The following is a 285,147-nucleotide window of genomic DNA, read 5'->3' on the forward strand; positions in this document are numbered from 1 at the left end:
GCAAATTAAGGCACTGGGGAGCCAGTGAAGGGTTTCCAACAAAAGGCTGCCTTAATCCAATTTGAATTATAGAAAGTGACCCTGAGAGCAGTTCGGGGAATGGGTCTGAGGCTGGGGGGGCGGGGAGCGGGGGGGGGGGGGGGCAGAACAAGGAGACACAGGAGCCTAACTTGATGGCCTGAACTGAGGCTGTGGGCATAAAAAGAGATGTGTCCCAGACACGTGTAGAAGGCAAAATTGGAAAGACTGAATCATAATTAAGTGGGCTGGGACTAGGGTTCTATGCGATGGGGTGTGGTCCTGAATGCTGGATTGATTCCCAAGGTTCTGGCTCAAATGACTGAGGGATAATGGCGTTGGTCACTAAGGTAAAGGATAAAGGGAAAGCAGATTTGGATGGCACGAAGATGATGATTTGGCTTTTGGAAACTCTGAGTTCGTAGTATATGGTAGATTGTGTTTTCCAGAGATGATCCCAACCTTATCTTTCTTTCACATGCTCTTGCTAAAATGTTACAATGTGACTTTGGTATGCCCACCACCAAGAGATAGAGGCCTATGTTCCTTCTCCCTGCCCTGCTGCCCTCCATACCTTGGTGGGACTTGGTGACTGCCATGACAAATATAGAATATGATAGAGTTGATGCCAGGTGACTTATAAGGCTGTATCATAAAAATTGCACATATGTCTACTTGGCCCTCTCGGGAGGCTTACTCTCAGAACGCAGCTGCCATACTGTGAGGAAGTCCAAACTAGCACAAGGTAGAGACACCCCACAGAGAGGCCATGTGCAGGCTTTCCTGCAAACAGCCCCACTGAAGTTCTAAGCAACAGGTATATCAACGATCACACACGTGAGTGAAGGTATATCCAGATGATTCTAGGTCCAAATGATCAAGTTGTCTGAGCCCTGAATGACCCCAGTTGACTGAGTTGGCACATCACAGATCAGTCATCCCTCTTGCATCCCCTTTGAATTCCTGGCCCAAAGAATCTGTGAGCACAGTATCATGGTTGTTCAATACTACTCCATTTGGGGGTGGTTTGCTACATGGCAATAGTTATGGGGAATTGGAGACACGGGAGATATTGAGAAGAAAATGTCCGGTGCGGATCTGGCTGTATGTCCTGGAGCTCCCAGTGTAGGTCGAGGCTGGAAAGGCTGAACTGGCCATCACAGGCACAAAGACTATAACTGAAAACACAGATGCAGATGCCCTCTCAGAAAGTGCCATAAGTAAGAAGACAAGAAGGGAAGATCTGGAACCTGAGAATGGACTTACAGTTGAGGAGGAGTTAGAAGAGAAGAAGCATGCAGAACGAGCTAAGAATGATGCTGGTCAGGGTTGAGACAAGGAGCTAGAAATAACTACAAGTATTTCAAATGAGGATGCAGGTATTTACTAACACATTGGAGGGGCTGGGCGTCTGACAATAGCTTCCTGGTTCATTGCCATAGGTGTAGTCCAGAGTCAGAGTGCTACTGCCACCCTCCAGGGGACAGGGACCCCTGACAACCTCGTAGAGCCACCTCAGCACAGAGGTGATGACAGGTAGGGGACTGTGGAGGCCACTCTCCTCCACAGCCCACACCTGTTGCCACTGCTGGGGGAAAAGAATAATGCTCACTTTCCAAATCCAACACAATGCCTCTCACTGTGTCCAAGAGCACAGGTTTTATCCAAAACCCCAATGCAAAGGAACAGAAAAAAAATGTATCCCAGGCTACTCCTGGTTGAGAGCCTACAAGGGAGGTGAGCTCATGACCTGAGATGAAGGCAGATGCTTAATGGAATGAACCACCCAGGCGCCCCGAGACCCCACTTCTGAAGCCAAGCCAGGCAGTGAAATGGAGCAGCAAGATGGCAGTGGATTTGGGAGTCCAATGATCTTGAGTTCGAATCCCCATTTGGTCACATACCACATTTCCCCAGGCTTCTGTGTCCTCTACTGTCCAACACAGAGGAAAAGGCAAACACTGCAGTGTAGTTGGGAGAACAGAGAGCAGTACGTGTTGGGGGCTGAGCACAGAATGGAATCCCATCCCGAGGCAGATGCCAACAATGTTACTTGTAAGGAAGCAAGTGAGGTGTGAGGCAATCCAGCAGTGGGCAGGTCCCTGTGCATACTGCGGGGGAGGGTTCCATCCACTTAAGGGATGAAAGGCAATGCACCTGTGAAGCAGAAACTTCCTGAATGGCGTTTTGTCAGATTTTATTCAAGAGCCCTTGGTTTAACACTGCTTCTTCAGAGATATTTAGATAAAAGATGGCCTATATCCCCTTAGAGAATTAGTTTCAACACATACTTTGAAAGGTGGAAGAAAGTGGCCCAAACAACAACATAAATTGCTGAGAGATCATTTAAAGCAGGGGTTGCGGGATGGGTACCAAACTGGCAAGGTTCAGAGCTAACCCCAACCCCCCCGCACACCGTAAGGCTGTTCTGATCCTAGGTAGGGCTCCTTAGCCTCCTACAGCTTGTGAATGCTCAGTCTGTCTTTGATTCCACCTGCTGTATTTATTTCCAGTTGCTAAGTGAGAGTCCAAAAGATGTTACAGTCAAAATACGGCATGTACAATCTAAGAATGCTTAGCATTGTGTAGTGGCAAGATCACAGCTGGCTTTTGATCCAGGTGACGTTCCTTCTGAGCTGGGTCGCCATAGCTCCATTCCAAACCTCTCTGAGCCTCAGTGGTCCTTATGTAGTAGCAAAAATGGACTCACGCCCTTGCAGGATGGCTGTGAGGATGAAATCAGTTTGATGACAGCTGCCATTTATTGACATGTACGTGCCAGGCCTTGTGCCTAAGTGTGTTTTTTTTTTTTTTTTTTAAAGATTTTATTTATTTATTTGACAGATCACAAGTAGGCAGAGAGCAGGGAGAGAGAGAGAGAGAGAATCAGTCTCCCCAAAGAGCAGAGCGCCCAATGCAGGGCTCAATCCTAGGACCCTGAGATCATGACCTGAGCTGAAGGCAGAAGCCTAACCCTTGAGCCATCCAGGTGCCTGTGCTTTATATATATCTACTTCATTTACTCCCCAGGGTGAGCCCAGGAGGCTTGGTTATCACTAGCCTGGAGATAAGGAACCTGAAGTTTAAAGAGATTAAGTAACTGGCCCCAAATCACACAGACGCAAAAATGCTGCGGAGGCAGGATTTGACCCCTGCTGATGGAAGGGCCCAGCATGGGGTCTGGCATACAGGAAGTCCTCAGGAAAAGGAAAATGGTATTTTTTACTGGTCCAGTGCACTCCCTCATTTGACAGACCCCAAACTGATTCAGAGAGACTTACCAAGAGTGTAGGTAGGGTTAGGGTTATCTTCTGATTAAAATCCAGTGCTTTTTAGGTTTACCTAAAGCCGTCCTTCCCCATATCAAATCCCATTTTAGGAAGACTGTAAAGTGAAACTTGGAAGGGCAGAGATCAAAGGAAACATGTGCATGCCAACAGCGCTCTCTGCTGGCCTTTCAGGGAACGGCATGGGGACCCACTGGCTGTTGACTAGTAAGAAAAGATTGATTTATGTACCATAACCTTACATCTCAGGGGACTACGTTGTCCTCCCTGCCTTTTTAAATTTAAATTTAAGTTTTTTTATTTTTACATGAACCCGTATGTCTTTAAGTCTTTTATTTTTCCTAGAAATTCATCCTTGGCCTTTGAAAACTTGTGATTCTGCCCAGAAGGGGCATGACCCAGGCTTAGGGAGTTCTGTGATTTTCCTCTATGATTCTAGCATGTTCTCACCAACTTCCAGCTGCCCCTTACTGATCACTACTTTTGTGATTACTCTAACCAATGCCGTTAGTTTCAGGTGTGCTGGTGAATGACAGAGTAACAAAAGCATGAACTATGGAAAGATAGGTTTATGGTGGAAGGTTTCTCTCCTCTCAACGCTGCAAAAATCACGTGGGAGAACCAACCTGCTCCCACAACCCTGTATTTGACTCCAGCTTTGGGTCTGTGCTTCTCTGTCCACCAAACTAAAAAATGTTTAGGTATATATTCCGTAATGAAAAAAAAACAAAAAACAAAACCAGAATCTTTTAGCATCTAATTCGGGAGATGAAACAGATGGCTTTCAATGACCACTATTTATTCAGTTACTAGTATTTGGAGCAAATGCTGGTGTTTCTAAATGATGAACACATTGACAGCCAAATCCCTGCTCTCACTGAGAGTTTAAGGGAACATAGTAAGTTATTTGCACTGCATGGTGCCTGCCACTCAGAAAGCAATTAATACAGAATGGCTAGGACAAACAAAACGAAACAAAACCAAACCATTATGTTCCCAAAGCCAGCACAAACTCTCTAATCTCCTCAATTCCTTCTAGAGATTGGGCACTGGCAGGCTCTTGGAATGGGAATCTGATTGCTGGGTACTCCATTCCCCGGACCAGTCTCCTGCCTCATCAGCCGGCTGCTCCTGGCATTGGAAACAGTTATTTTCTTCCTTCCTTCCTTCCTCCATTCCTTCATTTAAGTAGGCTCCATGACCAGTGTGGAGATGAATACAGGGTTGAATTCATGGCCCTGAGATGGAGACCTGAACGGAGATCAAGAGTCAGATGCTTAACAACGGACCAAACCACTGAGGTGCCCCACAAACCTATTTTCTTCCCCTTCAATCCTCCTGTAATTACCCAGAGTTTGCTTTTTGGTCCTTTATTTTCAAGTTAAACATAATTCACCCAAACTTCTTGATAGTTCTCTTCCAGAAAAGAGAGAAGATGGGGTTGCAGGGAGGAAAGGAACTCCATTATAGCGCTGACAGAACCTGCTGATACTGGCCTGGATGTCGGTCCTTGTCTTATGCAGGAGGCATTTTCACCAGTGGGGGCCTGGCCAAGTCCCACTGACGTATACAACGTGACAAGAGTTTCTGTTACTACCTCAAGGCTGACTGTGTAAGCATTTCACTGAAAGGGGTCATTTGGCAAAGAGCACAGACTAAGACAGTCCTGGGCTCACAGCCACACCCGTCACTCGGTCACTAGGCAGTCTTGGGTGATTTAACTTGAGTTCTTCAACTCTCAATTATTGGTAATGGCAACAGGATCTCTGTCAGCAGCTCTTGCGAGGGTTATAGGAGAAAATGGACGGAGCTGCAGGGCACTGTGTGTGGCAAAAAGTAAGCTTTCAATACTTGGTGATTCAGTAAAAGTTGGCTGAGTTCCTATTGTGCCATCTAGCTGGGGAAGACAGATGTTCAATTTAAGATAATCTGGAATGCTGTTCTGTGAAGAAAAATAAAGCAGCAGAAGGGCTAGACAGTGACTAGGGTGCTTTTTGACGGAGGGAAAGCTTTTTGTTATTTTTTGTTTGTTTGTTTGTTTGTTTTTTGAAAGGGAAGGCTTCCCTGGGAAAATGGCATTGGGGAAGAGACATTAAGTGAACTACGAGACCCGAGCCGTGGGGATGATGACCCCAGGAGTAGTGTTCCAAGAAGACCAGTAAGCACCAGGCTCTGAAGCAGGGGTGCACTTGGACTTGGAACAGCAGCAGGCGAGCCTGCTGTCCCCTGTGGGGGGACAAGCTGGAGGAGTACGAGAGGTGGCGGGTAGTCAGCGTCTAGGTGGCAGGTGGGACCTGCAAAGTTACAGGAAGGACCAGTCAATGAGCAGGGATGGTGTTTGGGCCAAAGATCCAGAAGAGGCCACCACAGTTTTCTTTCTTCTTGGCTGCTTCACACTTGGCCATTTTTGCCCTGGGCTTAGTCGAGGGTGGATATCTGTGTATCCAGTCCCAACCTGGAAAATCATTCTCCTTCATGACCATTTTTTGACCTCTCCTTGATTGTGGAGAGTGTGAAGACTCATGAGACCTGGAGCTCGTGGTGTCTGGGTCAGAGAATTTTCTCCATCCTGGGATCCATTCTGTCTTCTTGATTCAGTTCTGGCATTAAGATCATTGTTAATATCAAATGCTTCCTAACAGTAGCTTATTTTATTGGTGGCTCAGGAAGGTTTTAGAATTACATGTTTGAAAAATCCACTGATAAGCGTTGAGCAAATTAACCCCGGGTGGTTTGCTCATCCCACAGACATGAAGGTCGCATTTGCTTTTCCCAGGAACAAAAACCCAAAGCTATCGATTGCTTCTTTCCTTCAGGGCACAGAAGTAAATATTTTATTTCCCAACTTGAGAAATATTGCAAGGCAGAGAGTCATTCTGAAAACATAAATCTGTCTATCAAGAATGTGTTTAGTGATACAAAACAGACTCTTGAACTTACAAGAATCAATTTTTATCAGAAATGCATCTTGTTTTGAAGGATATTTAAGTTGAGCCCCTAGGTATGTGGGGCGTGTGTATAAGCATATACATATGCCTACACACACACACACACACACGTGCATAACAAATTATGCTGAACCTTATTGACTTGAAACAACAAATCTATCTCGTATATTTGGAGGTCCAGGCATCCAGGCACAGAACATCTGGGTGGCCCCAGCTCATGGTCTCTTACTAAGCAGTAACCAAGCTGTTGGCTGAGGCTTTAGCTATCTTGAGGTTTGACTGGGGAGGGATCAGCTTCCAAACTCATGTACACTCGTGTATATAGCTTCAGTCTGTGGTACACAGCCTCCAAGATGGGTTCCCTGTTACCCGCCCCCCCCCACCCTGGAATTCTTGCCCTTGTGTGAATTACTCCCTCTTTAGTGTGGGCTGGCCCTTGTGACCTGATGCCAACAAATGGAAAAGTGAGGAGACGTCACTTCTGAGATTAGTATGCTGAAGGACTCTAGCTTTGGTCTCGTGCGCCCTCTACTCTTGAACTTGTTCCCTCTGAGGGAAGCTGGCTGCCATGTTGGTACACACACGTGCATAACAAATTATGCTGAAGTTTATTGACTTGAAACAACAAATCTATCTTGTGTATTTGGAGGTCATGCCATGTTGTGAGCTGCCCTGTGGAGAAGTCCATTTGGTAAGGGACCAGTGTCTTTAACTAGTAGCTAGTGAGGCGCTAAAGCCCTCCCAGGGAGTGTGGAAGCAGTTCCATCCCCCATTAAGCCTCAACATGGCTAAAGCCTCAGCCAACAGCTTGATCTCAGTCTACTAACAAACCATGAACCAGAGACCCCCAGAGGAGCTATGCCTAGATTGAAGACCCACAGAATCTGTAAGATAATGTTTATTGTTTTAAGTCATGAAGCTTTGGGAGAAGTTGTTATTGAGTGACAGAGAACGAACAGGTAGCTCACACAGAAATTTTTTTTTTCTTCTGGCTTTTTCATGACATCCTGGTTCAAACAAATACTTGAGAAGTATGCTGCTTACTAAGAGCACTAGGTCTGTGTTCTGAGTCCAGAAATCTCAGTCAAAAGACTAAGAGTCAAGGAGCTTTTACTACAGAGACCGAAAAGCACGTAAACAGTCAAAGCATTTTATGCCAAACTAGTAGAACAAACACTTTAAAATTCTTTCCATTATTATTAACTCTTCTGAAATACATTAAGACATAATTGAGGAGTGCATTTATTTCAACATGGATTGATCTATCACTTGATCTATCCACTTGGGGGCAGGTGCACAGGGTACAAGATGACACAGCCCCGCCTCCAGTAGCTTGCAGCCAATTTCATAGTTGGCATACCAGATAATCTCCAGTGTTACCACTACCACGTAACAGGCTCCAAGATAGTTCCTGATGTCCTCTAAGAAGTCTATCATTTGGACTAAAACTTGATCCGTTCTGGCACTGGTATTTGCTCTTATAAAAAGCCAGACCAGCAGAGTAAGAAACCACGACTTGGGTCTAGATTATGGATCAGGGGCAAAATAAGGACTGATGTACCATCTCTTTCATTTACCTGGAAAATTCCACCAGAAGTGAAGTAGTTATAAATATTGTTTAAGATTCCAGAGCTAAGTAGTTACGTGGGGCTAAAGAGAATGGTTTACTGATGAACAGCTGGAGGTAAGACAAAAAAAATCCCCAGAAACATTGAGATGGCAGCAAACCAAATAGCTCTGTTTATAGGGGAAAAGGGCCTCAAATAAACACATAAATAAACCTAAAAGAAGAAGCACTGACATAATCATGAGCACTTCTCACATTAAGAGACCTGGAATGCCGCAAATTATATTTACTTCGCTAAATGTGAATGAAATATCGATAAGCCTTATTTAAAGAGTCAGGAAGGAATGAGACTAGAGTAAAACTGGATGCGTTGGCCAGAGTGTCTTTAAAACTTGCTTTCTGAGTCATTAAAATCATTTGGAAATCCAGTGACCTAATAACTACAGAAGACCAAAGCTCATAAGTATTTGTTTATCTCTAGTTTCAGCTCCTACTCTGTGATGTATGTACACATACAGGGACTAGTCTCACCATCGAGGATTTGCTCCCAAAGAGAACTCCATCCCTTTCCTGGAGTGTTTACAGCTCTCCATGTGTCCTTCTTCCTCTCCAAACCATGAACGCTCTAAAAGGGCTCTAATTCATTTCTTTAATCCCCAGGTAGCCCCATCGCTGGCCCATAGTAGATGATCAAATCATGCCAGTTGAATCAACGACAAAGTGAAGAAGTTGAAGGAGAACTTAATGGTAGCCTTCATATCCTAATTCTTCACAAGATGACAATCTCACCAGATCTTTACTTCCCCCACAAAGGACCACCATCCACAATGTGAACTGAAGGGGGCTCCCCTGTGCACGAACTCTCAATTTGTGGCCATCACCCTGAATCTCGGATTGCTTTTTCTACACTGTCTCCTTTACCCACTTCTTGTATTTCTTCTGTGCTGGGGTGGAGTTTCCAACAGAGCATTGCCATGACATGGTGAGCAGAGACAGAGACAGAGACAGAGGCTTTCCATCCATCCACCACTTGTGGGGGGAGGGGGTCAGTGGCTACCCGGAATCATTGTTATCTTTTTGCATGACTTGAGAAAAATCAACCAGAGCCCAATAAACTCAAGAAATAAATACTGATTTAACTTCTCTTATTCAACTTAGTGTGTTCAGAAGATTTTAATTGGTAAAGAACTTTTGTAATACTGTCTTGAGCAGGACATCTTGCCTGAGACAAAAAATGATTCACCGTGGGATAATTTACAAGGGAGGGCCTACAAATATCAATGGAGTTGTGGACACACGAGCACTTTCTCCACTTTGGCTCAAAGCACAACCCCATGGCCTTGCCTACAGAAATTTTACTACCCTTCCATCCAAAGTCTTAAGGCATACCTTCTGTTTCTTACGTGACCTCTGAAGGAGGAAGCCACCAGCTTACAAACTGGAAAACTAAACCACCATAGCTGTTTTCTTAATCTGGGGCAGAGATGGCAAATAAATGTCTCACTCATGGCACACCGTTGTTAATCAGTCATGAAGCTCACTTCTGTTAGGTTTGGGCAGAACTCAGACTCATTTTCAATACAGCTAAGTACAGCTACACCATTTGGTGGCATGTCGGAAAATAAGTACTTGCCATCCACAAGGACACAGGGCCAATGCTAGTTGTGACCATGGAGAGACTGTTCTATAGCTATCTTAGCAATGGAGACCTGCAGATTTGTAGGCAATACTCAGGGAGCTTTGTTTTGTTTTGCTACTCCTGTAGCAAGTGGAACGAAGGCCGAGTGTAGCTTGAATATGAGACGTATAACCTGAAGTTCTTCAATAGTATTGGGTGGCTTCTCTTTTCACCTCGATATTGCATTCCGTGCGCTTATAAAGGAGAACATCTGGGAAAGACAGAGCTAAAATCTCAATATTTTTCTTGATTATACATTACCCTTCTCTAACCTCTTGGTCCAGTTATGGTTAAACAACCATTACTCTTCCTTGAAACTCCTTGCTGTCTCATGTACTCCTGACTTATATACACCCCACTCTTGACCGGTGCTACTTTCTCAGCTATGGATCTGTGGAAGTGTTTTCATCATGAAACTTTTTTTTTTTTTTAAAGGTTTATTATTTGTTTATTTGTGAGAGAGGGAGTGGGAGGGGGAGGGAGAGAGGAAGAGGGAGAGAATCTCAGGTAGGACTCTGAGATCATGACCTGAGCCAAAATCAAGAGTCAGAAGCTTAACCCACCGAGCCACCCAGGCGCCCCCATCATGAAGCCTCTCATAATAAGCTTTAGACTCCTACTGAATATATCCCCCAAATATGAAGGCTTAAAATCAAGAAGTAACATGTGAATCAAGAAATACGTTTGGAAATAGTTGAAAATGTACTCAGAGACCTAGTAATTTTATAGGAGAGATCATATCAAATATGTATTTGAAAAGCCATTCCAGAGCAAAAGAAAAATGGAGAGCTTCTCACCTCATTCTATGAGGTAAGACAAAGTTCCTGCTACCAAAATGAAGACAGCAAAACATGCAAGCAAGCAAACAAGCAAAAATAGGAAAACCAAAACCAACCGTAGATGAGACTGCTTCCTGGTCTACTTGGAGGACTGTGGGGAGGGAAAGGAAACCAGAGCCTGGATGTCATCTCTGACCAACAAGGACAATGAGTTTCTGTTTTATTTATTTATTTTTAAAATTTTATTTATTTGAGAGTGAGGGAGAGCGCAAGAGTGAGCACACGCATGGGGGGAGGGGCAGAGGGAGGGGGCGAAAGAGACTCCCCACTGAGCAGGGAGCCCGATGTGGGGTTCGATCCCAGGACCCTGAAGATCATGACCTGAGCAAAAGGCAGATGCTTGACTGACTGAGCCGCCCAGGCACCCCAATGAGTTACAGTTTAAATGGGGGGCATTGTCTCTGTCAGAAAAGTGATTCAGTTGCTAATACAGAAGACCCCTTCTCCCCAAGAGGAATGAACTCAAGACACCAAATAAATACTTTATATAGCAAGACCTGCATTTATTTCCACTAAGACCAAGTTTTACTTCAGGCTAAGGAGGACTTGTCAAGTTGACCACCAGAAGGTCACATTAGATTTGTGGGTGAGCAGCAAGAACATTAAGCAGGAGGAATCAGGGGCCCTGGTTGGAGTCCTAACTATATCCCTTAGTAGCTCTCAGAGCTTTGGGGGGTCATCTGATGGTTGGGATCTCATCTGTTTATCTGTTAGCAGGAGCTGACTCTCATGGAATACTGAGGATCAAAGAAGATAATAGGAAAGGACCTGAGAATTTATAATATACTATTAAAGAGGACTGTCTGGGGAGGGGAAACTTCAAAAGACAGAGATAAAATATACTCTGATTCCATTATTTATTAAGCCACTCATTAGCTTATGGCCTTGGCATGTTATTTAACCCATCCGGGATTCAGTTTCCTCATCAGCAAATAAGGCTATTGTAAGGATTAAGTTCGTGCTTTTTATTTATTTTTTTAAAAGTATTCCTTTTAAAAAATATATTTTATTTATTTATTTGAGAGAGAGAGAGCTAGGGGGGAGAAGAGCACAGGGAGAGGGAGAAGCAGACTCCCTGCTAAGTGCAGAGCCTGAAGTGGGATTTGATCTCATGACCCTGAGATCTTGACCTGAGCTGAAATCAAGAGTCAGACGCTTAACTGACTGAGCCACCGAGGTGCCCCAAGTTGGTGCTTTTTACAGTGCTTAGAAATATAAGTATTTATTAAATATTCGTTAAGTAAAATAAAAATCAGATTCAATGAGGTATTCCAAAAGTTGTTTCCCATAAAACAGTAGCTTATATGATAAACAATGAAACAAGATTTTATACACATTATAGCTCATCATTTTTGACGATTTTGACCCAGTTTGTGGCAGTCATTTTAATTTTGGTGTAGTCCCTTACCCTTGCATTTGGTGATAAATGGCTCACAAAAGCCTGTCTTGCAAAGCCATCCACCCAGCAATGTGGTCGCAGGTCACAAACCACTGGCATAAGGCTTGGATTATAAGATGGACTGCAGAAATTTGGCCTTTATTCTGTTCCTGAATATTCATTTGTGCCAAATTTCCAGTGATCTAGGAGTATGCTGTGGGCTTTGTGTGTTCTTACGTTGATCAGATAAGATGACAAAGCTTTAGGATTCCTATGTGCTCGAGCTCTTTTGAAATTCACTGTAGCTTCTGCGGTACACCAGGAAGAAGAGGCCTGAAATCCTTCAGTGTCAACCAAACATCTCCCTTCACTTTGAACCTGAAGCCATCTCGCTGAACCACTGCCAAAGTGGTTGTCCTCAACCACCCCTTGGCCTTCAACTTCTCCCATCTTACAACTGTTGCTTTCTCATTCAAGACTTTTCCCATCTCCCAGAATAAAGGCACACATTCTGAAATTGTAATTTTTTGATCACACATTCTGGTTACTGCAGACATGAAGAATGCACACAGATACATGGTCATGGGCAACTTGAAACGTGCCTCAAGATGGTACCAGATGTATCGGTAAGCAGTTGGGAGTTTCACATAGCGAAATTACCATCAGCCAAATCATGCTTATAGGAAATTATTTTGAGCCATATTTAATAATTGTAAATACAGGGGTCTTCACTGGAGACAGTCACTGAAACTTTTCCTTCAGTGTTTTAATCCTGTTCCATCAAGGTGGACCAAACCAGAGTGAAGAATGTGGTCGCTCTGATGTCCTTCAAACAGCAGCCATCTACCAAGAAGAGGCGTAGTGCACTGTAGGCTGTCTTTAAGAACGTGGAGGTGCTGGCTGCTAAATGGGTAGTAGGGGAAGTGATCTCATTCCTTTGGCAGGAGCTTTCTAGATCCAAGGTTAACACCTGACCCAACCTGGGCTAGACTCTGTTGGGGGAAAATGGAACTGGGACTCACGGAACTGGGACTCAGTGGCAGTCAGGACACTGAGTTCAGAGGTCATACTGGGTTGTCTGGGCAGCCCTTTTTCTACCTATACAGAGGAAGAGACAAAACCAATCCACGGAAAAGACGCAAACAGATGGGCAGGGAGAAGGAGACAGGTCTTCTGGCAAGACAGTGAAGAGCATGGGGAGACTGAGGTTGCTTTGGTCCCTCACTGCTCTTCTGCCCTTATTCCTAGGTCTCGCAGAAGGCTGAGGTGCTTTTTGCCCTTATGATCTATGAAATATTCTTAAGTCCTTCCAGGAACACGTCTTTTCTCCCCTTTGGCCTATGTTAAGTGGGTTTGTTATTTTCGCCAAATAATCCCTGACTAGGTCAAGCGGGTAGGCAGAACCCAGTGAGGGGAGGAACCAGGGGACCCACTACTGGGTTTCCTGGGTCCTGTTCTCCAAACCTGTCCTCTCAGATGGGCTACCTGGTGGTGTGGCAGAATCGGCCTTCTTTGTAGGTGTGGGTTCTGTACTGAGGAAAGGTAATCGTAGATTTGTCATTAATCAGTAACTACCTAGAGAACATCTTTCTCATGCCCACACACTCAAGAGGCACCAGAGAAGTCTAGATTAATAATGTCAAGTTTCCCCTCTTATTAGCTCGGTGTTAGGGGACTAAATGTCTTCTTCAATCAGGTCTGCTGTGAATCAAGATAAAATTGTATTTTAACTCCTTCAGTTTTAAAAAATACTATCCCTTCCCACGGTGTGGCACATATTCTAAGGAGAAGCCTGAAGAAAGTTTAAAATCCAGAAATTAGACGTCGGTTCTCTAAAAAGTGAGACCAGATGGTATCAGTGTAGCTTCTGGATCTGTTCCTTACACGGAATATTCTGGTATTTATGAATCTAACTTCCAGTTTTCAGGCAAACAGTCCTACAGATGAATCCCAATCGAACTCTCCTTTGCCTTGGCGTGTCCATTTTCTTCCTTCCAAAAAAAAAAATCTGTATCTAGTGTTGCTCTTGCATCTCTGTCAAGAACCCCCAGGATCTGACTGTGGAAACTCCAGGGCACCAGGGTCTTGATGGCTCGGGCTGCAGGTGCTGATGCTCGGGGCACAGGGTGGAGGTGGTTCCCCCCACCCCACCCCGGAGCCTCCTTGGGTGCCAAGCTCCTACAGCTGCTCCCTACTGGTTAGAAGCACACCAGGCAAGGGGAGGGTAGACCAGGAAGACGAAGGGGTGGAGGAAAGGAAAACAGCCGCAGTAGAGGGAGAAATGGAACCAAAACACAGAATTCCAGCCCTGACAGGTCTCCTCCAGCTTCTCTGCACTTGGCCAAATGTGGCTAAAGCAGGCAGGCCTGCTGATGTCACGAGCTCTGTCTCCCTCTTGTGACCACTCTTAACCATCTCCTGCCTGCGACAGCTTCTCTAACCATCCCTGCTTTTTTTAGAAGCTGGAGCTTGCATGGATTAAAAAATGCTCACTCTTTCCCTCCCCGAGACTCGAATGGGAGCTTGGGTTGGGGTGCTGGGTAATGGCGGTGGGGGCGGCGCAGGGGGCGGCTCTGCCACCTGCTAGGAAGCATGGGGCCCATCCCGGAAGCTCTCTACATCTCTTTCCTCATCTGTCGAGTCAGGGTGTGAGCTGCAGGACCCAGAGGCTACAGGGATAACTGAGCAAGACACCCCCATCAGCACTTGCACAGCACCCAGCAGAGGGAGCACACATTGCTCTGACTCTGGGAACCCTGAAACTGGGATGGACGAAGACACACTTGTCTTTGGGAAGCATGGCTTTTGCAGCAAGCCAGAAGCATTTGCAAAGGAGGCATTAGCTATGGTGGTGGGGGCAGGAGTTTTATGTATTAGGAGCCTGTTTCCTTATGGAAATTCCCAGCATTTTCAAATTACATTATAGGTGGTAAAAAAAAAAAAAACACGTGAAAAACGTCTAAAAAAACCCCAGATCCTGGTCACCAGAAGAATTTAGAAATTTCTGTCTCAGAGCCTGACTCGTGGGGGGTCAAATCCTGATCCCACCACTTTTTAGCCTGTTTGACTTTGGGCAAGCGATTTGGCTTTTCTGAGCCTTAACTTCTTCCTCCCTAAAATGGGAGTAAGATTGCGCCCCACCCCCCACAGTGTTCTTGGGAGGGTTCACTGAGACTATCCGCAGGAAGCATCTAGGATATGTTTGTGCAGAGGAAGCCCCCAACATATGGTACATATTATCAACTTCAGTGCAAGCTGAGCTTTTCACTCTCCAAGGAAGACTGAACCCAGCCTCGAGGGGGAAAGCTTGCTAACTATACAGTAATTTGGGAAGCAATGGATTTAGCAGGAAGGAAGCCTGCATTTCTTCCCCCTCCCCCCCCCAAAAAAGGTGGTGTTCAGAATTAATTGCTTGGAGAGCTTGAAAAAATGTCTGAACTTGGGTTCCACCCTCTGAGGTTCTGATGAAACTGGTCTAGGGTGTGGCCTGCCAGTGAGATTTATAAACACTCCCCAGATGATGAAAATATGCACTCAAGGTTGGGAACTCACTACCTTAAGAGTACCTTTTCATATACCTGCATGATGTTAGGTTGTTTTTAAAAATGTTTTATTAATAGAACACTTTTTTTTTTTTTTCACCTTTATGCAAAATCAGCTACGGTGTACAAGCTAAAAAGCAATTTTACTTTAAAGAATTTGTTTGTTTATTTATTTATTTATTGGGGGGCAAGTTGGGGAGGGAGAAGGACAAGCAGACTTTGCACCGAGGGTAGAGCCCAGGTGCTGGGCTCCATCTCAGGACTCTGAGATCATGACCTGAGCTGAAATCAAGGGTTGGGCGCTCAACCGACAGAGCCACCCAGGTGCCCCTGAAAAACAATTTTTAAGAACAGAGTATTTTTGAAATGAGGTCGGCTTGACTGGCTGTTAAGGATCAGGTGAAACAATGGGAACAGACACAAAAGTCGCACCAAGTGTTTTTGGATATTGTGAGGCTCTTTAGGAACGTAAACCTGTCCCTGTTCTCTCTGAAGTCCCCCTCACTGACACAGAGGGCTGAAGTCCACTGCCGTCCCTCAGGGAGCTTAAACCTGGGGTCAGTTGTACGCACATGCGCACATGTGAACTTCGGTCAACACCCAACACCGAGGGACACTGTAAACGGAAGGCGTGGGTTGGGGATCAATGGGAAGAATGTGCCTTTACGTCTGCAGCACAGGACTGAGAGTTCTACATGCTCCAGGCCCAGAGCCACTCTGAGAAGAGCTTAGGGTCAGGCAGCAGCCACCAGCCAGCCCTCAGGGATGAGCGTCTCAGGGGAGTGGCATTTTAGGGTGGCAGGGAAAGTACAGCTTTCCACCTGAGCGCGTGCAGCCGTGTGGAAAGAAACCCACCCTGGGGGGCAGAGGGACACATAACTAGTGAGTCTGGGGATTGCAATGAGCGGTCGGATGAATTCCAGTTTTGCCAATTACTCTGTGACCCCAGTGTGCTGCTTCACCTCACAAGGCCTCAGTTTCCCCCTCCGTAAAATGGCAACAATTAGAGCACTCACCTCACAGAGGTGTTGGGTGGGGGGAGTCATCCACATGATGTGCTTTGAGTGGTATTTAGGACATGCTGAGGGACATATTAAGTGTTAGTATTTTTATGATTTCTATTTCAGCTCTGAAGAAACATTTCTTAAGTCTTCCAAAAGGAAATCTAATGAAAACACAGGTGACTGCCATGGGAGGAGGGTGTACCAAAAAAAAAAAAAAAAAAAAAAAAGTGTTTTTAGTTAGTTTGTGGAGAATTTTTATACCCCTGCAACAAGGACCCTTCCTTAGCGTTGGCAAGAAGACATGTCAGGAGGGTAGCACAGCTGGAACCCAGCTAGGAAGAGAAGGCCGGTCAGGCCAGAGGCAGCTGCTGTCCTCTGAAGTGACAGCCAGGGATGGGAAAACACAGGCAGAGCTGCAAACTTTTCACCTCAGGCAGAACTTCATGTGCTGAAGGAGAATAGCCCAGCTACTCTGGGAAGCAGGGATAAGAATTTGTTTCCACGCTTTGTCGTAGGGGTGACTGAAAATGACTGTCTCTGTTGGAAGTCTTGTAGCCCCTTTCCCACAAAGGTGGGCGTCAGTTACTGACCAGATGGTTGCCAGCTGTTCCCTGAAGCATGAGGCCTATTAAATCTGGAGGCAGAGAGACTCCTCACACTATACTGTCCTTGGGGGCCATTGTGCCCCACCAAAGTTCCAGAGCAACTGCAGAGGTCTTGGGAACTGTGTGAATGTGAGATGGGTTGCAACCCACAAGGAGAATCCCGGGCCCTCATCCTTGGTGGTGACAAACCCACAGACTCTAAGACTTTTCTCAGGTTCCTCTGAAGCGAGTGAGCAGGTCCCCAGTGATCACCAGAGTTCAACAGGCCAGTCAGGTTTTAATCAAAGATGTTGGAGTGACCAATTCCGTACCTACTTAAGCAGTGATTTAAGGGTTAACGAATTCTCCCAAACAGCTACAGTCCAGAGAAGAGTCTAGAAAAGGTGTAAGTCAGATTCAAAAGGTAGCATGATAGAAGAAAAACCTCTGTGAGGGTCTCTGTGAATGAGGCCCTCATGTAAAGTTTTCTCAGAGAAGGTTTTTCAAGAGGACTCAGAGTTTTTCAAATTAATTAACATTTTACATTCAGCATCCCATGAGTTTCACATCTGCCACTGATTTTCTGACTAATTAGTAAAGCTGTTGGTAGAGGGACTGTTAGATGTTTGCACAGTACAAATTAGGGCATAATTACAAGGCAGGGTGTATGTTAATGAGAAGCAAGGCTGATAAACCAGTGTTTACACCAACGGAAGAGTCTTCCTTCTTATGGTTCTTTGAGCTCATTTCTGATAGAATCCTGTCTGAGTATAGGTACAAATCCCTTTTGATAGTTAGGTGGGAGTTGTTTGGAACCATATGACTTTCAGAGGAGGACCTGCCCTCAAAATCCCATGGACGATATTGCATTTGTACACTACGTGTTCCCAGATGGTATCTGGTGAGACCTAAGACTTCTTATATTCCTGCCTAGTAGTTACTTTGGAATGTTTCTAGATCTGCATCTTAAAGAGTCTCTTCTCTTTGCGGAGCTCCAGCTTAGCAGGGGCCAAAGAGGTCCCGGTTCTCATGGAGAGCCAAGGAAGGCCAAGCTAACTGTTCCATGGCCCCAGCCTTCTTTCTGCCATTACTGCTCTGCCACTTTGTCTTCACGGTCTTACTCCTGCACTAAAGACAGACTGCTGATTCAAGTCAGAAAAAATAAGGAGCATAAGCCATTCTGCTAATACACAGTAGTTTGACATAGGTGGTAACAGGTGAAATGTAAAGCATTTCACCTGCGCACAAGTAGCTGTCTTACTGAAGAAATGAAACATGCGCTGAAAGTCAACCCCAGATAGGATATGAGTGGTTGTCCAAATGAGGCCTCTATGAAGGTTTCTGAGGCCAGAACCTCAGCCTCAGAGGACAGCAGTGGCCCTGGTAAGAACCTTCACCCCATGAATCATGGAGAACTCTTATGGGATCCCTGCTATTCTGTGGTTCCATAGAAGGAAATGTTTTAGAAGGAAACTGCCAAGGCAGAGCCTGTCAAAGGTCATGACTTGGCCCCAGATGATAACACCATGTTGCTGATACAAGCTATTTTCTCCTCTTGGGGAATCCCTGTCCACTGTCAGCTAGACCCTCTTACAGCCATCTGTAACCCCTATAGACATGTCCTGATTCGCTCAGCCTGAGCGCCTTCCCTGTAGCTTCACGTCTTTGGCCATACTCACAGCCAGGATCTTTGATCCAACACCAGTGAGCACGGTCTCAGCAACCACCCTAGGCTACTTACTCACGTCCAGCGGGTCTGCACCAAGGTCGCCTACACCTGGCCAAGCCCTGGGGCTGAGCTGCACATTCAAAGTCCACAGAGGCCCGAGAAGTCCCCCACAGGACTGGAGAGACACTGGCCAGCCAGAAGGCATCTACTCTTTCTACGAAAATAGCTGTCCCTTGGCTTCAGCTGCACAGGAACGTGGACTGAGCGTTACCCAATGCTTCTGATCCCTCAAGAGAATGGAGAACACTGCATTTGTACAAGAAAATTGGCCAGTTTTGGAAATGTGAACATATTCAAAACTTTATAAAACTACAAGTCAAACAAAGTAACACACACACACAAAACTCCTACTGAGTTCATTGTACACGTGGCCTCAATAGAATCTGCCTTAGGCTGATGATCTCAGTCTCAGCAAATATCAACAGAAAGTGCCAGCAGGATCCAGAGGTTGGGAATTTACGCAGAAGCTGCAAGAATCATGGAAGACCATGAGAAGGACGGTGACAATTCTGTCATTTTGTACTAAAGATACGATCTTTGGCACCCTGTTTATTATTCCTTTCTCCCGTTCTAAAGCACCTTTTCCCCTAAATCATGAAATATTTTTAATTTCAAAAATATTCTGTCGATACGGTGCCAGATTAAGTCTCTGTGTCCCTAGAAAGCTGTTCCCGGCAGTTCATGTATCTACTTTATGAGATAATATGTTAGGACATAAATAAATCAATCCTTCAGGCAAAATGCAATTTTTACAACTCAGGAGTTTTAACACACAGCATTTAAAGAATCTAGTCGAGTTACATTCTACTTAAAGAACACCTACTCTCTAAAGACATATTTGTAGCCGAATGTTGCCTTCAGGAACTGGAAATGCCTCATTTTCACCAAGAGACCGTGTATGAAGTAAGACTTTGCTGACATTTAAAAGACAGTTGTGAAATATTCCTTTTAATATGCCAGTCAAGTGCTCCTTTTGTGGTAACAAGCATCTTTTTCTGCTGTCACGTTTTTAAGAGAGAGAACTGCTTTTAAATTTTATACTGATCACCTGTTAAAGGGATTTATTTTCCCTGGTCCATTTCTTATATTCTTTCTCATTAAAAAAATTAATTTAATACATAGCAAAAATCCATTCCCTTTTGTGCACGGTTTTGTGGGTTTTATCAAACACAGATGTTGTGGTATCTCTGGTGCCTGGTTTTGACCCTGGAAATCCAATATAGAGACACTCTTAAACCCAGATTCATCAGTGGCTTCATTTTACTCTTTTGTGCTGAGGGAACTCTTTTAGCTTCTATTACATACCAGGCACTGGGAGTACAAAGGAGCAAAGACATGGCCCCAGCTCTCAAGGAGCTTTCCGTTCTGTAGACCAGCCAGGCATGTGAAAGTGACAACACACCATGATGACTACTTCAAAGGACATGTGCCCAGATATGACCCCCTACTTGTTCATTTCACTAATGTAATCAGATGAAGCCATGAGGACCAGATTCTCTGCTGCTGAGGGTGACAGTAGATGATGGAGCAGGGAGCAAGCTCACAGGCCAGCCACGAGCCTCTAGAGGGGGATGTTCTGCTGGAGAATGACAAGAGCCCTGGGCCCTGCACAAAGCCCCATCTTGCCCTGGGAGCGGAGGGGAAGGGTGCCAAGCAAGACGTGAGACTCTTCTGAAACTCCCTAGGCAATTTTTCCAACATGGCCCAATTCTAGAAAGGGATGAATAAATCTTCATGGAAAGGTATAGAAGTTGCAGAGAGGATTGATTTATGACTGGTTAATGGTGAAGAAAATGCGAGACAGAGCATCTACATTCAACTACAACCCAAGAAAGTTTCTTTTTTTCATGTTCCAAGCAGGCATAGAAAAATGGTAGCCTTGCTGACAGATCCCCTGATCCCTGCATTGGCGGCCCTGGGAATACCATTTATTAGTAGATGGAGGACAGAGAATGGGCCTGGGTATCCAGCTGCCTTGCCTGGCTCCCCAAGTCCTCCAGCTCCAGGAGGTCAGAGCCTGGGCCATGGTAAAGCAGACATTGGCAGGGCTCACTCTCAGACAGCCATGGTGCCTAGGTAAGCTGGCCTAACAGGCTGCCTTGGTTACTCTATCAATCTCAAGGCAAGAATATCATGTCAGGAGGCAGCCACAGTTGTGGTTCTCTGGACTGGAATGCTTGGTTTTGACCAGATCCATTGGCTCATCTTCTGTATCATCCACCATGGCTGGCTGGTGTTCATCAGCCAACAAAGGGGACAGTTCATTTAAATGATGGGCAATTTGTAAGTTCTTTTCCCTGCTTACTTCTTCTGCCTCCATTACCAATGAGTGGAAATGTCCACCTCAAGGCTCTCACCCACAGCCTCACAGTCCCATCTGCATTTCTCTGTATATTCAGATGCCAAGCAAAAGTCAGTCTTAGAATCAGGGAGATAAGGATTTCTCAGCCTCAGGACTACTAACATTTGGGGCTGGATAAACCTTGTGACAGGGGCTGTCCTGTGCATGGGAGGATATCTAGCACCATCCCTCTGCCCAGGAAATTCCATGAGCTATGTCAACCAAATACATCTCCAGCCATTACCAAACATTCCCTAGGAGGCAAAAGTGCTCCTTGTTGAGAAACGCCAAGAGAGGGCCTGGGCTCTACGTGGTTCTGTTGCTTATGGTTACTTAGCTTCTCTGAGTCCCAATATCCTTGTCCATAAAATATTTCCTATGGTCATTATAAGACTTAGAAAAATGTACAGTTGGTTAATTCCAGTGTGGTAGGTCTTCAAAGGGCAACCATTATTACCATGTCAGGACTCTGTGAATTTTCCTAGACAATTTTTGTTGTTATAGTAATGTGGTGACCAAAGATTTTCAAGAAGTAGAACTGACAGAAACGTCCTTGGCTCTGTCTCTGGCCACGTAAGGAAGCTTGGCTTGGATTGCATCACCTAAAAGTATAGTTTGGGGTCTCTCTCCGGGAAAGCTGGTGTTTTCAACATTCCTATAGAATGGGATCAGCAGCCCCATGAGCTTAGGGATTTTGGCCTTCTTACTGCCCATTTTGGGGTTTGAACAGACCCTTTCACTTCTCATTATGAGCGTGTAGGTCACTGATGGTTTCTGAAGCCAAGGTTTGAATCCCCAGCCTTTGGGATTCAGGGCTTAGACCTGATCCAAACTGATTTAGTAGTAGAGTTTTTAAAGAGTTTATAAAGAGGGAACTAGTTCTTGGAAATTTATAATTCTGAGAAAATGGCCTTTTTAGGATTGCTGATCAGGGTTTATGGAATGTTCCCTCTCTTCCTCTACCACCCCAACACATACATTCTTGGAAATGTGATCTTTTTATATAATTACATAGAAAAGCATTCTTCAAGAAATTAATCATCTTCTCTAAGTTGATTTTAAGACTACAGAAGGGGAAGAGCATATAAAGAGGACATTTATTTTGCAGTTTATCAAAGTGTGAAGTATCATGTCAGTCCTCCAATATCCTCTCCCGCTTCCTCCCTCCTTTCCTTCTTCCTTCCTTGTTTCCATAAAAATCTTTTGTTTTAGGGCCAGCCATGCATTGATGATATTTACAGACCCAAGACATAGTAACTGAACTGAAGAAGAATGGAAAATTCTTTTTTTAGTTCTACTGGAATGAGAGACAGGTCAAACTCAAGTAGACTCTAGTACACAGATTGTGGTCAATTATTCTTACTATTTTGGATGAATAAGGGTCTTGGGAACTTAGGATCCAAGGAGCAGTAAGATAGTATCTACACCCAAGAATTAGAGAATCTAATTGGGAGACATTAGATGAGAGGATTATATTAGAGGATTGAGAGGATTATATTAGAAAATCAACCGAAAAGAGATGAGACCAATCTTACAGAATAAGGAGTCAATAAATTTTAGGAGAAAGAGAAGTGGAAGGCAAGAGTGAGGGAGGGAAGGTGGAAAGGAGGGATGAAGAAAGGGAGTCTGCTTCTCCCTCTCCCTCTGTGCTTTCTCTCAAGCAAATAAATAAAATCTTTTTTAAAAAACTGACTCTACCTTCAGTAGGAAAACCTATTTAAAAAATGATAAAGATAATTCCATGAGGACCGTATCAAATCTTTCATGATTTGAAAAATCCCAGTTATATCTCTCAACATGTATCTTGCCATTCAAATTGGGTTAGTCCTCATATTCCTTTCAGGGATGGCTCATCCTGTTCTCCAAGGAAGTGAGGGAGGAACTGAGGGAGAGGGAGGGAAGATCTTATAAAAGAGCATATATTAAATGACACATGAGGGGCACAGATAGTTCTTTAGGAATTTAGAGAAGATTCCAGGCCATGGGCTACTCTGAGAAAACTCCTGAATCATGTGGCGAGGCACAGGTCATGTCAAATAGTCAAACAAAACCAGAGGCCTCTGTTTAGCCAACAACAAAATTTCTAAGAGATAAACACTTCTCAGGCAACAATCTACAAAATATGAATTCTTCTGAATTGCTAGACTTTCCTGAGTTTCTTGAAGTAGCAAGGTAATGTAAGACCCTAAAAACCACTGCCTCTTGGTGTCTTAAACCATGTATCCTTACAACATAAGCCTAAGATCTGCCTGTGTCGTTGGTGCTCTGCACCTGAAGGAGACACCAAGGCATGCCCAGAAAAGGGGCTCAGCTGCCCTCCTCATAGAAGGGAAGACAGAGAGGCACTCCTTGTTTACCTCCTCTAAGCTGGGGCTTCCATGAGGACCCTATCAATTCTTTCCTTTCTCTCCATGCAGGGTTGTAAGTTCTTGAACTAGCAGCTGTATAAGTAGCAATTTCTTAGATGAGTCCTAACTTCACCTCTTTTGGATGCTCACATTCATATCTGAATCCCTTGATATTCCAGGTCCCATATGAAGAAAAACATCTCCAACTCTAAGTCTTCCATTTACCTATTGGCCGGCACTGTTGGTTCTTGTCCAAATACGTTTTCAGGATGAAGTGGGATCAAATATTCTTTTCCATTTAGGGCAAGAGAGGGGAAGGCATTCCTAGATCTCATCACATTTGAGAAAATAAGATGATAGTGAAGCTGGACCTGGAAATATGAGGCCCTATGGAAAGTATATCATTTGGTATCCCTTCAGACGGATACAGGCTTTGTGTATCTGTTTAATCTTTATGCAACAGGGGTGAGGAGATACTGGTTTTTTGTTAATAAGAGGCGTACCTCTCTTTCTTAGTGTTCCATTAAGACTTGATCACATGTGAAGTACACAAAATTACTTCTTTTCCTTTTTTTACTTATTCCTAACAGTCTAGGAATTTTCCCATTCTGAACTAATTTCTTGGGAAGCATATTAAATTATCTAAGCTTCAGATAAAAAAAAAATAATCACTTATTCTCAGGGAGCAGCACTCTTGGGCAGCGGTACTGGGCAGGCAGACCTTCAGGAGGAGGGACTTTGAAAGTTCACTTGAGAAGCTGTCTACTTTGTGGAAAAAACAGGACCTATTTATATTTTACTAGTGTGAACTGCAATCTGGATAGCGACCCATGTTAAGGCATGCCAGTTTTACTAGTTCATTATGCCCAGTTGGCCCGCCACGGGACACCCACCTCTCTGCCTACTGGTGATCTCTCTGTCAAATAAATAAATAAATCTTAAAAAAAAAAAAAAAAAAAGTTACCTTTGGTCCAGTAGGGGCAGGACAAATCGCACCTTTGCCCTTGGAAAACCACTTGTTATCCCTCTGTTGCCTTCCAGACCCTACACCTGCACATGATCTGTCCTCTTTTTTCTCTGACGTTACCTCCTATCTGCCTCGTTCACTCTCTGGCTCTAGGGAGGATCTTGCTGTTTCTTCAGAGTTTTTTGGGGCCTGGAATACTGGTCCCAGATTTCCATGGGGTTCATTCTCTTACTTCACCTATGTGTCTATTCAAGTGTCACCAAAATGGGGAGGTTTTTCCTATCCCCTCCTTCTAAGCACACTGCCAGCCTCTCAATCATGATCCTCTGATTTTCTTTTATCATCAGTTTCTGATGTGATAGCACATGTATATTTAGTTTTGTTGACTGTTTTATCCACTAGAATACGAACTCACCTAGAGCAGGATGTTCATCTGTATGACTGTATGCCTAGGACCTATCTCTAGAGTCCAAAGCAGATGAACTGAGGAACAGAGCAAGGAATTAAGATAAGGAATATGGCACGCAGTTACCTAAAGGACTTACAGCCCCACATTAAGGGCAATTCAGAGCCACCAGTTAGAAGGGAAAACAAGGGGCATGGAGGTATTTGAGGGCAAGTCTCAGGCTCCATAGTAGGGGGGGATAGCAATCTATATTTTTGCATAAATAACTAAATGCCTCAAATTACGAGTTGGGATTACAAAATTTCCAGTATCCTCTCTAGTTCTAAAATTGTATGGGTCTATAAAATCCCACAAGCGTCATCAATTTGGTAAAACAGGATCCCTTGGGGATTCCTAGAAGATCCTAAACTAGGGGGAATTCTGTCAAGAGCCTACGGACAAGACAGAATGTTTAGCAAAGGGGTAGGCTTGTCCCTTTTTTCTTTTCCACTGGAAAGAATAAGAAAAACATAATAAGGAGTCAGAGTGTTTCAATAGTGGAAACTAGGAGAAATCACGGAAGGTGTGCTCTGTACTTTCCAAAGCGCCCTGTTGGCAAGCGTGTAGAGAAGTTGGAGAGTGAAGAGCTGTCACCAGGGCCCCAGGCAAAGCTGCAGAGAAGGTCAAGCCTACATTCTGCATTCCAACCCACCCCTTCCTTTCTGAGTCCACTTTTCACCCCAGTTATTGGACTCTAGCTATTGAGTTTCCTTGTGCTGCCATTTGCCTTCTAAATCATTCCTCTCCTTGACCGCTCTACTGCTCCGCACAGAGATTTGTCTTGTTGCCTTGTCATCCAGCTAGAGTTCCCATCTCCTGGGTGCTGATGGCAGCCCAAATGATGAAAAACACTTCTAGAACAGTGACCACGAGGCCCACAGAACATCTACAGTTTGAAACAAATGGTCCAGTGTCGTCTTCTTACATGGTCTTCTAGGACCTGAAATGGAGGGATAAAAACTGTAGTCTCAGACATGTTCTTCTGTGTACACACATACGCACCTGCGTGCACACCGCCCTCCCCGCCCAACTCACACACACACCCTGTTTCTCTGTCAGGTTACCCTGGAGGCTAGGAGACAGCAAACAAAACCTCGCTTTGGTAGAAATCCCAAGTGCGCAGCCTCATGCATGCTTATCTCAATACCCATGGGTTTGTAGGTATAATCTTTTGAGACTTTTCTAATCAGACCAGACTAGCAAATAAAGGTTTTCAGACAAAGCAATTTTCTAACCGGGGTCTTATGGCACAGACTGCAGAAAAACGTCCTCTGATTTAACACAACAGTTGAATAGTAAGACTCCCTTAGGGTCACCTTGACATGGAGCCAGAGCAGAGACCCTCATTTTCACTGCGCCATTAAAGGATTTTATCCTTAATCCAGGATCTCAGGGGTAAGTGTGAGTTCCCAATGTCCTGACAAGCAGCTGCTGATGATTCCTGCGCCCATGTAAGTGCCTACCCTGGAGAGTTTTGGGGTTACTGAGGGGTGAGGATCCTATGAAAACACTGAGCTGTTAATTTGTCTCGGAGCCCTCATAATTTGCTGTATAAATGATCAGAATGACATCATTTTGTCCCCTAAGATGGTGAAGTTTGAGAGGGGCTGTTATTAAAAAGTGAGGCCAATGTCCAGTAGGGCCAGCCCGGACACAAGGGGGAAGTGAGTTTCTGCGGAGCCTGCAACAGCGACTCAAATCTAGTGCAACTGGGAGCATGAGCAGTGAACACGGGACAGCACCGTATCATTTATCTTGTATTTAAAGTAGACCTATGGTCAGACTTTGCAGGAATAGGACCCAGGAACCTGCATTTTTTTAATGGATACCCCAGGTGACTGTGAGGCCCAGCTAGCCAGACCGGAGATCACTTCCTATATAAAGGCCTCCTCTAGGGGAGTAGACAAGGGCTGGAGGATGTATGTGCTGATCCCTAGAAAATACGGGAAATCTCTCCAGGAGGTCTGCAAGGGGCAGACTGCCAGATGCAAGAGGTCTTGACCAGCTGTGGCGCAGGAGTGGGACAGTCTTAAGTGGATTTTTTTCTTTTTTAAGATTTTATGTATTTATTTGAGAGAGAGAGCACAAGCAGAGGAGTGGGGCAGAGGGAGAGGGAGAGAAAGAATCTCAAGCAGACCCCGGGCTGAAAGGAGAGTCTGATGTGAGGCTTGATCACAGGACCCTGGGATCATGACCTGAGCCACAGGCAGATGCTTAACTGACTGAGCCACTCAGACATTGCTATATTTTGAAATCAATATGTAATTTCTGAAAATCTAAACTCCTTTCAGATATTTCATTGGGATTGTATAGAAACAACAGGCCAATTTGGGACAACAGATATGTTAGCAATATTGAATTTTTAAATCTGTGAACAAAGTTTATTCCTGTGTTTTTAGGTCTTCAATTTCTCTCAGCAATGTTTTGTAGTTTTCAGTGTAAAAGTCTTACATGCATTTGTTCAATTTTTTCTAAGTAGTATCTTGTTCTTGATGCTATTATAAAATATTTTCAAATTTTTACTTTGCAATTATTCACTGCTAAGACATAGAAATGCAATTTATTTTTGTGGTTTGACCTTGCATACTAAGACCATGCAAAATTCACTGATTTAAGCTTGAAATCAGGCAACATGATGCCCCAAGCTTTATTTTTCTTTTTCAACATTTCCTTAGCAATTCAGGGTCTCTTCTGGTTCCATACACATTTTAGGATTGTTTGCTCCAGCACTTTGAAAAATGCTGAGGGAATTTCGATCGGGATGGCACTGAAAGTATAGATTGCTCTAGGCGGTACAGACATTTTAACGATGTTTATTCTTCTGATCCAGGAACTTGGAATGCTCTTCCATCTTTTTGTGACTTCTTCAGTTTCTTTCATGAGTGTTCTATAGTTCCTCAAGTACAGATCCTTTACCTCTTTGGTTAGATTTTTTCCCACGTATCTTATGATTCTTGGTGCTATAGTAAATGGAATCAACTCTCCCTTTCTGAATCAATTTCCCTTTCTGTATTTTCATTGTTAGTGTATAAGAAAGAAACTGATTTCTGCACATTGAGTTTGTATCCTGACATATTACTGAATTGCTGTATGAGTTCTAGTAGTTTGGGATGGAATCTTTGGGTTTTCCATATAAAGTATCATGTCATCTGTGAAGAAACAGAGTTTGACTTCTTCTTTGCCAATCTGAACACCTTTTATTTCTCTTTGTTGTCTGATTGCTGTTGCTAGGACTTCTGATACTATGTTGAACAAGAGTGGTGAGAGTGGGCATCCTTGTCATGTTCCTGATCTCAAAGGGAAGGTGATCAGCTTTTCCCCATTGAGGATGATATTCACTGTGGGTTTTTCATAGATATATTTTATGAAGTTGAGTAATGTTCCCACTACCCCTATACTCTGAAGACTTTTAATCAGGAACGGATGCTGTATTTTGTCAAATGCTTTTTCTGCATCAATTGAGAGGACCATGTGGCTCTTCTCTCTTCTCCTGTTGATTTGTTCTATCATGACTTATTTGAGAATGTTGAACCACCCTTGCATCCCAGGGATAAATCCCACCAGTCATGGCGGATAATCTTTTTAATGTACTATTGGATCCTATTAGCTAGGATCTTATTGAGAATCTTGGCATCCATATTCATCAGGGATATTAGTCTGAAATTTTCCTTTTTGATGGGGTCTTTGGGTTTGGGGATAAGGGTAATTCTGGCTTTACTACAAAGCTGTGATCACCAAGACAGCATAGTACTGGCACAAAAACAGACACACAGACCAGTGGAACAGAGAGTCCAGATATGGACCCTCAACTCTATGGTCAAATAATCTTTGACAAAGTAGGAAAAAATATCCAATGGAAAAACGACAGTCTCTTCAATAAATGGTGCTGGGAAAACTGGACAGCTATGTATAGAAGAATGAAACTCGACCATTCTATTAAACCATACACAAAGATAAACTCAAAATGGAAGACCTCAATGTGAGGCAGGAAACTATCAAAATCCTAGAGGAGAAAATAGGTAGTAACCTCTTCGACATCAGCCACAGCAACTTCTTTCAAGACATGTCTCCAACAGCAAAGGAAATAAAAGCAAAAATGAACTACTGGGACTTCATCAAGAAAACAGCTTCTGCACAGCAAAGGAAACAGTCCACAAAACAAAGAGGCAACCCACAGAATTGGAGAACATATTTGCAAATGACACTATAGACAAAGGGCTGATATCCAAGATTTATAAAGAATTCCTCAAACTCAACACCCAAAATACAGATAATCACATCAAAAAATGGGCAGAAGATATGAACAGACAATCCTCCAAAGAAGACATACAAATGGCTAATAGACACATGAAAAAATGTTCATCATCATTAGCCATCAGGAAAATTCAAATCAAAACCTCACTGAGATATGACCTTGCACCAGTTAGAATGGCCAAAATTAACAGGACAGGATACAAGTGTTGGAGAGGATGTGGGGAAAGGGGAACCCTCTTCCACTGTTCGTTGGGAATGCAATTTGGTGCAGCCACTTTGGAAAACAGTGTGGAGATTCCTTAAGAAATTAAAAATAGAGCTTCCCTATGACCCTGCAATTGCACTACTGGATATTTACCCCAAAGATACAGATGTAGGGAAAAGAAGGGACATCTGTAGCCCAATGTTCATAGCTGCAATGGCCACAATCACCAAACTGTGGAAAGAGCCAAGATGCCCTTCAACAGACAAATGGATAAATAAGATATGGTCCATATATACAATGGAGTATTATGCCTCCATCAGAAAGGATGAATACCCAACTTTTGTATCAACATGGATGGGACTGGAGGAGATTATGCTGAGTGAAGAAAGTCAAGCAGAGAAAGTCGATTATCATGTGGTTTCACTTACTTGTGGAGCATAACAAGTAGAATAACACGAAAGACATGGGGAGATGGAGCGGAGAAGTAAGTTGGGGGAAATCAGAGGGGGAAACAAACCATGAGAAACTGTGAACTCTTAGAAACAAACTGAGGGTTTTGGAGAGGAGGAGGTGAGGGGTTGGGTGAACCTAGTGGTGGGTATTATGGAAGGCTCGTATTGCATGGAGCACTGGGTGTGGTGCATAAACAATGAATCTCAGAACACTGTAAAAATTAAATAAAATTAATTTTTAAAAATTCACTGATTAATTCTAGTAGGTTACTTTGTAGATTCTTTAGGATTTTCTTTGTAAATCATCATGTCATCTCTGAATAATGACAACTTTATTCTTTTCCAAGTTGCAGGCACTTTATTGCTCTTGCTTGCATTAATACACTGGCCAGGAATTCCATTACAATTTAAATTATAGCGATTAGATGGCACATCCTTGCTTTATTCCTCATCTTAATCTCAAGGAAAACCATAAAAATTTTTGCCATTATGTAGAATGTACGCTTTTCTAACATGCTTATCTGGTTAAAAATGTTTCTTTTTGCCCTGATGGTTAAAAGTTTTACTCACAAATGGATATTAAGTTTTGTCAAATGCTTCTACTGTATCTGTTAACATAATCATATGCTTTTCTATTTTATTGTCTTATTGTGGTATATCCTATTGAAAGATTTTAAAATTATAAAAAACAACCTTGTGGCCCTGAAATAAACCCCACTTGGTAAGTATGTATTATTCTCTGTAGTGCCAACTTCAGTTTGCTAAATTTTTATTAAAGATTTTTGGCTTCTATTTTCACAAGGAATATTTATCTACATTTTTTTCTTTTTATGTATTTATCTGGTTTTAAAACCAGGGAAGTAAAATAAATTAGGAAATATTCTCTCCACCTTGATTTTCTGAGTTTCTATGAAATCAGCATCATTTCTGAAATGTGTGATAGAGTTAACCAGTGAAGCTATTTTTATCTGAAGTTTACCTAAAGTTTTAAAAAAATCATTAGTTCAGTTTATATGTTAGATATAGGATTCTATGATATAAATATGGTTATTCAGATTTTCTGTTTCTTATTGTGTCAATTTTGGCAATTTATGTCTTCTAAGAAATGTGTTCATTTTTTGTAAAGTTGTCAAATTTATTGTCAAAGAATTCTTCACAGTATTCTATTATCATTTTAATTGGCCATAGGATCTATAGTGAAAATGACTATTTCATTGCTGATATAGATTTTTAAAAAATTTTTTTCTTGATCAGCCTGGCATTTACCAATTTTACAAATCTTTTCCAATATCTAGATTTTCCCTCCAATAGATTTTTATCTATGGTTTATTTTTTTTTCATTGATTTCTGGTCTTTTTTAAAATTTCAAATACATTTTTATTGATATAATTATATTTGTATTTTTTATTTTTAAAATATTAGATTTCTGTTCTTATTCATTATTTTACTCCTTCTATTTACCTCGGGTTTAAATGCTTCTCTTTTTATAGCTTCTTAATGTGGAAACTTATATAAATGATTTTAAACTTCTTTTCTAATATAAGCATTAAAATCTAAACGTTTGTCACTTGGCATTGTTGCTGCTGCATTCCACAGATGCTGATATACCGTGTTTTCACTGTTTTTCTTTTCTTTTCTTTTTAAAGATTTTATTTATTTGAGAGTGAACCAGCACAAGCAGTTGGAGTGGCAGGCAGAAGGAGAAGCAGGCTCCCCACTGCACAGGGAGCCCAATGCAGGGTTCGGTCCCAGGACCCTGAGATCATGACCTGAGCCGACGGCAGACACTTAACCAACTGAGCCACCCAGACACCCCTCACTTTAAAAGGTAAAAATAAAGCTTTTTTTCTCATTCCCTTTGTAGTTTCTTCTTTAAACAGAATATACACACACAAACATATAAGAATAAAAAGAAATGGCATTATATTCTATCTGTAACCTGCTTTCAGACTTAACAGTAAATCAAGAACACCTTTCTGATCATTTTCTGCAATATCATTTTTCATGCAATTTAGTACATTACAGATCTTTGTACAAAATTTATTTAAACTAGGCCTCTATTTTTGGATAACTTAGTTGTTCCCATTTTTTTCAGTTACATATTGTTGTGATAAATATCCTCATATAGTAGCTTTTGTGTAACTAAGAGATTTTTTTCATTGTATAGTTTTCTAAAAGTGGCATTGATATATATGGGGATCCACTTTCAAGGCACTTTCCCATTTTGATACTGACTTCTTGGACCTGAGCCTGTATTTTTTGCATGGTTCATTTTTTCCTACAGAGTTGATGTGGTCTGTGGGCTGCATCAGCCCTCAGGCACAGCAATTTGGCATTCACAGAGGTGAAAAATAGTCAACTGCCAACATCCAAGATTGCAGGGGAAAGGTCTTATATCCACATCTGGATTTTCAGGTTCTCCTGGTTAAGTGGGAATCTGGCAACACTAAACCAACATTCCTACATGATAAGACTTAGTGGGAAAGGAGTAATTACTTTAGATAGGGCAGTCTCTTTCCATGTTGTCATAGTTCTTAGTCTGTACCTCTTGATTAGGACATGGCTTGACTCTTAGAGGATTTGGGTTCATCACCCCTGATCTGGTAGGACAGAACCTACGAGAAAGCTCACACCAGTCATATGCAGGCAAACCCTGGCTTACCAAACCATGTGACCTTTCCCAGTGCACAGGACACCTCCTTGCACTTCATTCTCTAAGAAATTCTAGAGCTCCAACTGGTAACCTATCAGATTTGTCCTTCTGAAACAAAAATCTGTTCTTCAGAGTTAGAGAACAGAGATTGTCTTCTCTGTGCTTTAATACACATGAGTTTTTCTAGGCAAACATTATCTCTAATACTATGCAAATGTAATGTACCCACATCACGGCTCTCAGATTTTCTGGGTCTTGGTTTACTGAAGATACAGCCCTCCCCTACCAGCAGTTTTTAACTCATGGCAGTTATGTTAGGATCAAATTTTGAATGTGGCATGATTGCTGTCTCTTCCCCTCCCCTAGCCAGCCAAAGAGAATTCTCTAATTACCAGATCAATCTCCCTATTATTTTTCTTCCTACAAAGAGGAATTTTTTTTTTTTTTTCTGCTACAGGAGAGGTAAAGTTCATATGCATGCTGAAGCGATACAGAAAATAGTGAGGACAGACAGAAAGAGGAGAATGATGTGTTGAGAGCAATTTTGGGGAATTGTGAATGGAAGGGCTCTGCACTGGCACCAATGTGAGGGAGACAGGAAGAAGAAGAAAAGAGATTTGAATACATATGGTCTTTGGATCTGGATTCCCTTTATGGTTCCCAGGGAACCTAAAGAAGGGGTTTGAGTTACTGAAATTACTTTTGGTTGTAGGAAGCTGTTTTCTTGACTGCAGTTCTGTTCGGAGACCAAACTGTCTCTGGCCTGGGTTTATAAGGTTACACAGGCTTGTGGATACATTTTCCTTGTTCATATCCTTCTTACATTGTGCTATGGTTATATTAATTTGCTCTTTGTGAGACACCAAGTACCAGACACCTGTTTAAACAGATTTAAGATTGTTCCTTCTGGCTGGAAGTTTTGTTGTGTACCCTCTTAAAAAAAAAAAAAAAGTCCAAAACAGAGACAACTGAGACATAGATTTCTGTTCTCCTTTTCTGTTTAGATTTCTGATTCTACAGTTTTCCTGAGGTGGGGAGTCCACATTAAAGGTCATAATGCTTCTGGCTCTAGGGTTGGATTTCTTAAACACATCCTCAGGTCAGCTGGAGGGCTAGAGTTTATTACTTTTTAAAAACCAAACCCCTGCCAAGTGAAAGGAGAGAAGGGCATGTTTAGATTAAAGTGCTTGATGTTCAAATTCTGTCGTTTGTTGACATTTTATTGCTCAATGCAGTTTTTTCCTATCCTTCAGGGCATTTTGCTTAATGGTTTCCCAGGAACACTGTGATGAGGCTTCAAAGCAAACCCTAGGTTTTAGCAACAATGCTCTTATTCCAGTTTATGTGAGTCACATGTCCAAAGCCTTGTACACATCTCAAGTTTTTCCCATAAACACTCATGCCCAGAAAATATGGGAAACCATGTTAACAAGCCATACTCGATGTCGCACACTAATATGCAAACAAACCAGGTTAATTCCAGCTTAATAGATTTTTGTGTCACTGGGAGGCAAAGGGGTATACCTACACTAGATGCTAGCTCTCCTAATGTCCTTCAACAGGATCTGTCACAGGGGTCTGATAGAGCTGGCTGTTGGGTACAAATCTGTCAGTAGGAATTGGCTAGGTAGCTGTGATGCCTTCAACATTCAATTATTACAAACACACCAACAAAATGATGTACAACACCAAGAAGTCTGTCCTTCACGATTATTTATTACCTGGGTCAAGAGGAATATGAGCCATTTATTACCTTTAAAGTGGTTCTCATCTGACTGACCCCCATATATGCTAGCAAAACATGGCTTCCTGAGGGGATATATTTTAGTACTTTTATAGTTGAAAAATGAACTGCTGATGCTTAGACCTGGCACTTAAAGTGGTGTCTAATTTCTCTCTTCCAATGATCTCCTTCTGGAGCTGATTCTTTCTCCCTCTTTCTCTCTTTGCACTGTATTGGGTGCCTGTCATGGCCAACCAGGTCAGTCTGAATGGGAGCTTTTCTCAGAAGGCAGCCCCACTCAAATGAGTAGAAAGAAGGAGAAGAAGAGATGACTGCCGTTCACTTAACTCTGTAAAGTTCCCTAGAGGTATGGTGAGCTCTCTTTCTCTGTACAGTTAAGAAACATAGTGACCCTTCTCACAAGTGCTGGCAGGTGGCCGACCTCTCAGGTCTCTCCTCAGAGTACCATGCTTTTCCTTTCCAGGTGTTTAGTACTAAAAAGCAGAAGAAATGGTGCTCTTACCTTCCAATAAGAAGATTTAATCACAGGTCATGTTGGCAGAGCCACTTCTGTGGTGATGGTTTCTACGGGTACAATCTTCCAGGAACGAACATCAGCCAGACCTGCAACGTTTAAGGAGACTGTGGGGTTTGAACTTGTGTTTTGGAAAATGCTAGTCCATGTCTGAAACTTCATCTGACAGGACTTTCTGCACTACACATTGTGCAAGAGAAGACATTTGCAGCCCTGGTTTTTAATTTTCTTCTCTTTTGTGGGCAGAGAGACGGACCTCAATGTTATTTTAACTTTGTTTGCTCCGGGCAAGGAGATTTATTTAATTAGGTAGCCAATCCAGAAATTCTGTTGCTGCACATTTTGTGTCATACAGGCTGTGGTGTGTCTGGAAAACAGAAGGGGCATGGGAGAGGAAGCTCAGCCTTTGAAACTTGTCTAGAAGGAGGCTGAAGGATATTCAAATAAAGTATTTTTAAGGGTTCACTGGGCCGAGATGAATTCTAGCAAAATGGCGCTAGAAATCAGAGGTGTGATTTTTCTTAATTGTCATGATGTCAGTGTGGGAAGAAAGCATGGTTCAGAATTCCCTTGGAAAGTTGCTTTTGTAGATGCAAGCAGAAAGAAGGGCTTTCCATCCTCTCCTGACCACTCTGAAACTTAAGGATAAATGGCTTCTGTTGGAGACTTATCATGACAATCCAGCAAGGGTTGGGAATGTGACATCACAGGATTTTTTTCACAGACGTGTGTGCAAATCCAGATAAACCTGGAAGTCTGCAGCCAGGATGCCAGGCATCTGTTGAGATAAGGAACAAACAGAATGGAGCTTTTCTCCTTGCAGTCTCTATAGGTTTTGGAAACCGGCTGAGACTCTCTACATCTTGCATGTGGGTTGGGAGAGGCAGCCTCCATCAGTAACATAAGGAAGGACCAGCAACTCTGCAAGTCTACCAAATATTTACTCCCTGTACCTGCAGTTTACTGCCTGTAGCAAGTTTATGAAAATTTTAAATATGTTTATGTTTAAAAATACATGTCTTTCAATAGAGATGAATGCAAGGGAAATAAATCCTATAGAGATAAGTAATTTTAGTAATTTGCTTATGTGTTCTTGGTGCTAATTAACCTACATAGGGAGACAGATGATGTGAAGGAGAAACTGGAGGTGAGGGAAGGGAGTGTGAGTTAGTCACCTCTGAAAACAAGATTAGATTTTTTTAAAAGAGTTTATTTATTTATTTATTTCAGAGAAGGAGAGAGAGAGAGAGAGAGAGAGAGAGTGTGTGTGTGTGTGTGTGTGTGTGATCGTGCAAGTGAGCAGGGGGAGAAGCAGAGACTGAAGGGGAGGGAGAATCTTAAGCAAACTCCATGCCCAGAACTCAGAGCTTGATCTTAGGACCACACGATCATGACCTGAGCTGAAATCACGAGTCAGACACTGAACCAACTGAGCCACCCAGGTGCCTCTGAAAAACAAGATTGTTTGAGCAACGAGCAATAGAAGTGAAAAGAACCACCAAAAATCACTGGGGAGAGGAGCTTTATGTAAAACAAAAGTTCTCTTCACCTCTCATAAACTCTAATTTTCTTCAAACTCAGATATCACGCTCTACCTGTGTAGTAGGATGAGTTTTCCTCCATCATATACCACCTCTCTCTGCCCCACTGGCCCCACTCTTTCTCCCACCTAGCCAAGACCTTGTCCTTCTGTCTGGATCTTATGGGGCCTAAAGAACAGAATATGGCTTTTTGTGATGTAACTCAAGTTATGGAAGGAAATCAGGACGTAAGTTACGGGCAATATCCATAGTAGCACCATTCATCTTTGCTATGAGAAGACCTGTTGCCCTACCTACCTCCAACTGTAAGGTCCTAGGCCCCATCCTCACCTCCCCTTGCCTAGTGGGGCAAAGAGAGGAGGATAGCCCATGCTGAGTGCTGCAGCCAAGAGGAAACTGAACTTGGGATGGAGTGCAAGGCGAAGTAAAAGGAGGAAGACATAGGAGGAAGGTCAAGGAGTTTGTCCCTTAAGGTCATCTGAGAAGCAGCCACCAAAATGGGATTAGATGTGCAAGAGGTTCCTTGAGGAACATGACTATCTGAAAAATAAAGGGGGAGGGGCAGGAGGTGGCAGGGTAAACCTTCAGACTGGGGTGCAGGGCTGACACAGGGGAAGGAAAGAGGGAAGGGCAGAGGGGAATCATACAGGAACTCTCAGAATATGCCATATTGTGGAGAAAATGGTGCCAAGATAAAGGGGAGTCCCAGGCCACCACCATCCCTTAGAAGAGTCCCCCAGCTAATACCCCTGCTGTGCTCATTGTCCAAGAAAACCTGGGGAGAAGTGTGGCCCTGGGGTGAGCACCACAATGAAGTGGGAGGTGCGTCCCATAGAATCTTCTCAAGACAGCTCAGCAAGACTAACTTCACAGCCACAAGGAGGGACCCATGGTGCCGACACAGGCAAGGTCATGGTGAAGGTTCTAAGGGTCTAGGACCATGGCCCTGCATCTGGGCTAGAGCAAGAAGACAAGTGGGATTATACAGAGGACTCATTTCTCAATCTCTGCTCACTTGTTTATGGGTGAGAAAACCCTGCTCGGTCAAGTTCAGGGCAGACTGAACATTATACGAGATTCTCAGAGTTGGACCAGTCCAACTACTACCAATTGTAGGCTACCAGTCCTGTGGATACGTGATGTTGTGTGCAGATCTGGGAGGCTCCTTTTTATAATAGCATTACCTGGGGACTGGGGTAGCCAACCACTGTACCTGAGTTCATATGTCTGCCTTTATTAAATGCAGACCTTACAGGACACCTGCCTGGCCTCAGCCAAAGTCAAAGGGATTCCTCCCTCCTCTCAACAACACTGTCTCCTAAGCCCCCACCCCTATATTATATCTGTCTTGCACTTTACATATGTGTCTCTATGACTTGTCCCATCCTTGAAAGATAATGCACAATTTGAAGCTAACTATTGTCTTATACTTTGAATCAGTATTCTCTTGCATACATAGTTGTTTTGGGTTTTCACATCAGGTAAATAAAGGGAATGAGCAGTCAGTGGGGTAAGTGGGGGAAAAAAAACCCAAAGAAACATATGTATTTCAGCCCATTTACTTTTCAGTATTAGCAGTCACTTATAATAGAAGACTCAGATGTATTTCAACCAAGAAAAAGAATCAATATATACAATGTTGTCAATTTATATGATGCTATCTGTCATATATTTTTATTTAAAAAAACAAAGTATGAGGAAATAAGGACAAAGAAAGAAGGTGAAGTTGGCCTGGGTACAGCTACAAAAAAATGAAGCTAAGGATTGCTACTGAGATTGAATACAAACCTTACTCTTGACCTTTTCCTGGCAGGCAAGACAAAAAGGAAAACACAAGTTATATAAGGTTCTTATTAGCTAGTAAAAAGAAGCATGCCAGCTTTTCTGTACAAGCAGATTATTTTTCCCCCCTAGCACTAACTTTAAGAATTTCTTTTATGGTCCCTTATAAAGCCATTGACTTTTAAAATATAAAAGTTATATTTATAAAAATATAAAATATACGATGGTTTCAATTTTATAAAAAAAAACAACCTTAAAAAATAATAGAAACTTCTTTTTTCTGTATGGTCATTTCTTATATTGATTTTTGATAAATGTCATAGTTCAGAGATGGCATTTCTTTGGGGATTTAGGATGGAGTTCAGCCCCCAGCAGGGAAATGAAGTTGAAGGATGATGTCTGGGCCTGTACCCTATAGAAGGGACCCTCGGAATGGTGGGATCCAGTTTGTAATGCCCACGGGCTAAGTAGCAATATGAGATTATTAGCAAACAAATGAAGTTGTATTAAAAGAGAATATTTTATCAAGATCAGAAGCTTTTGCACAGCAAAGGAAACAGTTAACAAAACCAAAAGACAACTGACAGAATGGGAGAAGATATTTGCAAACAACCTATCAGATAAAGGGCTAGTGGCCAAAATCTATAAGGAACTTATCAAACTCAACACCCAAAGAACAAAGAATCCAATCAAGAAATGGGCAGAAGACATGAACAGACATTTCTGCAAAGAAGACAAACAGATGGCCAACAGACACATGAAAAAGTGCTCCATATCACTCAGCATCAGGGAAGTACAAATAAAAACCACAATGAGATACCACCTCACACCAGTCAGAATGGCTAAAATCAACAAGTCAGGAAATGACAGATGCTGGTGAGGATGCGGAGAAAGGGGAACCCTCCTACACTGTTGGTGGGAATGCAAGTTGGTGCAACCACTCTGGAAAACAGCATGGAGGTTCCTCAAAATGTTGAAAATAGAACTGCCCTATGACCCAGCAATTGCACTATTGGGTATTTACCCTAAAGATACAAACGTAGTGACCCGAAGGGGAATGTGCACCCGAATGTTTATAGCAGCAATGTCCACAATAGCCAAACTATGGAAAGAACCTAGATGTCCATCAACAGATGAATGGATCAAGAAGATGTGGTATATATACACAATGGAATACTATGCAGCCATCAAAAGAAATGAAATCTTGCCATTTACGACAACATGGATGGAACTAGAGCGTATCATGCTTAGCGAAATAAGTCAAGCGGAGAAAGACAACTATCATATGATCTCCCTGATATGAGGAAGTGGTGATGCAACCTGGGGAGTTAGGGGGGTAGGAGAAGAAACTAGATGGGATCGGGAGGGAGACAAACCATAAGTGACTCTTAATCTCACAAAACAAACTGAAGGTTGCTGGAAAGATGGGGGTTGGGAGAAGGGTGGTGGGGTTATGGACATTGAGGAGGGTATGTGCTATGGTGACTGCTGTGAAGTGTGTAAACCTGGTGATTCATATACCTGTACCCCTAGGGATAAAAATATATGTTTATAAAAATTTTTTTAAAAATGTAAAAAAAAAAAAAAAAGAGAGAGAGAATATAACCTTGGCTGTATTCTTTTTTAATTTGGCCCAACAGCTGGGTCCCAACAGTTAGATCTCAATTTGACACTGGGCCTTTATCGTAATAAATTCCATACACATGCAATGATCTAAAATTGACCCTGCTAAGACCCAAACAAGCGTTCCCAAGGAAAAATCCTCTGGTTTACCCATCTACTGAAGCACGAGACACAATGAAAGGAGCTGCTATTGTATTCTGAGATTCCTCGAGACTGGCCTAGGCTAATGTGCTCTCAAAGCTCCCTGGGGAGACAAACCTGACTGGAGATTAGTGTGTAGGAAGGTTACTAACAGATGGCTCCCGGGGTCAGTTCCTGAGGAAGACAAGAGGAGGGGAGCGGAGCAGAAGGGAGGCAGAGGAGGGGCGCAAGACAAAGTGGAGGAGGAAGTGAAGTGAAAGCCAGCGGGAGCACTGGACCGGGCGTGCCTTTCTGGAGGTGCCTCTCGTTGGGGGAGGGGCTGGGACCCTCGACCCCACCACTCACTGGATCCAAGCTGTCCTTCTGAGGCGATGTCCTCAGGAGTATTCCCTGAGGAAGCTACCACGTCAGGGCTCTGGGCCAGCCGCCGCCAATGAGGGGGGCTATGTCCCAGACTTTTGAAGGTGGTCCCTCACAACGGATCGGGGATTTTTCTAGGCGCCATGTCCCGAACTAGCAGAACACACTTTACTCCTGAAGCATGACTAAAATAATCTCCCAGACCTCCCGGTCTTTGTGACATGCGGCTTTATTCCCACAGCCTGGATGGATGCGCTTTCTTCTGTAGGATGAGCACCCCCGCCCCGTTCGGTTTTCTCTTCGGCCGCTCCTACCCGAGGGCGGCTACAACCAGGGACCTAGTCGGTGAAGAGCTTATCTGACTCACTTCCGGAATTTGGAGGGACGGTCCATAAGCCGACGCAGCGGCTCATGAGCCGGGTTCTTTCTCTTCTCTTTGAGTCCCTTTTTGGCAGGTCACTTCCGGGCTTCTGGCTGCAGGAGTCACTGCTGTGTCCTAGAGCGGAAAGCACGCGCAGCAAACCAGGAAGGCCAGGCACGCTTCCTCCTCCCCAACACTTCCGGAAGCGCTGTAAGAGCGCTACCGGCTTCCCATTGGCCAGAGCCGAGTCACGTGACTGTACCTAGTTTCCGGGACTCCTAGGAAAGTCGTTTTATCTGAGAACATTTAGCTGGCTGCACTTAATTGGGAACAAAGAGAGAAAGCCTGTTGACTGATAAGACAACCAGCACGGCCGGGCACGAGTCATAGAAATGAAATCCTTCCTCCCTTGGTCCTCATGAGCTGAAGGACGGCATGAAACAGACGCCATAGAAAGAAAACAAATACAGTTATAAAATATTCATGCAACTAGGGGCGCAGCATCGTAACAGAGAGCTCTGCTTTCCAGATTTCTCCTGTTGAACTCAGACTCTCCACATTTCATCAAGAGCAATATGCATTCATTACCCCAGATTTATGCTTGCCTTTCTGCCCCTTGGGACAGAGCTGTGCACGTGGTAGTCATTCGCAGTGTATGTGTTCGTGTGTGTCTGTGTGTGTGTTGTGTAAACAAAGGAGCGTCTTTGGCGTACAATATAGCACTGCACTGTGTCCTCACGTCATAAAATCATGAAGTCGTGTGTCCTGGTGGCATATATGGGAAGCCCCGCAGTGGTGGTTGAGGAGTGGTTTTGGGATGGGTTTCAGTCTTTGCTTGGCTGTGCTTTTGTCTTCCTTATGCCCCTGCCAGATGGGTAGCTTTCCGATGATTTGATTTCATACATCCAGACTTTAGAGAACTTTGAAAACAATGGAAAAGCGCCCCCCAGTATGGTTTAAAAAGTGCAATGGCCCAATCCTTTCTTGAAAAATTGTGATTTCTTCTACCCCTCTCATCCAGAAAAGAAGCCTCAGTTTCTATAATTATATGATTTTGAACTTTCTGCATATGAAATTCTAGTATGGAGTAGGATTTCCATATATACACATTAAACTTATGGATACTGCTTAGTGAAACAGAAGAATATGACGCTGCCAGTGGTATTTCCTGAAAACACCTAATACCCTCTTTATATTTAGACCTAGGTGCAGGGGCTCATCATTCTTCCCCTTTCTTTGAGGAAGGGTTTTTTTCTGTCAAACTGTCTTCTCAAACATTATTCTGATAGACAGTTCACAGCCTCACAAAATTAGAAATAGGGCCCACGGTGAATGTCACATGATTCTGAGTTTCTGATATGCTCCCAGCTGATGCCCATACTAATGTTCTCTGGCCACACCTTCATGATTGGAATTGTGGGGAAAGTTTTTACAAATACTTCTCTCTGGGTTCTACCCAGAGAGTTAGATTTATTATAGGTTTGGTGTGGGCATCAGGTTTTTAATTTTTTTTTTAGCAGGGAGGGAAGGCAAAGGAAGAGGGAAAATCCCAATCAGACTCTGCACTGAACACAGAGCCCAATGTGGGGCTTGACCCCGTGACCAGGAGATCACGCCTGAGCTGAAATTGAGAGTCAGATGCTTAACTGACAGAGCCATCCAGATGTCCCTGGACATCAGTTTTTTTAAAAGCTACCCCAGATGATTCTAATGTATAGCAATATTTGAGAACCATAAGCTCTGAACCAATTACTTTTCCCCATGTGTCCATGTGTCCCTTACATATCCTTGTGCGCCCCCACCATGGTTAATACCAACTTCTGGGGGGTTTTATTCCAAGACAGTGCCTAGCATGAGGCCCCATTCTTGGTATGGGCTCAATCAGAGTCTGATGACCACATCAGCATATAGAAAGATGCCGTTCTATTCACATGCTGTGGCAAGAAGGAAGAGAGAATTTACTTTTCATTGTAAATATGGGTTCAGCACACTTCATACTCACTGCAGTTCCTTTGCCAGGCTTCTTCCAAGGAAAGCCCATAAAAGGGGTTTTCCAGATCTTGGGAACCTAGGCAGACAAAGGGGGAAAATGGAGAGCAGAGATGTCAGCAGAGGAAAGAGAGGAAGGGAAGGAAGGACAGAGAGAAAAAGAGGAGGAGGGAGAAGCGATGGAAGAAGAATGGGGAAGAAAGAAGAAGAAACTAAGATGGATATAAGGGTAGCAGAAGTTGAAAAACACTAACAAAAATTGCTGGTAGATACTTACTAATCACCATCTCTGAGAGACATCAGAGGTTCTTGTGGAGCTCAAAGAATGTAGGATCTCATTAGTAGACAGGAATCAGGCACTCAAAAAGTTACACTGAACTATGCAATGGAGAATAAAGGGAAATAAAACTGGAGATAACATGGGACTTATAGAGAGACCCATCAACAAATGAGAGTTCCAAGGCAATAGATAGCATGAACTCCATTTTCATGTGGGGAAATGGTATTAACTCCGTTGCTATGGATTCCTTATTCTTACTTGGCTTTATTAGCTTAACTCAGATTATGTACATAGGTGGCTCCTGGAGAGATAACATTTAACCCATTCCATTATCAGGGGGTCTTTCGGGGTATTATTTAAATATTTTGTAGTTATTTCCTTAAGCCTATACCATCCAGTATGTTGCCTGCAAATATTCTGAGAAAAAAATTAATTTCAGTATTTACTTGAAGATAGATACCTTTGAGAGTCCTCATCCTACTCCTAACCCCACGATGCCCATCTAGAAGTTTCTTCTTAGAGTTGAGGTCATGGTACTAATGTTTTATGAGACTACGGAATGGGCATTCAATCCATTCAAAGTGGTGAAGGTTTGGTATCTTGTTATCTTTTCTAAGAAACGTTCTTAATTTGATGGGTTGAACTTCGGCAACATGAGTCCCTTTAGTGACATAAAAGCAGCCAGTCTTTAAAAGACGCTGACAGATGCTGAGAGAGTTTTTTACAGTGGGGCTGAGTTTCCAGCTCTGCTGCATGTAATTAGGCAGGCAGATAGAGCTTCACTCATTTTACTAGCCCAGTGGGAGGGAGAGGGGGCGGGGGGCCCCAAAGTTCCGCTAACTTCAAGGAAACACTCTCTCTTTCTTTAACATGTGTGTCTCCATTTCTGTGAAGAAATAAGTCTGTGTTTCATTTTATAAATTCTGCACACAACTGAGCTTGTGGTAAGGAACACATCATTTCTATTTATTTCAAGCAAGCGTAATTTATCCATTTCATAAAGAACTTGGATGGTAAAGATGGTATACATGTGTGATTTAAGGATCAGCATTTTTAGTGTGCTAACAACATCAATAAACACAGAATGCATTATGTCGGCAGTTTGGCTCATCTGAATCTACTTGATTTTCCTATTTTGCCTTTTTTTTAAATTTAATCTTTGGTCTTCAGGGTTTAATACTCTGGTGTCTGAAGTGCTTGTGTCCATAAACAATTGAATTGCCAGTTTTCTTGGTCAAGGTAGCATCTCTTGTTTTCAAACTCTTGGTTTTCTCTGCTACATTGAATTGGGAACTCTGTGTCTGGCTCATAAAAATCTCTACAGAATGTTCCCCCCTTCAACTTTTAAGTTTAAAAACCCAGTCTGTCTAAGAACAAAGCTGGGGCTTCTGGGGAACAGAAAGAGAATTCTCTGGGTCCCTTTCCCTTGCAAGCCCCATTCTAGAATGAAATCCAAAACTTGGCTCATGTGTACCAAGCAGAAATCACGAGAATCTCCACATGTGCTGGCCATATATTCTATATTAGAATTGCAAACCTAGGACCCCACAATAAAATGTGAAGAAGTAGAGAGGATCCCTGAGGCCAAGGGGCCAAGATCAGAATAGGGACTCTCATTTGAGGAAAAAAACCACATGAGCAACTCAGAGCTATGAAGGACACTAGGCTATAATGACAAGAACTCAGAGGACCCAAGCAATGACAGAACTATTTGGTTGAATTCCTAGACATGTTGCTCTGTAGGTCGGAAGGAACTCACCTCCTAGATGTGCATGCAGGCCAGTCTTGCCCTTTTCCAGGTTGATTGAGGATGCAGTGTTTCTTCCCCAAGACCCATCCAGAAGTAGAGCCAACACAACTCAGGATCCCTGTGTACTAGTCCAGTGGGAATAATGAGCAAAGCTGGGCCAGAGCCAAGTCTGCTGTTTACAAGTTGTATTACTTTGGACGTAGGACTGAAAGCTTTCTGAACTTTAATTTGCTAAGCTATAAATTGGTTGTAGGAATATAACTATGTAAGTGTGACTGGTACCTAAAAGGTCCTTCTTCTATACCTCATTGCATCTTGTCAAGCCCAAGTTTGTCAGGCCAGGTTTGTTACCCATATATCTAAGATTACCTCCTAACTTAGTACCTTGGCCTCTTGTGTCAACCAAGATACAGAATGGCCCATATCTGATGGCTGGAACACTGCTTGTAACTGTGAATAACATATAGGGCTCCCTCCTACTGGGAAGCACACACTCAACTTCCAGACTAAAATTTGACAGGCCTCTTATGGGCCATGCCAACACTTTGAAAATAAAACTCTTGAAGTTGCAGCAGAAATATATTTTTACATGATAGGACGAAACCATCTGGAACTTACTGCTTACATGGACTGAAAGAGCTGTATCAACAATAGGGTTGTTATAAACTCAGGCTCCACACTGTCTCCTAAAGGGATTAGACAGGTCTCATAATGTGTTCTAGACAGAAAAAGTGACCCAAGCAGGGGCTGAATCCTTAGCTGTCATTAGTATTTTCCCATGTCAACGCTGGGATTTGAGAAGACAGAAGGAATTGACTTACTTTATATACTTGTCTGATCCTTTAGTACTTAATGAAAACTAGAATGTTTTATTTCACCCCTATGGGAAAATAGCTAAAACAGGCAGTTTGTTCCTGAAATAAAATATCAGCAATCAAAATACTCTCAAGGTCCCTTAGAAAGCAGAACATCACAGGCTTATTACAAAATAGGTGCCCCAAGCTTCTAGGTGCTGTTAACATTGTTTTATTTCCTTTATACAAAAAGTAGAAATGACAGAAAAAAAAAAAAAAAAAACCACCCTTGACAGAAAACAATACCACTGACCTGGTCTCACTGAGGAGCTGAGCCCAAACTGCCCATTTTACTAGGAAAGTTCAGTCAACATTAGCAAACACTCATGCAACTGATGAAAGACAAGATGGGGCCAGTGGCTTGGTGGACGTACCAATCCAATCTTAAAAAACATACATTGGCCCAATCATGCTTTTAAATGGCATCTCTTGAGAAACAAGTTATATATACAAATATCACCCCAAAATGTGCATTATATAGTCTACCACTATAAATTTAAGGCATCCTGATATTGTTCTTCTGCTGGTGAGGCATTTTTCTCATGATTCTATTTCCACAGTGGATAGTCCAGAAATTTCCAATAGTGTCCAAAGGGCAGCAATGAGAGAGAAGAAAAAAACGATTTACAAGAAGAGTTCTTTTGACTCTGGCTCAGCATTGTGCTTTATGCTGTAGGATTTCTTCATTTTTCTATTGATGTCATTATGCCTAAGCAGAAGAAAAACCATAAAGGCCAGAATTAGATAAAACTATGGTCAAGTTACAAGACAACACCACTAAAACAACTTACCAAAAATGGAAATTATCCTCATACAAACCACACTGAAGAACACTTTATTCTACTAGGCAAATTATTCTTTTCATATAAACCACTCTTTAAACAATAAAAAACTACAGTCATGTAATAACACACACTTGGCAAACACTTTTTAATTTGTTTCTGGAAGTTATTTCTCAATCATCCTGACTGGAATCCAGGCAAGATTCTAGTCAAGTGAATTTTATAAAATTCATGTCAAAGTCACGTCAAATCAAATAGTAAGTATAGTAATACTGGTTGAGTGGAAATGAGATGTTTATATTTTATTGACATGGATTCATTGGTGACATCTTTAATGTCCAATAAGCTTGAGTCCTAATTATTCAAAGAAGATGCTTATTTGGTGGTGTGATTACGGCTGGAAGACAATGAGTAGGAAAGTCTAGGGAAAAAAGAAAAAAAGACCAGGAAAAAGTAATGCTGTTCTCCACCCCCACCCCACCCCACCCCCCATATTTGATACCTAGTAAGCCTATGGAAAGAAGTACAAGCTTAAGCCTTGAACAGTCATGCTTTGTAAGTGAATTTCCCTCTAGGTGGACACATTTGTTCACATTCTGGGTATAAAAATCTTCTGAGAGGAGTCACCTTCTGAAGGTGGGTGAGTCTACATATTAATAAATTCCTTCTTGTTGCTACATTAGACAAAAACAAAGTGTTTCCAGTAATGCTACTTGCTAACACGAGGACATATTTGGATGGGGAGCTTCAAGTGGAGTGTTATGGCCTCAAAATCATGCTTGCTTGCAAAGACTGTGTAGACTATTTTCAGTGTTCCAGGAAGTATTTGATCCTCATCAACACCTGAAAGTTCTAATTCTTACTTTATTTATTCCTCTGAATAGAAATTTATTAATTTTTTAAAAAGATTTTACTTTTAAGTAATCTCTACACCCAATGTGGGGCTCGAGCTTACAACCCTGAGATTAAGAGTTGCAAGCTTTACTGACCAAGCCAGCCAAGTGCCCTGAGTAGAACTTTAGAGATTGTCTATGGGCAATAAAGGGAAGAAAGGGAAAGAAAAACCTGATTGGTAAAAAGATGCTCTAAGGACTTCCAATTAAACATGGTGGATTAAACACACACATTCATCACCCCATTCTCACAAAACAACACTAAAAAAGGAAAGTAAAGAAATAAGAAAGGAATAAACCTAAACAAATAAGGGAAGTGAGAGGGGATGATAATACACAAAATACCAACACTATTTCAGAAACAGGAAGGTCGAAGGGCCTGTGGAGCTGATTCAGCTGAGCAGAAGATGCAGAAATCTAAGCCCATGGGCAGGGAACCCAGCAAACTGATCTATGCTGCAAGATGCAGAAACCAAAAGCACCATGTATTTCTGGAAGTGACAGTGGGTGCTGAATGGGTGCTAAAAATAGGAAGATTATTGGGAAAAAATTTTTTTAAAAGATTTTATTTATTTGACACAGAGAGAGATCACAAGTAGGCAGAGAGGCAGGCACAGAGAGAGAGGGAGAAGCAGGTTCCCCACTGAGCAGAGAGCCTGATGTGGGGCTCGATCCCAGGACCTGGAGATCATGACCTGAGCCAAAGGCAGAGGCTTAACCCACTGAGCCACCCAGGTACCCCAGATTATTGGAAAAATTTTTGGAAGTAGCAAGTCAGATCCCAGATTATCTCTCTGACCCAGTGTAGCTGGGTAACTGTCTCTTTCCCACTGTGAAAAAGACTGGAGGTTACAATTTGCAAGGTGCGAACCAGACAGAATTCAGCTAAAGGGGGAAGAACCCATGAGATTAAATGAAAGTTTCCCTAAGTGAGAATATGATTCTCAACCCATCTCCTATTAGTCTGACTCATGAATTTTTGGCACTCAGGCTATGGGCACTAGCAGGAGACTGGAGTTTCCTTAACTTGAGAAATGAACTGGCCAAGAGAACAGACTTACAAATACTAGTAGGGACTTTCCCAACAGAAGAGCCTAGTCCTCACCAGTTGATGTGAAGCAACACTGACCAGTCAACAAGCCTCACCCATTAAGTCAGAACCTCCACTCAGCTTTAGTGAATATAAATGAGTCAGAGATAATTAGATATTTGAGGAAAGTGCTACTATGAAAGAACCAAAATCAACAGAAACGGAAGTCAAAGTGACTAGAGATAACATACGGAGCCAATGAGAGCTTTAAAATCTTTAACAAGGAAAGAAACACTGGGAAAATGTCTGTAATTCATACCATAAAGGGTTAGTCTTTCTAATATGCAATATAGAAAGAGCTGCTATAAGTCAAAAGAAGAAGAAGGCCGAAATCTCAATAAAATGAAGGATTAAAAATAGTACCTTCATACAGTAAAATAATACCAATGTAAATACCTTTTACTGCAAATACTTACTGCAATACTTTTTACTGCAAAAAGGAGGAAAAGAAAAAAAACATATATATTTATATTTGTCTGTAAAATTCACATGTATAATGCTACAATAAGGAAACAAAGAGAAAACCAACAAGGTACTTTTAGAAATTAACACTATTATAGCAAAAATAAAAAATTAGAAGGTTGGAAGGTAGAGGTTAGTTCTTTCCTAAAAAATATAAAAAAGCAAAAGTTCTTTCCTAAAAGAACGACAAAAGACAAAAGTATGGATAAAGATAGAAAACTAGTTAGCAAATCTGAGGATCGATTCAGTGTGCCCAACATTACAATAGTATGATTTCCAGAAAGAGTGAACAGAGAAATTGCAATGGACAAAAATTTCAAAGAAATTGTACAAAAAAATTTCCCAGAACTGAAACATATAGGCTTCCAGACTGAAAAGGCCTGCTGCGTGCCCACATGTCAGGAATGTTAATGGCATCATGACAAAGCATCAATAAATCAAAATACTGGGGATAAAGAGAAAATCACAATAGCTTCCAAGGGATTTGCAATTTGAGAAGAATGGAACTTTGCAACAGGCACACTGGAAGCAAGAGGAAAATGAAATGTGTTAGAGATTCTGAGGAGAAGTGTTTCCTACCTAGAATTCTATACCCAGCCAAATACATCTAACCCAGTATGAGGGCAAATTGAAGATGTTTTCAGACAGGCAAGGTCTCAACAAATTTAGCACCCATTCACCTCCCAAAGAAGGGAAGATGTGTTTACTAAAACATGAGCATAAACCCAAAATGGTAAAAGATGGATTCAGGAAACAGGGCTCTACACAGGAGAGAAGCAGAAGCAATTCCCAGAATAATGTATTGGGGGGCGGGGAACACCAGGAAGACAGCTGTACAGCACTGCTAGATAACAGCAGTCCAGACTGGGGCAGGGGGACAGAGGTTGTCTCCACCAACAGACAAAATGAGAGACACCTAATCTGCCTGAATGTGCTAAAGGGAGGTTTCTGCCTCCCACAAAGTATTTAGAAAGGAATTATAAACTGAGAAGTCAAAATTATTTTCTGCCCCCCAAATGTAAGGTTATAATTATAATTAGAAAGAAAACACATTATGACATACTCCTGGGACCTACTGTGATTAATATTTATACAGCCATACTAATAAACAACACCAAATACTGACTTAACCCCAAAGAGAGATACAACTGTATTATTAATGGTGGGAAGAGGAAGGATGGGTGTGTGTGTGTGTGTGTTTGTGTGTGTTTGGGGGTAGGGGGCAGTGTTAGGTGCTAAAATAGAGCTAGATAAGTTTGGTTATTTGTGGAGAATATAGATTCTTTGAATCCTGGCTCCATAATTCATTATCATCATTACTATACAAGCTAGGGTAAGATCATAATCTCTCTGTGCCTTGGCTTCCAATATGCAAAATTTGATAATAATAGTACCTAACACACTAGGTCATTATGAAGGTTAAAACAGTTATGATGCGTGTGGTGCCTGGAATATTCTTTCGTACTTGTAATTGCTTTATAAGTGTGAGCTATCATTTTATTCTATAGAATTATAGTAGAATGAACAGAGAGAATATCTAAAGTTAAATATCTGAATGAGCACGTGACTTAACAAGGCAGAATACTAGAAAATACTTGTGAAAGAAAGCAAAGTGATTGATTCAGAGGAGTGGGATTACAGAACAGGGTAGATTGGGCAGAGGAGAGCAAATTTTTGTTAGAACGCTAGCATTACTGTCTGTCTTTCTCTGTCTTTCTCTCTCTCTATATATGAATGTGTGTGTGTGTGTATATATATGTATATATATATGAACCTATAGCAGCTCAACAAAAATGTAAATGAAAAATCAATAAAAGCTAAAAAGAAGCGTTAGTTTGTAATTTAAGGATGATCTCATCATTTAGACACTACCAGAGTATTTCTACTTTAATATGAGGGGTGTCATGATCAAGAACATTAAAAAAGAACACTTTCTGCAGGACACAACCCAGCATGATAAGAGCCGAGTGTGTATTTGAGACATTTATTTGAATAATATCAGGATAATTCAGGCCTCCCCGAATCCTTCAATTTCCCCCCTAGTCCTGAATTACCAGTATTCAAAGGAACAGAATTGTTTGGGTAATTCTGGCATGAATTATTCAGATAATTAGCTGTTCCTTGATTTCATTTTTGGATATGAAATCACATTCTCAGTGACCAAAATTGGGAAGAAGAAAAGGCTTAAATTTAAATAACAGTTTTGCAAGTAATCTAACTTGCTGATTCATCTAGGCACGGATTCCACATTTCCAAAACCCATCGTGACTAGATAGCAATTTACTTAGAGGATTAGTCTAAAAGGGTCTGCGGGCATGCATTACTCTTCCACTGATACCCAAAACAGGGAGACTTTGTTACTTTTGTGATCTCCTTCAGAACTACACTGAGAGCAAATCTCTAAATCCCATCTACTAAAAAATGGGATTCCAGCTAAAGAAGAAACAACTTGCCCTCCAAGTACCCACACGAAAAACTCACTGTAGGCAGGTGGGCCTATAATCGAAGGGCCTAGATATTAGATGGAGGACACCATCTTTCCTTGGGATGACAGGCTCAGTCCTTTTTATTTTGTTTCTGCTTTTACCTCTTCTTTCTTTTCTCTCTCTACTCTTTCTCACCAAATATTTATGAAGTCTCTAGCATGGGCCAGGCACCAAGCTGGACACTGGGGTTACAAATGGGGGTTATGGGGAGGCTGTCAAGGGTCCCCACCCTCATGAAGCTCCTATGCATTTCCTGGAGTTTACTGTGTTTTAGCTGTATAGTCTTTTAATTCTTCCTGGGTTCTGATCTCTTTTAGGAAGGCAGCATGTCTCATACTGGCACAATGAAATGCCGGGCTTAGAGGGAAAGACAGTGGTGCCGTTGAGTGCACTGGCAAACCAGGGATGTGGCATTTGGGAAGGTAATGCATCCGCTCGAGTCTCAGCGTGGGAAGGAAAATCCCACATGACTGTGGTTGGAGCAGGGATGCTTGGTGAAGGTACTGGAAGTTGTCTGGGTAAAGTCTCTAGCTGGTACTTTAAACCTCAAATGAATTGCTGCTTCTTGGAAACTCCAGCCTTCCTCTGAGCTTATAGACAGGACCTTCTCTTTTAATGTTCGGAGAAACCCCCGTGGTAACAGAGATGGTGTCTATAGGACACTAACAGGACGGTTTCCTCTGTGACATTTCATGGTTCACCCCAGGACCGTGGAGCGGAGGGAGGAAAAGAAGATGGAGGTGGGAGAAGGGAGTCATTTGTTCTTCAATTCTGTGATTGCATTCAAACCAGGATTCACATGCTGAAAGAACGCGTTTCTGGGGGGATGGTTTTGGTTTTGAAGGAAGGTCTTCTCTCTGGACCCTCCTACTTGTTCCTGGCTGTTGCACATGTTCATTTCCTGCCTTCCAAGGGCAGTGCTTGAAGACTGAACCTGGGATCTCAATTGCAATAGCTTTTATCTGTGTCTCAGCTCCTCATATTTGGAGACTAAACTGTAATTGTCTTTCTGTGGCAGAACATGCTTTCTCCTTTTCCCGGTGGATATACGGCATGTATGAAGAAAAACTCCATTTGTGAATCAGGTTCTGGTCAACGTTGGGAACTCTAGTGGCTGTTATTAAGGGCTTGCGAAGTTGTGCTGAGACACTGGGAGGGTCTGATCATTTTAACTATTCCCCACAACATGAGTATTTCCCTCCACACACAAGATTCTGCTGTGCAACAGCCAAGGGTAATGCAAAACCATGGCCCATGCAAAGGAGAACCTGCTCTTGGGGAAATGTTCAAGACTGGGTTTTCCTCTCTCCTCTAAGTCATAGGGACAAAGCTCTAGTACAAAATATGGGTTTTTTTCCTGTGAAACTAGTATGAACCCTAAAGAGGCAGAGGTGAGCGTGGGAGGGATAAGAGTTGTACAGGGAACACACCGAAGCTGGGGACACATGGGGAGGAAAGGAGGGGAAGGAGACCAAGTGGGTTCTAGGGGGTTCGGGAGTAGAGGAAGTCACCTCAGGGAACTGATATCAGTTCCTGCTGATGGGCTGGCTCTAGGCCCCAGAGCTAGTATTTTAAAAATGAATATCCACTTCAGATCATGGCTTAGAAGTCGAAATTATAATTTTTGAGCAATAATGCCATTGTCTGTAATCACTAAATTCCCTTTTTGTATTAGCCCTTGAACCAACTTTTCTAAACTGTTACATTGAGAAGACTCTGTCTGCTCCTGGGGAGGTTTCTCTAGAACTAAGTCCTGGAAGTATCACACAGCCGTGACCAAGAAATAAGAGACGCATCCTTTCAAGAATTCTTAAAAAAGCATATGGATTAAAAATAGATACTTTAAGCTAAAAAAATTAAAGACAAGATTAGAATGTGGTTATTTTCTTATATCCAGAGAAATGACGGCAAGGATGCCTTTGTTCAGCAAGATCAGGGGCTAGTATTTTTGGTGCCAACTGGATTTTCCCATCATGAGTCTGGAAATGCTCATCAGTGGGGCTGAGGGCACTCACTGTACTTGGGAGACAGCTCTCAGCCAGGGCCTCACCTCTACTTTTCCAATGATTTCCCCATCTTTGTTCACTTTTTTTTGTTCAGCATGGTATCCTGACAGTAAGGACATAATGTGTGTTGTGTGCAAGCACTTGCATCTGTGTGTGTGTTGGAGTGGGTGGCACCCTCAACTCTGACCTCTTACTGGGCCTCACAGATGACCACTGCCACACCTCACATCACATCAGGCCAAATATATGACTCTTGTTGAGGGGTTATTGAACAACCTTGACATCTACGCAAAATATCGGATACTGTAGCTCTTGGCTCTGGATGGATCATTTCCCAGGTGGCTGATTCCTTGGCAGTAAAACCCACACTCATAGTGTTTATCACTTCCTGTCTTCTGAAGCAGTCTGCGCTGGTGTTGGCAGGAGGACAAGGGTTTCAGGCCACAGTGGCACTGTGGTCACGGAGGGCGTGGCTAGGGGTCGCCAGGAGGCTGATGTCCTCTGTCTCTTGGTAGCTGGATGCAAAGTTCATGCCACATGTCCCAGGTCTCACTTAGACTTAAACTCTGGGAAATGAATGTCTTATTGGCGTTTTAAGACACTAATTGCAAACATCCCCTTGGGGTTGTGATAATTCAAAACCAACTCATCCTTGATAGGAAAAAGTAAAGATAAATCTGTTTGTTATAAACAAAGTCATCATCGTCTGTGGAAACACTCTGGGAAAGCTGTCCAGAGTAATGGAGTTGGATCTAATTTTAAAGGGCATTGAAAAGAAATTTAGATTCTGGGCTATCAAGCTGTGACCAATGTAGGAAAATAAATAGCAAACAGAACCCCCACCCAGAGGTGATGTTCTTTCAAATGTGTTTATTGCTCCTATCTTTCCCTTACCAGGAAAAAATAAACATTACTTAGGAACTAAAATGTGACTCTAGTGTATGCCTGCAACTAGGTGCTAGGGCCCCACTCTTTCTCCTGTGCTCATAGGGATAGGGCTATTTGATGGCATTAATTTTTGGAACCAACTCCAACCCAACGACTGCCATTGGTTTCCACAGTTACATAAGCCTGGAGAATCTCCATTACCCAAGAGGAGATGTTTAGCCTTCAAGCAAATTCTCGGGCCAGGATTTGAAGGCATCACTGAGGGAGGAACACGTGGGTTCCTTTCTACAATGTAACTTTCTGTGGGACGTTCCTTCAGTGGGTCCCGTGGACAATATGAAGCAAGTGCTACAGTCAGTTAGGTGTTTTTCATGCCCACGATCTCATGCTAGTGTTAATTTCTCAGAGGAATCTTCATTTCCACTATAGCTATCCACCCTTATTTTGTCTAAAGAGTGACCTTGGCCCCATTCTCTCTGCCTCTGTGTCATTTATGGGGGAATCCGAGAAGCCTCCCCTCTCCAGGGTGAGCCAACAAGGGACTTTTCTCTTTCTGTGGAACACACGAGAACCATGATAAATTAGAGGTTAATTTATAAAGGAGGGAGGGGAAGGGGTCAGGATGCTTATTTAAATACACTGAATATTTTTATTTTCGGATTTCTGCTTATCACTGAACTCAAATTCTGTTAATATGAAAATCCAGTGACTCTGAGGCTCAAAACTGAGCCGTTAGAAGTATTGTTCCCTAAACTGAGTAGGAAAGGTTTAACCTAGAGTTAGATAGCTCTGTAGCCCCAAAGCCTCACTTGGTGCTCTGACTTTTGTAATTCTATTTCAGAAGGTCATTCAGCTTTGTTCCATGGCTTATAAAAAGACAGGATGAAATATTTCTGGCAGGACAGTCTACCGTGATATTAACTGTCTTGTTTCTAGGTATTGTAGGAACCTTCGAGAGATGAGAGATGTTCTCCTTCTCCCTCCCCCAAGAGTTTGTCAAGTCTTTGTGCTGCCTTTCCTGAGGGTATTGCTGGTGATTTCTGTTTAAGGACAAGAACAGAATCTTCCAGGTACCAGAAGACACACCTGACCTCACCTAGGACTAAGAAGGGCATGGCGGTGGGGAGGTGGGTTGAGAGAAACAGAAGGTGCCTAATACCAATGTCTGGGAAGGGAATGGACATTTTTTTTTTTCCCCTTTCTATTTCCTTCCTACCCCAAGCCCTGGGTTCACAAAACTGGTTGAGATTCCCTGCCCCAGGGTGGCCGGAAGCAGCCCAAACTCTGGCACTGTGTGAGCCTGACCCAAGCTGAATATTGGTGAACAGTAAATACCTAAGCTCCAAGATGCTTCCTTCAATGTACTGAATTAATGAGTCCCCTAGGGGCACTCCCAGAAATGCCAGAGATTTACTTCTCCTTTGGGCTGACCAGAGACCTGGAGCAGATTAAACTTGATTTAAAGGGTCAAAAACAACAACAACAAAAAGAGTGACATTTCTTGTGCCTTAGTATTCTGAACTAAAATTTATAAATTTATACTTACAATACACACACTCCGATTTGGGTGTGTTTGTCATTCTATAGAAACATGCACATTCATAAAAACACTGCAGAGGATTTTGGAAGGGTGCTGCAAGGCGTGCCGGGTTTTTCTTTTAACTTAATCATATCAAAGCAAGATTGAATGATTTAAAAGTGGCAACCTCCCTTAACATGAATTTGGGGGTTTCTTCTGACAGAAGCCAGTCACCCCATGCACCAAGTGCAGGAAGTCGCCCTCCACGACTCTCCTTTCACTGCTCTCTTTTCCTGCTTTGTTTGGGAGTGGGAGTTGTGCACATTCCGCGGGAGGTGGGGGGGGGGGAGGGAGGAACGAAAGTCCGGATGCAGAAGGACTTTGCCCAGTGAAGCGCCCAAGCCCCCGGGGACCTGTGAAGATGAATCTTTTCTGTACACAGTCCATGCATTTTGAAGCGTGAATATTTTGTTTGGAAAAGCCCCGTGGTTTGTCTGGTGGGCACACCCAGACGGGCTGACGGCAGGGCACCGGGGTTCTGAGCGTTAAGCGAGAGCAGTTTCAGAATGGCAGGGCCTTGCTTCTCCCAAGCACAGTGATGAAAGGAGCTTTCAGTCTAGCATCAGCAATGAAATAAAACCTCAGCCCTCCTTCACAGCTCCGATTCTGATCAGAGATCGACTCCGTCCACCCGTGACAGGAAATTTAATTTCTATACTTACTGGGTACTTGAATCCATTAAAACAAAGACTGAAAGCCAAAGTCAACCGGGAGACTCAGCATGTTTGTAAGGTGAGTAGCTTCCTCTGCCCTCTGCGGCTGGAATGAAACCCCGCCACAATCGGGCCCTTGGTCCCTTTCTAAAGCCCCATTATAAGACTGGCTGCTTCTGTTGAGGGTTTGTGTTGTGGGGGAAGGGGTCATTTTCTTTGTCGGTATCAGTTCCTGCTAAGGGTGCTCAGGGACCGTGGTTTCAAAGGTCACGCTGCTGGAAGCCAAGGCATGGCCCCAGTGCGCGACGGACCCGCGAGCTAGCACCACGTACCGTGCGCGGTTATGCTGAGGCTCTTCGGTCAGCGTGTTAGAAGAAAGGGTGATGCAGCTGCCGTACATCTCCTGGAGAGGTGCAATTAAACATCATCTGAAACATGCAACAGAGCTCGGCACATGCATGTGTCCCAAACAACAGGAGGCATGCAGGAGGCAGATTAGTGGACAGAAGCTTTGTTCACACGTTCAGGAGCACAGGGAGCTGCTGAGGTCATCCGTTCCCTCCCGGTGACAGAACCCATTAAGTGACTTGGGAAAGTCTAATGTGAGCAAGGTAAGGCTGGCCAAGTGAAACCCAAAGGGGCTAGGGATTGGAGCACGTGGGGCAGCGGGTGGGGGGACTTTTCTAGATGAAATGCATACAACACGGAAGTCCCTTACGACAAAGAATTCACGTTGGAATTCAATGTGTAGTTAAAATGGGCGTTCAATTAATGAGAGTGATATTAACAGAAACTCGATTTCAGAATTGCAAAAAGAATCTGGACAGGTCTTAAACCTCAGCGTCAGGAGGTTTCTCCTTATGGCTCATAATCAATTATCCACGTTGGAACTCTCTAGATTGGGGGGATATTTGGGGTCCTTCCATTCCTTAGAGGTTCACCTTCTGGGATGCCATACCATTTTTGGGGGGATGGCACCGCATGCACAGAGCACAGAGCAACATTTATCGCTGATAAAAATGTTCCTAGCTCTTCACTGATTTTTAAAGTGCATGCCTTTCTAGGAAATACAATTACAAAACGTAGTTCATGGCACACTCGGCCATGCCTCAGGTACTGAGTGCTTTAGATGGCTCCGGCATTATCCTGATCAACGCTCAGGGGGGGTTGTGTCATAAAATGCCAATGCAGAGGGTCCCTGCGGGTGTATTCATGTTAAAGGTCATCCCAGAGTTGAGCAGTTAAGTCTTTAGAAATAGAGTATCTCTTTACATGCTCTTCCACTGGGTTTGACTAGCGAGTCAGATAAGCAGAGCAAACGCTTCCCGAGGAAGACCAAGTGCCAAGGAAGGGCCTGATTTCACACCACCTGGTGGTCTGATCATGTAGAAATGCCTCCCAGGTTAGGACTCCTAACACTCAGGGGTCACACTATTTTGGGCAACTGGAGGATCAGCATATCATGTCCTGTGGTGTATTTGATCTTTCTCTCTTAGAGCATTTTCTAAAGGAAGAGCCAAGGGCCTAGACTCTAATATGCCATATCTCATTAGAAAACACATGGATGCGGCGTTCCGTGCATCTCTTGGGAATTTTTCTGGGGATTCCCTCATGGTGGCAAGGGTCACCCATCTTAGCGTGAGGAACAGCATAGTGAATTCAAAGGCAAAAAAGAGAGTCTCCAAATAGAACTCACCGCCTTATTCTTTCCTTTGCTAGCAGAGTTCACGGGATTTCCCTTGGCATCTGTTGTCTTCCTGCCAAGTGAGGTTAAGGGCAGTGTGGACGTCTTCAGCTGGTTGGCTGCCTGGTAGTTATTATTATTGTTTTGGTTGCCGCTGAGTGTCTCCATGATAGACCGGAAGGTTCCAAAAGGCCTTTTCAGTTGGTCCCCCGATTCACTACTCATGGAGGCCCTCTGGAGGGTCCTGCCTTTATCTCTCTCCTTTTCTCCATTTAGCTCAAGGCTACTTTGTTCCATCTGTACCACAGGCTCCTCAAAGGTAACTCTGAGTTTCAAGTTCTGGGAGGTCCGGCGCTTGGAAGATGGAGACTTGAGGGCACTCTTGGGGCTCATAGCCATTTTCTGGGCAACAGTGCTGTCAGGGCTAGGCTGAGTGGGGTCTCCAGATGGCTGGCTTGGGGGAGTGGTCCCTGAGCCGGGACATTGGGATTCCAAGTCAGGTTCGCTGCTCTCTGAGGTGGGGGATGGGCTATGGCCATCCAGAGATTTGGAGGCCTTGATGCCAAAAGGAAACCTACGTCCTGATGTCAAGGTGTGTTTCTTTATCATCAGGTGTAAGCTTTCTGCGCTGTCCACACTCTCCATACCTCCCACGATGGGCTGCGGCCGGGGCCTGTCCGCCTTCCTTACAGGTGTGCTCTTGGGGTCCTCAGAGGTATTGGAATCGGTGTCGGACTCACTCAGGGACCGCTGCATCAGCTGCCTCAGCCGAGCTAACTTCAGTTCCCTCTTCTCCACAGGGATCTTCTTGGAGTTTCTAGAGGAAGCCTGGGAATCTTGGAATTCCAAGGACAGCTTTTCCTGGGTGCAGACGCTCTCTGAGATATCCTTTCCCAGTAACTGGCGTAGGATTTTGTCAGAATCTTCGTCTTTTGCTTTGACCCTGGCCCGGCTGGATGCTGACAGGCTTCCGAGGACCTGAATCCCCTCTTGGACTCCAGGTTTGCTTTTGGCTACAGACTCATCATCTGCATCTGGAGATTTCCACTGGGACCTTCTGGAAGCCGGGGAGGATGGTGAACTGAAAGATGATGAAGAACATATGAGGGGATTTCCTCTCACTGATTTCCTTCACTGCCATGAATGACTTACAACAAATCAATAGGACTGGAATAAGGATAATCCCTTAAGGTCCACACAAACCAATCTCCAGAGTGGCAACTACGACCAGAGTATAGTAGTGCCTCATACCTAATGCCATGATGATATATTTATCTACTGCTCTACTGTTTATACATCCATTTGGCACTAATTTCCTCCATTGTTCTCATCTTCAACAACCTTACGAACCTACATATTCATGTTCCCATTTTAAAAGATGAAGAAATAGAGTCTGGAAGAGTACGTGACTTGCTTATAATCAGGGAATGAAGAAATGTCACAGCCAGAGATGAACCCAGGTTTTCTGACTTTAGATCCAGAGCTTTTTTCCCCTGTAAGCTGTCAATTTTATTCCTCTTTATAAAAATAAAATATTGTTGTCTTCTTTAAAGATATCTTTTCTAAAAGTCCAAAAGAAGGCTCAGAGATTAAAGATAACTAAGCACACTAACCACCCATGTTCCTAGTATTACCTGGGTGAAGAAAGGAGTGACTCTGATTTCTGGGCTTCTAGAAGTTGCTGGAGCTGGTTTTGCAATGTGACGCGTTCCATTGTCTGTCTAGGAAAAACAAATGGAGCCGTGTGAGCTCTTGATACATGGCCACTACTATAAATGAGTACTTACAAACTTTTTCGTGATTATTTGCAATAAATTGCAACAAATCCCGAAGCCTCACACATGTGCGTATTTTTCATTTTGCAGTGCAGGTATTTTCCTAAGGATACTATCAAGTACCCAAAAGGAGGCTTTTTATTCAAATTAGAAAAAACTGGAAGTAACCTAAATGCTCATCAACAAGACTAAGTGAATAATTTAGTTATTTCCATAAGGGCAACTACTAAAATTGAGAATATCTTTCAGTATCAATGACATAGAAAATGTTTCCCTAATATATGTGTATATATAAAGTACACACACACACAAAGTATAAAAGTATGTACATAAAGTAAAAAAGAAAGTTACAAAACACTGTCGTGTAATCCCATTTTTAAGAAATCTCTCTATATAACATATATAAATATATTACTTATAATGTATATGCTTATATATATTATTTACTCTTTCTGAATTGTTTAAATCTTTAAAGTAATTGAATTAATTTAGTGATCAGAAAAGAGCAAAATAAAACAACACAACTATTTCCATATTGGTATTTTCCTACATGAAGAGAAACATGATATGGCAACATGCATTTTATTCTGGAAATAAGAGCATATGAATGAGAACGTGTTTTAAATTTAGGAAAATCAGTTAAAAGCCATAGGTTACAGAAACTGCAATCTGTTTAGAAAGCATACTACTTGAGAACTTGAGAAAAATAAACCCAACTGATTCTGACTCCCAAAGAAGAGCACTATTTACTAAACTCTAGTGTTAGTGTGGTGACCTCCCCACTCCCTGTGAGATGTCTATTACATTCTAATCCCTAGAAGGTGGGACTATGTTACCTTTTGTGGCAAAAGGGAATTAGCGTTGAGACAGAATCAAGATTATTTACAGGCTGACAGGTAAACAGGGAGATTATCCTGGACTATTATTAAGGGTTATCTAATCTAGTCACGAATCTTTAACAGCAAGGAGGAGGTAGAAGATGAGGTCAGAGCCACTCAAAGTGTAAAGACTTGATCTGTGGTTGCTGGCTCTGCCCATGAAGGAAGGGGTCATGAGTCAAGGAATGCAGTGACCTCTAGGGACTGGCAATGACCCTTTGCTGCCAGCCAGCAAAAAAGGGGACCTCGGTCCTACAATCACAAGGAACTGATTCTGCAACCAGACCCATCCTAGAGCCTCCAGAAAGGAATGTGGCCTGTGGACACCTCGATTTTAATCTGGAGACCCATTCTGGTCTTTGGACCTGTAGAGCTGTAAGATGATTTGTGTTGTTTTAAGCCATTAGGTGTATTGTGATTTGTTACGGGAACAGAAAACTAATACAATTAGCATAAAAAATGGTAGTCCCTCTCATGAACCAGAACATGGAACTAAATGAATGAGCTGCAAGTGTTTTATGTGGGTTTTTTGTTTTTGTTTTTGAGAAAGAAAGAGTGCAAGCACATACACACAAGCAGGTGAGGTGGGGTAGGGGCAGAGGGAGAGAGAATCTTAAGCAGGTTCCGTGCCAGTGAAAGCCCAAAAATGGGCTTGATGTCATGACTCTGAAATTATAACCTGAGCCTAAACCAAGAGTTGGACACCACTGAGCCACCCAGGTTCCCCGAGTTCTAAGTGTTCTTAAAATGACTGCTTGACCTTAGATCCAAGCTTGAGAAAGCCCAGTGCTCTCCTTGCCAAGTGTCACTGCACATATTCAACAGCCATTGGCCACCTAAATCTAATTCTGTGAGATCAGACTGGGATGACACCCTTCCAACTCCCCAAGCATCCTGTTTTTCAGACATGGTTAGTCTTAGTCCTAACATTTCATCCCTAAGATAAGAAACATCTATAATTTCAATTTGCCTCATTCATTCTGTGACTCACCTACTTTTCCCTAAAGGTCAGATAATAAATATTTTAGGCTTGTGAGTCATACGGTCTGTGTCAAAACTACTCAACTCTGCTTTTCTAGCATGAGATCAACACTACATAGTAAGTAAATGAATGTGTATGTGGCTGGGTTCCAATAAAACTTTACTTACAAAAACAGACAGTGGGCTGGATTTGGCCCGTAGTCTACAGTTGGTTAACCCTTAGTCTAAAGAAAGAAAAAAAAACAAAAGTACCTAAGAACATTCTACTTTCCCCACTTTGCAAGCTGGTATTGCAAGTCAAGTTTTTTAAGAACAATAGCAAGGGGCTAAAGTGGACGGAGCAAGATTACGGTCTACTCTTAGAGGATTTGTTAGGTGTCAAAGTGAATTATGGTATAGTTAAGAAAACTATTTGGGGGTGATTGGGTTGACTGATGGTTGAAATTCCAGGTATGAATGGGAAAAAAAAAAAAAAAGAGGACTCTACTCTCTAGATTCTAAAGAAGCCCTCAGCAAGGACTGCCCAGTTTTAAATACATAATCATGTGAAATATTAATATATAAAAGTTTATGAAACATGAGAACATATATGGACATATGCTATGCTGGGACCATTGTGAACCAAGCCACAACAGCTGGGAAGTTAAAATGGCAGAAATCTATTGTCTCACAGTTCTAGAGGCTGCAAATCTGAGTCCAAGGGTTTGGCAGTGCTGGTGTCCTCTGAGGGCTGAGATGGAGGCTGTTCCCTGATTCTCTTCTTGTTTCTGATGGTTTGCTGGAGATCTTTGGCTTGTAGATTCATCACTCTGACAACTGACCTCATGCTCACATGATGTTCTCCCTGTGTGTGTCTGCCTCCATAGCTAAATTCCTCCCCCTTTTTTTCAAAGATTGATTGATTGATTGATTGATTGATTTGAGAGAGAGTGAGAGAGATCACAGAGTGAGAGGGAGAGGGACAAGCAGACTTGCCGCTGAGCGGAGAGCCTGACATGGGGCTCAATCCTAGAACCCTGAGATCATGATTTGAGTCAAAGGCAGATGCTTCAGTGATACAGCACCCCCATGCATCCCTAAATTTCCCCTTTGCATGACAATGCCAGTGATACTGGATTTGGGCACACCCTCATGACCTCATTTTAACTTGACTCCTTCTGTAAAGACCCCATCTCCAAATAAGCGGATATTCTGAGGTACGAGGGATTAGGACTCTACTCTATTTTTTCAGGGTCAGGGGGGATGGCATAATTCAACCTGTAATATCTAGGCTTGTACATCAGGATTTCTAACAGAGCTGAAGGTTGTCACTTTTTAAATAGCAATTACATTTATTCACTGCAAAGAGTTAGTAAAGATATTCTGGTAGGAAAAGGCACTCCGGACCGTCTCCAACTCAGAATTTTGGACTGGAAAAACTCATGGTTCTCATCCCTCCTCCTGCACTTTTTGGCGCTGATGGGGGTGGGGGAGCCCTGGAGCCTAAAAAGCACAGGCTATGGTGGCCATACTCAGTGGACTTCACTGTTAACTTCTAGTTCTGCCCATCTCACTGAGGCATACAGTAAGTAAAAGACCGGGGTCTGCAGCCTAACCTCTCATATTTTATCTTGTCACTGGCCTAACCGTAACTGTCTGCAGCATTCAGCCTCGGAGACAACGGAAGAGCTGTTATCTATTAGTGTACATGTGCATTTTATTCTGGGCCCATCAACAGAGAGGACAGCCAAGACCCTGACCTTGAAGAGTTCACCAGTAAAGAGTTATAGCTCATGAACAGCTCACAGATTCCATGATACAGGGCTGAGGAGAATGTTTTGAGATCTTTCCTCTGAGTATGAATCTTAGGGGAAAAGAAACAAAACCATTCTATTGGACTGTTTTAAAGTTCCTCTGAATGGATATGTCCATACACTTCCCGGTGGGGAGGGATGTTTCTACAACATTTCTGGAAGGGTATTAGGCAATATCTATGCACAGTTTAAATACACATGCCCTGTGTTTTAGCAATTCGCGTTCTAGGAACTTAACCTTAGAACTACTTACACATGCACGTAAAAATATATGTACGAGTATGATTGCTATGGAAAGGCAACTTACTGAGTTGTGAGTTTGTATCTGCCCTTCAGTTGCTCTAAGTCCTTGGAGCTCATTTAATGCACCTGCCCCAGGGGGAGTTTTGTGTTTTATTTAATATTTAATATTTAATTAATTTTTAATTTTTAAACCTTATTTGTATCTAGTAAAATCCTAACCAGCTCATTAAAGTGCATATTCTAGTAGGGGAAGGGTCGGGGTGGGGACAGAGACTTGGCCTCTGGGGCAAGAGGACGGAAGTAGACAGAGGAAGGTTTGTCCCAGCTTAGAGAAGAGCCGGAGGGTGTAGGGACTTGTCATACTGCTGCATGATCAGAGAAGGCCCCCCACCATCACAGGTCTCTTTTCAAGAGGAAAAAGAGTATTTTTACTTTTATTTTTAAATTTTTAAAGATTCTGTTTATTTACTCGAGAGAGAGAGAGAGAGCATGAGAGAGATCATGAGCAGGGGAGAGGGGTAGAGGGAGAAGCGGACTCCTGGGATCATGACCTGAGCTGAAGGCAGACACTTAACTGACTGAGCCACCCAGGTGCCCAATAAAGAATATATTTTAAAATAATTTAAAACACTCACTATTTTGCCTCTAAAGTCTAATTTTTGGGGTGTATTCTCATAATCTGTCTACATGACTTGGAATACCGACTGGCATCGCTGGTGAATCCCTCCTCATCATGGCAACTGTACTTTGGCTGGTATGTTTGCCAAGGGCTGACCTTAGAGCTCCCAGAAGGTGTCAGCTCCTTGATTCTTTGGACTCCTAGTGACCTGCCTGATGGCTTCTCCTCTGTCCCCCTGTTGTCAGGCGTATCATAACAACCTCCCAGAAATGCTCCCTGACCTCTCTGTAGGCAACGGCTACCAGTTTGATAATCTCATCAAGAACAGAATGGACTCCGTCGAGACCAAGACAGAACATCACGCTGACCAAATGCTATTTTACATCCCGAGGACTCATGAATCATGAATTTACTGGTGATGGTTGTTGGATGATTTCCCCCAATATACATTTTTCATTAGAAAACCTGGGAAACTGGCCCATGCCTTCCCTCCCCCCCTTTCTCTCAGGCTTCTTATGATTTCCTAGAATGTAAAGGACAGAAGTTTGGGGAGGATTCATGTGTGTGCTTAAGTCATGGGGCCATGAGCTGTGCACATGGAGAGAGACTGTCTCATTCAACTCAGAGTCCACACACATGCAACAGACCTACTAATTGCAGCCAGCCTGGGAGGAGCTGGCTGTGAGGGGCAGAGCCGTCTCACTCCCCACTCACAGTGTGTGCTCAGCACTTTCTTCTTGGGGGACCAGCCTATTCCCATTGCATGGATGCTGCCTGGCAGGACTTGGGATGAAAGAGGAAGACAAGACAGGCTGAAGGCTAGGGATTCTCTAGACAACTGGCATGAGGGCAGCTCACCAGGGCAGCAGGCTCAAATTCAAACCTTAGCCCGGTGAGGACCAGCCCACTCAGTTCACAGGGAAAGGATGGGCCACTTACTCCTTCAGCTGTTTGGTTAGCTTCACCACCTGAGACGCCAGCGACATGCAGGTCTCCACCACCACCAGGTATCGGGAGCACAGCGTGTGCCCATGGCGCTCGGCACTCTGGGACGGCTTTTCCCCTGCGTGGTTCTGCATGGTGACATTTGCTCCATATTCAACCAATGTCTGTGGGAACATGCAGAGGCATGGGATTGTTATGAGACCTCCCCAGCAACCTTTTGTACGGATGGGAAGAGAAAGGTGAGTGGAACATTTCCAGCCAGTCCAATACCAGTTACCAGAACCCATGGCAGGGTGTGGAAGGGGGCAAATGGTATCACCACATACAGAAGAAAGCCTCTGGGGAGCTTGTAGGAGTTGGTATCAGATACCTGCCTCAGAGCCCACACACATGCAACAGACCCCGTCCTACCAATGGCACCCAGCCTGGGGGGAGCTGGCTGTGAGGGGCAGAGCCGGCTGCTGTCCTGAGAGGGCTGTCTCCCCAGCAGGCAGTGGCTAGGTGGGCTGATTTGTCCCTTTCAGTAGGTGGGCCCATAAAGTTGGGGACAGCTGTGAGAAGACAGTGGGATGGATTTTGTTTACCTGTTCCTATTTGCTCGGAAAGCTTATGCAGTCTGTCGCTGAGCCCACCCCGCCAGTAATAAAAAAGGAACTTTAGAGAAATGACCTGTAGGGGCTGTGGGGGGAGGAGCCTGCACTCCCACCGTATGTCTGGCAAGGATATGACCCAGGAATTGAGGAGACATCGTAGAAGGGGGCTTGGGGTGAGCTTGCTATCACCCAACTACGGAAGGAGAGGGTTCTCCAGCAGCAAGAGTAGTGGGGGTGACAGGTGGAGGGGACTGTGTGGGAGGAGGAGGATGTGAAGCCAGGGTGAGAGTTCCCAGGTCAGGTATCAGAGGGGAGGCTCCAGAGAGCTCCCTAAAGACCTCACCCATTATCACACCAGCAGAGAGTCAGCACAGAAGCCTGCCACAGAGGACATTAGTGGCCCACCACAGTGAGCCAGAGAAGCCATGACAGCTTTCACAGACCGTGCCATGACCTTTGCCAGGTAAGCAAAGAGGCAGGTAACTTTTCTCCCCACCCTCCTCATCTCCAACACTGTGCCCAGCAGAGGGAAGGGAAACGGGGCTCAGGTGAGGTGTACAAAGCCAGTCATGCCTCCGTCCTCAGGCTGTGTCCTTTGAACCCTGAGTCTAATCTGGGTTGGAGAGGAGAACACTTTGATTCCGAAGTAACACCGAGATTTTAAACTGGTTTAGAATAAATGTTAAGTCACAAGTAAGCAGAAAGCTATGGAATCTGGCCAAGGCATCGTTAAAAGAAGAGAGACTTAATGGACCATGGCTGACATCATTAATTAAAAAAAAAAATCAAAATTCTTTTCTAGTTATACTGTGGTGACATGAGATGCCACAAAAAGCTGTTATATTATTAATCAGCTACCACAATCTAACAAATCCTTTGACACTATCAAGATGAGACCGACCTCTGGGTTTATATTAGTAAAAGGTACTGTTGCTCCCAAAATTAACCCTTGAGATTTTTAAATTCCTAGATTTTGCTCAAACTCAGAAGTCACAAGGGGCTTCATCTCCTTCTGGTTTATAGCCACTCACCATGAAAGTCCAAGTTACTCCTTATGGGAGTGGCACTGCAGATCACTTCAGCCCAGAGCTCCCAGGGCCTCCCCAGAATGTCTCTGTCAACACTCACTCCCTTGACTCTGGCCTCTGCCATCTTCCTCCCAGAGTTTCCTAGACTCGGTCTCTGCCTCCCCTCAAAAGGGCCCTTGGTCGCCTCCTGTTCTGCCCTCAGTCTCTCCGTGTCTGTCCTTTTTTTAAAAATCTCACACCCAGCGGATAGACCCGCTTCCAAGATCATCCAAGTTTCCACAGGCACCGTATCGACTGCCAAAAACATCATTTGTGTTAAGTGGAGAGATGAATGGCCCAAAAGCACAGACAGCCTCTCTTCGCATATAAAAGGAAAATAACCGAAATCTCAAACAGAATTAGTGCTATCAGCTGGTTTTCTTTGGCTTTCAGTCACTTATTAGCTGATTAAAAAAAAAAAAAGAGTTTAAGACTATTAAATATTAGAGTGTTTTGTTAAATGGAAAAAAATTGAAGTTTTCGGTTATGTTCAATTATTTTTCCTCCACAAAAAGTCACGCTACTTCTTTCATCTTTTGTAGATCCTGGTAACAATTTAAATTTCTCTTTTCTCTCGGCCCTGAGTTCTCATCACTGCTTTTACAACATCGTGCCTTAAATGAAAAGATGCACACGTTGCCAGCATTAGTGGGGAAATTTCCAGAAACGTGGAATATTTCCTATCAACTTCGTTCTCCAAAGGGCAGACGCTCTAGGGAGCGTTCTGCTATTACCTCTGCTTTTTGCTTTTATTAGTCTCTTGCCTTCCATGCCTGCAGCTTTTCCAGATCCTCTCCAGTCTCTTCTACCTTTCTAAGCAACCGGTTCTCACTGCCCGATTTTCTTTTTTGGATACAATCTACTTTGCACATAGTAGGATATCAGTAAACCCCTGTTAAATCAGCACGCTGCGTTGCAATAAAAGAAATACCATATAGTAAGGCAACAAGAGATGCTGTTTTCTTAGAGTTGCTGTATACACATAGCTTATTCTGAACTGCATGAACTCCATGAGATAAATCAAATTCCAGGCCAAATCTAAACAAACTTCATTTCTGATGTATATAGCCTTTCCTTCCCTCACACGGTCACACTCCTCTTGCTCCCCCTCCTTCTCGTTGGTCACCTTCCCTCTTTGCTCTGTCACTTAGGGCCTTAACATTTTTTGAAGTCAAGGGATCTACCTGGTTTTTATAGTCACATGTGCCTCAAACTCCTGAGGACCCTCAATGGGCTTTCAGGCACATGCTATTACGATGGCGGCACTGGATTTGGCTCGGCTTCGTGCACCAAAGCAGCCCCTGGCAGGCAGGGGCTGAACCTCCTCCACCCTTCCGTGGCTCCCCGTCCCTACCCTCTTGCACACACAGACTATGGTAACACCTGTGAGGCAAGTAGGCATAAAGGGGGAGGCCACCTGAGGCTGTTGGGTGGAGAGGCTGGCCACCCTGCCTAGCCTGCCCATGGAATGAGGGGAGCAATGGTAATATCTGAGGCCTCCCTGTTTTTAGTTCTGGGGCTTTCTGAAGGCATTCGAGAAGCTCCACCCTACCCCACAGAAAGGGGGAAATCACAGCCCTCCATCTCTGATCTCTTTTGACATACTGCAACACTCAACAGGAAACCCATAGGGCTCTTTAGGTTGATGTTTCTGTGAGTTTCTGGAAAAATGAACCTATCAGTGTAATTCCTTATGATCTACTACAACAGAAAAAGCTGACTTAATCCACACATGTCTTCCAGTAAACAATATTTCTGTGTTTTAGTTTCATGACTTGATAAACTCATTTGTCTCCTCAAAGCAACTGGCCCATGTACCTGGATGCACCCAAGGAAGCCATGCTGGGAGGCTACGTGGACGGCGCTGTTACCATCTTGGTCCACTTCATCCAGGGAGATGCCCTGTTCTTGCATAAACTGAAGAAGCCAAAGAAGAATTTTTTCCTGCAAACACAAAGACAGTGGCAATTAATGGACTATCATGCAGCAAGTCTGAAATAAACTCAGAGGAAAACAAAACTCTGACGTAGGAAGCTTGCATAGAACCAGGTTTATCTTAATAGCAGAAAATACCATTCCTCCTGAACTGAAAATCCATGCATCTCTCTGACTCAAAGTCCATGAAGGAGGAAAGCCCAGAGAATTTTAAGAGTGGGAAGTTCTGTCAGAACTGGTCTTGGTTTACTTAGTTATTCTTTAGATGTACAGTTGGTTTGTAGAACATTTGAGTACTTGTTCCAAGTGACACAGCTAGACAGGTGGAAAGCGGGAATCTAAGTCTTTCAAGGCCAAGGCAATTTTTGCTCCTTTGTTGTCCTGTCTTTAGGGTCCAGGAATATTATTATAAAACTTCAGGCATAAGAGAACCAGCTTCTCCTTTGAAGTTGATGATGCTTCAACCATGCCTTGGTGATCCTAGACCTCCTGCAGTCAATAGGCTGACAGAGCTTAAGTGACTATGAGATAACCCCACCAAGAGAAAACCTGGACCCTCCTGACTTCTCTGACTAGATGTCGGTGGGGTTTGAAAGGTAAAGTGTTCCCTTATTCCCTGCCAAATGGAGGGCATCCGATGATCTGAACGCAACCTTTCAAGAGCAAAGACATAGTGTGCTCAGCGTGTTGTCAAAATCCGTTTGCGTTCTACCCACTGTGTATTTTGTGGTATTTTCATGTTATGTTTGGCCTCAGGAGAAAGCAGGGGGATGGGATTTCACTGTTTTAAAATAGATGAATTAAGTATAATGTTAAAAAAACACGAGAGTGGTAAAAACAACAGCATGAAGTTCAGTGAGTGGAATTTGACATTTAAAAAGATGATCGTGTGTTTGAAATAGCCTTGAACCTCTCCTTTGCCTTGTAAAGGTTTTTTTCTTTTTTTCCAGTTACTTGCTTGGACTGGTCATGAACTTTTATACTTTTCTGGATTAGATTTGCCTTCACCTTCTGAACATGCCAACTAATCTGCTTAAGGAATGTTGGATAAAAACAGCCAACTCCTTTCATGGTTCGCCCTTTGTGGGGGGAGCCAGGCACTGTTTACAAAGGAGGCGTTGGCAACATCAGGGACAGAACGAACATTCGCACCACACTCTTTCAAGGGGAGTGAGGAGGGAGTAAGACCCCCCAAAGAACAAGAAGGGTAACATGCAGTCAATGCCTATTACCTACCAAGAAGGCACCCAGGGAACACAGGGTGAGTGCAAAAGCAGACCCTGCAGAACATGAAACCCTCAAAGTCCCTGAAGAATGAGGTGGGGCAAAGCCTGGAGGCCTGGGACTGGGACTCTGGATCAGGGTATGCTGATGTGCTTGTCCTCTTCTTCGGAGGCAAACCTGGGAAAGTTGGGGCTGATATTTGGACCAGAGTGGGTGGTGATGTATCCTATGTTCAAGGCAGACAACTTTCTTTTGGTTTCCTAATTGGGAAGGGGAAAATGGTATGACTTTGACTTGGAACCAGATGATTCTACCATGGGATCTTAACTCCTTAAAAGATCTGGGTGAGTGGATGTTTCTTTGGATGAAAAACACAACCTATTGGTTTGAAGCCAATGGAGAAGATCTGGAAACAGCAAGAGGGTGGGTTGCCGTGACCCAACGGGTGACAAGGACAGCCCTGCCATCTCAGTGGGTCGTTCTCAAGCCTGTGGTGACTTGGCTTGCTCTCTGATATTAATCATGGAATCCTAAAATTGCAGAGTAGGGGAGACTTGAGGGAATTATCCAATTCAAACACCCTTGTTTTACAAATCAGAAAGCCAAAGAAGACAAGTATGTGTTCTCTGATGTCCTAGCTAGAAATATTCCATATGTAACTGCTTGCAGGCATATTTTTACCTTTTTCAGACTCAATTCATATCATAGTGAATAAGGCTGTTTCACCTGAAAAGAAAATGACCTTTACTATTATTCACAGTGTGTTGACTTCTAGTCACAAGGTTGTAGGAAATAGAATACTACATTTTGTAAGACTAGGAATTTTCTCTTTGTCAACATATGGAGAAGAATCTAGAGACCTGGACTTTGCAGGGGCTTGAAAATCTGGGCAAACAGGCCAAGGTCTGTGTGAGGCCAAGAGCTGCTTTGGCTTGCGACAGTCCTCCAAGTCAGGTTCAGTCCGGATTGCTCAATAACCTGCCTTCTTTTCTTCTGAAGGCATGAAAAGCTCTTCTGGTAATTAAGGATCTTACCCAACTCATTATGCGACACTTATATAAAGGAAGAACTGTTATTCTACTGTTCCATACAGGCACATCTTTGCTGAGCCCCTCATAATCAGTTTTGCGTTCCGTAGCGGGCAATTTAATAAGAGAAGTAGTCAGCCTGTTCACTGATAAACCTCACAGAAACCAAAGATCTAGAATTCCTGGGTTCTGGTAAGAGCATACGTAGCATCCACTCTCAGATAAATGAGGCTTTCTGCTCTGATTCTGGAGAATGTGCCAGCAGAAATCGACGGTCCTATAATTCAGACAGCGACTTATTTGAGAACTACCTAGAAAGGAGAACAAACAGAACTATCTTCTCCAACTAGGAAGGGCCTTATGAATGCATATATGTAATATATATATATATATATATATATTATATATATGCAGTGAGGTCTACCTCTCTCCTTAGACATCCAGCACTCTCTTCCTGGGCTTGTATGTGCACGCACGCGTGTACATCAGGAAGATGCTCAGTGGACAATGTAATTCCTGACTTTCATCTTCCCTTACGTGTTGCTTTCAGAGAACATCTGATGCAGTCACGTGGCGGGAGAAGCCCTTCTGTGTTAGCTCTGTTTAACAGAATGCCTCTCTAGCTTACCATTCTACCCATCGACCCATACACTTACTGATACCTTCAGTGTTCCTCTCTTGACTATAAACTTCCCTCATGTCCTGGTTTCCTCTCCGGGGGATATTCTGCTCTTTGGGGAACCTGCTTTATTGGTGTTATTTTGTGTGTTCTTAAAGGCATTGCAGTTTGTTTAATGAGACAATTAATATAGGAAAATGAGATTTTCTGGATAAAGTCTAATAAAAACGTAACAGAAAAGGGGGCCCGAGGTTTATTACTGGCATCAATAGTCTCTACAGTTTTCGTTACAACCGTTAAGTCCTAAAGGAGGCAGCTTTTTCTGCAATCGTATATCATAAAATCCAATACACCATCAATGATATGATTCGGTCTGGTTTTTTAGATGGCAAAGTATAGAAAAGTGGCCAGCCATAATTTCATGATGTCCTTTATTATAAGATAAAGGTAGACTCCAGAGATAGTAAAATATGAAGAAAAAAAAGTATATCAAAGTATTTCTTAAATTGGTTAAGGCCTAAATATTTTTTGCCAAATTTCCCTTACGCTTTACTTATGGTGAAGTAAGTAAATTCAACAATCCTGATATCAATAAAAATGGGAAATTGGGAGACATCCAATAATCCTAAGAACCAATATTTATATCTACTACGTGCCAGTAAGGGCAATGTTTCATGTGGTTTTTTTCCACTTAGTCCCCGGAGCTGCCCAGTGAAGAAGGTTCTTTTATCTCCATGTTAGAGATGAGGAAAGTGAGGTGCAGAAAGAGCTTTTCTTCTTTAAAAAAAATATAAAAATAGAGGGTATGTGCTTTGGTGAGTGCTGTGAAGTGTGTAAACCTGGCGATTCACAGACCTGTACCCCTGGGGATAAAAATATATGTTCATAAAAAATAAAAAATTAAAAAAAATAAAAATAAAAATAAATGTCTCCAAGGCCACTGAGCTAATAAGTGGTAGGGTTAGGATTTGAACCCAGACACAGAGCTCCTGTTCTCCATGTCTCCACTTGCTATCTACTGAATGTGAATGTCCACAACCTGTTGCTCACTGACCTGTGACCCCTGATTCCATGACAGACACACTCATTCTGCACCCAAAGGGTCCCAGGAAGCACGGTTAACAGCCCATCAGTTGGTGGGTTCGCGGAGCTCAGGGCCACTTAAGCTGTTTCAAAGAGCTGTCCTTGAAGAGCAGATGGATGCCCAGGCTAATCAAAGATTTTTCTATTTTGCTTTCATCTGCAATCACAGCACTGTCTGAATTGTTTATTTGTTTCCCCCCCATGACGGTGAAATAGTGAAGTTAACAAAATATTATCCTTTTGAATCGTGAAAAAACAGTAACACATGGCCTGTGGAAATAACCCTCTTGCTAGCCTGCCTATCACTGTTCATGACTATTTGTAGGAACTGCTAACACTCTTCTTTATTCAGAAAGTGTCCAACCTCTCCCCCCACCTCTCTTTCTCTCTTTTTTTTTTTGGATCTGTATTAGAGCAAACATTTAAAATGGGACAATGCACACAGTGTAGGCAAAGGTGTTGTCGGTATATGCCAAATGCTACCACGGAGTTGTTTCTGTAGCAGGTTCTCCATATCAAAAGTCACAGGGCAGACTCAGGAGCACAACGATCCCCAGGTTTGACACTGCAAATAATAACAGAGCCCACTGAACCAATGTCCAGCGTGGAACTGGCCGAAGCGCCCCCATTCCCCCCTCGAGCAGCTGAGGAGACAGCCTTGCAGGAAGTGGGGACCAGCCCACTGGAACTTTCGTGTTGAAAGCAAACAGCCCCAGTCACACGGCTAGTGACTCTGACTTGAGACACTTCTGTTCCCATTGTTTCGCCAGCAACGTCTCTCTCAAGGGACAGCAAAGCGGGCCGACTGGCGGACATCCCTGCTTTTTCCCCCGATTGCCCCCCACAGCTCTCGCCTTGGCGCTCCCTGTGGCGAGCTCTGCTTTGGACACTGAGGCCATGAAGTAATTGCACCCTCTGAGACTTGACGTGTCACGATGAGGAAAATCAATTCGTATCACCCGAAGATCCATCGCTCCAGGAGACCACTAAAAACTGCTGGCTGCCCCGTGGTACTGGAGTGTTTAAGGTAATTTTTATAAGAAAGAGGACACAAATTGGGAGTCAACGAGAGCCTGCTCTTTAAGAATCCATATGAGGGGCAGAGGGCAAAGAAAGTAAACCGAGAGAGGAATTTTGCTCGGCACTATCCTTTCCAGAGGTATTTACTCAAGAAACAAAACCAGGACACACTCGACTGCCTGCCTGACAGAGGAAAAACTTGCATGTGCTGAATCCATTAGAAAACCATTCGCTAACAGTCTTCCTTGTGAAAATATTAGCCTTGTCCCGGTTCCAAGTTCAGCATCTCGACAGGTTATCTGTTACATAAGTGCCTGCAGTGGCCGCAGGATGGCCGGACGGAAGAGAATTCACGGCTCTGAAGGGCTTCTACGCTTTCCACTTGGGTAGGACTGCTCTCCTAAGGGCGCCGCTGGGCTGGGCTGTTCGCTGCTGGCCTCGAGGTCACGCACAACTCTTATCAGCTTGAAATAACGACCTGGAGCCTGATAACTTGCATGAGGCAAATGTCTGACATGGCTCTTCTACTGGGTCACCCACTTTCGGCTTTTCCTCAAGTCCCTTCTAGCAAGCCACGCCATCACCCAACAGGTTCCAGAAAGGGCACTTGCTCTGGTTCTGTCCCAAGAGCTTCACAATTATGAGAAACCCACCGTGAGAGCTGACCAGAGAAACTGGCACGCATCAAGGAGCATTTCCTGAGACAAAGAAGGTGGGGGGCCCAACTATTTATACTTAGGGTCTCAGAAAGGCAATGTAATCCTCTCCTGCCTCTTTGGCGAGCTCTACCAAAAGAGCAGGTAGCCTTTCCACTGGTATCGAAAATTCCGTGTGAGGCTTTAGATAAACAAAATGAACTCAGGAACATGAAGTAATTATTCAGACAGTCCATGAATAAAGAACGTTCTGTTATTTAGACTGCAAATGACTTATGAAAATTATCAGTGATGACATTCTTCTGGTCATTCGAAAATTCTAGTCTCCTCTTTGCCAGTATAAGCAAAAAAAAAAAAAAAAAAAAAAAAGGCATCCCTCACAAATGCTTATTAACTGTTATGGTTGTTGGTAGAAAATCATGGCTGGGGCTCATGAGGACAGTACACAGAGAAAAACGGAGTGATTCTTTCAAAATAGTTTGACAAATTTTAAATGTTCTTCATGCCTCTTTCTTCATCTCATAAATTTAGTACCAGATACTCCCTTCTTCGATTGAGCTGTGTGTCACAGTGTGTTGTTAGCTAAAATTGTAAAAAAAAAAAAAAAAAAAAAAAAAAAGCCTTCCTCGGCTAGATCGATGACGCTGTAAACAGGCTATACAAATTACCGACACAGGTGGGCACAAGACAGGCTTCAGCTGAGATGTAATCTTTGCTTACCAGGCCTTGGAACATGTGCAAGTCACTTCAATTTCTTTCTTACTCTCATCTAGAGAACAGGTAAAAACAGTAGGCTCCAACAGGGTTTTTTTAAGGGAGAAGTCAGATAATGTACACAAAATCCAATGGCCTGGTGCCTGGCCCATACAGGAAATATTATATATTAATAAATATTATTATACATATAATTATACATATCAATGTACATATATTTATATTATATATTAATGTGTATATTATTATACATGTTATATATGTTTACATATGAAGTTACATGGCAGAGAATAAGCCATCACCTAACTAACATGGACCTCCACTAAAGAAGAGACTGTAGTAATACTCTCCAAGGGTATTTTTTGAACTTGAGATTGTCATGCTCGAAAAAGTATAATCTCTTGTTGACAATACCACAATTTACTGCCACTGGGAAAGGTTATGAAGCCAAAGGGGATACGGTTATATGCATGAGAAGCAATTTTCTTTGCCACAAACAAATATGATTAAATCTATTTTAATCCAGTGCTGACTTTATTTATTTATTTATTTTTTAGACTGAGATTGGCATTTTGTAGTGCCAACTTAAAAAAATATGTATAATTGGGGCGCCTGGGTGGCTCAGTGGGTTAGGCCTCTGCCTTCGGCTCAGGTCATGATCCCCGGGGTCCTGGGATGGAACCCCGCGTTGGGCTCTCTGCTCAGCAGGGAGCCTGCTTCCCTTCCTCTCTCTCTGCCTGCCTCTCTGCCTACTTGTGGTCTCTCTCTATCAAATAAATAAATAAAAATCTTAAAAAAAATGTATAATTTATACTTTTCCTTCTCAAAGGAAGTTACTTTTACTTTTTCTTTTTTTTTTTTTTTAACTCCATACCCTGGACTGTGATCTGTGTACCTCTATTACTCACCCTGGGATTTCCTAGTGTAGGAACTGGTTGTAACTGAGACTCATCTAGTTAGTGTGTTTGTTCAATAGAGAGAGACTTCCTTAATCAACATCTTACTGAAGATTTTCCTTTTACTATTGGGTAAAGAAACTTTACCATTTTCCCTGCTGACAAAAGACAACTATCATATGATCTCCCTGGTATGAGGAAGTGGTGATGCAACATGGGGGCTTAAGGGGGTAGGAGAAGAATAAATGAAACAAGAAGGGATTGGGAGGGAGACAAACCATAAGTGACTCTTAATGTCACAAAACAAACTGAGGGTTGCTGGGGGGAGGGGGGTTGGGAGAAGGGGGTGGGGTTATGGACATTGGGGAGGGTATGTGCTTTGGTGAGTGCTGTGAAGTGTGTAAACCTGGCAATTCACAGACCTGTACCCCTGGGGATAAAAATATATTATATGTTTATAAAAAAATTAAAAAATTAAAAATTAAAAAAAGTTAAATGCATTTATTGTAGGAAACTTGTAAAATCCTGAAAAATACAACAAAGAAGACAAGAGCCATTTCTAATTCCACCCCGAGTAATAACTACGATAAATATGATGGGACATAGTTTTTGGGGGGTTTTGGTTTTTTCAAGTCTTATTACCTATTTCTCTTCTTCTCTCTCTCCAGAATTCGAAGTTTGTACCAAATTATGTGAATGGTTTTGTATCAGACAGTTTAGTATCAGTTTAGTATCCCCATGTTTTCCCATAAAATTCCATAATAGGTATGTAGCTTTGTTATTTATCCATTACATTATTGGGAAATATTTAGGTTGTTTAGAACATGTTTTTCATTGAAAAATATTACAAGGAAATGATGGCTTATAAACCTGATCATTAAAAATTCTTCCTACCTGGCCAAAGCAACCCGCATAATGAATAAGGCTTGGGAAATCCTTCGAACAACTCAGCTCTGCAATGGCTTCTGTTTCACTCACCATCCAACGGACACACTCCAGCTGACCATTCTACATTGGAAAAAAGAAGGAAAGAAAGAAATTCAAGGTCACTGAAGTTTGATAAATACCTCATAGATGGTAACTTTGCCAAGGGAAATTTGCCACGTGAATTTGGGTTCTCGTATTTGGCTTCATTTATTTGCAGTCTATCAAACTGGTCTGTGCTTTTCTATTTTATCTCTGGTCTGTGCTTTTGGCTCAAAATCCGATGGGGAATTTTTACTGAAATGCATCTTCATAACTCTAATCAGCTAGTTTAAAATGACTTTATTGAGGCATAATTTGCATGCTATAAAATATACTCCACTCTTTTAAAGCATATTCTTTGACGAATTTTGACAAATATATATTCTCTTAAATCTGCTCCTCCAATCAAGATAGAGAACATTTCCATTCCCCTCCTTTCCCAAAATCTTTAGGACACTTCTGGTCTTTGCCCTAGGCAACCAGTGATAGGATTTCCATCACAACAGGAGAGAGTACATAGTCTACTGTGTCTCACTTTTGTCACCCAGCATTCATGCCTCTGAGATTCATCCAAGCTTCTTCTTGTATGAAAAGTTTGTTCTTTTTTTTTTTTTTTTTTTAAATTGCTGGTAAGTATTCCCTTGTATGAATATACCAACATTTGTTTATTCATTTGCTCTTAGAATAGGTTTTTACCTTTCATAATTTGAAAGGTTAGGACTCCAAAATCAAAAAAGAGAAAATAACTTTATTATATTGGCTCAAATGCTATGCTATGTTCAAAAAAATCTTTGGTGACTCTATGCCAACACTGGCTTTTTCCTCCTGTGCTGAGATCCCACATTGTACAAACCAGGAAGGCAGCTGTGAAATGTATAACCGAGTCATTAGGACAATGGATTTAAATCCTGAATTCACTACTTAAATTTAAGGCCTTAAATAAGTTGCTTCCCCTCCCTGACACTCAGTTTTCTCATCTGTGAAATGGCAGGGATAGTATTAACTGCTTCATAAAGTAACTGTGAGCAGCAGATGAGACAAAACCTATGAGATAACTCAGCACACAACACTGTTACCTTTTACTAGTGGCACACTCTCCCAGATCCTCCCTACCACACACGAGACATTCAGCTGCCTTCCTGGTTTGCCCACGGTGGGACCTTAGCCCAGAAGAAAAGAGCTACTGTGCCATGGAGTCAGGGAAGCTTATTCTAGATACAAGATATAGCAGGTAATCTACTCATTTTTCATCTATACCTATTTGGAGAGTGGAATTTCAAGCAGTCAACTCTCAACCATTCACAGGCAGACACTATTCTTCCACTGGGGGAATCTAGCAAGATCAAATGGGTGGTGAATAGCTTCCAGGTGCCGCCTCAGATCTATCTCCTCCCTCCTTTGCACTCCTTGCTGCCAGGGGAGGTTGGTCTGTATGGGTTGGCTCCCTTGCCTGCTTGAATTTTTAAATTTCTTTTCTTCTGCTTGCTTTGAATATAGTTTGTTATTCTTTTTCAAGTTTCTTAAGGTAGAGGGTTAAGCTATTCACTTCAGAGCTTTCTTTTTTCCTTTTTTAAAAAAAGAGTTATCTATTTATATGTGAGGAAGAGAGTACACAAGTAGGGGGGAGAGGAAGTAGGAGAGGGGAAAGCGGACTCCTTGCTGAGCAGGGAGCCTGACAGGGCGGGAGTCGGGGGAGGCTCTACCTCAGAATCCTGGGATCATGATCTGAGCTGGAGGCAGATACTTAACCCATTGAGCCACCCAGGCATCCCTGCTTTTCTTTTTTTAAATACTGGCATTTATGACTATAAAATTTCTCTCTCAGCATTGTTTTAGCTATATCCTTAAATGATAATATATTCCATTTTCTTTCATCTCCAAATATTTTCCAGTTTCCTTTGTAATTTCTTCTTTGATAAATGATTATTTTGGTGTGTGTGAATTCCAGAGACTTCTGAGTATTCCTAATTTCCTTCTGTTACTGATTCCTAATTGCATTTCATTATGGTTAAAGGATATACTTTGTATGATTTCATTCCTTTCGTATTTATTGAGACCTGTTCTGTGGCCCAGCATATGGTCTATTCTGGAGAATGTTCCATCTGTATTAGGGGAGAATATGTATTCTGTTTTTGTTGGGTAGAATGTTCTGTCAGGTATCTGTTAGTTCTAGTTATTCAAAAAGGTAATGTTTAAATAATAAATGTATTAAATAATAATATGCTACTATAAAGGCAGAAGGAAATAGATTGCTACCATGGTTTTGAACACAACATTGCTTGCCAGAAACAGAAAGATCAAGAAAACAAAAAAATATATATATCATTAAATTCAAACAGGAGATTTTTGCTGCTGAAGTCTCTGAAACTGGGGTCACTCACGGGGGTTAAAAAGGAAAACAGTAGGTTATGTCTTTGAAGCTATTTTCTCACCAGACCATTGTGTTATCTTTGAGCTTAATCAGAGGACTGAATGAGAAGTAAAAAGGAAACTAAGGTTATTTCATTACAAGTCTGCTTAGCTCCTAAAACAATGAATTGTTTTGGCCCCATTTTAGAAACACACCATATAGAAATCTTTCTTTCCAGTTATTTTGCTTAACTGTTCCCAAAGGGCACTCAGTCATGCCCTGAACTACCACAGGATCTAGTGTTGGGTTCCCCAGAAAACTCTAAATAAATTCTGCATCTAACTGGTAAGAATTTATTATGTTCCATTTAAGAAGTTTAAGGGGAGGGGATAGGTGTTCTAAAGCCTTCAAAGCCCCTTTTCTCAGGTAATCTTTTTATTTGATATCCTATCTCTGACTCTGCTTTCTGTCAGTCTAGTCACATGATCTCAGCGACTTCTGCTCTTTTGAACCAAGTTTGTTGTCTTTAGTGAGAGCAGGGCTCTCAGAACTATGCTTAATGAGGTGAAACACCATCAGTTGGTCACTGGTGTTCAAAACAATTCCTAAAACACAAGAATGATGACTTCTTAGAACTCCCTCAACTTCTCTGATGTCTATCAAATGACACTGAATGGACTGAAGCAGGATTTGTGTCAAGTCAGATTCCCAAAGGGGATAGCACTTACTATGAAACATTTGTATTGATTCTTTTGTAAATTCTAGATTAAATCAAGAAATAGAAGAAGAGTTCCATTTCTCATATCATCGTCCATGAAATATCTGAGACCCCAAATCCATAAGAGCTTTTGAATCTCATGGGTTTGATATGCGTTCTTCATTAAAACAGAAAAATAAAACACTGCATTTCAAGGTTACATGCTGGTTACATGACAACAGTATGTCGACTGGAGGAGTTTAAGAATGAATTACCAGTATCGGTAGTGTAGAAGGAATTTATAGCCTGGATTGGCCTAATGACCATGAGTTTCTTAGATACTGTCCTACTCTGAGAATTCTTAATCCATGAAGACAAGCACTAGGGTATATAAATGAAGAAAAAAACTTTTTCATCCAGCTGTATAGCTATGATATACTCCATAATCTAACAACAGTTAGGAAAGCTCATGAGTACTGTATTTTATAAACACTAAAAGAGCAAGGCAAATGTCAACATTTATTGAAATTGCAAGAATATTTTATTCAACACTGACCCACATCCATTGATGACCAGATCCAACCCCTGTCTTCCCACAGGACTCTGATATCGGACTAGAACCAAATTTGCCATCATGCACTTGAATTACTAGTAACTTACCTGCCCTATCTATCTGGCTATCAGCTTCTGAGGAAAAGGGACTAAGTCTCATTCATATTGTATTGTCACCACCTAACACAGTACCTGGTGGACATGGTACACATTGTTGAACTCATCTATCCTGCACCTTGACTTCCCATCTCATTTCTCTTTCTTCATGATGGCTGCTTGCAGTTCAGCATCTAATACGACATAGCGACATTCACTAAAGGAAAGCAGTATCTACCAGGGTCTTCGATCTCTTATTTTATCAAAGATACACCACTTTCTATACTATCTTGGAAATAATACGTTATCATTGAATACAATTACATAAAGCAGAAAGAAACTTTTCATACATAAAACTTCACTGAATGGTGGGGCACCTGGGTGGCTCAGTTGGTTAAGTGTCTGCCTTCACCTCAGGTCATGATCTCTGGGTCCTGGGATCAAGTCCTGCTTTGGGTTCCCTGCTCATCGGGGAGTTTGCTTCTCCCTCTTCCCTGATCTTCTTCCACTTATGCTCTCTCTCTCTCTCAAATAAATAAATAAAATCTTTTAAAAAAGTGGAGTGAGGGGTGCCTGGGTGGCTCAGTAGGTTAAGCCTCTGCCTTTGGCTCAGGTCATGATCCCAGCGTCCTGGGATCGAGACCCACATCGGGCTCTTTGCTCAGTGCACAGCCTGCTTCCCTTCCTCTCTCTCTGCCTGCCTCTCTGTCTACTTGTGATCTCTGTCAAATAAATTAAAAAAGCTTTAAAAAATAAAAAAAAGTGCAGTGAATGGTAAATAAATTAAAGATGCAAAAATTCAGATTTGCATAAAAGATATAGCAAGGGTAGGACAGCACTCACTTGTATTTCAAATGTAACATGTTCTTTAGTGAATATGCAAGTGCATTTCTTTAACTAGTGAGTTCTCCTAGTAAATTTCAAAATTTCTAAAAATGATTCTTTTAGAGGACATGGCTATTATGTAAAGCAGAGCACATATGCAGAAGCACCAGATGTATTGTATTTCCCGGAACTTCACTTCTGGCTTCTTCATAAATAGGACTGAATTCTACACTTAGGGGCCAAAGATCTTAAAAAAAGGGTAGTTTAATAGCTAACCTTCTAGTGATGTGTTATGGTTTACAGAGGCACTCACTGCAGTGAGCTATAAAAGACCATGTTTCCCTGACTCCCAATTTCTAATTTTTTAACTCTATCCCAGTCGACATGACACTCAGAACTTGGCTCTGACGTTCTAAACAACTCTTTGTACCGAAGGCGTTTACACTTCAGACGTGATCTGTTAGAACCCTGCTTTATTATCTGAAATACTCTTGAGACTTACCATTCCTTAAAATACACTTTTCCTCATTTGTCTTGCTCATTATACTCACATTAGGAAAAAATGAAACAGTCTCAGACAAATCCAGGTGTGGTTAAAATTTAAATCGCAGTCGTCATGAATAACAAAAGCTCTGAGAACCACAAGAGATCATTTTCGTTCCTCTCTATTAGCTGATGTGAAGCTTACCCTCGTTGCACCATAAACTGGAATGTAGTTTCCAAAGCTCAAAGAGTTAGTAATGGAAATGATTATTCTCTTAAATGTAGTATATGCTCATTTGCCATTTGCCTGGTACCTAACGCTACTCTCTCTCCATACTCAGCTCTTCAGCTAAACTCACTAGGAATTTTCAAAAAACAGAAATCCACCTTCTAGCTGTGCCGGGCCCAACCGCCAACCCATCATCACCTTGATGGCCAGGCCTGCTGGAGTCAGCTTCTCTGCATTTCGCTCACTGAGGCAGTCTTCTCCCATCAAAGAGGTGAGGTGCTGCAGACACTCGGCGTGTCCCTGCGACGCGGCCACATGTAAGAGATTATTGCCATTTTCGTCGTGAATTTTGTCTAGGTTGTCGGCAGCGAGGTGTGGCTGTTGGGACGGTAAGATTAGACCACTTGAGTCAAGAATCAGAATGAGATGCTGTGGGGGTTTTGCTGTGGACACTGGGAACAAGAGCTGAGTTTCCAGGAGGTCTCGTGGCCATCCTGGGGATCTGAGAAGTCAAAAATTCCCTACGATTAATGCTAATGACTTTCCATCACTTTTTTTGCTATCCTATCCTTTGGAACCCAAGTCCTCAAGGGACTTACCTTCATGGGAGACATGGCGACAGGGCTTGGTCAGCGAGCTCACAGAGGGGCCAAGATGGCTTTCTAAACAACTCCAATGACATTTATGGTAATTGGCACGTTCCCTCTCTGTCTCCTCCACTCGACTGCTAAGTGCTGACAGCCAGACTGTGTTGTATCCTCTGTTGTAGGTTTGTTGAATGAAGGAACTACTTCTCTCCACCATCTGGTCTGCCTCAAATGACGGAGAACTGGCTTTGATCACAAGCTATCTGACAGCTGCCACAACTAGAGCTACCACGGGATTTCTTTCCAGACAATTGAACCCCAAACAAACTCCTGGGGCACCTGGAGGCTATACCTGGCCGTTAGTATTCTCGCCTCTAGTGAAGCTTACTTCTCTGTGTATGACATGGTTGAGAGGGACTGTTGGAAGAGTCGAGAGGTGTTGTCATCAGGGAAACATGAAAACGTGGAATGGGCAGAAGAAAAGAATGAACCAGAGAGAAAAAGAGAGGAAGAGCCAGGAGAAATGGAAAAAGCTATTTTCAGGAGAAAAAAAAAATCTTACTTTTTTGGGGGGGGAAAGTGTTCAAGCCTATCAGCATATGACAACAGTCGGATTTGTGACAAGAGACCAGGCACATGGTACTTATCTCTGCACAGCTTTACCCTAAGTGGAATCACACTGCCAAGATGTGATGATTTTCTCAAGTGAGATTTTAATTAACATCATAGTATCAGCCCAGGCTTGCTACTGTTTGATCCAAGTCTGTAAGCCAGAAAAGAACAATGCAGGCAGATGGGGTGTGATTTCAGTTGAGCTTTCTCTGAGCCGGAGCAGAACAGACTTTTCTTACATCACATTAACTCTGTGACTCGAGTCTTTGGAAAAGCTTCTTCAGGATCCCTGGACTCGCAGCACTGGAACTGAGTAAAAACTCCATGGAGGTCAGAGGGCAACTAAGCTCTAGGGGAAGCTTCTATCTGCAAATGCTTTCAAACTTCCTGGTCCAAGTCTTCTGAATAATGATCAGGATAAAACAGAAGACGCTCTGTCCATGTTATGTGGCAAGCCCACCATCAGCAAGGAACTGACGTCCCCACAAGTAACTGAGTGACAGCACGGGGACCCGTTCGAACACGGGAAAGAAGGACATTAAGATTCACGTGAAAGCAAGGGCTGAACTTTGTTTTGTTTTTGTTTAGATAATGGGTCCTATTCCTGTCAGATTTATGCACAGTTAAAGTGGAATAACATTCCTTCTCCAGCCGTTGGTTTCCCCCCTGTATTAATCTCCTACCTTTGCATTTTAAAATTCAGAAGGCACATCCCCTAACTCAAGCTATGAGTAAAGATGAAGCCAGAAAGGAACAAACGCTCACCAATGAAACCAAAGCCAATGAAACCAGTCTTCAGAAGATGGACTTAGATCACACTTACCAGGAGAGAGATCTGTCCTTCCTTAACAATGTTCAAGATGCTTTTCGCTTTTTTCAGATGCTCACTCCTTTCTTCTGGGCCCTGGGAGCTGGTCCAGTTCCCACTCCCGATGGGCTCTTCTAGTTTGGGCTCCGTGGCTGCGGACTGCAGATGGAAGGCCCTGAGCTGACAGTCTGGCACTACCTTCTCGCGTTTTCGACCCGGAGCATCATTAAAGGTCTTGTTGAGGAAGTCCTTATTCTGGTTCTCGGGCTCGTAGGCGGAGCCACACTTCACCAGTGCAGTTGAGTTCTCAGACTCTTCAGCAGAGAGCTTTTGCTGGTCGCGGGCGACGGACGACGTTTTTCTCAGCTGAGGGCTTTTCACAGGTGAAAGAACACAGAACGGGGTCGTGTTGGCTGGAGAACTCTCAGCACTGCCAGGAGAGCAGGCTTTGCCAGAAAGGCCATTGATGGTGGTGCACAAACCCAAAATTCTCTTCTCTGGAGTCACCTTAGTGTAAGAGGCAAGCTGTTGACTGGATTTAATGTAAGGCACATCCAGAATCTCATCCATATCAAGGTCATAGTGCTCCAGTTCCCCCAGCAAGGTGCTGGGCTCGGTGCTCTTACTTTGGGGACCGCTGTCTCCATCTCCAGGGCTGAGCTCTTCGGTTTGGGGACCTGGGTCGGAATCACCCCCTTTCTGGTACTCCACCTTCTGGTTCTTCTGGTCATCGCTTTCATTGTTCTCCAGAGTCTCTGGCTGGTGCTTTAGCGGGGAAACTCGCTTCACGGGACGGAACTTACTGTACACGTCGGCGATTCCCGTGGGTTTCTGTGTGTTTGTAATGAGGGCCGACACGCTGCAATTCCAGCCGGAGCTCGAAACTGTTTAGAAATACATACAAGAGGAGAGTATTACATTGAAATGCCAAAGGTATCTTGGCCATGAAGGCAGGCATAGTCCACTCACGTTACGTTCAAAGAAAGCCCCTGCCTGAGGGGACAACCTTGAGAGAACGTGTACGGTAAACCAAACAGTTCATGCTGACTTCTGGAAAACAGTGAGTGATAAAAGTTATGGCCTATTGGCTCAAAATTAATGAAAATACTAATCATAGAAAAAGCAGACTGCTGAAACAAACAAGCAAGCCAACCAATCAAGATTTTTAGACTCATTCCCTGGATGGGTATACCTCTTTGGAATGATTAGGATACTCTTCATGACCTTGGAAAACAGAAATGAGAGGTTGGATCCTCTGTGTTAAATGAACTTCCAAAGTAGTTTGGGGAGAGAAGGGATGTGTGCACACACACACACACACACACACACTCACACACACATGCATACATACATATATGTATATCCCTAAAGTTTAAGAAGTCCCACATAGAAAAGGGGTAAATTACTTAATATTGGGCAAACTGAAACTGTGACCCATTGGATGACTGTCCTCCACAGATGGTTATCCCAGAGAACCACCATTCAGGGGCATTTCCCAGTGCTCTCTGGAAAATGACACAGCAACGTCATGTATTAACACTTCACAACAGAACATGCTGTGAGATTCAAGGGTGTCCTCCAATGTTGGCAAAGCTGGGAACAACCAGGAGGAGAAGGAGCTGCAAAGGGAGAGAAGGGAGGCCGAGATGGGCACGTTAGTGAGCATTTTTCTTTCTTCTCATTTATCTGCAAAGCTTCGATTAAGATGGTCTGGTTTGCCTTTGAGAGAGCGTCTGGTAGACACAGAGTGTGTGTGAAACAATGCATCTGGAAGTTAAAGAGAACACCATCTCTCTGGGTTAGCCTAATGGAAGATAACCCTGTGCCTTCTGGCACAGGAACAATAGTCTCCTCCCTCATGATGATTCTGCTTCCTCTCTGGGACACTCTCTTGACTAGACCACTGACCCAGCTCCCTTGAAAACTTGGGAGACCTCTGATTTATAGCCTCCTCCCCTTACACTTACATTTACACCATCCCCCTTTTACAGTGGAGGGGAGGTTTTAGCACATGCCCTCCAACTAGGGGCCTCCCATCTCGTTCTCCTTTTTCTGGAACAACAACAGGTAGGAAGTATTTAATCCCAAAGCATGGTCTTGTGTCCATTCTTTGCTACTGGACACAACCAAAAAAGAAAGAGAGAGGTGGGGTGAATTCAGCCCTGTAACTTCTAGGACAGTCCCTGGCTACCACAGTTCTGGGGTGAAAGTGGCGTTAAAGTTATTAAAAGTTCCCCAAATTTAGATCACTGGTCAGTCTTGTTCCTATTGGGAAGTGTTCTAAAAGGATTCAGAGAAAGTTCTGGAAGCAAGCTAAGGAGGTGAAAGGAACTATTCTGAGCCAGAATACTATGTAACTGTGGGTGGATGGGGTCTTACCTCCAAACAGACCATAATTTGGCATGGGGTTTTCCAGAGGGTCTGCACTAAATGGTCTAGTTCCAAGACCATTAAAATCTATGAAGAGGATCCTATAAGCTGTGGAGGGAGGCCTGGATTCTGTCCAGTAAGGAACAGGTATTAACAAGGAATGCTCCAAAATGGAAGAAAGGTATCTGGATGCTGCTGAGCTGCTGCTTCTCTTCCCTTTCGCTGGCTCTGGTTCTAAGCTGTACATAGTACTTGGCGCAAATTAACAAATGCTAGTATTTGAATTTGAATCTCACTTTGTGCAACGCATTAAATCTCCTTGTAAATGCCCGAAGCGCATCATTCTGAGGGATTTACAGCTTAATATCACAGGGGACAAAAGTCCTGTTAATAAACTCAGAGGAGTGATAATCACCAATGAGAGCTGGGCTTTCTAAAGTTATTTATGAAATGTAAATATGCAAAGGCAAAAACTAATTCCAGTTGGTCCATTATAAATTTAAAAGGTTTCCTATCCTTTATAGGTCTATTTTTCCCCAAAAATGTGAAGCTATGAAAAATTGTCTGCCAGAAATTTCTGCCAAGCTTTCCTCTCTTCCTTTCAAGAACACATGGTTACTTATTTCAAACAGCAGAGAGATAGCGGATGTAAAGTTTATAATGTATAAATATGCCTTTAATTTTATCCATCAGTTTTTCTGAAATGCTTAAAATACAGTGGCCAACATATGTGTGTGTGTTTATGTGTGTGTGTGTGTATTTATACACATATATACTCCTTGACATTTCAGAGATACATACTTATTATTAGGGATGGTATTTGCTAATATTTTGCCAATTACCTTGATTCCTTTGGAACTTCTTGAAAACGTGCATCTCAGGAGGTAATAAACAATTTTTAAAGTCACATAATTTAGTGGACCAATACAACGAGTGCATTGTACCAATCTATTTAGGTATTGTATAAGGTCGTGGGTTCAAAGGGCTACTCTTTTATGTTGGCTTTATTTACATGTGAAATTTTTTCCAAGTGATACAGGGAAATGGATACCATATGTTTCCCAGCTGTTTTGTACTGACAGGAGCCATTAAGAATGCTCTATGGAAATGAATTCTGTCTGAGTCTTATGAAAACACTTCTTTCCACAGATGGGTCTAGAGACTGAAGAAGGAGCATCAATGTTAGGCTTGTTGTCCTTCCTTTTCTTCAAACCTGATTCTTTTGTAAGCTCAGAGTGAAATCTACACTTTCTAGTCTGTGTCCTGTTGATCAGGAACAAAAAATTCCCAGTTACATGAAACTGATTGTTCAAGAGGGTCTGATGAGAATGTTCCAATTCGTTACTACATATACTCATCTGAGAAGGAAGGGCAAGTTTATGCTATACATAAGACAAAACTTGAGATTATTTCTCCTGAGCTGGGAAAATGAGCATTTTAACTACAACATAGGAAAAGGGGCTTCTAATGACTGACAAGGTTTTAATTTCCAATTTTATGAGGCTACCCCGAATTTCATTTATATTGTTGTTCTGCACCAACACCATCATCAATTTCTAAAAACACATGAAGACAAATTTCAGATTTTGCTTACTAAGGAAGTTTTGAGATTAAGTTTTTTTCTGGAAATCATGAATAAAGGCCTCATATGTTAAGCTTTAAATCCCTGAAAATTTTATCCATTCTCTTATTAGATCTTTACAAGCTCTATGAGAACAGGGTCTGTGTCTAATTTATCTCTCTACCCCTAAAAGCACTCAGTAAATTGCTTTATAGAAAGAGGTTCTTAAAGAGTTTTTGGTTGTATGGATTCATTTCTAACATCTTATGAAAGTAAATATGTCTAGTATACCTTGAACTTGTCTACCTGCTTATGTTACAAATTTTCTGAAATGGTCATTAAGTAAATTCAAGTGTTTCTGAGGCCAATTGATAGGCCACTGGGGTCTCTTCCAGACTCGCTGGCATTGGGACTGTCTCTAAGTTCCAGCAGGGTGGTTTCCAGTGGCCTGCTTGCTGACCTTCCCCTCTCTGCTGTATCCTCAGTGAACATTTGATGTGAGCCTAGGATGGGTGCATATTTGTCACAGGCAGCACATTCCAAAGCAAGGAATCTTAACACTCTCATCCCTTATTTGCTCCCTCCCTCCTTGCCACTCACCAAGTACACATACTCTACTACTATCTCTTCTTTGTAAACGTGGCCTGGGTCATGTGACCACAGTCACATGAGACCACATGAGACCACAGTCTCCCAAACAATCCTGCTGGGGAGCATCACCGGCCCTTCTCTTTCCTTGACCTGCATCGCTCATTCCTTCCGGGCACCAACTCCTGCTGTGGCCAGATCACAGATTTTTCTCAAATCTGGTCCCTCTTTTTCATCCTGTTATGCTGACTGGACCATACGGGAATCCTTGCACATCCTCTACAAAGTTCTAGCTTACTTCTCTGGTCTCCTTTTCTAGTCCTGAATCATCACTCTCCATGAAGGTCTAATTTTGCCACTTCTTAGCTCTGAATCCTCAGCTAGCCCAGTACGGCCTATGACATGTCCCCCTGCGTAGCATGCATATCCCTGCAGTATCAAACATGGTACACAGGAACCATGCTGAACACTCTTGACTTAAAGAACCATGTGTTGTTCAACTCTCTTTCCTCCCCCTTATTCATTCGAGGAGTCTCAGTTTAGTGCTACAGTGAATTTAACTCCTCTCCCAAACCTACCATCTCCCTTTAAAATAATGAAACTATAAGCCTCAGGCTCAGAGACTTTGAAAAGCAAAGAGTTAACAGGAATGTTTTATTTTAATCACATTTGTTTTAATGGTGACCTTGAATTGACTGCAAGTGATCTTGGTTTTATTTATTTATTTATTTAAGATTTTATTTATTTCAGAGAGAGAGCATGCACACAAGTGGGGTAAGGGGAAGAGGGAGAAGCAGACTCCCCATTGTGCAGGGAGTCCGACCTGGGGCCCAATCCCAGCACTCCAGGATCATGACCTGAGCCGAAGGCAGACGCTTAACTGACTGAACCACCCAGGCACCCGTGACATTGATTTTCTATTTACAATACTGGTGTTCTAGCTACTTGAAAACAGGTTATGTTTCAAAATAAGACATTCGAGGAAAATGTTAAACAAATAACAGTACAAGTAGTTTACAAGGAGAGCAAAAATAACATAAGGCAGCTTTGGATATAACACATATTGTGGAAATAATACTTAAATTACTAAGGTTTGGGAAACTGTCACTCAGGATAGTAACTAAATTCCTCAGCATAAGATGCGTATTTTTCGGAGGAGTCAAGATGGCAGAGAAGTAGCAGGCTGAGATGACATCAGGTAGCAGGAGATCAGCTAGATAGCTTATCTAACCATTGTGAACACCTACAAATCCAATGGGGAACTAAAGAGAAGAAGAGCAACAATTCTAGAAACAGAAAACCAATCACTTTCTGAAAGGTAAGACCTGTGGAGAAGTGAATCCAAAGCGCCGGGAAGATAGACTGCAGGGGGAGGGGCCGGCTCCCGGCAAGCAGTGGAGCAACAGAGCACAAAATCAGGACTTTTAAAAGTCTGCTCCACGGAGGAACATTGCTCCAGAGGCTAAACTGGGGGGAAGCCCATGTGTGGTCACCCTAATCCCAGGTCCCGTGGGGTCACAGAAGGACCGGGGGTGTCTGAGTGTCGCAGAGCTCACAGGTATTAGAGTGGGGAAGCCGGCTACAGCAACAAAGCCGAGGAGTGAGCTCTTAGCTCAGGGTTACCTTGAACTGGTCACAGGCTGGGTGAGTTCGGAGGGTGGCTGAAGGCCACGGAGGTGGAAGCGACCAGGCGCTTTTCTCCAAGTGCGAGCGATTGAGCGCTTTCCTCCAAGCGTGACCAGAGGCCAGGGAGACGGGGGCAGTTGGGCACTTTTCTCTGAGAGCGCACTGAGGAGTGGAACCCTGAGGTCTCGGCTCCTCCGGGCCAGAGATTGGGAGGCCTCCATCTTCATTCCTGTCCTCAGGAACTCTACAGAAAGTTCTCAGGGAGCAAAAGCTCCTGAAAGCAAACCCTAGCAGATTACTTAGCCCGGCCCCTGGTAAAGGTGGTGCTATTCTGCCTGGGGCAAAGACCCTTGAGAATCACTACAACAGGCCCCTCCCACAGAAGATCAACAAGAAACCCAGCCAAGACCAAGTTCACTCACCAAGGAGAACAGCGGAATTCCAGAGGAGGAGAAAGCAAATCTTATCGGGACAAAATGGCAAGGTGGAAAAACTCACCAGAAAAAAAAGAACAAGAGGCAGTACCGAAGGCTGGGGACCTAATAAATACAGACATTGGTAATAGGACAGATCTAGAGTTCAGAATGACGATTCTCAAGGTTCTAGCCAGGTTCCAAAAAGGCATGGAAGATATTAGAGAAACCCTCTCCGGAGAGATAAAAGCCCTTTCTGGAGAAATAAAAGAACTAAAATCTAACCAAGTTAAATAAAAAAAGCTATCAATGAGGTACAATAAAAAATGGAAGCTATTATTGCTAGGATAAATGAGGCAGAGGAAAGAATTAGTGACATAGAAGACCAAATGACCGAGAATAAAGAAGCTGAGCACAAGAGAGACAAACAAATACTGGACCACGAGGAGAGAATTCGAGAAATAAGTGACACCATAAGACGACACAACAATAGAATAATTGGGATTCCAGAAGAAGAAGAAGAGAGAGGGGAGCAGAAGGTATATTGTGGAGAATTATTGTAGAGAATTTCCCTAATATGGCAAAGGGAACAAACATCAAAATCCAGGAGATGCTAAGAATGCCCCTCAAAATCAATAAAAATAGGTCCACACTTCATCACCTGATAGTAAAACTTACAAGTCTTAGCGACAAAGAGAAAATTCTGAAAGCAGCCCGGGAAAAGAAGTCTGTAACATACAAGGGTAAAAACATTAGATTGGCAGTGAACCTATCCACAGAGACCTGTCAGGCCAGAAAGAACTGGCATGATATATTCATAGCACTAAACGAGAAAAACATGCAGCCAAGAATACTATATCCAGCTAGGCTATCATTGAAAATAGAAGGAGAGATAAAGAGCTTCCAGGACAAACAAAAACAAAGTATTTGCAAACACCAAACCTACTCTACAGGAAATATTGAAAGGGGTCCTCTAAGCAAAGAAGGACCCTAAAAGTAGTAGATCAGAAAGAAACAGAGACAATATATAGTAACAGTCACCTTACAGGCAATACAATGGCACTAAATTCATATCTCTCAGCAGTTACCCTGAATGGAAATGGGCTAAATGCCACAATCAAAAGACACAGGGTATCAGAATGGATAAAAAAAACAAAACCCATCAATATGTTGCCTACAAGAAACTAATTTTAGACCCGAAGACACCTCCAGATTTAAAGTGAGGGGGTGGAAATCAATGTACCATGCTAATGGACATCAGAAGAAAGCAGTGGTGGCAATCCTTAAATCAGATCAATTATATTTTAAGCCAAAGACTATAATAAGAGATGAGGAAGGACACTATATCATACTCAAAGGGTCTGTCCAACAAGAAGACCTAACAATTTTAAATATCTATGCCCCTAACATGGAAGCAGCCAACTATATAATCCAATTAATAACAAAATCAAAGAAATACATCAACAATAATACAATAATAGTAGGGGACTTTAACACTCCCCTCACTGAAATGGACTGATCATCTAAGCAAAAGATCAATAAGGAAATAAAGGCCTTAAATGACACACTGGACCAGATGGACATCACAGATATATTCAGAACATTCCATCCCAAAGCAATAGAATTTACATTCTTTTCTAGTGCACATGGAACATTCTCCAGAATAGATCTCATCCTGGGTCATAAATCAGGTCTCAACCAGTATCAAAAGATTGGGATCATTATTTTCAGACCACAATGCTCTGAGACTAGAACTCAATCACAAGAGGAAATTTGGAAAGAACCCAAATACATGGAGACTAAACAGCATCCTTCTAAAAAATGAATGTGTCAACCAGGAAATTAAAGAAGAATTGAAAAAATTCATGGAAACAAATGATAATGAAAACACAATGGTTCAAAATCTGTGGGACACAACAAAAGCAGTCCTGAGAGGAAAATATATAGTGGTACAAACCTTTCTCAAGAAACAAGAAAGGTCTCAAATACACAACCTAACCCTACACGTAAAGGAGCTGGAGAAAGAACAACAAAGAAAGCCTAAACACAGAAGAAGAGAAATCATAAAGATCAGAGCAGAAATCAATGAAATAGAAACTAAAAAAACAATAGAACAAATCAATGAAACTAGGAGCTGGTTCTCTGAAAGAATTAATAAGATTGACAAACCCCTGGCCAGACTTATCAAAAAGAAGAGAGAAAGGACCCAAATAAATAAAATCATGAATGAAAAAGGAGAGATCACAACCAACACCAAAGAAATAAAAAAAATTATAAGAACAGACTATGATCAACTCTACACCAATAAATTCGACAATCTGGAAGAAATGGATACACTTCCAGAGACATATAAACTACCACAACTGAACCAGGAAGAAATAGAAAACCTGAACAGACCCACAACCAGTAAGGAGATTGAAACAGTCATCAAAAATCTCTAAACAAACAAAAGCGCCAGACGGCTTCCCAGGGGAATTCTACCAATCATTTAAAGAAGAATTAATTCCTATTCTCCTGAAACTGTTCCAAAAATAGAAATGGAAGGAAAACTTCCAAACTCATTGAATGAGGCCAGCATCACCTTGATCCCAAAACCAGACAAGGATCCCATCAAAAAAGAGAATTACAGACCAATATCCTTGATGAACATAGATGCGAAAATTCTGACCAAAATACTGGCCAATAGGATCCACAGTACATTAAAAGGATTACTCACAATGACCAAGTGGGATTTATTCCAGGGCTGCAAGGTTGGTTCAACATCCGCAAATCAATCAATGTGGTACAATACATTAATAAAAGAAAGAAGAACCATATGATACTCTCAGTAGATGCTAAAAAAGCATTTGACAAAGTACAGCATCCCTTCCTGATTAAAACTCTTCAAAGTGTAAAGATAGAGGGCACATACCTCAATATGATCAAAGCCATCTATGAAAAAACCCCTGAAAATATCATTCTCAATGGAGAAAAACTGAAAGCTTTTCCGCTAAGGTCAGGAACACGGCAAGGATGTCCGTTATCACCACTGCTGTTCAACATAGTACTAGAAGTCCTAGCCTCAGCAATTAGACATCAAATAGAAATTAAAGGCATCCAAATCGGCAAAGAAGAAGTCAAACTATCACTCTTTGCATATGATATGATACTATATGTGGAAAACCCAAAAGGCTCCACTCCAAAACTGCTAGAACTTATACAGGAATTCAGTAAAGTGTCAGGATATAAAGTCAATGCACAGAAATCAGTTGCATTTCTCTATACTAACAATAAGACAGAAGAAAAAGAAATTAAGGAGTCAATCCCATTTACAATTGCACCCCAAACCATAAGATACCTAAGAATACACCTAACCAAAGAGGCTAAGAATCTATACTCAGAAAACTATAAAGTACTCATGAAAGAAATTGAGGAAGACACAAAGAAATGGAAAAATGTTCCATGCTCATGAATTGGAAGAACAAATATTGTGAAAATGTCTATTCTACCTAAAGCAATCTACACATTTAATGAAATACCTATCAAAATCCCATCCAATTTTTTCAAAGAAATAGAACAAACAATCCTAAAATTTATCTGGAACCAGAAAAGACCTTGAATAGCCAAAAGAATACTGAAAAAGAAAGCCAAAGTTGGTGGCATCACAATTCCAGACTTCAAGCTCTATTAAAAAGCTGTCATCAAGACAGTATGGTACTGGCACAAAAACAGACACATAGATCAATGGAACAGAATAGAGAGCCCAGAAATAGACCCTCAACTCTATGGTCAACTAACCTTCGACAAAGCAGGAAGGAATGTCCAATGGAAAAAAGACAGCCTCTTCAACAAATGGTGCTGGGAAAATTGGACAGCGACATGCAGAAAAATGAAATTAGACTATTTCCTTACACCACACACAAAAATAGACTCAAAATGGACGAAGGACCTCAATGTGAGAAAGGAATCCATCAAAATCCTTGAGGAAAACACAGGCAGCAACCTTTTTGACCTCAACGGCAGCAACTTCTTCCTAGGAACATCGCCAAAGACAACAGAAGCAAGGGCAAAAATGAACTATTGGGATTTCATCAAGATCAAAAGCTTTTGCACAGCAAAGGAAACAGCTAACAAAACCAAAAGACAACTGACAGAATGGGAGAAGATATTTGCAAGCGACATATAAGATAAAGGGTTAGTATCCAAAATCTATAAAGAGCTTATGAAACTCAACACCCAAAGAACAAATAATCCAATCAAGAAATGGGCAGAGGACATGAACAGACATTTGGGCAAAGAAGACATCCAGATGGCCAACAGACACATGAAAAAATGCTCCATATCAGTCAGCATCAGGGAAATACAAATCAAGACCACAATGAGATACCACCTCACACCAGTCAGAATGGCTAAAATTAACAAGTCAGGAAATGACAGATGCTGGTGAGGAGGGGGAGAAAGGGGAACCCTCCTACACCGTTTGTGGTTCAACCACTCTGGAAAACAACATGGAGGTTCCTCAGAAAGTTGAAAATAGAGCTACCCTATGACCCAGCGATTGCACTACTGGGTATATATCCTAAAGATACAAACGTGGTGCTCTGAAGGGGCATGTGCACCCGAATGTTTATAGCAGCAATGTCCACAACAGCCAAACTATGGAAAGAACCTAGATGTCCATCAACAGATGAATGGATAAAGAAGATGTGGTATATGTACACAATGGAATACTATGCAGCCATCAAAAGGAATGAAATCTTGCCATTTGCGACGAAGTGGATGGAACTAGAGGGTATCATGCTTAACGAAATAAGTCAATTGGAGAGACAACTATCATATGATCTCCCTGAAATGAGGAAGTGGAGATGCAATTGGGGGGGGTTGGGGGGTAGGAAAAGAAGAAATGAAAGAAGGTGGGATTGGGAGGGAGACAAACCATAAAAGACTCAATCTCAAAAAACAGATGAGGGTTGCTGGGGGGAGGTGGTACGAGAGAGGGTGGTGGGGATATGGACATTGGGGAGGGTATGTGCTATGATGAGTGCTGTGCAATGTGTAAACCTGGCCATTCACAGACCTATACCCCTGGGGATAAAAATACATTATATGTTTATTTAAAAAAATAAATTAAGTAATAAAAAAAGATGCAGATTTTTCTTTTTACAGGCATACCTCAGAGATCTTGCAGGTTCAATTCCAAACTGCTGTGATAAGGGGAAAATATTAGCTAAAAATATTAGCTAAAATATTTAGCTAAATATTAGCTAAAAATATTGTATTACTGAAAAATACTAACCATCATCTGACCTTTTAGCAAGTCATCTTTTGGCCAATGGAGGGTCTTGCCTTGATGCAGATGGTTGCTGACCCATCACGGTGGTGGGTGCTGGGGTGGCCTTGGCAATTTCTTAAAGTAATACAACGATGACATTAGCTATATCAATAGATTCACTAACAATTCCTTGGTAGCATGTGATGTTGTTTGATAGCATTTACCCAACAGTTGAATTTCTTTCAAGTTTGGACACAGTCCTCTCAAACCCTGCCACTGTTGCAGCAATCAAGTTTATGTCCTGTTCTAAATCCTCTGTTGTCCTTTCATCAATCTTCACAGCACCTTCCTCAGGAGTAGATTCATCTTTGCACATCCATAAGAAGCCACTTATCATCCATTCAAGTTTTATCATGAGATGGCAGCAATTCAATCGCATCTTCAGGCTCTACTTCTAAGTCTAGTTCTCTTCTATTTCCACCACATCTGTAATGACTTCCTCCACTGAAGTCTTGAACCCTTCAAGCTCATCCATGAGAAGTGGAATCAACCTCTTCCAAACTTCTGTGAATGTTGGTATTTGTACCTCTTCTCATGAATTATAGATATGCTTTATTTATCTAGAATGTGACTCCTTTCCACAAGGTTTTCAACTTACTTCGCCGAGAACCATCAGAGCAATCACTATCCATGGCAGCTCTAGCCTTCCAAAATGTGTTTCTTTAACAATAAGACTTGAAAGTCAATATGACTCCTTGATCCATGGGTTGCCGAATGAATGTTGTGTTAGCAGGCATGAAAACAACATTGTCATTGTCCATCTCCACCAAAGCTCTTGGGTGACCAGGTATATGGTCAATGAGCAGTGATACTTTGAAAGAAAAAAATTTTTTTCCCTGACTGGTAGAAGTTAACTTAAAATATTCAGTAAACCATGTTGTAAACAGATGTGCTGTCCTGTGGGTTTTGTTGTTGCATTCTTAGGGCACAGGCAGAGAACATTTAGCAAAATTCTTAAGGGCCCTAGGATCTTCAGAATGGCAAATGAGCACTGGTTTCAACTTAAAGTTTCGAGCTACATGAGCTCTTAACAGGAGAGTCACCTGTCCCTTGAAGCCAGAACCTGATTTCTTCTCCCTAGCTATAAAAGTCCAAGACAGCACCTTCTTCTGACAGAGGGCTGTTTCATCTACACTGAAAATCTGTTGTCTGGTGGAGCCACCTTCATGAATGGTCTTAGCTAGATCTTCTGGAGAACTTGCTGTAGCTTCTACATCAGCATAAGCTGCTTCTCCCTTCCCCACTTTCTGTTAACAAAAACAGCTTCTTTCCTTAAGTTTCAAAAACCAACATCTACTAGCTTCCAACTTTTCTTCTGCAACTTCCTCACCTCTCTCGCCTCCACAGAATTGAAGAAAGTTAAGAGCCTGCTCTCCATGAGGCTTTGGCTCAAGGCAACGTTGTGGCTGCTTTGATCTTCTAATGGGACTACTAAACTAAGACTCTCTCCATATCAGCAGTAAGGCTGTTCTGCTTTCTTATCATTTGTGTGTTCACTGGAGCAGCGCTTTTAATTTCCTTTAAAAATTTTTCTTTTGCCTTCACAACCTGACTGTTGGGTGCAAGAGACCTAGCTTTCAGCCTGTCCTAGCTTTGAATCATGCCTTTCTCGCTAAATGTAATCCTTTCTAGCTTTTAACCTGAAGTAGAGATGTGCAACTCTTCTTTCACTTAAAGCCTGCGAGGTCCTTATAGAATCACTGACTGGCCTAATTTCAATACTGGGGAGACTCAGGGAACAGAGAGGCCCGAGAAGAGGGAGATGGGAAAACGGCTAGTGGTGGAGTAGTCAGTACGCACACAGCCTTTATCGATTAAATTTGCCATCTGATATGGGTGTGGTTCATGAGCTCCAAAACAATTAAAAGAGTAGCAGCAAAGATCATGGGTCATCAATCAACCTCACGCACATAGTACGAATGAAAAAAATTTAAAAATTGTGAGAATGACCAAGATGAGACAGAGACATGAAGTGAGCAAATGCTCTTGGGAAAATGGCGCAGAGAGACTTGTTTGACCGCATTGCCACAAACCTTCAATTTGTAAAAAAGAAAATAAATCAATAAAAATGCAATATTTGAAAGGCATGAGGGAAATGAGGCGCAATAAGACGAGGTATGCCTGTGTTTATTTTCTAATTTATCTTCTCATTGAAGCACCCATCATCCCACATTACTAATTTCTCCCTGCACCCTCCATTGCTAAACTCCCCATTTCTAGACACACCACGTTCTTCCTTCAACACTCCTGCCTTTGGGCAAGATCCCCGTCTTCCAACAATGCCCTGACTGCTTTCTCTGCACGAGATGAGGCTCATCTGAGGAGATTCCCCTCGGGGTGACTGACTCTCCCAGGAAACCCTTACTCCCTGCTTCTCAGTGCCCTGAGATATACTTGCCCATACCAAGAGTTAGATATTTATGAAGCTCTTTTGCAACTCTTCACACCAGCATCTGTCTCACCGTCTATCTTGAGAGTTCCTCTCAGGCAAAGACTGCTCATGAACCTCCTTATGTTTCCAATCAGCCATCTGTCTGGCCTAGCTAGCATCTCACAGATATGGGGGCCCAGTGGCTTATCTTCTAATGAATGAATGAATAAAGGGGGGAGGGTGGAAGGAAAGGAAGAAAAGAATACTCTAAAGATGCAAAGTACAGTCCACATTGTTAACAATGAGTCACCCTTGCCACATTAGGGGCACATCGTGTTGAACATTTCAAAGGCAGAGTTAGCAACGTATTGAAGACAGTCAGACATTTCGAAGATGTGCTGCATATGGAAATATTTTCATATGTTTCCTACAATAGGTTCCAGGCCTTGATTTCTTCATGTGTAAAATAAAAGGGTTAGACTATATGATTGCTAAGACCTGATCCATCTCTAAATTTCTATGACTATATGGAATGTCTACAAATAACAGGGCTCTTTCTTCTAAGTGACTCACTATGAAACACTATAATTCTTCTGGATCCATGTCTTTCAACAGATCCTTACAAATTTATAATTATGAGGCTAAGCTGATTGCTGACACAGAACAACTCGTTGGCTCTTGGGACTGATAAATTAGTATTTTCTTAGGAAGATAATGTACAGTTTGCTATGCCATCAGTGGATCCAATTTTCGAGAACGAACGTCAATGCTGGCTCCCCAGATGCCTATTTATTTTACTTCTAAATATGGAGTTATGTGTCCCTATTAGAAAATTAGCTTTAGACATCAAGAAGAGAAAGAAAAGGGGTCTGTCTTTAGGATAAAATAATGTTTCCCTACATTTTACTGTCAAAGTTAAATGAATTCTATTTTCCAAGAGAAACAAAATGGTCAGTTTTACTTGTAATTGCCTCAAAATGTACATTAACCACACACGCCACATCTATAGTTGCCAAAGTCCAGGCACCTTCAAGGACATACCTGTTAAGTTCTCCAACATTCCATCTGCTTCTATTTTTACACCGAAGAGAAGGACATTATGAAAGACTGGGAGTCGGGGCACCTCAGCGGGTTAAAGCCTCTGCCTTCGGTTCAGGTCATGATCCCAGGGTCCTGGGATTGAGCCCCACATCGGGCTCCCTGCTCAGCAGGGAGCCTGCTTCCTCCTCTCTCTCTCTCTCTCTCTCTCTCTCTCTCTGCCTGCCTCTCTGCCTACTTGTAATCTCTGTCAAATAAATTAATAAAATTTAAAAAAAAAGACTGAGAGCGTCAGCATTAGTCATGAGTTTCCTTAAACTACTGTAAACTTAAATCTGTAGTGGGTTCACTTCTTGCAAACACCTCAGGCTCTGGAAGGAATGGTGACAGGTGACTCATACCACCTCATGACTATAGGAAGAAGAGTGTGGATGACCTGCTGGGCACTCTTCTGGTCCAACCTGGGAGACTAGACTGTAACCTGATCCAAAACAAAGGGTTGTGTTAACTCTGGATTTGGAGAATTGTGTAGGACCATGATGTTTCTTCTGTGTGAAGAAAGCCTGTTTCTGGAACTTTCCCACGTTACTGCTGGTTCCTCTCTTTCACTGATGCCATGAACACTTTATTGGGGGTATTATAAGTCTGAAGGGGGAAAACAGAGCTCTTTCTTTCTCATTATAAAAATAGCAACCAATGATCTATTCACATTAAGACATTAAATTCTATTGGGAAGGAAATGCTGGTTTGGTTCTCAAGTTCTAACTTTAAGTGGTTGTTGGTATCAAGCAGCTGCTGAAAGTGTCAGATTCATGTTTCATTACTTCCAGCTCTGCCCAAAAATGTCCAGACTTGCTCATCTTTGTGCCCTATCTGTACCCATTTCTTTGTTCTGTGAAAACTCCAAATCATCCTCAAGCCCTTACACCACACTAGACAGAAAAGATACTTCACCAAAGAGGCACATTCTCTCATGAAATCAGACTCAATATTTTGACAACTTTAAACCTCTGAGCTTCGAAAGCACAGTTTACGCAGAAGAGCAGTTGATGGGTCTGAAGAAAGTCCATGGTTTCAGTCATTCTGTCATCTAAAAAGTATTGCTGACCTTCACTTTGCCATTAACCAAGCCCCTTGAGTGCATTAAGCCTTGTATTCACTCCAGGCCCCTGTTCCAGGCTCCTTCTTTTCTTTCTCTCCCTGCTGTGCTGAACTGTAGGGAGAGACACAAAGGATGAGGGACTGAGAAAAGGCTCATCAAACTAAGCATTGAAACAGGGGACAGCTTGCTCTGGGCGCTATCTGCGAAGTGTTAAGGAAGCTCCGCGTGCCTTCTGGAAAGCGCAGACACACACTTACCAGTTGTAACTGAAGGTGGCGATGTTTTACAGGGTTGATCTACAGCCAAGGACAAAGAACACCAAGTTATTGGTCTTCCAGAAGGGAGAGAAGGGGAGGGGATGGAGGACGTTTGGAGGTGGGAAAATCCCTCCTCTCTAGCCTCTACTCCACATCTCTCTATTCTCCATCTCCAACCACTGACTCCCCCAGTGCCCGAGGATTTGACTTCTAAATACAGAGCTAGGTATTTCCATTAGAAATAGAGCTTCAGACCCAAGAAAAAGAAAGAGAAGAGGGGTTATGTCTTCAGGGTAGGAGCACAGTGTTCTCTCCTGTTTTCTGGCTAAAAGTGAAATGAATTCTGTTTTCCATGAGAAGCAAAGTCTGTGAAACATGGTCTCCTTTTTGAGAGGAAAGCAGTGTAAGGTCTGAAGGGGAGGAGAAAGAGGAGTAAGGCCTAAAGCTGGCTGTAGCTTTCTCTTCTCTTGACAGCCCTCCTGGGGTCTGTACACAAGAGCTCCCACCTGGACCCCAGGTTTTAGTTAGGAGGTCTCTGAGAGAAAGAACAGGTACAGTCAAACAAATGCAGAGTGCAGACAGAGGCTTTTCCTGGGGTAAATGAGTGGCAGAGTTCCTTTCTTCAGTCTCCTGAGGCAGCTTGGTATACACTTTACAAGCACTACTATAAACAATGAAAAAAAAAAAAAACCCTCCGTGTATTTTACGAATTTCTCAAAAATGATATTCTTTAATTGGAATGTTCCTAAAATTTCCTCCATCTAGCATTTTTTTTATTATGTTATGTTAGTCACCATACAGTACATCATTAGTTTTTGATGCAGTGCTCCGTGATTCATTGCTTGTGTGTAATATTTTGAAATTGCTAATACCATGTATTTGTGTAAGGCTTTCTAAGTTTCTGAGTACAAGGCCAAGGGTTCGGTTTCGTTAGAGGTTTAGGCAACAACTCTGCAGGATGGATGAAGTTCTTCCTTATTCTCACTTGAAATAAATGAGAACTCTGGGAAGTTTAAGTATGATGTCGCAAATCGCAAAGCGTGCCTGCGGACTCTTCCACCAACACCAAGGTTCCCTGACTCCAGCCTTCTTTCCAAAACAGGGCATAATGGCCTTATCAAAACTACAATTATTCCTTAAACACGCAGTTAATATTTTCTTTTTAAGATTTTATTCATTTGAGAGAGAGAGAGAAAGTGTGCAAGCACAAGTGGGGGAGGGGAGAGGGAGAGTTTGACTCCCCACTGAGCAGGGAAGCCGATGTGGGGTTTGATCCCAGAGCCCCGGGATCATGACCTGAGGCGAAGGCAGATGCTTTCCAACTGAGTCACCTATATTTTCTCTATTTGGGTCACATATAGGTAATGGAATCTAAGAAACCAGTGGTAAAACCTGATTGAGCTCATTTCCGATTCCTGAGGCCCTAAATCCCAAAGCCTGCTCTCTGCCTTGGTTTTGGTAAGCACTTAACTGAGAAGCTTCTGAATGGGAGCAGAGTTAGGAAAACGGTATTCCTTAACAATTTTTCTTAGAAACAGTAGAGTGGAAGAATTTGCCTACGTTGTTTATCGTTAATGGCATTAGCCTAAATTTAGGGTCATCTTATCACTGAGAATTTGTTCTTTCAGGTGTCAATTCTTTCAACTGGTGAAATGTGGCAATCTCGCATGTAAGCAAGATAAGAATATAACAAAGCTTGTTCAGAGGCGCTGAATTAACAGAATGCCAAAATACTCTTATATAGTCCATTTATTCAACACCTATTAGCATACGGTTCTGGGGGTGCAGAGGGGAATGAAATAGACATAATCCCTGTCCTCATGAGGGAACCAGATAGTAAAGCAAGCATACAGATGAATGAGGAATCACAAAATGTAGAGCACTTTGCAGGGTCCTAGAAGAGAGCAGCTGAGAAGTCTCATCATGGAAGTGACATTTAAGCTAGATCAGGGAAGGAGAAGCCAACTACGTGAAGATCTGAGGGAAAACACAAGAGATGAGATCATTTTGTGGAGATCTGGGTAGAAGGAAGCACACTTTTGAATGCCTATAGCAGAAAAAAGTCTGGCAGGTTCTATAGTTCTTACCTCTAGAGCACAGTGAGCCTGAGAGAAAGCTGTCAAAGATGTGGCTGGGGAAAGTTGTCACAGGCCAACTCATTTGGGGGTTTCCTGGCCACAAGGAAGAATGTTAACAGAAATGGGGTGTCTGGGGGAATTTCACACAGAAGTGAAAGGATCCACTTAGCATTTTAAAATACACCCTTCTGGCCACTCTGTGGGAAACAGGGTGTGCAAGGGTTGGTGGTGAAGAAATGGGTGGGACTGGTTCATGCCATTAGCCCCAATGAAACATACAGGTGGCCGGTCCTAGCCAGTGGCTGAGAAGACGGAGAAAAGAGGGCAGATGGGCATATATTTTGAGCACAGACCACTCAGGAGCTGGTGATAGGCTGAAGGGGAATGTGAGGGAGAGGGACTGCGGTTGCGGAGTGCGTGTATCAGTAAACTGAATGCCCAGGACTGAGGGGGCGTCGAAGGAGGAACAAGTCGGGGAACGGGATTCAGGGATCCTCTTTAGAATTCCATGAGACATCCGACATAAACACGCAGCTGGCACGTAAGGAGGTGACTAGAAGCCCAGACAAGCAGCAGCAGCAGCGTGTAAGTGACGCGTGTCACTTACAGCGTGTAAGGCCAGACAGTGCAGCCGCGCCCCACCCACAGAGACTCGGAGACCAAGAAGAGAGAGGGCCCTATTGAATCCAGAAGCCCCACTTGGGTATTTAAAGTCCAAGTAAAGGAGGAGCAGGACTCGCAAAGGACATAAGGAGATGTCAGAGCGTTGGGAGAAAAATGAGGAGATAGGTGGTATCACAAAGCCAAGAGAGGGGAATGCTTCCAGAAAGGAGTGGCCAGAGTCTCAAATGATGCAAGGGGGCCGAGAGAGAGGAGAGTCTCTGTGTCGGCAGATGTGGCACCTCGGAAGTTGTGGCCTTCGCTAGGGAGGTGGAAGGTCATTTGGAGCTACTTCAAGTGAAGGAGGGGGAGGGCAGTGATGGGGGTTCCCCTACCTCTTTATAGCGGGTTGGCCGTATTGGAAGGGGGTAGAGGGGGTGGGGAAAGGAAGGAACAGGGAACAAGGATGGGAGTCACCAGAGGAGGTGCAGTTTGATTGCTTTTGTTTGTTTGGTTGTTTGTTTGCTTTTTAAGAGAGAGAGTGAGGGCACCTGGGTGGTTCAGTGGGTTAAAGCCACTGTCTTTGGCTCAGGTCGTGGTCCCAGGTTCCTGGGACCAAGCCCTGCATCGGGCTCTCTGCTCAGCAGGGAGCCCGCTTCCTCCTCTCTCTGTTTTTGCCTGCCTCTCTGTCTGCTTGTGATCTCTCTGTCTGTTAAATAAATAAATGAAATCTTTTTAAAAAAAGAGAGAGAGAGTGAATCAACACAGGGAGGGGTGGAAGGTTGGGCAGGAGGGGCAGAGGGAGAGGGAGGGAAAGAATCTTAAGCCGGCTCCACACTCCGTGCAGAGCCCTATGTGGGGTTTGAACTCATGACCCTGACTGAGATCACGACCAGAGCTGAAATCAAGAGTCTGATGCTTCACTGAGCCACCCCGGCTCTCCCTGTTTGTTTGTTTTTTAAGACAAGAGATGATCAGAGAGTGCTTGTTTGATGAGGGTAATGACCCCATAGAGAGAAAGATACCGATGGTATAAAAGAGGAAACCTGAAGGATCAAGGTATCATGTCAAATGAAAAGAAGGAAACAATCGGCTGGCTCATATCTCAGTTATGATAAATTATGATACAAAAGCCAAAAGAGGGAGGCATTCTTTTGCCTTTTCACACCTTCATTTGCCCGTCCATCCCTCAGATCTATACAAGGCTCCAGCGTCAGGGGCCGGGGATTCCATAATAAACAAGAGGTTACACTTAGTCTACTAGAGAAAACTGGTATCGAGCTAACATCATATTGCTAATAATTCTTTGAAACACAGACATTAATAGTTAATAATTCTTTAAAACGCAGAGCTAGGAAATCATAAAAGCTGGGAGAACAGTGCTAAATTCATCCAGGCTCAAACTGTCCCCAGTGGGAGCCACTAGACACCTGTGGCTATTAAGCAGTTAAAATGTGGCTGGCTGGTGGTCCACGTTCAAATAACAGTTTTGATGTGTTGGGTTAAATTAAAGATATTAAATTAATCTCACTCGTTCATAGTTTTAAAATGTGGTTCTTAGGGGGAAAAAAACTCAATTAGGTCAGTGGCTCGCATTATATTTCTATTGGAACATGGGGGGTCTAGGGAGTCTGATAAAGGGGCCTGAGGAGGTGAAGTGAGAGGTGGAAGAAGGGAATGTCATGGGAAAAACACAGCACACTGGAAGACCTGAAGAAGGTTCACTGATGCGGCAGGCAGACAGTGGGAGGAGAGGGGCATGTGAAGAAGCTTGCTGAACCAGGAGATCGTCACGTAGAGCCCCAAAGACCATAGGAAAGAGTTTCCCATTGTATGTCTTGAGAACCACCCTGGGGAACTACTGCTTGGTTTTGAGCGCGGAGCGACACTCCTCATGGACACCAGATGAGCACCAGGGTGTCCCAAGTCAGTGCTCCTCAATCTTGAATATGCACCGTTCACTTGGAGAGCTTATTACAGAATGCAGATTCTGCTCCGAAAGGTCCGAGAGTCTGTCTTCCTGACAAGCTGCCAGGTGCTGGTGATGGTGCTAGCTCTGGCCCTGAGACACACTGTGAGGTGCTTCCCAAAGGGTCTGGACTTTTGTAGTTGACTCTTGACACTTTCCAAGGATCTTTGAACTATGAGATTCTAGAATTGTTTCTCTTTTATTCCTTTTTCTTTTTTCTTTTCTTTTCTTTTCTTAGGTTTTATTTATTTGATAGAGAGAGCCCAAGTAGGCAGAGCAGCAGGCAGAAGGAAAGGGAGAAGCAGGCTCTCCACTAAGCAGGAAGCCCAAGGCAGGACTTGATCCCTGGACTCTGGGATCATGACCTGAGCTGAAGGATCATGACCTGAGGATCATGACCTGAGCTGAAGGCAGAGGTTTAACCGATGGAACCACCAAGACACCCCTAGAATTTTTCTATGACTTAAGTTTCTTTTAGGACTTTTATTTTTTTTAAGGGAAGAGTTAGGGCAAAGGAGGTATGTGGATAAAGAGGGCTCATTTATTTTTAAGATTTTATTTGTCAGAGAGAGAAATTGTGTGCAAGCAGGGGGAGCAGAAGACTCCCCACTGAACAGTGCAGGGCTCAATCCCAGGACTGTGATCATGACCAGAGCCGAAGGCAGACGCTTAAACAACTGAGCCATCCGTGCATCCAAAGAGGGTTCATTTTTAATGGGAAGATGGGAGTGCATTTAATTTTGGGAGACGGAGGAAAAAGGATAGATTTCCAGCAAGAAGTGGGATGCTCTCAGAGATGCTATGGAGCTCCGAAAAGAGTATCACCGGCCCCCCACCCTTAACACACACACGCACTCTTGCCTTGGATTGGGAAGATGAGAGTGGGAAACCACTCTCCCTTATGACAGGAATGAACTCTGGAGTCCACGCAAGGTACAAGGCACTTTGGTTCTGTATCACTTCTTCCCTGTTCCTTAGCTTCAAGTCTTTGCCTTCCTGCCTTAATGATTATCTTGTATCTCCCTGCTTCAGAATTTTTATACTTCTTTCCTGCAGAGACTCTTGAAGTCACTTCTACCAAGATTTCTGTATCAATTTTGAGGGCGCAAAACAGGTTTCTCAGAGCCCAACAAAAATAAACTAAATAGGGGGAAAGCAGACTAGGTCCCCTTCCCCTAAGTTTCCTCTCCCTTTCATATTGTCTCATTTCTTTCTTAATTCCACAATGCTAGTAAGGTTTTAGAATACCAGGGAGTGTTGGTGCTCATGGGTCTGGCTAAGAAAAGATAGGAAATGTGCAGATGGAGAGAGAGGAAGGGCCAAGTGTGGGATGTACTGAAGCCCTGCTCCTTCGAGCCCCTTTCATTGCTAAACATGACTAAAGTTTCACTTTTAACTTTTCTATCGTCCCCGGCTCTTGTTTTGCCCCACACTGACTTACACTCTTTCTCTCGGGAACATAAGCTAAATGTTAATGGATTAAAGCAGAGGTGGTCTCCCTCTGGACCAACGGGGCACGTGAAATTTCCCAGGTATGTTCTGGGCTTCATGCGACACGATGTCCGCGCACCTTGGGTAGCAGCTGATAAAAAGCAGCAGATAACCCTTTCCCAGCATGAGGACTGCAACCGTAACAATGCTAGAAAGAAACAGAGTCACATTTATTTGTGGTGGCAGCATGAGCTGGAGTTTTCGATTTTCATTTTTTATAATGGATTGTTATCACCTTGATAAGTAAGATTTTGCTAAAGAGAGAGAAAAATAAGTGTTTTGCTTGGTAACATTCTCATCTAGAGGTTTTGCTGTATGTGCGTTGTTGCTGTGGTTAGAGAAACTGAGATTTTCATCATGGGTGTTCAATTCTTCGCAGTCCGGGTTTGACGTGTTCGTTTGTTGTTGTTGTTGTTTGTTTTTTTAATTGAGATCTTAGAAAATGTGTTTCCCTATTCTTTGGAGTCCATTTGATAATACATCACGTGAGCTGGAGTCACAAGCAGGCTTCTCGTTTAAACTGCCCCACCGATGTCCGCTTGCAAGCTTTTAGCATTAAACCTTAATAAAATCGAAAATAGGGGGTTTACATATTTAGCATCATCAGCTATGTTACAGAAGGGTCAAGGGGATAAATTTCACGTCAATTTACTATTTTTGGTGCTGGCTGAAATCCTTGAACATCTTGGAGAAACCACATATTTTCAAGGGTTCAGAGTTTGTCACAAAATCTGCACTCTGAGGGGCTAAAAATAGAGCCAATCTGCAACGCTTTTACATCGACAACCAAAATGCATTTTACCAGATAGATATCAGATACTAAGTTTAAAAAAGAATGGCTCTCCTTTTCTCCCTGTCACGCAAATTATGGTCCATATTATGTGGGTATTAAAATTCTTCTCAAACCCATCCCGGGGCCATTTATTGCTGTTCTATAACTGAGTTTTCTCTCCTCAGTGTGTCTTGTTCTTGGAGGCAGACCTGCATTAGTATTTATCTGCTTTCCTTCATGAGAAAATTATCCAATGGGCTTAGCAGATACGTATTTCGAAAGAATCACAAGACCCTTAAAGCACTGTGAATTGAAACGAATGTGTATTTGAATGTCCAATTAATTAAAGAAAAGTTGAAGTCAATGAAACTGAATATGTCTGATTTGAAGACCATATGTTGGCCTATTTTAGCCCTTATTTGGCAAAGACCGTAGGGCAGAGTTAACACTCCCTGCCTTGCTCTGGCCCCTTCTTCTACTACAGCAGCAGGGATTAAGCAGAGAATACGTGCAAATGTTCCACAAATCACTTCCTTGGAGAGGTGCAAGTTTTTCACACATAACTTCCTTGCTGCTAATCCTTGGTTCACACTAGTAGCCACACGTGGCTCCTCGGGCGACAGTTATTCAGTTGGTTCAACTCCATAGGGCTCTGGAATCAACACAGCTGGTTTAGAAGACTTGCCAGCTCCAGAACAGTGGAAAAATTATTGATCTTCTAGAAGTCTTGGTTTCCTCATTAATAAATTGGGGATACTCATGGTCCTCCCTCAGAGAATTATTCTGAGGACAAAGAAGCTGTATATAGAGGACCAGAAGAACACCTAAGAGAAAACCAGGAAGTCTCAAGACAGGCCAAGTTTATTCTCAAGGGTCCAGTCTCTACCTCTTCGCCTCCCTCTTGCCTTGTTGTCTCTGCAATACCTTCACCGTCTTTTCAAAATTTCTCTCACAAAAATGTGAAGTTCGGTCTTTATCATGGGTATAGGACAGTTTTAACTATAGGTTCTGTCAGAGGAAAGTGCAGATTTCACTAGGGGTCAAAGTCTTCAGGTAGAGGAAGGACACCTCTAGGGCACACCCGTGTGCATGGGACAGTTAATGGAGGAGAATAGAATGCTGCCCCAGGCTTCTGACAACACTGCCATTTGCCTTTCTCAGATCCCACCATGGCATGGCCCAGGGTCTAGGGATGAAGGGGGGTGAACTCTGGGCTGGATGTTTCACAGAGGGGCTTCCAAGGCCACCAATAGGCTCCTCTGACATTCCTGCTCATCTCAGGACACTTGAGAAACAGGCCAGGCATGAGCACTGTCTCTGGAGCATACTTGGGAAGGCAAGGCATATAGGTGGGGAGTCCTGGAGGCTGAAGAGCAGGGTTGACAGGTTCTCCTCATACCACGTGGGGAACAACCACTAGGTTCAGTTCTGAGGGATCCACTCTAAAGAGGGTGCTGGTGATTTGCAGTCATCCATCAGAGAGCAAGAAGGAAGAACAGGATAGACTTAAAACCACAGAGGGAAATTTTAACCTGGAGAAGACAAGACCAAGGGCAACTGCCATCTTTAAACACTTAGTGGCACCTTGTCAAGGAGGAGTTGCTGTTCTCCATGGATCCAAGAACAACCAGGGACGAGGGATGGTAATTTGAGGGACACTGATTTTGACTGAACGAAGATACTAGCATTCATGGACGAGTTGCCTCATGAGACCGTGAACTCTCTGTCACCAGAGCTGTGACGTATAAGCAGGATAATAAGGATCTTCGTTGAAGATCCAAAGGATTATGGACTAAGTGATTATTATTATTATTTTTTGCCTTTAAAAAAAACTTTTTATTTGGAAATAATTTTTTCATTTGTAAATAAATTTATGAAAATGTTAAAATATATAACTGGCACAAAAAACACCTGTATATATTTTAACCTTATTCATCAGTTTTCAGCATTTTATCCATTTGCTTTATTACTTGTACTTTTACATGCTCTCTCTCTCTTGCTCTCTTTAATTAGATGATTTTGGGGTCCCTTCTTCCGTTCAGAGTTATGATTCTACATACTGAGGCTTTTTTCCAAGTAATATTTTAGAAAATCTGACATCCTGCTGGTGGTGCTTCTCATGGCACTTAGCATAAAATCCACGTCTGCACACACGATCATTGGGGCCATACAGAGTCCGACCCTGACCATCTCCCAGCTCTCATCTTCATTTTGAGCACCCTGTCGCAGACTGGTTTTCTTTTCCTTCCTCATACATGTTAAGCTCATTCCTGGCTCTGGGTCTTTGCACTTCCTAGTTCCTCTGTCTTCAATGATCTTCACTTGTTATCAACTGGCTGGGTCCTACTAACGCTCCCAAGACCCCCACAAGTGCCCCCCTCCAACTCCTACAAGTTACTCTATCATGTGGCTTCGAGTCACCTCTTCATTTCACTGGGTGAAATGATCTGGTTTACGTATTCGTTTGCTTGTCTTTTGTTCGTCACTCCCTAGAATGTAAGTGTCACAAGACAGGGACCTTGTTGGTGTCTTATTTGTTACTACATCCTGAGTGCCTTTGACAGCAAAATATTCAGCTATCGGCTGAATGAATAAATAAAAGAACAAACTGGCCTGAGAACATCTGATCAAGGGCTTGTTAATGCAAGGATGGACGGTAGCATTTGACAACCTACACAAAATAGAAATTGCTTAACACACTTGAGAACGGTAAAGAGCCTTCATCTGATGGCATATATTCTAAGCAACAGCAATTTGGGGAATGTTTCCCCAGCAGATGCCCTTGTCCCAAGAGAAGGTGTGGACTCTTCTCAGAGGCCAGCGGGCCTTCTGCTGCCACCTGTTTGAAAAGATTACCGTGAAGATGGAAATTGGCAAGCCCTCCCAGAGCAAGCTCCTCCTGGTGGTGGACACAGGAAAACTAGAGGGGTAAAAAGGGTTTTTCTAGAGCTCAATGCTCTTGGAATGAATCAAGAATGGCTCAATTCTTTCAGAAACTAGCTGTGAAAAATCTTTACTATGTTGAGATTTCTTTTAAGGGAGCTCACAGATAATCTACAGTGCTACTATGGAGAGATGGATTTTTCTATGTGTTCTTTTTCTAGGATCACTCTGGCTCCGTTAGAAAGTGGTCTGACAGCCTCCAAATTAGGTGTACATGTGATTCCATTGAAGGTATATGTGTGATTCCATTAAGAGGCCTGAGTCTTGCCCATAGACATCAATTTCCTGTCAGGTGTAATTATTGCCAATGACCTTGAGCACTGGGTCTTTGCTCTGGTTGAAGTTTAAAGGCTTCTGAACTTGAAACTGCTGTCCTTCTCAACCAGAGAAGAAATGTCGGATTTCATATTGTGTGAGCAGTAAGAAATCACATGACCTGGAGAAATGGGATGGACCCGTCCCCAGGAAAAATTATTTTTGAAAACTTGGGTTAATTCACTTACCTTGGTAAGCAAGAATAGCTACTGAACAGAGAAGGGAAAATCACCGCTTAATCAATAAGGGAAAATGCTGATTTTTAAAGTTTTAAAAGGATAATCTCCTAAAGTTAAATGAATGTCACTAAGTCAAGCTATCTCAGGGTACTTATGTGTAAGGATAGAGAACCCACTCCAGGACGGACTTGCTGCAGTGCGAATCCCAGCTTGGCAATTTAACTGCTGTGTGACTTTAGGCAAGATATTTGACTTCTCTGTGCTGTGCCTCCGTTTGCCCACCTATAACATAAACATCTTAAGTACTCAGCTCTTGAGCATTTTTTGGATTAACTGAGTTCACGTGCTTGAAGGGCTTACAACAGAACCTCCCACACTGAGCACGATGCTAGTGGTTGCTATTATTTCTTCTCTCTTACACCCACCTTTCAAAGAAGAAAATCCTGCATCTACAAAGTAACTTCAGATGCATCACCTAATCTCATCCTAATGGTGCCTGGTAACATTGGCAGAACAAGCTTCTTCTTTATTTTGTAGACGATCACTCTCAAGCTCTAGGTTGTATAGCTGATAACTGACTGAACCCTAACTTGAACCCACATCACTGCCCCCAGTCAAGGATCCAACTTGGAACCTGGGGACGCCTTGTCAGGAGGCAAGCCCCTGGAGCCTCGAGGCCAAAGCCTCAGTTTCACCTGACAGAAACTTGAGTGTGTTTGTAATTTAAAAAACAAAAACCGAGCCCCCTCCCCAAAACTGAAGGTGAATGAAAACTTTTATGAGAACTTAGAACTATCCTCTGTGTTTCTGACGCAAACACTGAAGCATTACTCTCACTCACAAAAACAGAGATAAACAAACCTTGGAAGACTGATTATTTGCCCCATCTCATCTAAGCAAAATGTCACAGGTGAATGAGCAGTTGAAGAGACAAGTAACTGAGCTTTGTGCAAGTCCTTTCAGTGAGAATGGCCTAGAACTCTAGTAGCTGCCCAGACAAGGGCCATCTATTTATTTTGAAACATGATACACATGATCGGACGATTATCTTGAGGCTTCCACAGCCCATGGTTCTCAGGATTCGAGCTACCATCAGAGGAGATCCAGCTTCGGCACGATTAATGGCAATGCCTTACAGTAATTACTCCGAAAAACAATAAACATCCTTTCATCATTTAATGCCATGGTATCGTGCCCATCGACATCCTTTTTAATTTTCATTTTTGCCCAACACAAAGAGAAAAGGAGAGAGGCTTAATTTGATTTACAGAGGGGGGAAAAACAACCCTGAATGTCCTTTATTAATTTATTTCTTTTTGCCGGGGTGGGGGCGTCTGCAAGGAGAAAAGGTCAACCAGCTGGTTTTCATCTATATGCCATAATTCTCTGTTTAGTTTACACTATTAAACTCCCAAGCTTTGCTTTAATCTTAACTGTTCCAGTATGCCTCCCTGCAGATCCTATCATGTCGCATCCCTGATAGGGTTTCAGACCCTGACGAAGCCCCATCCCCCAAGCTGGTCCTGGCCATATGGGTAGTGAATGCATCCAACATCTTTTTCGTTGGCGCCTGCATCATTATATTTTGTCACCAATGGTTTCTCGGGTTTTCAGTAAATTGCTGCGTATACTGCGGTTTGGAGCTGCCGAGATGACGGCCCCTGTCGAGCCATATACAGCCGTGTCCTCATTAGGGCCTCCCTGTCCCGTTAGCCTTTGGAAGATGACCTGACATCTGTTTGCAGAGGGCATGTGTGTAGAGGGGAGGAAGCGAGAGGCTGTAAAAGACAGACAGAAGGCAGGAGCAACGAGTGTGAGGGGGAAACAGCTCCCCGGAGTCCTCCGCTCTCTGAGTCAGGGGCAGGAGAGGGCTGGGGAGTGAGCCATACCTGATCTGTCTTCGCTCTGTGAGTCACATCTTCGGCACAGTTCCGGGATGGTCTTCAGTGACGTGACTGAGTACTGAATGGGAAGCCAGAGGACAAAGGGAAGAAAACAGCATTTTAAAATGAGAACGTGACATTCACTCAAATTGGCCAGAAAAGGCAAAACACAAGAAGTGATACTTGAGTCCAACACATATATATGCAGAAAGTCTGTCTAATTTTATCTGAAATGGGCTGCCTGGGGACCTGGCGGCAGCCCTGGCTCCACCTAGAAGCATCGAAACAGATGCACATTAAAAAAGGCTCCGAGGCACCCCCCTTCCACACGCAAGGTGTGGCCAAGCAGACATTCTCTCTCCTGTTACATCTGCTACTGGTGGAGGATGGAAGGCATTTTTGGCCCCGAGAGGCTCCAGGTGTCCAGAATATGTGCATGTTGAGTCTGGGTGTGAAGGGCCAAGGGGAGAAGTCCCCAGCTTCCGGCAGCGTCCAGGGCTGCCAGGAGCTTTACCCGTGCCCACACTGGCTGGACTACACAAACCTCACGTTGTCACCTGCCAGAGATGTCACTGGGTGGCATCTGTGAGCTCCATGGGAAATCCCGGGGGAAATGTTATGAGAAGCAAGAGGACCGTGGTTCTGTGTCTGCAAGCTAATCTGTTTCATGTACAGATTAATCCAAACTGAAAAAAAAAAAAAAAAAAAAAAACCCACCTCCTAGCATCAACCCAGTACCAACTCAGGGACCAGCTCTCAGGATAACAAATTACAACACGAGGGGGCATAAAATCAGACGAGCTAAAACAAATGTAAAATCAATAGCTATGATTTATGGGCACTACGTCTGACACCACTCCATCTTTCTGCAGAGAAGGATGTTTTAAAACAAAATAGATAGGATGAGCTATTTCTTTAACCAAAGGACTGTCTTCAATCACACATTAATTCCTAAACGACAGCTCCCTAAAAATATCTTGCTCTATACCTTTGGGAACAATGTTCTTATGGCAATGAGAATGTATTATAAATTACTTAGACTGCTGCAAAATTTGGGGGGATTGAAAACAAATCTTTAATCTGAAAGAAAAATGATCACAGGAAACTCATTAAGATTATTCTAGCATTACAAGTGAGGAATGTATAATTAGGGCACATCTGTCAATAAGAAGGTACTTTAGTTAGCTTGATGTAGACAGATGAAGCCAAGTGTTTATATCGAGGACCACCCCCCCTCAATGCTTTCTCCACGACGATGTCAGGACAGCAAGACGGGGTGGGGGAGGCAATGGTAGCTACTGCCAGTTTGCCAATCGCCTGTCACAAACAAATTAAATTTCCAGTTCTTCCAAGTGAAAAATGAAATCTCAAATGACTAATTAGAGAAATTACTTTTACCTGTCTGATGCAATGATATCCTGTTTATGGTGCCTGTTCCTGTGAGACTACAGGGACTTCAGTCAATCTACCACATACTCAGGAGGAGAGAGGGCTGTCTCTTAAACCAAAAATAAACTTCAAGCATTTCCCCCCTTCCGCAGTTTGCTCTTTGGGGGCTGGGGTTAACACAGGTACACAAGGCATTTTTCTTGTTACTAATAAGGTACCTTATGTTCCTGGCCAAGTACGAGCTCTCTAAGGAATCTGGTAGCTTCTTGAGACCAGCTGGTACAGGTTAAATAATTACACAGTTTATAATTCAATTAAAATGAGGCCTTGTGTTTCAGCTGCCATGTGCCCCAGGGAAGCCCCCCTTGGCAAAGTCTCGCCCCCTCTCCTTCTGGTTTGCTCTGTTTTTCTTCCAAGGTGAAATGTTTGAAAGGGGGAATTTGGATCGTGGAAGGGGGAAAAGGGGAAGATGGATCATGTTGAAATACAGTTCATGATAAATGCAGTAAGGTCGTTCCCTGAGCTTAATGATATGTATTTGATTAAATCGGGTTTGTTGTTTTCTGCATTTTCAGGCACGTGCATCCTAACTGCTACCTCTCACCTCAAAGTCTGGCATGTCAGAATCTCTGAGTTATTAGCTGTACCTTCAGCTCTTCCTGTGTGACCTCAAAGGCCTGTAGCGTGCAGTAACTCTTAATGTAATAAGGTTTAAATTGGAGCAGTGCAGGGGGCCTGGCTGGTGTGGGGACAGAGCTATAGGCAGAGGAGGAGTCTCGCTGAACCCCACCCACTGCCTCAACCCCCATCCCACGTGGCAGTTTTGCCTCTCCACCCCTGGCATGCAGAAAGTCACGTCTGTGAAGGCAGACATCTTAATTCATTGGGAATAATGACCTTGGAGAAAAAGTCATAGGCTGCTCCTGGTAATGTAAATTACAAGTACAGCAATTTGAGAAAAGGATGATTTATTGGCCAGAAAATCAAAGTTCTGGATAACTGTCAGGGTATTTGGAATGTCACATTCAGCAAAGACTCCAACCTACACTGTGAACAAATCCACCACCCTTTAAAAAAGGCACAAGGAAAACATCCGTTTGTGTATTTGTTTCAGTAAGCACACACACTGCACTTTGGATAGAAGATAAAGCCTGACAGAATGCTGTATGGTTAGGTCATGATGGGGAGAGTAGCAGAGGAAACACACAATTCACAAAACCAACATGTAAAAACATTTTCCTATGTGCACATTCGGGAATAAGCAAATGACCCAGGAAGTCTCCCTTACACAAGCACATTGTATTACCATCTGGGAGCTGAAAGGGAGGGCTTCCCAGGCCCTCATCCCAGTGCAAAGGACAGATGGCCTTTTATTAGGAGCTGCCTAATCGCCAAACCACCTCATTCCCCGGACAACGGCCAACTACTCCCTGGGCAACAACTACTGTCATTTTGGCCCTACCAGAACCAAAGCTCAATGTGTCTTCCCTGTCCCTTGCCCCCAACCCATGCCTTTGTATTCTGTTCCCTTGATAGTTATTATCCTTGGATGATAAGAGAGGGAGGGCTTGCAGATGGTTGAGAAGCAACACATTTCCTGACTTTATGTTGCTCTGATTTATTAAAAAAAAAAAAAAAAAAAAATCTTCCAGAGGTTATTCCCATAGAAATAGCCTTTGTGAACCACAATTCATTTGCATGCCTCTATCATGTCTCCAGAAAATCCTCTGCTTCTTCAATGACCCTGTGCCTTCAACGTTTAGTTCCGCCTTCTGTACCTTTACTCCAAAGTCCTCTTTGACTGCAAAGCCTTCTGGTGGCCAGGCAAAAGCCTTCACTCTGTAAGGAGAGCTGGTGTTCTTTCTGCATGAACCCCTAGCTAACTGCTTCAGCACTGAAAGCCTCCACTCCTGCCTTTGGTGAAATACTACCTTGCCTTGTGCTCTGTTGTTTCCTAGGTGTTAGTGCTGGTTCCCCCAAGTGCCCGAGGGAAAGGATGGAGTCTTTGACTTGCAGGTATGCAAGGAACAGTGTCTTATTAACTATTTGAAATATCAAGACAAGCACATGTCTGATTAATCCCTGGGCACAATATTATAGATGTTCAAAGAAGCTCTCTCATCTTTAGGTGCTAAGTGGGAATTTCCTCCAGGCTTCCGTACTTGCCCTAGAATTAATTAGCTTTCTAAAATGCAGATTTGACTAAGCTGCTTCTCTGTTTCAGATGGGTTACAGGGCAAAGCCTTAGCAGGGCACATAAAGGCCTGCATGAGCTCAGGTTTATCTCTTCCCATTATCCACTTCTCTTTGGATGATGGCCAAGTGAAATTTCTTATGGATCCCCTATCCACTGTTCTATCTGTTTATACCTTTATGCATGCTATTCTGTCCACCTGGAATGCCACTGCAGCCATTCCATTTAGGTAAACTCTTTTCAATTCTTCAAGCTCTACTTAAGAATCACACCTTCATCACCTACAAAATCTTCTCCCACCCTTCCAGGTGGAAGTACTTCCAGCTTTCAAAGTGTGATATCTGGACCAGTGGCATCCACGTCATCTAGGAACTTGTTAAGAATTCACATTCTTGGGCCCCGTCCTTGAAACTCTGAGGACAGAACCCAGCAACTGGTATTTTTACAAGCCAACCAGGTGATTCTGTTGAATGCTAACGTCCAAGAAGAACTGCTCTCTGTACAGATTTTAGGCACTTGTCCATTACAGATTCTATCACAGGGCATTTTGCCTACACGTTCCCATCATTGTTTTCTCTGCTTTCTGAGGGTGTGGACAATATTTTATTTGCCAAAGATACTAGACACTTATTTAACTGAATAAAAAGAATTCCCCTATGTAACCATGACTTTAGTGGCAAAAATAAAAATAATATTTACAGCAATTAATATTTATATGGCACTGGTCTTCCTAGAAAGGCACGTTATTACAAGTCTAGAGATGCAATCGTGGTATAGCTAAAAGAAAAGAATGCACTTCTAATAGATTAACAGCATTGTTACTAGATGATGCCTTAGTCTTTTGTATGAAGAAAATGGATTTGGAGCCAGAAGATCTAGATTCAAGCCCCTGTTCTGATATTTATTAACTGGAATTCTGGACAAATCATTTCGTATCTCTGGGGCTCACTTTTTTTTTTTTTTTTGAAGATTTTATTTATTTGACAGAGAAAGAGAGAGAGAGACAGTGAGAGAGGGAACACAAGCTGAGGGAGAGGAGGAGGGAGAAGCAGACTCTCTGCTGAGTAGGGAGCCCGATGGAAGGCTCAATCCCAGAACCCCAAGATCATGACTTGAGTTGACGGCAGAAGCTTAAAGACTGAACCACGCAGGCGCCCCTCTGGGGCTCATTTTTTTTTTTTTTTTAACAGATAGAACACAGGTGATCACGTAAGATAATGCAAGTGAAGCCAGTTTGCAAGCAGTAAAATGATGCTGAATGTTTTTGTCTCTTCCCCCGACCTGTTCTCCATGTGTGTACACAGTCCTTCTTCCCTCCCTGCCTTCATTCCCCTCCTGATTTTAAGCTCAGAAGATCAAGATGTGGGAACTAAAGAGATCGGAAGAGGGGGCTGAGCTGGGATTGGAAAAGAGGAGAGCCCAGCCTCTCCCTGCATGTTCTTTGGCTTCCCTATGGTCTTTCCTCCACCAAGAGAGTCCACGGCCAAGGGCTGACACTGAAACTTAGCTTCACAAACTATAGAGTCGATGTGACGCAAGACAATCCTACACGTCCCAGCCTGCGCCAGTCACTTCTGTCACTCTGCCATGCAAAACAGTTTGAATGTGCATGGGATTTGTAAAAACAGTGCGTGGTTTCTACACCAAACCGTGAGGATCTCTGACCACCCTAGATATTGCTCACGACTGAAAGGCTTTGGCCCTGACTCCGGAAAGCTGGAGCCAGTTGGGTGAACAAGCAGACATTACTCAAACAGTAATGAGCCACAGAGAATAAAAGAACGAAAATCCCCAGCACCTTTTGAAGTTAGAGACTTTTAAACAACTAGGGTCTCATTAAGTTTCCAAAAGAAACAATTAAGCCAGCCGCCCAAACAATATCCTGAAATTCATGCTTTCTCACAAAGCTTTCCAGAAGGGAGGCAGGCATCTCGACAGGCATACAAGGAAATGGCCGCCACGTGTACATACAAGGCTGGCGGCGGAAGCAGGCACACCCTGGAGTGAGATTTTCAGACACGGTATTTTTCTGCAGTTTGGGCCTCCTCTCCAGTAGTCTGCCCTTCCTGACGTCACATCCTCCCCACAGATGGTGCTGAGGATGTGGCAGTGAGTCCTCCTCTTCACCACTAGCCCTCCACTTGTGTTCAGGTCTCTTCCTCTCCCGTCCCTTCAGAACTCTGGCTCTGCCATCATCCCTCTTCTCTCCTTCTCTTCAGCCACCCTCTTCACCTTGGCTCTTGCCTCTGATCCTAAAAAACAAACAAGCGCTCTCACCCCCTCAAGATATGCTGCCTCCCCCGGTGGCCATGGGCTTCCTTGCTCTTGTGTTCACCGCCATCTTTTCTGAGAGAATTGCTATGATTCTTTTCTCTCCTTCCTCATCTCTTGCATTTACTCCTCTAGCCACCACAACATGGATCCACTCCACCATCCCAAAGCCCCCACTCTTATTATAGCCGCCGATAGGTCTTCACCAGAAAAGCCAACCATTTTCTTTATAATATATGGCCTATTTCCCACTATTGGTCACTTGCTTCTTTAAATTCTTCAGATCCCTCTCTCCCTTTGAGGTCCCCTTAGTATTCATCCTATATTCATGAAACTGTTTTCCAGTCTCCTTTGTAGAAGCCTCTTCTCCATACGATGTGGGACATACTTCTGCACAGTTCTGTCCTTGGGACTATTCTTCTTTCCACATTCCGTATTTCACAGGTACAGATGCCCACAGTTCCAGCCACTGCGTCTACTGGGGGGGGGGGATACTGGTGATCTACATTTTCATGTATTTATCCCAGGCTGCTTTATATACATTTTTTTCTACCATTTAGTTTCCATTAAAGAAAAATATTATAACTAATCTTATTTTCAAATGCATTTTTGTTCTGGTTCCTTATTTTTATTCCAATGAGAGGATTTTTTTAAAAATTAATAATAATCTAATTCTTTTACACTAAGACATCTTTTGCAGCTTGGGAAAACTCAGTAGCTGTTTTGACCATTTGAAGAGTATACCACACATAGGATTATAATGCTAACATGTGGTCAGGCAAAAGATGAAGGTCTACACTGGCAAAGGTGGGGAGACATCACAGCACTCAAAGATGCCCTTCTGCTAGGAGTGGTGGTCATGGATGAGAAGAGACCTGGATGGACCCAGCCAACCAGAGGTGACGAATGTGCTCTGGAGAAGTCATTTCAACAGAAGTTACCTACATGGAATCTAGAACTAGACTGCCCATGTTATATTCTGGCTTCACCACTTTCTACCTACCTAACGGTAATTCCTTAACTCCTATCAGTTTCTTCATCTGTAAAACAGGGTAACCATGGTACTTCCATCAGAGCCTAGCTGAGAAGCTTATGAGCTAATCATATAAAATATAGGTAATACTTTCTGATGTGTAGGAAGTGTTCAGTAAATGCTAGCTATTAATATGATTTACATTAAAATAAGCATTTAAGAAGTGAAGCCAAAGCAATGGCAACTACTGAGGCAAGCATTAAAATTACAAAGGAATTACAAAAGAAATTTATGTTGTGGTGCACGTGGCTGGCTATAATCCCTGTTCAGCTTCAATGATGGTCTAGTTTTAATTGCGAGCCAATAACCAATCATCCCAGAAATATAAAGATGGTCAAGATTGGAGCTTGAAATTGTAATTCGATCTGACCTTCTATGAAGTTAGCCTGACATTTCATAAGAGGCTCAATTATTCTGATGGGTTTCCATAAGTCCTGAGAACATAGATCAAGCCCATGTTGTTCACCCAAGCCCAGAACTGCTCTTGGCACACTGGTAATGTCTAATACGTGTTGTTGAATAGATTAGCACAGAATCTAGTCGTACATAAGAGGTACATCATGTAAATAATCTGCACTGAGTCTAACACATGCTATAACTAGCAGGCAAGATAAGATCTTTTAGGGCTATCTGCAGAGGAAGGGAAGAGCAAAAAAAATCTGGCAGTCGCTCATTCTTGGAAATCATGCTCTACGGCTGCTCTCCACCTTCTCAGGAAGAGGTATTGAGTCCAGAACATGGAGGCTGGGGGGCCCAGGTTCTGTTCTTGGCCTCTTAAAGTACCCATGGGATAGGAATATATAATTCATCTTGTCTGGATTAGATTATTCCTAATTCCTTTCCTGGCAGGTGTTCAGAAAAACAAGAGAACAGAGACGACATATGATAGCTGAACAAGACATGAGGCTTTCAATAACGGGGGCCACAGAAGGGAGGAGTGAAGGGTAATGAAGACTCGAACACAGGACATTTGCAAAAGCATGTGGGAACACTCAACAAAACTAGATCATATTAAGAAGCACTAAGAAAAGTTTTACTGGGGATGAGAACAGTTGAGTGCTGGGAAGGGCAGGGCTGATGGACGGGACAGTGAAGCAAGGCGCAAAGGCAGCCCGAGGCCACGTGAGAGTGTCTTGGTCACTTTCTAGGAAGCACACAGGGAAGTATGATAGGCTCATGCTCACGCAAACCTCTTGCTAGACAGGAGGGGCAAGCCAGGTTCTTTCTACCTTGATTAACTGCACATTCTTTTTCACTCCTAAAATCGGGGCAAAAGCTGTACTCTTGACTCACTCAACTCTCTGCCTGAGTCCACTTGATAAGCTCCGTGTGCCTTTCCTTGGGGCCTCCTACTGCTATAAAATGGCTTTGCAGAAATGTGATGAAATCTTGGGAGGTGTCAGTGGACTGCGTTGAGTAAAAAGTGGTGCATGCAAGCCAGAGGGTAGCTGGCATTTTAGTGCAAGGATGGAAAAATGTGAAAACCCACTGAAAGGAGATTTATTTGCCGTAAGAAGTTATTTTCCTACCAGCTACTTTAGGAAAATGCATCCACATAATTCCCTGCCGTTACTCTGGGTTGGTTTAAAGGGGATAGTGAAGTGCCAAGGACATTTGCTTGTCTTGATCTCATGTGACCTACACAAAAAATAGGTTGTCAGAACACGTCATCTTTCACCAAAGTTGTAGTCACGGTCGTACAAAAAGGTGGCAAAAATTCCCGAGTAGAGGAACAGAATATACCCTCCCTTCTGTCTGTGTGTATGCATGCATGTGTGTGTGTCTGTGTGTATGTATGTGTATTTGTGCATATGCACATGTAGGTATGCATATCGGTATGTGTGTACACATGTGTATTATATAAGTACGTAGGTATGGATTTTTATACATACAAATATCAAATTTCATATTTTCTCCATAAAACCCAGGGCAATAGGTAGCTGATTATTACCATTTTAGAGATGGGAAAGCCCAAGGGCAAAAATATTAAGAGATCTGCCTATGTTTGCTTCAGCTCGTTTTATATTTTATTTAGAATACATACCAACTCCATTACTTCCAAAGAGAGATTTGCAATCACATCAGTACCAAATGTGGAAAGTGAAGGCATCGTACAGACTGGTCCAGGATCCCTGGACAGTCAGAAGGGGAAGAGTAACGTGTCACAAGAGTTCTGTATTTAAATCCTGACCCTGCCACTTATGTACCTATACCCTTGTGAAAGCCAGACGAACTTCCCAAGGCTCAATTTTTTTCATCTGCCAAATGGGATTCCAATAGGAGCCGATGTGAGGCTTCAACCAAGATACTGGACCCACAGCATGGGGCACTGTGTGTGGTAGAATCCATGTCTAAGCTAGTGGTGAGGTCCCTCTAGAGATGCACAGTTCAGCCTCTGTTTTGTTCAGTCCTGTGTCTATTACTATTTTGGGGGAAAGCAAAATGGCTCTTCTTATTCAAATACCCCTAAGCCTACTAGGAACTAATATTCTGGCATATTTTTCTTTTTTTAAGAGAGAGGTCTGCCTTCCACAGGAGTAAAGAAAGAAATCTGCAAACCCATTTGCAGAGACAGAAAAGCCCTGCTTTGAACTGTGGTGTTTCTGCATGTCGTCATCTCCCTCCCCAACCTGCAGGGATGGGGCAATGTTCGCTCCTTGGAGATGGCAGGGTTACAAGAATGAGCAGTTCAAACCCTGCAGTTTGTAAAGGATGAATGTTATTTGGGGGCCTGGGAAACTTCAAAATAATGTGATTGCCTTCTGGGTTTTGTCTCATTAGGTAAATGCAAAAAAGTTCTAGTTGCTGTTTTGAACCAATGCACAGCCTGGGTCTTAATTAAAACAAGGACCAGGCTCATGACCGGTGGGGGTGGGGGGATCATGAGATAGAAAGCATGGATGGACTACGTCATAGGGCCACAGCTAGAAAATAAGATAGGCAGTTGCAAACTTGGGCATCTTTTGGGTGAACAGCTTTTCAAAATATACTGGGCATTTCCCTCCCTACTCTTGCCACTCAACCAGAGAAGAGACATTAAGGGCTGTGAGAGATGGAGTTTATGGCATCCTAAAAGTGAAGGCATGCTTATGGGACTGACCAGGTTCTTTTTATGCCAGTGGATTTTTTTTTTTAAAGATTTTATTTATTTATTTGACAGACAGAGATCACAAGCAGGCAGAGAGGCAGACAGAGAGAGAGAGGAGGAAGCAGGCTCCTCGCTGAGCAGAGAGCCCAACGTGGGGCTCGATCCCAGGACCCCGGGACCATGACCCGAGCCAAAGGCAGAGGCTTTAACCCCCTGAGCCACCCAGGCGCCCCGATGCCAGTGGATTAACAAGTTGAACACATCTTCATTTTTAAATGTCAGCCTCTGAATAGCTTCCGTTTGACTCCTAAAGCAGTTGTAACATTTACTGCTGTTGGTTTACCTGAAGAGGATGAGGACAATCATTTCAACATTAAAGAGGTCACCACTGCTTTCCCTAAGAAGTGGTTATCTAAGAACAACGCGATTCTGGCACATTTAAGGAACTGACCCGGATCCAATGAAATTATTATAAAATAATCTGCCATGTTCTAGAGGTTGCTATATTAGAACTTCTTTCATTTCATGGGGTCTAAAAAAAACAACAACAACAAAAAACAGATGGCTTGCGCTCAGTACTACTGACATGTTAGGTCAGGGAATTCTTTGTTGTAGGGAACACAGGGAAATTTCCTGTGAATTTTAGGTCGTTCAGAAGCATCCTTGGTGTCCACCCACTAGATGCCAGTGGGATCCCTCCCCAACCAGGACAACCAAAAATGGCTCCAGGCATTGCCAAATGATCCCCTGGGGTGTAGGTAAAAGGACCACTGGACCATTGGACCACTAGACTAAAGGACCAATGCACCCGACAAGGACCATTGCAGTAGACTATATTCACCAAGAGAGTCAGTCAAGTATTGTGCCCAGAGCAGGTATTCTAGAGACAGAGTGCCCTCAATGAGCTGGGTGGCCCTGGACAAGATGGGTGACACCTCCACGCTTTGGTTTTCTCTTCCATAAAACAAAGGTCATGATGAATTCTTGCCTCACAGGATTGTTGTAAGGATTAAACAAGATAATGCGCCTGCCCATGTGAACACTCAGGAAATGTGAGCCATTACTGTTTCAACTATTCTACGCAAGCCATTACTGTTTCAACCATTCTAAGCACTGCCATTTTTTTTTTCCCTTCTGGTTTCAGTGTAAAGGCAGGTTAAAGAGCCAAACAATAGAAACCTATTTAAAGGGGTAGGAGAAGGCCTGAGTGCAGCAACATAGTTAGAGATGGGCGATCTTTATTTATGTTTCCGAGTGGTCAAGTTCTAGAAGCTCAACTCTTACACAATCCTGTATCCCTGATTTGCTCAACAGTGCCAACTATTGCCTAACGTGCTTTATTATCTTTCAAGTAGAGATCCCTAATTCATCAAAATTATAGGCTGCTGCCAGACGATCTTCTGTAAATACAAACGCTCTATTGTATTAAAAAACAAACAAACAAAAAAAAAACAAAACAGTCCTGACCTGATGCCTGTTTTTTTCCCTCGAGTTCTTTCTTAACTATTGGTCATATAAATATTATTGTTACTAATCACTGAAATAATCACACCAGCTACTTTAAAAGCAACTTACCATGTGCCAAGCTAAATGCTCCATTATCAGGTCACCCAGCACCCAAAACAGCCTTAAAAGTTAGGTGGGTATCTTGGAGAGGCGAAGTTACTGTGCTCCCCGTCAGCGAAGAGCAGCAAGACTGGGCCCTAATGCCACCTTCCAAAGCCTATGCTCTTACATAGCAGCTTCATTGTCAACTCTGAGAGCAACCCTCAGTTCTTCATCATAACGCATTTCTCTCCTGCTAAGATGGTTTCCACACTCCCTCCACCGCCCTGCATGATTCTTTCCTTGCTTCTCTCCATTCAGCTCAAATACCTTGAGGTGAGTGTTGTGAAAGAACCATGCTCTGAACACTTTTAAGTGTAGTAAGTTATTGAGAGAGAGAGAGAGCAAGAAACAGGAGGGCGCCTGGGTGGCTCAGCGGGTTAAAGCCTCTGCCTTCGGCTCAGGTCATGATCTCAGGGTCCTGGGATTGAGCCCTCGGCTCTCTGCTCAGCGGGGAGCCTGCTGCCCCCCCCCCACCTGCCTCTCTGTCTGCTTGTGATCTCTCTCTGTTAAATAAGTAAATAAAATATTAAAAAAAAGAGAGAGAGAAACAGGAACAAACCGTGGAAAGGAAGAAACTCACTTCACGTCGGTCTTGACAAGGATTAACAAAGATTGTCTGGAAGCTAGGATAGGGAGAGACTGAATTCACATGCCCCCGGTACACAAGGACTCATCCAAGGTTGTACAAAGCAGGTCATTCATCAAACTCGCCCTAGTAATCCAGTTCTTGCATATGGTATGCAAATTTTACTTCAAAGTGAATGGCGAAGTAGAAAAATGACCCCTTGCCAGAAGTGTGTGAAAACAGCTTATCTTTTTGAGACCATTTTCTAGCAGGGACCCAAAGCTCCAAGCCCTGAGAGAGTGATGAAAAGTGGGGTCAGCAACTGTGACCATGGAGGCGCTGGGAAGAAAGGTTAGAAGGCTAGCTCAGAAACAGCAACCTTCGGTTCACACACTCGGGAGAGCCCAGTTCGGCTCAGGGCTGAGAAGCCAACATGGCTGCCGGTTGGCTCTGTGACAGAACTGACTGTGTGGCCCGGGGTAAGCCACAATCAGCTCTATGCAGGCTATGTAAGGATGACCCCTGAGAACCACCTGAGGGAAGCTGGAGGCAGCAGGAAGTTGGCGGCTTTTGCGAGAACAAGGAAGCTCATCAGCCCGCACAGCTTGACAGGCTTAAGCGGCGCCCTCAGAGGGCAGCCTGTCCAGTCCTTATCAAGGCATGACGCTTTCTCAGTATTCCCCACAAAGTATCCAACCTGTGCTTTGACGCCCACAGGGACTGAGAGGATTCCTCTTACTGCTCATCAGTTAATAATTTGGCCATCCTTGTGTCCTTGTGAATGCCAGAGAATGCCGGCTGAGGCAAAGCCAGTCATATAAAGGGAATTATCCCTGAAGGGTTATAGTCATGCACTATACACAGGCACTTTATACATTACTCAGTGAATATTTTGACAAGGAAACAGATTAGGAAGGGAAGAGAAGGATCAGTGAGGTCAAACCCCTTCCCCACCACACATCCCGTCAAGTGAGATTCACTTCTCGGTCTAGGAGACCCTGAAACCACACTTTGTCTGTCACACGGGATTTCTGCTGTCAACTGTTAAATGTGATTGGGAGAGTTTCGGATCTACAGATAAGGCAGCCCACGGAGGTGAAGGCAGAATCCCATCAAGCGTCACTTGCAAGAAGGGCTACTTACGGATATATCGTCACTGAAGTCAATCTCATCCAAGTCAAGGTATTCAGGCGCTTCCATTATTCCTCTATGCACATTTTGAGTCAAGTCAAATACTTATAAAAAGCCCTGGGGAAGACAGAGGCAAAAAAGAAAGGCAAAAGGGTTAGCTGTTTTATAACCCGAACTCCCATCTATATAGAAACAAACAAGAATGAGAAGAGTCACTGGGTGCTAGGGCTGCCTTGGAGCACAGGTCTGCTCTCCGGATGGCCCAGCCTGGCTTTTCAGGAACAGGAGCTCAGCTCCTCAGGCTCCCCAGGGAGCACCCAAGGGCCTTTGTTTCACCTCACTTCATCTGTGCTTGCGTATTTTTGCCAGGACAGTAACTCAGGTCAGCCGCTTCCCCAGACACCAATATTAGGACTGACCTAGCCGGCACCTAGCACTTACCACACCCTGGGTAAAAGCAGGGTTTTGGGGATGGGGAGCAAACCTCAACATTGTAGGATAGTCACCATATTCCAATGTCTACTGCAGGCATATCCTTGGAAGCCGTGCATGAAGCAGTAAATCCTGGCCCCCCACAGAAATAACCCAAGTATAAGACAGAGACCAACTAACCAACAGTAATGGCTACTTCAGACATTGTAGGATGATGTCCAGTTCACCCCCTGCCCCCCCCCCCCCGCCCAACAGGATCCAGGCATAAATGTAAACCCCAGGGTTTCCCCCTGGCTCTGGGCTTCTGCCAGCGCTGCCTGACTGTGCCACAGTGACCTGACACAGGCAGGCGTCAGAATGTCCTCCGTCAGCACTTGCCTCTGGGTTGCCTATGGCAATCCTTTAAATCTGTCAAGGAAGATACATCACCTCCCAGTTCGCTTTCCCATCACTTATCATCATCACCATTGGCAGTGGCAGTGTCACCTAGAGATGTCAAGAACAGAAATATAGATCTCCGGGCGGTGCCTGAGTGCACAGCGTCTCCTGCAGCGCCGACTCTGAGAGCGAATGAGATTCCCTTTCCTGTAACTTGTCTTTCTTATTACAGAAACCGTCTTCTGTATTCAGACTTGAGCCTCTGAAATAATATATTCTCTCCTCTTTCCATTCTCTAATCAAGGGGGTATTTTGATGAGACTGAGAAATAAGACGACTAAGGAATGCATTATTGGAAAGTGAAAATAAATCTAAGCTGATGAAAATGGGTTTAACTAATGATGAAAATGGGTTTAAGGAATATAAGATCAAGAGTGTAAAAACGACTCCTTTTGGAGGCATTGCATTGCTTTCTCATTTTGAGATTTTTTTTAAGCTATACAAATCGCTTAATTACAATAAATGGGGAGAAAAAATCACTTGCTATCCATACCTCAAAACCATCAGGTGATTTAATTTCCAGTGTTTCCTTCTCTTCCCACATGTATATACCATTTTTACATTTTTTAACCCTTTTTTTTTTTTTTAAAGATTCTATTTATTTATTTGACAGACAGAGATCACAAGCAGGCAGAGAGAAAGAAGAAAACAGTCTCCCTGCTGAGCAGAGAGCCCAATGTGGGGCGCAATCCCAGGACACTAGGATCATGACCCAAGCTGAAGGCAGAGGCTTTAACCCACTGAGCCACCCAGGTGCCCCGTTTACATATTTTTAATTATAGTGCATACAGAGTTGATCCAAGAAAGGGTTAGGAGGCGACTACTATGTTCAAATGAGATTATCCATTTAGAATAAATACTAAAAGTTCTTCTGGGTGGCACCTGAGTGGCTCCGTCGGCTGAGTATTCAACTCTTGATTTCAGCTCAGGTCATGATACCAGGATTGTGAGATCAAGCCCTGCATAGACTTCCACACTGGGCTTGGAGACTGCTTAAGATTCTCTTTCTGCCCTTCCCTTCCCCCACTTCCCCTTTAAAAAAAAAAAACAAAACAAAGTGATTTCTTCTGAAATCACATTAAGGTTTAAAATGAAAACAAAATCAATTTATATTTGTTATATATATAGTATTATATATCAAGTTTACATATTATACATTAAATTGTTATTAGCATTATATGAATAATTATACAATAATTATATTAGTTATACTAATCATTAATGTTAAATAATAAATACCGATACATGTTATATATTTATATATCTATTACTGTATTTATTCTGTATTTATAAGAACACATTTTTTTTTTTAAAGATTTTAGTTATTTACTTGACAGAGAGAGAGAGAAAGAGAGATCACAAGTAGGCAGAGAGGCAGGCAGAAGGAGAGAGAGGAGGAAGCAGGCTCCCTGCTGAGCAGAGATCCCAATGCAGGGCTTGATCCCAGGACCCTGGGATCATGACCTGAGCCAAAGGCAGAGGCTTTAACCCACTGAGCCACCCAGGCACCCCTAAGAAGAGGTTCTTAAGCAAACTGCTTGGAACAAAAATATATCACTTTTCCTCTAATCCTCACAAAGTTTTTTCAGAGAAAAATAATGCACACTCATATTTGCAAATTATACAAAATGACTTTCTATTCCATTCTGGTGGATTCTGAAACAATCCAGACTATTTGGATTCTAGCTCATCAGCAGACAGACTTCCTCCGAATCTAGTTTCTTTTCACTACATCTGCACTGCAGGTTGAATGGTTCACCTACATATTCTATTCCCATGGTCTTGGTGAACACAAGATGACTGTGGGCGTCAGGATGAGGTGCAGACAAAAGGACTATCAGCAGAAACATGGATTCATGGGAGATGAAGCAGGAAATCATGTTTCAAGACTGGGGGTCAAGTGCATCTTTTTTTTTTTTTTTTTAAGATTTTATTTATTTGTTAGAGAGAGCACGAGCACAGGCAGACAGAGTGGTAGGCAGAGGCAGAGGGAGAAGCAGGCTCCCCGCCGAGCAAGAAGCCTGATGTGGGACTCCATCCCAGGACGCTGGGATCATGACCTGAGCCGAAGGCAGCTGCCTAACCACGTGAGCCACCCAGGCGTCCCTCGAGCGCATCTTTAAACATAAAGACATACAGACTAAATATAAAATGCACATGAACATGTCTTGTCAAAGCAAATTCACAAGGAATCATCAAGCCCCTGTTTGAGGTGTTCTGGCAACACATTCAGCAGTATCCACTCTAGAGCAGCCATTCTAATGGGACATAGCCAGTGGATAATATAGAGCATGACATTAAAGTAGACGATCTTCATGGTTAGACTTGGAGATGGTAATGAGATTTCTTATTCCATAAGCCAGAACCCAAGAGTTACAAGAGTTCCAGCTCATGACGGGAAGAGCTGGGTCACTGCCCATATTTATCTCAGTGGGCTGGGTGGTCCAGTCTCAGACAAAGGGAGCCAAGGCATCCAGAACCCTCCTCTCCTCCTAACAGAATTCTACATACGTCCATCTCCTTAAGATGCCTTATTCTCTCTACCACCCAATTCCTCTTGTCTGGTTTCAGAGCGTCTCTCTTTCAAGAGAGAAGCACTTTGAACGTGCTACATCCTTGGTTATAAAGTGCAGAAATCTCCGTGGTTCACCAACCCAGCCACATTCCTGATATCCATTGCTCCTTTTCAGTAGAGAGTGAGACCACAGGTGTCCCAGTGGGCATTACACTACCTCCACATCTGCCCTTCTGTGGGGCACGTGGCATGTATGGGGACTCCTGAGGAATGAGGGATGACATGGGAAGATGAAGTCAGCTTAGAGCAGTGGCTGAAAATCATCCAACATGATAAGGGAACTGGGCCGGGCGGCCGGTGGTTTTCTCATCCTGCTCTTGACACCGTCTCGTGCACCCCCGCACACCAGCCCACAGTGGAAACCAGCAGGTCCCCTTTCCCAACCACATGGTCTAAGGGAATACACAGCTACAGAGGGCACACACCGGAGGCCCGTGAGTGGAGTCTGGTCCACAGATGTGATGTGTCTGGCCCTTAACAGTGTTTTTTAAAAAACGGGATGAGTTGCCAATTTGTAGACCTTGGGTGATTTCACATAAAATTCTGGATTTCTGGCTTTGCTTTAAAAATATCTGAGGCTCTGGCCAACACTGATCCGCATTCCCCATGACAACAGTTGGCTGGAGCTAAGCTGCCTCATAGACAAGCATGTGCTCCCCAGTTCACCAGCTTCCCTTCTTCGGCTCCCCTCACTGAGGACCCCTGCCTGGCCTTGAGGGCATGTGAGTGTTTGATCCGTCAGAGGAATTCAGCATTAAACAATAATTCCCATCACCCACCCCCTTCTGGTATGGGTACCTCCTGCCAAATACTGTTTACTTCATTTGTATTCCAAGATCATATTCGTATTCTAAGATTGTTTTAAATTCTCATGCCACAACAGCAACAAGAAAACGTCTTACACACAAATTACCAGCTTGTTACAATTTGTGCTTTCACAAAGCCTCCATTTTCTCGCCTAGGACTAGAAAAAGAAAACCTTCACACACGTCATCAAATGTCGCAAGGTGGGGATTTGGTTTCCTTCACTGTACAGTTGGAGGAAGGAAGGGTTCTTGCTTTGTTGTGATTGCTGCTATAGACTGATGTGGTGCTACTTCGCTGTTGCAACCAGAGGGAAGGGCACAAGCTGTGTCAAGTGCAAGCCCAAAAGAAAACCAAGGCCATCCACCATCTGGCCACAGTAGCAGCTTGGACACAAGAGAGCTAACTTTACACAGGGCCAACAAGAACAGGTTTACACATAGGTGAAAAATACTTTTAGATGAGATTTTTATTGCTGTGCATCATAGTTGGCCTTGGACCCCTTTGAGATCTCAAAACCCAGTTATTTATAAATTTGCACCGTACCCCGCTTCCATCGGCCCTGACCCTACAAGCTATAGTCACTTGCCCCAGGTTCTCTAAGGTCCCAAAGGCTTTCTTTTGTATTACTTCCCCCCTTCACCCCAATATACCTCTTACAGGATCTGTCTACCTTAGCTACTGATGACTGACTGAAATCATTCCATTTTAAGCTCAGCTAGGCCTTTCCTTTCTCATCATGGAGGTCAGCCATTTTAAATTTGTTATTCACTTAGGTAGGTAGGTTCTGTGTTGAATATTTTTTTTAAGGGTGGGGAGAGATGAAGATGAAAGCTAGTGGGAGAGTAGAAAAAGGTAAAGAAAATATTTCCCAATGGTTAAGTGCTCCAATTTCAGTAGGAAAAATCTATAGGAAGGAAAATATTAGAGTGTGGGGACATAGGACTAAGTGGCTGGGACCTGTATGCTGTCCAGAAGCTATTGGTGACACATTACCCCTTCCTTTTGTTGTGCCCAAGGTATTGGGAGAAACTCTACCTGAGCTCCAAGAGGATGCCCAGTCAGAGGAGATAAAGGACAACTTAATGAGCACCAACTCTCCACAAAGTCTGTAGGATTTTTTTTCTACTCTCATGGAATTTTGATAAACTGCCAAAAACAGAAGTCTCTCCAGTGGCTATTAAAGTGTACAGAAGGGGCTCATGGCCCTAATGGGTCTATCAACACCATGTCACCTTCTCATAAGAGACCTCAGTGATGGCCCCACTGCTTCCTCTGAGGGAAGATGCAGTAGGGGAAAGAGCTCAAAGTAAGGAGAAGTCCAAATGGATTAAAGAAAAAAGGAAGCAAGCAATTTAAAAAAATAGCCTTCCCCTGTTCTAGTATTATGCTGCTCTTCAGGTGATATTTTTTATTTTTTTGTTGTGACTTGAAAATGCAGTCTAAAAGTCATTCCAAATGAAGACTTCCAAAAATCTGTTGGCTAATGGCATCATCAAGTGGAAAAAGCTTGAAAGCCCACAAAATTTCTGTGAGAAGCTACACTCACATAAGGTACACATTCTGGTATGCTTGGCTCATAAAAGGCTCATGGATTTGTGACTACAGTCACACATTACCTCAGTTGCTCTACTGAAGTTCTTCTTAAAATGAATTGCCTCACTCCCTTTTATAGGGAGTCAGCACGGACTCACTCTGAAGGCTCATGTTACACAGATCTCTCCTTTGCTGCCAAAGTCACTATTGCTCCGTTTACCGGTCGACTACGAAGGCCTGGTGATTAAACCGAAGTTGGGCTTGTCAAAATAAATGAGCAGAGGACTCAAAGTGATGAGGTAATCTCTATCGATGTGCATTACAGTTTCTTTCTTTGCTCTTTAATTCACCGTTACTTGGGAAAACACAGCAGCTTACAGTCCTGCGTGCATGTGCACACGCACACATGTACACACACACACACACATAACACAAAGAGCCAAATCTGTACTGGGATACATGTTCGGTTTGCAAGCTTACACACAGATACTGGACTTACTTTCTTTAGTATAACAAGAGCTTCCCCCCTCCCCCCCAAAAATCACCAACTAAGTACTGGAAAGCATGGGTGGAAAAAAGTGAAATATATGAAATGTCGTCCCCATTTGGCTCAGTAGCTTGGCTGGCAAGGAAGCAACTCATTCCAAATGTTGGATTCAGTTTCTTTTACTCTTTGATTCAGCAGTGGCCAGAAACACGGCAGTCGCTAAATGCCTGGTCCTGAAGCAGAAAAATGATAGAGGCAAGACATTTCTACTGGCAAGAGGCAACTGAAGGGGAGCCAAGAAGTACACACACAGGGTAAGGCGGAAAGCACAAGCTCTGGAGATTTCATCTCCATCTTCATGTAAGGACTCTCTCTGCGTGTACATTCTCCACACGGGTGTGGGGCGTACGATACAAGGGGACAGAGATAAGAACACAAGCCATTACAGTAAAATGTGGTTCTCACTATGAGAAATGAACCCACAGAAGCCTGAGACACCCAACCCAGACCTTGGAGGCGAGGCAGCCTGTCGGGGGCAGGTAAGGTCTAAGCTGAACGCTGAGGGACAAGGGTGTGAGTGGTGAGGGGAGCTGGAGGGCTGGAGGAGATGTCCCAGGCAGTGGTGGCAGCATGGGCAAAGGCTGAAAATGCTCAAGCAGAACTTTCAGATAGGCAGATCACATTGATTTCATACCTACTGCTGTTTTTGCTCCAAAGAAGGAGTCTTGGAGGGTGCAGGCCAGAGTGGTAAGCGAGGGTGGTCGGGGGATTATTTCCAAAACCAGAGTGTAAACACAGCACATTTTCTTGGAATATCACATTTTCCAGCTTGGTTGGAGAAAACACAAGTAAATGTTTGCTATCAAACAAGAGACGACATATTGACCTTGCTCCAGCTCCCAGGGAACGGGTTTCGCTCTTCCTGTGTGACTGTCCACAGGAATGGTAGTAAGGCAAAGCTCTATACTGGGGTCTGGGTCTGGTGCCCAATCTGGAACAAACTTTATACCCAGGGTCTAGGTGTTTCTACATACCCACTCCCGTTTATGTTTCACAAAGGCTCTGAAAACCTTTATAGTTTCTTCAGAATTTCTTTGGTGAAGATAAAGAAATTGAGGCTCAGAGAGGTGCTCTAATTGCCTCACAGACACACAGCCAGGGTTTTTGATGTTAAGTTTGCTTTTCTCCCTTATTCCAGTTTGCCCCAAACTGTAGGGGTCAAAGTAATACTTTGCCTGTATCAGACATTTGACTTTTTTCAAGTCACCTTTAATTTTTTTTATCTGACTTTATTTATTACAACTCTGTGAAGAGGTAGAGTGTGTGTATTACGAATTGTAGTCATTTCCTTTCTGTTTCACAGATGGGAAACATACGAATGTTTTGGCCCAAATTAAGTACCACTAAGTAGGAGAAAAGAAGCTCAGACAAGCCATTTCCCACTAATTCTGGGACTCTACTGGTTTGCCCTCTGGATCGTTCTGAAACATGGGTATGCCTTTGAACCATCTGGGTCAGAATTCCATAGACATCCCTAATTCTTCATTGTATCGCTTTGGGGGCTTACAAACTGTAATGCCAAGAAAACAACCTTTTTCACTCGCCAGCAGTATCTCAACAGAAAAAGAGTATATGGATCTTTGCGCACCTAACATTTGTTACCCAAAGAGGTCCCTGAACTGCTCCATAAAACAATATGTTCCAGCGTTTTGGTTTAATATTTTGACTTCAACTTCAAAGAAAACAATGATGAATGTCGTTTCTGATGTCTTATTAAAAAGGCAAGTAACTGCTGGGTCATTGGATAAAGAAGATGTGGTATATATACACAATGGAATACTATGCAGCCATCAAAAGATATGAAATCTTGCCATTTGCGACAATGTGGATGGAACTAGAGTGTATCATGCTTAGCGAAATAAGTCAAGCGGAGAAAGACAACTATCATATGATCTCCCTGATATGAGGAAGTGGTGATGCAACATGGGGGCTTAAGGGGGTAGGAGAAGAATAAATGAAACTAGATGGGATCGGGAGGGAGACAAACCATAAGTGACTCTTAATCTCACAAAACAAACTGAGGGTTGCTGGGGGGAGGGGGCTTGAGAGAAGGGGGGTGGGATTATGGACATTGGGGAGGGTATGTGCTTTGGTGAGTGCTGTGAAGTGTGTAAACTTGGCGATTCACACACCTATACCCCTGGGGATAAAAATATATTATATGTTTATAAAAAATTAAAAAATTAAAAAAAAAAGGCAAGTAACACAGCCCTCTGTTGGAAAACCTCATTCTGGAGATCAGCACTGCTCTGACAAATCCCTACAAAGGTTGGCCTTTTGGTAGTTTAGAGCTCTTGCTTATAGTTTAAAATTCTTGCAAATGATTTGCAGGTCACTTCATTATTTCTAAAATCTAAACGCTGACCATGAACCAACTTCCAAAGGTTTTAGAGCTTGAAAAGACTTCAGTGGTTAAGCCTAGAGGACGAGGTACTTTTAAATTGTGGTGTGTGTGTGTGTGTGTGTGTGAGAGAGAGAGAGAGAGAGAGAGAGAGAGATTTTAAATAAATTTATTATTTGAAAATCTTTTTGGAAAGAGGAAGAAAAAGAACCATACTTAGAGGAGCTTCACAAGACAAGAGAATGTATAACAGAAAAGAGTAGAGACACACCCGTAAACACGAAAATATTATACTGTGTTTGGTTCTGGATGTCCCTTCTTATGAAGGTCAGAGGCAAACTGTTACGTACCAAGACAGAATAAGGAAGTCAGGACAGCTGGGGTTTGGAAAGCTGTCTCATGTGGCACAGCCAAGGAAGCATCTAAGGTGGAGAAGAGAATCTCCTCTCCCTCTATAACCACAAAGAGCCACCATGTAAAGGCAAGATTTAATCCCAAGGGTTGATTTTAGAGAAGTTTTGGGGACACCAATCTCAGCAGACTTCCTCCTAATAGTAACTGGAATGGGCTTAATGGAACAGGCCGCTTTATGAGATCACAACCACGCCAGCAAGAAATTGTTCATCTAGAAGTTTGGAGGGATCCTTCGAGGGTGAAAGATGGGACTCCCATATTTGTAAGGAGGAAGAGACAGCCTCCTAATACAAAGATTCTGTGTGGTGTGAGATGGTAGTGGGAACACCCTTAAAAGCGGGGCAGGACCTCAGGACAGTCCTGACCCATCTGGACCTCTCACCTCAGTGCTGCCATGACAATCTCTGTCAAACTTCCCTCGACCTGTCTCATCTACCACCCGGATGCCACAAGGAATGTGAAGGAAATATAGAGATTGAGAGACAACAAGAAAATTAAAGAGAATTAATTTTTAAAAGAGAACTGTGATGTTCATTCAGTGAGAATATGATTTACTCTCTGTTGTAGATAAAAACTTATCAATTCTACAAGGACAAAACTATGACCTAATGAGGCCCAAACAAAAAGAAATTATCCAGGAAGAAAAAGGAAACATTTCTAGCACTGGGAAGTTGAGCCTGGACGTTAGCCAGTCGTGTCTTCCACCGGCTTCTGGAAAGGAACTATGGAATAATTTTGGAACTGGATCCCTTGCTCTGTTATGTATAGGAAACTATCCAAATCCAAGTTCCAAATTTTTGGCGCACCTGAAGCGGTCATGCTTTACTTCTGATTTTGCAAAGATTGTTTGATTTCTGCAGTGGATTTGCTTGGCAATTATTATTGAGGGTGGATGGAATACAGATGACAATCTCGATTCCTTTTTAGGCGGAAGTAGACATAACAGCAATATGCACGAAGAGTGTTCAAGACTCTATCAGGAGTCGGCCATCTTGGCTGAGTTCTCCTCCCTCCCAGAGTTTGTAAAGATTGAACTCCTGAGGAGCCTTAAACCAGTGTTCTCCAAGTTCAGTCCACAGGAGAATCCCCTGTGGAAATTTATTAAAGCAGATTGCTGGGTCCAACCCCAAGGGTTTCTGATTCAATAGGCTTGGGTGGGGGCCTGGGAATTTTCATTTCTCACAAGTTCCCGGGTGATGCTGATTCTGCTGGTCCCAGAACCGCACTTGAGAGCTGCTACCTAAGATCGATAGCTCATCCCAGCCCCGGCTACATCTGCACTTAATTAAAAGATGGTGACCTCTTCCCCACATCCTCCATGTCCACAGCTGTTAACTTCATTATACAGGATCCATGCCTAGTGCCCTTCTAATTAAACTGCCTCCGTGGACTCCACTGAGCATTTCCCATGAAGACCACCCAGAAAACTAGAAGACCTTAAGTCTCTGTGTGTGTGTGTGTGTGTGTGTGTGTGTGTGTCTGTTTTAATTCCCAGTGCTATACAAGGGACAGACGCCCGCCTACAAAACCCTACAAAATTTAGGCCTTGGTTACTTTAAAATTTCTCTTCTCCATAGCACTTCATGGCAACAAAGATGTTCTCAGTTTCTCCTGTTAATGAGATCCAGGTTTATAATTTTAGATGCAGCCTTTACAGAGCAAGAATCTCAATACAGGGATACCCAGTCACAAGAACTACAGTATAATAAACCCCATGTCTACTAATAAAGAAGGAAAATGAAAGAAAAAAATATAAGCATCTAATGAGAATTAGCGTAAATTCCAATGCTTATAACAACATGTACACATTGTTAGATATCTAAAATACTCCCTGAATCTGAAGAAGTCCAAATGGCTATACTGGCTCCCTGTAAAAAATAAAATCCTGGCCATGGTTTTTTTTTTTTTTTTTTTTTTTAAGATTTTATTTATTTATTTATTTGAGAGAGAGAAAGAAAAGCTAAGCAGGGAGGAGGGGTAGAGGGAGAGGGAGAACCAGCCCCCCTGCCCCGCACTGAGCAGGGAGCCTGAAGCGGGGCTCAACCCCAGGACCCTGGGTTCATGACCTGAGCCAAAGGCAGATGCTCAACCTACTGAACCACCCAGGCATCCCAATGGCCATGTATTTTTAATTAATTGTGGTTATAAAATATTTATTTTTATTGAATCCAAATCCAGAAATCAGATTACTATGGAGATCTCATCAATTCCTCCAATTAAAATGTACTGACTTAATAACCAAAAGAGGAAATAAACTCTCTGTAAAGTGAGTGACTCTTTTTTTTCTGAAGAAGAGGATAGTCTGATTTGTAGGTAATTAAGCAAGCTTAGCTCAGTAACCAAATATTTGCACATCGATGCATACACTCACAGGATGATTAAGCAAGCACTAATTCTTTGATCCAATGCTTTCATCTACTCCTAATTTACTGAAGACTCTTAAAGGAAAATGAATGCAATCTGCTTCCCACTTAGATGAGGTACTATGACTAATAGTACAAAAATTGAACACTGCATACTTCATGAATGATTTTCAACACGTGGCAAAGCATGTTAAGAAAAACATATGATGGAAACACAAGATTAGTATCAAGTACCGATAACAATTCAGCGAGGAAGTATCAGCCTTAACTTCAACGATACCCTGTTTTCGAAAGCAATACCTGGCCGAGGGTAAATACTTATTATTTGTTACATAGAGTTTATTTCCAGACTGTGACCCTTGGTCGCTCACTTTGGAATTTCTACATTCAAAATCTCAGTCTTGTCCCCAATGACAAATGTCCTAATGACTGTTCTTTAGCTTTTAAAAACTTCGTGTTCACGTTACTTTCTTGCCATTTCCCCCGGAGCTCTGCTTTCAGAGAGGAGGGGGTCTTCGAGCCCCTTTGCAAAAACTGTCTAGTGATGATGGCTAGGGAAGCCTCAGCTGCACCTTCCCAGGCCAGGGCCCATTTCTCAGGGATGAAAAGCAAGTTCTTGAAAATGATGGTTACCAGAGCGGAGTGAGTGGGAGGTGATGGTTGAAACAGATGATGGGGATTAAGGAGCACACTTGTTGTGATGAGCGCAGGGTGATGTATGGACCTGCTGGACCACGCTATCATACACCTGAAACTAATAGAACACTGTATGTTACCTATACTGGAATTAACAAAAAGACAAAATTAAAAAAAATAAAAAAGAAACTGAGTTCTTTGCCACTAAGCATAGGGAGAAAGAATAACCTCTCCAGGTGGAGGTGTGGGTCTTTCCTCTCTGGGACCACAGAAGGATACGAACTTCATTCTGTAGTGCACCAACATGAGCAGGAAAGGACTCAGAGCTGAGAAGCCTGAAGAGAGAGCTGTGAGAACAGCTGGAAAAAAGACACAGGCTGCCAAGTCTTTTAAGAAATAGACTAAGATAAAGTGAGAAATCCAAAGTGGAGTGATCAGCCACATTAATAAAATACTGAACTTGGCCCCTCTAAGGATTTCAACTTCTGAATCATCATCTCCCATCCAGATGTCGCCATATGTCATTTTCTTTCTTTCCAAAAGGAGAACAGACATCCAGAAACAGACAAAGACTAAGGTGGCTAAAGGAAGAATATCAATCAGAGCTAAAAATATTTTCCCATAGTAAAACTCTACCTGCCGGTTTCCATAGTCAATTAGACAATCCACGTAAATCCTATTAGGAGACAAGGGGTCTGTATCATTTCCTGCACTGTGGTGCTCTGATTTTCTAGCATACAGTAAAACCGGGAGGTACGCTGCCAACCCAGCCCCCGCAAGGGCACACAGCACCTTCCAAGAACGTTTCGGATGATCGGGGTTGGGTGCCTCACTCAAGGGGTGGACAGCGTGGTAAAGCTTCCGGTGGTAGAATAAGGCAAAGTGCAACACGAACCAGATGGCCAGCGAGGTTGTCAGGGAAGCTGTGAAGTGCACTACTTTGCAGCCTGCAGAATCCAACATGAAACCGGAAGAACAAATTATTTTCAGGACATTCACCACCAAGTTTTTCAGGAGGTGGACAAACACAAAGCTGAAAATCAGGAGGAAGGACGTCTGTAAACGCCCGGTGGTACACTTCCTTGTGGAATAAAATAAACACACGTTTCCAACCACGCTCACGAGGATTAGGAGGGCGCAAGCAACGATCTCAAGCACGTCGGCAGATGGCTTCATGGTCAATGACCAACTGGTTATCGTGGATATCTTCTCTTAAGTCATTAGGTGTTTGGAAAACGTCTTAGCGAGGAGACCTGGGCTTTTTAATCCACTAGGCTGGCAAAGCCTGTTGGTGGCAGAACATCAACTCTGATCATCCTAACAGTTGTGAGGTGTCTGTGATAGCGTCCCACTGGCTCCAGCGATGATGGGCGGTGGAAAACAGAACAGCTTTCCAAGGGGAGTCTGTTTTATCATCTCCAGGGACTTAACTGCGATGAGAAAGTTCCAGGTGTCCTCACTTAATTAAAGATTCTTGGAAATCTATTTATAGCCACCATAATGCAATTTCCTAGATAGCACATGGTATAGTTTTTGACAACCATAGGGGAGAAAATGACATTAAACTTGGGATTGCAAAGGAAAGGTGGCCAGTGGTTGAATTGACTGTCTGCTCATGGAGAAAAAAAAAAAAAAAATCAAAGAAATGAGGTATCTGAATAATAAGGTTTCCGAATAACAAAATGACCAATGACCAATGATGGTAACAAGGCAGCTTCGTGAGGTATGGCAGTTTTCTAGTACCTCTACCATTTTTACAAAGCAGGAATACTATGATCTACCCCGAAGATCTCATGGCATTGTTGACATAATGAAGGAGATGTTAGGGAATATTCTCAATTACAGTAGGGAAGGTAATAACAAAGGGAAGGAAGGAAGGGAGGGAGAAGAGAAAGGAGGGCGGAAGAGAGGACATGAGGACACTTTCATAAACATGGGCATTATGTCCATGACCGAATTTCCCAACGATTGCTTAAAGAAACATTCTGATCGATGGGAAGTGATTAAGTGGACCTGTCCACTTCCCCATCCCCCAGTGCACAGAAGTCTGCAAAAGACTTCTGTCCTAGGAATGTCTGGAGTGCAAAAGAGCAAGGGCGGAAGAATAGCGCTGGAACACGTCGCTCAAGAAATCAGTCATTAGTTCATTCCTGGATGAATTCTGTTGGCTAAGTATGTAATAATGCTCTGTGCTGGGGACAAACTACTTTCCCTCCACTTCTACATTCTGCCGCCAAGCAGCCCATTCCATACGGTCCCAGCTCATGCTTCAGTATGCCTCAGTGGTTTATGGGGCCCAGCCTGCCCTCACTTGAGCAACCACACACAACCAGCTTCATGCTGGGAGTTTGAAATTGGGTACGCTGCGAGTACTGACACCACATAAATGATCAAATGCTACAAATCAGGGCTTTCGATGAGGGGACAGGATTGTATACTCCCTGTATCTCTACTAGACTAGAACAACGCTGGCCTGAGCAAAAAATCCAGATCTGGGAGATAAGAGATGGGCAGATTATCTATCTAAGGATTAGATCGGTATTTGGTACTCACCAAATGCCTTCAGTAGGGATATGTGTAAAAGGTTTATGGCAGCGTGCAGGTGAGAAAGCTTCCAGAGGCTGAGTGGGAAGAGAGTGGTGTTTGGGGAGCTGACCCTTCCTATTAACCCCCTTATCCCTAATTGGTTCCTAAGACAGATAGAGCCACCTCAGAATCCTCACACTACATTTTTCCTCCCTGAAACATATCCATTAACTCAGCATTATTTACACTCCGTCAAACAGCGCTCCTTAGTTTCTTATGATGTTAGTAATAACAACACTGGTAAAAATAACAGTAATGACACAATCACAAGGCTCACATCCACTAATATTTCTCTGACACCAATTTGAGCCAGACACCATGTTGGTGTGTTCCTTTATAAATTGAATCTTATTTAAAACCTAAAATTCTTGTTTTACTGAGTAAATAGAGGAGCAGTCTAGAAAGTAAATTGCTCAAAGCTACTGAGTAATGGAGACAGGAATCAACGCCACATATGAAAGATTCCCAAAGCCCTGGCTCTCAGTCACTATCTCCACACGTGCTGTCAGACTATGGATTCTCTGTGGACTATTCTCTATCTTCCCCAAAGGCTTTACCATAGACATTCCCACCATGGAACACCTCTAAGCAAATCCTTTAGAGAAGAGTCTCCTCAGGTTTATAATATAAGTCATGCAGATTTTTAGAGGCAATGGTTTTCCCTCCTCCAAGGCTACACATTTCAGGAACTTAGACTTCCAGATCCATAAAGATCTTGAAATATTCTGTACACTGGTCCCTGCTGCCTGACTGGAACAGAGAAAGTCTCTCTCCAGCACTAGTGAGCCACCTCCCCCACCCCCCACCGTACTCCTGATTTGTGTTTAAAGAGGCACAATGACCACCTGGGATGAATTTGGAGAGCAAGGAAGAACTGCCCTAAACAGACAAAATATAATCATGAGACCATAATCATAATTCAAGATTTGATCTGGGGATAATACACTAAGAAACTGTCTATGTGACGCCATTTCTCAAATATGCCCAAATAGTAACAATTGATGGCCAATAACACTGACTTTTCAGAGCTGAGGGCTCAGGATAAAAAAATGTTTTATAAACCCCCATAGTCCCCCAAAATAAAGGCTTACATAAACATTTTTTGGTTTTCAAAGGATTAGCAAACATGCAATACATTCCTTTGCTTTAGAGCGAAAGTGTAAAACGTATCATTTTTTTCTCCCCTTCAGGGCTATTTCCATACTAGAAAACAGCATACATTAAAATATAAGGGGAGTAGGGGCGCCTGGGTGGCTCAGTGGGTTAAAGCCTCTGCCTTCGGCTCAGGTCATGATCCCAGCATCCTGGTATTGAGCCCTGCACCGGGCTCTCTGCTCAGCAGGGAGCCTGCTTCCTTCTCTCTCTCTGCCTGCCTACTTGTGATCTGTCCAAAAAAAGGGGGGGGGGTAGTAAACATTTTGGTGAATATTGTCTAGATGGATGGATAGTACTCTTCTTTACCGATGGCACAGAAGGGCTGAAGAGATGCCTTCCTAAGAAATCACACGGCTGAGAATGTCCACTGCCCCTGTCCCTGCCTTTGAGAGGCAAAAAATGGTCTAGTCATGTGTAATATGTTGTTTATATATATACATATATATATAATATAACAGAATATATATGAATATATATGTAATATATGTAATACAACAGAATATATATACTGTATTACATATACATACACACATTAAATATGTTAGGTCATTTGTCCTAAGATATATTTTACAGGTAATTATTAATTATGCATAAATAATGCATCATACAAGATAAACTGGTCACAAGGACAAGAATAAGAAACTCAGAGAAAGGGACTCTCGTGGGCATGGCTATTTTTTTTTTTCATTCTCCAGTTCATAAAAAAGGAAAGGGGAGCTGGGACAAGTGAAGCGCTTGCTGAAACTGGCAACAACAGGTGGATACGTTCCAGACCTCTTGCTTCCAACAGCTCTTTCCAAAAGGGAAGCAAGGGGGAAAAAATGCCTGAATTGTGAGGCAGTGGTGCTAAGAAGCCCGGGGGCCAAGTCCAGGGAGCCCCAATGGCTGCAGCAAGGAGCTCCTGACTGCGCAAAGCCCATTTCGCAGAGGCAGCATGGGGCCAGTGCAGCGCAGAGCTTGGGAGGGCCGGCTGCAAACCTGCATATTCCACCTGGGGAGGTAATGGTCACGTGTGCATTTCAAGGAGGGAAGGGAAAAAAAAAGGTCTTCCTTTGGAAATGCATCACTGCTTCTGCCAATTCAGCCTCACTGAGGTCACTGGAGAACTGAGGAGTTCAAAGGTTCTCCACGGCTTCCATTTACTTTGGCGTTAGATTTAACAGGAAAAGAAAGAAGGGGGGAAATTTATATGGCCCAGGCTGTTTTCCAAATCACAAACTGCTCGAGTTATTTAGATTTTCCTTAAGCTCCCAATCACATGTGGAGCGGTTCAGATGTCAATGCTTTCCGTGTGGCTTAGGGCAATCTAGGTTTCCTCAAACACACATATGCAGTTCTAATATTAAAGACTGGGATTCAAAAGTCTCAAAGTACTTCGGGTTTCCCTTGATTAGAGACTGCTGTTACTTTAGGCGATGTTGGTTCGGAGGAGGAAAAAAAAAAAAAAAGAATACACACGGCCTTCAATTGGACGTTAGGTTCTCACAGTAGCGCTAAGATAAACAAACTTTGCAGGCTGTGGGAAGGGCATTTATTCCTTTAAATTGAGTATGTAATATAAATAAATGTCTTCTAAGACGAGATGCCTGAAACTTGATTCTAAGTCTGAATCTATACAAGAGCACTAATTTATTTCAATGAATATCCGTAGAGCACATATGGGGAAAGGCACGCCTTCTGGAAAGCCGGGGCTGGTCTAACCAAGCAGCATAATTCACTAAGTCACAGAAAGCTGCTGCTTGAAATTGTCTGATTTGTCCACTGGCCAAGAGCAAATTGATATTTGCATTTTTATATAGAGCAAAATGGAGAGGATTACCAAATCTTTTGCCTTGTAATCGATGGCTGCCTGAAGTTCTGTTCAATTCTCTATAAGGCAGTGATTTCGTGACCAGCCCGGTAGGACTAAAACCCCCTAGCTCCAAATTAGAAGTGAATGGAATGGAACTTCAGGCTGGTTGGGGTCAGAGCAATTAAATGGTAATTGCCTTTTAGATACATTAATGCTGCTAATTATATTAGTGCGCTAAGTGCTGGGAAATGTGGGTAAGAGCTCTAGGCCACTGGGGCGGGGAAAGGCAGAGAAGATTGATTAAGGCTGGCACTGAGCTGGGTCCTTCACACACAAGTTTTCTCCTGAAATCCTCCCCATAACCTACAAGGTATTATTAGCTTCAATAATCCCGAGTAACCTGTCCCAGCTGGTTCCGGATGAGACATCCCCAAATCAGGAATCCCCTAACGGCAGTGTAGCTCCACAGAGCACTGGGTGGGCAGGGCCTTGAGTCAGAACAGGGAGAAATACTGGATTTAAAGGCTCAAAGAAATTTGGGAGCAGGGAAAGAGGAGAGAATCTGAGAACTAGGTCTTGATGAAAAGTCCACAAGTGTAAGGCCCCCAGTGGCACTGTTCCTTGCTGTATGTGGATCGGAAGAGCCCAGTGTTGAAAGGCTCTGTGGGCTGAATCTGGGGAAGGCATGACATGAGAACACAGAAGCCTGGTTGTCAGAGGACAAGCTACCAAAGTAAGAAGAGGACCAGCTTTCCGGGGCATAGGGGAGTTGCTCTGCTCCTTAATGCCAGAGGTGCCAGAGGAGAGACCCCTGGCTATCCGGGGTGGAAAGGCCTAGTCAACCGGAGAGTAGTGTGGAGTAGGGCTGTATCTATCTGACACTCTTCAGGCCAGGCTATGAGAATGCCTGGCTTCAGTCATGAATGGATCGTGAAAGCTTTGTGGAGGCATAGCTGCTCTGAGTCTCAGGCTCCCAATGAGGAGTTTCCAAGACACAACAAAATATATCTAGTCGTGTGAGTGTGTGTGTGTGTGTGTGTGTGTGTGTGTGTGTGTAAGTGTACAAGTGCATACAAATGCTAGGTTTGTATGCATGTGTACATTTTTGTTGACACACAGCTATGGGGCGATCACAGGGTCAGTGAGATTGTGAACCTTTTCCAAAGGTGCTCTACAACCATGGGTGTTCTGAGTATTTATGTCCTAAAATCATACAGTCATGAAGGTGCCTTCAGCTTTGTAAGTGGAAGGGGCTACATGGGTTCATGGCTGAAGGCTGGACTTCTGAATGCACAGTTTTCGCAACATAGGGCTAAGTTCCTCGGCAAGCAGTTGCAGAAAATTCCCTTGACCTTCTCCAGGCCCGACTCGAGCCCTAAGACCCTGAGTCTCTGTCTCTACTAAGTTCTTTAAAGATAAAGCCCATCTTTGATTGTATGGCACCTGACCACACACATCCTCAAGTCCCACCAACACTACACATAAGACGCATCCTGGCTCTGGATTCCACCCCATCTTTTCCCTCCTCTTGTCCAAACTTCTCAAAAGAGGCATCTACTTTCACACTTGCCACTTTCCCATGTTCTTTGACTTAACTCCCCATGTTTGAGTTTCTACTGCTTTTTTTTTTCCACTAAAAATGCCTTAGAACAAGATCAGCTCCTAAATACTAAATCCAATATCCCATGGACCTGTCTGACATTCTTTCTCTTTTTCCACCACAGCTCCAATATTCTGCTCCCTGTGTGTCCAAAGTCTTGGTCCACATCCCACTTAATGACTGACCCCTACACATATAGCCAGCCACATGCTCTTTGATATCACTCCTTGGCTTTCCCACAAGTCTCCGACTCAAACAACCTGACTTGGGATACCATCCTCCTTTGCTCAGCTAGGGTTAGAGACTTGCACTGGAAGGCACAGTCATCCTAACTTGAAGGTGGTAACAGACCTTCTTCGTTTGCCCTTTCAGCCCAAGAAGTGGTGGTGGCTTCTCTGCCTTTGCTGATCTCAGGACAGCTCTATCTTGCATAGTTTGGAATTTCAGCTCTTCCAGCAATGAAGTAACCAAAGCCCTATTTTGGAATATGTACAGTAGTTTCTCTTTGTTGTTGTTGACCAGTTCACTGTGTTTAGCTTTTAAACAAACATACTTTTAAAGACTTACGTTGGGAGTGACTAGGGAAGTAACTCCTAAGAAGTGTCCAAGTCTGCACCTGACATCAAGTTCAGAGTACCTCCCTGCCTTTTCCTCTGTGCAAAATTCCTGAGCAAATTACATTCAGCATGTATAGCAACTCAATACTATTATCTGCTCATGTATCTGTCTCCTTCATGATGAGATCCTTTGTCTTGTCCACCATAAGCCACAGTGCTCAGCACATACTGTGGCATATGGAAGGCACTCAAGAATTTATTGGATGAGTAAAAAGTCCACTGAATGAAGCAGTGAAACCAAACAGGGTTATTTTTGTAAGAAGCTAACTTTAGTTTAGCCACAGAAGGCATACAAAATTTTCTGTACCAGCATTACAGAAAGTCTTACCACAAAACAAATCATAGTTTAATATAGTTAAAATAAATATAGGGCATAATTGCATTTTGGGGAAGGGCATGTATGATAAAATCAAAGTCATTATTCCAAAAAACTTAGGGTTCATGGTTTGAAATAGTTTACAGAGAGAATTGGAGAAAGTAAGAAAAAGATGGAGATTTGACAATAGTGAACTTACCAAAAAAGGCTGACCAGACAAGGGTCAGGGGAGGGCAACAAAGCAGGCAGGAATCAGAGGGGGGGAAAAGCCACCAGTAAGAATGACCAGTTCTTCTGAGAATCATTTTAAGTTCAAACTCTAGTCTCATTCAAATGTTTTACGTTACCTCTTTTTACTACTATTCTCTTTTGTGTTTCCTTTCCTTGGTGAATACCACCGAAGACTATTATTTTTAAAATTACTGAATAGAAAGAAACTTCCTCAAGCTCATAGTATTTACAAAACTCTGCATCAAGCAACAATATCCTCCCTCACCACTACTTTTCAACATTGTTCTGCAAGTCTTACCTAATGCAACTAGACGAGGGAAATAAAAATTTAAAGAGATTGGAAAGAAAGAAAATTGTGTCCATTTAGGAAATCTGAAAGAATTGACAGAAAACTCCTAGAATAAGCAGTTGTGGCAGGGCTGCAAGATTAGGATATAAGGTTAATATGTTACATATATACCAGCAACGAACAAGTGGAATTTGAAATTAAAAAGACAGTATTACTTACATTAACACCCCTAAAATGAAATACTTAGATATAAATCTAATGAAGTATGGGGTGCCTGGGTGGCTTGGTTACTTAAGTGGCTGCCTTCAGCTCAGGTCATGATCCTAGGATCCTGGTATCGAGTCCCACATCAAGCTCCCTGATCAGTGGGGAGTCTGCTTCTCCCTCTTTTTCTGCCCCCCGCCCCCCGCTTGTGCTCTCTTGCTTGCTCACTGTCTCAAATAAATAAAATTTTAAAAAGTATTTAAAATCTAATAAAGTATGTACAATATCCAAGGAAGACTACAAAATACTAATGAACAAAACTAAAGAACTAGATAAATGGACAGATAGTCCATATTTATGGATAGGAAGACTCAATATTGTCAAGATGTCAGTTCCTCCCAACTTGATCTATAGATTCTATGCAACTACAAAGAAGACTCCAAGAAGTTGTTTTGTGGGTACTAATGAACTAGTTCTAAAATCTATATGGAAAGGCAAAAGACCCAGAACAGCCAACACAATATTGAAAGACAGGAACAAAGCTGGAGGACTGACATTACCTGACTTGAAGACTTATTATTAAGCCATAGTAATCATGATAGCGTGGTACTGGCAAAGAGAATATACAGATCAACAGAACAGAATAGTTAGCCCAGGAATAGGTCCACATGAATACAGTTAATTAATCTTTGACAAAGAAGAAAGGCAATACAATGAATCAGAGGTAGTCTTCTCAACAACCAGTGCTGTAGCAACTGGACATCCACATGCAAAAAACCTAATCTATGGAGAAACCTTATCCTTCATAAAAATTAATTCAAGATGGGGCGCCTGGGTGGTTCAGTGAGTTAAGCCTCTGCCTTCAGTTCAGGTCATTATCTCAGGGTCCTGGGTTAAAACCCCACATCAGCTCTCTGCTCAGCAAGGAGCCTGCTTCCCCCTCTCTCTGCCTGCCTCTCTGCCTACTTGTGATCTCTGTCTGTCAAATAAATAAATAAAATCTTTTAAAAAATTAATTCAAGATGGATCACAGTGAATGTAAAATGCAAAACTATGAAACTCTTGGAAGGTAACATAGAGGAAAACCTAGATAACCTTGGGTACGGTGATACTTTTTAGCTAAGACACCAAAGGCACAATCCATAAAAGAGATCACTGATAAACTGGACTTCATTAAAATTAAATACTTCTGTGAAAGGCTGTTCCCAGAGAATGATAAGACAAGCCCCACACTGGAAGAGAATATTTGTGTAAGACATGTCTGAGAAAGCACTGCTGTCCAAAATGCCAAAGCACTCTTGAAACTCAAGAAAACAAAAAGTAAACCACCATTAAAAAATGGACCAAAGATCTTTAAAGACATCTCACCAGAGAAGATATACAGATGGCAAGTAAGCATATGAAAAAATGCCCCATATCATACGGTATCAGGAAAATGACATTCAGATAATGATGAGATACCTCCACAGACCTACACAGAAAGGCCTAAATCCAGAACACTGACAATACCCAATGCTGGCAAGGATGTGGAGCAACAGGAACTTTCATTCACTGGTGGTGGGAATAAAAAAGGTACAGCCCTACTGGAAGACAGTTTGACAGTATGTCACAAAACTAAGCATATTCTTACCGTGAGATCTAGCAGTTCTACACCTTGATATTTACCCACAGAAGTGGAAAACAATGTCCACGCAAAAATCTGCTTGGGGATGTTTGTAGCCGCTTTATTCACAATTCCAAAACTTGGAAGGAATGAAGATGTCCTTCAGTAGGTGAATGGATAGATAAGCTAGGGTACATTCACATAATGGGAAATAATTCGCCACTAAAAACAAATGAGCTCTCAAGCCATCAGAGGACATGGAGGAACTTTAAATGCGTATTACTAAATGAAAGAAGCCAATCCAGAAGTCCATATTCTGGCTGATCCTAACCATTTGACATGATGAAAAGGCGGAACTAGAAAAAATTCAGTGGTTGCCAGGGGTGTGAGGTACCGGGAGAGGGATGAGTGGCCAGAGCACAGAAGATTTATAAAGGAGTGAAAACAGTCTGTATGATTCTGTAATTGTGGATACATGTCATTATACAACACCAAGAGTGTAAGAGAAAAACCATGAATTTTGGATACTTAGGAAGTGTCAACGTAGGTTCAACAGTTGTTAACAAATGTGCCACTCCGGTGGGGGATGTTGGTAATGGGGGAGGCTAGGCATGTATGGCGGCCGGGGGTACACAGGAAATCTCTCTAGATTCCTGCCAATTTTGCTGTGAACCTAAAACTTTTCTAAGAAAATTAAGAAGTACTTAGAAACATAGTGGTTGGCTGGCACAATAGTGGTTGCCTGGCACAATTTTATCAGCTTACAAATTAAGGAAATTACATCTAAAATTGCTTAAGGCCTAGTACAACTTCCTAATGGTGTGTTGGGAGGAGAGAACGTATCTCCTGAGTTGTTCTGCCTGCTGCATATTTTGAATTTATTGAAAATTAAATAAATAACTAATAGTAATACAAATAAATGAAATAAAATCAGTGGGCAAAATTTATTTTTTTGACATTAAAGCAACATGACCTAAAGTTGACTGCTACCCATACATACATTTACACCAAAACACCTAATGAAATCATTAGCGAAACATCCATCGAGACAGGGGGTCCCATTCTCCTCACAAGCAGGCATAGGACATGTTGATCCAAACAATACGTTTTGAATACAATTTTCTAGACCATGCATCCAAAGTCTCACATCTACATCAACACCCGAGTAAGAAGTTGAATACAGATATTTTCTTTATTAGATATATTTTACGTAGTGTCTCCTTAGGAAAATGTTCAGCTTCAAACCATTTTAAATTAATCAAGAAACGTTCTTTAACTCCTCATCAGTTCCCAGTACTGTTCTAGATGTTATGGAAAATCGGGCTTTTGTTTTCTTCCTTACTTTTCCTTCTGTACCTAAATCATGTTGGGATTCTCAATTTCAATGCCCATGTTTTGTTCTAGTTCTACTCCCGATTTCCCTTTTCCTGGGCCCGACTCTTCCAGGTGAGGTACTTCAAAGGGAGCTAATTTCAACCTCTGGGGTCCCAACCAATCTCAGCCACCTTCCACAGGGTCTCAGGAAGAGCTCTGTCACTTCTAGACCAAGACCCTTGCAGGAAGCACTACCACATGGTAGAGCAGACAAGACAACAGGGGACAAATTGGATTGCTCATATTCTGTGCTAGCAAGTCAGTGAAACTAACAACAGAAACCGTGATACCTAGAAATGCAATGTTTTAAACAGAGATTCCTTCCCTCTTAGACACATCTTTTGTCTGGGTCTCAAACGCTTGTTGAGCTTTTCAAACCCTCTCCCCCCAGGTGCAGCTGGCCATGGCCAGCTGCATGATGTAATTCATTTGCATGTGTTTGCTGTATCATAGTTAGGAGAGGGAGGCATCGCCAAGGCCACTGAGTATGGCTCATGCTCTGTTCTGCCTCAGTTGGACCTCTGCTTCTTTTGTCAAACTCTAATTGAGTCCCTGGCTCACGGGCATGTCGCTGAACTTAACAAAGGAAAAACCTGGCTCTCCATCATTACTCTTTCCATTTGCTCCCAAAACACCAGATTCCTGAATTTCCAACACCACCACCCTACAGTGGTGATCCATACTGGTATGTCTTTATAACTCAGTGAGCAACATCCTTATTCATACATCAATACTCTTACATCAATACTCAACATCCCATACTCTTGCTAGATTTCTACGTCATCACCCAATGTTCACAGGCTTTTAAGGGATTGGGACTCAGTGTCTTTAACAGCTTCTGTTACAGAAGCACACTTGACCTCTGGGGATATTACAAAAGATTCAATGAGATCATGCAGGCCAGGTCGTAAGAATAGTACTCAGTAGATGTTAGTTGTAACTTTTAATTTTTATTCTCAGTATAGATCAACTACATATCTCCAGTGATAAGTAAAATTACTCAGTGCATCAAGGTCGGTGATGATTTGGAAATCAGGACTCTGCAGCTGGAATTCAGAACAGTCACATATTCTTGGCTATTTTTAGTTGTCCCCAAACTGTGTCTATCTTCCAGTAGTAGATTATGAAGGTCATTGAAAAAAAAAAATCAATACAGGCTAGTTTTATAGATGGTCAAAGTTGATTGTGCTAATACAGGGCTAAGGAAGCAAGATAGATCCCTTCCCCCTTTTTCTACGTCTGGACTGTCATTAGGAACTAATTATGTGGAAGCAGAAGATCAAATGGTACCGATGGAAAAGCTGTTCTGGAAAACCCAGGGGCCAGCATGAGCAAACATGTTGAAAAAGATCCTGCTGGGGACCTACAGGTCAGGTATACAGCTCTTCTTCATCAGGGAATGACAATCGTGCCACAAAGGGAGGCCTGGTTATCCAACCTCCCACAGTTTCCAGGGTGTGCAGTGACATAAAAGTCATCATAACATGAAAATAGTCATGAATTGACAGTTTTGAAACACTCCCCCCAGCTCAAGTGTTTCTCCCCTGCTTAGAAGTAGCAAAGCTCTCTATCCATTAAATCAACATCTTCTGAAGTCGATCCTACACTGGCTGTGGGTGGTTTTAAAACACACCCTCCCCCAACAGTGCAAAACAGACACAGCGTAAGTGGATTGGAAGTAAAACTGCAAAGCTTACAAAGGATGCGGTATTCCTGAAATCAGAAACAAGGATGGTAAGGAATATTTGGAAATATACATCAGGTCACTAGAGAAGCTGCAGCCGTGAGTAACTTCAGAAACACGTCAGCAAGGATGGTTTAATAGATGTTTCTCTTCAGAAGAATATCCCACAACAGGTGGTTATGTAAGAGTGCGTGGAAGTGCTTCAGATGTCTCGAGCCCCACCTGTTGAGCAGAATGCCTGGAATCACCTTGGACCCATACATCTTCTGTCCTCCAGAAACGACATTTCAATTTCTCTCTTTATTGGCCGTCTAATAGATGTTTCACAAGAGAATAAGTTGACTCTCAAATGAGAAAGAGAAGCTGTGGGCCAGTTGGTGAAGCCCAAGAACTAACTCACTCTCTCTCTCTCTTTTTCTCTGTAAAAATGAGCATTGTCATATGCTGCAAAGCCAAACACAAAATGATGGATGCCATGTTGTATAAATGCATTGTTGACTTGACTGCCAATTCATTCAAAGTTCTAACCGAAATCTCATTAGTTTTGTTGGTTTGGTTTACTTTTTACTAGGAAGACATGTTCCAGTGTTTAGTGACTTCACTTTAAGGGTCTTTTATTCCACTCCCCGGCTACTCTCAGATATCGAGGAGCTCTGGTACAAATAACCATACTTTTTTTTTTTTCCATGGGAGCATACTTGGAGACCTGACAAAATAAAAGTTAAGTGCTAAGTGAACGCAATCCAAAAACAGAGTTCTCTTCTCCAAGAAGAGTTCCAGCTAATGAATTTCATGAAGCTAAAGAGACAGTCCTGTTTTCTGAGCAATTAATCACATGCTGGGACTTTCACATGCCTGACTTCTAGTGCTCCCAACAACTCGGCCAAGCTGGTGTAAGCATCGCCATTTTAGAGACGGGAAAGCAGACATGGGAGAAGTGACCGTCACTAGCTCACAGAGGAAGTGACTGGAGGGGAAAGGATTACAATCCCCCTGGAATGGGCCCAGGATGATTCCACGTTGGGCTAAGGAGACAACAGATTCGGTGCAGACTGCTGGAGTTGATGGGAACCACAGGCGCTTGCAGTTCAGTCACTCATACAACACTATTTGTTACCAGCCGCCAATAAAGAGAGAATTTGAAATGTCATTTCTGGAGGACAGAAGATGTACGGGTCCAAGGTGGTTCCAGGCATTCTGCTCAATAGGTGGGGCTCGAGACATCTGAAGCACTTCCACGCACTCTTACATAACCATCTGTTGTGGGATATTCTGAGGAGAGAGACTGGCTATGTTACTAAATACTTGGGGCTTGGGGAGCCAGAAGTAATTCTGACATCAAAGTGTTAAAATCCAAAAAGGACTTCGAGAAAGTGGTTACATGTGCTCTCTAGAATGATGTTTCCCCTACTTTGGTATGAAAGAGCCCCACTAGAAGTGCAAATAATCAACCCTGTCTGCCAAAAGAGGTTCTTTAAGCTATAGCATGTACCGTACGTACTTCAGATCCTTGCAGCATGACATGCCCCTCCTCTTGAGGAGCTAAAGGGAATATACTTTGTGACCAGTAACGCATGTCAGAGACCAGATCTTTACCTCTAAGCCTACAAATTCAGGATGTTTAGCACTCAGCTTTTAAAGGCATTTTATACTCTACCTTCTCCAATAAAAATGAAATTAATACAACGTTCCACCATTTAGCTATTCTATTTCTCTTGTAAGATCTTATTTTTATTTTTATTTTTAAAGATTTTGTTTATTTACTTGACAGACAGAGATCACATGTAGGCAGAGAGGCCAGCAGAGAGAGACAGGAGGAAGCAGGCTCCCCGCCAAGCAGAGAGCCCAATGCAGGGCTCAATCCCAGGACCCCAGGACCATGACCAGAGCCAAAGGCAGAGGCTTTAACCCACTGAGCCACCCAGGCGCCCCTCTCTTGTAAGATCTTATTAAATAGAAGTATTCACTAACTCATTAGTTTTGCTGGAGAAAGGTACAGTAGATCTGGCAAAGTGTTTTAGTTTTATTCAAGATCTCAACGTCTCATGTTGTTACTCAGGGCAATGAAACCTTCGACAAGAATCCTGCTCAAAAATTTAAAAGTTCTGACATTATTATGACAGTTCAAATCTAATAAATTTCTGGTTATCTAGGCTTCAGAACATGATTTAACTAAATTGTTGTGTTCTTAAATAATTTCTCTTAATGTCAAAATGACAAAAATTGTTTTTGAACCCATCCTTATTTGAAAATAATTTTCATTTCTACTACATGGAACTATTTCCTATCTAGACAATTGTATATTAAGATATATTCTTAAAACCTTCTACGAAGTATATTTAAGGGTTCTGGGTAAGTTTTAAAACATTAAATTATAAGAAAGTCTTAAAAAGCCAAGAATCGAACTTGTTTTTTTCCTAGATGTGATTTGTTATGAGGAAGACACAAATTCTTAGCCCTGGATTATCTTACTTCTTCTTACATATATGCAGAAGTTTCTCTGAGTTCAAAAGTTCACAGCAACAATTTATAGGGGTCTTAGCTCTGAAGCAAGCCGGAGGGAAGGGGCTGCTCTTAAGCTACACTACCTAGTCTCCCCAGTCCAGCATGACACAGATGGTGGCAAATCCACACCCTGTCAAGATGCTTTCAAAAAGGTAAATTCAGAAAAAATTACACAAATAACTTACAGGTACACACATTCCAGATTTCTAACTTTGAGGAACTGGAGCCCTAGTAAGAGAAAAAAAAAAATTGTGCATACATCCTGGAGATAAAGGGAGGAAAATGGTTTATTGTGTTGAAAAGAGTCGAGGAAAAGTAAGCTTTTCTCCTGGAAATCACTTCTTTATTTGTAGGCTGGAGTCCCCGAAAGTCAGGCTCTAAGGAGACTGGGTAAAACATGATCAGCAGAGGGGTATGAAAAGGGATTCCAGAAGATGGTTAAATACGACCCCTTAAGAAGCACATTTTGATTATTTTAATCCTGAAATTTAAGTTAACTTAGGGGTCTGGAAGGATTGGAGAAATGAAGATCTCTGTCCTTGAAAACTGTAAGGCTCTCTGCCGCCTCTCGCCTCTCTGTTCTTCCTCTCTCCCTCCTTTTTTCCCTCCCTTCCTTCCTTCCCTCTTACCTACTGAGCATCCAGGACAGCACACAGCCATCAGGCATTCAGCAGAAGCAGCCACCTAGGCTTGGTGCCCTTAGGGAACACCTATTTCAATGCAGTGCCAACAAATCTTTCCGTAAAGATGGGAATGTTCTTTACCTGCATTTCCTGATGGGGTGACTATGGAGCCTGCGTCAGGAGGCTAGTACAACTGAGAATCTTGGTTTTAAATTTTATTTCCATTTCTTACATTTAAACTTAAATGGCCACATGCGGCTGGTGGCCATGCCATATGAGACAGCAGTGTTGCAAAGGATTAATCAGACAATCAACAAGTACATAAGCAGACATAAAATCTTTCTGGGTTTGGATGGGGGCAATTTAAAACAACAACAACAACAAAACGCAGACTGAGGGTGACTGTGGGAAGGCCGGGCTCTTTTAATTCTGGTGGGTCAAGAAAAGCCTCTTTCTGCATGACAAAGGGCATCTAGCCACAGAAAAATGTGGGTGAAGAGGATTATAAATAGAGGGAATGGAAAGGGCAAAGAGCCTGAGCTGACAGTGACCTTCAAGGAGATACAGCAAGAGACCCTGCAATTGCACTACTGGGTATTTACCCTAAAGATACAGATATAGGGAAAAGAAGGGCCATCTGTACCCCAATGTTCATAGCAGCAATGGCCATGATCGCCAAACTGTGGAAAGAACCAAGATGCCCTTCAATAGACCAATGGATAAGGAATATGTGGTCCGTATACACAATGGAGTATTATGCCTCCATCAGAAAGGATAAATACCCAACTTTTGTATCAACATGGACAGGACTGGAGGAGATTATGCTGAGTGAAGTAAGTCAAGCAGAGAGAGTCAATTATCATATGGTTTCGCTTATTTGTGGAGCATAACAAATAGCATGGAGGACATGGGGTGTTAGAGAGGAGAAGGGAGTTGAGGGAAATCAGAGGGGGAGGTGAACCATAAGAGACTGTGGACTCTGAGAAACAAACTGAAGGCTTTGGAGGGGAAGGGGAGGGGAGTGTTGGGTGAGCCTGGTGGTAGGTATTGTGGAAGGCATGTATTGCATGGAGCACTGGGTGTGGTACATAAACAATGAATTCTGGAACACTGAAAAGAAATTAAATTAAATTAAATTAAAAAAAAAAAAAAAAAAGCAGATACAGCAAGAAGGCCAGCATGGAAGACAGGAGGAGGGAGTCTGAGGGGATGGAGCTGGAAAGGCAGGCAGAGGTGTGAGCATGCAGGGCAGGGCCACCCAGCCCACACAAAGGGGTCTGGAGTTTCTTCTGATGTGGACGGAAGCCAAAGATCAGGTTCAAGTGGGAGAGTACCATGCGTTGATTTATGTTCAGAAAGATCAGACATGTGGCTGGCTGAAGACCAGACTGCCAGAGTGGAAGGGTGGACACAGTAACCCCTTCATGTATTACTTCACATATTAAGTAGGAGCCCAGTGGTTCGGTCTCATGCTCCCCTGGCTCATCTGGTACCATGCCAGGGCCAGACCCAGCCTGTGTGGTGAGGGCGGAGCCAACAGTCCTTGGCTTGGTGATGGACACATGTGTCTATACTCTTTTGTCTGTGTTAATGTCCTTTATGTAGAAGATGAAGTTTATAGCCATAGGATATGTGGATGTGAGGAAGCAAGGGGAGATGGAAAAAGGAGGAATCCCAAGTTAGCTATAAAGCTTATCCCACTATCACCAAACTCTGAGGAGGGAATGACCTTTGAACCCTGAACAGCAGGAGAAAAATCTTGGATCTTCCAAGATCTAGTCAAACTAGAAAAGTTCTTATTGGTAATGTGAGGAAGCTTGTGTGTGTGTCTGGGTATATGGATAACATTTTAGGTAAAATATGCCCAATTACTTCAATCTGATCGAAAAGAACTTCTTTAATGTTAGGTATATAAACTGTGTAATGACCTTTTAAAAACAAAGCCAACTGTACAATGTTCTACCGTTGCCAAAATACACTCTGGCATAGTATTAAATATAATCTCTATATATTCAAAAGTGCATAAATGCCACCTACCTTCAAAAGCAGTTATCTGAAACCATAATCAAATGTTATCTAGTAGCAGAGCTGGGGTCCGGACCACTGAAATCTCTCATTATGTGTGTTCTTTTCAGGTGTTGACAAGAGACGGGGCCATTGGTGTGTTATGCACAGAAAAGCCCCTTAGGGGTTTCACAATCACCACATGGAGGCATTTAGCTTAAATTCAACTCTATGGAGAAATGGGGGAAGAAAGCAAAGCAATTGCCCTAGTGTAGGAAATTCCATTCTCTTTTCCCTTCCGTGAGTCTAGGCCTAATAATGAACAAGAGAGTCAAGACAGGAAATTAGCTGTCCCACCCATTGACTTGGTTCCCATGCGTTTCATGGTGTGGGGTATCTTACCATGCTGGGTGCCCTTTCTAGGGTAACTTTTTCCTAGAGTATGGGTATACTTCATTGGACACTCAAACAAAGCACCGGGCTTACGGGAAGGTGGATTTCATGGACAATTTAACGGGCATTCAAGGGTCATTTTCACTAGACATAATTTTGGCATCGTGCACTGGGTGTTCAACCTAATCACTTTAGAGAAAGGGGGTTCGCCGTGTACCATGATTGGCACAGATTTGCTTCAACTTTTCTCAGAAGGAAGATCATGAAAGATCGTCTATTACCATCTTGCTTGAATCAGTTTGAAAATCCAGCTCTCTCAAGAATTTTTGGAGGAAGTCATCTTTTACATGAAGGACGCTAACACAAACAAGAAAATATAGATATCTTACCTATTAAATGTGTGGCCTCTGAAACACAGCTTTAAATCTAAATTGAATTTGTTATGTGTTTATTTTAATAACCTGTGGCGAATTAACAGGATAGTCTTTGCCTGGAATTTGCTTACCTTTCTAGAAATGTCTATGGTATGAGGAGAAACTTGTGAACAAAGAACATATGCACCCCCTCACACCACAAACTTTTATTCTACGAAAGATTATATGATCTCAAAACCTAAACATTCTTTTGGAACATAAAACCAGAATTTATATCCTGGCACTTGAAGATTTGGGAGTGATGCCTAAAAAAACAAACATGTTTTCTTTAATTAGTCCTAAAGGAAAAGAAATACAACTGGAAATTAATATTGTTGGTTTAAACCTCAATAGAAAACATGGCTCATAAACCGAAGGAAATCTGAATTTGTCCTAGGCTTTAATCTGAATCAAAAAAGTATAAAAATAAATAAAAGGTCAGTTGATCTACTTTAAAAGGGATGTTTCATTTACTGTTTTTGATTAGTTTGTGTTTTTCTTCATGTTTAAACTCCTACTAGGCTGATCATTGAAAATATCATCTAACCTGAGTCACATAATATTAACATGATTACTTCACCCTATATCTGCTCCAAGACAATCAGCTCAGTCAGGGTAGCTCTCCTTTCTATTGCCTTTGCTGAAGAATTGCATCAATATCCCAGACCAGTTAATTCTTTCCACGGGCTTTAAGCCTCATTGACATGCAGATGATAGTCTGCTCAAATGACGAGCCTGGGAGCCTAGTGATGTGAGAGAGTTTACCCACCCAGAAATAATGGCGACTCCGTGGCCAAGCCCAGAGGCCTGGGCGAGAGTGCTCTTTGCTCCCAGCACCGCCGCTGTGGAAGAGCAGTGTCTTGTAAAGAGTCAACTACTCTTGATTTCTCAAAATAGTGCTTCTCGAACACCATGGAACAGGCAGCACGTAGAAGTGGGAAAGAAATTCTAGCCTGAGCCTTAAGGAAAGGAAGTGTCCCATTTTTCTGAAGTAGGAAAATTAATGTGAGTCAAGAAGAGCAACTCCAATGTCTACTTGGGTGGGCCAGGTCAGGCAATGGAGTCAGCTAGAAACTCTGAATTCTAGACTCTGTGAGGGCAGGGTCTGGCTGGGTCAGTCCGGTTCCCAACTATATCCCAGCATCCTGGCTCACACTAGGGGTTGGTCCATGTTCTATATACGTATTGAATGCATTAATAAATATTCTCAGCAAGTAGCTATATAATCTGGTTGACTTAAGGTCTCTGGGGAACCCTTCTTCCCTCAGTTCTACAATGGGTTGGGTGGGTGACACCAGTGATTTTCACCCTGGCTCACCTTCACATGACCCCCATTTGAGTCCCCCATACTATCCCTGCTTTAACTACAGCAGCCATTTCTACCCTACCCCCACGCCCGGCCACCACTTCCAGATGATATGATTGTTAGGATTATTTTAAGTGTTTGACTGTAAAGTAAACAAATTCTAACTGTAAGGATAATGAATCCTCACAGACTGAAGCTCTCTTCTTGTCCCCTTTCAGTCATTGCTCCTTCTCCCACCCTAGGTAACTGCTCTCCTGAATTCCCACACAATCGGGTGGGTAGCCTTGTTAACTTTACTAAATGGAATCACACAAGTTTGTGGCTTCTTTGCTCAACATACTGTTAGGAAAACTCATCCACACTGTTGTATGTAACTGTTCATTCATTCCTTCCAGTTCTAAAATTCTAATGATGCTAATTACTAATCCAGTATACAAGAAAAATAACTTCTGAAAACATCCAGGGCAGTACAACAGCAATAAAAAGAGCTCTAAGCAGAGCCGAGGCGATGATTCTTCGTCGACGTGTATTAAAGGACCACCCATGGAGATGGGCTTCCGTATCCACTAGGAACGAGGTACTGGAATCGGTTGATGATTCTAGAACTGTGCTGGATAACGTTCCCAACAGTCCACGGTTCTGATTGCTCAGTTACAGCCACGGCATATAAGCTGTAGTTAACCATGTTACGAATGCGTAAAGCGGGGTGATTGTGAGTAGCCTATAACTCATTTGCACGAAGATAAGAGCAGGAAGTACGCGTTGCAAGGATGGGCTAAAAACCCTCTTTTCAAGGAACCCAAAGTTGTCTAACGTTCTGTCATCTGCTCGCAGTGATTTTTTTTTTTCTTGTCCATTCCCTGTGGGGACTAAAAAGCTTGATTTTTTTTTTCCCCCACAAGATTTAGAGTGGGTAAGAGAAAGCTGTGTAGAGGGAGGAAGGAAGAGGCAGAACACAGAGAATTTACCGAGTAGGGAAACTAGTCTGTATGATACTGTAAAGGTGGATATATGTCATTATATACTTGTACAGACCCATGAACTGTACAATACCAAGAGCAAAGCCTAGTGTAAACTAAATACTTTGGGTAGGAATGATATCGAAATGTATGGTCACCAATTGTACCAAATGTACAACTCTGGTGGGGGGTGTTGATAATGAGGGAGTCAATGCATGTTAGGGGCTAGAAGTATCTGGGAAATCTCTGTACCTTACTCTCGATTTTGCTGTCCATAACTATTTTAAAAAATAATGTCTATTAAAAATATGGAAAGTGGGGGAATTGACAAATATCCAGAAACTTTACATGGAAGCATACAAGTCAGAAATATTTATATTAAAAACAATTTATCTATGCAGTTATAACATAGGGAAGGCTGAGAGACTATCCTTGCTATACAGCTCTTCCCATGAACTTTTACAAAGTAACATTTCAAACAGAACTCATTATTTCTAGTACATCCCTTGTACAAGATGAAAGCATATATCTTTGTGATAGTTTCCATGACTATGAAATTTCAAAGTTAGTTTTAGGTGTAAAAGATACCCTGGCAATTTAGTTACTTTTCTGTATTTAAAATCTGAACTAGGGAAGGCAAAATTCAAAGAGCTCTCAAAGGAAACGTACACCTTTCATTAAGATAAGATCTGGGTGACTTTCTAGTAATATTTGGTTCCTTAATCAAAAGAAATAATTAAAAGTAATCAAACATGATAAATAAAATTAAAAAGAAACTTACCTCTTTCAAAAGTGAGAAATTTGTCTTTTATTTTCCTTAAATAATCAGATACTAATCAAAAGAAAGCACTTCTTAGAGAAAAAACCATTTTTGATATGTAGGAAAAATCACAAAGAAAGTGAAGAATAATCTTTGATTTTGTAAACGAGAGTATTACCTAGTAAACCCAGGAAACAAGACATCAGAATTGAGAAAACTTACCTGAAGTTTAAAATGAATCTCTGAATCTTTTCTTTTAGACTTGAATATTGTAAGCAGGATAAATAATATTTATTTTCCAACTTCTGTGTTTTGTTAGAATAAGAGTCTATGAGGTCAGATCTTACATCAAAATAATAGTGTATACTGTTTATATTAATGTGCAATGCATTAATGTCAAATAACTAAATTTTTAAAAGCTATCTAAAATTTTAAAGAGGTTAAAATATTTTTTAAAAAATTTCCAAAAACCTCTTTTGTAGTGAGGAGCTATTTTTTCCACCTTAGAGAACCATGAAGAAAGGTTTCTACTGTACTGTACAAGAGACTCTGGCAAATAAAAAAATTGTTGGAATCCCATATTTGCAATTAGTCTTTCAGGAAGAAAAGTAGAAAATCAGAGAAGACAGCTTAGCACAAAGAAGTAGATTTTAACCCTATTAAAGAGAGCCCAAAAGAAACTCCAAAGTTTTAAAAGAAACTATTAAATTTTTAAAAAGAAGGCTTGGGGTGCCTGGGTGGCTCAGTGGGTTATGCCTCTGCCTTTGGCTCAGGTCATGTCTCAGGGTCCTGGGATGGAGCCCCGCATTGGGCTCTCTGCTCAGCGGGAGAGCCTGATTCCCTTTTTCTCTCTTATCTACCTCTCTGCCTCCTTGTGTGCTGTCTCTGTCAAATAAATAAATAAAATCTATTAAAAACATTAAAAAAGGCTTAATAGAAACATACAGTTTTTTAAAAAAAAACAGAAACTGTGTAAAGATTTTCATACAAGCAGTGGTATCATCTTTGATGACAAAGTAGAAGTGATACACAAGGACTCATTTTTCTGGGAGGGTTTGGGTGAAATCTGGTAAGAAGAGCAGAGACAAGATAATGAGGGAGTTTCACAGAAAATACAAGATGTACCAATTTAATACGTTTATGAAAACATCATTAACAAACAATGAGCATCCAAGATTTTGAAAATTGCACTTTGCCAATCGTTCGTAAGCCCTGCAGCTTCCAACACGACCATTAGATGAATCAGACGTGGCCTGCCTCCGAGAGGGTATCAGTGGATGAGATCACAATGTCTTGCTTTTGGGGAAACAAGAGGTCACTCCCACTGACAGACCCTTCTTTCTGAGCAAAGAAATCATCTGTTCTCCTGGTATGCAGCCAACATGCTGTATACAAACTCTTCTGGTTTGAGCTAGGGTTGGCCAAGTTTGCTAAGCAGACAGCCTTTCTTGATGCAGTGAGTACAAACATCCCAGTTACAGCTAGGTCCAAACACAGACAGAAGGCACTGCATACTGCTGATCGGTGCCGCTTGTTCAGGCCAGTCTGGGTCCTGAGGGCATTCAGTGCAAAACATAAAAAGCTGCTTACTGGTTATGCTAAGTACAAAAACACTACAGAAGAATATGTCTTTTATTGGTTCACACTATTAATTAACCTCTGCATCTATTAGTGGGAGGAAAGAAGATACAAAACGAATAGAGAAAATACCATAAAACAGAATTTAGGCAGGGTAACGAAACATGCAAAAGGGTAACACTATATATGCAAGAAAACACAAAAGTGAATATGCCAAATCAGTAGAAAAATGTTGGGAGCTATAACACAGAGAGAGTAAAATAAGATCTGGGTTACTCTAAGTGACGCACCAGACCCATGGTTAATGTATCTAACAAGGCTCTTTAGGATTGAAGAACGTAAACAGCTCTCAACACTGTAAGCAAGAACAAATAGTAAATGTCTCCACTATTACGCGATCTCTGGTGTTCTGGCTTCTGTTAAGCCTCAAGAAATCCTTGGTACCACCCAATCCATTCTCCCTACTTCACTGTGGGAGAGCTCATCTCATACCTTTCCCCTTCATTCCACATTCCCATCTGGGGTCCACCTTTTTTGTCACAGAGTGGTCTGGAAACCTGTCTTCTAACCCCATTGCACGTATTATGTGACCTCCAGGCTCTATGGCACACGTAAGCACAAAAGAAAACTAAAATAACATGCACAAGAGACCTGAGCAGTTAAGATTGGTCAGTGATGATCTGTGAGTCAGAATGTGAGCTAAAATAGAGGAAAATGACTTATAAGACCTTCCGAATCATCAACAATGATTTGAGCTAAACTCTAAACCTTATAAACCCTTTGTAAAGCATTATTCTTTAGGCATGAAAGGAATGCACAAATCAAAACTATCAGACACACATAGTGTACAATGAAGAAAATGATAGTATAAAAAAATCATGTCATCCCAATTTTTAAAAAAATCTGGTAGTTGGAACTGAATTAAGAAAGAAATTATCTTCCATATTCAAAGAGAACTTACACGAGTACCTCTGATAGCTCTTTCTTCTAAAACATATAAATCAGCCAACTTATTTAAGTATTTATAAGTCTTTCAGCTGGGATAGACTCCTAGATTTAGACACTGAAAATCTTTTTTTTTTTTTTTAAATATTTTATTTATTTATTTGACAGAGAAAGAGAGAGAGAGAGGAAGAACAAGCAGGGGGAGCAGCAGAGGGAGAGGAAGAAGCAGGCTCTCCATTGTGCAGGGAGTCCGATGTGGGGCTTGACCCCAGAACCCTGGGATCTTGACCTGAGCCAAAGACAGATGCTTAACTGACTGAGCCATCCAGGTGACCCCAGACACTGCCATTCTTAACTTGCTCTAAATGCAGAAATACAACATGACCAAGAAAATGCATTTGACACAGAGTAATCTTCTATTATATATGACCGCAACTTTGAGAACCTCCCCCCTTCATTACATGTCCTTCTCTGTCATTTCCTAATGAGGAACTTACCATCTCACTAATATGAGAAAATTGGAAAATCTGTGTAGGGAAGAATGCAATGCAATTGATCATCGGAGGGAACATTCAGCTGATGGTGGTGGAACGGGCTTTGGACATTGGGAGGTGTTCTACAGGCTGGATGGGAGGGCTGGCATAGGCAGGTGAGCAAGACAGCCACGGGCAGAGACGAGTTCCATCAAAAGCATCAAGGCTGGATGAAGCATCACAGATTTAGGAAACGGATGGTACACTGGTGTGGCTAGAGGAGGTTGCATGATAGGATGGCAGAGGAAAGGGGATGAGAAAGGGTGAGGTGGGAGGAGTCTCCAGAGAGCCTTCCTGAAGGGTCTTCAGTCTCTCAGAAACATGAGTAGGAATGTGATGCTTTCTCCAGAGATAGCAAACATAGGAGAGAAGACACACTAAAGAAATAGCTTACAAAGGTAATAAAGGACCTAAGAAGCTCTCATTACTTCTTCAAATTTGACTTGGAGTTGTAGGGCAAACCTTAGAAGGTTCCAATGTATTAAAAATGTATGAAAGGGGGGAAAAGTCCTATCATCCCTTTTCTTTGGTTGTAAAGCTAATTGTTGGGAGTTTTAATACCCCACTGATGTCCTCTTAGGGGTACTCACTGGTATCTCCTGGGACGTTTAAATGTTCTGGGAGTGCATCCAGGCCATTGGGATTTTAAAAGACTCCTCAAGTATTTTTAGAGTGTGACCAGAGTTGAGAACTATGGTGCTAAATTAATATTCTGAGAAAAAACAAAGAAATAATTAGGGCTTTAAAGGCGGTGGTCAGCTAAAGCACATTCTATTCATAATAACTGGTGATGGATAACTCAGAGCCAAGGCTCTATGCAGGAGGTTTTCACTATTAGAAGAAAACTGGTAACAGGAAAAGGCGAAATGTAGTTTTTCAGAGAAATAGTGAAAAAAAATCATGCTGGGTTGTTATCTTAAATTCATTAAAATTACATCATAAGGAATCAGGTTTAATCTGTTATTGTGGCTTTGAATTGGAATCAAGATTGAATCAAGGGTTGATTTTTCGGGACAAAAATTTGCTTTCCTTTTCTTCTTTTTGTGTTAGGCTCATGTCCAGCATGGAGCCCAACATGGGGCTTGAACCTATGACCCTGAGATCAAGACCTGACCTGAGACCAAGTGTCAGATGCCCAACCAAATGAGCCACCCAGGTGTCCCTAAGATTTTTATTTTCTGAAAAAATTATACAACAGTTCTGCCTAAACTAGAACTGTATGCAAAGAATTCTCAAAAATGTCACTGATATTCCCGAGTTCCTCTTATCCCTTGACTCTGAAATAATCCTCATGTGAAACATCTAACTTGTGTCCTCATCCATTTCAGTTCTCTCATTTAAACTGTTCATTGGTATAACTCTGATGGGTCTTCACTTACCAATGGATTTATGTGCATTGATATCCTCATGCTGTTTTCCAACATTAATTCCTTTAAATTAAAGAATATGTAGAGGGGTGCCTTGTTGCCTCGGTTGATAGAGCATGTGACTCTTGATCTCAGGGTTATAAATTTTAGCCTCACATTGGGTGTAGATATTACTTAATAAAAAATTAAACTTTACCAAAAAGTAAATAAATCTGCAATCAATGTGCCTTGTTATATGGATTGTATGGGCAAAGCATTCTCAACACTGCATTTTTTGCTTTTAATTGTTCTAAGTATCTTATAATCAGCCCAAAACTGATGAAAAGAGACATTAAGTTGACATGGTTCTTGAAGGCTATTTTTATAATTAGCTGTTTCTTCAGTGAATATTTTCCTCTTAAGACACCTCACCTTGTAACTGCACTTGAGGACTGAGATGCTGAGGGCTTATCACATCACTCATTCAAGAACATCAAGGTAATGAATAACCATAATTCCCTAGACTAATGTCCCAGAAAGTGAAAGTCGGGTTTATATGTCTTATTCCCTTTAATGAACAAAGATATCTTCATATGAACTAATAACTTTGTAAATAGCGGTTTCCACGTTTCACATTTCTTTTTGCAACATAGAAAATACATGGAAATTTAAAATTTTTCAATTGTATCCCAACAGTTAAAATATTTTGAATGACAGATATTTGTCCCTTGGAATTTGATATAAGGAAGGGACTCCCAGAAACTTAACAAAATGATTAATATTTGCAGAACTTTACATATGGAAAATCACTTTTAATTTAAGAGGTAAAAACAAATTAGCTACAATTTGCTTTGCTCATTACACACTTGTTAATATTGAATATGCAAAGGCTGAGAAAAAAGGAGAAATAGGAAGATAAACACTTGTTTTTTATTTTTTGAATAAAAAATGGTATCACAGAGAAAATTAGAACAAATGTTTCCCAAATTCAACTTTTCCCTCCCTTAAAGAACTTCCCAGTTCAATTTCAGGCCAAAAAAGCATATCTTCTTTTCACAAAATTCTACAAATAAAATATTCTACAAACAGAACCGCCTGAATGCAGTGCTCATCCACTGTGAATGCATTGTTTTAGTTAAAAATGTATTGCATGTCTAGGAATTGAGAACTTAGAAGGGAGACATGGGAAAATATTGATTTTTTTCCCCCAAACTGAGGGTATCTCTACACATACGTGAAAGTACCAAGGACTTCTCCCTTATCTACTAAAGTGGAATGCTGTGGCCATGCTTCCAATACCAGCATGCTTTGCACATATGAGGACACACACACACACACACACACACACACACACACACTATTGTTATCTTCACAGTCTGGCCTTGAGCACAGAAGCCTGTCAAGACACAAAAAAGAAATCATTCCCTCAAGCACTCCTACAACCAGGAAAGAAAGCAGAGCTGGTAAACAGATGTTCTTTGCGGTCAAGATGCTATGATTGCCACTTTATCCCAGCAAGCTTTAAAAAGCATTTCTCACATAGCCCTTCCAGAAAGCTGTAATATATTATGGATGACAAAGAATTCATAGTCTATCTTTTCAAATAATTTGTGGGTAAAATGAAGAAAGTTAAAGAACACCCGGCTTCTTGAAGGTTCTGCTGGAGTACTTTTTTTTTTTTCTTCCTCTAGCTGCATTAAAACGTTATCTCCAATCTGATGATAAAAATGAGCTCTCTCACATCTGGGAATCATTCCTGGAAAGATTGCCTCAAACTCTGTTCTAATTATTTGGTAATATAATGAATGTTTTTGGGAAAAAAAAAAAAACCCTACACGATCCATTGACAAGTGCTTTCATTACATCCATTATTCTATCCGGATCATTAGTTTTGCTTACAACCCCACAGTTTAAATACGTCAGTGGTCAATAAAATGATTATTTGTTGTGTGGCTACTAAAAGGTTTTAAAACTGACATCTTGGCTTTATATTACCATGGACTGGACATGTTGGAAGGAATAGATCACATCAGCCCTACTTTCATTCACCCAAATTCCAATAAGTTATTAGGAAAGAATATGAGAATCCTATTATTCAATGGCAAGAAGGAAGACTTGTATTTAAGTCGCCACTGATTTAGCTGTCTAGGTCATCTCTAATAATTTTAGTTCTTACAGGATACAGTTGTACATACTGGTCAAATTTCCTTCCACTTGAAAAGAGAGAAGAGAGGAAGTTTTGTTTCAGTTGTGGAAAAATCATCAGCTATACGAGACAAGCTCTATTCCCTCATCTCTAACACTGGAATCCTACTTTTAACCTCATTTAGTGATGTTAATGTACTTATAAAATAAAAAGCCACACAGACCCAATCATGGGATAAATGAAATACATTTTTTAGTTTTCAGGAAAAAAGTCTGAGAGGTTGGATTCTAAAGACCTACAAAAATGCTACCAGCCAAATCATATAGTGTAATTCTGTTGGGTCTCCAAAAGTCACAGGAGTATGATTTTCTTGAATCTCTAGCATTTCCAGAAAGGTCTGTGGCTATGGGCTGCCTTGGACAGACTCCAGCAAGAAAATCATTAGAAGGCAAGCTTTCCTGGAGGGCAGTGCCAGATCATATCCATTTCTGTATCTCCCATATCACCGACGATATCTTGCACTGAGTAGAAACTTAGCAAGTCTGTTGAGTGCACATACTTCTAAAATGTTCTGCTGTTGGATAGAATTTAAGAGAATGGCAGCTCTCTATTGTCTCTCTGCTCCCTGTCACCGCCACTCATCTTATTATCATTATAAAACTCTACCATGAGAGACTATGGACTCTGAAAAACAATCTGAGGGTTCTGAAGGGGTGCGGGGGGTGGGAGGTTGGGGGTACCAGGTGGTGGGTATTAGGGAGAGCACGGATTGCATGGAGCACTGGGTGTGGTGCAAAAACAATGAAGATTGTGATGCTGAAAAGAAATAAAAAATTAAAACAAAACAAAAACAAAAAAACTCTACCAAAAAGTCTCACTCTAGGGGCTGAGCAATGTTATAATCCACGAGGGATAAGCCAGGGTCACATGATACCGTAAGTGGAGGATGGGTATAACATTAGGAGAGGCCAGGCGAGATGGATCTATCGGTAACACATTGTGTGAGACTGGGGGGGCCAACACCTCTCCAAGTCTCAGCAAATAAACAGAGGGCAACAAACAGGTACCCAATCCATAGCCCGAGGGCCGTCCTCCTGGACTCGGGGGGACTTCACTTATATCTCAGGAAGCAGATACTGAGAAGGGACAAAAACAAAACAAATCTAGCATTCTTACTAATTCTATCATCCTTTGTTTGAAAGTGAGAAATGTTAGGTTTTTGAAAGAACTCAAGAGGCATAATTACAAAACCTCTGAGGGCAACAACAATGAATTTGATATGAACATTTGCAGAAAGATAAATGATCACAGCCCCTTTGTAGAAGATGCTGGTGAATTTTGGCCTCTGCCCAGGGCCAGAGGGGGTCGTTCTTGTTATATAAAATTTCAGTGGTGCTCAGGGCACAGCCTGAAGAGGCTGCTTCTTCACCTTGCCAGGACACACATCCATAATTTTCAAGGTTAAAACACATTCGTTCGAACCTCCATCTTGCCCAGGATTTTGTGTTTCATCTTTATGATGAAGTGCAGATTTCCTCATAAAGGCAACTATTTTAATTCAAAAGGCTGAGTGTAAGGGTACTTAAAAATAGTTGCAGTTGGTTACACTTAAGGAGCTGAAAAAGTCAGTACAAAACAAAAGTTTTGAAAATATGGAATGAAAATTTCAAACTCTCAGTGGAGAAATTATGTGCTTTCAATTCCAAAGTTCTGTTATTAAGTTCATCGATGACAAAACAAGCATTCAAAGGAATATTCTATTTGTTCTTTTACTTCTTCCAGTGAAACCACCTAACCGCCTTTTTCCTTACTGAAACATTTTCAAAGATTGCTTATATAAGAAATGCTGGTGTTTTCCTAGGATCTTCCTAGGAAGATCATGCATCATCTAGGCTTTCTCTCATTCCCTTACAGCTCAAAGCTTTCTCTTGTCTGAAGCTATTGTTTTCTTGACATGATAAATAGACTCTAGTAAAACTAATTACATCAAATGAAGGAAAAATGCAAGTCTCAATTATAGAATAATTAATTACAAAACCATTAGGTAGAATTGTCATACGTGAAGCCATGACTCCTCATTAAAAATTCCTCAACAATTTCTTTTAAGCTGTATTTGTGATCTGTAATACCATGACTCTTCACATTTTTGCAGCAAGAGTCTCTAAATAATTGACTCATTGAGCCAATAATTAGTCATGGACTCCAAATTAGGTGCCAGGGATTGAGCTATGCTTTGGGGTTAGTCCTGAACATAACACACATTTCCGGCTCTCGGCTTACATTGTGATGGGGGAAAAGTAAGTCAGAGTTAAACATATAACTTTAGACTGAGAAGGAGGCTAGGAAGATGAGTAGAGCCGGGTGAGGGGGATGGGGACGGTCATCAGAGTTATACTACTTCTCAACGGAGTGGTTATAGAAGGCTTGTCGGTAAGACAACAGCTGGGCAGAGGTGTCTGAAAAGACAAAACAAATCCATCTTGGCCTTAGATGTTAGGTGTGGTCTCCAGCTCAGCTTGCCCATTTAAAGAGTGGGTATTTTGATCCCTAACTGTGATTTCCCCTGTGGAGAACCAAAAAACAATGGTTCTCAATCTGGAGCCATTTGGGTCCCTACAGGATGTCAGGCAGGGTCTAAACATTTCTGATTGTCACAACTGGGAGGAAGGTGCTGCTGGCATCCAGTGGGGAGAGGCCAGAGCTGGTCCTCCATGTCCTACAGTGCGGGAGGACAGTCCCACAATGGCAAATGACCCGGTCCAAAACATCAGGAGAACTGAGGCTGAGAAAGAAATCTTATCATCGAGAACAAGGCATGCTTGGCCTCTCCAAAACCCTCACTGCCTGCCTAGGAGAAAACACACAACAGCACAGCATCTGTTCAGAATATTCACACAATATTTACTCGACAATCTCAGTGGTCGAGTAAAGAAAGATATCATTACTTACTAACATTTCACTATGTCAGATAAAATAACTGCTTCCATATAAAAGCCAAAACTCCTGTTCTTTCAAATATCCCATAACTGAACTTTGCGCTAATTTCAACAGTCCCCCAGTTCAAAGTATTGAATTTTGAAAACTGTGTTCCCACTCTAGTGATAGAAGGGAGGGGACATCAACAAGAACGTGAGAAAATGACTTGTCTGGGAAGAATTTAGGTCTCTAAGCAAATATGTCCCCCTCTACAACTAAGACACGAGCAGAAACTAACACTTGTTTGACTGAGTTTGAGAACTAAGCGCCCAAGTAGCTTTCCGCATTAAAAATTCAGTTTCTATTGTGTAACAGGCAAACCTAGTTGGTATGAACAACTTCTATAATTTTAACTCCTGAACATATTTGCTAATCCTATTTTAAGATGCCATCTGCCATGACATCTCTTACCATTCAAGTGTAAACACAAGTGTGAGGAAGGCAAGGAAGAGATTCTATTTTGTTTCTTACTTGAGGCAAATATGGAGATAGAGTTTCACATATCTATTGCAAAAACCACTTGTGAACCATCTCTAAGAACAACGTATCTTAAACATTCTGCCATTGGAAAAAGAGCAAGGCCTGCTGTCATCCTGTTGCCAAGAAAACACGGGACAGAGTAAGGGCACTAACACTGTGGGGTGCATTGACGTATCGGTGAGTGAAGGAGACAGTTGGGAGGACACATGGCGCTATGAAACACCTGGGCTCTGAGGCCAGGACTGACTCCACTGTAACTGGGGGCAAGTTCCATGACTTCTTTATAAGCCTAGTTGGCTGCCCTGTAAACTGGGGATAGTGGCCCTCCGAGTTTCCCTGAGGACTATCATGAGGATACATGAGACACCATCTGTGAATACTCCACTGGGCACTCTGTAGGCTTCAATTACAACTGGCAGTAGCAAGTGGATTAAAATGATCCTGCCTTTTGTTTAGCATCCAAATCCATATCCAACAGTCTGAATCACGGTAAAGGGATGGCAGAGCTCGGCTTGCTGGAGGAGCTGGAAGCCTGCGGTTGTCCTCTCTGTGGATGCTACAGAAACACACAGACGCTGGGAGCAGGGTGTCCCTCTGGGAAGGAACAGGGCTGGGCTGGTTCCATCCCCCAAACCACGCAACTCTCATGTAGGTACTAGCGCAACCAGACAAGAGTGGATCAACCACCGAAGAGTAGAAGAGGAGGAAACGCAAAACAAAACAAAACAAAATGCTAACTTTGGGTGTTTTACCATTGGCAGCCAAAGCAGCATGAGAACCTGCAGCTGGTGGGCAAACACTGCTAAAACCCCAAAACTTCCCACGCTTCTCCATCCACATTAGTTCCTTCCACTCCCCGAGAGAGAAAAGTGGCTTGGAGACAAAAAACATATTTTATTTAAATTTGCTAGAGAAACTGTCTTCAAGTTTAGGTTTTACTTACTCCTTCAACATTTGATGCTATGACATGATCAAGAAGTGAATTTATGAGAGACAAAGGACTCTAGAAATTCAGGATGGGGTATTGTTGATTTAAGTGCTGGCTACTCCCACCGCACCACCATGTATCTCTTCCTATCCGGGACTTCCAAGATAGAAGGGCTGGGTTTCTAATGGTGGACCCAAGACAATGGTTTCCCACAGGACCTGAAGAGACGAAGATTGTTAATGCTCTTCTGAGAAGGTCTTGAACGCAGTAAAACTTCCGTGACAAGAGGCACAGGCAATCCTACTGTTTTCCACATAGAAGAGCAAAGTAAATTGGGAGGATCATTGCACTTGTGAGAGCACAGAGTTCAAGTAGAGTTCATTTAAAACCTGAGACTGGGTTCACTTCCAAAAGATAAAATCTGAGTCTTGACATGGTTCGCCTTTGTAACACAGTAAACAGATGAAAGGCTTACCAAAGTGGGAAACCGAAGTGCTCCTTTTAGAAAAGGTACCATGAACCCCAACAAGATGAATGCTGCCGTGAATGAGCTTGATTTTTAGATTTCAGACTCTGCACTTCTGATTTTTCTGTATTAGCTAGAATATACCAATGTGTCAAGTAGCCCGATTCATCTAAGTGACCACAGTGCGTTACCCTGACAACTGAAAACAACTGAAGTTTCAAAATCTTCGCCGAGGCGGGGGAATTGAGACTGCTCAACCCGTGAGCTCTGTATACTTCTCTTTCAACACTTTAAAAATGTACCCTGTCAGTTTTAAGAGAGACAAGGTGCTGATTATCCTCACTGATTAGCCAAGACATAAAGTAGAAATTTCTGGCACTAGAGACTGTAACTTTAAATGTATCCTTCCTTATGGTAAAGCAGGCTCCTGGGGTTGAAAGGAAGGGAGGGGTGGCGGGCCAAAAATGCATTGAAAAACATTTTTCTTCCATCTTAGACCGAGATCAGTTGATTCAATTTATGAATGCCTAATCTCCAGTTTAAGTTTAAGTTCGAAGGTACTCAAGCTAATTTATGGAAGCTCTCCTGTAATCAGCCTGAAAATCAGCTTAATAAACAGGCATTACTCACCATCAGCCAGTGCCTAATAAATCTGTCAGGACACAGGTGACAAGACAGTAAAATTTACTTCAAGATTTCCAAGACATTGTAGGATCATGAGCTTCTTTGAGATAACGAAATGTTAAGTGTTTCTATGCTTTTACAAAGCAGGAGCATTGAAGTTCTGTTTACAGGACAAAGAGTCAATATTGAAGACAGTATGTGCCATGGGCAAAGCTGACTACCTTAAGGGCAGATCACCCGACATTCTGAGTTACTTTCATGAGTGCTGTAGAGATTTTGAACACCATTCCTTGCTTCGAGATATCGATAGTCCTCACTGTTCTGTTGCCCAGTGATTCTCAGTACTTGCTGAGGAAGGAGAGAACCAATGCTTCCCTAATGAGGGAAGGGAGAGGTCGGTGTGGGAAGAAATCGGAATGTTTCATCAGTCTACTCATTGCCTTTCTCATCCACCATGTCATTCTCACCAGGTGACTTAGTGCAAATGAGGGGGAAACATGATGGACCCCTGGATTCATATATACAAGGAGAAACAGCACTGCAGAGGACTATTTACATTGGGCACTTCAGTATTTAAAATACTCAATTGCATCTTGACCCTTCTTCATCCATCACATGCTGGAGGAGCCCAGCAGAATTCCCATATTCTCCAACGAACCACCCAAATGAAACTCAACACATGGAAAAAATACCTCAGGTGCAACAGGGAAAAGAATCTCCCCAGTTTCCAATTCTAAGTAGGCTTCATACAGTGTCCTTTTCTAAACTGCTTGTAAGGGCAATTTATGAGCTCCTGACGACTCTAACATATTGTGCACTGAGAAAGAAAAAGGTAATCATACTTCGGCTTCTTGTTGGCCTCCCATTTTTTATAGATTATTATATGGTCTTCAAGCTGGGTTGAGTCTGAAATTAATACAATTAACCTCCTGCTCAGTGGCACACATCTATTTTCCATTCCCATTCGTCTTTTCTCTCTGCCACTGAAGACAGACTTGGAAAGGAAAGAAACCCATGTTCAGGGGTCTAACACTCAGGCTAGTTCCCAGACTTCTGTTCTAGAAGCCAGTATCTGTCGAACGTGAAAACAACTTGAGAAATCACAGGAGACCTTTCACAGCCGACAGGCTTGCTTTTCATAAATAGTACTTACGTTTTCTGTAAAAAATGTTATAAAAACATTATCAAGTATATCAGACAGACAAATGATCAGATAAAAAAGGGCCACAAAGGCTTGAATCAAGACAGGAAATTTCATACTGAGATATAAATGGGAACAGGAAATCTGGTGTCCAATTTTGGATCAATCAATAAGAAAAGACAAATATCCCATGTAAAACAGGATTCCACCCCTCCCTTCTTTATTTGGCTGAAGAGTACATAGACATGGCTTAAACTAGAAATCTGGAGAGGGTTTTTTTTGTTTGTTTTGGTTTTTTTTTCTTTTTTTAACACTTGAAGAAGAAAATTGAAACCTATCCCAAATTGGTTTTGATTCTATTTTGGAGCTTCTGTTATTTTTCTACTTAAACTATATTGGCATCCCAGGTATGTAATATAGAAGACAACCTGGGACTTCAGACTCCATGACTTATGTGAGAATATGAACACTGGAGATCTTTGGGTCACATGTAGCCCTTATAGTGGTTTGACTGGGCCCACTTGGTCTTCTAAAAATAAGGCATTTTGCAAAAAGATCCATATTTTTGTCCTCCCTTAAAAATCAGATGTGGAGAAATTGGCCCTACCTTCCCAGGAGATCACAAACCCAGCTGCCTCCTTCAGACCACACCTACATCATTCAGTTGGCCAGTTTCCAACATTCCCCACTGTATGACACCCAGATCCCCCTCCAGGTCTCCAGGCACCCTCCAGACTCTGTACTCACAGGACTTTAGTGTATTTGCCCTTAGAAGAAGCAGGGGGCATGTGAGTCCCTCTATCAACTCTCAGGCTTAGCCCATGAAGAGGTTTTAGGAAATGAGTATTCCCTCGAAGACAGGGGCCAACAGACTCAAATGACACACAAAACCTCATTCAAACACTACAGGGATCTAGAATAACATTGTGACCCTAAGGTCTTTATTAAATTGTGGCTCATTAGATATTAATTTCCAGGGATTTTATTAGTACTTGATTTCTGACTTCACTGTATGAAACCAGAAAGAGAACCCAAAGACATCTTTAATGTGGTTCTCATTCATAAACCTTTATAAACTGTCAGGGTCAACACAATTTTATGATATGCACGTATAAATATGAAACAGTGTCGCTGCAGTTCCATGACCATTTTCATACCCAGAAGAGTAAAAAACGAATGACAGATCTTTAGCTGATCTTGACAGCTAGTAGCGATAATCAGTGTCCAGACATTTAGATCAATATAAATTGAGAATGCTTATTTTTAAGGGCCTGACCCGACGTTGATAACGCACACACATGCACGTGTATGTGTTCGTGATATATTCAGATCTCTGTATGTTTATATAAAAACACCCTCCTTTCTGCATTTCAAAAAGCAAACGTACTGTCACCTGTTTTTAATACTAAAATCCCTAATAATTTATAAGGCAGAGTTACACAATATATATGGAACACTGCATCCATCATGGGAAAATATCTGTTCCACCCAGCTGTCCCTGAAATCCTCCATTAAATTAAGATCGCAGCTGAAACCAACGACGTATGAATAAAGTCATCGGTGTCTGAGAAAAGATATAAAGTACTTCACATTGAGATTATTTGTCATTTACTTCATTACCTCAAAGAATGTATGTGACGAAAGAGACTACAGTGACTCTCATTCCCTTTTTTTTTATTAAAGAAGATGAAAAATGATATGAAAATCTGAGAAATGTCTTAAAGTCCTCTTGGATTATCTGACACGAGCAGTACCCTATTAAAGTAAGCGAGGGAACAAGAGAGCCTTGTCTACTTCGATTGTGCTGTCAAACCAACTGGAGGAAGTCGACTGTCACAGAGTAATAGGAGTGTTGCATCATTTGTAACCCGATGCAACTGTGGGGAGCAGTGAACCATACTCTCTCAGAATGCAGAACAGAGTGCAAGAGAACACAGTTCAGGCATCCTAATCAAATGAGAAGCCCACGGGAAGTTATTCTAATTTAAATGAGGTTTTAATTTATTCCAAAAATCACATGCTTCAAATCTATAGGCTTCTATTTTTCCTAGTGGCCACTCTAGGGATTTCTTTCTACTCGTTCCAAAATGTCATCATAAATGAAATGATTATAATGTAGGGTCGTTTAAAGGTTGGTTTGTTTCTGTACACGCCCCCCCCCCACACATAAACACACACACATATTTTCTCCTCTGCTAATCCTATGCTCTAGAATCAGTACACCCAGCTTCACTTCTGACTCCTCCACGTTTGCATCACGAATTTCCTTTACCTGCTAACTCATCTATTAAGTGCGGGCAGAAGCCATCTTAGAAGTGCCCCTTTTCACACGGTGACCGGTGACTGCCATTGGCTCTACCATCTCCATAGGTGGGGATAAACATACTTGCCTTTTATCTACAGAAGTCATGGCAAGGGTCAAATGCGATAAGCATTCAGTTTAAGTACCAAATTTCTGCAGTTAGGGAGACCAGAAACCTAGATAAGGAAACATCATTAAAACGAGGGTAGAAAATTATCTACTGAAGCAGAAAATCTCTGGCGAAAGTTCAAGGATTAGAACTGACTATAGAGCACAGGACCGAGAAAAAGAACTTTGATTCAGGCAGATCTGATTTAGAGTCATGACTACACTGCTAAGTAGCTGTGTGATCTTGGACCTTTCACTTGACCTCTGTGATTCTGTTTCCTTATTGGTAGAATCAGGACAACAGCACCTTGCTCACGGGAGAGTCCCACAGATTCAGAACACTGAGCTCAGTCTTTTACACGCTCTCACATTCTCTTGATAACCAATATGTAACCAAAGATAGGGCCTTTTCCCCTTTGCCATGCAAAAGAAGATTTATTCAAATAACAAAATTTCTCTTAGCTTTGCTTTCTTCATAAAATGAGGTTTCTGTGATAACACCATATATAACCTCAATGTCAAGGATAAAATGTAGATACTATTTTTAATTATTTCCAGTATTGTCCTAAAATTTCCAAATACTCCGGAATAGTTTAGTAATAATTGCCGCAGTTTAGGAGTTGACAGCACGACTGCATGTTACCCAGAGGACTTACTTCCCCGGCTGCTGGAAAGGATGTTGCCCTTAGCTGTCCACTTTCTCTGGGAATTTTCCCTGGCTGGAGTGAGCTACCTTCCAGGGCCAGCCAGGCTCCACTTACTGGCTGGAATGGAGTTACACAGGCCAGGCCTTTTTGTCCCAACTCGATACACTCGCAGGGGCCCTCCTGGCTTCGGAGCTCCTCATGGGCCACTGAGGCCTTTGGCGAGCCTGCATCGGAGCCCAACTACTTCTGCCCACCTCTGCTTCCCTCCCTTCTTTCCACAGGGGCTGATCTCAAGAGAACTCTCTAATCAACTTCCTACACAGACTTTGTTTCCGGGGGACCTGATGTGCAACATTATAGTCCGGAGAAACCATCTGCCAAATCTCAGTGTGCTTTAAAGTTTTCTTCCTTTAAAAAAAAAAAATTTAAATTCAATTAGCCAACATATAGTACATCATTAGTTTCAGATGTAGTGTACAAAAATATATCAGGTGCATATAACACCCAGTGCTCATCACATCACGTGACCTCCTTAATGCCCATCATCACATCCCTCCTACCACCCTCCCCTCCAGCAACCCTCAGTTCGTTCCCTAGAGCTAAAAGTCTCTCGTGGTTTATCTCCCCCTCTGATGACTTCCCATTCCATTTCCCGCCCCCCTTCACCTATGATCATCTGCACTGTTTCTTATATTTCACATAGGAGTGAAACCATATAATTGTCTTTCTCAGAGTGATTTTACTCACTCAGCATAATACCCTCCAGTATCATCCATTTCAATATAAATGGTAGGTATTCATCTTTTCTGATGGCTGAGTAATAATCCATTGGACATAAATACTACATCTTCTTTATGCACTCATTCGTCAATGGACATCTCAGATCCTTCCACAGTTTGGTGATCATGGACATTGTTGCTATGAACACTGGGGTGCAGGTGCCCCTTCAGATCATTATATTGGTATCTTTGGGGTAAATACCTAGTGCCACAATTTCTAGGTTATAAGACAGCTGTCTTTTTAACTTCCTAAGGAATCTCCATACTGTTTTCCAGGGTGGCTGTTCCAACTTGCATTCCCACCAACAGTGTAGGAGGGTTCCCCTTTCTCCACATTCTCACCAACATGTGTTGTTTCCTATCTTGTGAATGTTAGCCATTCTGACTGGTGTGAGGTGGTATCTCATGGTGACTTTGTATCTCTCTGATGCCAAGTGATGTTGAATGTTTTTTCATGTGTCTGTTGGCTCTTTGTGTGTCTTCTTTGCAGAAGTGTCTGTTCCATGTCTTCTGCCCATTTCTTGACTAAATTATTTGTTCTTTAGGTGTTGAATTCAATAAGTTCTTTATAGATCTTGGATACTAGTCCTTTATCTGTCATTTGCAAATATCTTCTTTCATTCCACAGGTTGACTTTTATTTTTGTTGACTTGTTTCCTCTGCCGTGCAGAAGCTTTTTAAGGTCTTGGTGAAGTCCCAATAGTTCATTTTTGCTTTTGTTTCCCTTGCCTTTGGAGGCATGTCTAGCAAGAAGCTGCTAAGGCTGAAGTTGAAGAGGTTGCTGCCTATGTTCTCCTCTAGCATTTCAACAGATTTCGGCCTCACATTTAGGTCTTTCATCCATTTTGAGTTTATCTTTGTGTGTGGTGTAAGAGAATGGTCCAGTTTCATTCTTCTGCATGTGGCTGTCCAGTTTTCCGAGAACCATTAATTGAAGAGACTGTCCTTTTTCCACTGGATGTCCTTTCCTGCTTTGTTGAAGATTAGTTGACCATAGAGCTGAGGGTCTATATCTGGGCTCTCTACTCTGTTTCATTGATTTATGTGTCCATTTTTGTGCGAGTACCATACCATCTGGATGATTACAGCTTTGTAATAGAGCTTGAAGTCTATCATCCTTTCTGTTATTAATGCAACGTATCACTTGATTGATTTGCAAATGTTGTACTCCTCTTGCAGGCCAGGAATAAATCTTATTGGTCATGGTGAAGAATCCTTTTAATGTACTGTTTGATCTTATTGCCTAGGGTCTTGTTGAGTATTTTGGCACCCATGCTCATCAGGGTTATTGGCCTGTAATTCTTTTTGATGGGGTCTTTGCCTGGTCTTGGCCTCATGGAATGAGTCTGGAAGTTTTCCTTCTGTTTCTATTTTTTGAAACAGCTTCAGTAGGATAGATATTACGTCTTCTTTGAAAGTTTGTTAGAATTCCCCTGGGAAGCCATCTGGCCCTGGACCTTTGTGTTTTGGAAGGTTTTTGATTACTGCTTCAATTTTGTTACCAGCTATAGGTCTGTTCAGGTTGTCTATTTCTTCCTGTTTCAGTCTTGGTAGTTTATAAGCGTCTAGGAAGACACCCATTTCTTCCAGGTTGTTTAATTTGGTGGCATATAGTTGCTGGTAGTAACTTCTAACAATTGTTTCTATTTCCTTGGTGTTAGTTGTGATTTCTCCTGATTCATTCATGATCTTATTAATTCGAGTCCTTTCTCTTCTCTTTTCATTAAGTCTGGTCAGAGGTTTACTGGTCTTATTAATTCTAATATTGTTTTGCTTTATGAGATCATTGATTTCTCCAAGCCTCACCTCATGGTCTATTAGTTGTTCTTCTCTCTTTTCCTCAGTTTCCTTCCTTTCCATCACCTTTTCTTCTATGTCACTGACTCTCTCTTCTGACTCCTTTACTCTACCTGTTAGAGCATCCAATTTAGACTGGCTCTCAGTTAAAGCATTTTTTTTAAATTTTGGCTTGGCTAGATTTTATTTGTGCTCTGAGAGATTCTCTAGTGTCTTTTACACTTTTTTCAAGCCCAGCTGGTGCTTTTATAATTGTTATCTTGAATTCCAGCTCTGACATTCTACTTATATCCGTATCAATCAGATCTGTGGCAGAGAGAATTACTGCTGGTTCTTTCCTTTCTTGTAAATTCCTCCTTCTAGTCATTTTGCCCAGAAAAGAATGGATGAACTAGAGGACTAAATAAAAAATATCAACCATGACCCAAGCAAAATACACACTAAGCAAATCTGCAGAGGTCAGAAACAAACAAACAAAATGGAATAAAAAGAGAACATAATCTCCCAGGTGGACAAAACAGGGTGCTCCACTTGGTCCTGGGTGTATTTTGGTCTGTTTGTTAGAAGACACTAAAGTCCCAAATTTTAAAGAAAGCAAAGCTTATATACATATGAAATATATATACACACAATATATATATTTATATATATACAAAGTATATATATAAAAATATATATATACACACACAAAAATAAAATTGCATAGTGAAAGGAAGCCCAAAATGAAGACTATAGCTATAAAATGCAAATTAAAACCAAAAGTTAAAAAAAAGACTTAAAAACAAAAGTTCATAAAATAAGGAACTATTAAAAAAACTATTTGAAAAGGAAAGAAAGAATAAAAGAAAAGGAAAATTTTAAACTGAAAGACAAAGGAATCATGAGAAAACTCTCAAGTTCACTATTTCCTCCAGCACTAGAGTTTTGCAGTTCTGTGAACTACTAACATTGCAGTAGGTCCCCACTCATTACCTGTAAGGTATACAATATGCAGAATGTGTTCTGGCTTTCTTTTTTTAATTAGTTACAGAGTAAGCTCTGCCTTGATCAGATCTGGTAGGGAGATATTATCACAGCTTGAGTGCTCAAGGACAGCAGTAGAAAAACTAGGAAGGAAGACGTTAAGTTTCAAATGAAACATGAACAGAATTTTGAAGAGCCCATGGCTTTACAGTAAAGGGTCTCAGTCAGTAAAGAGCTCCTACATCTACTTCATCGAATATCATGGTCAAGAACTTCCACTCTGGCTTAAGGAGGTCCTGAGATCTTCAGGGCTGTATGCGGTACAATGGCCCATTGCTTGCTTTCACAGTAGCTACTGTGTATTGGCTCTGCAAGGCAGGCGGCAGTGAAACCTAGTGGGAGTCAATAAACAGAGCAGATAGGACTCGAAAAACACCTCACCAACAAATAGCTTCCACAATAATGTGACATTTTTATAGTCACGTTTTTAAACCATAACAGCGCTTGAATGGTATGCATTATAGTATTTCAATTTAGTCATTTATCTAAAAATGAGTTTTATCTTGGCTCATAAATAAACAGTGACATTCCAGAAATTTGAAAAGCTCGGCTTCACCTTCTGCTACAAAGCTCATTTTACAATTACAGAAACACATGCCCTTTTGTGCCATGTTGCTTAATCTTTGATTTATGGCTCCTATCTTCGTGCTAACCTCTTTCTGTAAACTACACAGAGTTTGTACAAGCTCAGCTATTTCATTCTTAGTTCTAATCTTAATGGGTTATTTTCTCCCTAGTGGCGATGTCTCTCTACCAAATAGGTCAGGGGGAAAGTATTCACTCTTTCAGTTCACCGTATACTATTTAGTGTCTTAGCATGTTCTCAGAGTCTGAAATAGGTAATGAATTTCCCTAGAAGCCTGGGATGGCTCTACCAGAAAGGTTTTCTCTTCTGTCTCGAGCTCCTCTCAAAGCTTGCTTCCATGTGCCTTGTGGCAAAGCCCCAATGGCTGCCTGCTCTCCTTTCTGTGCTTCATTTTGACCAGGCTCCCTAAGCCAGTAAGCTAGGGAGAAGAAAATTAAAATGGTGCCTCAGAATGGTTTCTCCTCCAGTGCCATCCTTCTGTCTTTCAGTGGCAGAGACTTGGGTATTGACGGAATCACTCCCAACTTTTCCCACAGTCTCTCCGCAGCTCTAGGTTTTGTCACACACCTTGGGGACCCTGGAGAAGTCTTTTACAGCAGTGCAGTGAATTTGAAGGAAATCTGGGTCTAGTTCAAGGTCCAAGATGATTAAGTGTAGGTTCTTATGTCTTTCTTCACCTGTGTCCAAACATGACATGCTTGGCAGGTATACCTCAGGTGCTCTGGGCTTGTTGTTGATGACTTGCTTCATTACAGATGGATTTTCCTCTCTGTTTTTCCTTATTCCTGTCATTGTTTGGAAGGTGTTAAGAAATGTACTTTTCCTCCATTATTTTTAAATAGAAGTATTTATAAAAAGGTTTGTAAAAAACACAAGAAGATACTGATGATATGATACCAAATGAAAAGATGCAGGATACAAAGTAATACATCCAAGAAAACATGTACTTATGCTATCAAATACATGACAGGCTCACACACCAAAATCTGAAATCACCGCCTTAGAGTTGGAGAGTGATTTAAAAGTCTTCCACTGATACTTCATATTATCCTAGTTTTATGTTTTCATAAACACAAACAAGCATCCTAATGTATTCAGCAAACAGTATTTACAAAAACATATTTATGTGGCCACATAACCTGCCTAAGGCTCTCTACCAAGCACAGGATTACAATGGTACATTTATTCATTCAACAAATATTTACTCAATTTTTGCTGTAGGCCAGACACTCTACCACTTTTGGGGAATATAGCAGTGCACCAAGGCAAGTCTTCCACATGTGGGTTTACATTCAGGTGGGGGATGGCAGACGATAGAAAAGCAAATAAACATAGGATAGATTGGGGTAAATATTAAGAGAGAAAAAAATAACACAAAGTAAAGGTACAGAGAGTAACAGAAAACTGAGGGAAGATGCTGCACGTATGACTTGAACTATCAAAGAAATCAGGGAAAGCAAAAAAGCAGTCTGAAGGACCTCACTAGGTGAGGGCTACTTCACCTAGTGAGGTGAGGGATTATCATTCATTCATTCATTCATTGTTCTGTTCATTATCTTTAGGCAGTCATTCATTTAAACAACAAATATTTTCAGATTTCCCTGGCTTCTCCCTCTCCCTCTACTGCTCTTTCTGTCTCTCAAATACACCAATAAAATATTTTTTAAAAACCCATAACGTTAACCACAAATGCAGTAAATGCTCCCTTTCCCACGACTGCTAACAACTAAGTTTGTACCCAGAGGTAAACCCAGACTTCAGTGAGGGGCCACCACACCCCACTGTGCCACAGTGGCACACACTTTTTTCTTCTCATTTCATTGTTACAACGCCCCAACAGAGGTGCTGACCCTTTAGAGGTCAAGAATTGGACCTGATACCTACATCTGACATGTCTGAGAAAGAATTCAGACCAGCATCTCTGACTCCAGGACCCACGCTTTTGACCATGACTCTGCCTATAATCCCTAAGCTGGGGATTACTTTGCCCCAAGCTTTGTTTTTTATTGAAAAAGTTCTCAATGATATAACAGACTCCCACACCTACCTGAACAATTTCGAACTTAATAATTTTATACATAAAGTTTTAAATATCTGTTTTTAAAAGCCATCCCATAATACTCTTTTACACCGTGTCCACTTTGGACTTGGGTTTCCTCTCTGGATGCTGCCGGGCAGCCGGCTTCTGCACCTGCCTCAGAGAGCTGCTGCTCTAGTCCTAATAAGCTTGCTACACCAAGGTTAGTAAGATTCTTAAGTTAAATAAAGTTCCACGGTAAATTCTAAGGAACGCGTGCTGGGCTCTCTACCCATCACCTACCCACCCATCCATCCATTCAGCATCTCTGAGAATCACTAAAATAAATTCTCTCCACTTAACTTCTATTGGTTCAACACTAGTAAAGTTCTCTTTTAAATTCTTCAGTTGCTAAAATACTACCCCGAGTTGGGGCGCCTGGGTGGCTCAGTGGGTTAAAGCCTCTGCCTCCAGCTCAGGTCATGATCTCAGGGTCCTGGGATGGAGCTGCACATCGGGCTCTCTGCTCAGCAGGGAGCCTGCTTCCCTCTCTCTCTGCCTGCCTCTCTGCCTACTTGTGATCTCTGTCTGTCAAATAATAAATAAAATCTTTTAAAATACTAGCCCGAGTTGACACCCTGTAACAAATCTCTTACCCAGCCTGCACTTTTCTGCCATGTTCCCTTTCAAAACAGACCTTGATGTTGTTTTGCCCCTTTAAAGGAGATAATATATGTAAGTAAATTAACCCTTTGCCTGGTCTATAATAAATAAAAACTCTTATTTTTCCTACAACTACGTGCCAGACATGAAGGTAAGCGCTGGGAATGTGGCAGAGATGAGAGAGACATGGAGCTTGGCATTGAGGAGCTGTGAGTCTAGTGGAGACCAAAGGGTAAAAAAAAGTAAATAATCTATCACCACACAGTTGTGGAAACACCTCACTGCAATGTGGGTGGAGGCAGATGTCGAGGGAAATGAGTTCGCAAGGCGAGAAATCTGGGAAGAGAAACAGGACAATTCCTAGGAGACTACTAGAGCAGAAATTATAGTGATCTAAGTCACTGAACAAGTCTGGAGAGGGGTGGGGGATTGGGGGGACCCATGAGGCTGGACAGGTGTGCAGGGCCAATCTTGCGTGTCATGCTAAGGATGACAGGGCTTGTGTGTCATGCTAAGGATTTTTTATTTTATCCACAGGCGATGAAAACCTACTACAAATATACTGGTACAATCACTGACACAATCAATTTTAGAAAGATCAACTTGGTAATAGTGTGGGAACTAATCAGAAAGGGTAGGGTTGGGTTGGGAGGTTGCTATGGTAATCAAAGGGAGAAAAGGATGACACCTGGAAAAAAGATAGGAGAAATGTGGGTGGAAAACAGTCGATGATGTTGACAATAACTGAACAAACAGGGCAAGGCTTACTGAGTAAGAGCATGCTGGGAGATACTGGGGGGGGGGGAGCGGTTTAAAAGAACAGAGTACTACAGGTAATTTCCTTGAAAGCTGGGGCCATTCACTAAATTAAGAAATGGAAGACGAGCCAAGATTTTGAGAGAAAGGTTGAATTTACTTTGGGAGGTGTAAACTATGAGAGTTAATAAAACCACAATGTACATGATCCGGAAGACAAAGAGAATCCCTACCCCGGGGCTAGAGAGAAAAACCTAGAAGTCACCAACCCAGGAGATCATATAAACCTTGAGAGCAGATGACACAGGAATCTATGTAGGATTATTTATGAGTATCACTTACTAAAGAAGAAACATAAGCCCCCTTTTGTCCACAGTAGGAAACAGGTGAAGATACGGCTCTGGTCATCCCTTTGACATTTTCTCCTGCCTCTCCACACCTCTACCTTACTGGGAAGTCACATCAAAATACTTGGAACTTCACAAGTCTATGAGACCCCATCGCCTTCCCCTAAATTTTCTGCCTGTGAACACCCATTTGGCCTTGAGCTCTAAATCAAAGGTCACTTTGCCTGGGAAGCCCTGAACCACCTGGTTCCCCATCTCAGGTGGTGTTCACAGCTCCCGCCTCCTCCCTAGCACAGAACTTGCTCACACCTCTCCTCTGGACATACAAGTCTTTCTCCTCCACGAGGCAGAAAGTTCATAGAGGGAAAAGACTGCGTCTACAGAAGGAAAGGTATCAAAGCATGTTTACAGAACGACTGCATGAAGTAATGTATCTTCCATCTGTGAACACCAGTTACTTGGCTTTAAAGAACTCATGACTACTTCTGTTTGGCGAGCGGCCACAGAAGGTTCTTGGGTACAGTAACATGATATTTTTGGTACAATCAACTAAGAATTTAATTTTTTTCCCACGTGACTAGTACTCATGTCAACACAACTGATGTGGTGACAACAGTGTAATCATTTAGAATAATGAATGCTGTGAATATACTGGTTCCTCTCGGTGAAAACGCCACTGTACTTAACTCAAAGCAAAAAAATAGGAAAAGACGGAATCCAAGTGCAAGTAATTGGCTGAAATAAAGCAATGGGAAGCTTCGTTAGGATCAACGGAGAGATCATGATGGCACTTTAACATAATTTCTCCTCTAGAAAGGACAGTTTAAAGACAATAAATATACAGATGATAGATAGAATTAGGAAACTTCCTATTTGCTAAGTGCCCGATCTATAAGAAACATATTCTTCATAATGAAAGAAGGCAGGGAGCCTGCCTAGGTTTGACTTAAACCTGAAAGGATAAAAAGAGATACAAATGTTCAAATGACAATCATTCCTTCCAGAAGCATCAGCAATTCTGGCAAGGGGAGATGTGTTCTCCCTACTCAGCTCCTTGAACAATACGGACAATATATAAATCCTTATTTGGATTGACCTCAAAAGGCCTTTCAAATTGCTACACCTCCCCTGACTCTCCTTAATTGTAAAAATGAGACACTTCTGAAATGCACTCTCTCTAGTTTGAGAACACTCGCACAATTTTTCCAAGCCACTGAAAGATACATCCATCCGGTCTGAAATTTCAACAACTAGGACAAATTTATCATCAAATGTTAAGAAGTCACAGAAAGCTTTATATTCAAGCTGGTCCCTTCTTCTTCAGGGACTCCATTAAGTTTTCATCCTTGACCAACAGTTTCATCAGCATACTATACGTTACAGACAAGAAAACTCTAAATATCACGGTGACCTATTTGATGGGATTCAAGAATGAGAACTCAAAGACAGAAGTCAGAAAAACATGTAGGTGCAAGAAATCTACTACATGAGCATCACAATGCTGGTTTCCTATTCAACTCTGACCATCTACCCCCTGAGAGCCTAGAAGAAATCTACACCAACATCTACCCCCTGAGAGCCTAGAAGAAATCCAATCCTGACGACCAACTGCCTTACGAAGCTGAAGGTACGGACACATCCACTATTCATCCCAATTATTATTTCGTGGTCCCAAGTAGGGTTTGCTGCACGAAGCAGACCCCATTATCCCAAGCAGTGATGTTTTAAGTGACTTTGGAAGTTGTCACTTTCTTTTTCAGACGTGGTGACTGTGTAGCCTGTGCAGTGAAACAAAGTCAGATATCTTTAACTGACTTTTCAGCTCTGCCACGGGAGCACTTGCTGACCTTCTCTCTTGATCTCCTTCTGTTTCGCAGTTCCCATTTTTAAAAAATTTTTATTTTTATTTTTTTATTTTTTAAAGATTTTATTTATTTATTTGACAGACAGAGATCACAAGTAGGCAGAGAGGCAGGCAGAGAGAGAGGAGGAAGCAGGCTCCCTGCTGAGCAGAGAGCCCGATGTGGGGCTCAATCCCAAGACCCTGAGATCATGACCCAAGCCGAAGGCAGAGGCTTAACCCTCTGAGCTACCCAGGTGCCCCGACAGTTCCCATTTTTAACTTTTACAACATGATAGTTATTTTCTTCTCACCTTTTTAAGATTTTAACACAATGCAGTGATAATTACTATGACAAACCCATACTCTGTAGAAAACAGAAACAAAAACAAAAACCTAATGATGATAATAATATGAGACCTTGTTGAGTACTTATTATGAGCCCATCGTTGTTTTAAATTCTACCTATATCATGTCATTCTCACAATGACCTCTGAGACAGGTCATCACATGGGTCAGGTTCCCAAGAGCAAACAGGTGACACACACAAATGCAGTTCAAGGGTAGTTTAATAAAGAGATCATGCACAAAGGTGTGGGCAGGGTTTGGAGTAACTCCAAGAGACGTCGCAGTGAGGGAGTGAGTCAAAAGGACAATGGCCACCAGAATAAAGCATCTGCAGGAGGGCAGTTATCAGAATTTAGAAACCAGCCTGATAGAGTTGGCTTCCTGCCAAGAGCCATTGCCTACAGAAGCAAGAGGTAACCTGTTAAGGAGGGAATCCAAGAAGTCAAGAGCTCAAACTCTCTTCCCACCTGCTTGCTCAGGTCCTGATGCTGCCTCCTACTGGCCAGACCCAACCAAAAGCCAGAGAACAAAGGAACCTGCTGATTTAGTTCCAAAATAATAACATACAGAGCAGGTGGAGAAAGAAAGAACGTGAACCAGATTACCCACTATTCCCATTTATCCCAAGCATCCAAAAATTACCCTAAATAAGTGAGGTGATCAAAGAGTATCTGTTAGTAAGAGAAGAAATAATGTCAAAACATCGGGAGGTTCAGTAAGTATGTGAAAATGCAGACAGTGTCTTAAGAGAAGGAGCCAAGCCTTGCTCCAAGGTGAAAGTTCAAGCTCTTGGGGCGCTTGGGTGGCTCAGTGGTTCAAGCTCTTAACCAGAATGATCTTCTGCCCACATCCACCATCTCTACCCCACATCATGTATAAGCATGTTGTCTGGTGTCTGGGGAGACAGAATGACTGTAAATAATTATTGCCCCCAAGAAGCTTGTAATGTGTGCTAGTTTTACCTCATCTGTCCATCTCATTATTGTCAAATCCCCCAATTCCTTTCTTGAAAGAAAAGTTCTATAATAGCATGTCTCTCACCACTTACAATTCCATCACCAATTCTGACTAGGGGCTGAGCAGTGAAACCTCCCATCACATGGCATTCTGCCCCCTTGTCTGATAGGATCCTGCCTCAGAAGGATGTTCTGAAAATATATGACACAGGTGACATGATGGCATGACAGTATCTTTTGAGAAGACAAGTCCTTAACCTCTATTTACTGCAACAGAGTAAGCCTTAGGTCTTGTAATATTAATACATTTATTTTCAAGACATGCTGAAGGATTCATGCATTCAGCTGGTATATACCGGTCATAGAGTACATACTTGAGACCGTTTTACTTGCCCAGACTGAGAAAAACAATTCTTGCCAGAATCAACAACCGTTTCTGCAGTGATGAGTCAACAATTACCCAGAGGGAAGTTAAAAGCGTGGACATTACCAACAGAAGTCATGGGCACACATGTGGGAGAGCTGTCATGACCCTGCCCGGCCCCCCACCCCCCCATGGGCAGCACCAACCTTTACTTCTCCCCACATTGTTCAGAGCTTGGATGCAGGTTTAAACGCTGTAATAAGGGGTGCCTGGGTGGCTCAGTGGGTTAAAGCCTCTTCGGCTCAGGTCATGATCCCAGGGTCCTGGGATTGAGTTCCAAATCAGGCTCTCTGCTCAGCAGGGAACCTGCTCCACCCACCCTCCCACCCCGCCTGCCTCTCTGCCAACTTGTGACGTCTCTGTCAAATAAAAAACAAACAAACAAACAAAAAACGCTGTAATAAATATCCTAACCCTGATGTCGTTCCTAGGGACAATCAAGTATCCTACTATTTTTCCATCTCTTAGGAAGGGCCTCTGGTTTGAAATACCAGCTCCAAAGAAAAGAGGCTGCCTTGAACAGATCAAATAGCCATTCGTCCCTGTGGGTTGTTTTTTGTTTTTGTTTTTTCTCAGTTCTACTTTTGAGCTTGAGGAGGCCACTCTTTGCTGCCTGATCCTATCTGAAATAGCACAGAGAAATCTTTCCTCTTTTCAGGGACAAGGCAAGTGACTCCCTTTCATGCTACGCAAGCTAAAGCTTTGCATTTTTAAAAACTATTGTACAGTGTGTCATGCAGCAAGGTTTGCCAAAGGGAGGGAAAAGAGAACAGAAAGAATAGCAGAGTTGATTTCCTACACGCAGGTTTTAATGATTCTGGAAAACCATCAACCTGTCTCAAATTTCTGCACTAATTTCACAGTTTCCCGCAAATGGCAAGGATGCAAAACCATCAATTAGCCTCATGGTAATTATATTTTAAAGAGCAATTCTTTCTCTTGGTAATTCTAACAAATGGACAAATGCAGTTCCTTAAAAACCCAAACACTTGATGATGTTTATTTCATCTAAGAACTTCCAAAGATCTCCCAAATGTTTACTCAGGAGCACACACCTGTGCTTTCTGCAGCCAACAAAAGCTCTTCGTGTGCAGGATTTCTGCTGCATGACATGCATTTATATATATTATGAGACAGAAAGTGAGAAGAAACCATCCAGTCTTTGCTGGGAGAAGCCCACACCCCTCTACTTACCAAATCAGTCTGTAACTTACAAAGAGCTCTGCTATTTCCTAGCAACATGAGTAAACATTGTGCTATATCCAGCTCCCAAGATTTGTAACCATGTTAATCTGTGAGTACTCAATTTAATTAAAGATTAGACTTTTAAATTGTATTTTTAGTGCACAACAGTACTGCTAAATTATGATGATCAGCAGTTAAGGGTGCTTATGTCTGCAGAACTCGGGGAATGAAAATGAATCATTTATTTCCATCTTGATATGACTGCTCTTCTCTAAGGCGCTCTTCTCCAAGTTCACGGGCCTCGGAGTTCATTGGAATTCGATGGTTAAAACACAGCTTGGAGACTTCATTTATGAAAATTCCTTTAAACCTTTCACCGCTTTGACAGATCCAGTCCAAGCTCAGCGAGCCAATTCAAAAGTAGCTCTCAGCCTTTTTATAGGTTTTCAATTACACCAAAAACAGCACAGCAGAGCCGTCATGTTGGACCAAGTGTGTTACGGTCACAGAGAGACACGAGTTCTTTGCTGAGAGACGCAGATGAAAGCAGCATTCTCCAAACCACCGCCAACAGATGTAAAGCTTTGTCTGTCTCGAACCATCCTTGACTTATTAAAGAAAGGATCTTCCAATTAAATATGGCTAGCATTCAGTTTTCTACCATATGATGTCTATGATGTAGGCTATGATTTTTTTTTTAACTTTTTAGAATGTACTTTGCAAAAATACTGGCAAGCTACCTTGTCTCCAAACTGTTCCAAACGGTTTAGCTGAGGAACTGTTCAGTTTCTGAGGTTCATTCATCCCTGCCTCACCCCCTCATAGTGTGTGACAGCAGCACTGACAATTCCCCACGGGCCCTCTGAGATACAAAAACCCCCAAGCAGGCTCATGAGCTTTCCAGGTGGAAACTGGTCATCAACGGTGAAATGGAGGTTATGCCTAATTCTGTTTTCTATTTCAAAGCACTCTTCAATTGGGCCTGAAGTAACTATACTCTTCTCTTAGACAAGAATCTCTTAAAATATTTATAGGACTTCGCAGATCAAACGCAGTATTTTCTTCCATTTTCAAACTTTGCATTTATTTGAATATGTGGTTAGTATGGCTTTATGGGAATGCCAATCTGTGAGACTTGGCTGTATGAATTATTTCAAGTGACATTTACCATTACGGGTAAAGTGGACCAATGGGCACATGCCCGTTAGTGGGTTTGAAGCACTCACAAAATTTATAAGCTGTATGTGCAAATGCTAATTTACTCCGGATACCACTCTCCAGTTCTCCCTGGGGAGGCGTGATGACTCCCAAACCACTGGAAACAGAGAAAGATCTCGTGAGGATGACTCTTACAGCTCCGTGACACAGCAATTCCTTCCCTGTATATTGAATGTTCTGGATAGCAGTTGGCCTTGTTTGTGTTAGTTAGGTCTATCCTATTTATTTGGGTTTGTCGTCGTTGTTGTTATCCTGTTAAATAAGACCAGTGTGCTTTAACATATGGGGCTGTGTGTAAGTTGTCCTAGTACTCAGTGTTAAGAGTTCATGAAGCCTGAAGCTGAAGGAGACATATAGGAGCTCAGAACAATTCTAGGCTGGGACATGCCTTTTCACTGGTAGAGGCTTCCTGTCCATTCAGTCCGACTCAAATGCAGTTCTGTGGCACTGGACAGAGCCAGGCAGTGACAGGCAAAGAGAGGTCCTGTGAGGCAAGTCCCCATCCCAACACACACACACACACACACACACACACACACAAACACACACACCCCAATCCCTGCAGTTCCTGAGGGTAACAACATTTCCTCATCCGTTAATGAATTCCCAATGTACCAGAGGCCAAATGTGGGCCTCCCACACACTGCATTCCTCACCGGGGGAGGAAGATGACAGATGCCTCCCTGACCTCAAGAGCCCACGTTCTAGGGCACAGGCCACCATGTCCAACAGAGACAACACTAGAGGTTCAAGCTGAGTGCTAAGAGCCCAAGCCTGGAGTCCACCACGGGAGCCACATGCCACACGCAGCTCCTGCGTAGCACAAGTGGGCCTAGGGTCTGAGTTAAAAATAAAATACATGCCAAATTTCAGAAAACATCGAAAATAAGAACAAAAGCTATCTGGTTAATCTTTTTTTGTATTACATGTGGAAATGCTCATATTGGGGATATATCGGGTTAAGTAAAATCCATTGTTAAAATTAATTCCACCTGTTTCCTCTTACTTTTCTTTATGTGCTAACTAGAAAATTTGCAATTACCTAAGTGGCTCACATTCATGGATCTATTATTGCTATCCGCCAGTTCTCTGGTCTAAGGAGCCATAAGGCAACACTTGGGGAAAGACCGTGGGAGGCTGGCTCAGGGGCAGCGGGGGCACAGGTGGGCGAGCAGGGAGGAGGAACTGCATAGAAAAGAGCCCCAGGGGCACGTCTCAAGGGCTGCAAAGACGGAGCAGAGGCTGGTACCGTTTGCTTCCCGAGCAGGGCACGCCTGCCAGATTCATGCAGCAGGGAGACCACAACATAAAGGCCAAAGTGACAGTCATCACATCACAAATAAATTAGAAGCAGCCTGTGGTTTACAGGGAGCCGTGCTCTGCTGGGGACCAGACCAACTAGCTAGCCCCGTGTCTCTACCGGGTCTGGCTGGTCATTTGGTCACTCTGCCTGCTCTTCTGCAAAGAGGTGGCTGAGATGCACTGGGGCGCCCGGGTCCCTGTTACTCTATTGAAGTCTCTGGAAATCAGGACTCTTGACATCCCAGGGGACGGAGGAAAGTGCTAGAGAAGGAGACACGTTTGTGCCTAGAGTTGTAAAGCCGCAAAGAGTGGAAACTGGAGTGGAATCAATCCTTTACACTTCCTTTTTCCTACAACACCACACTTTATTTCCTTGTTCGCCTCCTTCCCAGCAAGATATAGACTTGATGGAAATAACATGAGCTCGGGAACCACATTGGTGAGGTCACTCTGGCTCTGAGAGGTGCCCAGCGTACAGCGGGCTCAAAATAACTGTCTGGGAAGGCATTCCTATGGAGAATCTGCAGCTAGCTTTGCTGCAGGGGACCTGTGCGGTTAAGGTTGCCGGGTGTGCAAAGTGCACTCAGGAATGAGCGAAGCGCTCACCTAGGCAGGGTTCAGCAACTGCGATATATGTCTCAGACGCGGGTGTAAGCTGTCCTCATGGGGAAAAGAGGAGAGGCACTGAGACCTGCCCAGCCCTTGTCAGCTCCTGCAGGGGAGACATTCCCAGCAGCTCCCCCAGCAGAAGCAGCCTGTGACCCACTTCCAAAAGGGACGCTGAAGGGTGAGGGGAATCAGTCTAATGGAGGCTTGGAATTTCCGGGGCACCGGTGTCACTCACGCCCAGCATGGTCAGAGGAGCAAGTGAGCACGGAGACGATGCAGGTGTAGTTCTTGCGTTCCATCCCACTCTCACCCTTTGCTGGCTGGGAGGCCATGTTCCTCCCCTACATTTGCTCCAACACCCCTTCCAATGGGGATCAAAATCCGCATCTTAGAGGAGTGCTCTGCTGCTCTGCACTTCTCCCAAAGGACTGGCACTGGGTAAACACTGGAAAAAAAGGTCATCTGTTAAGCACCCAATGCAGGTGATCACTGGGGTGATCAACATAGGACAACGGCTATTATCATCTTTCTTGTAGATTAGAGCTTAGCAACAAGGTTTCTAACCTGGAGTACGCGGAGCCATAGCAAATCCACAAGCAAAAGCTCGTGAGCTCAGTGGTATGGGGGCACATCTATTTCCTCTGAGGAGAGTACCCATAACTGTCATCAGAACCTCAACAGGCTTGGGGCGCCTGGATGACTCAGCCGGTCAAATACCTGCCTTCAGCTCAGATCATGATCTCGGGGTCCCAGAATCGAGACCCGTAACTGGGCTCCTTGCTCATCAGGGAGTCTGCTTCTCCCTCTCTCCGCTGCTCCCCCTGCTTGTGCTCTCCTGCTCTCTGTCAAATAAATACATAAAATCTTTAAAAAATTAAAAGCCCTCAACAGCCCCTCAGACATCAGGCAATAGCAGAACCACAAGAATATGACGGGAAATTTCTGAGAGAGATATTCCTCTTCATTTCCACTGTAGTACCAGAGTTCTTACTGCTTTAAATACATCTGTTTCCATAGTCTTTTCAACATATTCAAAGGCCAAGGGAGGCAAGTGGCATGTTTTATTCTTAGGAGGTGGTCCCTTCAGGTAAGAGCAGTAACACCAAAAATCCTAATGGGTGAACTGGAAGAGACCAATCATAGCTTGACTCTCTTCCTCAACTACCCAGAGTGTCTGACAGCTGGACAAGCACCAGAAGGACCTGAGAGGCAAGCAAGCGTCTCCAACCCTGTAAATCTTAGTTTCCTCCTATGCAGAAAAAGGACGGATCATGATAATACCTTCTTCCTAGGGCTGCTGTGAGAATTAATAAGAAAATAATTGGAAGTCATCTGTTAAGCACCCAATGCAGAGTAAATGCCTCATAAATATTAACTATTAAATAACCTCTTTTATGGTGGGGGGGGGTGGGTTGCAGATGGGAAGCATTCCTCATCTGCTCTCTGAGCCATACATTCTAGCTTCAAGACTGACTTTGGGCCACTGATGTTTTTCAGCCTCTTCCTTGAAGTAGCTGTTAGCAACCAAGCAGGCAACAAGCATGCCAAGGAGCTGGGGAAACAGCTGAAAAGTGTCCAAGCAGCAATTTCAAAGAGAACCTGCTTTCGGAGCCAACACTGTGAGACGCAAATTTAAGAGTCGAGTTAAAGGAAATAGAGTGAACTTTGAAAATCACCGAGATGAATGACTCAGTGCAGAGTTTTCACTCATTCCTCTGCAGCTTCTTGACTACCTTTGCTGTGAGGAGCCCCTGGCTAGGTACAGGGGTACACAAAGACTAAAAATCACCATGCAGCTGTCACTATGAGCACTCTGGGAGAGTCAGTCCCAGAGTTTGAAACAGGGTTTCAAAGTCAACTATGATGCAGGGCTGGGCAGGACTGAGTGTTCAGCAAAGGCTTCTTGCAAGAGCAATACTTGGGTTGAGTGTGGAAGGAGGGGTGGATGTTCAAGGTCAAGTAAGGTCACGAAAGGGAAAACAACAGTCCATAGAGAGAAAAGCACAGGCCAATACATGAAAATGAGAGAAGATGGAGCATTTGGGGACCGTGGAGTTGCACAGTTCAGCACAGCATGGCGATAACAGAGGCAGCTGGAAGAAGCCTTGCGGAGCACCTCCCTCCTACTCACCCACTTAGGCAGTTACCCGAAATTCAAGTTCACTTCTTTGTTCTTTAGAAAGAGCACTGGGGCCATGGTGGGGAGGACAGAGTTGAAGTGGATAGACTGGATATGGCATTTTCAGAGGAGGGTTGTGCAGGGTGAAACGGAGGCTCTAACTCTAAACTAATGGGGAAAGAGTAAGGAGGAGACAGAGCAGGAAGTTGTGGTGACTGAAAAGGTAGAGGTCACATTAGGATCATTCCCAGGTTCACGGCTTGGGGGCAGAGTGAGAGGGCAATTCGTCCACCAGGGAAAACAGATGCAAGAGAAGATACCTGCCCCTTTGCTCACATGGTGTCCCTTTTCTCTACTTTTCTGTATTTTCTTGTTAAGAACAACCCCTTTCCTGCTCTCAGCCCGTTGGGTTTAGGAGGGTTTTGCTGATCACCCTCCCTGTGTAGCTCCTGCATTCCCCATCTCCCGCCTCCCCACGCAGACTGTTCCTCCTGTTTCCCTAGGCTCCAGGCCCGGGCACGTTATCAAGGACAAGCCAGGTCACATGTTCCAAACCCCTGGCCACAGTAGCTGGTTCAGTCAAGGGCAAGTGCCCAGTAATTCGAGTTAATCCCAAATTACTCTCTTTTCCTGCAGGGGTTAAGCTTGGAGCTGCTGTTGACCATCTCACCACCACGAAGCAGAGGGGAAATGAGAACTGGATTCTTCCTGAACTTTTCCCATACGGGAGCCAAACATATACCCCTTCCTGCCTAACCAGGTATAAACTGGGCTTCTCTGACTTGCGGCCAAGAGCCGCCGATAAAGGTAAGAAGTAAAGAAAACCGTGTCTCAAAAAAGGAAAGGCTAGGTCTGTTGCGTGGTGGATTATAAAAACCTCCGTAACTGAGACAATAGTACCTTGAAACATTTGAATCCACCGAAGACATTTAGGGATTTTATAGCAAATGCTACTGTGACTAATGAAAAGTCAAACCAGACTGCTTTAGAAAAGGTTACTGTACCAGATCATGGTACATTCACTCATTAAATTAACATTTATGGAATATCTTCAGGGCTCTTAGACTTGTACAAAAGCAGCAATAAAAAGTGGTGTGCTTGGATTTGAGCGGGTCCATCCGCGGCCTTCCATAACGAGCAGCTGTGCGCGCCGCTCAGACTAATTGTGCGACGCCAGAGCGGCCAGGTGGTTCTGTCTGGCCCGCAGCTGCGCTTGTTGCGGACGAGGCCACCTGAATTTCAGACTGGCCGTCAATAAAGCCAGGCTGGTAAAGCCGCACCTTCACTGAGCCCTTAGGTGAAAAAGCGTTGAACGCGTTTTGAATTCCTCTCCCCTCTAATAAAACAACCGCCGATTTTTATGGAGGAGCCTGGAGGACGCGCGATGTTGGGCCTTCTTTCTTTACTCTCTTTCCATGCAAAGCCCCCGACACTAGCATGGGTTTAACTCTTTCTTATGAATGCACCTGCAGAGCTCTAGGTAAGTAGGCCTGAACTGTCAGCTCCTACCCTGTGGGCTTCTCGGGTTGCTAGGTCCAAATAAATCTGCGAGGGTTCATTACTGCTGGGCATGTGTTGGTTCTGCGCCCCTGGGTCTAGTTTCACTTCTGACAGCAGTACGCCCCTGTCCTCCTACTGAATCCCCATGGGTGCTGTCTTAGTGGGGCTGTCAGCTAACATGCGCAGCTAAGCAGTGTGCATGCCATTATGCTGGGCCAAAGGTTTCTCTCTCTCTCTCTCTCTTTTAAGATTTTATTTATTTATTTGAGATAAACAGAGAACGAGGGGAGGGGCAGAGAGAAGAGGAGAAGTAGTCTCCGTGCTGAGGGCAGAGCCCGACCCAGGGCTCCATCTTACAACTCTGAGATCATGATGGGCGCCAAAACCCAGAGTCAGATGCCCAACTGACTGAACCCAGGCACCCCCAAAGGTTTTCTCTTTGCGGGTATGCTAAGTCCATGGGCAGACCTCTGGCTGTGCTTTGCAGTAAAAGAACTTGAGTTCTTACTCCCCCAACCCCACAGTGATTCCCTTTCCATCCCGAAAGTGGCTCTTCTGACTTCCCTTTGACCTCTGAGGTATTCTCAGGTTGCCTCTTGGTTTCTGTTGCTTTACTCTAGAGAAACTCAAGTCTCTACAATTCACTGCAACTTAAGCACTAAGCCACAGCTAAACTTATACATACTCTGCAGTTTATGAAGTCCTTTCACATTCAATTTATCTCTTTTAATCAACCCTTCTGGAACTGAATTTTTCTTCTCCCCCCCCCCCAAATAAACCACTTACTGATTTCTCTGTTTCTCACGATGGCACTTAGGCTTTTTTAAAATTTCAGGATGATTTGGACTGGGGGCTTTCAGTCATGCCCTATCATCAGCAGTCACCTAAACCTAAACTATGGGACCCCCACCCAGAGTGATCCTCTCTTTTCCACTGTCTCTGCCTCCTCCTTTGCCAGAGCTTTCCTCACCTCCCAACGACGGTGGGAGGTGCCACCAGCCTACTGTCCCCAAACCAACCTGACACCCCTGGCAGAAGGTTGTGACTCAAATTTTACTATTGCTGCACTATTCCTCACCTACCCAAGGTTTATAGAACAAAGACTACAAGACAGTGATGTACAGTTCATTTCCTAACCTAAATTCTGGCCTGCCCACTAATCTCTCCTGACTTACAGTAGACTCTTCCTTAGTAGAAAACATAGGCCAAAATGATTGTTCAAACATGCAATAAATTGAGGGGGGAAGGGCTGAAATTTTTTTTGTGTGTGTGGCTGTCTCTCATTATAAGTGGCATCTTTCTACACTCCTGGAATGCAAGGTGACCTTGTGATTTGATCTGAACCATGGGAGAGCAACAAATAGGATATAAGCAGAGGCTTCACACTTGGCTCTTTTGCTGCTCTTGGTACAGGATTTATTATGTGAAGATGCCCAGTCTCGTCGGCTCAAGAACAGGAGGTATATGCCTTGGTCACCTGTTCATCCAGCTAACAGCATGGTAACTGCCAGATGTAACCGAAGCCATTCCATCATCCTGCCAGCAGCCCACCTACCAGCAGACTGAAGATGCCCGTCAAGTTCAGCAGAAGAACCACCCAACTGAGCTCAGCCCAAACCACGGACCACAGAATCATGAGCTTCAGTAGCTGCTTTAAGCAACTGCATTTTGGGGTCATTGGTTAGGCAGCGACCCCTAACTGATAACACATGTGAACTGATTTGGTCATTTTCTCCCCAGAACTCCTTTCCAATGACTATTCAGCATCTTGGGTGCTCAACCATAAGGTATCTTTTGTGGGTCCTATTTCCTCCCTTCTAAGTGCCGTGTGAAGAGATCGTGCACTTCATATTTTTATATGTTACACATGCATGAAATGAATACACTGCAATTGTTTAGGAATCAATTAGTGCTTGCCCAGAGCCTAGCCATCAGTTTCATCAATTCATAGTCATCATTTCAACATATAACCTGATCACTGACTTTAAAGCTTAAAAGAGAGTGAAGATGCAAACTATAAATGAAATCTGGTTATCTCATCCATGTGAAATGCAAAATCATCCAAAGTGTAAATCCTACAAGTAACCGATTTATTGATTCATTTTCAATAAATTACTCCTTGTAACTAAACCTGATTGTCGATCAAAGGCACCCAAGGAAACAAATACATAAGGGTAAAAGTTTCACAGGAGCAATTGTTAGATTTTCGCCAGGATGTTATTGTTCTCCCAAGACACAGATTTCTCCTATGTGGTTTGCAACTATAACCTGACAGACTGCCAAAAATAAGGGTTCTATTCTAAGAGTGTCACTGATTCTCTTGTTGCTGGTTCAATTAGATTTTTGCATTTAAAAGAGAATTTCCCTTGTGTTTCTTATAATGGTGCACCTGCTCCTTGGGAGATTTCCTCTTCTGACAAGCAATGCCTTAAATCTGGCAAGAAAAACAGCTCCAAGCTTTCTCTGATAATATCAAAGATCATTTGTTTGTATTAGATGTTCGTGTGGGTTTCCCTCCTCTTAAGAGCAGTAAAGTACTACTACAGCTCCTTCCAAAACAAGGGTGCTCACAAAGTTTCTTGGCCTCTGTTCCACATTTCCACAGACACCTGCACCAAGTGCCTGGAATTAGCAAAACTGTGACATAATATAGAGAGAGAGATTCATCTACGCTAGTCACTTCCTTTCAGACATCAACACATGGTAAATGTCAAATCAATAAACGCAGCCTCACTTCACATCTACTGTCTTGTAACCTTCCTTCATGAAATTCTTCGGATGGAGAAAATGAAGTTTACATTCAAAGTTATATCCCTTATTTTGTTCTATTTTATTTTTGAGATGTCCAAAAGATCCTTAAGAGAAGTACCACCTTCTTCTTTCTGATTCTAGACCTGGGAACTCCTACATATTTGGCTATGGGTAATCTCCAGTTAGAACTGCCTTTGGGAGAGACTTCCGTGATTGACAGCAAAATGTCACACCTTCTTCAAATAGTTTTAAGAGCCCCTTAAAGTTCCTTCCACTCGGAACCCCGAACCATGCTGAGCCTAAATTAACATTGAGCTGCATGGGGAGTAGCCAATAGACATCTTCTCCCAGATGCGAACACATTAGCATACTGCTTCCCTAGACCTTGTTCTCTCTGCCTTTTAAAATTTCAATATGTACAAATGAAATACAGATTTCAATCCATTCCCAATGGGGATGTCTGCTCCGTAATAAGAGAAATAGGTTTTTGCCTTCTTGCAGATTCAGCAAGGAGAGTGGTGCTTGAAAATTACGTGTTTAGAGTGACACCTTGGAGAACTGACATTCTCTGCACACATGTAATCCTCATAAACCTCCCCAGACAGCCCTTATTTCATTTTGCAAAATGCACCCTGGCCGGACTCCACAGCACGTGGTGTGTGGCGAGACTGTCCTGCCCAGGCTTTCCCTTCCTCTGAGTTCTTCCCTGCCTCCAGGCTCTCTGATGGGCACTTGTCCCTCATAGTGGAGAGAAGTGAGGAGGCCCAGCCACCAGCCAGGGCAAAACCGACACCAAGAGTACTGCTTCCTCAATGAACTTTCCCAAGGAAAGCAAGGTTCCCACAGGAAAAAACAACACGTTCCACCCCTCACCCCCCCTCCTAGCGGTCCATTGAAAACGAGCAACAATGCTGTTGCCTTTTTGTTTCGTAAAGACTTTCTTCGCTGCAAGCAGTAGCGTGTTCCTCAAAGAATGCTAGTATTTCCTGTGGAAACTGTATGGCTGCCAGGAATGGCTCATAATTTTCCCTTCTTTTCTTTTCGTAAAAAATGAAATAAACAAAACGTGGCATTTGACAATAGCCAAAATACCAGTTCACCTCACTTACCACCTGCAGATGAAAGTCCTCACCACGAGGGAAGGCCAAGAGAGGCACGTTCCCGGCTCAAATCGACGCGGACGAGCCTGGGAAGCAGGACAGCGCCCGGGGCAGCTCTGAGCCCCGGCTGGAGCGGGAGGCAGCCAGGGAGCCCCGGGAATGCGCGTGGGGCTCCCCGGAGCGGCAGCCACCCCAGCCGTCCCCTTCCGCGCTGATTAGTATTGTCATTGGGTACTGTCGCTGTTACTATTACTTGGCCCCTCGTCCTCCGGGCTCTCAGGAGCTGGGGCCCTGCCCATCCCCGCCTCCGACACGAGGTGAGGTGGCAGCGCGGATAACCACCACACGAAACGCGCAAAGGAAGAGAACAATCCTTTGGCAGCCGAGGCGGGGGCTGTCTCCCCCCTTCCCCAGAGGAAAGCTGCCGCTCGGCAGCCGCCGCCGCTGTTACTATAGAGACCTTCCCCCAAACCCGCTCTGCAGAGGCGCCGCCGCTGCCCGGGCCGCCCGGACTCGCGGCACAAAGGGGGCCCGGGGGCTGTGGGAAGCAGGGGCGACACCCGCCGGGGTCGCCCGGTGCAAACTTGGAAAGGCTCAGCCGCCCGCGCCGCCGCCCCCCGCCTCCCCGCCGCGCCCGCCGGGACCTGGACTCACCGGGGGCGCCCGGCGCGCCGGCGACTCGCGAGCGCAGACCGACTGACGGACGCACGGGTGGACGGCGGCGGCGGGAGCAGGAGCCGCCGCAGCGGGAGCGGGCGGGCAGCGGGCGGGCGGGCGGCAGAGGCGCTGCCGCGGCCCGCTACGTCACAATGCGGCCGGGCCGCCGGCGCCGCTCCCCCGGCCCCCCAACGGGCGCGCGCGGGGCGGGGGCAGCCCCGGGGCGGCCGGGCGCGGAGCCGGCGCGGGGGGACGCGGGGGGATGCGGGGGCGCGGCGCGGCGCGGGCGCACCGCGAGGGACGGGGGCGCGGCCACACCGCCGGGACTGCCTCCGCCCCGCGCGCGCCCCTGGCCCCGGGCCGCGAGTCCCGCTCCGCGGGACTGACGGCCACCCTCCCCGGCCGGCCCGCGCCCCTCCCGCGCTGCCTCCCCGCCGGCTCCGCGGCTCCGGTCCGCGAACCTGCGCTTCCTTCTCCACCTCTCGCCGGTCCACCTCTGCCGCCTCGGCTCCTCGGCAGCTGGGCTGCTACTCTCCTCCCCTCCGACTTTTTGCCCCCGCTCCCCCCTTTCTCCTCCGCCCCCCGCTCGGCGGCCTCTCCCCCTGGAAATGAAATCGCCCCTCACCGGGATCCACGCGTCAGCGGCTGCCCCCTCATTGGTCCCCAAACCAGTCCGCCGGTCCAGCCTGAACCGGGAAAAGGGACTCGGGGAGGAGAAACGGAAGGTGGGCACAGTCCTGGGGCACTGCTGAGCTTGAGGAGCCTTTGGCAGAGGAGGTGGCGCTGGCACGGAGTCCTCTCCCCCTCTCCTCCCTCCTGCTCGCGCCCTCCAGGGCTTCGGCGAGGAGTGGATGGCAAAGGGGGCTTGGCCCGGACTGTCCTTTGCTCCGGCGTGGGTGCTGGATGGAGACCTTGCGCTGAAATAATGGCTTTTTCATTCGACAACTTTGCTGTACCGCGGGCCCTACTGTAAAATTTACTTTCAGCGTTTTTTTCTTGAAGGGAGGCGGAGGTGGGGCGGGGGGCAGATGGATGAGGCATGTGGGCAAGGCAGCCGTTGTGACTGCCTCTTTCCTTCCTTATTTCCTAAATGAAATCAGGGAGAGTGGAAGCATTTATGGTGACATTGGCTCAGGACCATCTCTCTTTTTGCCCTTTGGAAAGCTTTAAATGGTTTTGAAGAAATCCCTTTCCCAGGAGAGATGACTCGGAGAAGTTCACTCAGCAAAGCTATTGAGGGCCACTCTCTTGCTCTAGGGTGTGGCTGCTTGCCGGCTCTTGCCCCAGAGAAAAGTGTGAGGAAGCAAGTTCTGGTCCATCATCCTCTTTGTTCCCTTGCCAGTTCCAAGGGAGCTAGAGTGGCGCCAGGATCCTGGGAAACTCAGTACTTATCTGGGTTAATGGCACTGGGGATGTGCAGCATGTGTGAGCCTGTCATTGAAAATACATCATGGATAATATATTTACCACATAGAATAAAGATAATGTATTATATATTAATAGCCCATAATAATGTATTATTACATATGTTAATAATATGTCTTTAATACCTAGCAACCAGAAACGACCTGATTGTTTAAAAAGTGGAGTTTTCTGGATGACGAGTGTAAAACTGTACACAGTGCCTATGCAGTGCATGGGCTGCTCTGTTGGCAGGAATGAGGCAAACTGTAGGATTAGGAGGACATGGCCCGCCATCCTGTTCTGGACCTGTCTGGACAAGTACAGTAATTACTTGAGATGAGGACTCCCTTGAAGGCCAGCAGAAGACATTTCACATGCTTCTAATTTGATTTCCTACTGAGAAACTGAATTTCTCTCTCTCCGCTTTTTGACATCATTGGCCAAGAGTGTGTCCTGCAGTGTTGTAATTTGTTTATTGTAATTGATCATATATAAGACTTCAAGTACATGTATAGAAAGTGGCTTCACAATTTTAAGAACACGCATTATCCTTCAGTAGAAAAATATAAAATCAGATGACATCATATGGCACTAAAAATACTTGAAAATATTGGGCTTAATTCATTCACATCTGGTTAAAATAAAAATACTGTTTTTTGTGTTTCCTTTTTTTTTTTTTTTTTTTTTTTTTTTTTTTTTTTTTTTGCCTAGTATAAACTCTGAGAAAAGCACATCTTGCTTCCATCCAGTAGATATGGATGGAAATTGGTGTCATCCTTGACATGGTCTGTAGAGAGCTTAGTTCCATTGCCATCCTGTTAAATATTTTGACATCCTGGTTTTGTTTTGTTTTTTTAAATAATCAGATTTTAATGTATCAAAGGAGTAATCTTTTGAATAATAAATGGGCATCTTCTTCCTACTGCACTGAACACCTACCAGCTCTAATAGTGTACCAGGTGTTAAATGGTTCAAGAAGGGGGCTGATTGTGTTGCGCATACAGAAAATGGGTTGTCCCAGGGGAAAAAAAAATTATCTGTTATTGTGTAGCCCAAAGAAAAGCATGCCATAGTGTAAAAGGTCAATCTCTTAGATGTTGTTTCAGACAGTTTCCCCTGTTTCTTAATAGTTCTTTTCTCATGGTTTATTCTCTTCCTAACATGTTTTTGATTACATGTTTACCATTGTTTTCATGTGATTATTTTTACACTGTGATTTAAACCTACACTTCTATATACTTTCCTGCATAGTCTATGAGTTTGCTTTTGCTTGGATCATTTGTTAGTTTGCTTTTCCTGTGCAATCTGGTGCTAAACTCGAAATCACAAATTGATATACAAAGTGTGGAAGGAGTGAGGTAGTTGGGTTGGAAGAGACCTGTTAGATTTTAAATTGGATGGCAAGAAAACCAGCTTCCTCAGCAAGATGTTGACTTGTTATCAAGTTCATGAACTACTCTGCTTAGTCTGTTGGCTGCTTATTATCAATTACCAACCAGTCTCTGATACTCAGTTTTCTAATCAAGGAGCTGCCTCGGTAGGCTAGGCAGTACTGTGGAATGGCTTAGCAACCGCAGCCACTGGACCATTTACCCCTTTCAAGAATATTCCCCACCATGCCTACTACTGCACCTTTAACAGCAGTTTGCATATTTCTGCTTCATGCCCATTTCTTAAAAAAAATAAAAAATAAAAAGAGCGAGCGAGAGAGTGAGAAAGATCTCTTCATTTGAGAGAGAGAGAGAGCGGTGTGTATGCAGGGGGAGAGGCAGAGGGAGACAAGCACTCTCCCCACTGAGTGGAATACCCCCCCCACACACACACACACATCAGGGCTCCATCCCAGGATCCAGAGATGAGGACCTAAGCCAAAATCAAGAGTCTGACGCTTAACCGACTGAGCCACCCAGGCACCCCTCGTGTCCATTTCTTATCCCCTACTATTCAACTGTCAATTCCCATCAAGATGCCAGGGAGTTCATATTACTCATATTTGGATCTTCAACACAGTACATTTTTATACTCAAGAGTTAGCTACTGAGAATAATTAGTACAAAACTCCATTTCACTGTATATCATCTGCCAAAGAGCTGACATCTAATTGTTCATTCAATTATTACAATTAAACATCTGCCTCTATCCTTTTACCCAGTTCCCATAATATATCTTTATTGTGTGACAAACACTGGATAAACCTGCTATAACACTGTCACTGATCAAGCCGAAAACCATTCTCTTTTTTTCCCTATTTTTTAAATGTAGATTTTTCTTTAATAAAACATCTCTGTATTAAAGGCCCAGATTTTTTTATTCTCATGGTACATCTGGGTCATTGAGGGAAGATCTGTTTGAAGTCCTTCCTGACTTCTGGTTGAGAACGATAGTTTGGTTGTGGCAGACTATTATTTTATCCTGGAGTCACGCTTGTTTCATTTGCTTGTACAAATGTATGTAAGTAATTACAAGGTATTTATATTGAGAATCAGACCATACTCTTGCATAAATGTGATTGTATCAGTCAAGATGGGTTAGGTTACCCTGTGGTAACAATCATGCAACAATTCAAAACTTTCATAGATTAATACAAATGTATTTCTTGCTTTCACTAGATGTCAAGTTCAGGTCAGCTACACCTCTGCTTCAGGTCTTTTTGATTTTAAGCCTCAGCCAAATGGAGCAGCTTGCTAACAGCAAGATTGCTCATCACTCCATGAAGGAAAGAGAACTAAGAAGGGTCTTTAGCCAAGAATTAGATGCTGCAGCTTAGAAGCTAGACCTGTCACTGCTGCTCACAGCTCATTGGCGGGAACTAATCATGTGGCTCCACCACTCAGAGAGCAAGGAGGAGGGGGGTCCTGGTTGGCTCAGTCGGTTCAGCACCTGCCTTCGGCTGGGGTCATGATCCCGGGGTCCAGGGATCCAGCCCCATGTCGGGGACCCTGCTTCTCCCTCTCCCTCTGCCTGCTGCTCCCCCTTCTTCGCTCTCTGTCAAATAAATAAAATCTTAAACAAGAGAACAAGGATGGGCATCGTACAACATACCCAGAGTATTTGCTAATTAATAAGATGGGGAAATGTGAACATTTTACATTTCACCGTAGATAAAATAGGAGAAAATTCCCTGTGTATTTTACCTGAAAGCCCTAGAGTTTAAGAAGGGGAATAGATGTCGAACCCAAGTATAAATGCTATAGCACGTTTTACTTTCTGAAAGAAATTGCCCAAACCACAGTAAAGAAACATGACTGAGAAAAAATGACGAGGAGCTCAGTTTTTGAACAGTTTTGAGTTTCACAGAGAAAGGGATGGTTATAGGACATACTCACTTGGTTCTCCCCACCCCCTTTCTCTGATACACTCCCTGCCCCCTCCTCTTCCACCTGCTCTTTAGACAGTGCTCCTCTCTGCTGTACCCATGTGATTTCCCCTGCTTACACTGAGTATGATTAGGAATTGGCCACTCCTCACATGACAAGTTTTCTATGGTCATTTCTTCACTTTCCAGTACTTTTTCCCCCTTTAGGATGTCTTTTCTCTCTTAGCTTTTTGCTTCATCTTAGACTTCTAATGAAGTTAGAATTGGAAGGGAGATGAAATTCAAGTACCACAGTTTAGCTGCTTATAATAGAGCAGCTTTAATCAAAGATTTGGTATAGAAGGAAGTTTATGGATTGTTAACCTGATTCAGTGAGATTATCCTGGGATTTCGATTAATCCCATTACTACGCTTTTACCTATTCTTATAGGTCATTGGAAGTTCATTGTTGGTATTTCTATATGGAAACCATTAAATCGTGTGCAAAAACATGGTCAGGTGAAGGAATATCTTGACATATGGTTCTGAGGCAGTCTGGTGCAAAATACAAAAAGATTCTACCGGGGGCAAAGGGGTTTTGGTTTTGTCTTGTTTGTTTGTTTGTTTGTTTGTTTTGTTAATCAACTGATCTGGGGCCACTGTCTTTCCTCTGGGCTCCTCTTCTATAGTGAGTTACTAGCAGAGAACACTGACTTTGTAAAGCTGTTGAAATACCTAGAGGAACTCTGGATCCAAACTCTATTCAGGCAGGCAGTATGTAAGTTTCATAACTGGATTTAACTATACTTACTTAACCCCAAGGGCCAGATTTTTGCAGGTTAGTTCTTTCTTCCATCTGAGGTTGACTTAGACTCACCACTTCCCCTGCTCCCGGGAGAGACTCTCTGCCCACTCTTCTAGGCTTCATCCATAAATCCTCAGTTTTGATTTAAAAGGGGCACCTGGGGGGCTCAGACGCTAAGTGTCTGCCTTCAGTGCAGGTCATGATCCCAGGGTCCTGCTTCTCCCTCTCCCACTCCCCTTACCTGTGTTTCCTCTCTCATTGTCTCGCTCTCTCTCTGTCAAATAAACATTTTTTTTTTTTTAAAGAAGTGGTACTTCTTCAGCAAACTGCCTAAAGGATGGGTCTCTTTTCCCAGGGATCCTCCTCACATCATTTTTATTAACAGGTCATCTTTTCCCCCTATACTTTTTATGGAAAGCTTTTCCTCTCAGGGTGGCTTGTTGCCTTCAGATCTGTAGGAGCAGACTCCCCCTGGGTTATAGCCCATCTCCTTATCTGTCTACTGACGACGCCAGTCTGAATCAGGCTGCCATTGACAATGGCGAAATGTGTCTGAGCCTTGTGCTCCCAGAAATCAGCAACGGATGCCCCCACCTTTTTGTGTTCCGGGAAATGGTTTACCCCAAAGAGTCACTTCCCCATATGATTGATAAAACTCATGGTCCACTCTCTCTCCTGACTCCATAAGATTCACAGGTGTTTGGCTCCCTTGTTTACCTGTGACAAGGCCAAGCACAGACTTTTCCTTTTCTGCCTGAAGGTGTTGACAAGACTAGACACAGACCCTCCAACTTCCCTTTCTTTGTCTCATGAATGAATAGCTGAGATTAAACTGTTTGTCCCTCTGAAACTTGCTAGACACAGAAAAAACATTTCCTGTTCAGCTAACTGACCTAGACTTCCCTTGATTGCAAAACAATCTCAACTGAAGTCACCCCACCTGCAACTTGTCTCTCCCTCCCTATAAAAGTCTAACACAAAATCCCACTACAGAAACACTCTGATACTCAGATTCAGGGTGCTCAGGCTATCGTAAGAACCTGAATAAAATCAATCTTACTTGCCTGTGTTTGGCTTTGATACCACCCTTTTCCCCTTTGGATTCTGGTGCCTTTTCGTCTTCATGAATAGCTACCGTAGTCACTGCCATGAATTGAGGCCAAGGACCTGTTATTTAACCAGAAGATGGTTATTTTTAAGCAAACTTTTACATCCAACATTTTTGTCTGCAAGGGAAATTCCTAATGCTCTACAACAATAACTGAGCAGTGTTTTAAATCCTTCAAATTGCACACGTCTCATTATTCAATTTTTTCCACAGGTTTCTTTTTTCTGTTGGTGACTTGAATAGCCCTTCTACATCAGAGCATCCAACTGTATGGTTAGGGATAAATGAAAATGCTGTAAGTTGCCAAACAGTCAGCATACTTGCTTTCATAATATGACATGTGTACATAACAATATCTTAGTTATTAAGTACTCAGTCTGATTTTCTATGCTCTACCACAGGATTAATCTATTTCTAGAGCTTCCACATTAGTAATTTGCCTACTGGGTTACAGTACTTTCCAATATAGACCAAAAGGAGAGAGAAATAATTTCTAAGACAGGGGCGCAGGATGGGTGCTTTCAACAATTGGAATAGTCCACAGATTAAAGACCTCTTAAGAAAGGGAGGAGGAGGAGGGGCACCTGGGTGGCTCAGTGGGTTAAGCCTCTGCCTTCTGCTCAGGTCATGGTCCCAGGACCCTGGGATCAAGCCCTGCATCAGGCTCCTTGCTCAGCAGGGAGCCTGTTTCCCTTCCTCTCTCTCTGCCTGCTGCTCTGCCTACTTGTGATCTCTCTCTCTGTCAAATGAATAAATAAAATCTTTATTAAAAAGAAGAGGGGGAGGAGAGAGGGCGGAGAAAGAGAGAAGGGATGTTCATTTAAGAATGAAACACCATGACCAGGACGTCTTTTGAAATTCTGTTATCATGCAGTCTTCGTCCTCAAGGGCACTTGTGGACACTAAGAGATTTCACACGTGTATGTAAACACCGATTAAATCTTGAACTGGAGGTTCTGGTATTTGAAATGAATTTGATTAAATAGTTATACAAAGGAATGCAGGTCAGCAAGAGTGGTTAAATGATCTGAAGAGGAATGCAGGTCAACTTCTGAACACCACACCACGTTCCCGGGGACCTGTCCCGGATGCAGAATAGGAGCCGGGCGAAAACGCATTCCACCTACTGTGACCACACTGTGCGTTTAATTACGATTAGTCCTCTGGGCAGTCTCTCTTCCTTATTTTGATAATCATTTCACTATAGTACCTAATCTGTTCTGTGAATGTTATTGTTCTATATATCCGCCTGGATTCAAAGTTTCTGTTGTCTTTATAAGAAATTCACCTTTTCTCTTACCTATTGTACCTTGAGACCAAACTCATGCATTTGGAGACGACTGCTTAGGTCTACTGTTGATGCTTATCCCTCTGAAGGGCAACAAAGGGATTTAGATGTCATGGAGACTAAAGCTATAATGGACTGTTTTTTGGCTTTATCTCTAAGTAGCTTCTGGTAGGTTAACAGAACAAAAACTTCTTCCCCTCGGATAAGCCATGCAAAGACATTAGAACTGGTCACCTCTAAGTTGTAGAAGAAAGCCATCAATGAATGGAATGCCATAAGTAATTATAATACCCTCTGTTCCAAACCAGAATAAATCCTATGTCCAAACAGCTTTTGGGAAGAAAAACTGAAAAACGAAGTAAGGTTTTTAGTCTTCTTAGATATGACTCTGTTGTGAGTTTTGCTTCTTTTCCTCTAAATTTATAGCTTCCGGTTCCCAAGTCCTCAGCCTGAGGACCTCTTTAGAAGAAAAGAAGGAGAGAAAAGCTAAATTCATATTGAACTAGATGAAGACAACTGATGGCCAATGAAAAATGTTCCTTGTAAATTATGCGAAATGTTTTAAAGGTGGTTTATGGGAAGAATAGAGAAAGATGTAATTGTGGATAGAATAAATGCTTTTCAGTTCAAAGTCCAGAGCAACCCTGTAACGTAGAGGGTAAGCACACTGCTCTGGGTATTAAACTCTTCGGGTTTAAATCTCAGATGCATCTCATACCATCCTCAGAGCTGGTTAACGTGCCTAGGTCCTAGTTTCCACGACTACAAAATGGGATGCTAATAGTGCCTATATCACCAGATTGTTATGATAATTGATTAAGTCAATATTCCAAGAGCACTTAAAGTTGAACACACTAAGAATATGAATAAGTATTTGTCTAAAGAATGAACTCTAGAAAGCCGACAGCACCCACATGAATTCCCTGGCAATATGGGTTCTGAAGCCCAGGGTTATGCCAGCTGGCTGTGAGGGTCACTATTTCTCTACCTGTGTCCTGGCATTAAATAGCATTGGGGCTCTTTGCTCCATAAACAGAAGAGAAGTACATCTTGGATTCCCCTGCAGTATGTGTATGGTTATCCATGACCTTACTTTTATTATAATCACTGAGATGATTATAATAATTGTATATATATAATATATGCCATATATTATATATAATTTATAATATATACATATTACTATATGATATATTAATATGTATATATTATATTATTATACATATTAATATATCAATATGTATAATAATATAATATGTATATAAAATATATAATAAATGATTATCATAATCACTGAGATGACATGAACTGTGGGAAACCTTTCAGTTTGGGTTCAAGTGTCATCACTGGTGCTCTGACAATCGAAGATTTGTAGGAACGTGGATCCTCTAATGTAGTGTTTAACTTTGGATTCTAAATGGCATTTAACATTTTCCCCAGACTTCCCCTGGTGGTTTGATGCACAATGCAGAAACAGATGAAGAGGAAGTGTTTTGAGAAATGAAACAGCTTTAGTCAGAGAAGCATTGTCAGTATCTCTAACTCTGGGGATGACGGTGTGATTTGGATGGGTTTACCATTAATGTGATAGAAACAGTTCTTGGAAAAATACAAAGCAACTTGTTATGCATTTATCCAGCAAAGTAATATATTTGAGCACCTGCTGTGCACTGGGCATTGTGTTAGTAGTTTAGGCTGTACTGGGGTGGATAGAGTCGACACACTAGATTGCCCTTACAGATAGTCAATAAACAAGTATATTTCAGCGTTGCTAAGAGCTTTGAAAGCAGAAAACAAACTATTGTGGCAATAAATAAATAAATAAAAGATCTAGCGGTGCCTGGGTGTCTCAGTTGGTTAAGCATCTGCCTTTGGCTTAGGTCCTGATCTCAGGGTCTTGGGATCAAGTCCTGTATCAGGCTCCTAGCTTGATGGGGAGTCTGCTTCTCCCTCTGCCTTTTCTCCCCTCATGCTCTCTCTCAAATAAATAAATAAAATCTTTTTTTTTTTAAGATTCTATTTATTTGACAGAGAAAGAGATCACAAGCAGGCAGAGAGTTAGGCAGAGAGAGAGGGGGAAGCAGGCTCCCAGCTGAGCAGAGAGCACAGCTGAGCAGAGAGCTTAACCCACTGAGCCACCCAGATGCCCCATAAAAATCTTAAAAAAAAAAAAAAGGACCTAATATAATACTGGGTGGTCAGAGAAGACCTCTGAGATTTGAAGAATGAGAAGAAGCCAACCCTGTGAACAGTGAGAGGAGAGTCCCAGGCCGAGGAGCCAGCTGGGACTGCTGGGCACACATCCACCAACCACTAAGAAGCCCAAAGAACATTTAGAGTAGTTCCCAAATAATTAGTGATTTAAGAAGGGTCATATCAATCCACCTCTTGGACTGACACCACACACATACAAAAACAGTCAACAACACCATGAACTGTACACACAGGAAACACACGTGGACATGCTAACCCATTAAAAGCACTTGCAAAGCATCTGTGAGAACAGTATCACTGCATGGCTCATCCCCAGAGAGCGAGTCTTCAGAGGAAGTAGAAAGTTCTCGGCATCCCCTGTAGTGTAGAGATCAATCATTGTTACTGAACATGTGCAGCCGAGGTGGAAAGACGATGAATTGTTCCAAAACCTTGGACGATCGAGACTGGAACACAAAGCACTTTCCAGAGCAAGTCGGGTAGCAGGAAATCACACAGGGGATGAAAAGGTCTATGAGGATCATAAATAATGAAGGACATCCATCAAAAAGTGTTTGATATCTGATGTGGAATTTAAGAATTGTGACTTCAAAATTTGGAGTGCTTTTCCACCGCTCGAACTTTCCACATTTTTCTCACATCTGTCATGACCTTGGCAACGGCTTTACTAAGCTACACTGACTAGGGGAAAAAGAACTTGGAATCTTGATTCAGAATCGAGGAAATGAACATTTTTGAAAAAAACACAATTCTATTGTTCACAGCATCCTGCACTCCCCAGAACTAGGTAGTATTATATAAAAAGCATAACAAGTCCACAGCAAATACTTCAAGCATAGCCTACAGGTCCATGTTGTTGTTCAACACAGTAAGCACTAGCCAGAGGTAGTTATAAGCACTTGAGCTAAGGCTAGTCCAAATTGAGGCATGCTGTAAATATAACATACACACCAGATTTCATGGTCTTAGTACAGAAAATCGAATGGAAAAACATCCCACTAATAACTGTATAATGTTTGGATATATTCGATTAAATTGGATTATGTGTGTGTGTGTGTGTGTGTGTGTGTGTGTGTTTGTGTGTGTGTGTGTGTAGTAAATTGGATTAAATAAAATACTGAAATTTAATTTCACCATTGATCTTTTTAATCCCCATACTTCAATGCTTCACCTCACACATTCCGCTTACATTGTATTGCTCTAAGGAACAGACTTCACCGTACCTTCTCCCTAAGCATCCATCTGAAAGCATTCTGCCAAAATGGATGGCAGTGTTGTTGGAGGGAAAACAGGTGGCTAACCAGCTTTAGGTTTAGGTGGAAGGTAACAGGTGGGTGTGGCAGTTACACAGCATTGGAAAAACGGGTGCGTGGCAGAAAACTCAACAATAAGCATTGGAGGAAATTACTGAGGTGCTCTGAAGATACTTCCAAATAAGGAAACCATGAGTGGAAAAAAAACAGAACAAAATAAAACCAAACACTATTTTATCCTTGTGCCCAGTGACTGAGGGTCCTTCGGATTGTTTTCGTTTTTTTTTTTTTTTTAATTTCTTTTTTTCAAGACTATTTGTTTATTTGAGAGAGAGAGAAAGAGAGAGAATGAGCAGGGGGAGGGGCAGAGGGAGAAGCAGACCCCCTGCTAAGGAGGGAGCCTGATGCCGGACGGGATACCAAGACCCTGGGATCATGACCTGAGCCAAAGACAGACGCTTAACCAACTCAGTCACCCAGGTGCCCCACTTCTGCTTTTTTTTTTTTTCAAACAAAGGAGCATGCATGATTCTCCAACCTGTAGCCCACTTCCTTTTCCCTCCCTCCAAAGCAACAACTAAGCAAGCAGAAAATAAGCCTTTGCAGTCAGTGAGCTAAGGCAACCTGTGTATATTCTGAAAATTTCATGGCAACAGCCCCACTCCATGTAGACTACACAACAGATGTTGATGGTGCTTAGCATGAGCTAAGGACAGAGGAAAAACCTATCATATCTTCACAGTTGGCTGGAGGAAAAATCTCCCTTGAAAAGATCTGTGTAAATGCACACCATTAGCAGACTAGCTAATATGTCAACCTTCAAAGTGACCAGACTGTACATTCACTGTTTTACTAATCCTCTGGCTTCCCCTGTTTTGAAATGTTTCTAGAAAAATCCATTTTGGAATATTTTGCCCTTGGCTTTAACACTTGGCAGATGAGTTCACTGTCCTCGGCTCTTCCTTGTGTTAGTTATAAAGCTGTTTGTCCTCTCTAGTATCTGGAACACCTGCTTTTTTTAAAGGACTCCTGTCTCAGGGAAAAGAACGTAAGTTATTTTTATGCAAAACTCACCAGCTCAAGACTTTTAAAATGCCTCTCTGAAACAAAGTATTTTCTTCTCCCATAATCAAATAGGAAATCTTAAAAATCAGATTTTTTCATTTTACTGGTTTCCTTTTGAGATAAATCACTAGAAGGCAAGTGACAGGACAGTTGGGCAAGACAGAGAAAGAGCCTTTTGCTCGAAATAGGATACACAGGGAAGAGAATCACAGGCAATCATGTCTTCCAATCCAGTGAGACGGTTGTAAAGAACTAACAGAAGCCTAAGGAGGGAAAAGTTCCAAGAATTCATGAAGATCAAGAAGATGAGAGAGGCTCTATTACTTCTTCATATGGAACATGAGACTTTTTAAAATCCCACGTTTAGGGGCGCCTGGGTGGCTCAGTGGGTTAAAGCCTCTGCCTTCGGCTCAGGTCGTGATCTCAGGGTCCTGGGATCGAGCCCCACATCAGGCTCTCTGCTCGGCAGGGAGCCTGCTTCCTCCTCTCTCTGCCTGTCTCTCTGCCTACTTGTGATCTCTGTTTGTCAAATAAATAAAATCTTTAAAAAAAAATCCCATGTTTAGTGTATATCTGTAGTTTTTGCCTACTTAGCAGAGCTTCTCCCTTCTGGCAAGAGCTATTATCTTTTTCTTCTGGGGAAGAAAAGGGGAACTCAGCCTTCCTCAGTTGACAGATTTGTTTATCCCCTGACCTGCCTCCCTCACCGTCAGGATGGGCACATGGCCAAGACTAGCCCATCAGAGTCTCTCACTCTCGTGGCCCGAGAGATTGTGCAGAGAGGGGGGATTGGTTGAGTGACTGAGAGAGAGGCATTCTCTCTTGTTCTGTTGGGTTGTTAGTTTTTGTGGAGTGAAAGGAGTCTAAGGAAGTCATGTTGGCCATTTCTGCTCCCCACCGCATCAAGAGCCTAATGGAGAAGGGAGCCAACAGAGAAAAAGGTAGTACTGAGAGAGGTAAAAAGAAAGAAAACATTGATGAAAAAATGTAAGTCCCTGGATTTCTTATCTACATGATCCCTTCTTATCTACATGACCCCAAAGTCTGCTTTCCTTTTTAGCATAAGCTCCCCATTAGCTGGGTTTCTGTCACTTTTCATCAAAAGACTTATAACTGGTAGATTATGTTCAAGAGCGAATAAACACTGTAAAAAAGAGAGAGAGAAAGAAAGCAAAAAAGTAACACAGGCCTCCCAAAGTAGAGGAGGAAAGAGGAAAAGTGGAAATGGTTACATAATTTCTCCTTCCTTCTCGCAATGTGTTAGCATAAATTACACACACACACTCTGAAATTCTAAAGAGACTATCAATCTTAATTTACCCACTGGAATTGAACCCAGACTGAATCATCACAATGAAATGGACTATTCTTGGCATACAAGGTGCTCTGCAGGCAAAAGTGCACATTTTTGAAACATATCTCTTAGCTCTTTCCATGTTGCTTTTCTGTTTCACCATTTCCCTCTTCTTAAAGAAAAAAAAATGGACGATTAAAAAATCAATCAACTACTATCTGCTCATTTAAAAAAATACACAAGTAGTAAAGAAGTCAACTCATTAGAAAATGAAAATCCAAACCTGACTTTTCAAACCTACCCTTCAAGTGTGTGTTTGAGTGTACTCTTCCAGATCCTTCTCCTTGTGTGTATCCAAAAATATCTTGTTTCCTTTTAACATGAAATCAAATTAAAGTTGACATCTTGTTTCCCCACCTAATTTTTTAACAGTTAAAAGCATCTTCTGGACATCTTTTCATGTAGAATATATAGGTCCACCTCATTTTATGTAGTACCTAATATTTCAGTGTATCGATGGACATTCAGTCTATCTAGTTTTTTTGCTTGCTTTTGCTTTTACTATTAGATATAGTGATAAAACAAACAACCTTCAATATATTCTTATACTCTTCCTTTTTTCAAATTATGATTTTATTGTTTTATTATTTTTTATTTTATTGTTTTTTAAATTTTTTTTCTTATTTATGTACTGTTTTTGGTTTTTATTTTATTTTTCACTATTTTATTATTATTTATTGTTCTATTATTATTTATTATGTTTATTATTGTTACAACAGTTTCCTACTCATGAACTATGAGCTAGTGATCAGAACAAGGGCCAATTAAAATCTTCATCTTACACCCACCCTTGTACGTGCACATACACTGGTCTCACAAAACCATGAGTCGTGGTTTAAAGGGTGACATGAAGAGAAACATGAATATAAATGATCTAGCCCAAGATAGGTGAGGTCTACACCCACAACCATACATGCATTGCTGCCTTCCCTGGGGTTACAGATGTTGGCAGATGACTGACCTCCTGACCTACACATCTGACATTTTTGTTGTTGGCTTCTGTCAATTACCACCCAAGACAGTTAGTGAAACAGCTCTTCACCTTCAGGCAGATGTCTGTTGTCCATTTGTCTCCAGCAAGAGGCTTACGAGCATCTCTAATCCTGGATTGCGTAGGGCTGTTTGAGCCCAGGCAGCGCTGACAATACAGTTGCTACTCTTTAATCAGCCTGGTGGACAGTATCCATTTATTTTACCTTCTGCCTTGAATTCCTTTCCAAGGAAACTTCTGGAGCCTTAAAAATCGTTTAGACCTTTCTTTTTGCTTTTGTGTCATTATTAAACCTGCAGACAAAATCAGCCTTTTTTTTTTTTTTTTTTTTTTTTTTTTTTTTTTTTTTTTGTGGGGTGGTTAGTTTATGACACTTCAGGTGAATGAAGCCTGAGTCAATGACCTGTGATATTTTCCTCTACCTTCTCCAGGCAGGAGAAGTTGAAAAAGTAATCCCTTCTTGGGGTGGTTTATCACCTGGCTTAATTTTCTTTGTGCTGGCATTTTTATGCCTGAAGCCGGGAGGTGAAATGTGCTGACGGATGTGTATGGCTTGTTCTCAGATAACCTGAGTGGTCCAGGATGTGCTGGTACCTGGCCTGGGACCCTGGGGAGGCAGTAGGGCCCACAGTCACTTGTTTTCTTTTCTTCAGTTCTAACCAAAGTAAGAAAATAACATGAGACAATTTTCTAGTGAAATTTCCAATGGTAGCCTGTTATTTGGCCAATGAACACTGGCCAGTAAAAACAGCAAGCCTTGCCTCTTTGCTAACAAGGAAGACGAACTCCCGATGGCAGCTTCCTGTCCAACACTGAAATGTGGAATGGTGCTTGGGACGCAGGTCAACCAGACTTCCAGGCTGTTCTTTTGTTTTCCAATGGCAGTCATCAGTGGGTCATAATTAGCTGCCATTGAGGCAGGGTCCCTTCCTCCCTCAAGGCCAGTACTTGACTGTAAAATTGTGGGGTAGGCAAAGCTTAGGTCGACCACCTCATTTCACTTTTCAACTGCCTTCTCTCTCTCAAAATAGTCCCTCACTTCCCTCGCCTCTGGAAATCCACCATGTTGACCCTGGGCTGCAGTGCCCAGGACCACAATTTATGCTTAGATCTGGACTGTGTACCACATCCCAGACTCTTCTGTCTCCAATCAACACATGCCACCAAAACCTACTTGTCTTTTGTCCTACTCCATCTGGGTCCTCATGAGATCTGGAGTAAAGCTGATAAAGCTATTTTTTTAAAAAGATTTTATTTATTTATTTGACAGGCAGAGATCACAAGTAGGCAGAGAGGCAGGCAGAGAGAGAGAGGGGGAGGCAGGCTCCCCGCTGAGCAGATAGCCTAATGCGGGGCTAGATCCTAGGACCCTGAGATCATGACCTGAGCCGAAGGCAGAGGCTTAACTCACTGAGCCACCCAGGTGTCTCACTGATAAAGTCATTTAAGAGAAGGCTGCTAGTGGGTCCATTTCTTGGATTATGTGTGCAGGTAACGGGCGCCTCATAAATCTGGATAGAATCCCCTTTGTGCAAAAGAAATGCCTATTACTGTGAGGCCTGCAGGCACTTCCATGGGGGGAGGTATTCAGTGGTATTCAGTGACAGAGTTGCTTTCAGAAAGTCCTTAAAGTACATTAAGAGGCAGCTCCCTACCACACCGACCTAGCCTGGCCCTCTGCCAGTGCCGTTTTGACAGGAAACTTCATGGAATATCTTAACAGAGCCACAACTCTAAATCAGCAGTCACGACTCTCCTCCCCACAGCAGGCGAAGAGAGCTCTGCCAGGGAACATTCCCCTACATAAGGCAGCCTCTTGACATTGCACGAGAGAGGTAGTGAAAGATCGTGTTGTTTCAAATGTGTGGATTTTACTAATGACTTTTCTTACACTTACCTCTCACCGCCGCCGGGGCTAACTGGCCCTCGTCTTTTAGAAGGCACCTGAGTTTCGAAGTGTGCTATCTGCTTCTGTTGAACCTCATGTAAATGCCTACCACCTTGCATTCTGCAAGGGAGCTCGAAACAAACAAACAAATCAACCAACCCAAAAAATACCCACCCACTGGGGTGAAGAAGACAGCATTGTTCCAACTGAATAAAACATGCAGCAATGGCTTTTGTTTTTTGTCTTTTCTTTTTTTCTTTTTTTTAAGATTTTATTTATTTTATTTGACAGAGAGAAATCACAAGTAGATGGAGAGGCAGGCAGAGAGAGAGAGAGAGAGAGAGGGAAGCAGGCTCCCTGCTGAGCAGAGAGCCCGAAGCAGGACTTGATCGCAGGACCCTGAGATCATGACCTGAGCCGAAGGCAGCGGCTTAACCCACTGAGATACCCAGGTGCCCCTTTTTTTTTCTTTTCAATTCAATCCCATATTTTCCGATACCTTCAGATGCCCTGTTCCATATCATGATGTTTTTTTTTTCTTTAAACAGTATGCAGATGGCCTCAGACACCGTGGTTTGACATCACAACTTTTCTATCTTATGGTGCAAGAGCAATACACATTCAGTAGGAATGGTGGTTTGAATTTTGCTCTTTCCCTGGGCTAGCGACGTACAGCATGATACCCTGTCATGCTGGGCAGCCACCACTCCCGTGACACTCGGTCACAAAGGGAGACAACCAACACACCTAGAGCCATTCTGTCACCCTGCAATCATTCTTCTTTTCACTTTCAGTATAGTATTCGATCAATCTCATGAAATATCAGCAATTGGTGATAAAATATGCTTTGTGTGAGACAATTTTGTCCAGCTGTAGGCTACCGTAAGGGTTCTGGGCACATTTCTGGGAGGCTACACTAAGCTACGATTGTAGGTATTAAATGCATATTCGACTCATGGTATTTTCAATTTATGATGGGTTTATTGGGGTGTGATCCCATCACAAGCAAAGGAGGATCTATAGACTCTTTGTAGGATTTCAATCTTATTTTCCAAGCAGCAACTGAAAATGCAGTATGTGCATAAAAAATTAAAAATCACAGAAGTGATTTTTGATTAGGATCCTAGGGAAGAAAATTCAATTCAACTTGGAAAAAGTTGATCTGTTTGTATTTCTTAAATATAAGTAAAAATTCACTTCATAGGCTGTAGTATTTCCTCCAAAGATACCCTTAAAGTCAATTGATTATTTGCTTGTTAATCCTTCTAGGTCCATTAGGTCCTTTTATAAAGTAGTTTGAAATAGATGACTGATATTCCATTAACAAGGAGAGATTTTCCTGGCTACTTAGCTATTTTGGACATGGTTACATCTAAACACAGAATTTTCTAATTTTTCCATAGGTGAAGGCCTTTGTTCAACTTACATAGGTTTGTACAACATAAAGGAAATTTATAGGCACAGCAATAGTTTTAATATTCAACAATGTAGCTATTTTAAGAATAAAGAATAATTGAAGACTTAGATTTTTAAAAAAACTTACATTGCATTAAGCTCTCCTATACCAGTTATAAAATAAAAATTTATTCGCCTTTCCCTCAATTGAATATGTTCATGTTCAAGATGAGAACAACCCAGTAGGGGAAAACTTCCGCATCACAAGAAATTTAACAAAAATAAGATTGTAGTTATAAATCCCTAATCAGGAGATCTTAATGTTGGGGATAGGACGTTAGGAACCAGCTAATTGGCAATGTAAGAAAGACCTAGGGCAGGAGGGAGATTTTTAAATCAATAGAGTAAACAACTGGCTGTCACTGGACAGATAAGAGAAACTTGTTTCTGAAAGCTGCATTTCCCCGTCGCTCTCGGTCTGCAGAAGGCTGAATTTATAATGCGAAGTGGCAAGTAGGGGATGAATCCAGGGATTTCAGCTTGGGGCTTTGCCATAGTCCTAAATCATCCCTGAGGTCTCAGCTCAGGCTTCCCTCCTTTCGCTTCAAGCCATCTGGCAAGGCAATAAAAATACCTGTCATTTTAGCATTTTGAGGCAAAGGCTTAGGAGGAAGGCAGAATTTTTTCAAGAATTTTTTTCCCCATAGTAAAATACCCTCATGGTCTGGTTCTGTTCAGCTATGAGAGTGGAACCCTTCCTCCTCCCCTCCCCTAGCCTAAAGGGTCGAAAAGGTTTGCTGCCCTGTGACGTAATTACTATTAGAACATTTTCCATAGACTTCTACCTTGCATTAATAGTACATTTGCAAGTCAAAAAAAAAAAAAAGATTTTGTTGTTGTTGTTATTTTTGAGCTTTGCAGCTGTTGCATTGCCCAGTGCCAGGAACACCAGTGACTCCTGGATGGGCTCTGGGAGATGTCATCCCCGTAGATTCCACAGAGAGCAGTGTCCGCAAGCTCTGCGCAGCAAGGTAGTCCTAGGGCTGTCTAGAATAAATGGCCTGAGAGAATATAAAAGGGGGTAGGCTGTCCCAGAGGCACAGGAATTCAGAGAAAGAGATAAACTGGGAAACAAATCCTTTTGGGAAATCTGTGAAAATAATGGGAAGGGGCACTGAGGGATTGACTGGGTATTGATCCAAGTTATTAGGATATGAAAGAGAAGGGTGGTGCCTGAAGACTTGAGGACGACCCTAGGGCAGACATTTTGAATATGTCTCCATGCTTTCCTCCCTGAGAATATGTCTCCTCCCTGTATTTCCTGTCAAAATGGATCACGGATCTCTGATCCTCAGGGAGCTTATTTCTTAAAAGAGCCAATCCAGGGTAAAGAGACTCAGCCTGTGTGTCTAGAGGAACAGAAATCAAAAGGCGGTATAAGAAGAGTCATGAATGAATCTTGTTTTCCTCAAGTTCATCCTTTTCATTAATCTAAGCATATCTCAAAACCTAGACCAGGTTCTCCCACTCAAAATACCCAAGTCTGCACACTGAACTCTGTACCTTAATTCAAATATGCACATAATGGATTTTAATTAAATATTTACATTCTTAATAAAAGAGAAATCAGGTGGAAAAAATCAGCGTAAGATCATTGGGTTTGGGTTTTACAAAGGAACATGCTTTTCTTCTTTCTTTCCAGTGTAATTTTTCAGAAACAGTCTAGGTTCTTGTTTCATAAAACCACCTGGGCCCTAAAAACAGCATCATCAGAGAAAAAAATCATGGAACCATCCCAGTGAAGATCTTGGTATGAAGCTGACACAAAACATTCTGACCCCTTTTGTCCCACAGGCAGCCCCTCCCTACTTTAATTTAAAAAACAAAAAAAAAAATAAAGAAAAGAAAAAAAACAAGCCCTTTTTTAAAATCTCAGTTTAGGAGACTGAAATTAAGGTCCTCTGAGCTAATGTGTATCTGACTCAAAATATTTTGCATGTGAAACAGCCAAGTTAGAGAAAAACCCGTTCAGCTGTGGAACCACGTGACACGTATAAAGGGGGCAGTGGGGGGGGGGGCGTTGTTCACGGGGAGCCAAATGAGAAGCAGCTGGGGCTCCAGCATTCCTCCTCATCCCAGACAGTCCAAAACCGGGAACTCAAGTGCCAGCTTGATGTGCACGCTGCAAGAGCTTATCTTTAAATAGTCTTTCTATTAAATTCATCTTTCATCTATTAATAGGAATACCCTCTCCGACTCCAGCCCCCAGAACGCCAGAGGGGCCTCAATCTCAAAGGAAGAGTGAAGGATCCTTACTCTCTTGTGCTTTGATGACGAGACACAAGGAGGGCACAGATCACCATGAAGAAGTACACACCCACGTAATGTGAAAATACCAGTCTGCCATCTTGGATCACCAGTGAGGCGGTTCAAAAACAAATATCCTTGACGCAGGCAAAGCACCTGGTGAAAGGACTTTACCACGAGCCAAAATAGCTGGAAAATTCTATCAGGTCCCCCACAGTACCAGGTTGTACATGGAAGGCAAAGCGTGCTTTAGGCATAAGCAAAGCCTCTGGGTCCAAGAAATTGGGAAGATCTTTTAGCTATTGTCCCACCTAACTACTAAAAGGCTGTTACTGCAAGATGGATCTGCTGGTTGCTCACCTTCTGGGTCATATAGTTTGAATGGTGGTCCAGAGGAGGGTAGAGGACCTGGTGTCAGGTGTTCAAGGTGAAGTTCAAATAAGGAGTGCCTTTGTATCCCTGTTTGCTATAATAGCATCATTGCAGCCTCATGTCACAGAAAACTCGTCAGGCTTCCTAAAATGCTGCGTCTGGCCTGGTTACCCCTCCAAGGGACTCTGTGTATGTACACAAGAGTCTTAGTCTCTTTGAGTTAGGATGGGCAGACACAAAGAACAACCTGGAAAATTTGCGGTTTACATGGAGCACAACCCATAGAGGAAAATATGTGCTCATTTGTGTCAGGAGTAGCCACCTTATCATCTACCCCCATTCCCAACTCACAACCAGTACATGGCCATTGTTGCCCTGGGTTGGTCTATATTTCAGAAGAGGCTGGCCACGGAGAAACCACGCCTGCCAGGGGAATAAGGATGGTGTGACCTGACCATCGTGGAAGGTACTTACTCTAGGTTCGGGCCATGCCACTAAGTCTGCTGAGACCTCCGAGTGCCCAGCACAAAAGAGGTTGGAAGGGACCACCTGCTCAGAGGGTAGGCACCTAGATGTTCAAGACCCAACGTGACCTGCAGCAGACCTCTTCCCACTTTCCAAAGGAACTGGGGTCTTGTGCACATTCATGAAGGTCTGAGTCCCTCTGTGATTTGCAGCTATATGCCTTGGAGTGAGGAAGCTGATAACGGCCCGCAGCTGCTGTCACCACCCTCAGATACCCGCTCATTTAGGGGTTACTCTCTGCTCCATCTCCTGGGGAATTCATGTTCTCCTCCACCTGCCAAATGATCTGAGTCCTGACGTTAGCCCACTGATGGATGGCCTGGGTTCCAAGTCTACATGACCAAAACACATTTTGCACAGCCAAGTATTTCCATCACTACAAAAGAAACATATCTGCCAAAAACGACAAATCCACAATTCCAATCGCTAATGCTTGTGAAAGATAAAGATAGTGAACAACCAGTTTTCTTGGATTCTTTGGTCTCCTATGTGAACTTTAACTATTGTTTTTAATTACCTTTCAGTTCCTACTTGGACACCAGGGTAATTACAGATTTTAAGAGAAACCTATGTGCCAGGGTAAGAGTTACTGATCCAGACCCTGAGAACAACTGTCAGGCATCTTCGTGTGGAATGATTTGTCTGATGTGGAACCCTTCATAATCTGGAACCCATGCTTTAAAAGTTTGCACTCAAATAGTTATGCACCTTTTAAAATAATTTTAACTCCAGCTCTTGAGAGAAACACGGGCTTCCTATGTTTCTGCATTAAGTATTATCTACAGAAGAAAACTCTGATCTCATACTCATGATGTAATGTGTATCAGAGGCCAGTTTGTTCAGGTGAGTGAACTAGACCTTCACACAAGGAAGAAAACTCATATGGGCTCTCTTTGCCTGGGATGTGGTATTTGACATGACCACATCATCTTACAAGTGATTGTTTTCTTTGGAGATTCTTCGTGTTGGGACTGATTGCTGGTGAAAATGTACAGCCATGTTTTATTCCGAGCAGTAAGAGTTTAGAAATTTTGTTTATAAGGTTAACATGAAATCTACTCATCAGAGTTGAGGGTAAGCTCCATGGGGCAATGTAGTAATTAAACTTCTCTGTGAAGTTGTGGGTTCTCAGATGGCATGTCTCCCAAGAAGTTCAGTCCTGCAATCTTGTGATTACAAGAGTCGGCTTCAAACGGGGAGGTTTGTGTGCCTGTGTGTGTAAGCAAATGCGACTTAAGCCTCCTATCTACATGGCTGTTTGAAATACAGCTCATCAGGCTAAATTAAAAACAGTCTTTGCTGATCTGAATATTTTCCTTTTTTTGCAATGTGCTGATTGAAACAGGTCTGCCGTATGAATTCATAATATCTCTCTGGAATTAGAAAGTGGGAGGAGCAGGCCAGGGCAAGCAGGGCCTCTGTGTTTATATCTCAAAACTTTGCTTACAGGTTGTTCAGATTATGTCTCCCGTTAGTCAAATTAGAGGTGGGGCATAAGGCAGGCCAACTATTCTAACATTTACAAATTTTTGAGATCAAAATCTGAGGTTTCTAAAATTATCTTTATCAAATTATCAAGAAATTGATAACTTAGTTATGTCTGGGACCTGACCAACCCCTACTCAGACTGCACATAACAGCACAATTATAGGGCTCATCACATTTCATTTTGTTATTTTTATTAAGATGAAAATAACTTTCTAGTTATTGGAAGCAGTTCCCTAGAATTTCAAAAAAATTTAAGACCAATTTTCCAATAGTTCATATGTGATACGATCACCTTCCTTTATGTCTTTTTCTTCCGTACTCCAACGCACACACACACACGCACACACACACGCAAATACACACACACGCACACACACGCACGCATGTACACACACAACCCATATTTGGGGGATGTCCAGCTTCTGGAGGTGTCCAGATTTGGGGAACAGGGAAAAAGAACGTTTAAATTTGTGAGCAGACACTTTACGTGACATGAAGAGTTTACTAAGCATCCAATATGAAAGTGCAAGAATGAGCACCAGAAATGATGTCCCCAATTAATTAACAAAATATGCAAATGAAAAAAATCTCAGCCCCTCCCTTAAACTCTTTAAAGGGTTAATAGTTCATAACATATGCACTTAAATTATCTACTACCTGAACTTCACCTGGTACAAAGAGCCAGAGAAAATAAAATTTTTTACTTCTGGTAGATTCTCACACTTACTTGGTCAGTGATCTACTCCTTGTAATGCCCTCCAACGATGAGCATGCACTTCTCTTTTCCTGGGACACCAGCTCAAAGTTGCCTCATCCTGAAGTGTTGCTCTTCTTAAACCCTAGTCCCCACCCCCCACCCAGAATTCATGCTTCTATTTGATTTCCTATCTGACTGCTAAACTTTGTGTCCACTTTCTCTGTCTTTTTTTTTAAAAGATTTTATTTATTTATTTGAGAGAGAGCATGAGAGGGGGAAAGTCAGAGAAGCAGTCTCCCCACGGAGCAGTGAGCCCAATGTGGGACTCAATCCCAGGACCCTGAGATCATGATCTGAGTGTAAGGCAGTTAGTTGCTTAACCAACTGAGCCACACACGCGCCCTCCACTTTCTCTTATTTTACCTTTTTTCTTTTTTAAGTATTTTATTTATTTATTTGACAGACAGAGATCACAAGTAGGCAGAGAGGCAGGCAGAGAGAAAGAGAGGAGGAAGCAGACTACCTGCTTAAGCAGAGAGCCCGATGCGGGGCTTGATCCCAGGACCGTGAGATTATGACCTGAGCCAAAGGCAGAGGCTTTAATCCACTGAGCCATCCAGGCACCTCTATTATTTTATCTTTTTTCCTGGTGAAAATACTAAAATTCTGTATTCATGTAGGTACTAGAGCTATCTGTGGTTCCTTAATTTCTGTAAATTTTATCTTACAAATAAGGAACTAGGTGCCAGTAAGAAACCCACCAAACGGCTGAAGAAAGTTCACTGCAGGGTAGTCACTGAGCTATCCCTGAGAATCCAAGCAAGTTTCAGTGACCAGTGGCAGAGATGGAATCAAATCTATCCCTTAATCAGGTGGCCTCAGCCTTTTTTGGCAATTCCAGATGGCCTTGACTCTTGCTCTGTTCTAAACCTTCACTCTCTGTTTCAACCTCGCCTCCTTAAAAATTCCACCAGACATCACTCTCTCCATAAAGCCTCCGCCAGTTTCCCTGAGTTGGAAAGACTTGTCTCTTCTGAACCCTGACTGTCCTTCACTTAAATGGCCTGTATCTTAGGGCATTTAAGACTTTCTATTTTATACTCTTGATATTTCTTACCTCTCTACTCTCCTTCAGTGCCCAGCATAATTTAATGCACATGCTTTATTCTCAGGAATTGTTAGTTGAATAAAAGAACATAAAATTAAATAAATTAACAGATAACAGAATACATGAATGGCATGTTATCTGTACTGTCAAGGTCCATACCTGATTGTGTGAAGAACAAACAGGAGCTTGTGGCTACAGCATCCAATCCTAGAGCTTAATTCCGAGACTGTACTCTCTTGTAATGATTTTCTTTGTATGGAAATGATGAGGTTTTCATTTCATATTTTAGAATCACTCCAATTAACAAACAATCCCACGTTAATTATCTTAATGTTAATCAATGTGCCATCATCAAAGAGAAAACCTCATTAATAAGCCTGAGTAGTAATCACAGCAGAAACACTACTGACAGCCATAGTTTGGAGGAGATGAAGATAGAAATGCCACGTTGTTAACATCCCAGACGGAGAATCTGAGATTGTACTCACACCCAATAGACCTGTGGTTTCTCACCCACCACACTGCTTCCATAGGAGATCTGGGGAGGCGAAGCCATATTCCGTTTGCCTTGCAAGATCCCACAAGGAGAATTTCATGTTTATAGTACATGTTATTAATATTATAAGCATTAGTCAATATTTGTAAAACAGATTAATAATTCCTCTCAATAGAATTATAATTTGATTTCCAGGTGGTATTTTTTTTATATTGATGAAAAATTTATTATATAATTAGAAAATTGGGGGCGGCTTGGTGGCTCGGTGGCAGATGCTCGTTAAGTGTCTGCCTTCGGCTTGGATCATGATCCCAGGGTCCTGGGATCGAGCCCTGCATCGGGATTCCCTGCTCAGGGGGAAGCCTGCTTCTCCCTCTCCCACTCCCCCTGCTTGTGTTCCCTCTCTCACTGTGTCTCTGTCAAATAAATAAATAAATTCTTAAAAAAAAATTATAAAGTGGGAAAAGATCAGAACTGATTTTTAAAATTAAAGTTTTAATTTGAGATAATTGGCAATTCATATGAAGTCTTTAAGAAATAATTCAGGGAGGGCACCTGAGAGGCTCCATTAAGCGTCTGCCTTTAGCTCAGGTCACGATCCCAGGGTCCTGGGATTGAGTCCACTCTGCCTCTGCCACTCTCTCTCTCTGTATCTCATAACTAAATAAAATCTTTAAAAATATATATAAATAAATAAAAGTAAGAGCTTTAAAAAAAAAGAAAGAATTCAGAGAGTCCCATGTACTCGACCCGGTTTCCCTCAATGGTAATATCTTATGAAACTACAGTAAACTATCACAACCAGGTTACTGCTTTTACTACAGGCAAAAAGCCTGTTTTTTGCCCCTTTGCAACCATGTCCACCTACCACTTTGCTTCACAATGGCATCCAGTTATTTCTTTCTATCTCTGTAATTTTATCATATTAAGAATTTGTCTAAATGGGATTACAGTATGTAATCTCTTAGGATTGGCTTTTCACTCTGTAATTCCCCACAGATTCAAACACATTCTCAAAGGGTATGCTTTTTATTGCTGAGTCGTATTCTATGGTATAGACGTACCACAGTTTGTCTAACCATTCACCTGTTGAAGGACACGTGGATTGTTTCCAGTTCTTGGCTATGATTAAAGCATCCATTAATGTTTCTGTGTCATTGTAAGTTTCCATATCTTTGGGATTGCCCAAAGACAATTGCTAGGTCATAGGTTAATTGCATATGTAGATGAGCGAGAAGTTGTCAAACTATTTTCCAGAATAGTAGTACCATTTTTCATTCTCACCAGCAATGTATGAGTGACTCAGTTTCTCTGCAATCTTGCCAGCATTTGCCGTTGTTGCTCTTCTTTATTTTAGTAATTCTGATGGGTAGGTAATGATACCTTATGGTGGCTATACTTTGCATTTCCCTAATGGCTGATGTATTTTCCCATGCTTATTTGTCATCTATATCCCCTTTTTGTGAAATACTTCTCCATGTCTTCTGCCCATTTTTAATTGGATCATTTGTGTAACATTGAGTTTTGATGGCTCATTATATGGTCGAGATACTAAATCCTTTGTCAGATGGGTGCTTTGAAAATATTTCTCCTGGTCTGGAGCTCGTTGAGGTCCAATTTAATAATTTTACATTTTTGGATTGCAGTATTGGTATCAAGTCTCAGAACTCTTCCCTGGAAACACCTGTCACCAGATTTTCTTTTATTAATCTATTGCCAGAGATTTTCTCTTATTTTTTTCCTACTTCCTTTCCTTCCTTTATCTTATGGCTGAAACTTCTAGTCCTACATTAAGTAAGAATGGTGAGAATGAATATCCTTGCCTTAAGTCTTTCACTGTTAAGGATGATGGTAGCACTAGGTGTTTTGTAGATGCATTTCATCAAGTTGAAGGAGTTCCCCTCTATTGTTAGTTTGCTGAGGTTTTTTTTTTTTTTTTTATGATCACGTAATGGATTTGTCAAGTGTGCCTTCTACATCAATGGATATAATCATATGATCTTTCCTCTTTAGCCTGTTGATATGGTGAATTACATTGATTGATTTTCAAATGTTGAATCAACCTTGCAGATCTGGAAAAAATCCCACTGGGTCACAGTACATAATTTTATATGATGCTGGATTTGATCTGTTAATATTTTGTTGAGGATTTTTGCAGTTAAGTTCGTGAAAGATACTGCCCTATAGTTTTCTTTTTCTGTATCATTTTTGTCTGATTTTAATATGAGGGTAGCTTTAGCCTCATACAGTGAGCTGGGAAATGTTCCCTCCTCTTCTATTTCCCGGAAGGGGTTGTGTAAAATTGGTGTTAATTACTTAAATGTTTGGTAGAATACTCTAGTGAAACCATCTGTGCTTAGAAGTTCCTTTTTCAAGAGCTTTTTAATTACCAACTGATTTTGATGTTTGTAGGACTATTCAGGTTGCCTATTTCATCTTGGCTAAGTTTTAGTACCTTGTGATTTTTCAGGTCCATTTCTTCTAAGTTGTCAAATTTATGAGCATAAAGAGGCTTGTAGTATTCCTTTGTCATGATGTTTGCAGGACCCGTATTGATAGCTCCTGCTTTGTTCCTAATATTGGTGATTTGTGTCTTTTTTCTTTTTATCTTTGTTGGTCTTGCTAGAGATTTATCAATTTTATTGATTTTTTTCAAAGAACCTGCTTTTTGTTCCATTGATTTTCTCTGTTTTCCTGTTTTCAATTTAATTGATTAATGCTCTGATCTTCATTATTTCTCTCCTTCTGTCTGATGGTAGAAAAAATATTTTTCCATATTTATATTTTACATATTAAAAACTAATGGTTTCTGGGTTGACCTGATAGCCAGTCTATAAATATTATTTTAAAAGTGTTAAAAACTGAGTATTCTTTAAATTGGTAACAACGTTTAGTATGTAAGTGTTTATTGCCACAAGTTTAGACAGAAAACAGTTCAGAAAATCAATTCACTAGCATGGAATAAGTTCAAGTCTCACTTCAGTTTCTGTCTGAAAAGATTCTAGTATTCCCTCTCAAAGTAAAAAGTCGTATTTGAGGACAATTTGCAACATAACTCTCAATCACTGTGCGTAGATATGTTGAGAGCTAGAAAAGTTCTATAAAAGGTCTTTCTTCCAGGGAAGGGCAGGAAAACTGCAGAGTAGAAAATAAACTGGAAAAAAATGAATTACCCACACAGGAAAGAAGGGATATTTTAGCTGAAATATAGCTGGAAAATTTAGGTAGAGTTCTTACAGGAGAGAGGGGAAAAGGCAGAAATGTCTGAGTCAGAGAAAGATCGCTCCCTAAAGAGAAGAGAGCTGCCAAAAAGAGCAGAGGTTTGCAACTGAGCTAAGTTGAGAATAAATGTAGAGAGAAACAAGACCTTTCTTAATATATATATGTATAATATATAAAATAAATATGTGATTAATATATGTATATGTAATATGCATATAAAATAAATATGGGATAAATATAAATATTAGACATATATATGTTATATATATATATAACATTTAAAAAGAAGGAAAGGGCAAGAGTAGAAGTAAAAGTACTAGTTAATTAATTTTCAGGACCTTATGAATTTTAGTCACATTTCCTGCTTGCCTTAAGTTTCTAATCTGACCAATTGAGTCTGTTTTATTGGATTGCTTTAAAGTATGTTCCACTTGAAATAGTTGTTCATATGTTAAAGTTTTAATTGCTGAAGAGAGATAATGTTTTTTTAAAACTGCAACTTTTAAATTTATATGAGTCCCGGAGGTTAAGCCAATGTGTCTGCCTTAATAATCAGTCCTACCAAGCTATAGTGTATTGAGTTTTCTGTGGGCTACAAATCTGATAAGAAGCTAGATGCTTGTTGTTTATGCCTACTGGAGACCAAGAACAATCAATAGGTAAACCTATGTCATTTTTAAATTTATCTCCTGACATTAGCTTCTCCTAAGAATCTGAAGATGCCCTAACTCTGTTTTGCTTTATCTTCCTCCGCTCTCTTCCTACATGTAAATAAACCTTCATCAGTGTTTTTTCTTCAGAACTTTGCTCTTCTACTCCTAAGTTCTGTGACATGTCAGTCTGGAATGTCTGTCCCTCCCCCATCCCCTCTCAATATCTGTTCAACTCCCATGTGTAATTTTAAATTCAGCTCAGAAGTCACCTCCTCTGGTAAGTTGTTTCTAAGTACTCTTTCCCTCCAGCACTCATTCCATTCCTTTATACGTTGCTTGTGGTCACACCTATAACAGTGCACTCTGTTCCTCATCTTACACTTGCCTTTCTAACCAGACTTGATGCCTGAGACCGGGTCTTAAGACTCTGGTGTTCCATATTCCTAGCACAAGAAAAACACTGGATAATAGAAGCTCTTGCATGAATGGATACATATACAAGCTAGTAATCGACGGCTATTTAATAACTACTCATTAAAACAGTTTTAAAAATACTCATCATTTTCAGAGAATCCTTCCACTTCTGATGTAATAAAAAAGTAGTTTAAAAGATATTTTTAATAATTCAAGAAGACAAGTCACAGACTGGGAGAAAACATTTGCAAAAGACATACCTTATGAAAGGCTTACCCAAAATACAGAAAGAACTCTAAAAACTCCAAAATTAAAACATAACGCCAATTTAAAAAGTGAGCCAAAGTTCTTAACAGACACCTCACCAAGGAAAATAAATGAATGGCAAATAAGCATAGGAAAAGACAGCCAGTACCATGTATCATTAGGGAATTGCAAATTAAAATAATAATGAGATAGCACTAGACACCTCTTAGAATGATCAAAATGTGCAGCAGCGACTACACGAAATACTAGTGAGGACGTGGAGCAATGAGAAGTCTCATACGTTGCTGGTGGAAACACAGAATGCGACCGCCACTTTGGAAGGCAATTTGGCAGTTTCTTACAAAACTAAACATACTCCTACCATATGATCCAGCAATTGCATTCCTTGGTATTTACCCAAAGGAGTTGAAAACTTATGTCCATACAAAACCCCACACATGGATGTTTATAGCGGCTTTATTCCTAATTGCTAAGACTTGGAAGCAACCAAGATATCCTTCGGTGCTTGAACGGATAAATGGTGATATATCCAGATGATGGAATATTATTCAGCACTATAAAGAAATGGGCTACCAAGCCATAAAAAGAACATGGAGGAACTATGGTGAAAAAAGGCAAGACTGAAAAGCCTACTTATCTGATTCCAACTATAGAACATTCTGGAAAAGGCAATCACAAAAGAGACAGTTAAAAAGATCAGTGGTTGCCAGGGGTTAGGGAAGGATGGATGGGAAGGCAGTGAAAGTGTTCTGTGTAATATACTATGACAGCGGAAACACACCATTATACATTTGTCCAAACCCATAGAACTTACAACAACTGTATGCCCTAGTATAAATGATAGATTAGGGGTGATAATGATGGATTAGTATAGGTTCATTACCACTGCCATTGGAGATGTTGATAGCGGGCAAGGTTGTGCATGGTGGCAGGGGGTACATGGAAACCCTCTGTACTGCCTGCTCCATTTTGCTCAGAACCCAACACTTCTCTAAAATAAATTTTATTAGAAAAAATATTTTGTCTACCTTTTTGGAGGGTAAATAATTCACATAAAGAAGCTAACACTGTTGTATAACACAGTGTAAGTCCTTGCTACTCCAAGTCAGTCTATGAACCAGCTTCAAGGTCAGCACCTGGGAGCTTGTTAGAAACATACAAGCCCAGATCTCACCCCAGACCTACTGAACCATAGTGTATGTTCAAACCAGTTCCGCAGGTCATGGTGAATGTACAGGAGAGTTTGAGAAGCCCTGGTGCAGAGGACCAAGGATAGAACTAGGAGCAAGAAGAGTCAGGTTCTTTTTTGACCCTCTTCCACCTGCAAGCTATGTAGCACCAGGCACCATACTCAAATGGCAGGTTCCTACTATGTAAATCAAGAGCGTTGGCTTGGCTCGGAGGTTCTCACGGGGTCAGTTGTTGCTGGACCAAAAGGGTCAGCATCACTTGTGTTTGTTGCAAATGAAAATTCTGCTGAATTGGAAACTCTGAGTATGAGCCTACCATTTGCATTTTAACAAGCCCTCCAGGTGCTCTGGAGCTAAATTTGAGACCCACTGGCTGGTCTGTAAAATCCCCTTCAATGTGAACATTCTATGATGATTTGGAAATATTAATATGTCACAAGATTTTGTATATATCATCTCTACAGCATTCTTTTCATTTCAGACAATACCCTTGACCATTTAAAAATATTCCTTATATTGCTAGAAATTTCTATTGAATTTTTCAAGTAACAAAAGCAGACTCTTTGGACACTGATACCAAGGAAACAACTGATTTGAAGATACTCTTCAGACAAAGAAACACTGAGCTTGCTGCCCATTAAGAGATGAAGCTTTTAATCTGACGGAATAGCTTTTCCCCCGCTTTTGTAATTAGCAAACCATGTATTTTTAGTGTCTTCATGGCTGACTAGGGTCATTTTCATTATCATAATTCCCATGGAATGCTAAGTGTGTTCCTTTCATCCTATTAGGAAATCTGAAGGGAAAAAAAAAAGCAGACAATGTAAATTTTAATTTGGGTTAATCACAGAAAAGCATGCCATGATCACATACTAAGCCATGAAATCATGGAACAGCTAAGAGGATTCAAGAAAAAAAGCAGGAAGGCAGTAACTTCTTTTCTGGTTCAAGCAGGATGAGAGAATTTGGCTTCATCTCAAGTTTTGTTAAGAACCACACAGACAGGGATGCCTGGGTGGCTCAGTTGGTTAAGCAGGTGCCTTCAGCTCCGGTCATGATCCCAGGGTCTTGGGATCGAGTCCCACATCAGGCTCCTTGCACAGCAGGGAGTCTGCTTCTCCCTCTGCCTCTGCCTGCCACTCTATCTGCCTGTGCTCACTCTCTCTGTCACATAAATAAAAAAATCTTAAAAAGAATCGCACAGACAAGCACTATTTTTAACTCCCGTTTAAATGATGAGAGAATCCACAATGCAAAAATCCAAGGGTTCATGTTTTAAGGTGGGAGGGTACCTAATCTATTAGTGCTATTAGATAATAAATATTAGTATTTACTATCAGACAGTGGCTAATATTCCTGGAGGTGACTCGGCATCGCACTATTGTGAATGCCTGGGGTCACATGGGCTGTCACTCCACGAGCAGAGCACCCCCGGCCAGAGAGCTCCAAAGGGTCTTCTTTCCTTGACTCTGACTGGGAACTATTTTGTGTGTACAATGTAACAGTAGTGACAGATGATGCCTTCCAGTATTTTAGATTAACTTTTAAAAAAGATTTTGTTTATTTATTTGACAGGGGCTAGGGAAGAGAGCAAGCACAAACAGGGGGAATAACATGCAGAGGGAGAAGTAGACTGCCCGCTAAGCAAGGAGCCTGACCCAGAACTTGATCCCAGGACCCTGGGATCATGACCTGAGCCAAAGACAGATGCTTAACCCACTGAGCCACCCAGGTGCCCTAGATTTAATTTATTTTCCTTTCTGATGTGCAAGCCCTCCTAACCCCTCACAGCCATATCAGTTGTTGGCTCTGACATCTTGTAACCAACCCGTTAGGTTGCAATGGGTACCATACTGTCTTGTTGATTCTCCTGGCAATGGCCAATCTCTTAGTCTTTTGAACCTTGATGTCCCACCAACATTCCCGACCAGATTTTCAAAGGAACAGTCTCTGCTTTAATTAGATAAAACTGGTTTTCGCCCCTTACTTTGCAGAAGACAACTAACTGGCTTTTAGCATAAATCGAACAGAAGCCTTAAATACAGGAGACTATGAAAGGGAGAGTCCCTTGAAAATCAGGCCTAGGGGTGCCTGGGTGGCTCAGCGGGGTTAAGTATCCGACTCTTGATTTCAGCTCAAGTCATGATCTCAGGATTGTGAGATCGAGTTCTGCATGGAGCTCTGCATTCAGCAGGAATTCTTCATGAGACTCTCTCTCACCCTCTGGCCCTCCCCCTGCTCTCTCTGTCTCTCAAATAAATAAATCCTTTTCAAAAAACCTGACTTAAATGTGTTGCTGATGGCAATACATCAGTAGGATTTTGATTTCCTATAGGGAGTTCACTGCTCTAAACACTCCACCTTCCCCCAAAGGGAATGACACATTTGGGTTACAAAGAGCCAGTGGTATATATAGTGGGACAGGGTGAGGTATATATGGTGGGTCAAAGGATGGGACTCTGGGGTCTGCTGCGAAAATGTACCACAGAGAATTTGCTCAGGGAGACATCTGTCCCAAAAGAATCGGCCTAGGTGATGAGGGAATGAGACAGAAGGGAAGGAGGATAAAAAGAAACAAGGGGTCAAAGGAGAGGAAATGACTTGCAGAAGGAAAGAGAAGAGGAAGAAAACATGATGGGCAGGAGAGCAGGAGACGAGGGGGAAAAAGGCAGAGTGAGAGGCTGGAAATGGGGATCTGAGGCAGAGTCCCGGATGGAAAGGAGGCAGAGCAGGGGACACGGTCAAAGGGAGAGGGGGAGGGGCCGGGGGGGGTGTTTATCTTGGGAGGGTCTTCATGGGTGTGGACCTAGCGCTTTTCTTCTAGTGAGGTCATGATAATTGCATGGTAGACAGCCTGCCCAAGCTTCTCCCCAGCATATGTCTGGCAAACGCATCACTGTCATGGCCGATATCAGGGGAGAGCCAGCTTTCCTGAGATACGCCGTTTTCCTGGAGGGAGAAAAGCCACGAGGTGAAATCTCTCAGCTGCAGGCGTTGGAAACTAGCAAGGACAGCCAGAGAGAGGATTCCGCGGCCTTATCGTCACATCCCAATTAGTCTAGAAAAATGCCTCAGCCTTGTATAATTGTTTCCTCCATGACTCTTCCCGTAACAACGGTTCAGTCAATGCAGGACATGCCAATGCCCACTGAGGGCCTTGGCTTGCTGAGGATTTGCACCAGTTCCCTTTCGTGACTTGAAGGTGTCTCTCACAGCCTTGCTCACAGCTTTATATTCTATGATAAATGTACACCCTATTTTGCTAATATTTATTTTTACCACACAGGCCTAGTGGGACATATTGGGGGGAAAGGTCCAGATATTTTCTCAGTTTTACTTACAGTGCAATAAAATTAAATTTATTTCTGTTCAACCTGACCTGAAAATGTATACTACATACCTATTCATCTCTTTACTATGTGTGGGCTCTATGTAAGTTAACTGAAGATGCTGGGGTTTGTCCTTTGCGTATTTTACGGTATCAGATTTCAGTTGCCAACTATTTCACATCTGTTTGTCCAGAGATAGTCTTTTATTATAATGAGCTGAGTATTACACACGTAATAAGGATTCTATACATAAAAAAGATATCTTAAGAATTCTCCTTTTTTCTTATTGCTTTACTACCTCTAATATCACTGAGTCCTTTTTAGTAATTGTAATAATCCACTGTATTTTAAATTTGTTGTCAGATTTTTCTCCAAAAACGCTAGAAAATAAATGACAGCTGGTAAAATAGCAGTTAAATAAATCTTCAAAAACCTTTCTTTGGTTTTTGTTAGAAGATTACTCCTACCTAAGCAACGAGGAATGTGTTCAGCACAAGTGTGAATCATCGATACGTAATCCTTGGGAATATGTTGAAAGGCAGGTCTTTGCAGAAGAGAAAGTACCTTGAAATAATCTTAAAGCATCTGGTTCACACCTGGAAAAGTAAATTTTATAGTTTCGCACCATGATGGTTTCAGAACTCTGACGGGAACTGTCTTTGGATTTTGTATTTTCTTATTTCAGACTCTTCTCCCAAAGCTCAATTGGACTGTGTTGAGTTTTTTTGCGGAAAACAATCACCTGAAGCCAAAGTTGCAAAGTAGACGGATCCCACGGTGGCATTCTCGCAAAAACTTCGCCAGAGTGAGCAGTGTGTGATGCATGAGACTTTGTGTTGTCGTTAGGCTCAGAAGCTTGAAGTGTTCATTGTTTCGACGTTTTTAGCCTAAAAGTACGAACACACCTATATTCAAGAACACACCTATATTCTAAATTCTAATCTAATTCTAATCTAACTATATTCTATATTCTTCATGAACACACCTATATTCTAAAACCTACTTATTTGGAGGAGTAACATACCAGGTGATTTTGAAATAATGCAAAAATGTCACTGAAGGTGGCCATGGTATGAATTTTTTTTTTAAAGATTTTATTTATTTATTTGACAGAGAGAAATCACAAGTAGATGGAGAGGCAGGCAGAGTGAGAGAGAGAGGGAAGCAGGCTCCCTGCTGAGCAGAGAGCCCGATGCGGGACTCGATCCCAGGACCCTGAAATCATGACCTGAACCAAAGGCAGCGGCTTAACCCACTGAGCCACCCAGGCGCCCCCATGGTATGAACTTTGTTTTTGGGGTGTTTTTTTTTTTTGCATCATCCTTGTTTCTGAATATTATTCTAATTCATTCTTTCATATTATCAATGACCGTACACAGGAAGGCATTCAACAGGCTTTTTGTTTTTTTCTATGTATTTCCCCTTTTGGCCCATGAGTTCTTAAGTTTTATGCATATAATAGTTTTCCTATAAGGTGAGAAATATCAATAAAATTGTTCTGTTTTCTTCCAGATGATGTCAAACAAACGTATGTACCTACTTTTCACACTATTTATTCATGGAGTCTCTCAACTTTGTCTCTCTTCTCTAAACCCCCTGCTTATGTGTGTTGGGTTCCCTCATGTGAGTTTGCTCATATGGATTCACGAACAGGTCTACACATGTGCATTGGCCACACATACACAACTCAGTATTTTGTGACTAACTTTAGACAGTTGTTCTTCTCACCTGGTCATTTTTTTTTCCTTGATATTTTTGGTTCTGATTCTACCCCCTGATGTCAGAGATAAGGACAGGCGAAGTTGTGAAGGGGGTCGAGATTGGGTTCAACATTCTCATTTTCATTCTTGTCATTTCTGCCATCTTTCCTTCCTCTCACTTAGTGGCCTCATGCTGTACCTCAGGGCTCTTTCTGCTCAACGATGCCCACACAGACCCCTAGGCAGCTTCTCCCATTTCTCAATCTCTCCCAGTCCCATAGTCCATCAAAATGCATTTTATTTTGTGTCACAGGAACTCGTTCTTTGATAGATGACAGGAGCAGTAATGAATCAAGCAATAAACTCTCTGTGTGAAAGTGAGGTAATGCGTTCACCTTTGCAGAGGGCATCTGATTTTCCCAGCTGTGCACCGCCTTCCTATCCTCCAGCTCTCCTTCTTGTATCATCTCCTAAGCCTTTCCCTTACTCCCTCCCTATTGTCTAGACCATTACTAGATTATTCCTCCACAGCACTTCAACATTTGGTTTGCAAGTATTTAATGTTTACCAAAAAGTACATAAATCGTAACTCTCCATTTTGACAGATTTCTACACAATGATCTTCCGTCCAGAAGTGGAATGATGCCAGCATCCCAGAGACCCACTCCATGGCTTCTTTGGGTCATTCGTCCTCTTCCACCCCAAAGGGAGCCACAATCCTAATGAAGCTAATTTCATTAGCTTTGTGTTTTTAAATTTATGAAGCTGATAGGGCTCCTGGGTGGCTCAGTCGGTTAAGTATCTGACTCTTGATTACAGCTCAGGTCATGATCTCAGGGTTGTGAGGTGGAGCCCTGCCTGTGGCTCTGCCTTCAATGGGGTGCCTGCTTAAGTTCTTTCTCTCCTTCTCTCTCCGCCTCTCCCTCTTCACTCACACGTGGTCTCTCTCTCTCACAAATAATAAGTTTATGAAGTAGAATGTGTTTTTATGTCTGCCTTCTTTCATGCAATATAATGCTTTAAGATTCCTCCATGTCACTGCATATAGTGGTGGTTCATTCATTTTCACAGCTGAACATTTCACTGTGTAACACTGCACATTTATCCATATTACTACTGATGAACAATTTGGGATTATTACAAGTAATGGTGCTATGAACACTCTGGTCCATTGTTTCGATGTACATGTTTATGCATTTCTGCTGGGTATATGCATAAAGGTTCAATTAGTAGGTCTTTGAACAAGAAAATGTCCAGTTACATACAGTCTGTAAATAAAGATTCCAAAGTGGTTGTACCAATGTACATTCAAACCCATCCGTACCAACACTTGGTGTTAATCATCAATTTAAACAATTTTAGCTCTTTTGGCAAATACATTGTTACATAACATTGGGATTTTGACTTGCATTACTCTACTGACAATTAAGGTTTAGCATACATTCAAGTTTGTTGCTCATGTGGAATTAACTTTTATGAAGTGTCTACTCAAATTTCTTGCCCATTTTCCTGGAATATAATCAGAATTTGTTCTTTACATATTCTGGATATGAATCCTTGAAAGACATACATACTGAAAATATCTTCTGCCACATTCTGGATTGACTTCATCCTGTTAATGCTTTTTAAGAAAAGAACTTTTTAAATTTGATGTCATCTTGTTCAATTTGTAAATCTTTTTCTTTATGATTAGTGTTTTTATGTTCTATTTTATAAATATCTTTTCATTCCTCCAGGTCAGAAAAATATGTTCCCATGCTATGTTCTAGAAGCACTGATGCTTTACCTTTCACTTTTAGAACTACAGTCTACCTGGAATTGATGTTCAGGTACAATGAGAGGCAAGAATGAAATTTTACTTATTTTCATATACATATACATATCCATTTGGCCCATCATTACTTATTAAAGCCTATCCTTGTCCCACTCTGGGCAGGATGATTTTTATCATAAATCAAATGTCCTTTTGGGTGTGGGCCCATTTCTGAATTCTCTACAATGTTCCCTTGATTTGTTTTCCCTTTTCTGAATATTGTTTTTGTAATGGTAGATTTGTGGTTCTGTCTTAATGTCTACTACTGTGAATCTTCCAACTTTGATCTGTAAGAATATCATGGTGATTTTTGGTTTTTGGCATTCCCATATACATTTTAGATTTAGCTCTTTTTATTTATATATACATACCTACACACACACACACACACACAAGAATTTTTAAAATTGAGAATGCAAAATCTGCCCAGAACATAATGGTTAAAGAAACAATGCCTTTCATGAACATGTATTCTAAAAAGTCTAAAATAAAATTTAGCATGTCACTATATCCAGCAAACTTTACTTTAAAATATAGTCTCTGGCATCTGGAGGTTTACTTGGAGTAAAGCCACCTAATGTTCCTGCACCTCTATTCTGTAGTTTTCAGTATTCATTTACTGTCTGGTGAGATCCATATGAAATAAAGCACTCATGAGAGTGGCACCCAGGGAGCCAGTAACAGTTGGTACTTTTGCTGTTCCTCTGTGACACACTTGTTCTTTTGGTCTCTGACTATAGCTCATGATGCATGTGTCTATTTCTCTTGCTAAATTAGAGGCTCTGTGGTGGGGCCATCCTTACCCTGGGCAAAAGCCCACATCCCAGCATCTATGCTTTCCTGAGCCCCATATATTAAAACACCAAAATGCTACATTTGTTTTAAAAACCCGTGGGAGTTGGGTCATTTGAGATTCAACCCTGGAGACAGGCACAATGTAGCCTGCCACCTTAAACACCAGCTCTTACGACAAACCTGTTCAGGTCCAGAGACCATCTTTGTCCATGTTTCTTGTCTCATATCCTGAAAACAAGGGTGACTGCACTTGAACACTGGGAAGGTTTGTTGCCTGTACCCCTGCCCACATGAGAAGTCATTGCTCCACTGAAGTAAGGGGAAGATTTGATGAGCACAGACGTGCTTAGGAAAGAAGAAAGACAAACTTAGCAACTGTCAAATCCTCTCTTTTACAGAAGATGAATGCAGTAGGTTTTTGTATAACAGTCATTTCTTTGTGGTGCCAAGAATCTCTCTTCCTCCCTCTCTTTGTGTTCTCATTTATGCCTCTGGATGTATGACATTCACAAGAGTTGCCCATGGTGGCTGAAATGTTCAACATTTCATATGCAGCTCTTCACATAACCTGCATGGAACATGTTACTAATTCTTTACATTAGCAATGAAAGAGATACTCAGTGCTAGATACTCCTAGCTTTATTTTTATTAAAATATTTAGTGACATTTCATTATTTTCAAAATGTATTCAGCTTTACTTGAGTAAATTTGATTTTTTAAAATAATTTTGATTTTAAAAGTTAATTTATATGAATCCTTCTTCAATTCTCCCAAAAAATGGAAGAAGAGGGAACACTCACTCATTTTTTGGTTGCTGACCACCTTGACACCAAAGACAGATAAGACACCTCAAGAAAAGAAAACTATAGGCCAGAATCCCCAAATGAACATAGATGTAAAAATCCTCAATAAAATGCTGGGAAATTGAATTCAGCAGCACATAAAAAGGATCCTATACCACGACCAAGTGATCTAACTTTGGGATGCAAGGATGGTTCAACATATACAACTCACTCAAGATGATATACTCCATTAACAAAATAAAAAATAAAAGCCACATGATTATTTAATAGATGCAGAAGAAACATTTCAGAAAAATTTAATATCCCTTCACGATAAAAACTCTACAAAATTGCTAGGGAAGGAACTTACCTCACCACAATAAAAGCCATATATGAAAAGCCCACAGCTAACATCATAAACAGTGAGGAAAAACTGACAGCTCTAGACTTGGTTAAAGGCAAGAATGCCCACTTTTCCCCACTTCTATTCAAGATCGTACTGGAAGTCCTAGCCAGAGCAATTAGACAAGAAAAAGAAATATAATGCATCCAAATCAGAAAGGGAGACATAAAATAATCTCTGTTTGCAGATGACATGATCATATATGTAGAAAAACCCAAAGGTTCAACAAAAAGACAGAACTAATAAACAAATGCAGGATAGCAGGATACAATAACAACATACAAAATTTGGTGGCATTTCTATATACTAACAATGACATGTCCAAAAATGAAATTAAGAATACTATTCAGCCTTGGGGCGCTTGGGTGGCTCAGTGGGTTGAAGCCTCTGCCTTCGGCTCAGGTCATGATCCCAGGGTCCTGGGATCGAGTCCCGCGTCGGGCTCTCTGCTCGGTGGGGAGCCTGCTTCCTCCTCTCTCTCTCTGCCTGCCTCTCTGCCTACTTGTGATCTCTCTCTGTCAAATAAATAAATAAATCTTTTTTTAAAAAAATACTATTCATCCTTAAAAAAGAAGATACCTAGAGAACATTATGCTACATGAAATAAAGCAGACTCAAAAGACAAATCTACCTATCTCACTTATATGTGGAATCCAAAGTAGTCAAATTTATCTCATAGAAGTAGAGAGTAGAACGATGATTGCCAGAGGTGGAGAGAGCAGTTTCAGTTTTGTGAGATCAATGGGTTCTGGAGATATACTATGTAGCATGGTGATGGAAATAGTTAACAATACCTGTTAAAATTATATACCCGAAATCTGCTTAAAGGCTAGATCTTAAATCTTAAAACACACACACACACACACACACACACACACCTGTAACTATGTAAAGATGGTGGCTATGCTATTCAACTTGACTGTGGTGATCTGTCTGCCACGTACACCTATATCAAAATATTAAGTTATATGTGCTAAATACACACAACTTTTATATGTTGAAGATATCTCAAAGTTGTTTAAAATTTTAATTAATGGCTTAAAATATTTACCCATATAGTATGTGGGCTTCCATTTGCGCTCTTGACGTGATCTGGAAAATGTGACCTGGGTCTCTTTGGGAAATCAAAGACCATAATCTTATCCTGTTCTGACCATCCACGAATACAAAACACAAAACTCTGTGTGGGATAGGTCTCTTCTCTCCTCCAAATGTTCAGTTAACACATGTATTTCGTGGACTAAACTTATGGTGGGACTGTCGGGTATTTTAGAGTTGGTAAACCTTTTGACAACTCCGAATTGTGTTTTTAGAGATAGTGATATTTGGGCATTATGTATTCCAGCCCTGAGTAAAGTCGCCGCATTCTCAGACACTCTGCCAAGAAACGCACTTCTTCCTTCTTAACCACTTCCTTTCCCAATAGCTCAGGCCCTCCTTCAGAACCCATCTCTTGGGGCTATCAGATTAAACTGAGCAGGAAAACTGGTAGAAAGGTTAATACGATTGGATCCAAAACTTGGAATGGTTTAAATTCAAGGGCTTAGTTGCTAATTTTAGTCCCAGGGTAGGATATTCAAAAAGTTGACTGGGCCTCTGTTTAAATAATCTCCCTCAATGATGATGTAAAGTAAAATAAATTAGTTTTAAAATGTCCCAGAAACAGACGAAAAAAATGTTTAAGACCTTTGGCTTTGTGGAGATGCCCACTCAGACTGGGTATAGATGAACATAGCCACATGAAGTTGCCAGTTTAGAAAAAATAAAAATAAAAAGCAGAAGACTAATACAATTTGGGGTTTATTACAAAATGTAAAAAATATGATACAGACCTCCCACTGAGTTGCTCTGAATTAAGTTAACCAGTTTTTACTTAACCCTTGTGGCATCTGTCCTTCTGTAATTCCCTCCTGCTTCCCCCTCCCCCAATCACCTTCCCACTTCCCCCCCCAAAACTTTTAAAGTAATATAAGAATGATAATACATTTGATTTTAAATATTTTAACTTGTTTTAATGCTTTAGCCAAAATCCTTTATTTGGGCTCACCCTGTTATGCCCAGTTTGGCACAGGGCACAGTGTTCGTTTTGGAATCACAATCCTCATTTAGCAAAACTCTGCCCTACACGTAGCTCTACATAGGGTATTTTCTTTCCTGAAGTAATTGAAAATACTCTGTGTGGGACTTAAACTCTCAGAACCTCCATTTTGGGGTTTTAATGGCCTGTCTGCTTTCCAGCCCAGCACCTTCTATTAAGCAAGATGTGCTTTTAAGCCAATAAATAAGAATAAGAATTGCCTCTGTGTTTATCAACTCAGACTCGTTCAATTGTGTTTTCATTGTGGATTTTGCTGCGTAAGGCCAAGTCAAAGACGTTTGTTTCTATTTATCTCTTGCTTGCCAAATGATCCTCTGCTCTCGAACTTTCCAGCCCCCACCCCCCAAACCAGTACAAGAAAAGGAGTTTATGTTATTCTTATGTGATGCCTTTATTTGGTCCTTTCATATTTCTGAGGCTTACTTCTCATCCATAAAATTAAAAATAGAAGTGAAAGTCATCTTTGTTTTCATAATTAAACCCTCATTTCATTAAATGGGGTTTCACTGGCAAGACTTAAAGGCATAACCTTCCACTTATTATCACTGCCCTTTACAATTCCTGCACTCATTACTTCCGTGGCAGACTGTGGTTTGTGCCTTTCTGTTGTTGCTTTTTAAATATATGTCCCTTATTGTTCTTTGGAAAGTGGCCATTGTTAACATGGAGGTTCCTCCATATTTCCAAGTTTATGTTTGCCAGATGCTCTAGAATAAATGATTATTTGAAACATACTTGAATCTTTTTTTTCTCCCAAGGCTTAACTTTTGTACCCAAAGATCGATGAACTTAAAACATCATTTTCTCCTTATACACTTGAAACTCAGTTACATCCAGATGCAAGACTTTTTTTCTGTCTATATACAATGCTAGAGGCATTAACCCTACAATGCCATAGGGTCACCAATGTGCCTGAGGCCGGCATTAGGAAGTGGGAGGGGAATTTTCAAGCTCTGCTCCTACGGTCATGATGGCAAGGCTCGAGGCTAAATAGAACTGCACCTTCGGGTTTGGGCTGCAACAAAGGCCAACCCAGCATTCCTTATCAAATGAGTGTTACAATTTTCTTTTTTCTTTTAAAGATTTAATTGAGACAGAGAGAGCATGAGAGAGAGCATGAGCAGGGATGAGGGGCAGAGGGAGAGGGAGAAGCAGACTCCCCACTGAGCAGGGAGCCCAATGCTGGACTCAATCTCGGGCCTCCGGGATCATGACCAGAGCCGAAGGCACACACCTAACCAACTGAGCCACACACCCAGGCACCCAATGTCATAATTTTCTAGTAAAAAAAGAAGTTGTTTATTATGCAGAAGCCTTTAAAAAAGAGATGTTGGGGGGTACCAAAAGCTCTATGTGGCTGGCAAAAATAAATACAGGTGTCAGAATGTTTTGTTTCATCAACAAGACTTTTGTTACAAATTCTTATGTTACCATATCTCTCCATCTTCTTAGCAAGCGCTAAGAGGTAACTGTCTCTTAGCACTTAACTGTCTCAGAGGTACAGCTAAAGAAGTACAAAGGTGAAAAATACATAGCCAGTGACCTTAGAGGAGCCAGAGAAGAACACAGGTAGTTGTAGGTGTTAAGTACAGACCAGTTAAGTCCAGTTAAGCTTCCAAAAGCTACATTACCTAGATATGCAGTCAGGACAGCAACAAGGGCCCAAGGGAGGTAGCATCACATCCCACCCAACAGGCCGGCCCTATTCAGAAACAGACATAGGAGCTCAAGGGCAAATGAGATGCTTATGGGGGCACCTGGGTGGCTCAGTGAGTTAAGCCACTGCTTTCAGCTCAGGTCATGATCTCAGGGTCCTGGGATCGAGTCCCGCATCGGGCTCTCTGCTCAGCAGGGAGCCTGGTTCCCTTCCTCTCTCTCTGCCTGCCTCTCCGCTTACTTGTGATCTCTCTCTGTCAAATAAATAAATAAAACCCTTAAAAAAAAAATGAGATGCTTGTGCTTAAGCTAAAATTTTAACACAGCTACCATTTTGGAATTGCCTACTGGAGTTTCCAAAAGCAAATCTGGCTTCTGGGGCAAGCTAGAAGAAAGGCACACAAACCAATGGAGGCTGGAGAGTAGTGTTTCTGTTTCTCTTTCTCTCTCTCACATACACACACACAAACACACACTCCTTTTGAACAAAGCAGACTCCTGCCCTTGATCTGGATTCCCAGATTCCATCAATCTTAGCAGAGCCAAGAGGGACTGGCAAAGGGCCTGGAGTTGGAGAGGGTATGTGAAGTTTAAAAAACATAAACATCATTAAAAATCATTAAAAATGTTTGTAACCCAAAGTGAATTCACATGCAGCCACAGAAATTTGCCTCTGACAGGTTCAATGGCTCGGGCCTCCAGTCCATACTGGTGTTGAAAGCCAGGTCCAGGCTGCGTCTGCTGCCCAAGGTCATAAGGATTTGGAGCAAGGAGGAGGGGACACCATTTTGCACACGTGGGAATCGAAGTTTTAATATACTTTTCTTCCAAGACATGTTCTTTGCACCTTGCTCCTTCTGCCTCACAAGTCATGCTGGTCGACAGCAATAAAGTAAGCTCCTTAGTTTGCCCTTGATGGAGCACATTGTTGAAATCTCAACAAGAAAGGATTTTCCATAACCCCAGTGTAATTCAAAGTTGAAGTGAGTAATCTTTGTTCCAGAACAAGAAAAATAGCATTTAAGATGGCAAGAAACCATTTTTTTCCCTTATGGAATTAATGTGAAAACAGATTTGGGATTCTGTATTAGAGACTAGGGGAGAGAATTGAAGTATTAACCTTGTTTTAAAATGAGGTGACGTGGAATCAGATTTTTTTGGTTGTTTTAAGAAATTGAACCCTGAATAGAAGAATACTAGCATCTACAAATGAACCTAGAATAGTGAAAAGTTGTATTTTAATTTATTTCTCATTTTAATAATAATAATAATAATAAAAAACCACGTGCAGAGGGGAGCCTGGGTGGTTCCATTGGTTACATGTCCAACTCTTGATCTCAGCTCAGGTCTTGATCTCAGGGTCTTGAGTTCAAGCCCTATGTTGGGCTCCACGCTGGGAATAAACCAAACAAACATGCAGAATATGGCTGGCTTGAGTTTTTACTTCAGTTTTCAGTTTTACTTTACAGATAGGGAAATGTCATCCAAACTTTCCTTTTCAAAGTCTGGCCCGTATGCTTGTAGCATTGACATTCCCTGGGAGCTTGTGGAAAGTCTAGAATCTTGCACCCCCAAATGGGACATCTGGGATCAGAATCTGTATTCAAGCAGGCTCCCACTTGACTCAGGGGCTCACAGGAATTTGAATTTGAAGGTATTTGAAGGTATTTGAAGCACTGAGGCAAAGGAACCATTCACAGAAGTCAGTAGAGAATAGGCTATGGAGAGCCACCTTTCCCTCCAGCAACCAAACATGTATACATTTGCCAACAAAGTAGAAAACTATCTTTGCTATTCGAGTACAAATTCAAAATGTGTGCCCTCATACTCTCTGTAAACATTCTGAAGCCTCTACCTATTTCTTGACTTCTCTACTTCTTTCTCTGAAATACTTTCTGGGGTAAATACCTTTACTTTTTGTGGATTTTTTTTTTTTTTGCATGTGACTTTGGAAACTTGAATAAATAGCACTGGAAAGATAACAGGAAGAAGTAATACCAAGAGGTGCATATGAAAGAAAAGTAAGTGAAAGGCATAAATAAAAAAAGCAAAGATAGCACGAATGAGAGAATACATATTTGATTTCTACTGAAAAGACTGTCCAAATATAAGAATGACACATGATAATAGCTTTTTATTGTTGTGCTAATCAAAAAATGGCAAATTTTCAAATGCTACACAAAAGTAGGAAGAAAAAAAAACGTGTCTAGACACATCATCATTAGGAAGTAAACTTCTTTTGTTCTTAGAGTAACTCAGTAACCACTTGACCCTTCTCCAGGTAACTGTACCATGAAATTTTCTTTAGAAAGTCTTCCACTCTCTCCCCCATCCCATCCAACTCTCAAGCTGCATGCTTAGGTATCATGATATATGAATATATGGCTATATGGATATAAATGTGGATACATGCTAGAACATGTGACCCAGCAAACAGGCCTACACCAATCAGAATCTTGTATTTTCTAGATCACAGTGTTAATTTGGGTGTGGTGGCATGTCTAAACTTAGTGGACCAGGCCCAATGCACCTAGAGTTGTCAACTGAGTAATCAGGAAAAGACTTTTTCTCTTTCATGCTAGTGCTGAAATAGAGAGGAGTGGCAAAAGCTGTGGCAGCCATTTTGTCACCATGAGGGGAGATACTGCTCTGAAAACAGAGCCACCAGACAGGAAGCAGGACAGAACTCTGGAAAGAGAGAAGAACCATCTCTTCCTGATAACCTGGAAAACCAACCAAAATTCTACATTTTCCAGCTGAGCCCAAACATTCCCCTTTTGCTTAAGTCAGTTTGCTCTGAGTTTCTGTATTGTATTGAAGGGAAATATAACTGATACATGATTGTAAATGTTTGTACGCTTCCATGTGTACATCTACATAGATGGATTTTATTATATATAATTTCATACTGAATTGTTTACATTGTATTTTTAACAGGATTTTCTCAACCAAAAAATGTATTATGAGCATCTTTTGGGGTAATTATATTCAGATATGCTTTCTCATTTTATTGGATATATAATTTTCTATACTTTGTTTATTAATTTCTTGAATCGGCTTCCTACTGAGGTACAGCTATAGATTGTTTAAATACCTTAAAGAAAATTCTCTCTCTCTCACACACACACACACACACACACACACACACACACATATTAACTTAACCTAAACAATGATCTCCTTGAGAAAAATTTTTAGAAATAGAGTTTTTTAGGCCAAAGGTATCTAATTTAAGATAATATACACCCACTCTGCCTCCCAGAAATCTATAGAATTACATTCCCACCAATTAGACTTGGACATTTCAGCACTCCCTACAGTCACATAAACATCTGTTAATTTCATGAGTAAAAAATAATATGTATAATTTCTTTTCCATTTCTCTATTAGTGAGAGTAACTATTTTCCACGTTTATCAGTTCTTATATTTCTCCCTTTGTGAAACAGCTGGGTTTTTTTACCCATATTTCTGTTGGAGGGGTTGTTTCATTGATGTGCTAGAGCTCTTGACATACTAAGTGTATTAATCCTTTCTTATCTATTACCCGGCTTGTTGGTTTTGTGGGTTTTTTTTTTTTTTTTTGGATTTACTTTAAAAGCTTACTTCATGGTACAGAAATTCTATATTATTACATAATCAAGCTTACCAAAATATAATTATAGATCTTAAATTACTTATATTGCTTAGATTTTCCTAAGATTTTAAAAATTATCTATCATACCATATTTTCTTCTAGTATTTCATGCTTTTTTCATTTCTTCCCTTATTTTTTAAATTTTATGTATACATTTAAACCTTTGATTTACATAGAACGTTTTTTCCCATAAGAGATTCAGCTTCCTCCCGGCTATTGTCTAGCCAGTAATCCAGCTGTAACTTGTTGGAAATGCTATTCATCTCCTCACCAATGTGAAGTGCCTTCCTTATCCTATACTGGATACCAAATATCTTTGGGTCTATTTCTGGCTACTTTATCATGTTTCAGTTCAGACTGCTTCTGTGCCTCTTGTAGCAGTTCTGTTTTAGGTAATGTAATTTACAAATACTAGTATCTTAGCAGGATAAACATTCTTATAGCTTTTTTTTTTTTTAAACTCCTTCCATATTTTCTTAGCTTTATCTATTTTTAAAGTAAATTTTAAAAAATGACAAGTTCCAAAAGAAACATTGCTTCAATCTTGAACATAAATACATGGATATTAAGGAGTATTTTGAGAAAGTGAATCTCTGAATAGCCTTAAACTTTTTTTCTGAATAGAAACATGAAATTTTTATTTATGAAATTATGTTTAATGCCCTTTAGTAGAATATTTCAGTTTTCTTTTATATTTCTGCATAATTTTATACTTCTGCAGAATAATGCTTAAATATTCATGTATATTTTATTTTTATGTAGTGTTCTTATTACTATTTTGACTACAATTTCTCTTATATTATCTTTTTGCTAAATTTGAATTATTACTATGAGAGGACTATCTTATTTATAATTTTTGGGACATCAAAAAATTTTTCATTAAGTCAGGAATGGGTCCTTAATCTAATCAAATACCTTTTTATATCTACTGTAATTTGTCTTATTGAAAAAAAACCAATGTATTTCCTAATATTGAACTGATATCTTCTTAGCGTTAAGCCCACTTGGTTATATAATGCATTCATTACCCTTCTAATGTGCTGCTAAATTCTCTTGGCTAATATATGATTTAAAAATTTTTGTGAGGAAGAAAGAGATGGGAGAAAGGTAGGAGAGAATCTCTTCGATGTTACTATCACACACATATGCTCGTGTCATAAAAGAATTTGAAGAGAATTCCTTATTTTGTGTCGCTCTGGAACAAATTTAAATCATATTGGAGTAATCTGTTTCCTGAAAGAATGAAAAAAATTACCAAAGACTCCTTCTGTGTCAGAAGCTTTTTGGGAAATTTTGACAACATTCACAATTTCTCCCACAATTTGCCATCTATTTATTTCTTCTTGAAAAAAAATACCCAGGTTTTAAAAGTTATTAGTATAAAGTTATGTGAGATATTTTTTGGAAGTATCATTTATGTATTTGAGAGACACGGAGAAAGAGAGAGAAAGAGAGTGTGTGCATTCATGCATGAGTGGGGGGAGGGGCAGAAGAGAGGGAGAGAGAATCCCAGGCAGGATCCCCACTAAACTAGGAGTAGGATAAGAGGTTAGATGTTCTGACCCTGAGATCACAACCTGAGCTGAACCCAAGAATCAGACACTCGACAAAGTGAGACACCCAGGCTCCCCTAAAGTATTTTCATATGATGATTTTCCCACCATTTGTAGTCATTTTCCCTTTTCAGTGCTTGTTACATGAATTTGTGTTTTTTTTCTCTCCCTTTTGTGCCCATCCATATTTAGTACTGGTAAAAAAAATTTATTTAGTTGTATTTGATTTTTTTTCTCCCCACAGAACCAAGTCTTAAATTCATTTATAATTTCTATTACTTTTCTCTTCATAGCTTTTTGCTTACTTTTAAAAATTCCTTCTGTTTTCCTAGAGTTCATTTTGGTTTTCATTTTTCTCACTTAACAAATGGCACCTCATTCATTTATTTCCATTTTTTTCTCAGTAATATAAATGTACACAGCTTAAAATGTTTTTCTCTCACTAGTCTTTTCATGACTATCTGTAATTGTGATTATATTGATTCTTTAACCTGAGGATGACTGAATAGGAAGTTTGTGTTTTGTTTATAATTGTTTAAGATTTTATTTATTTATTTTACAGAGAGAGAGAGAGAGAGAGATCACAAGTAGGTGGAGAGGCAGGCAGAGAGAGAGAGGAGGAAGCAGGCTCCCTACTGAGCAGAGAGCCCGATGTGAGGCTTGATCCCAGGACCCCAGCATCATGACCTGAGCTGAAGGCAGAGGCTTTAACCCACTGGGCCACCCAAGTGCCCCTCTAATTGTTTTAACTAGTTCTAGCATTGAATGCATTTTGGTCAGAGAATGTTGCCTACAGTATTTCTACTTTTGAGAACTTGGAAATTCTTCTGTTCCAAAAAAACATGATGAATACCTATGAATATCTATGGGTCTTTGAAAAAAAAGATGCATTTTATTATTTCTAGGATTGGATATTTGACAAATGCATATCCATTAATTATTGCTATACCCATTACTATTCAAATATTCAGCATTTAAGTTTTATCTTTTTTGTCAATGAAGAATTAAAACAGAGGTGTCATCTTCTACCACTGTTGTTTCTGTAAGTATATATTTTATCCTAATTGTGTATTTTATTCACATTTTTACTCCTAAGGAATACAGAATAATTATAAATGCTCTGTAGATTTTAACCTGCATCATTAAGTGATAGACTTTTAGTTTGAACTCGCCTCTGCCTGATATTAGCATGAAGTTTCCAGCTGCCATTTTGTTTATTTAGTAGATTATACTGTTTATTTTATAGGCAAGCCAACATATTCAACTTCTTGTCATATGAATGTTCTTTTCTGCTTTTAACAGCTTGTGTCTCCTTTCTTTGCTATCTTCTTCTTTAATATATGAAGAAAACCAGACTATTTTAAGTTCAAGTAGCAATTATAGTTTTAAATAATATGTTTAAACCTATGGTTCTCAAATTACCAATTTGCATTTTAAGCATAGCTATTTCTCTTCAGTTTGAGAAATTAGAAATTAAATGTTCATTTGGGCAATCAAAATTTCAGTTTTTAAGTGCTGTCTTTCTTGTTCCAAACCTGAAATAGCTGATATACAAATTGATTTATTATTAATTTATGCCACACTTCGACCTCTGAGTTGGTGGTATAGAGTAATATCTATTGCATTGCTAAAAATGGAACCAAGAAATTAGCAACTGCAACAATAATTATTTGAGGACACAAATTTAAAAACTTAAAGTAGGCCACTTTATCTCATTACCTTGAATGAGAACGCAGAGACTGTTTCAAAAACGAAAACTGTTAGCAGAAATGACCCACTCTTCCTTTGCTTGACGTCATACCCTTCAGTGACTGCGCAGCCATTACATTTTAGATTTCACTCCCTCTTATCATTAAAATGCAAAAGAGGGAAATGTAGTCAGTCTTCCTCTAGTACAAATAACAGGAAAATAAATCCACTGGATGATAAGGCTCCACTCCACTCTGACAGTGGAAATCTATTCTCTATTGATAAAGCAATTACAAAGCTTGATTTCTTTCTTATTTTTTGAATTACAATATGCTTTATGGCATGATATTTAAAATTAACCCATGGCAGGGGAATAAGGGAGGAGAATGGGAATGATATTTATTTTCCTACCCACCCAAATTGTGGCCAACTAGCAGAAAAGACCAAACATGTCACAGTATCACCCTGCCCTGGCTCAGAACGAAAGTAATAGCCTCCATGCCCATCTAGTGCGCAGGCATCAGAATAAATTCTGAGATTTGTAACACTTTTCTCTATAGGTTTGCCTTTCTAGAGCTGTGTGTGTGTGTGCCTATGTGTGAATCGTCATGTGCACATAGATGCCTGTTAAAAATGTATTTTCAATCCCTCTCTTCACATATAATCAACATTCTCACTCCCTTCACCCACTGAATTTCACAAGTGAGCCCTTGGATTGCCCCATGCTAGTTTTAGCTCACCAAAGAATCAGAATCAAGAGGATCTAAGTCTTCCAAGGGATTTCTTAGGATGATATGACAAAGAAGTTTGCATGGCAAGAGAGTGATTGAGGAGTAATGTGCTATTTTTTTCACTCTGCTTTGGAAACTGAGAGGTTGTCGTCTCCTTTTCTCTCTTTCTTTTTTCCTTTTACTGTTAAATTTTATTAAGAATATACAAAGTACTAGAAAGCTTTTGGATTTGATTATGATTTTGGTCCAGAAAAATGTATAATCCCCAATGAAGAACATATTAAAAGAGCCAACTTCTTTCCAAAACTGTAGTAATCAGATGTTAGTATATGAATAGCTTTTGGCTTGGGTAGGAAACTCGTTCCTTTACCCCATCTTTTTTAACTTAAGCTATAAACTTTAACAGTAATTTGTTTTCTTTATCAGTCAGGGTCCTTGCAAAGGAAAAAACAGTTGGCACATTCAAATTGGGATGATTTAAGAAGAGAACCTTTGCAAAGGTCTGAGCAGGGTGTAGAGAAACCCCAAGGCAGGGCACTTGGGTGGTTCAGTGGGTTAAGCCCCTGCCCTCGACTCAGGTCATGATCATAGGGTCCTGGGATGGAGCCCCGCATCGGGCTCTGTGCTTAGCGGGGAGCCTGTTTCCCCCTCTCTCTCTCTGCCTGCCTCTCTGTCAAATAAACAAATTATTAAAAAATCTTAAAAAAAAAAAAAAAGAAAGAAAGAAACCCCAAGGGATGGTTCAGTACTTGGGGTAAGTAATGTTGCTTTTAAAAAACAAACAAACAAACAAACAAACAAGCAAACAAAAAACCACCTTCACTCTAGGCCTAAGAAGTCAAGGGGAGGAAACTGCTATCATAATGGGGGGGGAAAAAAAAAGAACTGGTCAAAGAAGGCTGAAATCTTTAATTTCCTTGCCAGCTCAAGTCAACCTGAAGGAGTAAATGGAAATAAAAGCCTGTACTTCACTCTCTTCTTCCCTCGGGTATCCTGCTGGCACTCTGTTGGTCAATCTTACCACATTTCAAAAGGCAAGGGAGCCCACAACTCTGAGTGAAGTCAGCCTCCTGGTGTGCAGAGCATGGCAGAATGCAGGAAGGAAGAACTGGAAGAGATCTAGCACCTTCCTATTAAAATCAACCAGTAGCTAGCCAGTGGTATGAAATAGGACTGTATGGTGACAGATGGTAGCCTCACTTATGAGGAAAGCTTAACAGAGAGTTGATGAATCACTGTGTTGTATACCTGAAAGTAACACAACATGGTATGTCAATTGTACTTCGATTAAAAAATTAATCGCTGTTGAAGAGGTAACTGCCTATGTTCTCCTCTATGATTTTGATAGATTCTTGCCTCATGTTGAGGTCTTTTATCCATTTTGAGTTTATCTTTGTGTATGGTATAATAGAATGCTTGAGTTTCATTCTTCTATATATACATAGCTGTCCAGTTTTCCCAGCACCATTTATTAAAGAGACTGTCTTTTTTTAAAAAAAATTTTATTTTTTTATTGACATATAATGTATTATTAGCCCCAGGGGCACAGGTCTATGAATCTCCAGGTTTACGCACTTCATAGCACATACCTTCCCCAATGTCCATAACCCCACCACCCTCTCCTTCCCCCTCTCCCGCTGGCAACACTCAGTTTGTTTTGTGAGATTAAGAGTCTCTTATGGTTTAACTCCCTCCCAATCCCATCTTGTTTCATTTATTCTTTTTCTACCCCCCAAGCCCCCCAAATTGCATCTCCACTTCCTCATATCAGGAAGATCATATGATAATTGTCTCTGATTGACTTATTTTGCTAAGCATAATACCCTCTAGATCCATCCACGTTGTTGCAAATGGCAAGATTTCATTTGATGGCTGCATAGTATTCCATTGTATATATACAGCACATCTTCTTTATCCATTCATCTGTTGATTGACATCTAGGTTCTTTCTATAGTTTGGCTATTGTGGACATTGCTGCTATAAACTTTTGGGTGCACGAGCCCCTCTGGATCACTACATTTGTATCTTCAGGGTAAATACCCAGTAGTGTGATTGTTGGGTCATAGAGTAGCTCTATTTTCAACTTTCTGAGGAACCTCCATGCTGTTTTCCAGAGTGGTTGCACCAGCTTGCATTCCCACCAATGGTGTAGGAGGGTTCCCCTTTCTCCGCATCCTCGCCAGGATCTGTCATTTCCTGACTTGCTAATTTTAGCCATTCTGACTGGTGTGATGTGGTATTCTCATTGTGATTTTGATTTGTACTTCCCTGATGCCAAATGATGTGGAGCACTTTTTCATGTGTCTTTTGGCCATCTGGATAAAGAGACTGTTTTTTTTCCACTGGATAATTTTTCCTGCTTTGTCAAAGTTTTTTTTAAAAGATTTTATTTATTCATTTGACAGAGATCACAAGTAGGCAGAGAGGCAGGCAGAGAGAGAAGAAGGGAAGCAGGCTCCCTGCTGAGCAGACAGCCCAACGAAGGCCTTGATCTCAGGACCCTGAGATCATGACCTGAGCCAAAGGCAGAGGCTTAAACCCACTGAGCCACCCAGGCACCCCATCAAAGATTATTTGACCATAGAGTTGAGGGTCCATATCTGGGCTCTCTGCTCTGTTCCTCTGGTCTATGTGTCTGTTTTTGTGCCAGTACCATGCTGTCTTGATGACCACAGCTTTGTAGTAAAGCCTGAAATCAGGTAACATGATGCCCCCAGTTTTGTTTTTCTTTTTCAACATTTCCTTAGTAATTTGGGGTCTATTCTGGTTCCATACAAATTTCAGATTGTTTGTTCCAGCTCTTTGAAAAATACTGGTGGAATTTTAGTTGGAATGGCACTGAAAGAATAGATTGATCTAGGTGGTATAGACATTTTTACAATGTTTATTCTTCTGATCCATGAGCATGGAATGCTCTTCCATCTTTTTGTATCTTCTTCAATTTCTTTCATGAGTGTTCTGTAGTTCCTCGAGTATAGATTCTTTACCTCTTTGGTTAGGTTTATTTTGAGGTATCTTATGGTTCTTGGTGCTATAGTAAATGGAATCAATTCTTTAATTTCCCTTTCTATATTTTCATTGTTAGTGTATAAGAAAGCAACTGATTTCTGTACATTGATTTTGTATCCTGCCACATTACTGAATTGCTGTATGAGTTCTAGTAATTTGGGGGTGGAGTCCTTTGGGTTTTCCATATAAAGTATCATGTCATCTGTGAAGAAAGAGAGTTTGACTTCTTCTTTGCCAACTTGAACACCTTTCATTTCTTTTTTTTGTCTGATTGCTGTTGCTAGGACTTCTAGTGCTATGTTGAACAACAATGGTGAGAGTGGACATCCTTGTCGTGTTCCTGATCTCAAAGGGAAGGCTGTCAGCTTATCCCCATTGAGGATGATACTTGCTGTGGGTTTTTCATAGAAAGATTTTATGAAGTTGAGGAATGTTCCCTCTATTCCTATACTTTGAAGGGTTTTAATCAGGAACAGATGCTTTATCTTGTCAAATGCTTTTTCTGCATCAATTGAGAGGACCTTGTGGTTCTTCTCTCTTCACTTATTAATTTGTTCTATCACATTGATTGATTTGCAAATGTTGAACCACCCTTGCATCCCAGGGATAAAACCTCAAACCCAACAGACACAAAACAGATAATTATGTCAAAAAAAGGGCACAAGACATAAACAGACACTTCTCCAAAGAAGACATGCAAATGGTTAACAGACACATGAAAAAATGTTCATCGTTATTAGCCCTCAAGGAGTTTCAAATCAAAACCACATTGAGATACCTTGTACTAGTTATAATGGACAAAATCAATAAGACAGTAAACAACAAGTGTTGGAGAAGATGTGGAGAAAGGGGAACACTATTATACTGTTGGTGGGAATGCAAGTTGGTGCAGTCACTTTGGAAAACAGTGTGGGGATTCCTTAAGAAATTAAAAATAGAGCTCCCTTATGACCCTGCAATTGCACTACTGGGTATTTACCCCAAAGATACAGATGTTGTGAAAAGAAGGGCCATCTGTACCCCAGTGTTCATAGCAGCAATGGCCACAGTCACCAAACTGTGGAAAGAACCAAGATACCCTTCAATGGACAAATGAATAAAGAAGATATGGTCCATATATACAATGGAGAATTATGCCTCCATCAGAAAGGATGAATACCCAACTTCTATATCAACATGGAAAGGACTGGAGGAGATTATGCTGAGTGAAATAAGTCAAGCAGAGAGAGTCAATTATCATATGGTTTCACTTACTTGTGGAGCATAAGGAATAATACGGAGGATATTGGGAGATGGAGAAAAGAAGAGTGTTGGGGGAAAGTGGAGGGGGAGACAAGCCATGAGAGACTGTAGACGCTGAGGAACAAACTGAGGGTTTTGGAGGGGAGGGGCTGGGGGGTTGGGTGAGTCTGGTGGTGGGTACGCATTACATGGAGCACTGGGTGAGGTGCATAAAGAATGAATTCTGGAACACACACACACACAAATTAAATTAAATTTAAAAAATAAATCTTTAAAAAATTAGTGAATTTTTAAAAAATCAACCAATGTCTATTCAACAACCACACTTGAAGAATTCATTTCCAAAATTCCATCATCTACATAGATTGGAATCCAAGGAAAATTTTCCCATGGCAATAGACTTGCTAGGCTTTAGGACATTGCTGAAGTAAAGTGCAAGAAACTTGACCTTTGCTGGCGTAAGATAGGCAATCCAATACTGACTTCATCTTGGCCTAGATGTGTAACTTTGAACAAGTCTTCTGGTCTCTGATACGCAATGGTGTCCATCAGCATGGTGATGATAGTCATGTCTTTTTTACTTTTGTTATAGGATGGTCACTAGTATAAAATTATCTAGTGTATCTGAAAATATTCTATGAACTGCAATACATGTGCATTTTAATTTACTTTGCAAAAATTTTTCTGAAGCTATGATATTTTTAACCTAATTATAGGCCAAAATGTCTTCCTTTGAAAAGGAAGTCCTATTATCAAAGTTGTTTGGTCATTTAGCAGTTTAGACATTTGTATCTTATGAAAGTGAGTAAGTGCTCAGAGCAGATACAAAGATTTTCCCCAGGGAATTTCCAATTTTCTTCAACACATCAAAATCTTATAAATAATGTTATATACAGAAAGAGACTGCATTGTTCATTACTTACATATAGTTACCTCCAAAGAGAGGGTCTGGCTTGCCAAGAGTACTGCTCATCTGGCTCTCGCTAGGGAGATAAAGACATGATGCAAGAGGCACTGCATTAAGGACCTCTGGGTATTGTCTTTTTAGCTCTCTCCCTCTGGAACTCTCAGCTGGCTCCAGAGGTTATGGAAAGCCATTAAAAATGCAATCCATGGGGCGCCTGGGTGGCACAGTGGTTTTAGCCTCTGCTTTCGGCTCAGGTTGTGATCTCAGGGTCCACGGATAGAGCCCCCCATCGGGCTCTCTGCTCAGCGAGGAAGCAGCTTCCCCCTCTCTCTCTGCCTGCCTCTCTATTTGTGATCTCTCTCAGTCAAATAAATAAATAAAATCTTTAAAAAAAAAAGTACAATCCATAGGTAACTTGGGATATATGCTCTGAGCCCGGTCCAGTAACAAGAGAGTATTCTAATTTGGAAGACCTTAACAAACCTTTCTAAGAAATACCACAAGGAGGGGCACCTGGGCGGCTCAGTGGGTTAAGCCTCTGCCTTCAGCTCAGGCCATGATCTCAGGATCCTGGGATCCAGTCCCATATCAAGCTCTCTGCTCAGCAGGGAGCCTGCTTCCTCTCTCTCTGCCTGCCTCTCTGACTACTTGTGACTTCTGTCTGTCAAATAAACAAATAAAAAATCTTAAAAAAAAAAGAGATAAAAACAAAAACAAAACAAATACACAAATACACACACACACACGAATTAGACAAAAATGTAATATTGAAAAAGAAAGCCAAAGTTGGTGGCATCACAATTCCAGACTTCAAGCTCTATTACAAAGCTGTCATCATCAAGACAGCATGGTACTGGCACAAAAACAGACACATAGATCAATGGAACAGAATAGAGAGCCCAGAAATAGACCCTCAACTCTATGGTCAACTAATCTTCGACAAAGCAGGAAAGAATGTCCAATGGAAAAAAAGACAGCCTCTTCAATAAATGGTATTGGGAAAATTGGACAGCCACATGCAGAAAAATGAAATTGGACCATTTCCTTACACCACACACAAAAATAGACTCAAAATGGATGAAGGACCTCAATGTGCGAAAGGAATCCCATCAAAATCCTTGAGGAGAACACAGGCAGCAACCTCTTCGACCTTAGCCGCAGCAACATCTTCCTAGGAACATCGCCAAAGGCAAGGGAAGCAAGGGCAAAAATGAACTATTGGGATTTCATCAAGATCAAAAGCTTTTGCACAGCAAAGGAAACAGTTAACAAAATCAAAAGACAACTGACAGAATGGGAGAAGATATTTGCAAACGACATATCAGATAAAGGACTAGTGTCCAAAATCTATAAAGAACTTAGCAAACTCAACATCCAAAGAACAAATAACCCAATCAAGAAATGGGCAGAGGACATGAACAGACATTTCTGCAAAGAAGACATCCACATGGCCAACAGACACATGAAAAAGTACTCCATATCACTCGGCATCAGGGAAATACAAATCAAAACCACAATGAGATATCACCTCACACCAGTCAGAATGGCTAACATCAACAAGTCAGGAAATGACAGATGCTGGCAAGGATCCTGAGAAAGGGAAACCCTCCTACACTGTTGGTGGGAATGCAAGCTGGTTCAACCACTCTGGAAAACAACATGGAGGTTCCTCAAAATGTTGAAAATAGAACTGCCCTATGACTCAGCAATTGCACTACTGGGTATTTACCCTAAAGATACAAATGTAGTGATCCAAAGGGGCACGTGCACCCGAATGTTTATAGCAGCAATGTCCACAATAGCCAAACTATGGAAAGAACCTAGATGTCCATCAACAGATGAATGGATCAAGAAGATGTGGTATATATACACAATGGAATACTATGCAGCCATCAAAAGAAATGAAATCTTGCCATTTACGACAACATGGATGGAACTAGAGCGTATCATGCTTAGTGAAATAAGTCAAGCAGAGAAAGACAACTATCATATGATCTCCCTGATATGAGGAAGTGGTGATGCAATATGGGGGCTTAAGTGGGTAGGAGAAGAATCAATGAAACAAGATGGGATTGGAGGGAGACAAACCATAAGTGACTCTTAATCTCACAAAACAAACTGAGGGTTGCTGGGGGGAGGGAGGTTGGGAGAAGGGGGGTGGGGTTATGGACATTGGGGAGGGTATGTGCTTTGTGAGTGCTGTGAAGTGTGTAAACCTGGCGATTCACAGACCTGTAACCCCTGGGGATAAAAATATATGTTTATAAAAAATAAAAAAATTAAAAAACAAACAAACAAACAAACAAACTTGTAAAGGATAGAAAAAAGAGAAACCTAAGCAGGAAAATCAATTTACCTTGAAATTTAAAAACATGTAAAATGACAATCCTAATAAAAAATAGTCTTGAAAATGTTTAATTAAAAACTAAATATAAATGAATCAAATACTTAAATAAGCTAGAGGAAAAAATGAGAAAAACACAAGAAACTAGAAGAGGGTTTAAAAGATAAAACTAGAATTTAATTCATTAGAAGAGAAAAGCACAGCAGAATATACATGTAAACTCAAATATTACCTCTTTGGAAATTCTAATAAGAATAAAAAACAGTGAAAGAGACCAAGAATTAAAAACTGTGGAATGATAAAGAGGTTAAAACTTTTAAAAATAAGAGAACATTCTTATGCAAAATAATTTTTAAAATCAATACTGGCATGACACAAAACCTCCATCCACATATGCCTCATCCTTCTCATGGACTTTGACTGAAGACTAAATAAAACAAAAACAAAAACAAAAACAACCTACTTGAGAACCCTGAAAAGCAAAAAAAAGCAGGCAGATTGTGGAAAGGAGTCACAGCTGGGAGAAGTGATTGCATAGGGATGACCTTCTTTTTCCTCTTTTCTCTTGTGGTTTTGCCCCAATGGCAGGCTGTTTTCTGGAGTGCTGTGATAACTATAAGTGGTGAAAATTCCAAGAAATATCCCATATAGCAATCTGGTCAGAGGGGTGAGGGAAACAAGTCTCTGGGGCCTGGAGAATGAGAAGGACCCCACGGGGAAGAGAACTAGGGGGGCAGGCCCCAATTCTCAGTATGACCTGTGCATGTCTAAGTGCTTTGTGAGGTATGGGCGATTTTTATACCCATCCCCCAGCAGCTAATAGAGCAGTGAGACAAAGAACCTGGGGAGATACAGAAGACCTGAATAACACTATCAACCATCTTGATCTGATTTACTGAATACTACATTCAAAAACTGGAAGATACACCTTTTTTTTTCCCCAATTGCTCAGAGAACATTGATACAAAGAGAGATCATATGTAGGGCCATGTAACATGTTCTCATAGAAGTAAAAGTATCAAAACTACATAAAGTGAGTTCTTCAACCTTAAAGAATTAAATGAGAGAGTAGTAACAAGAACAAATCTTAGAATGATCCTACATATCTGGAAATTAAAATAATAGTCATGGGTTAAAAATAAAATCATGGGGATAATTAAGAAAACATTTTTTATTTGTATTTATTTATTTGTTTATTTGAGAGAGAGAGAGAAAGGGAGAGCTTGAGTGGTGGGGGAGGGTAGAGGGACAGGGAGCAGACTCCCTGCTGAGCGGGGAGCCTGATGTGGGCCCGGATCCTCAGAGCCTGGGATCATGACCTGAGTGGAAGGAAGATGCTCAATTGACCGAGCCACCCAAGCACCCAGATATATTTTTGATTTGAATGACAATGAAAATATACCATTTCAAAATCTGTAGGATGCTGCTCACACAGGGGTTAGAGGGCAATGCTGCTTTAAATGATTGCATGACAAAGAAGAAAGATCTAAAAGCTAACGAGTTTCACTTCACAAAACTAGAAAAAGAGCAAAGTAATAAGAAAGGTAAGAGCACAAATCAATGAAATAGAAAGTGGACAATAAATAAAGCAAAACAAAAAATTGGCTCTTTGAAAAGATCAACAAAATTGACAGAACTCTAAATCAAGAAAAAAAAAAGAAAATCATCAATATTACTAATTAAAAGTGTTACCAATAATACAAATATTAGAGAACAATAAGGCAATGCTATGACTAACTTTATGCTAGAAATCAGAATATGGAGATAAATGAATATATTTCCAAACAATACAAGATACCAAAGTTAACATAAGAAAAAAATAAATGAGTAACTCTATGTCTATTAAAGTAATTTGATTTGTTACCAAACCCCTTCCAGAAAGAAAAAGTCTAGGTCTGGATGGCTTCACTGGTGGAGTCTATCAAGCAGTAGAGGAAGAAATAATACCAATATTACTCAAATATATTTTTTTTAAAAAGAGGAAGAGGGATCACTGGCCAACTCTTTTGTAAAGCTAATACGTATGGTCAACTGAGTCTTGGCAAATTGCCAGTGCAATTCAATAAGAAAATGATTTTAACAAATATTGTTGGATCAAACGGATATCCACAAGGAAAATAAAAGCATCACACCTCACATCACATGATACCTAATATTTAACTCATAAAAGATCTTAGACACAAACATAATACACAAAATGAGAAAACATCTGAAAGAAAGCATAAGAGAAAATCTTTGTGACCCTGGGATACGTAGATTCTATCTTACATAAAATAGTGACAGTATGAAGCATTAAAGAAAAATTAGCAAGCCGGATTGCCTCAAAATTGGCAATTTTCTTCCTGAAAGACATCACCAAGAAAACAAAAAAAAAAGGCAAGCCATGGATGATGGAAAACTACTAGCAAATCAGGTATCAAAGGACTTGTATCCAGAATACATAAAGCACTTCTGTAACTCAATTATAAAGACTAAAAACCTAATAAAAAAGTGGAAAATTTGAAGAGAACCTTACAAAAGAAGCTATATAAATGGTTAATAAACCCATGAAATGATCAGTTTCATTAGTCATCAAGGAAATGCAAATTAAAACCATTGTAATGGGGTGCCAGGGTGTCTCAGTCGGTTGAGTGTCTACCTTCATCTCAGGTTATGATCTCAGGGTCCTGTGATCGATCCTTGCATCCAGCTTCCTGCTGAGCAGGGAGTCTGCTTCTCCCTCTCCCTCTGCTGCTCCCCTTGCTTGTGCTTTCTCCCTCATTCTCTTTCTCTCTCTGTCAAATAAATAAAATCTTTAAAAAAAGAGATAAAACTCTATACTCATTAGAGTGGTTAAAATGAACAAAAACTGACCATACCAAGTGTTGACAAAGACGTAGAAAAAAATAGAAGTCGGAAAGTACTGCTAGTAAGTATATAAAATGGTACAATTACAATAGAAAAGAACTAGTAAGCCACGTGTCTTAGCTTCCTGTTCGCATTTATAAGGAAACCTTTTAAAAGAGTCTATATCTGTTCTCCAAACTCTCAAGTTTGCATTACCACTCCAGTCAAGCTTTTTAATCCTTACCAACTTCACTTAAGCCTCTCTTGCCAAAATGACCAATGAACTTCCTCTCTACAGAATATTTGTGTCCCTCCAGAATTTATAGGTTGAAATCCTGATTCCCCAAGAGGATAGTTTTGGGAGGTGGGCCTGTGGGAGGTGTTTAGGTCATTCTGGCAATTAGTGTCCTTATAAATCAGAGCTCAGAGACTTCCCTCACCCCTTCTACCACCTGAGGACACAGCAAGATGACAGCTGTCCAGGAACCAGAAAGTGAGTCCTCACCAGACAGAGGATCTGCCAAGTGTCTCGAACTTGGACTGCTGAGCCTTCAGAACTGTGAGAAATACATTTCTTATCTATGTCCCTAATAGCTTGAATGAACTAAGATATTGGTACAGACAGTGTGACACTGTTTTAACAAATACCAAAACAGCTCTAGAGTCTGGACATTACACAATGGCTAGAGAAGTTTTGAGGTACATTCTAGAAAAAAACCTATATTGCTCTGAACAGACCACTGAGGATGACTCTGTTAAGTACTCAGCAGAGGAGGAGAGCTATAGAGAATGCTTTAATCTTCTTACATAATTTCTAAGTAATCCTGAACAGGACATGGGTAGATATATGGACTATGATGCCCATTCTGATGAGGTCTCAGAAAGAAATGAGGAACGCTGTTCATGAAAACCAGAGAAAAAGCAATCCTTGTTATAAGAATAATAATCCTTGTTATAAAGTGTCAAAGAATTTGACTCAATTGCATTCCTGTTCTGGTGTTTTGCAGAAGGTAGAATTTGTGAGCAAAGAAATACACTATTTAGTTGAAGGAATATCCACGCCAAGTGTTGAAGGTATGACTTGCCTCCTTCTGATTGCTTATAGTAAAATGTAGGACAGCTGGAATGACCTAAAGATGGAATCGTTAAGCAAAAAGGAAGAACTCAAAGATCTGAGAAATGCTCAGCCTATCCACGTTCCAAAAAATAAGGACAGCAAGGGTGGTCCACCCTCACTTTGATAAAGAGGATCAGAATATCTGTGCACCAAAGATTGAATCAGCCACCTCAACAGGAAAACTGGCCTTTGAACAGAAAGGGAAGGAGATGGGAAGGAAGAAAAAAGAATTCAGGCTTCAGGGATTTATAAGACAAAATACTAGAGGCGTTTACCTGTGAAAATGCACTACTCTTCAAGCAAGGTAAGAACAACCCTGACAGTGATTCAGAGATGAATAGCACCATCTCCTTATTTACAAAAGGCGAGGGCATCTGCCCAAACTGTAGGGTTTCCCAGAGTCTTGGGAGGGGTTCCACCCAACCTGGGAAAGGCTCAGATGCAAGATTATACCCCAGCGGGTCCACAAGGCAGGAATTCCACCACAGTGTGTCTGGAAAGTGGGACCTCTGCCCCACCTGGACTGGAGGGTAGACATGAACCCAAACAAGATGATACTTCAGCATTAAGATCTCATGGACTTTGTTGAAGTTTGGACTTATTTGGGACCTATTGGGACTAATTTGGGGGTGCCTACCCACCCCTCCCTATTTTTTGTTTTGTTTTTCCTTTTTCTCCTTTTTGGACTGGAAGGATCTATCACTCTGGATTTTCTGTTCCTCCTAACAGTTCACACATGTTCCTACCTCCAGGCCCTTACATTAGCTGCTCTCTGTCTCAACGTTTCCTGCTCAGGTTTTGGAATAGTCTCCATTCTCTTCTTCAAATTCTACACTCAAATATCTCACAAGACACTTCCTTGATGATGTCAAACACAACTCCCTAGACTCTTATTACTCTTACTCCTTTACTTCAGAGAATAATATTTAATTTTATTTTCCCCCCAACTCCTTCAATGAAAACCCGACTTCAGGGATTTTGTGTTTTCCACTTACTATTGTATTCCTGGTGCCCGGAACATGGTGGGTACTCAATAAATACTTGCTTTCAGTTTAAGACTAGGACTATTTATCTCTAGAAAGAATTACGTGGTGCACTCTCAAATATTTGCTGTCTCTTCCTGTTGGGGGATTATACACCCCTCCCCATGGAATTCAGGCATGGTTATGTGATCCTCCCAGGGCAGAAGCCCTAATAGCACGTGATTCACCATGTCCCCTTTGCCACTCTGCCATAATAACCAGCAGTGTTCTAGACAGAGGCTGTTCTGTCAGCCTGAGCCCCAGAGAAAATGCTGTGGAGTTTAGCTGCTGTCGATCATATGGATCTGCAGCAAGCACAGTAAATAAACTTTGCTGTATGAAGCCACAGAGATTTGGGGGCTATTTGTTTCCACAGTATAACCTAATTTACCCTGGCTGGTACAGACACGTTGGCAACTGTGGACAGAGAGAGGGCCCAAGAGTACCTAAAACATTTTTGACAAATTACCTAAATTTGCCTAAGGTGGCTCTTCCTACCCAGGGCTTTGCCACCACAACATTTTCTCTGAAAAAATAAAGACCCAACCAAACAAGAGAGCAATGGTCCATTTATTGTGACATAGTTCAAAGTTCTTATTTCTTCATGTTTTCATGAAAAAGCATTTTAAGAAAAGTAACTGAAGTATTTTGGGGATTTGAAAATTGTTTCCCAAGTGTGGAATATCTTAACATTGAATAAGAGATACAAATAGTGCTGATTCCAAAGCTTTGCCTCATAGGAGGCAAAGAATCTCTGGGACTAGTGTCTTCTAATCTGTAGAATTTTTACACTTGATCTTAGCCAAAAGGCCGAGAAGCGATAATCTGTAGAATTTTTAAAATTCCCCCACTGATTATGATATAGCTAGTCCAAAAGCCAGTCTTTGAAGTAAATGTCTCTGTATTTATAAGCCTAAAGCCAGAGCCCACTAAGAGCCCATACTCTACCCCACTTAAAAGTGCATCCAAAGGTATACTGTCTATAAACCTCACTGATTTGCAACACTTAAATTGCCAATGAAAATTTTTGTACAGTAACTTTCTAAAGAAGAAAATATTTGCTTTAGTTTCAGTTGCCATTAAATAGGGATGGTTTATACTCTATGCAAAAGTCTCAAGGTAGTGTCTGTTAGAGCTACCCTTTAAGGGATGGATTGGACTAAGAATGCCATTATAAACCCAGCACAATTGCTTTCTGTTCAGGCACTGTGAGACTGACTTGGATCCAGCAGGAGGATTTCCTTTATTAAACCACAATAGGAGTTGGTTGTTTATATCATTTTATAAGCTATACTTCAGATAAAGTAGTAGCAGCTACCAAGAGTCCTACAGGAAACAGCAGATTTTTATTGCTATGTGTCCGCATTGGATGTGAATGCCACGTGGGTGTTTCCAAACCCAGGCAATACAATGAAGTCTTGCCTCTTATTCAAAAAAGGCCTTTAACCCCATTTATACCTCGCTCCAGGATTCCCTCCCTCACAGAGATGAAGAAATGAAAGAGCTACAGCCTTTTGAACTTTTATTTGACTTTGATGGCAAGGATGAAAGTCTCAGAAAATTAAAATGCTGGAGGAGGGGGTGTTTGTGTTTCTAATGGTTAGAGAAAACATACTTATCTAACAATGCTCCGACATCAAACCAGGAATCATACATCAGTTTGTAAGGCGTTTACTTTTAGGAGCAAGGGACAGTGTATACTGAATGATCCTTATCCAAAATGAGCTGCAGAGTGCAGTGAGGGTCATCAAACCAGAAGGAAAGCTGGGAGTGGTATCATTTGCTGGATAGCAAGGATCCGTCTGTTTGCTTTGGCAGTTAGTCTCAGCCTCATCCGGATATATATGCAGCATTCAAGGAAAAACAGATAAACATCTACCATTGCTCACAAATGGAGAGAACTGGTCTACCACATCTTGGCTTCTTTGCCTTCATTTTTAGTAAAGCAAACACAAACGAGATTTTTCATTCTCACGAAGTAACTAATTACTAGTTAAGTCATTTCAAGTCCTAGCATTACTACAAAGAAAAATAAATTCCTTTCTGGCACCACCTTAAAAGAATAATTTCAAGTGGATTAGGCTCCTTTAATCTAGATGAACATAATAATACCTTCCCCCCCACTTTTTTTTAAACTATCCCTCAATCAAATCCCTCCCTATCCCATGCTTTCTTAATTCCCACTTAAAAATAGCTTTTATTTCTTGGATTTTATTATTATATTTTACCCACACTAGGCAAAAGTACAGATTTTAGCAAATTACCTGCTTAATTTAGAATAAATTTACAAATAAAAACACCAGTGTTTGAATTAATCAGGAAACTGATTAGATAAATATATTTCACAAACATGCAGGCAAAGAGACAGGGACAGAGAGACAGACAAATAGGATACCAAGACTGTTACCTACAGAACAGCAGTTGATTCTGCTGTGTTGCCATTTTTCTGCTCAAATCAACCCATGAATCAAATGAAGCTGAGAGCGGACTAGAAAATTTTACAAGTTTCTGCTTTTCTGGAATTTTAATTCATGATGTTTGTAACTAACTACTGTTTTATATTCATTCCCCTCCTCCTTATTATTTCAATTGACTGATTTTAATACTTAAGGGATCAGAGGTTTATCATAGGTTATAGTCACCTAAATATAGTTATGAAATGTTGTTGAGAAAGGTGAGAACACTCCTTCAGGTCTTAAATCTACCCTACTGTTTGGAGAAGTGAAATGTGCCTCTTCCTTTCCCACACTCCCAGCAGCTCTAACCCCTACACAACTGCCCATCAAACTTCAGGTTCTCCTCGAAGATGGTCAATGAAGCAAGGTCTTTTTTCTCTACAGAAATTTTCAAGAAACCTTCCGAAAATTCACTTTACCTAGTGAAAATGTTACTTTAGGTAAAGCTGCGAAGAACATAGATACTTTAGTTCTTATTTTTTATCTATAATATCCAAGGCAAAAAAAAAAAAAAAAAAAGATGAACTGTTCAAAGTTTTGTAATTTTGTAGTGTGTAGTTCTTTGCTAACCTATGCTAATTTTGAAATCTGAAGAATTTTTTAAAAAATCACCCACTTCATCCTCTATCTTGTTTCAGAGCACTTCATAGCCTTTATTTTACTTGTTATATGTATAACTTAATATTTATGTAACTATTTTTTATGTTACTGTATCCTATCCTATTCCCTATTAATCTACCTACAAGTTCCAGGAACACAAGAGTGGGCCTGTCATAGTTACTTCTGTGTAATAGATTTTTAAGTAAATGCATAAATTGATTTGAATAGGTGAGTGGCTCAGAATAAGTGGACCTGTCTCTACAATGGGGACAGAGACACCATTTGTATGTTTAGTGAACACAATCTGTCCTAACCATTTACAGGGCTTTATCCTTCATGCATGGATCAAAGCTGTGACAACATTTAGATAGTGGTCTGAAAGTTGAATGCTCTTTTTGCTAACTTTTAAGAAGTTTCCAGAAATAATGATCCAAGGAAAACCATGAATGAGTGCACCTCCTGTTAGACACACACAGGATAAGTTTCCGAGAGTCTGAGAAAGCACTGGGACATCCTGAGCAGTCTAATACAATATCAACACATTAAGAACCTTGTCAGGGGTTTTGTACATTAGTCAATCTCCTTGTATCATTTTAAACTTGGAACCATGGATCAAGAACTTGGAACAGTCTGACAGTTTAAGTTACATACAAACAAGTTAGCTTGCCACAGCTTCATGGAGGCTGGCAGAGGATACAAGATTCCTGGATCAGAGATAAAGAACAGCTTATTGCACACAGAGATTGCGGTAAGATTTCTTTGCTAGTAGCTCCAGGTCCCACAGGGCACTGCGATGGAAGCCATAACCCACGAGGACATGCAGTGCTTTATGCCACTGTGGGTCACACCTGAGCTCAGGTAACCTGGATCTTTGATAACGGGCAGTAAGCCTGTCCATGCTTTGCTCTAGAGGTAGATACTTAGTGTCCAAGACAGTTTACTCCTTAGAAATCTGGCCCAGAAGAAAGGACTGTCAGTATTTTTCACAAGATAGGCAGAAACTTGAGAGACTCATGGAGAATTATCTCTCAGCACCCCATCTCCTGTAGGTTTTTCCCTAGGGACTTCATTAATGTAAATGATACACAAAAATATGTCCAAAGAAATACACAAAGATATATGTCTCCAAGTATTGTCCATATCATATACACATGCTTATGTCAGGAGGATTGAAAGCCAAGTGTCCAGCTCTGAAGAAAAGGCAGGAGGTGAACACTCCTCTCTCCTGGCTTTGGTGTGTCAGATGGGAGTTACCGAATGATGCCAAAAACAATGATGAGGAAAACCCCAAATATGCTGTTCTTCTCTCCTGTCAGAATATACTGTCATTTGGGGCAAGTTAAATCACTTCTCTTTATTCTTATTTGGAGCTTATGAAAGCCAAAATAACCCTTTCAAAGGCTACTTCACCTCTGCCTAACACACAGCTGCTTTGTTCTCCTCAAAGTCCAGAGAAGACTCGAGAGCAAGAGTTCAGACGTGTCGGGGGTTGCAAGGATGAAAGAAAAAAAAGAAGAAAAGCCATGTGTCACCTGTCAAGCAAGGACCTAGGAGCGTTGACAGGGAAATCTTGAGAATCTGGCTCACTCCTGCTCCTGCTAGTGCCTTTCTACTCCAACTGGACAGAACTGGGGAGATTTGAGTCAAAGGGAACCTCAGGCCTGCCAGACAATTACATCTTTGTTGTTGTTTAAATAAAGAAAACAATAACACCTTGTCTTTGTCCTTTAGAGTGGGAGGCCTTCCCATACACCAGGCTCTTAGGGCACCCAGATAGGGAAAAGGGTTTTTCAAGTGCAGTAGGAAGCTTGTAAGGATTTATAAACTGTTTCATCTGTCAGAAAGTATTTATGCAGACTCAGCACTTAGAATGAATTATTCTTATTAAGCAAAAATTTGGAAAATTGCTTCAGTCTCTCCAGAAGCTCCCTGTGGTCTATTAGAAGCTAAGACATCCTATAAGCTTACAAACTCACGGGGAAAAGAAATTGCACATCTGTATGGACAGCTGTGGGGAGATGAAGGAGTCCTAAGAGAATGCGGCTCAGCTTTGCTCCTTATGCTGCTGGGCTGGGTGATTTCTCCCTTCTCATCCCCTGGAGAACATAGGCAGGACTTCTGGAAGGACTGCATCTCAAGGACAGGTACCCTTTCATTTCCCCATACACAGTATACACACAGTCACAGAGCATACACGCCTCTATTCAAGGGTTTTGCGGGAATGCGAGGCATGGCATAGAACATTCTACATGACCCGTTTTATTAAGTTCTAGCAACAATCCCAACAGGTGCTGCTGTTAACCCCACTACCACACTCAGCTCTCTTAATTCATCAATTACAAGTTTTAGTCCCTCCCCAAACCCTTCATTTCTTTTGCCCTTTTTGCCCTCATCTTTCTGAATTTAGAAAGCCTTATCATTTCTAATTCTTTCTAAATCTGCCAAACACCCTCCCATCTAGGTCTTGGCACAAGGTGAAGCCTCCAGAAATATTTGTTGAATGAGTTTAGAAAGCAGACAATTCTGACCCTACTGGGCTCATTAGCGTCAAAACCATTCATGGCACACATCCTGTCTTTAGGATGTCCCATCTTTGTGCTTTCCTTTGAATACATAAATTCCCACATTTACACCTTAGAACATCTGCTTCATCAGCCTGTGATCACCAATATACCATGCCAAACTTACTGGAGTTAATGGCCCCATTAGAAAAACATTTTAGAAGGCTAAGCTTTTTCCCAAAGTTCTTATTTAAATATTCAATCCACACTCCTAGAAACTGTTCCAGTCAACATGGCCGTTTCCCAAGACCCCATTGATAATATTTATTAGATTTGCACGTGGTTTCTGTCAAAAGAACATCATTCTCAGAGAAATCAGATTTAAGACATGAAGTTCTGGTACTGCCCAGTGTCTCACAACCATCTTTAAAGCTAAGAATTAAGAAGAAAGGTGAGCAGAGAGAAAAGATCTTATTTGCATACAGACAATTTACTAAATGTTACATAAATTATGTCTGAAAATGCGACCACATCACACAATCAACATTTATTGATAAATGCTTTTCATAGCTTATGTCTACTTAGCTACTCTTGGCTATCTGCCCTCGTTTTTCTGTGTGTGCGCTTGTGTGTGTGTGTGTGTGTGTGTGTGTGTGTGTGTATGTGTGTGTCCTGACAGACTACTACTGTAGTCTGTAATTCTGTGGCCAGTACCATCACTGAACACTAAGACCTGACTGGGAAGAATGAGACTGCTCCGGCCAGCTCTACCATATAAGGATGTAGTCTTGCTTTTAGTGGCTCTTTCTCAGAATCCCAGTTCTACATTGTGAAAGTTCACAAAACGGTGAGATTTTTCTTCAAGAAACCTAGAATTCTCATTAAATCTGGCTACTCCTCAAACTCCTCTCTAGTCAAATGATCCTGTTGGAAATGGAGCCAAGGAAGGAATTTCACTCCCTGATTTTCATCACACTTGTAGCTCAGAGTCCTAAGTGGACTTCGAAATACTAGACACATTCCAGCCAGTACTCTGGGGTCTAGACAGTGGAAGTGCATTGAAGGGCTCCATAGATGGTTCAGCAAAATTCTTGAAAGTGATTTTTGCCTTTCCAAACAGATCTTTGCCTCCAACCACCCTCCATTACCAGGCCACATCCTTCCTAGGCATTCTTCCTCCTCCTCAGAGTTCATCAGAGACCCTCTTTTTCTCCTGCAACAAGTTTAAGCTCCTTCTGGCTTGTGGGACCCTCTGTACATCTGTGTCACCCTTACTATCTGGCACCGAACAGATTTTGAGGTGGGGATTTGCATGTAGGAAGCACTGGGCCAATGGGGAATTCTTATCTTTGGGGAAGTGAGGGAAGCCGGATGAAGGAAGCAGCGAGAGACGTTGGGCCATGATATGGTCAGAGCAGGGGCCATGATATGGTCAGAGCAGAGGCCTCTGACAATCCTGTGGGATGTGTGGAGCTGGAATGACCCCTCAAAATGGGTTCTTCATGGAGGCAAGAGGCCCAGCCCTTGTATCTTAAAAGCCATCAGTTACTGGATACAGGCTGTCCCTGGAGGAAGGTTGGAACCTTGGCCCAGGGGGCTCCCTTCAGCTAGAAGCAACTTCTGGAGGGGTCTCAGCAGAGAGATTGAACAGACAACAGTCCAAGCATCTGGGGAGCGGTTGTTTTAGTCTTAAAGCAAGGACCTGGGTGGTCAACCGTGGCATCCAGCATCCCTTTTCCTTTTCTTCCCCTCTCCAACATGTATTATTCTCTCGGTTTGGTCCTGCTTCATTAATGGGTGTAGTCTCTGGTTGAGAGTCCTAGGTCTTTGCCCCAGCTATTTCACTAACCTTTTCTCGAATTCAGGTCCCTCTCTTTCTCTAACCTGTTGAGGTATTATATTTCGGGTCCCTGCTTTTTGTTACTCTGGCTGGGTGTTGCCTTATCTGCCTATCTTCAGTCTGTGGTATAAGTTAGTGTTTAAATCTGGCATCTCATCTGAAGCAGCAGTGTCATTGCTTTGTGCACCTGGGGGGGGGGGGAACAGTAAGGGAAGAGAAAGGGCATCTGTCCCCCCATATGGATTATATATTCCTTGAGGGCAAAGACCTGGTTTTAATTTCTTGTGTATTACACAACGTATTAAGAATGTTCTGCACAAGGGAAACGCAGTGTCTTCACACACACACACACACGCACGAAATACACATACAGCAGTTAGTTAGCTGAGCACAATTTTAGGCACTGGGGTTTCAATGCTAATTAAGAAAAAGGTCTTACTCTTCAAGAATATTACATTCTGTTAATTAAGAACTGAAAGTCAGTCTGCTACTTATTCAACCTCAACATTCTGTTAGTCATTATCTAGAACGAACAGTAATTATAAAGAACTCTAATAGTCAAATCTCATGTCTTCCTTATGCTGTGATAATAAGTTAACCTTGAAATCTCAGGGACATAACACAATTCTCATCCTCATCATACCTTTACGGGGGTTGGCTGGCTTTCCTCCATCTTGGAGCGATACCATCGGGAACATGTAACCTCCACATTTTCCTCCTCAGGAAAGAGACCATGAAAGCACAGCAGCTCTTAACTGCTTCAGTCCTGCTGCTCTTGGTCGTGGGCTATGATGAGGCACATGGTCTTAAAATCAATGCAGAGGAGACTGGGAAATGCAGTGGAACAAATAAATCGGTATTGAGCACTAATTGTCTCTGCCACAAGAGTCAATGTCTGTTAAGTACTTCTATACAGTTCTAAGCGCTTAAATGTCCCGCACTCAATTCCCCGGGAGGGGGGCGAGGGGGTTGGGAGCAGTTTCAATACCAATAACCATTCTTAGACCCCAGCTGGGTGTTCTACAATTCTGGTCAATTCAGACACTCTCTTCCCAAATTCCACAGGTAAAAGGCTCCATCCTAAAAGACAGCCCCCTCCCCACTAACTGAGATGCCGTTGCCAAGTCCAGGACACCTGAGCTTAAGGAAATACGTTAGGGTTTGAAGCTGACAGCCAAGAATGAATTCTTGAGATGTCTTTGGTGAAAAATGGTGGTTTTATGAAAGCACGGGGACAGGACCCATGGGCAGAAAGAGCTGCACTGGGGTCATGAGGAGTGGCCCATTATATATACCCTCAAGTTGGAGAGGGGTTAGGGATAGCCTAAGTTTCTAATGAATTTTGGAAACAAGGTTTCCAGGACCTTGAGGGGGTTAGCTTTTGTTGGGACAAGGTCATTTATTACCATCTAATAAAACCTTAGCCATGGGACCCTTCAGATGTCTATCAGTGGGTCATATGCTTGCTTGGGGAATGACTGTCAACACGTATCTTTGGGGGTTTTGAGATAAAAGAAGTTTCCAAAGGAAATTTTATATGTTAAAGTAGACTTACAGAATCCTGCAGGTGGGTGGGAAGGCAGGGGAGAAACTCAGCTTGGATTGCCTTTTGCCCTTAGCAAAGAATTAACCTCGAGGCACTTGAGTCCCTAGAGAAATGTCACTCTGCCTGTTTCAATGACCTGTAGTAAGGAAATTTAATAATTTTTCTTTCGCCTTTGTTTCCCATATCAGCTATAATGGAAGTTCCAAAGACTTCTTAAGACAGATAGCTTTGCTAGAGCAGGTCACAGAACTCAGAGAAATAGTTCACTTACCAGATTACTGGTTGTTAACAAAAAGACAGAACTCAGGAACAGCCACATGGAAGAAATGCATACGGCAAGATATGGGGAAGGGGCTCCGAGCTTCCATGCCCTAGAGAGGTATAGTTCTGTCCCCAAACTGCCCTGTGTTCACCAACCAGGAAACACTCAGAACTGGTCCTTTTGGGCTTTCACAGAAACTTTGTTACACAAACAGGATTAATGAAATCGTTGGCCATTGGCCACCAACTCAATCCAGCCCCTCTCTGTTCCAGAAGGCCTCGGGGTGGGACTGACAGTTCCAACCCTCAAGTCACCTGGTTCGTTCTCCCGGCAACTGAACTCTCCCTTAAGTGCTTCCAAAAGACACCTCATTAACATAATTAGAGACTCCTCTGTGGTCCCATTTCCCTTTGTAAAATTCTAAATGTTTTTAAGACCTCTGTGCTGGAAACAGAGACACAGGCCAAATCTATATTTATTATAAATCACAGCATCACAGTGCTTCATGCTGATTACACACAACCCTACGAGGTGAATACTGATATTCTTTTACAGATTAAAAAAAAACCTGAGGCACAAAGAAGAGGAGTAATTTAGCCACAATCCCACAGGTAGTAGTAATTGGTGCAGGTGGGCTTCAGTTCACCTTGTAAGCTCCAAAGTCCATGTTGTTTCCACCAACTATATTTTACAAATACAATAAAGACTAAAAGAAAGGCCTTTCTCCTTTTAGGACAGATCCTTGGGAACTATCCTGGAGAATTACACTGCTGTGCCTTGCAAATACTAATCCAACCTACTCCTGAAGTGTCCCTCCTCCTAATCCTTCTTGTCAGTAACATTGTTTCCTGAGGCTCAGTGTGAGAACACTTGGGATTTTTCAGTTTCTGCTTTTTCTAACCATCATTAGTATTTAAAACATTTCAATGAGCTCCCTTTGAACTAATAAGCCATAGGAGTCTGCCAAGAGCCTCACTATTAAATTGCAAACTATTGCTGATTAAAGTTTTATTGTCCTGTCCCAACTGAAAGAGAAAGAAAAAAATCCTCACAATAACATGTCCAGAGGCTATCTAAGAAATTTACCCGTTCTTTATGAATAGGAGTCTCCTGTGGTTTGGAAAAACAAAGTCCTTCTCAAGGGTTTGGATTCTATGTACAAACCTTTATTCCTCCTGTTCTACTCTGACTCCGCCTATCTTCATTTGCATGACAACGAGGAGACCGTGGATGATTGGAATTAGGTATGTTTTAATGATGGGCTCAGAAGCTGGATTAACTGGAAATGCCTGCCAGGATGGGGACAGAAGAACCTCTACTGCCCCCTGCTGGGTTCCTCGTTTCCATCTGGCTACACGGTCCTCCATCTCAGACTCTGGATCTCTGGCTTTTGGCTCCTTTCACAGGCTAGATGCCCTCTGACATTTGTCAATCTTGCTGTTTCTGTTTCGATGAAACACTGTTATGAAAAAGAGATTAAAAACTTTAAGCTTCAGCGTCATGCTAATTCATAAACAAGGATAATCACTAACCACTTCTCCACAGCGCTCAATTGCTTCCAAGTGTTTTTCATTAAACCTAAGTGAAAACACTTCCCACGATGCAATTTTAAGGGAATATTATTAATCACATGCCTTGATTAGCTTTGGACAGTGGAATAAGCGACTGGCTGAATAAAGATGATTCACTTCTTTCTGAATACCCTCATTAGACAAGATGGGTATTACGGAAGGTTTTGGATTTCTGAAAAATATAGTGAGTTACATATAGGGAATGCTCTTGCAACTGTATATTCATTTGCAATGTTTGGCATTTAATTTCATCTGGATTTATATTTTAACCATCTGATTATAGAGGGATTGTTGATATGGACGTCCTCAGGCTCAAAGGCAAAACATTCCAAATCTTTCCACAGTGCTTAAGAGAATAAACAATTTACAATACAGATTTTAAAAATGAACAAAGTCTCATAGTAGTTAGAAAACTCCTAAGTATGCAGTTTTTACTGGCTTCAAACTCTTAATTTGTTGTGTACTCTCTGCCCTTCGGTTATGTAAAAACACATGGCTGTGAAAAACAAGATGTCGGGGTTCCACAGAAAGCAGAAAATGTGCAAAAGGATTGTTATCGGCAAAACAAACAAATTAGCACGGGTGGGTGAATGGAACTCAGGGTTGAGGATTTGTGATTTTAAACATAAATTGCATACTGTGTTTCTGGGAAAGAGTCCCTTTTGGGAAAAAATGCTGATTCTTCTTGAAGGGATGTTTTCAATTTGATTCAACACAAAGTAATAGCCTAAAAAATTATTTATGTGATTTGACCTGGTTGATTCTGAATTCATCTAGAAGAGGAAAAGACCTGGCAAAACTGTGGAAAAGAAGGAGGTTTTTGCTAGATGTCATCAGAATATGCTGGAAAGACAGAGCTGGTAGTCAGTGTGATAACACTGCAGAGACAGCCAAGTAGCTCAGTAGAGCAGAATGGCACATCAAAAATGGTCATATTTATAGATGGGATCAAAAAGTAAACTATCCTGGAACACTTTATTGAAGAAAAAAGAGCCCTACTATATACCATAGAATCCTAAACTTGCAGGTAACTTAAGGGCCAAACAAAAAACCCCTAAATATTGTTAGAAGAAATTGAAGAGTCGGGGCACCTGGGTAGGTCAGTCGCTAGAGTCTGTGGATCTCAGGGGAGCTCAAGCCCTATGTTGGACATGGAGGCTACTTTAAAAAAAAGAAAAGGAGGAGAAATTTAAGAGTCTGCGTAGTCTTGGGGCGGGGGAATGGAGAGGCCTTTTAAGCTTGACATTGTACTCAGTAAGCCTAAGTCTAACATACTTGACCACATTCAGATGTTTAACTACTTCCTGGTAAGATGCCTTTCTTCCAGATACAGCGTTGCCTACTGCGGGATTTAAGGAAAGCCCATAAAGCTCCCTTTCATCTCCCACCACACTTCCCACTACAGTGCAGAAAGGAAAGGACTGAGAACCAAGTACCCTTAAACCTAAGCGAGGCCCCACGTACTCCAGGTCAGACCCACCTTTCCTGACCCACACAACAGGAAGTGGTCTTGAACACTGCCTCCTTAATTGGAAGTGGAAACAGCCATTCTCCAAAAGACCATCAGCACTCATCTTGTTGGGAATTATACCCCTTCACTTAATACACTTTATCCAGAAATTCAGGCTTCCCAGGGCCTCATGGAGACTCTTATCTGCATACCGATGTGGATATTCCCTAGTCCCACTTTCCCCAAACTTGCACATATCTGTGATTCCCATAATAACTCGCAGAATCTAGTGCAAAATGAAAAGGTGGGGTCCCTGTTTAAAAAATGAGTAGGAATTTTATGATGGTGACAGTGAGACATTAAGGCAAGCATGGGTCCCTTCCGTGTGCAGATGATACACTCAGTAGACTACCCACGTGTTCATCCCTAAACCCTTTCTTTATTGCTTCATAGTTGTTATCAGCAAAACGTAATCTCAATTTCTTCTCTATTTTTTTTTAAGATTTTATTTATGTATTTGTCAGAGAGAGACTGAGAGTGCAAGCACAAGGAGGGGGAGCAGCAGGCAGAGGGAGAAGCAGACTCCTCACTGAGCAGGGAGCCTGATACAGGACTCAATCCTAGGACCCTGGGATCATCACCCAAGCCAAAGGCTGGCGCTCAACTGACTAGGCCACCTAGGCATCCCTCAATTTCTTCTCTAAATGTTGAAAAGACTTCTTCTTCATACCCTAATTCATTTTTAGCTGTCCCCGGAAGACACTGCCAGATTCCCATACCCTATATTTGACGGTGCCTGGGGATGGGGCAAGCATCCTCTTTATTCCCACGTGCTCTCCCTTTTTAGAAATTTCTCTTCCTTTCCCCAAATTCCTGTTGCTTTCAAACACATGCCATCCATCCACATCACCTGTTACCTCTCCTTGTGCTCATCTGCATACCCCCCTCTGTCCAGCCAGTATGGGACCCCAAAAAGATACTCAAAAAGAAGGTATTGGGAAAGTTGATCTGCAATGTATGCAATCATTTTTGAAAACAAAACAAAACAAAAAATTGGGTAGAATACAAATTCGACTTGCCAACCGCATTATAAGAGTAGACACAGTTTAAGCAAATCACTCACGAGATCTGGATCTTTGCATTCTATATTCCGCATAAGTTTTCTCAGAGAACCGGACAAGACGTGGCCTGTTGTGAAGCCAAGCTGATATTTATACCCTAAATATTTACGATTTCTTTGAAAAGCTGGCAAGGGGACGAGATGAGGGAGTCACTCGATATGACTTCAGCTGTAAATTCATGTCCCTTTTATAGGTTTGCTGCTAGAGTAAGCAAGAACAGAGAAGCCCGCTGGCCAGGCCATTCCTGTCTTGCAGGGTCAGGATATGTATAATCACTGCTTCCACATGCTGCCCTCTTCTGGCCAGAGTGCTTACTGGTGGAGCGGAAAGACAGGAGCTTGCTTGGGGAAGATGGGAACAGAGACCTGAATACTACGCAGGAATGACTAGCCACATGAGACAAACAGGGGAACAAAATGGGACAAGTCCATCTACAGCCCCCTTAACCTTCACTGACTCCCCGTGTCTCCTCCTTGATCTTGTCCAACGTCCACCTGAAGAAAAACAGTCAAATCTTAGAACTCCTCTGACTTTGCTTGAGCAGCTTACTGCAAGCTGAGGGCTTGGAAGAGTGAAGGCACCATTGTCAGGGCCCCTCTTCTCCCTCACACATAAACTCCGCAGGCACCCTTTCTCCTGTCTCACCTGCTCCTCTGACTTGCTGTGCCCTGTCCCTGTCCCCAAAACCTCCACTGGCAGCAGACCTGCTTTTGGAACCCGCCCCCAACCCCTGCGGAGCCTTCCCAGATGGCACCAGGGGTTTCCCCTCATTGCTAAATGGTATATGGAATTGCTTTGCCACCTGCTGAATCTGGGTTCCACATTGGTGATAGAAGCTGGGAAGGAAGCCTGTTTAAAGAAAGAAGAGAAACAGTTCCTTCTGCCAGGGCAAGTAACTATAGAGTGAATTCTGACGACGTCTTTTACAGTGGATGCCACAGTCGAAAGCCTCCGTCCTTCTGGTCTTTATCAGGGGCAACATTACTTCCCAACCCAAAGGCTGCAGATCTCCCCTGCGCGTTTTGCTTTAGAGCACATCTAGGAAATGCTGACTGGGGACACGCATACTGGTGTTACCCACCGAGGCTGCTCACGGTCAGAGGCCACCGCCACCAGGCAGACAGCCTGGGTCGGGGGGAACAGAGGTATTAATGTGCTAGCAGGCCAATAATGGGCACATGGTTAGAAAGCTGGGGTCTAGAAAACGCACCCCAGATTAAGGCAAAGCCCTTGCCTTATCACGTCGTCGGGAAATCCTGTGGACAGGCCCCCAAGCCGTAACAAGGAAAAACCAGCTGATTTGAATGCAAACCAAACATACCGAACTCTGTAATTCTTGGAGCAGCCCACAGTTCCTGCAGTGTCCTTCTTGGGGTGTCCTTGGGGTCCCCGTTGGGGTGTCCTTCAGGGCCCCAGCTGCCTCTACCTGTTCATTCTCTCAGGGCCAGCTCAGGCGTCCCTCGGCTACGCAGTCTTCCTAATCGTGTCAGCTGCCCTGTCGTCCTTGGCTGCAGGACTCAGGGCCCGTCCACCACCATTGGGCACGAGGACACGCGCTCTGGGGTTATTCACACGCGTTTCCTCGGAGCCTGTTTAATCCTCTAGCCGCGTTCTCTGGCCCTCCAGGGCTGCATACCTCTTGGCTTGGCGGAAACCACCAAGCTCTGAGTCCTCGTTAGATGACGTCACGAATCCCCGCCCCCTGCGTAGAGGATACTGAGGATGAGCTGCGAGACGCACCTGCCGGGCTGATCTGGCGCTAACGGCTGGGCATGCGCGGTGCAGGCTCAAGCGTCTCGCTGCTCCATTTGTCCCTGTGTAGGCTGCGACTCCCCTCCTATTGTACACATCTATCCCCGACCCCAGCACAGACAAGGCCGCCTGAGGATACATAATAAGAACGGGAATATGTGCCAGGAATCTTCAGAACTTAGTAACAGGGACCCTTGCTCCCACCTCCAGCAGCCGTCTCCCAACGTATGGAGTCCCCGACTTAATGTCTCTCACCTCCCTCTGTCTTGTGGACATGTTACTATGATTTCAGTCCCTCCTCAAAAAAGTGGGAGTCCCCTTGAACCCAGTTCTGAGGCCAAAACTTCAATTTCGTTTTTGTCCCGCGCTAGTCCCAGAGGATGAAATATAGTAGTAATTCCCCAAAGTTGGAACTCTGTCCTCCGTCAAGGTGGCCACTCCCATGCCCTTACAGAATCGGTCCTCTCTTCTTTGTGACAACCACCTGTATGAAACTGAAACCAGGGGTAAGCTTTGTGTATTAAAAAAGTCCCTTAAAGAGTTTCCTCGAATAAAAAGAGTCTTTCCTTCTAATATCAGATGATGCTGCTAGTATCCTGATACTGCATATGTCTGCAATTTTTTTATTTACTTTTTTTTTTTTTTAATAAGCAGGCTCCATGCCGGACATGGAGCTTGAACTCACCACCCCGAGATCGAGAGTCCCATGGCTTTACTGACTGAGCCAGCCAGGCACTCCTGATCGAAAATTTTCAAACTTTTATCTGTTTTGGCCCTAATTTGCCAAACAATGCCCAGCCTCCTTTGCACTTAGGCTCAGCCATGTGGCTGAGATGTAGCCAATGGGTGTGAGTGGAATGGTGAGCATTTCTTCCAGGTGTGATCCTGCAAAAGTGGCAAATTGCTAACTACATGCTATTTCCTTCTTGTGGCTGGGTGGAAAGGAGAGGCTGTCCCTGGCCAACTTTTGAGTGGTCCATGCTGAAAATTACAGAGACTTCATCAGCCTGGGGCCCAGAGTGATTTCGCAAAGACGGGAAACCCCCTAAATTGTCCACTTGGCCAGTGCTCCTTTTAAAGCAAGAAATAAACTTTGGCATTATTTTAGTCATCATGTTTTGGGTCTAGTACCCCAGTTAGCCTCCCCTTAACACAAGCTATGAATGGATACATCAGAGACGCCCCTGCTGAGATGTGGAGTTAGTGGAGGTCTGCATGGTATGAAGATGGACACTTAGAGTCAAGGAGAGGCCTGTCCCCCACATCTTTGTGACTTCCATCCCAACGTTCTGTCTGAAACTCACCACACAAATCTCATTACTTTGGATAAAGACATAATATTCTTAGAAAGATTCTCTTTTAAAAAAATTACATCAGCCATCAAAAGAAATGAAATCTTGCCATTTGCGACAACATGGATGGAACTAGAGCGTATCATGCTTAGCGAAATAAGTCAAGCAGAGAAAGACAACTATCATATGATCTCCCTGATATGAGGAAGTGGTGATGCAACATGGGGGCTTAGGTGGGTAGGAGAAGAATCAATGAAACAAGATGGGATTGGGAGGGAGACAAACCATAAGTGACTCTTAATCTCACAAAACAAACTGAGGGTTGCTGGGGGGAGGGGGTTTGGGAGAAGGGGGTGGGATTATGGACATTGGGGAGTACATTATGTGCTTTGGTGAGTGCCGTGAAGTGTGTAAACCTGGTGATTCACAGACCTGTACCCCTGGGGATAAAAACATACGTTTATAAAAAATAAAAGATTTTAAAAAATAAATAAAATAAATAAATACTCTTTTTCATATTTAAAAAAAAAAAAAATTACATCCCCTGATGTTACCTGCACTGGAATTAAAATTTTTTAAAAACTACATCACCTGAAAGAGTACATAAAACCATTCCCTTCCATTAGCCCATTGCAGAGATGACTTTGTCAACTTTCTACAGAAACATCTAGTGAAAAGTTGTGGAAGGGACACAGGCCGTTAAGTCGAAGGGCAGATGGTTGAAGAAGAGCTTGAGGGATATCTGGAGCATGGAGCCCTTGATTTTTCGCTCCAGTGGACACAGAAGCCTAGGAGGCAGTAGATGGGATGTGGGACCATAAATAAGATCCTGGAGAAGCCTTGAGAGAGAACCAGAAGTTTCAACGAAGGGAGAGGAAGGCATTGAAGGCAAACGTCTTACTCAATAATTTTGGCTGAATACCGGTCCCAGATCAGTTGTCAACCCTTGCCCTGTATTTTAAGTGAGTGATTTTGATGGCTCAGCCCACCTTTTAGACCTGCCCACAGCTCTCAGGAGAGCCCTGTGGAAAGTCATCAGCGAACTTTGGGATTTGTTCAAACGTGACCATACGTGCCCTTTCAGGGTTTGGATGTTTCAGCTGTTTTTCAGTCAGGACCTTCCTTAGAGATTCCTCTAACAAGAGCAACCATTTCAGATGATGAAGTTATTTTCTCTCCCTGGTTCATGGAACAGACAGGCAGGTGGGCAGAGCCAGGCCATTGGGGTTATGGTCACCAAACTCAGTGACCAATAATTCAGTGGCATCTATCCACATGATTAGTTTTAAAACAACTGTGTGTGTATGACAATCAGTTTCATGGTTAAAAATATTAACAGGATCGGGCGCCTGGGTGGCTCAGTGGGTTAAGCCGCTGCCTTCGGCTCAGGTCATGATCTCAGGGCCCTGGGATCGAGTCCCGCATCAGGCTCCCTGCTGAGCAGGGAGCCTGCTTCCCTCTCTCTCTCTCTCTGCCTGCCTCTCCATCTACTTGTGATTTCTCTCTGTCAAATAAATAAATAAAGTCTTAAAAAAAAATATATATATATATATTAACAGGATCATAGGGGAAGAGAGGAAAAAAATGAAACAAGATGAAACCAGAGGGGGAGACAAACCATAAGAGATTCTTAATCTCTGGAAACAAACAGGATTGCTTGGGGGCTGGGGTTGGAGGGAAGGAGTGGTTGGGTGATGGACACTGGGGAGGGTAGGTGCTATGGTGAGTGCTGTGAATTGTGCAAGACTGATGATTCACAGACCTGTACCCCGAAACCAAAAAATACATTATATGTTACTAATATAAAAGTCTTCACACCCCCCCCCAAAATATTCACAGGACATTAAAATTAACAGTGATGAAACAGAACATTAAAAATGTGCATCCAGATGATGATATGTTGTGAAACACCTGTGTATTCAGGGGTGGTAAATCTTGGAGCCCGTTTCCTTGGGCAATCTGCCCTGGCCAAATTTGGTTGTGTTCTCCTCTCCCTGAGGCCAGCCATGGTGGTGGCTGGTGTCCCTCACAGATGTGAGCACTGCGGCTCTTCCTGGTAGTTACACTGGTCTTAGCCTACGCCACCTGGTTACTTCTATTCGTCATCTGTGGCTGCCAAAATAAATCACTGCAAACTTGCTGGCTTGAGCAATGCATTTTTTTTTTTTTTTTGCACCTTTGTTTTCTTACGGCTCGTAAGGACAGGAGTTCAACCCTGGATTCCCCAGATAAAAACACAGGATGGGCAGGGCAGCATTTTCTCCTGGAAGCTCCTGGGGAGAATTGGTTTCCCTGCTCATTGAGGTTGCTGATAAAATCCAGGAATGTGTCTTGTAGGACTGAGGTTCCAGTTTCCTCGCTGGCTGTTGGCTGGGGCCACACTTAGCCCCTGAAGACGTCTCTCTGGTCCTTACACAGAGTTACGTACATCTCTGCCAGCAATGGGATGATGGATCCTTCTTCTGCCGCTGCCTCTTTGACCACCCCCCTTCCCTTCTTATTTCACTTTTTTTTTTTTTTTTTGAATCACATTTGAAGTTGAAGTTGATATCCATGGCTTGCTTGATCTCATGTTCCCATAAGTAGAACTGAAAGGTGTTGTCAAAGGTACTGGAATCCTATGTTCTCAACAGCTCCCAAAATATTCTTTTTGCCCCGTGTTTTGTCCTATGTTCTTTTGCCCCCCAAATTAGTAGCTAAAATTTAAACCATTCAAGTTTGACTCCAGTGAAATGTCAAGAAGAGAGTTTTCCTGGGTGTAGAGAACATAAGACTTCATTATACTTTTCCTATGAGTTGTGTTTATTTAAGTATTTTTGTAACAAAATGTAAGCAGACCTAAGTATAAAGATATAGCATCTTACAATAAAGCATATATGTCCTGGTATATATTCTCTCTCTACCTCCCAGTTTGGCCCCCACTGGAAACTTGACTGCTTCTCCAAGGAGTCTGTTTCCTCCAAGGATAGGAAAACTTCCTGTCTCAGCTCTGATCACAGTGCTCACAGACAGCGGGCCCTACCAGCAGGAGACACACACCATTTTATATGAGCCCGATGGTGGGTCACTAGGAAAGTAGTAATTGGTAAAGGAAGGAGGACGGTCGCCATAGAAAAGAAAGGATCCTTCAGGATGTGGGAAAGAATGGGCCTGAACTTTCAGCCCTGACCTGATACAGTATTAAAGCCACACAAGTTAGTTCAGATAAGGGCAGAGAAGAAAGGCTACTAATGTCAGAAGGGAACAAATACAGAAAGACCCAGGGCTGTTCTCAGGAGGGAGACACATTGGATACCTGCTCTCTCACTTTCTCTCTCTCTCTCTCTCTCTCTCTCTCTCTCTCTCCTCTGCTCTGCAAATGAGTCTGCCTGTCCAGAGCCACAAGAGCTTCTTTTTCCACAAACAGACAAGGGTCAGGATTCCTCAGGCCAAAGCAATGTCTTCCAGAAGCCAGCCCTGAGACCCCAGTTAGAAATACTTGGGTGTCAGAAAATATTCTGAGGAGGCTTCGTGGAGAGTCCCTCTAACAGGAGCTCTTAACAGATTTGCACTTCACCAGGACTCACAGCAGGAGATCCCTCCTCTCCACACCCCTGATAGGACTTGCTTGTCAGGGTCCCCAGTGTTCCCTGCTGAGAGGACACCCCCTCCAACTGTGATGCGAATGGAAGATGCAACTGAGCATCCAGAAATCCTGAAACCCTTCCTGTAACCTTAACTAGAGGGGATTTTTTAAAAATTCCTAAACTTTTATTATTTCTTAATTTAAATTCCATTAATGAACACAGAGTGTATTATTCGTTTCAGAGGTAGAGTTTAGCGATTCATCAGGTGCCTGTAACACCCAATGCTCATCACAACTGCTCTCATTAGCGCCCGCAACCCCGCACCTGGTTACTCCCTTCCCCACCCCACTCCCCTTCTAGAGGAGAATCTTGCAGCCCCAGTTAGTGGAGCCGCGGAGGAGGGTAGTGTAGTGTTATCCATGCCTCTAATAATCACGCAGCCTACACCAGAAACTGCCTGGCTGGGAGTGGACGTGGGAGCCTAGGAGCTCCAAGTACCTTCATCTAGGGTCTGCCTGTCATCATCTAGGAGAGTATCTACCGGGACCACGGCTAGGTTCAAATTCATGGCTCACGGAGGTGCCAACGACTGTTAGATTATTTTCTTCTCACGGTACAAATATCGGCACAGAAGTGAATTAATTGGCGGGAGAGCCGCTGGCAGAGAACAGGCGAGCTCCTTCCTGTCCCTGCGGAGGTTCTGAGGACTTACCTTTGCTGATAGACAGGAACTCTCTGACTGTTGTCGTTCCTACTGTAATTCAACGCAACACTTGCAGGCCAGCTAGCCCCCCCACCCCCCGCAGTCCTGTGACCCGTGTCCAAGAAATTCACCATTCCCTGAGGAAGTGACGATTCCTGCAAGACCCGTTCCTTTCCCTCTCCAAGGACTCACAGACCTAGTAATGCCTACAGAGGAGTA

At 42.1% G+C, this 285,147-nt stretch overlaps 1 protein-coding gene and 1 long non-coding RNA gene across 6 annotated transcripts; both read right to left on the minus strand.

Annotated features, from left to right (window-relative positions):
• Window positions 1-25,104: 25,104 nt before the first annotated feature.
• On the minus strand, window positions 25,105-40,478 carry LOC131831422 (uncharacterized). Its single transcript, XR_009353645.1, has 3 exons — window positions 40,312-40,478; window positions 34,486-34,586; window positions 25,105-25,615 (listed from the first exon to the last, which is right to left on the minus strand). It is a non-coding gene; the product is annotated as an uncharacterized LOC131831422 (long non-coding RNA).
• A 4,856-nt stretch (window positions 40,479-45,334) lies between these two features.
• SNCAIP (synuclein alpha interacting protein) lies at window positions 45,335-201,558 on the minus strand. 5 transcript variants are annotated; one of them, XM_059175749.1, is made up of 12 exons: window positions 201,444-201,558; window positions 126,134-126,238; window positions 112,849-112,921; window positions 83,991-84,859; window positions 82,167-82,346; window positions 76,665-76,778; window positions 68,414-68,539; window positions 64,930-65,099; window positions 59,336-59,422; window positions 57,714-58,782; window positions 56,350-56,420; window positions 45,335-45,887 (listed from the first exon to the last, which is right to left on the minus strand). In XM_059175749.1, the coding sequence occupies exons 2-12, from the start codon at window positions 126,188-126,190 to the stop codon at window positions 45,803-45,805; spliced, it is 2,901 nt and encodes a 966-aa protein (XP_059031732.1). In that variant the 5' UTR covers window positions 126,191-126,238; window positions 201,444-201,558; the 3' UTR covers window positions 45,335-45,802. The 5 variants fall into 5 exon arrangements, with proteins under 5 accessions (XP_059031732.1, XP_059031734.1, XP_059031731.1 ...); XM_059175751.1 differs by lacking the exon at window positions 201,444-201,558 and adding an exon at window positions 200,816-200,964 and having other exon boundaries at window positions 56,350-56,445; XM_059175748.1 differs by lacking the exon at window positions 201,444-201,558 and adding an exon at window positions 200,816-200,963.
• Between the last annotated feature and the right edge of the window lie 83,589 nt (window positions 201,559-285,147).

Source organism: Mustela lutreola, chromosome 5 (assembly GCF_030435805.1).
Source record: "Mustela lutreola isolate mMusLut2 chromosome 5, mMusLut2.pri, whole genome shotgun sequence".
Taxonomy (NCBI): domain Eukaryota; kingdom Metazoa; phylum Chordata; class Mammalia; order Carnivora; family Mustelidae; genus Mustela; species Mustela lutreola.

Bases quoted from the DNA above. Each gene is read 5' to 3' on its own strand.
- SNCAIP (XM_059175749.1), bottom strand. From the start codon at position 126,190: ATGGAAGCGCCTGAATACCTTGACTTGGATGAGATTGACTTCAGTGAC. The intron at 112,922-126,133 runs GTAAGTAGCCCT...CTTCCCATTCAG, and splicing joins ACTTCAGTGACGATATATCC to TACTCAGTCACGTCACTGAA. The intron at 59,423-64,929 runs GTAAGTGGCCCA...TGTTTTTCCTAG, and splicing joins CTAACCAAACAGCTGAAGGA to ACAGACAATGGAACGCGTCA.